At 44.2% G+C, this 288,358-nt stretch overlaps 2 protein-coding genes across 2 annotated transcripts; one reads left to right on the top strand and one right to left on the bottom strand.

The window, feature by feature from the left end:
• Positions 1-869: 869 nt before the first annotated feature.
• Positions 870-13,146, top strand: POLD4 (DNA polymerase delta 4, accessory subunit). Its single transcript, XM_073686148.1, has 4 exons — positions 870-1,126; positions 10,877-10,954; positions 11,052-11,163; positions 12,061-13,146. Exons 1-4 carry the CDS (start codon positions 982-984, stop codon positions 12,083-12,085), a joined length of 360 nt encoding a protein of 119 aa, XP_073542249.1. The 5' UTR covers positions 870-981; the 3' UTR covers positions 12,086-13,146.
• A 75,532-nt stretch (positions 13,147-88,678) lies between these two features.
• On the bottom strand, positions 88,679-247,374 carry SSH3 (slingshot protein phosphatase 3). The gene is made up of 14 exons (XM_073686147.1): positions 247,160-247,374; positions 202,008-202,045; positions 201,730-201,889; positions 197,543-197,661; positions 174,914-174,985; positions 174,768-174,833; positions 174,495-174,686; positions 165,761-165,842; positions 164,324-164,452; positions 161,944-161,990; positions 117,557-117,703; positions 104,178-104,378; positions 97,313-97,760; positions 88,679-90,927 (listed from the first exon to the last, which is right to left on the bottom strand). Exons 1-14 carry the CDS (start codon positions 247,220-247,222, stop codon positions 90,667-90,669), a joined length of 2,025 nt encoding a protein of 674 aa, XP_073542248.1. The 5' UTR covers positions 247,223-247,374; the 3' UTR covers positions 88,679-90,666.
• Between the last annotated feature and the right edge of the window lie 40,984 nt (positions 247,375-288,358).

Below are 288,358 nucleotides of genomic sequence, written 5' to 3'. Positions count from 1 at the left end.
ACCTAAGGCCAAGGGTGTCCCAAAAGAAGGCCCGAGGGAGCTGGACCTAGGTGAATCCCTGGTGGGGACGGCTGAAGAAAGGACAGAGGGAGAGCTCAGGGCCACGCTCCGGACTTGTTTGGGGGTTGGCCGGATCCAGGACCTGGTGGACGCAGCACGGCTCGGGTGGTCACTTGGAGCTAGAGTGACCAGGAACATCAGCAGTGAGTAAAACCCTTAACTGCACAACCCGACTCTGTCTTCATTGCCGGCTGCACCGCACCACCACAACCCCCATCCTCTGCGCCTGTCCCCTCTGAGGCTATACCCCTCCCGTTGGGGGTTATCCCACCAAGCTGCACATCCACCATCAGCCTCAGCGGACCCTGCTGCAGCGGCGGCCACAGTGACCGCATTACAACGGGTGGCGTAGTCGACACAAAAAGAACTCTAATAACATCAGTAAGGACTGCCACATAACACATAGCTTGACGCCCTGGGCACGGGACCGGGTCACAGCCGCTCGGAGACTACAACACCCCATCTGATCCGGTGCCGGGTATTCCCCTCAAAAAGGAATATGTCCCAGGGGGCGCGTCAATTACAAAGTACTCGTTACAAGTATAGCGATTACAAATATTACGGTACTCATTCATCACTAGTGACGATCAATAACACAACATGCAAGATTTTCCTTGTACAAGAGTATTTTCTAATGGCGCTCACATGATCTGAGTGTCACAACCTGAGAGTGCGAGTCCCAAGCTGTCATTTTTCTGAGTCCTGCAGAGCATCTACAATTCCACTTTTACTATTGCATATTGATCTGCGTCCCCACCGTTTGTCCACTAGATGTCGCAGTTTGCGTGCGTACAATGCAGACAGGAGGGACTAGTGACTAGTGACGTGCTGCTGCAGGCGGGGAGAGATGCAAAACAAGGAAGAAGTCAGTGGTATCTCGTTACCTGGGACAAGTCTGAGCAGTTCCCAGGACAGCAGATCATGGAGACAAAGCACCAGCTGACAGACTACCTGTCTGTGACCAAGAGTGGAAGCAAGAGGGTCAAAAAGCAAAAAGAGAGAGATGATGGGGAGAGTACAGTCAAGAGGAAGGCAAAGTCAGCAAGCAGGGGGCAGGACACCAAGGGTAACTATCACTGCGTGACTGTGTGAGAGCTGTCAGCCACTAAGAGCAGCCATTCACTGGCGAGCTGTCAGCCACTAAAAGCAGCCAATTACTGGTGAGCTGTCAGGCATTGGTGAGCTGTCAGCTATGGGAGTCAGCCACTAAGAGCAGCCAATCACTGGTGAGCTGTCAGCCATGGGGGTCAGCTACTAAGAGCAGCCCATCAATGGTGAGCTGTCAGCCACTAAAAGCAGCCAATTACTGGTGAGCTGTCAGCCATGGGGGTCAGCCACTAAGAGCAGCCATTCACTGGTGAGCTGTCAGCCATGGGGGTCAGCCACTAAGAGCAGCCCATCAATGGTGAGCTGTCAGCCACTAAAAGCAGCCAATTACTGGTGAGCTGTCAGCCATGGGGGTCAGCCACTAAGAGCAGCCATTCACTGGTGAGCTGTCAGCCATGGGGGTCAGCCACTAAGAGCAGCCATTCACTGGTGAGCTGTCAGCCATGGGGGTCAGCCACTAAGAGCAGCCATTCACTGGTGAGATGTCAGCCATGGGGGTCAGCCACTAAGAGCAGCCATTCACTGGCGAGCTGTCAGCCACTAAAAGCAGCCAATTACTGGTGAGCTGTCAGGCATTGGTGAGCTGTCAGCTATGGGAGTCAGCCACTAAGAGCAGCCAATCACTGGTGAGCTGTCAGCCATGGGGGTCAGCTACTAAGAGCAGCCCATCAATGGTGAGCTGTCAGCCACTAAAAGCAGCCAATTACTGGTGAGCTGTCAGCCATGGGGGTCAGCCACTAAGAGCAGCCATTCACTGGTGAGCTGTCAGCCATGGGGGTCAGCCACTAAGAGCAGCCATTCACTGGTGAGCTGTCAGCCATGGGGGTCAGCCACTAAGAGCAGCCATTCACTGGTGAGATGTCAGCCATGGGGGTCAGCCACTAAGAGCAGCCATTCACTGGCGAGCTGTCAGCCATGGGGGTCAGCCACTAAGAGCAGCCATTCACTGGCGAGCTGTCAGCCACTAAAAGCAGCCAATTACTGGTGAGCTGTCAGGCATTGGTGAGCTGTCAGCTATGGGAGTCAGCCACTAAGAGCAGCCAATCACTGGTGAGCTGTCAGCCATGGGGGTCAGCTACTAAGAGCAGCCCATCAATGGTGAGCTGTCAGCCACTAAAAGCAGCCAATTACTGGTGAGCTGTCAGCCATGGGGGTCAGCCACTAAGAGCAGCCATTCACTGGTGAGCTGTCAGCCATGGGGGTCAGCCACTAAGAGCAGCCCATCAATGGTGAGCTGTCAGCCACTAAAAGCAGCCAATTACTGGTGAGCTGTCAGCCATGGGGGTCAGCCACTAAGAGCAGCCATTCACTGGTGAGCTGTCAGCCATGGGGGTCAGCCACTAAGAGCAGCCATTCACTGGTGAGCTGTCAGCCATGGGGGTCAGCCACTAAGAGCAGCCATTCACTGGTGAGATGTCAGCCATGGGGGTCAGCCACTAAGAGCAGCCATTCACTGGCGAGCTGTCAGCCATGGGGGTCAGCCACTAAGAGCAGCCATTCACTGGCGAGCTGTCAGCCACTAAAAGCAGCCAATTACTGGTGAGCTGTCAGGCATTGGTGAGCTGTCAGCTATGGGAGTCAGCCACTAAGAGCAGCCAATCACTGGTGAGCTGTCAGCCATGGGGGTCAGCTACTAAGAGCAGCCCATCAATGGTGAGCTGTCAGCCACTAAAAGCAGCCAATTACTGGTGAGCTGTCAGCCATGGGGGTCAGCCACTAAGAGCAGCCATTCACTGGTGAGCTGTCAGCCATGGGGGTCAGCCACTAAGAGCAGCCATTCACTGGTGAGCTGTCAGCCATGGGGGTCAGCCACTAAGAGCAGCCATTCACTGGTGAGATGTCAGCCATGGGGGTCAGCCACTAAGAGCAGCCATTCACTGGCGAGCTGTCAGCCATGGGGGTCAGCCACTAAGAGCAGCCATTCACTGGCGAGCTGTCAGCCACTAAAAGCAGCCAATTACTGGTGAGCTGTCAGGCATTGGTGAGCTGTCAGCTATGGGAGTCAGCCACTAAGAGCAGCCAATCACTGGTGAGCTGTCAGCCATGGGGGTCAGCTACTAAGAGCAGCCCATCAATGGTGAGCTGTCAGCCACTAAAAGCAGCCAATTACTGGTGAGCTGTCAGCCATGGGGGTCAGCCACTAAGAGCAGCCATTCACTGGTGAGCTGTCAGCCATGGGGGTCAGCCACTAAGAGCAGCCATTCACTGGTGAGCTGTCAGCCATGGGGGTCAGCCACTAAGAGCAGCCATTCACTGGTGAGATGTCAGCCATGGGGGTCAGCCACTAAGAGCAGCCATTCACTGGCGAGCTGTCAGCCATGGGGGTCAGCCACTAAGAGCAGCCATTCACTGGCGAGCTGTCAGCCACTAAAAGCAGCCAATTACTGGTGAGCTGTCAGGCATTGGTGAGCTGTCAGCTATGGGAGTCAGCCACTAAGAGCAGCCAATCACTGGTGAGCTGTCAGCCATGGGGGTCAGCTACTAAGAGCAGCCCATCAATGGTGAGCTGTCAGCCACTAAAAGCAGCCAATTACTGGTGAGCTGTCAGCCATGGGGGTCAGCCACTAAGAGCAGCCATTCACTGGTGAGCTGTCAGCCATGGGGGTCAGCCACTAAGAGCAGCCATTCACTGGTGAGCTGTCAGCCACTAAGAGCAGCCATTCACTGGTGAGCTGTCAGCCATGGGGGTCAGCCACTAAGAGCAGCCATTCACTGGCGAGCTGTCAGCCACTAAAAGCAGCCAATTACTGGTGAGCTGTCAGGCATTGGTGAGCTGTCAGCTATGGGAGTCAGCCACTAAGAGCAGCCAATCACTGGTGAGCTGTCAGCCATGGGGGTCAGCTACTAAGAGCAGCCCATCAATGGTGAGCTGTCAGCCACTAAAAGCAGCCAATTACTGGTGAGCTGTCAGCCATGGGGGTCAGCCACTAAGAGCAGCCATTCACTGGTGAGCTGTCAGCCATGGGGGTCAGCCACTAAGAGCAGCCATTCACTGGTGAGCTGTCAGCCATGGGGGTCAGCCACTAAGAGCAGCCATTCACTGGTGAGATGTCAGCCATGGGGGTCAGCCACTAAGAGCAGCCATTCACTGGCGAGCTGTCAGCCACTAAAAGCAGCCAATTACTGGTGAGCTGTCAGGCATTGGTGAGCTGTCAGCTATGGGAGTCAGCCACTAAGAGCAGCCAATCACTGGTGAGCTGTCAGCCATGGGGGTCAGCTACTAAGAGCAGCCCATCAATGGTGAGCTGTCAGCCACTAAAAGCAGCCAATTACTGGTGAGCTGTCAGCCATGGGGGTCAGCCACTAAGAGCAGCCATTCACTGGTGAGCTGTCAGCCATGGGGGTCAGCCACTAAGAGCAGCCATTCACTGGTGAGATGTCAGCCATGGGGGTCAGCCACTAAGAGCAGCCATTCACTGGTGAGATGTCAGCCATGGGGGTCAGCCACTAAGAGCAGCCATTCACTGGTGAGATGTCAGCCTTGGGGGTCAGCCACTAAGAGCAGCCATTCACTGGTGAGCTGTCAGCCACTAAGAGCAGCCATTCACTGGTGAGCTGTCAGCCATGGGGGTCAGCCACTAAGAGCAGCCATTCACTGGCGAGCTGTCAGCCACTAAAAGCAGCCAATTACTGGTGAGCTGTCAGGCATTGGTGAGCTGTCAGCTATGGGAGTCAGCCACTAAGAGCAGCCAATCACTGGTGAGCTGTCAGCCATGGGGGTCAGCTACTAAGAGCAGCCCATCAATGGTGAGCTGTCAGCCACTAAAAGCAGCCAATTACTGGTGAGCTGTCAGCCATGGGGGTCAGCCACTAAGAGCAGCCATTCACTGGTGAGCTGTCAGCCATGGGGGTCAGCCACTAAGAGCAGCCATTCACTGGTGAGCTGTCAGCCATGGGGGTCAGCCACTAAGAGCAGCCATTCACTGGTGAGATGTCAGCCATGGGGGTCAGCCACTAAGAGCAGCCATTCACTGGTGAGCTGTCAGCCACTAAGAGCAGCCATTCACTGGTGAGCTGTCAGCCACTAAGAGCAGCCATTCACTGGTGAGATGTCAGCCATGGGGGTCAGCCACTAAGAGCAGCCATTCACTGGTGAGCTGTCAGCCACTAAGAGCAGCCATTCACTGGTGAGATGTCAGCCATGGGGGTCAGCCACTAAGAGCAGCCATTCACTGGTGAGCTGTCAGCTATGGGAGTCAGCCACTAAGAGCTGCCAATCACTGGTGAGCTGTCAGCCATGGGGGTCAGCCACTAAGAGCAGCCCATCAATGGTGAGCTATCAGCCACTAAAAGCAGCCAATTACTGGTGAGCTGTCAGCCATGGGAGTCAGCTACTAAGAACAGCCAATCACTGGTGCGCTGTAAGCCATAGGGGTCAGCTACTAAGAGCAGCTAATCATTGGTGAGCTGTCAGCCACTAAGAGCAGCCAATCGGTGAGCTGTCAGCCACTAAGAGCAGCCAATCGTTGGTGAGCTGTCAGCCACTAAGAGCAACCAATCATTGGTGAGCTGTCAGTCATGGGGGTTAGCCCCGAAGGGCAGCAAATCATTGGTGAGCTGAGCTGTCAGTAATGGGGGTCAGCAACTAAGAGCAGCCAATCATTCGTGAGCTGTCAGCCATGGGGGTCAGCCACTAAGAGAAGCCATTCACTGCTGAGCTGTCCGGTATTGGTGAGCTGTCAGCCATGGGGGTCAGCCACTAAGGGAAGCCAATCACTAGTGAGCTGTCAGGCATTGTGGAGCTGTCAGTCACGGGGGTCAGCCACTAAGAGCAGCCAATCATTGGTTATCTATCAGTCATGGGAGTCAGCCACTAAGGTCAACCAATCAATCACTGGTCCATTAAGGACAGCAATCACGGGTGAGCTGTCAGTCATGGGGGTCAGCCACTAAGGGAAGCCAATCATTGGTGAGCTGTCAGCCACAATGGGCAGCCAAACATTGGTGAGCTGTCAGTCATGAAGGTTAGCCACTAAGGTCAGCCAATCATTGGTGAGCTGTCAGTCATGGGGGTCAGCCCCTAAGGGCAGCCAATCACTGTTGAGCTGTCAGTCATGGGGGTTAGCCCCGAAGGGCAGCGAATCATTGGTGAGCTGAGCTGTCAGTAATGGGGGTCAGCAACTAAGAGCAGCCAATCATTCGTGAGCTATCAGCCATGGGGGTCAGCCACTAAGAGAAGCCATTCACTGCTGAGCTGTCAGGCATTGGTGAGCTGTCAGCCATGGGGGTCAGCCACTAAGGGAAGCCAATCACTAGTGAGCTGTCAGGCATTGTGGAGCTGTCAGCCATGGGGGTCAGCCACTAAGAGCAGCCAATCATTGGTTATCAGTCATGGGGGTCAGCCACTAAGGGCAGCCAATCAATCACTGGTCCATTAAGGGCAGCCAATCACGGGTGAGCTGTCAGTCATGGGGGTCAGCCACTAAGGGAAGCCAATCATTGGTGAGCTGTCAGCCACAATGGACAGCCAAACATTGGTGAGCTGTCAGTCATGGAGGTCAGCCAATTATTGGTGAGCTGTCAGTCATGGGGGTCAGCCCCTAAGGGCAGCCAATCACTGATGAGCTGTCAGTCATGGGGGCCAGCCACTAGGAGCAGCCAATCATTGCTGAGCTGTCATTCATGTGAGTCAATCACTAAAAGCAGAGGCGGCTGCCAATCACTAGGGAACTTTCATTTTCTTAAAAGCTGTCAGTCATTAACGTGATGTCTATCGCTAGGGAAGTGAAAATGCTGAAGTCGGTTTCTTATTCAGCAGTTGCTTATGAGCAAAAAAAATGTTTTTGTTTTTTACGAGTTCATTAATGAGCAAAAATTATCGTAATAATATAATACAATGCAGTGCAGGGCCCAGAGGTGAATACTCTAAATCAGCTACAAATAATTTACAACTGGCACAAAAATATTAATCACTGTAGGCATCGAAGGGTGTTAGTAAAAGGTAAAATTACTTTGGACCTCTGATCTCATGCTGCAGCCACACAGAGAGGGTTGTCCCACATCAGAATCGGGTCACTCCAGGCTGGCCCATATGTGTCCTGGCTATTAAAGTTGGCATTGAAATGAGCAGACATCCACCTTTTACTGATTGAGAAAAGTAAGAGGTGTTTTCAAAGGGAGAAAAGACTTTAGGCCACTGATCTAGGGATGCCCCACATCAAATTCAGTTTTTACAAGGCTGGCCCAAACGTGTCCTGGACATTAAAGCTGGAATCAAAATGGGCACAATAAGTAGCCAGCATATTTAAAGGGTTCAATAATTTTGGGCCGCTAATCTTACACTGCAAACACTCAAAATGTGACGTCCCAAATCCAATGTTTCAGGGCATTAAAGTTCACATCAAAAGGAGCAGGCACCACTTTTCATGGATTTGAATAAGTAACTGTTGTTTTAAAGGGTTAAATGACTTTGGGCCACTGATCTCACACCAACATTACATACATAGTGATGCCCCGCATCAAATTCAGGTTACTCCAGGCTGGCCTAAATGGGTTCTAGGCATCAGAATTGGCATAAAAGTAGGCAAATAGACAATTATCACAGATTTGAATAAGGACGTGGTGTTTTTAAGGACTTTAGCCCACTGATCTCACAATGTCAACAAACAGATCAGGATGCCCTGTATCAAAATCAATAAACTTCAGGCTGACTGAAATGACATGCCCAAACATATTCTAGTCATAAAAGCTGGCATCAAAGTGGGCAAGTGAAGATGGAACACTTGTGACAAATTAAGAAGGGGATTAATTCAAAGATATACAGATTTGCTAAGTAAGAACGTCCAAATAAGGAATAATTAATTATAGGCTTAAGAATTGGGAAATGGTGGTAGGTCACATAAAGGGTGGTAGGTCACATAAATGGTGGTGGGTCCTATAAAGAGTGGTAGGTCCCATAATGGGTGGTAGGTCACATATTGTAAATGGTTGTAGGTCACAAAGGGTAGTAGGTCACATATTGTACAGTGGGTACGGAAAGTATTCAGACCCTTTGCTCAGACACTCATATTTAAGTCACATGCTGTCCATTTCCTTGTGATCCTCCTTGAGATGGTTCTACTCCTTCATTGGAGTCCAGCTGTGTTTAATTAAACTGATAGGACTTAATTTGGAAAGGCACACACCTGTCTATATAAGACATCATAGCTCACAGTGCGTGTCAGACCAAATGAGAATCATGAGCTCAAAGGAACTGCCCAAGGAGCTCAGAGACAGAATTGTGGCAAGGCACATATCTGGCCAAGGTTACAAAAAATTTCTTCATTACTCAAGCTTCCTAAGAGCACAGTGGCCTCCATAATCCTTAATTGGAAGAAGTTTGGGACCACCAGAAGTGTTCCTACACCTGGCCGTCCAGCCAAACTGAGCAATCGTGGGAGAAGAGCCTCGGTGAGAGAGGTAAAGAAGAACCCCTAAATCACTGTGGCTGAGTTTCAGAGATGCAGTAGGTAGATGGGAGAAAGTTCCACAAAGTCAACTATCACTGTAGCCCTCCATCAGTTGGGCCTTTATGGCAGAGTGGCCCGACGGAAGCCTCTCCTCAGTGCAAGACATAGGAAAGCCCGCATGGAGTTTGCTCAAAAACACATGAGGGACTCCCAGACTATGAGAAATAAGATTTTCTGGTCTGATGAGACGAAGATGGAACTTTTTGGTGATAATTCCAAGCGGTATGTGTGGAGAAAACCAGGGACAGCTCATCGCCTGCCCAATACAATCCCAACAGTGAAACATGGTGGTGGCAGCATCATGCTATAGGGGTGTTTTTCAGCTGCAGGGACAGGACGACTGGTTGCAATTGAAGGAAACATTAATGCGGCCAAGTACAGAGATATCCTGGATGAAAACCTCTTCCAGAGTGTTCTGGACCTCAGACTTGGCCGAAGGTTCACCTTCCAACAAGACAATGACCCTAAGCACACAGCTAAAATAACAAAGGAGTAGCTTCAGAACAACTCTGTGACCATTCTTGACTGGCCCAGCCAGAGACCTGACCTAAACCCAATTGAGCATCTCTGGAGAGACCTGAAAATGGCTGTCCACCAACGTTCACCATCCAACCTGACGGAGCTGGAGAGGATCATCAAGGAAGAATGGCAGAGGATCCCCAAATCCAGGTGTGAAAAACTTGTTGCATCATTCCCAAGAAGACTCATGGCTGTACTAGCTCAAAAGGGTGCTTCTATTCAATACTGAGCAAAGGGTCTGAATACTTATGACCATGTGATATTTCAGTTTTTCTTTTTTAATAAATTTGCAAAAATGTCTACATTTCTGTTTTTTCAGTCAAGATGGGGCGCAGAGTGTACTTTAATGAGAAAAAATGAACTTTTTAGAATTTACCAAATGGCTGCAATGAAACAAAGTGTGAAAAATTTAAAGGGGTCTGAATATTTTCCGTACCCACTGTAAATGATGGTAGGTCACATAAAGGTTGGTAGGTCACATACTGTAAATGGTGGTAGGTCACATAAAGGTGGTAGGTCACATAAAAGGCGGTACGTCACATACTGTATATGGTGGTAGGTCACATAAAAGGTGGTAGGTCACATACAGTAAATGGTGGTTGGTCCCATAAAGGGTGGTAGGTCACATATTGTAAATGGTTGTAGGTTACAAAGAGTGGAAGGTCACATACTGTAAATAGTGGTAGCTGAAATAAAACATGGCAGGTCACATACTGTAAATGATGGTAGGTCACATAAAAAGTAGTAAGTCATATAAATGGTGGTAGGTCACGTAAATGGTAGGTCACATACTGTAGACGGTGGTGGGTCACATGAAGGTTGGTAGGTCACATAACTGGTGATATGTCTGATACTGTATATGGGGGATGGTCACATAAACGGTGTTAGGCCCCATAAACGGTGGTAGGTGACATACTGTAGATGGTTGTAGATCACATGAAGGGTGATAGGTCACATAAATGGTGCTAGGTCAGATACTGTATGTGGAGAATGGTCACTGAAAGGGTGGTAGGTCACATAAATGGCCCAAAGTAATTTAACCCTTTAAATTCACTGGTGTATTCAAATCAGTAAAAAAAAGTCAATCTGCTCACATAGACTCCAGCTCTTATGGTCAGAACCTGTTTTGGTCAACCTGGAGTGTACTGAATTTGATCAAGGGCATCACAGTCTGTGTGTTAGCAGTGTGATATTGGTGGGCCAAAATCATTGAACCCTTTAAAAATACCAATTACTAATTTAAATCTGTGAAAACTGGCTGTCTACTTTAGTGACCAGAGTTCATTTGGGCCAGTTTGGAGTGAACTAATTGTGATGCAGGACATTCCCTTCTGTGTGTTTGCAATTTTAGATAAATGGCCCAAAGTCATTTAATCAAGAACATCATCGGTTGCTTATTTTTGCTCATTAGTGGATTTGTAAAAGAAAAGTGCTAATTAAGAAACTTCAGACATAAATAAGGAACTGGAAGAATAAGAAACCAACTCACATCACGATGAGGAGCTGGGACTTATTGAGCATCCGTCAGTCACTCGAGAACAGTCCATGATTGTCTTAGCGACGTTATTAACTGTCATTCACTGGTGACAGCTATTGGACAACTGTCTCATTGAGGAGCTGCCTGTTTAAAACCTGCATTCTTTGATAAGCCTGTTTTTCTCTAAGTCTAAATGTTATATCACTCTTGAGTCAGTGATCCTATGGCCTAAAAAGTAATAATAACCGCTGTGTCTCCATTGCAGTGGCTGTGGTTCCGGATTTATCACCCTTAGATAAGCTTATCCAGTTTGATCTGGACTGGCGATTTGGACCCTGTACAGGTAGAATATAAGGGTGTGTATTGTTGTCTATTGTATTCATTGTGTCTCTCTTATATTCATAATGTTTTTGTACTTCTTGGGGTTTTTTTGGCTTCAGGCATCACGCGTTTGGAGCGGTGGCAGAGAGCAGATGAGTTGGGATTGGCACCTCCAAAGAACATAAAAGACATCCTGGTGGCCCATCACACTGATCCTCAGTACCAGTTCAAGTGAGTCGGTCATGACTTTGATTATAGTGTATTACTGTAGGAAAGCACCCAGAAATGTAATTACGGGAGGGGTCCATGAGCTGCTCCGATCCAACACATTCTAGTTCCTCTTTTACCAGTTTAGCTGCCAACCAAAAACTGTCCTCCTACACGTGGACGCTGTGGATTCAAAGCTTGGACTGCAAAAATATACTGTAGAATTGGTGCATTTGTGGTATAGCACATGGTGGAAACTATTATTTCACAGCCAAATAAAATAATTTTAGGGTTCCAATGTCATATTTGTGTTGTCTCTAAAAACTGTATTGCATGTAATTATTTGTTTCTATAAATCATCCAATCTTTTGTGGCCCCCTCTCCCTCTCCAGGATAGAATATAAACTGGGTTGCCACCCTATGAAAACATAAATACATGTCCCCTACTTAAAAAAAAAAAGAAGCCACTCCAATAAAGATTACTCACCTCTCAATGTTCCTCGCTGTCATCTAGTCTGGACTCTTGGTCCGGCTCCTGTGAAATATGGCTTCCTCTTCATCTTGCAACATTAGGTTATTCAGTTGTACCAGATTGGCCCTTACTTGTGTGATTGCCTCTGTGACTGCTTCTGGTCCACACGTCTTGGTAGTCATTGTTTACCTAAGAGGATGGGAAATAGACCAAAGACCGATGCCCTAAGGATCTCTAGTTGTTGCAAAGTGGATCCGTGGATCCAAGCCATAGGTGCTTCAATGGCTTTATGTTTCCAGCTCTGTTGGAGGATTCTTCTTCAGCATTACTCCACCTCCTAGCTCAACAGGGCATCTCTTCTTTCATTGTCTAAACTGCAATGTATGTAACAATATTCTGTTAATGTTACAGATAATATTTTCTCTTTGACCCTTTCTGTGTCCTTTCAGCCTGTGGAATTCATACGCCATCTGAGACGACTTGATAGACGCCTGCTTGAAATTACGTGACTGCGTGAATGACCTGTATTGCACCAGTATTTAAGGTTTAATAATGGATCGATGTTCCAGGATACCGTCTAGACATATTGACCATTCCTAGGTCTGCTGGTAATAATGAAGACTGGAGTACATATATAAATTGTAAACCACCAATGTTTGCTTTAGTTTCATGGCTGAACCTTTAACATCACATTACTATTAATCAAAGGTGATTTCTGGTTGTGATCCTATTCTAGGCGGTCCGCTTACCTGCTGTACACTCACACTGGGGGTGCAGGAATCTTTTTATATGTTTTGTTCTTCATTTGCTTATAGCTCCTGCCTTTGGAAGTGAGCATATCTGTAAGCAGTGGCTGTAGAGATGAGTGCCATTATATGCCTCCATGCCACTTTCTTTGTAAGAACACTTTAAGAACAAGTAATATTCCTTTTTATGAGCGCTATATCAACAGTTTTCATAGAAATGAATAGAGAGTTGCCGTGCCATCTTACCTCTCCATTCCCGCTGCATTCACTTGGTATCCCAATGTTAAGATGAATGCGATCTCATAGGAAAAGTTATGTCCTAAATATTGCAGATGGGAGCAATCCCTTGAAAGGTGTTGTCCAGACATATGATAATGATGACCCAAACTGCATTGCCTGTGTGAACGCTACCTAATGTCTAACGCCTACCATACCGAGTAAATCCATACTGTATACAATGGTTGAGAACATCACCACCAGCCACCTATAATCTAGACATATGTGGTAGTATAACGTTTTGTAGATGTTGAATATACTCTGATATCTGGGACAATGTCTGTGTTCAGCTGGCTTACGAAAGGCATTTCAATTAACGTGTAAAATCATAGGGTATTGTACACACAATCCTTCTACTTGTGATAGCAAATTGCGTTCTCACCACAGAATGAAGGCGGTCACGTCGAGATCCGGTCACTTGTTTGCATTGGAAGACAGAAGAAAACATGTTCTGCTTTTATTTTAAATTCATGTAAAGCATTTTATATTTCATATAAAGGTTATTTAAGCACATTTTGTCTTATTTATTTTGCTCATTTATATAGTGCCATTAATGCTACAGCACTTTGCAGACATTGTCATCGCTGGCCCCACGGGAGCTCACAATCTAAACTCCCTATTAGTATGCCCACGAAAAAACTATTCTAACAGTGGAACAGGTCCAGGTTCTTGACAAAGGTCTTAACTTTGGACCCAGACAAACCTTAGACCTTTTCCAAATGACACATGATGTAAATAGGTTTTCTCAGCTACTAACGGTTAAAAAAAACATTTTTTCACAAATGGCATAAAGGAAACAACTGTCTTCCACAGATGATTTTTCTTTTCATGAAAATGCTTTTTCAAATCGTTAATTTTCAGAACAAAATGCACCATTAACATTACATCAACTACAACTAGAAAATGAGGACTTTCCTACAATTACCGATGGTGATGACAGTGTTCAATAAACCCGCCATACTATCCTTTGGAATCCTGAGATTTATTCCAAACATTAGTAGAAAATTCTTTAAGAATGCTGCCCGATGACATTTTGGATACTCGACAATTATGCAATTAATTAGCTCAATATAAAGCTCTAGAATTAAAGAATAATAATATTATTCATCAATCTGACAAAGCTGGTTGTGTGGTTGTTATGGATGCTCACATTTCGCTCAAACAGGCATTTTGTAATTTGGACAGCAATACTACATATAGAAGTCTCTCTCATGATCCCACTAGCATTTTTAAAGAAGATTTAGGGCTCGCTCACATGAGCATACAGCATCCAATGGTTCTCTCACACAAGAGAATTGGATGCTATATGCAACGACCCTCGGCTCAAACTACAGCGAGCGTGATCAGAGTGTCATTTTACTGTGATTAGATTCTCTCATGTGCGAAAATCGGATCACAGGTGCGGAGAAGATGGAGAACTTAATTTCTCCATTGTGTGAGTCGGCGTATATCGGACTGCACTTGGATGACATCCAAGTGCAGTCCGATGCTTTGCATGCACCCACAGACTTGTATGGGTGCGCACCGTCCGATATACACTGCCAGTCGCAGCATGCGGCGATTTTTTTTTTTTCTCATGCCGACTCGGCACGAGAAGGAAAAGAGATGCTAGTGGGCACTACTCCATAGCATAACATTGGAGCGAGTACTGTCCGATGAAACAACATCGGATAGCACTCATCCGAGTTATACGCTGGCCACTTACCAGTGTGAGCGAGCTCTTAATGCAAGTTTTGGAGGATGGTATTGCGTTAGGGGTCATAGACAGTAAAACAAAATAATGTCTATTCAAAGATCATCCCATTACTCCCATCTTTCATGGATTACCCAAAACACAAAAAAATGAATTTAAGGATAGCTCCATTGTCCTTAAACCCTTTGAGAATTTAATTTGGCTGAGGGAATAATATTTCTTAACATGTGAAGTTATCAACCTTTATTCATGTATTCCTCACGATATAGCCATGATTGCAATACAACACCATGTAAACAATTCTGGCTCATATTCCAGGGACCTGAAACAGCTCATTCTTATTGCTATTAATTATTTGTTGCACCATCATTTTTTCATGTTTAATAGTGAATTCTTAGGCTGTGTGCCCACTATGCTTTTTTTTAAGCGTTTCCGCAGCGGCAATTCTGCTGCAGAAATGCTTAAAAAACCCTTGGTAGAAGGCCTGCCATGTCCCCCAATGATAATCCGCATGTGCTGTGCAGATGCTGCGGAAATTTCCGCTGCGGATTATCATTGCGGAAAAATCCGCAGCACTACCAATTATTTTGCTGAATCGCGGCCATTGACTTGCATTGAATCGCATAATATCCACTACATGTGCACATGCGGATATTATGCGGTTCAATGTGCGGATGGTACCCGGGTCTGGAGCAGAGGAGACTCTCCTCCGGACCCGGGTACCATAGAAACTGTGAAAAAAAAAGAATAAAATAAAAAATAAATATCATCCTTACCTTCTGATGGCCCCCGATGTCTTTGTCTCGGCTTACCGGCAGCTCGCAATGGTCTAAAAGGACCTGCCATGATGTCATTTAGTCATGTGACCTGTCACGCAACCGCTGACGTCAGCGGGTGCGTGACCCGTCACATGACTAAATGACGTCATGGCAGGTCCTTTTAGACCACTGCTAGACACCGGGGACACCAGACGGATCGGATAAGGACACCGGGCTCCATCAGAAGGTAAGTATAATATTTATTTTTTACCATTCTTTCGGTCACACTATATAAATCCATGCTCTTTGCATGGATTTATATAGTGTGACCAAGTTGTCAAGCACTTTCCAAGTGATGCTAAAATCGCTTGGAAAGCGCTTGACAACCCGCATGCAGAAATGCATGTGAAGAACGCTTCACATCCGCATGTCCCTGGCAGGAAAAACGCATGTACAATCCGCATGTACAATCCGCATGTACAATCCGCATGCGTTTTTTCTGCCAGGGAGATGCAGAAACGCTCAGGAAAAATCCGGAGCATTTCTGCATCGTGGGCACATAGCCTTATAGATAGTGTGCCCCAATGAAGTCTAAATTTTCCACTTAATATTATTTGTGGTTTGGTGGGAGGAACAATATTTGTTTAGTACTCAGAATTTGTCTGGTATGGTCATTATGTGGACAATCTTTTATTTGTTTGGTTTGGCAATGTGGGGACAGTACCAAACTTAATTTCTTTTTTGAATAAAAATGCATTTAATCTAAGGTTTACTTTCACTAAACCTAGCACTTTGGTCCAATTTTTTGGACATTGACTTGTGAGGAGATGTTCTTTCAGGGGCTGATCACACTGCACTTTTCAGAAAGAGCATTTAGACTGTATTACAAGCTTTGATCTGCCATCCGATCCACACTACCGAAGCTGTTCCATATGGTGAATTTCTACGAGCCAGAGGTACCTGTTCAAATACCCCCGCTTTCATTTCTGAGAGCCTGGTTATCACAAAGCTCAACCATGGTTACAACAAAAAGGCAGTTGACGAGGCATTCAAAAAAGTCAACTTAAAAACTAAAGAACATATCCTCTGCACAACAAAACTAATAAAGACCTACTCATAAAGCGAACACGCATGATCAACCTACCACATTTAGTACACATTACAGTTCACTAAAATCAATCAGAACATCTTAAATATCTGCCCGTATTAAACCAAGACTCCACTCTTAGACAAATAGTCTCATAATGTTCAAAACAAAATTAAGAGTGCTAGACACTTCAAGATTCGATAATACAAGCCAAAGAGAGGAAAGGTGTTGTGGGCCATCCTCCTCACCCCGACGCCGTTTCGCTTTCGCTTCTTCCGGGGTGGTCTTTGGTTATCACTAAGGTAATAATAATAAATATATGATGGTGATGAGTTTTACTATGTTCCTGGCTCTAACCAGCTAATTGATTTTCTTCTGCTCTCGCGGCCTCATGTGGTCATTTAGTATTATTTATTTTTGGCCATAATAGTTAGGATGGGACACCGTTCCCATAGGACATTGATATAAGGTACTTTATAATTTGCACTACGCACTTTATGCTGAATAAACTGTATCTTATTAATGTGCGATTCTATGCGATACTATGGGGGGTGATTTACTATAGGGGGTGATTTATGTTATGGCTGGTGGTGATTTACTATGGGAGGTGATTTATGGTATGGCTAGGGGGTTATTTACTATGGGGGTGATTTATGGTATGGCTGGGGGGAAATTTACTATAGGGGGAGATTTATTGTATTATGGGGGTAGATTTATTGTATGGCTAGGAGAGATTTACTATGGTTGGAGACGTATGGTATGGCTGGGGGGTGATTAACTATGGGGGGAGATGTATGGTATGGCTGGGGGGTGATTTACTATGGGGGGAGATTTTTGGTATGGCTGGGGAAGATTTATTATATTGCTGGGGGGAGATTTGTATGGCTGGGGGAAGATTTAGGGTGGGGGTAGATTTATTGTATGGGTGGGGAGATTTAGTGGGGGGGTGGGGGAGAGTTTGTGTGCGGGTGATTGGTGCAGACACAGAATGGGGAGAATGGGTGCGTACGCAATATGGGGAGCAAAGGAGAGGAATGTATACGGACACAGTGATGTGATGTGTGGGTGAGTGGGCACAGAATAGAGACTGAGTAGTGTTGGGGGTGTAGTATGGGGGGACAGTGTAAGGGTAAAGCCAGGAACGGACAGTAAGCCAAGGAGGGGGAGTGTGATGAGGGGTCACAGTATAGAGAATGGGCCCTATAGGGGGGACACAGTATGAGAGGACAGTGTGAAGAGGAGGCTCAGTATGATAAGGAGAGGGACAGTTTGTGGGTCATATTTTGTGCAGAAAATATAACGGAGGCAATTATTTATTCAGTGCTCAGCGTAGGGCAGGTATTTTTATTCAGAAGCATTATAATATCTCTGCTATCTTTAAGGGCATCGTGTGGGGATGTGCTGCAGAGCACTGGAGAAGATGGAAGTCTGCAGAGACGAGGTGTGGATAAGAAAAGTCATCATGGCGTCTGGACAAGATGAAGAAGAAAGAGAGCGAGTCCAGAGACAACGTCCTCTATCAGGAACCTGGATGTAAATGTTTTTTGTGATACTAATTCTCATATTTTTATTTATGTAAGGAGCATTAAAGGGGCTGTCCAAGTTTGTGATGAGTCTGCAGTCATTCTATGTCACTGCAGACTTCTGAATTCTCACAGTGCGTACTGCACGCTGTCAGGATTATCTGGTGCCGGCGATTTGTATACTTGCGATCAGGGTCGGACTGGGGCATCGGGACACCGGAGAATTCTCCGGTGGGCCCTGGTCCTCAGCGGGCCCCTGGACAGGACGCACGGTGGCCCCCGTTAACATGGCCGCTGGTGCTCCACATTGCAAGAGCCCGGAGAGTCAGAAGGGCCCTTGCAGTTCGGCTGATGAAGGCAATCTGGCCTGTTTCTCGGACCCCTAGGCTCCGGGGACCCATGGCCAGATTACCCGCATCCTGAGTGGCGGGCAGGGAGCGATCCCTCCAGCTCCGCTGCCGACAGGAGGAAAATGACAGCGGAGCGGAGGGATCCGTCCTCTGCTTCCTGCTCGGCGCTTCCTCCCTGACACAGGCTCGCGCTACTTGATGATATCATTATGTAGCGCGAGCCTGTGTCAGGGAGAAAGATGCCGGGCAGGAAGCAGAGGACAATGCTGCGGGGGAGCGGGCTGAGAGGTAAGTGTTTTGTTTTTTTTAAACTAATACACTGGACTGTAGATGGGGACAGCAATGGTGATGGAGGAGGTGGGGGAGATGAGGGAGAGCAATGGTGATGGTGGTGGGAGATGAGGGAGAGCAATGGTGATGGGGGGTAATGTGGGAGAGCAATGGTGATGGGGGGAGATGAGGGAGAGCAATGGTGATGGAGGAGGTGGGGGAGATGAGGGAGAGCAATGGTGATGGAGGAGGCGGAGGGAGAAGAGAGAGCAATGGTGATGGAGGAGGTGGGGGGAGAAGAGGGAGAGCAATAGTGATGGAGGAAGTGGGGAGAGATGAGGGACAGCAATGGTGTTGGAGGAGGTGGGGGAGATGAGGGAGAGCAATGGTGATGGAGGAGGTGGGGGGAGATGAAGGAGAGCAATGGTGATGGAGGAGGTGGGGGAAGATGAGGGAGAGCAATGGTATGGCAGATGAGGGAGAGAAATGGTGATGGAGGAGGTGGGGGGAGATGAGGGAGAGCAATGGTGATGGTGGGGGGAGATGAGGGAGAGCAATGGTGATGGAGGAGGTGGGGGAGAAGAGGGAGAGCAATGGTGCAGGAGGAGGTGGGGGGAGATGAGGTAGAGCAATGGCGATGGAGGAGGTGGAGATGAAGGAGAGCAATGGTAATGGAGGAGGTGGGGGAGATGAGGGAGAGCAATGGTGATGGGGGGATGAGGGAGAGCAATGGTGATGGAGGAGGTGGGGGGAGATGAGGGAGAGCAATGGTGATGGAGGAGGTGGGGGAGAAGAAAGAGAGCAATGGTGATGGAGGAGGTGGGGGAGAAGAGAGAGAGCAATGGTGATGTAGGAGGTGGGGGGAGAAGAGAGAGCAATGGTGATGGAGGAGGTGGGGGGAGAAGAGAGAGAGCAATGGTGAAAGAGGAGGTGGGGAGAGATGAGGGAGAGCAATGGTGATGTAGGAGGTGGGGGGAGATGAGGGAGAGCAATGGTGATGGAGGAGGTGGGGGAGATGAAGGAGAGCAATGGTAATGGAGGAGGTGGGGGAGATGAGGAAGAGCAATGGTGGGGGAGATGAGGGAGAGCAATGATGATGGAGGAGGTGGGGGAGATGAGGGAGAGCAATGGTGATGGGGGAGATGAGGGAGAGCAATGGTGATGGAGGAGGTGGGGGGAGATGAGGGACAGCAATGGTGATGGAGGAGGTGGGGGGAGAAGAGAGAGAGCAATGGTGATGGAGGAGGTGGGGGGAGATGAGGTAGAGCAATGGTGATGTAGGAGGTGGGGGGAGATGAAGGAGAGCAATGGTAATGGAGGAGGTGGGGGAGATGAGGAAGAGCAATGGTGGGGGAGATGAGGGAGAGCAATGATGATGGAGGAGGTGGGGGAGATGAGGGAGAGCAATGGTGATGGGGGAGATGAGGGAGAGCAATGGTGATGGAGGAGGTGGGGGGAGATGAGAGACAGCAATGGTGATGGAGGAGGTGGGGGGAGAAGAGAGAGAGCAATGGTGATGGAGGAGGTGGGGGGAGATGAGGGAAAGCAATGGTGATAGAGGAGGTGTGGGAGATGAAGGAGAGCAATGGTAATGGAGGAGGTGGGGGAGATGAGGGAGAGCAATGGTGGGGGGAGATGAGGGAGAGCAATGGTGATAGAGGAGGTGGGGAGAGATGAGGGAGAGCAATGGTGATGGTGGGGGGAGATGAGGGAGAGCAATGGTGATGGAGGAGGTGGGGGGAGATGAGGGAGGGTGATGGAGGAGGTGGAGGAGATGAGGAAGAGCAGTGGTGCTGGAGGAGGTGGGAGAAGAGGGAGAGCAATGGTGATGGGTGAGGTGGGGGGAGAAGAGGGAAAGCAATGGTGATGGAGGAGGTGGGGAGATGAGGGAGAGCAATGGTGATGGAGAAGATGGGTAAGATGAGGGAGAGCAATGGTGATGGTGGGAGGAGATGAGGGAGAGCATCGGTGATGGAGGAGGTGGGGGAGATGAGGGAGAGCAATTGTGATGGAGGAGGTGGGAGATGAGGGAGAGCAATAGTGATTGAGGAGGTGGGGGAGATGAGGGAGAGCAATGGTGATGGGGGAGATGAGGGAGAGCAATGGTGATGGAGGAGGTGGGAGATGAGGGAGAGCAATAGTGATTGAGGAGGTGGGGGAGATGAGGGAGAGCAATGGTGATGGAGGAGGTGGAGAGAGAAGAGAGAGCAATGGTGATGGAGGAAGTGGGGAGAGATGAGGGACAGCAATGGTGTTGGAAGAGGTGGGGGAGATGAGGGAGAGCAATGGTGATGGAGGAGGTGGGGGGAGATGAAGGAGAGCAATGGTGATGGAGGAGGTGGGGGGAGATGAAGGAGAGCAATGGTGATGGAGGAGGTGGGGGAAGATGAGGGAGAGCAATGGTATGGCAGATGAGGGAGAGAAATGGTGATGGAGGAGGTGGGGGGAGATGAGGGAGAGCAATGGTGATGGTGGGGGGAGATGAGGGAGAGCAATGGTGATGGAGGAGGTGGGGGAGAAGAGGGAGAGCAATGGTGCAGGAGGAGGTGGGGGGAGATGAGGTAGAGCAATGGCGATGGAGGAGGTGGGGGAGATGAAGGAGAGCAATGGTAATGGAGGAGGTGGGGGAGATGAGGGAGAGCAATGGTGATGGGGGGATGAGGGAGAGCAATGGTGATGGAGGAGGTGGGGGGAGATGAGGGAGAGCAATGGTGATGGAGGAGGTGGGGGAGAAGAAAGAGAGCAATGGTGATGGAGGAGGTGGGGGAGAAGAGAGAGAGCAATGGTGATGTAGGAGGTGGGGGGAGATGAGGGAGAGCAATGGTGACGGAGGAGGGGTGGAGATGAAGGAGAGCAATGGTAATGGAGGAGGTGGGGAGATGAGGAAGAGCAACGGTGGGGGAGATGAGGGAGAGCAATGGTGAAAGAGGAGATGGGGAGAGATGAGGGAGAGCAATGGTGACGTAGGAGGTGGGGGGAGATGAGGGAGAGCAATGGTGATGGAGGAGGTGGGGGAGATGAAGGAGAGCAATGGTAATGGAGGAGGTGGGGGAGATGAGGAAGAGCAATGGTGGGGGAGATGAGGGAGAGCAATGATGATGGAGGAGGTGGGGGAGATGAGGGAGAGCAATGGTGATGGGGGAGATGAGGGAGAGCAATGGTGATGGAGGAGGTGGGGGGAGATGAGGGAGAGCAATGGTGATGGAGGAGGTGGGGGGGAAGAGAGAGAGCAATGGTGATGGAGGAGGTGTGGGAGATGAAGGAGAGCAATGGTGATGGAGGAGGTGGGGGAGAAGAGAGAGAGCAATGGTGATGGAGGAGGTGGGGGGAGATGAGGGAGAGCAATGGTGATGGAGGAGGTGTGGGAGATGAAGGAGAGCAATGGTAATGGAGGAGGTGGGGGAGATGAGGGAGAACAATGGTGGGGGAGATGAGGGAGAGCAATGGTGATAGAGGAGGTGGGGAGAGATGAGGGAGAGCAATGGTGATGGTAGGGGGAGATGAGGGAGAGCAATGGTGATGGAGGAGGTAGGGGGGAGAAGAGGGAGAGCAATGGTGCAGGAGGAGGTGGGGGGAGATGAGGGAGAGCAATGGTGATGGAGGAGGTGGGGGAGATGAGGAAGGGTGATGGAGGAGGTGGGGGGAGATGAGGGACAGCAATGGAAATGGAGGAGGTGGGGGGAGATGAGTGAGATCAATGGTGATGGAGGCAGTGGGGGGAGAAGAGGGAGAGCAATGGTGCTGGAGGAGCTGGGTGGAGAAGAGGGAGAGCAATGGTGCTGGAGGAGATGAGGGGAGAAGAAGTAAAGCAATGGTGAAGGAAGAGGTGGAGGAGATGAGGGAGAGCAATGGTGATGGAGGAGGTGGGGGAGATGAGGGAGGGTGATGGAGGGGGTGGAGGAGATGAGGGAGAGCAATGGTGCTGGAGGAGGTGGGGGAGAAGAGGGAGAGCAATGGTGATGGGTGAGGTGGGGGGAGAAGAGGGAAAGCAATGGTGATGGAGGAGGTGGGGAGATGAGGGAGAGCAATGGTGATGGAGAAGATGGGTAAGATGAGGGAGAGCAATGGTGATGGTGGGGGGAGATGAGGGAGAGCATCGGTGATGGAGGAGGTGGGGGAGATGAGGGAGAGCAATTGTGATGGAGGAGGTGGGAGATGAGGGAGAGCAATAGTGATTGAGGAGGTGGGGGAGGTATGGCATGGCAATGGGGGAGGTGGGGGGAGGTATAGCCATGGGAGAGGTGGGGGGAGATATGGCATGGTGATGGAGGAGGTGAGGGGAGATATGACATGGTGATGGAGGAGGTGAGGGGAGATATGGCATGGTGATGGAGGAGGTGGGGGGTAGATATGGCATGGCAATGATGATGGAGGAGGTCAGGGAAGATATGGCATGGCAATGGGGGAGATGGGGAGAGATATGCATGGCATGGCAATGGGGGAGATGGGGAGAGATATGCATGACATGGTGATGGACAAGGTAGGGGGAGATATGCATGACATGGTGATGGAGGAGGTGGGGGAGATATGGCAATGATGATGGAGGAGATGGGGGAGATATGGCAATGATGATGGAGCAGAGGGGGAGACATGGCAATGATGATGGAGCAGGTGGGGGGAGATATGGCAATGATGACGGAGGAGGTGGGGGGAGATATGGCAATGATGACGGAGGAGGTGGTGGGGGAGATATGGCAATGCAGGAGGAGGTGGTGGGGGGAGATATGGCACTGATGATGGAGGAGGTGGTGGGGGGAGAAATGGCAATGATGATGGAGGAGGTGGGGGAGATATGGCCATGATGATGGAGGAGGTGGGGGAGATATGGCAATGATGGAGGAGATATGACAATGATGGGGGAGATAAGACAATGATGGAGAAGGTGGGGGAGATATGACAATGTTGGAGAAGGTGGGGGAGAGCAATGATGGAGAAGATGGGGGAGAGCAATGATGGAGAAGGTGGAGGAGAGAAATGATAGGGATGGGAGGGAGCAATGATGGGGATGGGGAGAGCAATGATGGAGGTGGGGGAGAGAAATGATGGGGAATTATTTGGACGCTATATGCTGTTAATATCTGGTCTGGTCACGGTGTGGTGGTATTTCTCCCTTGTATGTGGTATTATTTGGTCACTATGTGGTGGTAATATGTGGTCTGGTCATGGTGTGGTGGTATTTCTCCCTTGTATGTAGTATTATTCGGTCACTATGTGGTGGTAATATGTGGTCTGGTCATGGTGTGGTGGTATTTCTCCCTTGTATGTGGCATTATTCAGTCACTGTGACGGTAATATGTGGTCTGGTCATGGTGTGGTGGTATTTCTCCCTTGTTTGTAGTATTATTCGGTCACTATGTTGTGGTAACTATTGGTGTTGGTATAGTGGATTGTGTTGTGTATGGCGGTCATTTGTTCTCTCTGATATTAATTAGGAGAAGCTTCTATATTTCCATTAGTGATTAAATACTTAGAACAAGATGCACTTACAATGGTTCTCTGGGGAAAACAAGTAATCACCTCTCCACAGGATAAGTGATAAGTTATTGCTTGGTGGGGGTCTGACTGCTGGGACCCTCACCGATTGGTAGAATGTGGAACTTTTCTCCCATTAGACTGGAGTTAATGTGCAACTTGGCCACTGATCCATTCATTCCCTCAGTGGCTGTTCTTCTTTTTTTTCTGTGAGCCCCAAAGAGAATGAATGGAGCTGCAGTCAGACGTCCCTCCTGTCACTGCATTTTAAAATTGGGATAAGTGTCCTGACAGGGATAAAACTACCCCATTTTCCACTAGGTGCGTTTTCCAATGTTCGGACCCAAACGATCAATAAGTGATCACCTATCCTGTGGATCCCATGGATCGGTGATAACATGTTTTAACCAAAGAACCCCTTTAATGCAAACTACCGTAATTGTACATCCCAGTTATAGCATGTGCAGAGTATATGTGCCGGAGCCGCCTGTGATTTACAGTCAACGCTCCACTATAACGGGGATATCGGCTAACAGTTATTTGCATATTGCTGTAGGGTGGGCCCTGAGGATCAATTCCTCCTGTGGGCCCTAGACACCCCAGTCCGACACTGCTTGCGATCACATGCTGACCAGACATGCGTGGCATCACTCAATGGCAATGAATTGAACGAGGCCGGACACGTCTAGTCGGAATGTGGCCAGAAGTACACAAATCACATACTTGTGCAAGGCAGAATCCTAAAAGTGTGTAGTACATGTGATGTGAGAATTCAGAAGCATGCAGTCACATAAAGTGACTGCATTCTTTAATCTCAAACCTGGACAAGCCCTTTAATTGTAAAATGAAGCCTTGTAGCCAATTCTAACAGTGTGTAATATATTCGCTGTCAGGATTCAGCTCTGCTTGCAGGCTCCAGCAGTCATCACATGGATACCTCACTCATATGCGATATTCATACTTACAGTCTCGTGACAACTCGCTTCTCTTTCTGTCTCTCTCAGTTTTTCACTGAGCATTGAGAGAATTAGGCAGAGCATCTTGTCAGCACGTGACTAAGTGTGCAAATGGCATATGTGCTTGGTGGGGGGGGGGGAGGTGGGCGCCAAACTGAACTCTTGCCCCGGGTGCCAGAAAGCCTGGATACACCACTGGTATGGAGCACTACGTGGGGCCCATTACATTGTATGAAGGACTTTTAGTGACCATTATACTGCATGGAGCACTATGTGGGGCCCATTACACTGGATGAAGGACTTTTAGTGACCATGATACTGTATGGAGGGCTGTGTGAGGATTACAGTTGGAGAATCATACTGTGATGGGGTCACCATTCTTTGTCAGGGATTTTGAGGGAGGTGGGTACAGTAGGGTCATCATACTGTGCATATGGAGCTTACTATGGAGGAATTCTCTGTGGAGGTATCATACTGTGTTTGGGGGCACTTTTGTTTGCATCATACTTTATCATTTGTTTTATTAAAGTTTTTTTTATCCTTTTTTATTACATATATAAAATTAGGCCATTGGACCATATACTTTTTACTGCTCTTATATGACATATTATATTATTCCAATATAATTCCAAAAGGTTATTGTTTTATTTGATAAGGAAAAACTTCCTCAATTGTAGAATTTTTTTTTAATAAATATCAAGTTGGCCCCCAACTTTGTCCAAGTTTTTAATTTTGGCCCTCTGTGTATTTGAGTTTTACATCCCTGTACTAGAGAATCCTGCATTAGGCTATGTGCACACAGAGCGTTTTTTTACTTTTTTTTTTTTGAGGCAGTCAAAAACTATGAGTCTTCAAGTGGAAACCACTTCAGGAAAAGTTCCTTCTTTGGTGAGTTTTTGGAGTAGATATTTGTTTCCTGAAATGGTTTTGAAGAGTTTTTGTAGCATTTAGAAAATAATTTTTATTTTTTGAAATCTTTTGATTGGACAGTGCTTTATATGAGGAAGATTCCATCACGAGCCAAATCAAAGAAATAACATGTACTCTCTTTTTTTCTAGCCTGTGTTTTTCCGAACCTGAAGCACAAAAAAATTCTGAAAATAATAAACATGAACCGCAAAGCGGTTTTACTATAGGAGTGAATAGCAAGGGACTATCGGGAGTTTTTTAAGCGATTTTTCACACTTTTTTTTTTTTTAAGCGGACCTGCTCGGAATAACTCCTCAAAAAGCTTGGTGTGCATATAACCTAAGGCCCTGATTCCAACATATTAGGTCTCTAAAAAAAATAGTATTTCACCAGAAAACCGAATCAATCCAGCCCAAAGACTAAACACCTCACAGTAAAATAATAGGGTTAAAATTCAATATTAATTCAGTTTCTTCACAGTCATGTCCCAGCAGTATATGCATAAAAACGCTAAGGACCCACCCTACAGCTATATGCAAATATCTGTTACCGTTATCCCTGTTATAGTGGAGCGGCAGGTGGGATGTCGGACCGCAGCAACATTCATTCTCTTTGGGGCTTCCAGAGAAAAAAACAAGGGCAGCGCTCGCAGCCACTGAGGGAATGAATGGATCAGTGGTTAAGTTGCATATGCTGCTCCAGTCTAATGGGGAGAAAGGCTCCAAATTCTGCTGATTGATTCCCAGCACTTGGACCCCCTCCTATCAATATGTTATCACTTATCCTGTGGAGAGGCGATTACTTTTTTCACTGGAGAACCCCTGTAAGTGCATCTCTGCCGCTGTGTTCCAAATATTTAATCTCTAATGGAAATACAGAATCTTCTCCTAATTAATATCAGAGAAAACAAATGACCCCCATACACAACCCAATCCACTATACCAACACCAATAATACCACATACAAGGGAGAAATATCGCCACACCATGACCAGACCACATATTACCACCACATAGTGGCCGAATAACACCACATACAAGGAACAAATACCACCACACCATGACTAGACCACATATTACCACCACATAGTGATCAAATAATACCACATGCAAGGGACAAATACCGCCACACCATGACCAGACCACATATTTCCAGCATGTAGTGACCAAGTAATACCACATACAAGGGACAAATACCTCCATACCATGACTAGACCACATATTGCCATTAGTGATGAGCGAGCGAGCGTGCGCGCCCTAGTATCTCACTGCTCGAGATGCTCAGCGAGTATTTCCGGGATGCTCAGGCGGGAGCTCAGGTCCCCTCCCTGCATGTTTGACACTCTTTAGACAGCCAATTAACATGCAGGGATTGCCTGCCATTCACTGTAATGCCATAGCCGTGTTGGTTGTGGCATTACAGTGATTGGCTGACCACATAGTGTCATCAGTTCTACATAAGACCTGGTGACCATATGCTCGTCACGGTGTACCCCGGAAACAGGCAGAGTAGGGAGAGCTGCTGCAGAGTGAAGGTATTCCAGAGTAATATATACATCTAAACTTACAGTCCTTCTGAGGACTAATCCAGCTGCATATATTACTGGTGAGGGTGATAGCAGGAGTTAGGCAGGCAGGGTTTGTGGACACTGTATACAGCACAATAGGGTTCATTGCACGTTCTATCTGCTGCTGCTGTTACAGATATCCATAGCCCTACATATCAAGGCTATTTTTTTTTGCTCTTAATCCTGATTATTTGCTTAAAAAGCAATACAGTACACCATTTTTCTGCTTCATTTGGTTGTTAGCAGAATACAGGCAGATTTTTATTTATTTTATTCACATTGCTGTATTGTGTAAGCAGAGAAACTTTTCCATCATCACACGTGATCCATATGACTGCGGTAATAATCGTGACATTTTGTAGAGGGTGCTAAATATTCCACTCCATTTAAAGTCAGCCATCTGTGTTTTCTTGAACCTATTCACACTTGGTCGCTGACCAATACCATATCTATAAGGCCACTTACTAAAACTGTGGTCATCAGACTTGATCCCATATTATTGCGGTAATAATAGAGACATTTTGTAGAGCGTGCCAAATATTGCACTCCATTTAAAATGGTAAAGGCGCGTGGCAAGGGACGGGGGAGTGGACGTGATGGTGATGGTGCACGCAGAGGCCGAGGCCATGGTCAAGATGAAACTGTGCCTGCTGAGGGAGCACAACAAACACCCACATCATATCTAACTACATTCCTGTCCCAATTACTAGGGGGCCGCTGAACACCACTCTTGAAGCCAGAGCAGTGTGAAAAGGTTGTTGGTTGGATAGCAGATAATGCTTCCCAGTCAGTATGCCACCACCACCTTGACTTCCAAATGGTCAAGCTTCAGTCTCCGTGAGTCTGGACCACATTCCTCACCCTGATCCTCCTTCCTCCCACCATGCCGAGTGCCCGGAGACAACTGATCCCACACTTGGACACTCCGAAGAGCTGTTCATTTTTCCATTTATAGATTCTGGCCTCTCGCCCGGCCAGCTTCAAGCGGGGCAAGAGGAGATTGCATGTAGCGATGCCCAAATATTTGAGCAGCCACGGTCACACGAAGGCGACGGTGGGAAAGTGCAATTACTGTTGCAAGAGGTGGATGATGATGAGATACAATTGCCAGAGAGAACGAAGGAGGACCAGGGTGCGGAAGTGGAAGACGAGGTTGTGGACGATGAAGTCACTAACCCAGCCTGGCAAGGTGACCTGCATAGTGAGGACAGTAGCACACAGGGGGAGAAAGGCATAGCACCACAACAGGCAGGAAGAAGCAGTGGGGTGGCCGCAGACACAAGGTGGGCAACTGTTCCTTGGAACACCAACACGACAGAAGTTGCCAGTCCAACTGTTAGGTCTTCCAGAGTCTTACTCTTTTTTAAAGACTGTCCACTCCAAAAAGACCATTTGCAACATCTGCCAGGCCAGCATCAGCAGGGGCAGCAAAACTAGCAGCCTGACCACCACCAGCATGCTCAGGAACGACAGCAAAGCACCCTACTAGGTGGGCCGAATGCCAGGGTCCAGAAACAGTGTCTGCAGGTGACACCACTGCCTGTTTCTCTGTTGTATGTGCATGCCAATCCCCTGACCATGGCACAGGTGAAGATGCCTCCCACCCTGCACCTGTTGTTATACACTTGCAACCATCACCGTCACCCTCCACGTCCTTGTCCCAATGCAGCATTCAGTTGTCCCTACCCCAGTCCTTGGAATGCTAATGGAGACAGAATCTTTCCACAATCTGATGGCGGTGGCCGTCCCTTGGTACTCAGTGTCCATCCGCCACTTTCTTCCGGTGTCGCTGTCCCCACATTACACAAGCACATGTCCCAGAACATTAGCTGTGCCCTCAACAACGCAGTTACTGGGAAGGTCCACCTAACCACGGACACGTGGACAAGTGCTTGTAGCCAGGGACAGTAAATCTTGCTGACGGCACACTGGGTTAATATAATGGAAGCCGGGACCCAGTCAGATCTTGGGACAGAACACGTCCTCCCGATGCCGAGGATTGCAGGCCATGGGTCAGTCAGGGTTGCCCCTGCACCTCCTCGTCAGCCTCCATCTCAGAAATGACCACATCAGACGGAAGCTGGAAGCACTGCAGTACTGCCTCGGCCACACGGCAACCGGCACTGCTGAAGCTAATATGCTTAGGGTACAAACCGCACACCTCTGAAGAGTTGTTGACAGCTGTAACAGAGAAGGCAGATCTGTGGCTGTCACCGCTGAACCTATAGCCAGGCATGGTCATGTGTGACAATGGCCGGAACCTGGTGGCAGCTCTGAAGCTAGGCAACCTCATGTACCATGCCTTACCCATGTGCTCAACCTAGTGGTTCAGCGGTTTCTCAAAACCTACCCGGATCTGACTGAGCTGCGTGTGTGCCCATTTTCGCAAGTCACCTACAGCTTCCGCCGCTCTCGCCGTGCTTCAGCAGCATTTGCAGCTTCCAGCTCACCGACTGGTGTGCGATGTCACCACGCATTGGAACTCAACCTTGCAGATGTTGGGAAGGATTTGTGAGCAGCAGAGGGCAGTTGTTGAGTACCAGCTTCAACACGCCCGTTGACATTCAGGTCAGCCTCCGCACATAAGAACTGAGGAGTGGGCATGGATATCAGGTATCTGTGTTATCCTCCAAAACTTTGAGGACTCCACCAAGATGGTGAGCGGTGATGATGCCATAATTAGCGTCACCATCCCACTTCTCTGTCTTATGAAACGCTCGCTGCTCACAATTAAAGAGGAGGCATTGCCTGCACTGCACAATGAGATGGAGCAAGGAACCATACAGGGTGATGCCACACAGCCCAGCCTCATCTCATCTTAACGCGGATTGGGTGCTATTGAGGAGGAGGAGGAAGAGGATGAGGAGGAAAAGGAGCGGGTTTCCTGTGGTACTACCCACACCACATTCATACCATCTGTTTAGCGTGGATGGCCTAAGGAAAGGGAGAATAAGGAGGATGAGGAGGACATGGACAGTTGTCCTCTTGGTCAGGACAGGGACAGGGAAGACTTGGCTGTTACCAGTCTGGCACACATGGCTGACTTTATGTTTCTCTGCCTTTCCCGTGACCATTGTACACATTTTGGCCGACAGTAATTACTGGTTGGTCACACTTCTAGACCCACACTACAAGGAGAACTTTCTATTTCTCCTTCCCTTAGCAGAGAGGTCTAGTAAAATGTTGCAGTAGCAGAAGGCCCTTGTTGCAGAATTATTAAAAAAATTCCCATCTGAAAACGCTGGCGGCAGAGGTCACAGTTCCTTGGACAACCAAGGAGTACAGGCGAGGGAGACACAAATATGATGCAGCAGAGGCAGGAGAACACTGTCAAAGATGTGCGACAGTTTTCTCAGACCCTCCCAGTGCCCAGGCCCTGATGCGCGGGCTACTCTGACAAGGAGGGAAAAGTTCTGGAAGATGCTGAAGGAGTACCTTGCCGACAGTACCTACGTCCTCCGTGATTCCTTTGTGCTTTATAATTATTGGGTATTCAAGTTGGACACGTGGCAAGAATTGGCTCTCTACGCCTGGGAGGTCCTGGCCTGCCCTGCCGCTAGCGTTTTGTCAGACCGGGTTTTTAGTGCCGCCGGGGGCATTATAACTGATAGGCGCATCCGCCTCTCAACTGAAAATGCTGACAGGCTGACTGTTATAAAAATGAACAAGGTCTGGATTGGGCCAGACTTCTCAACACCACCGGATGGTAGCAGTGGAACATAAAGTCAAATTCAGTGACTTTTTTTGGGGGGGGGGTCTATTCCCATGCACCTCTTCATACCCAGACATGGGTATATGCTTCCTGATTTTTTCTGTTGTCCTCTTCCTTCTCCTCATCCTCCACCACCATATCACCAGGGTGACCATGATGGAACACCAACATAATTTTTTTTGTAAGGGTGTTTATGATACCCGTAGGAATTTTTTTTTAGAGGTCTACCTCTAACATTCAGTATGTTATACAGTATGTTCTGTTCATGTATATCCCCCAGGAGTAAATTTATTTCAGCCAATGCACATACTCTTTAAAGGGGTATTGGAGCACGTCCAAATTTTGGCAGCACTTGCAGTCACTGCATACACAATAACAGTATAGGAAACCCACTCCTTTATAATGGGAACATTTTTGTTTTACTGAGGCCCCCGTCTATGTCCCTTCAAAGGGGTATTATTACGGGTGTGTCAGATGTGACAGACAGTCGCCCTGCAGTTGGTTGCAGAAGGTCTCTTCGTTTGGCATTACCGACAACTTCTAGGACCCAGCGGCTACCTCCTTCGGCTAATTGACACCCTGGCCTGGGTTTTTAAATAGTTTCACTTTGCAGCAGGAAGGTGTCACATGTTTCCTTGTGAATGCTTGGAGCTCTCAGACTGCTATCTTCCTCTGTGGTGCTAGCAGGATGCTTGGAGTTATCTCTCTGAAGCCGGCTGAAGCTAAGCTACTTTCCCTGGTGTTTGTCTCCCTTGTTGTCTTTAGTTGTTAGTGGGGATCGACTAGTGCTCATCCCCCCTTCCCTATCCAGGGCCAAACGCTAGGAAAATGCACGGTTTAGGTTCATGTGCTGCGATTGGTGTGGAACCAATATAGGTGTTATGATAGGCTTCTAGCACTAAGGAAAGACAGGAGATCTGTCCCTACAATAGAACTAAGCTAGATCCCTACGATGTAACGGGGAACCTGATCCTGCGATCAGACCCGCTAAAGTCCTCAGCTAGTCTGAACGAAGACCTATAGATGTGAGGGAGGGATCCCTACAAGAACTAGGGACTGGGAGAAAGATGGACACTTCCTAGCAGAAATTGTAGCAGTAAAAGTACAAACAAACAACATAGAACATAGAGGTCAAAAGACCTAGCTAAACTGACTGAGAAAGGTAACAAAGCACCTGGCTAGGTTAAGAGTAGAAATTACAATGAAGTCCAGCATGGCCAGAAGGGCGGAGCAGGATTAAATAGGCAAAAAAGGTCATGTGACCAGCAAAATAGAAAAAACCTAACAGGAGAATTCTAACAGTACCCCCTCTTCTATGAGGATCCTACGGATCCCCTAGGCCCAGGCTTATCAGGAAACCTCTTGTGAAACGCTCTGACAAGTCTGGAAGCAGAAACATCCGCCCTCACCCATGAGTTATCCTCGGGACCGAAACCCTTCCAAGCGACGAGATACTGCAAACTCCCCCTTTACCGTCTAGAATTAAGGATGCAGGAAATTTAATATTCCCTGTCCTCCACCACCGGAGGAACAGTGGCAGTGGCGTCTCTATCTGATACATCAGCTTTTTTCAATAGAGAAACATGAAACACCGGATTAATCTTCCAGGAGGTAGGAACCTCCAACCTAACAGCAGATTGGTTAACTACCTGAAGCACCTTAAAGGGCCCTACAACCTTGGGACCCAATTTTTTAGAAGGAATCCTCAACCGCAGATTCTTAGAGGACAACCAAACCATGTCACCAACCGTAAACAAAACCTCTTGACGTTTCCTGTCAAAGTACCTCTTAGATTTTTTGTTAGCCTCCTGAAGATTACCACGCACATCCGTCCAAACTCTCTCCAAATCAACGGAAAAACTCTCCACCTCAGGCACAGCCGATACCAATTTGGAGAATGACCCAAAAGACGGATGTCTCCCAGAACACCAAAAAAAAGGTAAACACCCAGCAGAAGAGGATGTATGGTTGTTAAGAGCAAATTCAGCAAGTGGCAGAAACTCAGACCACCCCTCTTGATTGTCTGCCACAAAACAACGCAAGAACTGCTCAACATCCTAATTATTCCTTTCTGTCTGGCCATTAGACTCAGGATGATATCCAGATGAAAACGACAAATGAACTCCCAGCCTGTCACAAAAGGCACGCCAAAAACGAGCCACGAACTGAGGTCCCCTATCAGAAACAATGTCAGTAGGAACACCATGGAGTCTGACAATTTCCTTGACAAAGGCCTTAGCGAGTGTCTTAGTGCAGGGCAGTTTGATGAAGGGAACCAAGTGACACATCTTGCTAAAACGGTCCACGACCACCCAGATGACCGTGAAACCCTCAGAGGAGGGAAGGTCAGTAATAAAGTCCATAGCCAGATGTGTCCAAGGTGCACTAGGAACCTCCAGAGGGCAAAGCAACCCCGCAGCAGGAGTATGAGAAGACTTAGATCTAGCACACACAGTACATTGACGCACCCACTTAATGACTTCCTTCTGCCATCCAGGCCACCAAAAACTGCGACCCACAAGTCTCTTGGTCTCAGAAATTCCTGGATGACCTGCCAACCGAGACTCCTGACACTCAACAAACAAATCTCTCCTAAAGGTCCTAGGCACAACCTCCCATGGGGAGTGTTAGATGGGGCATTCTCCTGTGCTTTAAGAATCTCATCTTCCAAAACGGAGTCCAATGCAGCAATCACAACACCTTCTTGTAAAATGCTCTCATCCTCCTCAGCACCGATCATGGGAGAAAAGCTGTGAGACAACACATCAGCTTTAACATTCTTGGTACCCGGGATGTAAGTAACGGAAAAATTAAACCGCGAAAAAAAAAGTGCCCACTTAGCCTGACGGGCATTCAAGCGCTTGGCAGCATCAAGATAGATCAGATTTTTATGATCAGTGAAAACCTGAATGGGAAATTCAGCACCTTCCAAGAGATGACGCCAGTGTTCAAATGCGAGTTTAATAGCCAGCAATTCCCAATTACCAATATCGTAATTAAGTTCAGTCTCAGAAAATTTTTTTGAAAAAAAGGCACAGGGATGTACTCCATCTTTGTTTTCCTGAGACAACACCGCACCGACCCCCACAGAAGAAGCATCAACCTCAATCAAAACCGGCTTAGTCACATCAGGCTGCATAAGGATGGGGGCAGAACTGAACCTCTCCTTTAGAAACACAAACGCTTCAATGGCCTCAGTAGTCCACTGAACCGTATTAGCACCTTTCCTGGTGATATCGGTCAGTGGTTTAACAATAATAGAAACATTTTTAATGAATTTTCTGTAATAATTGGCGAAACCCAAAAACTTCTGTATCGATTTCAAACCAATAGGCCTAGGCCATTCCTGCACAGCTGGAACTTTCACCGGGTCCATCTCAAAGCCCTCGCTGGAGATAATGTAGCCCAAAAAAATAATTCTCTGTACAGCGAACTCACATTTCTCTAGCTTAGCAAAAAGCGAATTGTCAATTAATAACTGTAATACCTCACGTACGCTCCGCCAATGAGACTCCAGATCAGGCGAATAAATCAAAATGTCATCCAAATACACAACCACATTTTTGCCGATCAAAGGTCTAAGGATGTCATTAATAAGATTCTGAAAAAATGCTGGTGCATTCGTAAGACCAAAAGGCATAACCAGATTCTCAAAATGACTCACCGGAGTGTTAAAAGCAGTCTTCCATTCATCACCCTCCTTCATGCGCAACAAACTGTATGCCCCCGGAGATCAATTTTAGAGAACCACTTGGCCCCCACTAACTGGTTAAACAAATCAGGAATCAATGGCAGTAGGTAGGGATTACGTACAGTAATTTTATTAATCTCGCGAAAGTCCAGACAAGGACGTAAACCGCCGTCCTTTTTTTTAACAAAAAAAAAATCCAACAGCCACAGGTGACTTAGAGGGTCTGATATGACCGGCGGTCAAGCTCGTCTGTATGTATTCCTCCAAAGCCTCTCTCTCAGGAATAGTAAGATTAAATAAACGACTTTTAGGAAGAGTCGCTACAGCGACAAATTCAATGGTACAATCATAGTCTCTATGGGGAGGCAAAATTTGCGACTCCTCAGAAAAAACTTTCCAAAAATCCTGAATAGGTACAGGTAATTCCCCTTTATCCACAGCAGCAATGCGCCCGTTACAACACTTGTCATAACACTTCGGGCTCCAGGACTTAATTTCATTAGTAGACCAACCCAGTACAGGATTGTGCAATTTTAACCAGGGTAACCCCAAAATTACTGGAGAAGGCAAATTATTTAATACTACCAAATCCAAATTTTCTTGGTGAATACCATTAATAGTGAGGGGAAATTCATAAACCTTGTGAGTAACACATTTCAAGGGAGAGCCATCGACAGAAACCACGGCAATAGGGGATGACAAAGGTTTGGGTTTTAATTTACGTTTTTCCAAGAATCCCCCATCAATCATATTCAAAGTAGAACCACAATCCACAAATACCCGAAATTCAATTAATTCTTCCTGAGCTGCAGTAGTAGCAGAAAGAAATACCCCCTTAGTGTTTAAACAGGCTATACGGGCGTAACTGACCTTTTTTTTTTTTTTCTTTGTTCATACGAAGCACACAGTTCTTAATGAAATGGTCAGATTTTCCGCAATAAAAGCACAAACCTTCAGAAAACCTGCGGTCTTTTTCCTGAGAGCGGGGTGACATCGCCCCAATCTCCATCGGCTCTCCAATGTCAGTACAGACCCTCTCAAGACTAAGAGCTGACATAGCAAAGGATTTACTCTCATTAACCCTTGCACACAGTCTCCTGTCCACCCGTATAGCTAATTGCATTGCCTCCTGCAAGTTTCCAGGTGTAGGATAAGCAATAAGCAGATCCTTAACCCTTTCACCTAGCCCAGCAAGAAACAAACTTTTCAGAGCTGAATCGTTCCACCCCACCTGAGCAGACCACCGACGGAAGTGAGTACAATAATTTTCCTCATTACCTGATCCCTGTCTCAAAAGTCTCAATTCCGTCTCAGTTGATGAGACACGATCAGGATCATCATATAACAACCCCAAAGCAGAAAAAAAACTATCCACTGATCTAAAGCACGGATCACTAGGTTGGAGAGAAAAGGCCCATCCCTGAGGTTCTTTGCGCAAAAGTGACATTATGAACCCTATGCGCTGTGATTCATCACCAGAGGATCTGGGTCTCAAACGAAAATACAATAAACAAGCATTTTTAAAGGAAAAAAAATCTTGTTGTTCACCAAAAAATAAATCAGGCAATCGAACCTTTGGCTCCACAAAATGCGCTCCAGAACAGCTACTCACGTGTTGTTGGAGCTCGGCAACCTCCAGAGAGAGTCCCTGCAGGCGTTGAGCCAAATCCTGAACCGACACCATGATGGAAACTGGAGGTCTTTCCTTAGAGATATTTTTGGGCTGGACTTACTGTTATGATAGGCTACAAGCACTAAGGAAAGACAGGAGATCTGTCCCTACAATAGAACTAAGCTAGATCCCTACGATGTAACGGGGAACCTGATCCTGCGATCAGACCCGCTAAAGTCCTCAGCTAGTCTGAACGAAGACCTATAGATGTGAGGGAGGGATCCCTACAAGAATTAGGGACTGGGAGAAAGATGGACACCTCCTAGCAGAAATTGTAGCAGTAAAAAGACAAACACACAACATAGAACATAAAGGTCAAAAGACCTAGCTAAACTGACTGAGAAAGGTTACAAAGCACCTGGCTAGCTTAAGAGTAGAAATTACAATGAAGTCCAGCATGGCCAGAAGGGCGGAGCAGGATTAAATAGGCAAAAAGGTCATGTGACCAGCAAAATAGAAAAAAACTAACAGGAGAGTTCTAACAACAAGCTCGATGACCAGTGGGAAAGAGAGCCCTACACCGTGTTAAACTCCAGATTTGACAACAGTAAAACCTGCCTGATCAGTAAGGATGGAGGTAAGACGACCGCAACAGTCTCAAGGGACCACTTGAAATTGTGTCCAGGTCTACTGAAGACACAGGAGGAAGAAGTACCTCTTATAGCATCGAAAGAGCCCAAGGAAGATGTACTTCATACAGTTCTAGGAGACTTCCCTGCAGACTGGCCTCAACTTGATGGAGCAGTTATCATACCAGTGATACACTTCTATCAGCAACCAGAAGAACCTCCACCACCAGTAGAACCTGTAAGCGCCCTAGAAGAACCTGCTCAGGAACAGGAAGAGTCCCCAGTAAGAGGAGGATCACCCAATGAAGCAGAACCTGAAGGCCCAGTAATCAGTGTACTTGCCAGTCCCATAGAGAGATTGAGGCAGCTCTATGACTTACCTACACGTACACCTGAAAGGTTAGCGGATAGTGTATGCACAAACACCAGTACCACCCCAGTGCTACGAAAATCCACACGCAGCACACAAGGCCAAATCCCTGCCAGGTTTAGGGATTAAAATACAAAATGCCTAAAGTATAAATAGGTACCCAGTTGGGTATTGTTACTGTTATTTATTATGTGAACTGCAAAGAATATGTGTTCATTTAGTTACCCATAAGGGTATAAAGACTTGTAGGCTGAGGACTGTGAGCAGCCAAAAACTTTCCTTGTAAATAGTTGCACTTATCAAAGTGCCTCCTTATTTGTTGCATATAAAAAGACCTCAGAACAAAAACCCGTTTGGCGTGGCCGAAGATGAGGTCCAGGATCTGGATCGTTTATGCCCTGTAGCCACGCCCAGGGCCTTCGTTGAGGGTTTTCTTGCGGGTCCCTCATGCTGCTTATGTTACACCTTCATCAGTGAAATGGACACCTGGTGACGGGACTTACTGTAACATTGTTATTGTTATTACTATTGTTACTGTTGTTACCTGTTTAAAAATGCTTCAGTCCAGGAGTACTGAATTGTACTAGGGGGCAATGTGGCACCCTGCTACAACAGGTACCACAGGACCCAAAAGGGTGCATGGACAGACTTCTCCACAAGAGGCCCTCACTACAAACAAACACCTCCACCCTTCCACTTCATACCACCAGAGGGAGCCCCGTTAGGGATATATATAATGGAGGGTGGAGTTAGGCAGTGAGTTTTAGTCAGAAAGTCAGAGAGCGTGCTGGCGCTGAGACCAGTGAAGGAGCAGCACGTCTGCTGCTGTGTACTGATGGCCCCGAGTGTGGCCGGAGGCAAAGAGGAGAAAGGAGTTAAGGGGGCAGAGGAGCATCATAGGCTCACCCCAAGACATAATCCAGACACCGGGTCCGTGCCTACAGGGTCCTATATACCCAGTAGGGACTACCGGCATACCAGGAGGATTACAGATCCCTGGTCCACCTGAAGCTAAACCCATTACAGGACTAGGAACCACGAAGGCCCCGGCTTCCTGGGATAGTGGTTGCCAGAGAAAGGTCCTGCTACCAAGCGACAGGTGAAGTAACAGCAGAGAGAGGGAGAAACGGACCAGGAGGCCTTATACCCGCTCACTGGGGAGAGTCCTGAAGTGCACCCTTCCTACCGAGTACCCTGGACCGTACGTGACATCTGCACCAGTAAAGGTACTGATGGGAATCTCCTGTCTCTGTCAGTTACTCCTGCTGCGCCATCTCTTCTGCACTACAATGTCCAGCATCACCATCTGCACCTACACTGCCCCGGGGGCCCGCTCCACCTGTGGGGAGCAGAAACATCCCAGCTGCCATCCCATCACCCCCGGAGGTCTGCAGCAGCGCCGGTAACTATTACCGGAGACCACAGGTGGTGTCACGAGACAAACTGTACACTAAAATCCCTTTTCAAGAGAGACCCCAGAGTACGGGCACGGGAGCCGACTGCCGTGACATCCTAAACAAGGTAAAAGGCCTGGGTACCGAGTCCCCTATATCTCCCTGGGCGAGACACTTTCAACCGTGAAAAATGCATTCACCAGGAAATGTCATTTTAACATTTTACTACCTTATCTGGCCATGTGATGTGTGAGACATCATCAGACACATTCATACAGTGCTGAAAAGACATGGGAAGAGCATGGGGAAGACCCCTGGAAGCATCTCTGACTCTCAGGGCACTGCCTAAAACTGTGGTCATCTCATCAGACGTGATCCTATGTTACTGCGGTAATAATACTGACATTTTTAGCAACGTGACAAATCTTAAACTCCATTTAAAATGGGCAAGGTGTGTGTCAAGGGACGGGGAAGTGGACGTTATGGTGATGGTGATAGTGCATGCAGAGGCCGTGGGCAAGATGAAACTGTGCCTGCTGAGGGGGCACAACAAACACCCACATCATGTCGAACTTCCTGTCCCAATTTCTAGGGGGCCGTGGAACACCACTATTGAAGCCAGAGCAGTGTGAAAAGGTTGTTGGTTGGATAGCAGATAAAGTTTCCAGTCAGTTTGCCACCACCACCCTGTGTTCAATATGGTCCAGTCTCAGTAGATGTGAGTCTGGACCACATTATTATTATTACTTTATCGCCATTTATTCCATGGTGCTTTACAATTACAATAATCTTGAACAAAAATGTGACAACGACTGGTACAGGAGAGGAGAGGACCCTGCCTGCGAGGGCTCACAGTCTACAAGGGATGGGTGAGGATACAGTAGGTTAGGGTAGAGCTGGTCGTGCAGCGGTATGGTGAAGTGAGGGTTACTGCAGGTTGTAGGCTTGTCGGAAGAGGTGGGTCTTCAGCTTTCTTTGAAAGGTTTTAACAGTAGGCGAGAGTCTGATATGTTGGGATACAAAGTTCAAGAGTAGAAGGGATGCACGGGAAAAATCTTTTATGCGATTGTGGGAAGAGAAGAGAAGACCGGAGTAGAGAAGGAGATCTTGTGAGGATCGGAGGTTGCGTGCAGGTATGTATGGGGAGACTAGATCACAGATGTATGGAGCAGGCAGGTTGTGGATGGCTTTGCATGTCATGGCTACGGTTTTGAACTGAATTCTCCGGCCAATGGGCAGCCAGTGAAGGGATCATACACTGCTCCAAAAAATAAAGGGAACACTTAAACAACAGAATATAACTCCAAGTAAATCAAACTTCTGTGAAATAAAACTGTCCACTTAGGAAGCAACACTGATTGACAATCAATTTCACATGTTGTTGTGCAAATGGAATAGACAGTAGATGGAAATTATTGGCAATTATCAAGACACCCTCAATAAAGAAGTGGTTCTGCAGGTGGGGACCACAGACCACATCTCAGTACCAATGCTTTCTTGCTGATGTTTTGGTCACTTTTGAATGTTGGTTGAGCTTTCACACTCGTGGTAGCATGAGACGGACTCTACAACCCACAGAAGTTGCTCAGGAAGTGCAGCTCATCCAGGATGGCACATCAATGCGAACGGTGGCAAGAAGGTTTGCTGTGTCTGTCAGCGTAGTGTCCAGAGGCTGGAGGCGCTACCAGGAGACAGGCCAGTCCACCACGAGACGTGGAGGGGGCCTTTGAGGGCAATAACCCAGCAGCAGGACCGCTACCTCCGCCTTTGTGCAAGGAGGAACAGGAGGAGCACTGCCAGAGCCCTGCAAAATGACCTCCAGCAGGCCACAAATGTTCATGTGTCTGTACAAACGGTTAGAAACCGACTCCATGAGGGTGGTACGAGGGCCCGACGCCCACAGATGGGGGTCGTGCTCACAGCCCAACACCGTGCAGGACTCTTGGCATTAGCCACAGAACACCAGGATTGGCAAAGTCGCCACTGGCGCCCTGTGCTCTTCACAGATGGAAGCAGGTTCACACTGAACACATGTGACAGACATGACAGAGTCTAGAGACACCGTGGAGAGCGATCTGCTGCCTGCAACATCCTTCGGCATGACCGGTTTGGCACTTGGTCAATAATGGTGTGGGGAGGCATTTCTTTGGAGGGCCGCACAGCCCTCCATGTGCTCGCCAGAGGTAGCCTGACTGCCATTAGGTACCGAGATGAGATCATCAGACCCCTTGTGAGACCATATGCTGGTGCGGTTGGCCCTGGGTTCCTCCTAATGCAGGACAATGCCAGACCTCATGTGGCTGGAGTGTGTCAGCAGTTCCTGCAAGATGAAGGCATTGAAGCTATGGACTGGCCCATCCGTTCCCCAGACCTGAATCCGATTGAGCACATCTGGGACATCATGTCTCGCTCCATCCACCAACGTCATGTTGCACCACAGACTGTCCAGGAGTTGGCGTATGCTTTAGTCCAGGTCTGGGAGGAGATCCCACAGGAGACCATCCGCAACCTTAACAGGAGAATGCCCAGGCATTGTACGGAGCTCATACAGGCACATGGAGGCCACACACAATACTGAGCCTCATTTTGACTTGTTTTAAAGAAATTACATCAAAGTTGGATCAGCCTGTAGTGTGTTTTTCCACTTTAATTTTGGGGGTGACTCCAAATCCAGGCCTCCATTGGTTAATAAATTTGATTTCCATTGATGATTTTTGTGTGATTTTGTTGTCAGCACATTCAACTTTGTACAGAACAAAGTATTCAATGAGAATATTTCATTCATTCTGATCTAGGATGTGTTATTTGAGTGTTCCCTTTATTTTTTTGAGCAGTGTAGATTGCAATCTTATAGATTGCTGGAGCCAGCCCACAGTAAAAAAAAAAGCAGCCATAGAGTGGCCAGGAACCTTCCCACAGACTTTTCTTAGCTAGGGCTGCTTCTCGGCAGGGTTGGACCAGACTCCTCCGGTGTGCCCTGGCTTCTCCTTCAGGAGAGTTCATCGTGCCGAGGTGAGGTTGTGATGATAATAGAGGCCACCATCTCCTTAGCTTGCTGCTGGTACTTTTCTATGGGAATCAGCTTGGCTCCAACCAGCCTGGAATATTTCCAGTGAACTATGGCACGACGCCATGGTATTAGTAGTGCCCCCAGTACCAGTAGCGAAGCCATCCACACTTTCCTTTTCTTCTGCCCAAATACATTACTTTCTCAAAAAGGAGCTGAAGATACTGAGTGGCAGTAGGTATAAGTTTCTCCAGCATGTTAGATATCAGAGGGAAAACAGATAGGGCAGCACAGTGGCTCAGTGGTTAGCACTGAAGCCTTGCAGTGCTGGGGTCCTGGGTTCAAATCCCATCAAGGACAATATTTGCAAGGATTTTGTATGTTCTCCCCGTGTTTGCGTAGGTTTCCCCCTCAGTAAAAAAAAAGCAGCCACACTTTTCTTAGCCAGGGCTGCTTCTCGGCAGGGTCGGACGGGCCCACAAGAGAATCCTCAGGTGGGCCCTGGCTTCTCCATCAGGAGAGATCATGATAGCACAAACTTTGCAGCTGCAACGGAGCTCTTGAGTGGGGGAGAAAGGTGGGCCCTCAAAATCAAATCCTCTGGTGGGCCCAATGTTTTTCAGTCTGACACTTCTTCTCAGTGAGAGTTGTATTTCACCACAGCCATATTCTTTAGCTTGGTGAAAAGACTGGCATAGATTAAAACCGTATCTATTCTAGCTGTCATTTCTCCGCCACCAGGTTCCGCCCATTGTCACACACGACCATGCCTGGCTGTATGTTCAGCGTGAGAGCCACAGATCAGGCTGCTGTGTTACAGCTTTCAACAACTCTGCAGCGGTGGGCGGTTTGTCACCTAAGCATTAAACATATTATCTTCAACACAGCCTGTTGCCGCTTGGCCAAAGCAGTGCTGCAGTGCTTTCAGGCTATAACTGATATGGTCATTTCGGAGATGGAGGCCGAACTGGAGGAGGAGGTGCAGGAGCTGAGTAATGTGATTACATTGAGGTTACATACTAAAGAAAAATTCTACTGTGTTTTTATTTTTTTACGTCTCTTCAAATATGCATTGGAGTGCGTCCTAATTTTTGGCAGCCCTTGAAATTGTTGCATATGCAATAACAGTATAGGAGACACACTCCTTAATAATGGGAAGGACAATTCAAATAGATTCTATATTCTAGAATATTAACTGTCTTATCTGAAATTCTTTTACGGGTGCTGTATCACAGTATGGATAGCGTATTACACTGATCCAGCCAGGTATTATTGTCTTATACTCCGTGCTGCTGGTGCTGCCCCAAAAAGTTAAAATCTATTCTATTCCCTATCGATAACGCTGTTAGATGCATTTACATTAGGCACAGGTGCTGCTAAGTGGTATCATCACCAGCTAAAGATGAGTGTTCATTCTGGTCGCATAAATGTCTTTCATAGTCCATAATTTTATTTTTTTTATTTCTTTGGCCTTATATACAATGTTTAACATTTTTTCCATTTTAGCTTGTTTTTTGTATGTTTTTTTTTTTTTGGCAGTCCGCAAAAGTGGCGTAATACTCTGACAACATTGTTCACAGATATGCTATTTGCCAGCGGACAACTGAGAATAGGTTTGAACCCACAACTGAAATACTTTAAATGGAGTGTATTATTTGACACGCTCACAATAATTGCTGGATTATTAGGGCAGTCATATGGGATAACGTCTGATGGCCACGGTTTCAGGCAGTCACCTAATAGTATGGTATTTGTCAGCGACCAAGTGTAAATTGGTTCAACAAAACACAGGTGGCTGACTTTAAATGGAGTGGAATATTTGGCACGCTCCACAAAATTTCTGTATTATTACGGCAGTCATATGGATCACGTGCGTCTGATCATTGAAAAAAAGTTCCTCTTCTTCCACAATACAGTAATATGAATAAAACTCAAAAAACCTGGCTGTATTCTGCAAACAAGCAAATGGAGCTGTAACATGGTGTACACTGACACACTGCTACAATCTATTAATGGAGGACAATATTTTCCACGTTCACTACAAATAGTTGGATTTGAACCGCAGTTATATGTGATAAGTCTGACAGAGAACCATGTTTTTAAATAGCAGGCCTGTAGTTTACTAATACTATTTTTCAGAGACCTAGTGTGAATAGCTTCACCGACACACTGCAATGAAATGGAAGGCAGAAATGACTGATTTTGGAACACTGTTATATGTGATATGTCTGACAGAGAACCACGGTTTTAAATAGCAGCCCTGTAATTTACTAATATTATTCTTCACAGAGACCTATTGTGAATAGCTTGACCAACACACAGCAACGAAATGGAAGGCGGAAATGGCTGATTTTGGAACACTGTTATATGTGATATGCCTGACAGAGAACCACGGTTTTAAATAGTAGGCCTGTAATTTACTAATATTATTCTTCACAGAGACCTATTGTGAATAGCTTGACCGACACACTGCAATGAAATGGAAGGCAGAAATGGCTGATTTTGGAACACTGTTATATGTGATATGCCTGACAGAGAACCACGGTTTTAAATAGTAGGCCAGTAATTTACTAATATTATTCTACACAGAGACCTAGTGTGAATAGCTTGACCGGCACACTGCAACAGAATGGAAAAGGAGGACAATATTTTCCAGGTTCAGTTCAAATTTCTGGATTTTTATCCTTGAAATATGGAACAGATCTGGCTGTATTCTGCAGTGCTAACAAGCAAATGGAGCAGAAAAATGGTGTACTCTGGATTGCTTTTTAAGAAAATAACCAGGATTAAGATGAAAAAAAATTTGCCCTGGCCCCTGATATATGGGGCTATGTCTACAAATATCGGTAATTACAGCAGCAGCAGACAGGACTTTCAATGGAACCTATAGCACTATATATACTGCAGTCTGTCACATACCCTGCCTGCCTGCCTGCCTAACTCCTGCTATCACCACTGAATATATGCAGCTGGATTAGTCCTCAGGAGGACTGTTAGTTCTGATGGAGAAATATGGAGAAATATATATAAATATATATATATATATATATATATATATATATATATTGTGGAATATCTATACTAACTATAAACAAGCAAATCTCTCCCTGACTCATCAGCATCTCTCCCTACTCTGCCTGCTTCCGGAGTAGACTGTGACGAGCATAGCTGTGCCAGGTCTTATATAGACCTGATGACGCTGTGCGGCCAGCCAATCACTGTAATGCCCACAACCAACATGGCTACGGCATTACAGTGCGTGGCAAGCAATCCCTGCATGTTCATTGGCTCTCTAAAGAGCGCCAAACATGGAGGGCAGGGACTTGAGTTCCCGCCCGAGCAACCCGGAAATACTCGCCAAGCTTGTCGAGCACCGTGATGCTCGGGCAAGTACCAATCAGTGGCGAGCACGTTCGCTCATCACTAATTAGCATATGTGTTTTTTACCTCCACACACTGTCCGTTCCAGCTGTCCGTCCCAGTTTTCCCCCATATTAAAATCTTCTTCAATTTCAGGTTCATACCAACCATGCACTCAATAGCCTCGGTCAGGACTGTACACATACTGGCTGGTGACCAGTCCATGTATTATTTATCCTATTTAGTATATCAAGGCTGCATTATACAATATATGTACATTCTACCTTTTGTGTCTCCCCCATTTTCTCATAGACTGTAAGCTTGCGAGCAGGGCCCTCACTCCTTTCGATATGAGATATGCTTATTCTGTATTGTCTGAATAAATTTGTAAAGTGCTGCGGAATATGTTGGCGCTATAAAAATAAAAATTATCATTATTATTATTACCTGCAGATTTTACTTACTCCAAGTCTATGGGGAAAATCTGCAAATATGTACCACAAGAGAAATTGGCATGTTGTGGATTTGAAAAACGCACCGCAGGTCAGTTTGCAAAAAGAAAAAATACAATGGGCATGAGATTTCTATACATCACCACTTTACTGAAACTGTAAGACGCTGCAGAAATGCAATTCCAGTTTCATATGTTCCATGTTTGCATACTATAGCAGTACAGAGTGCAGCTTTAATTTGTTACTTACATATGGAGGTGTCTCTCTTAGCTTGCACCTGTTTACACTAGTCTTTATTTGGAAGTGATGGTCAGTCTTTTGATATTTAAAACAAATACCAAAAAAGACAAAAAACGCAGAGTCAGAAATGCATTTAAAAAAAACAAACATGTAGCCTAATTTATATACGGTAATAAGTGCAAAGATTGCGCAGAAAATCTGCAACATTAAAAATTTATGAAATACTTATGGTGGAAACGCAGCCGTAGAATGCATTTCCACTAGGCGATTATCAGCAATGAGCATTTCTAGCAAGTTGTTTCCCCATGATCGAAGCACAATGTAAACAGGCTGCCAGTCACCGGACTCACGTACAATATGCATGTTTGTAAAGTGATTTTTAAACTTGTTTAAAAAAAAAATCATCATTCTTGGCAGCAAATTGTCCTGGATAAAGAGGACATTTGCTGCTGAAGGCAATCACAGTCTGTGAGCACAGAACGATTGTATTGTTCTGTGTGTCAGAGTGAGATCGGCCTGTTGAATCAAGCTCTGGACTCAGATTTGTTTATTCTGAGTGCCTTCGCTTTATCTATACAGAATATGCACATATTTGTTACCATTACTCAGAATATATTATCACCGGCGGGAAACACAGACAGCACTACCAAGCAATATTGGGTGACCCATAGGTGAGTATAATTGTTTATTTTCAGGCTACTAGGGGTCATTTTCAAAATAAAAAAAAATGGTGTACATGTGTCACGGGTATGTCAGAAGTGACAGACAGTCGCCCTGCAGTTGGTTGCAGGAGATCTCTACGTTTGGCGTTACAGACACCTTCTTAGATGCTGTCTCTCTAGGACCCAGCGGCTACCTTCACCTGGCTAATTAACACCCTGGCCTGGGTGTATAAATACCTGCTGTCTGCTAGAGGGAGGTGCCGGTGATACTCACATTACCCCTTGTGAAGGCTTGGGACGTTAGTGGAGATAGGGTGATATTAGATCAGTCTAAGAGGTCTCCACTTCCCCCTTTCCCTAGTGTCTGGGCTCCCTTTCCCTCTTCCCTTTGTGTTGCACCAAGTCTTTCCCACACCTTGCGTGACATTATCGCCGGCTGAGCACATTTTGAAAAGGAAAAAAAAAACTGACACTTTGTTATTTTTTGTGTGTGTGTCTTTCTGAAAGGTTGAAAGATGCCTTGGCAGTATATGAAATCCCTCAGTCCTTGGAGGCTGCCATGTCGTTGGCCATACGTCTTGATAGACGCCTTCAGGATAGACGGGAGAGACCACCTTCTCTGGGGCCTTCTTGTCGGGGTTGTGTACCTCTACCGGGGGAGCGGTCTGGGGGTGAACCAGTATGGGGGGAGGTGGAAGAACCCATGCAGTTAGGGGGTGTCTCTGCATCATACATTTCCCTGGGGATTTGCAAGAAAAAAGGCGTGTTTTTTTGTGGGATAAAGGGACATTTTGTTGGGACCTGTCCTTCAATTCCTAAACAAAAGGAGACTTGATTAACTCTTGGTAGTCTGGAGTTGGATAAACAAGGGGTGCATTTATTGTCAACCTGAAGTTCCCGGTTTGTCCTTACAGCAGAGGTGGTGCTAGAGAGCAAAACCGAGAAAATTTCTGTGTTTGTTGATAGTGGAGCCAGAGTCAGCATGGTTGATGCTGAGTTTGTGAAAACTCATGGTCTTGCTTGCTGTACTAAAGCTAAACCTATTCCATCTTCGCCATCGACTCGGCGCCACTTGCACAGAAAACATTTACTCGGATTGTACATAATGTAAAACTGAGGGTGAGGGCAGTTCATTGTGAAATAATCCCTTGCTATGTCCTTGACAATCTTCCCACACCTATTGTTTTGGATATTCCTTGGCTTGTTAAACATAGTCCGTTGGTGGATTGGCAAGCCGGGGAGTTTATTGAATGGGGAGATTACTGCCATGAGAAATGTTTAGACATTTCCCTTGCTACTGTCGCTACGGAAATATTACCTGCTTTTCCGTCTGGTTTTGAGGACGTTTTTTCTGAGAGGGGGTATCAGGATTTGCCTTCTCATCGTACTTATGACTGTCCTATTAATCTGACCCAAGGAGCTAAACTACCGAAGTCTAGACTGTGTAATTTTTCTGGCCCTGAGAGACAAGCATTGAAGGATTTAATTGCGGAAAGTCTGGAGAAGGGACATATTAGACCCTCATCTTTGCCTGTGGTGGCAGGGTTCTTCTTTCTGAAGAAAAAAGAAGGCGGTCTACGTCTCTGTTTAGATTTCCGGGAATTAAATCAAATTACCATCCGTGATCCATACCCTCTTCCTTTGATTCCTGATTTGTTCAGCCAGGTTGTGGGATCTAAGGTATTCTCCAAGTTGGATTTAAAGAAGTTGTCTAGTGATGAGCGAGTATGTTTTGTTAACCCTTTCGCCGAGTATACTCGGCCGAGCACCGAGTATTTATAGCGTGCTCGGGCTTTAAGTTTTCGTCGCTCCGTGAACATGATTTGCAACTGTTTGACAAATTTAATACATGTGAGGAATGCCTGTTTTTCCAGCATTCCTCACATGTATTAAATCTGTCAAACAGTTGCAAATCATGTTCACGGAGCGACGAAAACTTAAAGCCCGAGCACACTATAAATACTCGGTGCTTGGCCGAGCATACTCGGCAAAAGGGTTAACAAAACATACTCGCTCATCACAAAAGTTGTCCACTACTTTATAATACCCCCCCAATGTATCCCCCTGGGGCCCCTAAGACTTTTTATAAATACACTATGTTGCAGATAATGCCTGTGAGCGGCCACCGATAGCGCCACATCACGTGCCCCCGTGCTGACGTCATGACAAGTGAGGCGTGACTCAACGCTGGAGTCCCCGGGGTGGCTGCTGGGTCGTGGGCGGGGTTACCCCCCGTGTCACACCTGGCATCCACCGCGTGCTTTCCCAATGAATGGGGTGGATGCCGGGTGTGACGCGGGGGGTAACCCCGCCCACAGCCTGGCATCCACCGTGGAACCAGAAAGACAAAGACCCCCGGCTGCTGCCAGCAATTGTCGTGACATTAGCGGATGTCTAAGCCGGCTGCAGCCAGGGGTCACGTGATGACTGTGAGCGGCCAGTGATAGCGCCGCTCACAGGCAGTATTTGCAACATAAGGTATTTACAAAAAGTCTTAGGGGCCCCGGGGGGATACATTGGGGGGTTAATATAAAGTAGTGGACAACCCCTTTAAGGGTAGCCTACAATCTGGTTAGAAGCAGAGAAGGGGAGGAATGGAAAACAACATTCAATACCCCGAAAGGGCATTTCGAGAGTCTGGTTATGCCTTTTGGTTTGACCAATGCACCTGCGGTATTCCAGCATTTCATAAATTATATTTTCCATCATTTGGTGGGGAGGTTTTTGGTGGTCTATATGGACGATATTTTGGTTTATTCATTTGATTTTGAGACACATCGGGGGCATGTTAAGTAGGTGCTCCAGATGTTAAGGAAAAACAAACATTATGCCAAACTGGAAAAATGTTTTTTCGCTGTTCAGGAGGTACTTGTCATCTGCGGGTTTTCGGATGGATCTGGAGAAGATCCATGCAGTCCTTGATTGGGACCGTCCTGAGAACCTGAAGGCTCTACAACGTTTTCTGGGCTTTACTAATTTTTACTGGTAATTCATCCAAACTTACTCAGCAATTGTAAAACCCCTTACTGACATGACTAAGAAGGGGTCTGATTTTTCCAAATGGTCGGATGCCTCCCTCCAGGCTTTTTCTTCCTTAAAGAATCATTTTCCCACTGCACCTACACTCAGACAACCCGATGTTTCCCAACCCTTTATTGTGGAGGTTGATGAGTCGGATGTCGGGGTTGGGGCTATGTTGTCTCAGGGTCCGTTTCCTGGTAAATGGTGTCCTTGAGCCTTCTTTTCTAAAAAATTGTCTTTTGCTGAGAGAAATTATGACGTGGGTAATAGGGAACTTTTGGCGATCAAATTGGCGTTTGAAGAATGGCGACATTGGTTGGAGGGGGCTGTCCATCCTATTACTGTTATTACTGACCATAAGAACCTGTCATATCTCCAGTCAGCAAAACGTCTCAACCCTATGCAAGCCGGATGGTCCCTGTTTTTTACTAGGTTCAATTTTGTTGTCACTTTTCATCCAGGGGTCAAAAATGTCAAGGCTGATGCTCTGGCCCGGAGCTTCCCTGGTGGTGGTGACCATGAGAACCAGGCCCTGATATTTCAGAAAGGAGTAGTCATTTCAACACTGCATCCTGAACTGGAGAGTGAGGTGTTGGAGGCTCAGGAGGATGCCTCTGCCCCCTGCCCTTCAGGAAGGTTATTTGTACCATATAATCAGCGTCGCAAAGTAATTAAGGAACATCATAACTCTGTGCTTGCTGGGCATCCAGGTGGTAAGGCAACTGCGGACCTACTCTCTCGTCATTTTTGGTGGCTGGAGTTGCATCGAGATGTGATTGAACACCTATCTGCTTGTAGTATTTGCGAGCGTTCTAAGGTTTCGCATACCCATCCGTCTGGTACTCTTCTTCTGCTACCTAGCCCTAGTAGGCCATGGACACACTTGTCCATGGATTTTATTACTGACCTACTGGTTTCTGCAGGATAAACGGTGGTTTTTATGATTGTAGATAGGTTCAGTAAAATGGTTCATTTTGTCGCATTACCTGCACTTCCAAATTCCAAGACACTTGCTCAGGTGTTCATAAATGAGATCATGAAGCTTCACGGGGTTCCCTCCGATGTGGTGTCAGATCGGGGGACCCAGTTTGTTTCCAAGTTCTGGAAGGCATTCTGTTCTCAACTGAGGGTGCAGTTGTCCTTTTCCTCTGCCTTCAACCCTCAGTCGAATGAACAGACCGAGTGTGTCAATCAGAATTTGGAGATCTACCTCCGGTGTTTTGTCTCTGAAAATCAGGAGGATTGGGCATCCTACTTACCACTGGCAGAATTTGCCATTAATAATCATCGTCAACAATCCACTGGCAGGTCACCGTTCTTCGGTGCATACGGTTATCACCCACAGTTTGGTACCTTTAGTGGGGGAGGAGCTTCGGGAGTTCCTGAGGAGGAACGGTTTGCTTAGTCTCTCTCCTCGGTATGGCAGGGTGTTCTGAGTAATTTAAAGATCATGGGTGACAGGTATAAACGTATGGCTGACAGAAAACGCTTGTCAGGTCCAGGCCTGAATGTGAATGAGCTAAGCTATCTTCCCTTGTTTGCTCCCCCTTGTTGTCTTTAGTTGTCACTGGGGATCGACTAGCGCTCATCCCCCTCCCTTCCCTAGCCAGGGCCTTATTCCAGGGAAAGACAGGGCGAGGTTCGCGTGCAGTGATTTGTGAAGAACCAATATAGGGACTTTAGTGGAGACAGGGTGATATTAGATCAGCCTAGAAGGTCTCCACCTCCCCCTTTCCCTAGTGTCTGGGCTCCCTTTCCATCTTCTCTTTGTGTTGCACTAAGTCTTTCCCACACCTTGCGTGACAACCTGTGATAGAAAATGCATAGTTCAAACAGGACGGGACACTCTTAATAGGGCAGTACCTTTGTTAAAAAAGTAGGGAGTAATTGGAGTATAGACTAGGAAATATGTTGTTGAGAATGACTGAATTTTTTTTTCTTTAAGGCCTCGTTCACATGTTGAGTATTTGGTACGTTTTTTTACCTCCATATTTGTAAGCAAAAACCAGGACTGGGTGAAAAATGCAGAGGAAGTGCACGTGTTTCTATTAGACTTTTCCTCTGATTGTTCCACTCCTGGTTTTGGCGTACAAATACTGAGGTAAAATACTGACCAAATACTGAATACATGGCTTAATGAGACGTGGAGCCTTTCTCCAGTATTTGGATGTAACAGCTGCCATCAGAGAAACTAGACATGGATCCATAAAAGTCTCAAGCATACAGAAAGGAAAATGTTTCATATCATACCATACACACAGGGTCGGACTGGCCTGGCGGGGTATCGGGGAATTCCCCAGTGGGCTCCTGCTGCAGAGAAAAGGGGGAAGAAGAATAAGAAAAAAAAACCAAACCTGCAATATTTAAGGGCATGGGTATGTGCTGCACTGTGCTTATCCGAGTATGTGCTTACTTGAACCGCCATGTGTCGCACGTCCCGATGAGCACTGACGATTCTGCATCTGACGTTGCACTCGCGTCAGCCGCCAGCCTCTGCTAGGTCAGTGGCCATTTTAACATGAGCGCGCCGGATCTGTAGAGGAAGACTCCGCAAAGTGCCAGGAGCTCAAGAAGGTAAGAGGAATCTTTTTTTTTTCTTCCTTCTGTGGATGCGACATGATGCGGGGACCAGGATGCATATATGTGTGTGTGTGGGGGGGGGGGGGGGAACAAGGGACCAGGATGGATATGTGGGGGCGCCAGGACAATGGACATATTGGGACCAGGATGGCTATATGAGGGGGGGCAGGACAAGGGACCTGGATGGATATGTGGGGGTGCCAGGACAATGGACATATCGGGACTAGGGTGGCTATATGGGGAGCAGGACAAGGGATATGGGGGCTAGGATGGATATACAGTGGTGGCCAAAAGTATTGGCACCCCTACAATTCTGTCAGATAATACTCAGTTTCTTCCTGAAAATGATTGCAATCACAAATTCTTTGGTATTATTATCTTCATTTAATTTGTCTTCAATGAAAAAACACAAAAAGAATTGTCCTAAAGCCAAATTGGATATAATTCCACACCAAACGTAAAAAAGGGGGTGGACGAAAGTATTGGCACTGTTTGAAAAATCATGTGATGCTTCTCTAATTCATGTAATTAACAGCACCTGTAACTTACCTGTGGCACCTAACAGGTGTTGGCAATAACTAAATCACACTTGCAGCCAGTTAACATGGATTAAAGTTGACTCAACCTCTGTCCTGTGTCCTTGTGTGTACCACATTGAGCATGGAGAAAAGAAAGAAGACCAAAGAACTGTCTGAGGACTTGAGAAACCAAATTGTGAGGAAGCATGAGCAATCTCAAGGCTACAAGTCCATCTCCAAAGACCTGAATGTTCCTGTGTCTTCCGTGCGCAGTGTCATCAAGAAGTTTAAAGCCCATGGCACTGTGGCTAACCTCCCTAGATGTGGACGGAAAAGAAAAATTGACGAGAGATTTCAACGCAAGATTGTGCGGATGGTGGATAAAGAACCTCGACTAACATCCAAACAAGTTCAAGCTGCCCTGCAGTCTGAGGGTACAACAGTGTCAACCCATACTATCTGTCGGCGTCTGAATGAAAAGGGACTGTATGGTAGGATACCCAGGAAGACCCCACTTCTTACCCCGAGACATAAAAAAGCCAGGCTGGAGTTTGCCAAAACTTACCTGAGAAAGCCTAAAACGTTTTGGAAGAATGTTCTCTGGTCAGATGAGACAAAAGTAGAGCTTTTTGGAAAAAGCATCAACATAGAGTGTACAGGAAAAAAAAAGAGGCATTCAAAGAAAAGAACACGGTCCCTACAGTCAAACATGGCGGAGATTCCCTGATGTTTTGGGGTTGCTTTGCTGCCTCTGGCACTGGACTGCTTGACCGTGTGCATGGCATTATGAAGTCTGAAGACTACCAACAAATTTTGCAGCATAATGTAGGGCCCAGTGTGAGAAAGCTAGGTCTCCCTCAGAGGTCATGGGTCTTCCAGCAGTACAATGACCCAAAACACACTTCCAAAAGCACTATAAAATGGTTTGAGAGAAAGCACTGGAGACTTCTAAGGTGGCCAGCAATGAGTCCAGACCTGAATCCCATAGAACACCTGTGGAGAGATCTCAAAATGGCAGTTTGGAGAAGGCACCCTTCAAATATCAGGGACCTGGAGCAGTTTGCCAAAGAAGAATGGTCTACAATTCCAGCAGAGCATTGTAAGAAACTCATTGATGGTTACCGGAAGCGGTTGTTCGCAGTTATTTTGGCTAAAGGTTGTGCAACCAAGTATTAGGCTGAGGGTGCCAATACTTTTGTCTGGCCTATTTTTGGAGTTTTGTGTGAAATGATCAATGATTTGATTTTTGCTTCATTCTCTTTTGTGTTTTTTCCTTGCAAGCAAATTAAATGAAGATAATAAGACCAAAGAATTTGTGATTGCAATCATTTTCAGGAAGAAACTGAATATTATCTGACAGAATTGCAGGGGTGCCAATACTTTTGGCCACCACTGTATTTGGGGCCAGATTAATGGACATATGGGGACCAGGATGGCTATATGGGGGCAGGACAAGGGATATGGGGGCCAGGGTGGATATATGGGAGCAGGATGGCTTTATGGGGGGGCCAGGGCAATGGACATATGGAGACCAGGATGGCTAGATGGGGGGCAGGACAAGGGATATGGGGGCCAGGCTGGACAAGGGACATATTGGGGTTCAGGCTGGACAAGGAACATGTGGGGTCCAGGCTGGACAAGGGACATGAGGGGTCCAGGCTGGACAAGGGACATGTGGGGGCCAGGCTGAACAAGGGACATGTGGGGGGCCAGGCTGGACAAGGGACATGTGGGGGGCCAGGCTGGACAAGGGACATGTGGGGTCCAGGCTGGACAAGAACATATGGGGGCCAGGCTGGACAAGGGACATATGGGGGCCAGGCTGGACAAGGGACATGTGGGGGCCAGGCTGAACAAGGGACATGTGGGGGGCCAGGCTGGACAAGGGACATGTGGGGGGCCAGGCTGGACATATGGGGGCCAGGTTGGACAAGGGACATATGGGGGCCAGGCCGGACATATGGGGGCCAGGGTGGACAAGGGACATATGGGGGCCAGGCTGGACAAGGGACATATGGGGCCAGGACAAAAGACATATGGGGGCCAGGATGCATATATGGGGACCAGGCTGGACAAGAGACATAGGGGGCCAGGCTGGGGCGCATTATTAAACAAAGGGGGCTAGTATGAGGGACTTAATTACTGTTTGGGGGCCAGATTGAGGAACATACATTATTAGTTTAGGGTGGCAAGTGGGGAACATAATTACTTATTAGGATCCAATTAGGGACATAATTATTATTGTAATATAATTTACTTTTTAGGAAACTGTTTTCCATGGGGGGAACAAAAAAGGCGGTCCTATTACTATGCAGGGCGGCACTATGTCGCTTTTTTCTTCATCTGGCGTAGTGTAGAAGTTGGGGAAAAAGTGGGAAATGTGCTCTAGAAGAGATGAGCTATTGATAACTGTGTGTTATTTTCTGCAGAGACGAGTCCTGCCTGGAAGACGAGTCCTGCCTGTGAAGTGATCTGGCATTCTGTGCCAGATGAAGAAGAAAAGCGAAGATGAATGGTTTCAACTAGAGACGTCACCGGTGAGTCAGTGTGTTACATGTACACGCACAGTACACATTATATACAGAGCTCCTCTGTATAATGTAACTAGTGATCACTGTATTACCTGTACACTATACACTATATACAGAGCTTCTGTGTATAATGTCACTGGTGATCCCTGTACTACCTGCACACTATACACGATATACAGAGCTCATGTGTATAACATCACTGGACTTAATAACAGTGTTATTAGTATTGTAGTTTGTATTCATGATCAGTATTGTAGTAGTCGGTCACTTTGTGGTGGTAATATGTGGTCTGGTCATGGTGTGGCGGTATTTGTCCCTTGAATGTGGTATTACTTGGTCACTATGTGATAGTGATATGTGGTGTGGTCATGGTGTGGCGGTATTTTTCCCTTGTATGTGGTAATACTTGGTCGCTACGTGCTGGAAATATGTAGTCTGGTCATGGTGTGGTGGTATTTGTCCCTTGCATGTGGTATTATTTGGTCACTATGTGGTGGTAATATGTGGTCTGGTTATGGTGTGGCGGTATTTTTTCCTTGTATGTGCTGTTATTCAGTGACTATGTGGTGGTAATTAGTGATGAGCAAGCACTAAAATGCTTGGGTGTTCGTTGCTCGGGATGAGCAAATCGTAATGCTCGGGTGCTTGACCCGAGCAACAAGCCCAATGTAAGTCTATAGGAAACTTGAGCATTTTTCCGGCGGCCCCCCAGAGGTCTGCACGAGACCTAAAAATTGCCCTAATTTATGGGAACAGTGCTCAAATGACATGGGAACAGCATTGGGAAGACCCCTGGAAGCATCTCTGACTCCCAGGTCACTGCTGTCAACAATGTTGTTAGAGTATTACGTCACTTTTATGGACTCACAATAAAATTTACAAAAACGAAACCAAAATGGATTTTCCTGAGAAAAACGTTAAGGAACATTCTTTCCAGGGTAATGACTTGCATCTCCTATACTGTTATTGTGAATGCAGTGACTGCAAGAGCTACCAAAAATTTGGACGCACTCCAATACCCCTTTGAGTAGACATAGAGGGCCTGATTTAAATTTTTTTTCCCATTATTAAGGAACGGGTCTCCTATAATGGTAATGCCCATGCAGTGACTGCAAGGGCTGCCAAAAATTAGAACGCACTCCAATACCCCTTTGAAGAGACATAGAAGAGGGCCTCAGTAAAAAAATTGTTCCAATTATAAAGGAGTGGGTCTCCTATACTGTTATTGCGTATGCAGTGACTGCAAAGGCTGCCAAAAATTAGCACCCACTCGAATACCTGTCACGCAAGGTATGTGAAAGACTAAGTGCAACATAAAGGGAAGTGAGAAAAGAAGCCCAGACTCTAGGGAAAGGGGGAGTGGAGACCTCCTGGGTTGATCTGATATCACCCTGTCTCCACTAAGGTCCCTATATTGGTTCCACACCAATCGCAGCATGTGAACTAAACCCTGTATTTCCCTAGCGCTTGGCCCTGGGTAGGGAAGGGGGGATGAGCACTAGTCGATCCCCACTAACAACTAAAGACAAGAGAGACAAACATGGGGGAAAGTAGCTTAGCTTTAGCCGACTTCAGAGAGAAAACTCCAAGCATCCTTCCAGCACCACAGAGGAAGATAGCAGTCTGAGAGCTCCAAGCATTCACAAGGAAACATGTGACACCTTCCTGCTGCAAAGTGAAACTATTTAAAAACCCAGGCCAGGGTGTCAATTAGCCGAAGGAGGTAGCCGCTGGGTCCTAGAGTGAAACAGCTAAGAAGTTGTCTGTAATGCCAAACGAAGAGACCTTCTGCAACCAACTGCAGGGCGACTGTCTGTCACATCTGACGCACCCATGACAATAGACCTTTTGAAGAGACATAGAGGGGAGTCTCAGTACAAAAAAAATGTTCCCATTATAAAGGAGTGAGTCTCCTATACTGTTGTTGCGTATGCAGTGATTGCAAGGGCTGCCAAAATTAGGATGCACTCCAATACCCCTTTGAAGAGACATAGAGGAGGGCCTCAGTAAAAAAATGATTCCATTATAAAGGAGTGGGTCTCCTATACTGTTATTGTGAATGCAGTGACTGCAAGAGCTACCAAAAATTTGGACGCACTCCAATACCCCTTTGAGTAGACATAGAGGGCCTGATTAAAAAAAAATGTTTCCAATTATTAAGGAACGGGTCTCCTATAATGGTAATGCCCATGCAGTGACTACAAGAGCTGCCAAAAATTAGAACGCACTCTAATACCTCTTTGTCTCTTCAAAGCGGAGGGCCTCAGTAAAAAAAATTATCCAATTATAAAGGAGTGGGTCTCCTATACTGTTATTGTGTTAGCAGTGACTGCAAGTGCTGCCAAAAATTAGTACGCACTTGAATACGTGTCATGCAAGGTATGTGAAAGACTAAGTGCAACACAAAGGGAAGTGGGAAAAGGAGCCCAGACTCTAGGGAAAGGGGGAGTGGAGACCTCCTGGGCTGAACTGATATCACCCTGTCTCCACTAACGTCCCTATTGTTAGAACTCTCCTGTTAGGTTTTTTCTATTTTGCTGGTCAAATGACCTTTTTTGCCTATTTAATCCTGCTCCGCCCATCTGGCCATGCTGGACTTCATTGTAATTTCTACTCTTAAGCTAGCCAGGTGCTTTGTTACCTTTCTCAGTCAGTTTAGCTAGGTCTTTTCACCTCTATGTTCCATGTTGTTTGTTTGTCTTTTTACTGCTACAATTTCTGCTAGGAGGTGTCCATCTTTCTCCCAGTCCCTAGTTCTTGTAGGGATCCCTCCCTCACATCTATAGGTCTTCGTTCAGACTAGCTGAGGACTTTAGCGGGTCTGATCGCAGGATCAGGTTCCCCGTTACATCGTAGGGATCTAGCTTAGTTCTATTGTAGGGACAGATCTCCTGTCTTTCCTTAGTGCTTGTAGCCTATCATAACAGTAAGTCCAGCCCAAAAATATCTCTAAGGAAAGACCTCCAGTTTCCATCATGGTGTCGGTTCAGGATTTGGCTCAACGCCTGCAGGGACTCTCTCTGGAGGTGGCCGAGCTCCAACAACACGTGAGTAGCTGTTCTGGAGCACATTTTGTGGAGCCAAAGGTACGATTGCCTGATTTATATTTTGGTGAATAACAAGATTTTTATTCCTTTAAAAATGCTTGTTTATTGTATTTTCGTTTGAGACCCAGATCCTCTGGTGATGAATCACAGCGCATAGGGTTCATAATGTCACTTTTGTGCAAAGAACCTCAGGGATGGGCCTTTTCTCTCCAACCTAGTGATCCGTGCTTTAGATCAGTGGATAGTTTTTTTTCTGCTTTGGGGTTGTTATATGATGATCCTGATCGTGTCTCATCAGCTGAGACAGAATTGAGACTTTTGAGGCAGGGATCAGGTAATGAGTACACTAATTTTCCACACTTCCGTCGGTGGTCTGCTCAGGTGGGGTGGAACGATTCAGCTCTGAAAAGTTTGTTTCTTGCTGGGCTAGGTGAAAGGGTTAAGGATCTGCTTATTGCTTATCCTACACCTGGAAACTTGCAGGAGGCAATGCAATTAGCTATACGGGTGGACAGGAGACTGCGTGCAAGGGTTAATGAGAGTAAATCCTTTGCCATGTCAGCTCCTAGTCTTGAGAGGGTCTGTACTGACATTGGAGAGCCAATGGAGATTGGGGCGATGTCACCCCGCTCTCAGGAATAAGACCACAGATTTTCTGAAGGTTTGTGCTTTTATTGCGGAAAATCTGACCATTTCATTAAGAACTGTGTGCTTCGTATGAACAAAGAAGAAAAAAAAAAAGGTCAGTTACGCCCGTATAGCCTGTTTTAACACTAAGGGGGTATTTCTTTCTGCTACTACTGCAGCTCAGGAAGAATTAATTGAATTTCGGGTATTTGTGGATTGTGGTTCTACTCTGAATGTGATTGATGGGGGATTCTTGGAAAAACTTAAATTAAAACCCAAACCTTTGTCATCCCCTATTGCTGTGGTTTCTGTCGATGGCTCTCCCTTGAAATGTGTTACTCACAAGGTTTATGAATTTCCCCTCACTATTAATGGTATTCACCAAGAAAATTTGGATTTGGTAGCATTAAATAAATTTGCCTTCTCCAGTAGTTTTGGGGTTACCCTGGTTAAAATTGCACAATCCTGTACTGGATTGGTCTACTAATGAAATTAAGTCCTGGAGCCCTAAGTGTTATGACAAGTGTTGTAACGGGCGCATTGCTGCTGTGGATAAAGGGGAATTACCTGTACCTATTCAGGATTTTTGGAAAGTTTTTTCTGAGGAGGAGTCGCAAATTTTGCCTCCCCATAGAGACTATGATTGTACCATTGAATTTGTCCCTGGAGCGACTCTTCCTAAAAGTCGTTTATTTAATCTTACTATTCCTGAGAGAAAGGCTTTGGAGGAATACATACAGACGAGCTTGGCCGCCAGTCTTATCAGACCCTCTAAGTCATCTGTGGCTGTTGGATTTTTTTTTGTTAAAAAAAAGGACGGCGGTTTACGTCCTTGTCTGGACTTTCGCGAGATTAATAAAATTACTGTACGCAATCCCTACCCACTGCCATTGATTCCTGATTTGTTTAACCAGTTAGTGGGGGCCAAGTGGTTCTCTAAAATTGATCTCCGGGGGCCATACAATTTGTTGCGCATGAAGGAGGGTGATGAATGGAAGACTGCTTTTAACACTCCGGTGGGTCATTTTGAGAATCTGGTTATGCCTTTTGGTCTTACCAATGCACCAGCATTTTTTCAGAATCTTATTAATGACATCCTTAGACCTTTGATCGGCAAAAATGTGGTTGTGTATTTGGATGACATTTTGATTTATTCGCCTGATCTGGAGTCTCATTGGCGGAGCGTGCGTGAGGTATTACAGTTATTAATTGACAATTCGCTTTTTGCTAAGCTAGAGAAATGTGAGTTCGCTGTACAGAGAATTAGTTTTTTGGGCTACATTATCTCCAGCGAGGGCTTTGAGATGGACCCGGTGAAAGTTCAAGCTGTGCAGGAATGGCCTAGACCTATTGGTTTGAAATCGATACAGAGGTTTTTGGGTTTCGCCAATTATTACAGAAAATTCATTAAAAATGTTTCTATTATTGTTAAACCACTGACCGATCTCACCAGGAAAGGTGCTAATACGGTTCAGTGGACTACTGAGGCCATTGAAGCGTTTGTTTCTAAAGGAGAGGTTCAGCTCTGCCCCCATCCTTATTCAGCCTGATGTGACTAAGCCGGTTTTGATTGAGGTTGATGCTTCTTCTGTGGGGGTCGGTGCGGTGTTGTCTCAGGAAAACAAGGATGGAGTACATCCCTGTGCCTTTTTTTCAAAAAAATTTTCTAAGACAGAACTTAATTACGATATTGGCAATCGGGAATTGCTGGCTATTAAACTCGCATTTGAACACTGGCGTCATCTCTTGGAAGGTGCTGAATTTCCCATTCAGGTTTTCACTGATCATAAAAATCTGATCTATCTTGATGCTGCCAAGCGCTTGAATGCCCGTCAGGCTAGGTGGGCACTTTTTTTTTCGCGGTTTAATTTTTCCGTTACTTACATCCCGGGTACCAAGAATGTTAAAGCTGATGCGTTGTCTCGCAGCTTTTCTCCCATGATAGGTGCTGAGGAGGAGGAGAGCATTTTACAAGAAGGTGTTGTGATTGCTGCATTGGACTCCGTTTTGGAAGATGAGATTCTTAAAGCACAGGAGAATGCCCCATCTAACACTCCCCATGGGAGGTTGTTTGTGCCTAGGACCTTTAGGAGAGATTTGTTTGTTGAGTGTCAGGAGTCTCGGTTGGCAGGTCATCCAGGAATTTCTGAGACCAAGAGACTTGTGGGTCGCAGTTTTTGGTGGCCTGGATGGCAGAAGGAAGTCATTAAGTAGGTGCGTCAATGTACTGTGTGTGCTAGATGTAAGTCTTCTTATACTCCTGCTGCGGGGTTGCTTTGCCCTCTGGAGGTTCCTAGTGCACCTTGGACACATCTGGCTATGGACTTTATTACTGACCTTCCCTCCTCTGAGGGTTTCACGGTCATCTGGGTGGTCGTGGACCGTTTTAGCAAGATGTGTCACTTGGTTCCCTTCATCAAACTTCTAAGACACTCGCTAAGGCCTTTGTCAAGGAAATTGTCAGACTCCATGGTGTTCCTACTGACATTGTTTCTGATAGGGGACCTCAGTTCGTGGCTCGTTTTTGGCGTGCCTTTTGTGACAGGTTGGGAGTTCATTTGTCGTTTTCATCTGGATATCATCCTGAGTCTAATGGCCAGACAGAAAGGAAGAATCAGGATGTTGAGCAATTCTTGCGTTGTTTTGTGGCAGACAATCAAGAGGGGTGGTCTGAGTTTCTGCCGCTTGCTGAATTTGCTCTTAACAACCATACATCCTCTTCTGCTGGGTGTTCGCCTTTTTTTTGTTGTTCTGGGAGACATCCGTCTTTTGGGTCATTCTCCAAATTGGTATCGGCTGTGCCTGAGGAGGAGAGTTTTTCCGGTGATTTGGAGAGAGTTTGGACGGATGTGTATGGTAATCTTCAGGAGGCTAACAAAAAATCTAAGAGGTATTTTGACAGGAAATGTCAAGAGGTTTTGTTTACAGTTGGTGACATGGTTTGGTTGTCCTCTAAGAATCTGCGGTTGAGGATTCCTTCTAAAAAATTGGGTCCCAAGTTTGTAGGGCCCTTTAAGGTGCTTCAGGTAGTTAACCAATCTGCTGTTAGGTTGGAGGTTCCTACCTTCTGGAAGATTAATCCGGTGTTTCATGTTTCTCTATTGAAAAAAGCTGATGTATCAGATAGAGACGCCACTGCCACTGTTCCTCCGGTGGTGGAGGACGGGGAATATGAAATTTCCCGCATCTTTAATTCTAGACCGTATAGAGGGAGTTTGCAGTATCTCGTCGCTTGGGAGGGTTTCGGTCCCGAGGATAACTCATGGGTGAGGGCGGATGATGTCAGAGCGTTTCACAAGAGGTTACCGGATAGGCCTGGGCCTAGGGGATCCGGAGGATCCTCATAGAAGAGGGGGTACTGTTAGAACTCTCCTGTTAGGTTTTTTCTATTTTGCTGGTCAAATGACCTTTTTTGCCTATTTAATCCTGCTCCGCCCTTCTGGCCATGCTGGACTTCATTGTAATTTCTACTCTTAAGCTAGCCAGGTGCTTTGTAACCTTTCTCAGTCAGTTTAGCTAGGTCTTTTGACCTTTATGTTCTATGTTGTGTGTTTGTCTTTTTACTGGTACAATTTCTGCTAGGAGGTGTCCATCTTTCTCCCAGTCCCTAGTTCTTGTAGGGATCCCTCCCTCACATCTATAGGTCTTCGTTCAGACTAGCTGAGGACTTTAGCGGGTCTGATCGCAGGATCAGGTTCCCCGTTACATCGTAGGGATCTAGCTTAGTTCTATTGTAGGGCCAGATCTCCTGTCTTTCCTTAGTGCTTGTAGCCTATCATAACACTTGTGACCTTTTCTTTTCCGCTTTAGCACTATTTCTTCAGGTGCCAAGGGTTCTGCTGGTGCATGCTTATTGTACTGTTCTTCTTGCCTTTCCCTTACTCTGTTTAGACTGTCTTCGACACAGGTCTGTACTTTCCTGTACTGCTCTTGCCGACTCGTGTCCCAATCTTCAGTGGACATATCTGCAGTAGGTTCTACCACTCCGAGCTCCAGGTCCATGGGCAATTTTCCAGGTCTTGCTCTCATAAGGTACGCTGGGGTACAATTAGCAGAACTCACGGGTATGTGGTTATACAGGTCCACGAGGTCAGGTAGCTTGTCTGGCCACTGGTTCCTCTCTTCCAAAGGTAGGGTTTTTAGCAGGTCAATGACTATGTTATTCATTTTCTCGCGCATACCGTTGGTTTGCGGATGATATGGCGTAGTCCGGATCTTCTTGCATCCATACAGGTGACAGAATTCCTTGAATAGCTCAGCTTCAAAAGCAGGGCCTTGATCTGTTAGCACCTTGTCCGGATATCCATGGGGTCTGCAGAAGTAGGCTTGGAACGTCCATGCTGCAGTTTCTGCTGTCAGATACTTGACAGGGGCTACCTCCAGGAATCGGGAATAGTGATCCACCAGGGTCAGGGCATAGGAATAGCCTGATCTGCTGGGCGACAGTTTGACGTGATCCAGAGCGACAATCTCCAGGGGTTGGGTTGTTTTGATGGACTGCAAGGGTGCTTTCTGGCTGCCGTAGTCTTTCCTTCGGAGGCTACAGGGTCCACAATTCCGGCACCCCCTTTCTATGGAACTCCGCATTCCAACCCAATAGAACCGGTCCTTCAGCAGGGTTTCCAGCTTCTTCCAGCCAAAGTGACCTGCTTGGTCGTGGTAGGCCTCTAACACCATCTGGATATCTGTCCTAGGTACAACAATCTGCCACACCATTTCATGGGTCTTGGGGTTGACATACCTTCTGCACAGCTTCTCTCTGTAGATGAACAGCCGGCTTCTCTCATTTCACAGGTGCTTGGCTTGTGGGGGAGCATCCTTCTCCAGGTGAGAACCTTCTTTGGTTATCAGTATTTTGATGAGGCTGACAACCGGGTCACTGTCCTGGGTCTCCTTCCAGCTGTGATGAGGTAGAGGGTTTGGCGTCCTACCATGACATCTTCTGGAGGCGTGCTGCTCGTGGACCATTCCATTTCTGCGGAAAGCAGGTAGTTCAATTTCTTCGAGATCATCCACTTCATCTTCGGTGTCCGACTGGTGGGGTATTCTGGACAAGGCATCAGCATTGGTATTCTTGTGACCTGAGCGGTACTTGATACCCAGCATAGGATTTTGTGCTCAGGGAGGTGATTGATCTTAGCGCTATTGTGTGCAGGAGGGATACTTACAGCATGAAAGGGTTTTGTATTTATTTATACCCTGAATAGTATATTTTTTTGTGGTATGTGAGTATATAGTACTTGCCAGCTCAGATATTCTATATGGGCTTCATTTATGCTTGGGACTTTGTGTATTTTTCAATATATACTCTGCTGTAGAAGGTACATACTTCCCTCTTTATCTGTCTGGACTATAGTACACCTCCTTGAATACTAATGTCAGGCAGTCATAGCTAATATGCATGTGTACGATATTGATCACCAGGGATAATACTGGCACTTGTTGTATTATGGTACTGCTTGTTCTGTTGTAACTAGGGACGTTTTTTGGAGCAGGTGGGCTTCAAATTAGTGGGTAATCCCACTATATTGATTTTACTTGTGTTTTAACTATTTGGTTTTTTGACGTTGTTTGTATGTATTTATATCTGTAATGAATAAAATTTATTGTAACTTATTATAATGTATGTTAATTTATTGAAGTATTGTTGGGTGACCACTGCTTCATAGCACACCTCTTTTCCTTTTTTCACGTGTATTTATGTGGTGTGCAGCATGTTGATCCCCTTTTTGATTTGGATGGTGCCCTCCATAGTTTAGTGGTTATCGCTGGCTTCCCTCCATGCTGTCTGCTTGCCTCTGTTTCTGCTGCTTAAGGGCGGCGCCCGATCACTTCCTGCTTCTTGTAGCTGCTGCTGACACACCCCTAATGCGTCATCAGCCTATTGCTGTCTGTCACCTGGTATTTAACCCAGCTCCTCCCTGGAATCCAAGCCTGAGCATTGTGTTCTGTCTGTTGGCTTCCTGTCACTGATGTGCCAGGTCCTGTCTATGCTTCCTGCCTTGCGGTATCAGTTCCCGTGTCTGAACTGTGTCCTGTCTGAACTATCTTCTATCCTGTTGTCTTCTGCCTATCCTGGAGGCTGTATTTCCAGGCCAGTGTGAACACGCTCCTGGCCTGTTCTTTCCGCCTTCTAGGGGCCGCATACCTAGACCCGCTCCTGTATCTTGCTGCTGTGTCTGTTCTTGTGAACACGCTCCTAGCCTGTTCTTTCCGCCTTCTAGGGGCCACATACCTAGACCCGCTCCTGTATCTTGCTGCTGTGTCTGTTCTTGTCTGAATTCTCTCCTAGCCTGTTACCTGTTTTTCTCTATGTCCGTACCTTCCCTTTTCCTGCAGAATCTGATCCCGTACCTAACTCCTACTTGTTGTCCCTGTACTCCCGTTTGTGAGTTTAGAGTCCACTCGCTACTTCATTGCAAGTATCCTGTGTGTACCTGGTTCTGCCTTTCCCTTCCAGTCTGTTCCGTGTGAACAGAGCCCTGTCCCCTCTGCTCTGCCTTGCTCGCTGCTCCGGCAGTCTCACTCTGCTCTGACCCTTTGCTCGCTGCTCCGGCAGTCTCGCTCTGCTCTGACCCTTTGCTCGCTGCTCCGGCAGTCTCGCTCTGCTCTGACCCTTTGCTCGCTGCTCCGGCAGTCTCGCTCTGCTCTGACCCTTTGCTCGCTGCTCCGGCAGTCTCGCTCTGCTCTGACCCTTTGCTCGCTGCTCCGACAGTCTCGCTCTGCTCTGACCCTTTGCTCGCTGCTCCGACAGTCTCGCTCTGCTCTGACCCTTTGCTCGCTGCTTCGGCAGTCTCGCTCTGCTCTGACCCTTTGCTCGCTGCTTCGGCAGTCTCATCCTGCTCCTCTCTCGCTCACCGCTTCAGGCGGCCTTGTCCTGCTCTTCTCTCGCTCACCGCTCCAGGCGGTCTCGTCTTGTTCTGCTCTTGCTCGCCGCTCTGGGCGGCCTCACTCTGCTGTTTGTCCACCGCATCTGCGGTTCTGTTCCTGAGTCCCAGTCTGTACTGGGTCCTATCCACTCGGTGCTCCAACCTGTCGTACCTGCCAGTACCTCCCTGCCTGCATACCAGTCGTGCTTACCAGCATCCGCCAGTCTGCATACCAGCTGTGTCTGCCAGCAGTCTGTGTGCCAGCCTAACCTGCCTGTTCCTGTATTCCCCTGTGTGCGTCAACAGCCGTGTCCGGGGTCTGTCCTGGAGTAGCACCTGGTCCCTCTGCTCGATTCCTCCTTGGTGCACTGGCGTCGTATGCCGTCGTGCGACCCTGGTCGGATCGGGTGGATACTTAGTTACGCCCCTCCAGGCATTCACTCTCCAGCACGGTCCAGTGGAATCACTACATATACACGCACACGCCACTCAGCCCGGGCGTGTGCATTACACCGTCCTTCTTTCTGACCAGGACCAGGGGAGCTTCCCAGGGGCTACAGCTATCCCTTACTACCCCTGCCTTTTTCATGTCATGCAACATTTCCTTGGCTTTTTGGTAATGTGCTGGTGGTACGGGTCTGTAACGTTTCTTAATGGGTGGATGGTTACCGGAGGGTATGTGGTTTGTACCCCTTTAACCCTTCCAAAATCAAGTGGGTGTTTACTAAACACCTGTTCATATTCCTGAACCATTCTGTAAACACCGTGTTTCTGATGGACAGGAGTGGCGTCAGTCCCAACATGGAGCGGTTGACATCATTCCTCCAGTTGAGCTTCGGAGTCATTGTCCTCCACTGTATCCGGTGGGGACAAGGATTCCACTGTGTGTATGGCATCATTATTCACAGTATACAGTCTGGCAACAGTGGCATATCGTGGCAATTTGACTTCCTCCTCCCCACAATTTAGGAGACGTACGGGTACCCTCCCATTGCGTACATCAACTACCCCTCTAGCAGTTAGGAGTGTAGGTCTGTGTTCTGAGCTAGTGGGCTCCACTACCGCCTGGTAGTTCTGTTCCTTGAGACCTATTGCTGCCATACACCAAATAAGCATTTCACTCATTGGGGGAATCACAATGGGTATCGGGTCTGTCACCCGTACATTACCAATCTCACCACCTGTTAGTTTTACCTGCTGCTGGTAGAGGAGGGCTCGAATTTCCTTCTGGAGCACCTTCCTCTGCCTCGGTTTGGCAGTGTCAGCCATCTGTTGGAGTAAGAACAACACTTCTCCCAAACAGTTACCAACTACATTTGTACCAAGTATCATATACAAGTCTGTATCACCAGGGTTAGACTCCACTACAATCAGCCCTTGGTCCTTTAGTTCCGCTCTCCCCACCTTCACTGTCACATACTTAAGCTCTATTAGGTTAAGAGGAAGGCCATTGGATGCATACACAGAGAGATTTGAGGCTGGCGGATGGAGTTCATCTAGGGAACAGTACCTTTTGTAGAGGATGTCAGGTATAATGGTTACCTGTGACCCGGAGTCCAGTAAGTGCAAGTGTTGCTATTCCGTCCAGCACGATGGACAGGAAAGGCCTTCCTCCTACAAACCGGTGGTACCAGCTTGATGGGCCTGGTTGGTCTACTCCTGGGTGTCGGCCCTCGGCCCCAAGGTTTGCCCGTTTAAAGGACAGGTCCGGGCGGTATGGCCTGCCTTGTGGCAACGGTAGGAGTCGAATTCTCTTGGAGGGCGACGTTGGTCGTTGGTCCTCCCACGGGGTGGCGTTGTCCTCCTTCTTCTCCTCATCCAAGGGACATCCTCAGGACTGTAGGCGAGTAGGATCCTTCCCTCCGGCTCGGGCTCCATCTGTAGCTGCAGGGTGCTCAGAACAGTGGCCAGGGTTTTACTTAGCTGACGCACTTCAGAGCGCAGGCTGTCCAGCTCGCTAGGGGGCACTGTTTGCATCTTTGTTTCAGCCGTTAATGAAGGAGCAGTGGGTGCTGTGAGCACTGGGGTGGCCCCACCCTGGTAACGCTGGATAGCAGTATCTGATGGTTCCAGGGGCTGCAGACCCTTAATAGCCATGTCCTTCAGGGCATCAAAGGTGGCATTTGGATGATCTAAGGCCCACCACCGTACAGTTCTGCTCTCCTCCTGGGACCTCAACCCCCGGATGAATTGTTCTGTCAGCATTTTGTTCTCATCTTGTATGCTGACTGGACTAACCTGTTTCAGGGCCCGCAGTGCCTCTTGTAGACGCCAGGCATAGTCCCGGATACTGTCCTCAGGTTTCTAGGTACAGTGGTAGAACCTCATCCGGAGATCTGTCTCAGTGTGGTTCTCAAAGACAGTTTGCAGTCTCTTAAATATGATAGATACTGATTCCTGGTCTGCGGCTGGCCAGTTTTCAATTTCCCGCTCGGCGGCACCAGTCAATTGTCCCAGCACAACAGTGGTTCTCTGTTTACCAGTCATTGAATACATGTCCAATACACCGCATATCTTTCTCTTGAATCCAGACAGGGTGTCTGGTTTGCCATCATACTCGGGAAGCCATTTTGCTCCGGGGATGTACGGGCATGACTGGAATCGTGACCCCTGCTGGTGGGGCGGCTGCTCCGGCCTGAGCAGTGCCAGGTTGGAGTTGAGCATCAGGAGCGTTAACCAGTGCTCCGGCGTTTTGCTGGTTGTCGGCCATGGTTGCGCCCCCCTAGTGAACCGTAGCCTACCTCCTTTACTTTTGATCGGGTAGGCTGCAGCTCCGCAGGTGACGGTCTCTTTCCAGGACCTTGCGTTTCCCTTGCGGCTGACTTCAGAGCGTGCGCTTGATGACGGTCTCCTTCCAGGACCTGACGCTTCCTAGTTCGGCGTCGAGGCGCGAGGCGGGGCCTTGGCTTCGCGCTACCAACAGTCACGCCTCTCTGGTTCCCGCGGTTACGCCCCTCTTCTTCCCTCATGGCGACGCGGTAATGGCGGCGATGTTCACCACAGTACAAACACAGTTCAATTATGGCACACAGTACCCGGTGGCAACGGGCACGAAATCCTGTTTGTGACACCAGGAAGAGAGTGCCTCGCCCAGGGGGATATAGGGGACTCGGTACTCGGGCCTTTTACCTTGTTTAGGATGTCACGGTAGTCGGCTCCCAGGCCCGTACTCTGGGGTCTCTCTTGAAAAGGGGTTTTAGTGTACAGTTTGTCTCGGACGCCACCTGTGGTCTCCGGTAATAGTTACCGGCGCTGCTGCAGACCTCCGGGGGTGATGGGATGCAGCTGGGATGTTTCTGCTCCCCACAGGTGGAGCGGGCCCCCGGGGCAGTGTAGGCGCAGATGGTGATGCTGGGCGTTATACTGCAGAAGAGATGGCGCAGCAGGAGTAACTGACAGAGACAGGAGATTCAATTCAGTACCTTTACTGGTGCAGATGTCACGTACGGTCCAGGGTATTCAGTAGGAAGGGTGCACTTCAGGACTCTCCCCAGTGAGCGGGTAAAGGCCACCTGGTCCGTTTCACCCTCTCTCTCTCTAAGCTCCTGGCCAGCCTGCAACTGGGCCCAACTTCTGTGTTGTGCTGTTACTTCACCTGTCGCTTGGTAGTAGGACCTTTCTCTGGCAACCACTATCCCAGGACGCCGGAGCCTTCGTGGTTCCTAGTCCTGTAATGGGTTTAGCTTCAGGTCGACTAGGGATCTGTAATCCTCCTGGTATGCCGGTAGTCCCTACTGGGTATAGAGGACCCTGTAGGCGCGGACCCGGTGTCCGGATTATGTCTTGGGGTGAGTCTATAATGCTCCTTTGCCCCCTTAACTCCATCCTCCTCTTTGCCTCATTTTTGTATGTTTTATTGTGAGTCCGTAAAAGTGGCGTTATACCTCTGACATTGTTGACCTGGGAGTCAGAAATGCTTCCAGGGGTCTTCCCCATCGATTTGGGCAATTTTTAGGCCCTCTGCAGAATGCCGGTGGGGCCGCCGGAAAAATGCTTGAGTTTCCCATAGACTTACATTGGGCTCGTTACTCGGACCGAGCACTCGAGCATTCCAATTTGCTCGACCCGAGCAATGAGTACTCGAGCATTTTAGTGCTCGCTAATCACTAATGCTAATGTAATCCTCACACGACTTTATGAATTTAATTTGATCAAAACTAAGTAACAGGAAGTATCCAAAATAGAGCAGTTTAATTAACCAACCCCTTACAGTTAAAGCCTGTATGCACCTTCATGACCAGGCAAAATTTTTCAATTCTGACCAGGGTCACTTTGAGGTAAAAACTCTGTAAGGCGTCAACGTATCCCAGTGATTCTGAGAATTTTTTTTCGTGACATATTGTACTTCATGTTAGTGATAAATTTTGGTCGTTATTATTTACGTTTATCTGTGAAAAATGGACATTTTGAACTTTGAATTGTTATAGCCCTAAAACAGATGGTCATATACCACAAAAAAAAACGAATAAATAACATTTGCCACATGTCTACTTTACGCCGTCATCAATTTTGAAACATATTTTTTTTAGTTTCAAAAGTATTTTATTGATTTTAACAAGAATTTTGCTATTTGGCAAAACATAATCCTCCCGCAGGGGGTTAGAATAGATTTTTCTACATAGGAGTAATACATTTTGGGGGGGAAACAAACAAGAGAAACAAAAGTAGAGGGTATCAACAATCAATTATTATCTAATTTAGAAAATTGGTAAATATATAAAGAGAACATTCTCTAAAGTTTAAGTCATTATGGAGATATAAGTAAAGCCTGACTTAAGCTTTGGTCATGTTGGGAATCAATCCATGGCATCCAGATATTCAAAAAGTCCTCCAGCGAATCCGTTTTGGTAGCGTTAATTCTTTCATATAACATTATCTTATTAATTCTATCTTTAATCATATTTATTGACAGAGATGCAAATTTCAAATGAGAAGCTATGTGAATCCTGGCTGCCATAGTGATAAAATGTATAAGGTGGAAGGTTTTGTTCGGGATCCCCAAGGGTTTATCCCCTAATAACATGGCAGTAGGACTACACTTAATGGACCTTCCTGTAACCCTTGCGATTAGAGCCTTAACCGGCATCTAAAAGGTTTTTACATGTGGGCAAAGCCACCATATATGCTTCATGTCACCCAGTATGTTGCAACCTCTAAAACATTCATCTGATATTTTAGGATACCGTATATTTTATTTAGTTTAGCTGGTACAAAATAAGCTCTGTGTAATACCTTAAGAGAAGTTTGTGACATAGATGTCTGATTACTTCCCTTCGATAATGTGTCACGGCAGTGATGCCAATTTTCTAGTGACACTGTGAACAATAGATTATCTTCCCACTGTTCCATATATTTAGCCTTGTTATTACCTAATGGAGAGTTAAAAATTGAATAAAGAGAAGAGATTACTCCTCTTCTGAATGGGTCATGTAGACAAGTTCGCTCAAGATTCGAGAAAAGCTTTATGGAGGTATTAGGGGTATTAATCCTAGCAAAGTGTAGGACCTGATTTATACACATACACTCTCCCGCTGGAGGGTTATATTTATGAATGAATTCTTGTCTAGTTAGGACCTTGTTATCGCATGACCATATGTGTTTCAAATTATAAATTCCTTTCATCTTCCACCAGTTGAACATTCCAGACTCTAGTTCTGGAATGAACATTGGGTTGTGAAATAAAGCCAGTAAAGGCGATGGGTTTGATTGTAATTTATAAAGGAACCTAATAGTTCTCCACAGATTTAATGAACAATATGTAAATGGAGCTTTTTCTACCATATCTGGGGGGAGTGGGCTCAATGACCAGATAAGGCCTGGTAAAGAAAGTGGGGGTATTAGAGACGATTCTAGGCCTATCCTTCTAGGGGGTCGCTTTTGTGAAAAAACTGTGGTTAATTGTGCTATCTGAGCTGCTTTATAGTACAAGGCAAAGTTAGGGAGTTGTAGGGTTTTTACTCACTTGGGTGCGTCTGGGGGGGCAAACAGGAAGCGTTTTTCATTCAAATGTCCATGTCGGTTTATTACTTCTTAAGCCATTCAGAAGTATAAAGGAAACAAACAGCCTTTGATGCAGGCAAAACAAAGTAAACAGTCCTTTAGGCAACGTCTCTAGTTATCCAGTCCTGTGGGCACACAGGCTGGATAGCGTCCAGTACTCTGGCTCGGTCTGGAGACAACACTACACAGGAGGCCTTCTCCCTCCAAACACAGACCATGTGCCAAACAACGGCCTCCATTTTAACTTGTTAACCACACCCAGAGATGAGGTATGTGGGCAGCCAAACCCGACCATCTCTCCGGCTACCTGTAAAAGCTGGCCCAGAGCACCAAGCAATCCTCTTAGTGCTTAGATCAACTAGAGCAACATTCCAGGATTACATCACAGATGACAACCATCTCTGTGATACATACCTCTTATCAACTATGTGTCCGCGAGTCATCTTACAGAGTGATAATCCACCCATCTTTCTGTGGTATAACATAGTATGCAATCAAATTCTGGGTCTTTATCCCTGCCAGATATACCTAGAGAACCATCTCTGTGATACATACCTCCCATTAACTACAGTGAAGGAAACAATTATTTGATCCCTTGCTGTTTTTGTAAGTTTGCCCACTGATAAAGACATGAACAGTCTATAATTTTAAGGGTAGGTTAATTTTAACATTGAGAGATAGAATATCCAAAAAAATATCAAGAAAATCACATTGTATAAATTAGATACATTTATTTGCATTTTGCAGTGAGAAATAAGTATTTGATTCCTCTGGCAAAGAACGCTTAATACTTTGTGGCAAAACCCTTGTTGGCAAGCACAGCAGTCAGACGTTTTTTGTAGTTGATGATGAGGTTTGCGCACATGTCAGGAGAAATTCCTCTTTGCAGATCATCTCTAAATCATTCAGATTTCGAGGCTGTCACTTGGCAACTTGGAGCTTCAACTCCCTCCATAATTTTTATATGGGATTAAGGTCTGGAGACTGGCTAGGCCACTCCATTACCTTAATGTGCTTCTTTTTGAACCACTCCTTTGTTGCCTTGGCTTTATGTTTTGGGTCATTTTTTTGTTGGAAGACCCAGCCAACACTCATTTTTAATGTCCTGGTGGAGGGAAAGAGGTTGTCACTCAGGATGCGGTACATAGCTCCATCCATTCTCCCATTGATGCGGTGAAGTAGTCCTGTGCCCTTAGCAGAGAAACACCCCCAAAACATAATGTTTCCACCCCCATGCTTGACAGTGGGGACAGTGTTCTTTGGGTCATAGGCAGAATTTCTCTTCCTCCAAACATGGCGAGTTGAGTTAATGCCAAAGAGCTCAATTTGTGTCTCATCTGACCACAGCACCTTCTCCCAATAACTCACAGAATCATCCAAGTGTTCATTGGCAAACTTCAGACAGGCCTGCACATGTGCATCCTTGAGCAGGGGGACCTTGTGGGCACTGCAGGATTTTAAACCTTTAAGGCGTAATGTGTTACCAATGGTTTTCTTGGTGACTGTGGTCCCAGCTGCCTTGAGATCATTAACAAGTTCCCCCCGTGTAGTTTTAGGCTGATCTCTCACCTTTCTCATGATCAAGGATACCCCATGAGATGAGATTTTGCATGGTGCCCCAGATCGATGTCGATTGACAGTCAGTTTGTATTTCTTACATTTTCTTACTATTGCACCAATAGTTGTCTCCTTCTCACCCAGCATATTACTTATGGTTTTGTAGCCCATTTCAGCTTTGTGCAGGCCTATGATCTTGTCCCTGACACCCTTAGAAAGCTCTTTGGTCTTGCCCATGTTGTAGAGGTTAGAGTCTGACTGATTAATTGAGCCTGTGGACAGGAGTCTTTTATACAAGTTTCTATGTAAGACAGCTATCTTTAATGCAGGTAATGAGTTAATTAGGAGTGTCTAACTGGTCTGTAGGAGCCAGAACTCATAATGGTTTGTAGGGGGTTCAACTACGTATTTCTCACTGCAAAATGCCAAAAAAATGATCCAATTTATACAAATTATACAGTGGGCAAACTTACAAAAACAGCAAGGTATCAAATAATTATTTCCATCACTGTATGTATCCGTGAGCTATCTTACATACTTCCCCCCTCTGCCTAAAGCTGTGGGGCTTGGCACCTTCTACTACTAGACAGGGGATTCTCGAGAGTGCATCAGCATTCCCATGTATCTTCCCGGCTCTATGTTCCACATGCAAGCTGAAATCCTGTATTGCGAAAAAACAGCGGGTGACTCTAGAATTTTTCTCTTTTTTTCTCCCTCATCCATCTGAGTGGGGCATGGTCTGATACGAATTTAAACTTTCGTCCCAACAGATAGTACCGTAACGTGTCCACCGCCCACTTTATGGCCAAGCATTAAATTTTTATGACAGAATAATTTTTCTCACATGAGGATAGCTTCCTATTCAGGTAGAGAACAGGTTGCTCATCCCTTTGTATCTCCTGGGAAAGGACTGCTCCTAAAAAGACATCTGAGGCATCTGTTTGAAGTATAAATTCCCTCTTGAAGTTGGGGGCAACCAGAACCGGTTGCTTACACAGAGTCCCTTTCATTTCTTGAAAGGCCGTCTCCACCTCAGCAGACCATTTGGCCATTGCTGATTTCGTCAGCAGTCTTCTCCTCCTTGGCTCCCTGTGGCACAGGGATCTGCCAATATCCCCTCGTTAAATCCGAGGTGGTTATGCACCTTGCTGACCCAAGTCTTTTGATCAGCTCATCAACACGCGGCATCGGATATATGTCAAATTTGAAGATCTCATTCAGCTTCCTATAGTCATCGGGTTTTGGAACCAGGACAATCGGGCTCGACCAACTGCTCTTGGATTCCTCAATGAACAGAGTTTCAACATACGATCCATTTCCTTGAAGATCAATTCTTGTCGGGCCTCAGGAATTCGATAGAACTTCAAGTTCACCCACACATGTGACTCTGTCAGGACCTCATGTTCTATGACCTTTGTGCACCCATGCAATTCCGAGAACAGGTCCCTGTTCTTCTGCAGCAATTCCAGACACTGCTGTTTTTAGGCCTTCGACAGCTTCTCCGCTATTGCGACTCTTCCGACCTCGCCTTCTGGCTGGCCCAGCAAGCATGGAGTTTCAACAGGCTCTCTGTCTTGCCATGGCTTGATGAGATTGACGTGGTAGATCTGGTATGGTTTACGTCTTCCTGGTTGATGAATCTTATAGTGAAACTTCACCAAGCTTCTCCACCACCTCATATGGCCTTTGCCACTTGGCCAAGAATTTACTCTCCACGGTAGGAATTAGCACGATGACTCTGTATCCAGGATTGAACTGCCTCACTCTAGCTGACCAGTTGTAGACCCTGGCCTGAGCATCTTGTGCCTGGAAGAGAAGTCCTTTTACGATGGAAATCACCTTCGCAATCCTCTCCTGCATCAGTGCGACGTGCTCGATGATGCTCCTGTGGGTGTGATTCCGGTTTCCCAGGTTTCCTTTGCTATATCTAGGAGACCCCACGGATGTCAACCATACTGGAGTTCAAATGGAGAGAACCCAGTAGAGGCCTGTGGAACCTCTCGGATAGAGAACAACAGATACGGCAGGAGACAGTCCCAATCTCTACCGTCCTTTTCTATGGCCTTCCTCAGCATACTCTTCAGAGTTTTGTTGAACCTTTCCACGAGGCCATCTGTCTGATGATGGTAAACTGATGTTCTAAATTGGGAGATTTGCAGGGCCCTACACAATTCCCTCATCACCTTGCTCATAAAGGGTGCTCCCTGGTCAGTCAGTTTCTCCTTTGGTAACACTGTACGGGAAAAACGTGAACCAATTTGTCAGGGATCCCCACAGCGTCGACACCGGGGAGATCACACAATATCTTACCGTTGCCGTCACGCTGTCAGTATTTCATTCGGAATCGCAAGCACACGATTCAAACTACTCACTCCTTAGTTATCGGCAAGCGACCAGTGAGTGAGTGTATGGCGTCACACCTCTGGGATCCAAAGCATGGAATATGTGATTACGCCCTCCGTACCGTCACTGTCAGCTTCACGATAGCCCAATTATTATTATTCTCTGCCACCACAGGCAGAGTTTGAAATATAATACAGACCTGGCCAGACGCCTGCGATTTGGTAGCGTATATGGCTTCGGGGGAGGGAACGATTACAGGACAAAAGAAACAGAACTATTACATTTTATATTTAATCCAAAAGGGAGGCAGTATTTAGGAAAAATATATACAAAGGAGACATTAAAATACATAAGCAGTTACATAAAATAAACAAGATTAAAGAGGAAACTTACGCTATACAGTTCGCAGGGACAAATCAGCATAGGTGGAGGAGAGGCTCCCCAGTTTGATTTGAGCGTTATCGAACGTGACCCGTTGCTTATAGTCCTTATACCCCCCTGGCAACGAGTGCTCCTCTATTCTCCATGGATTCTCTCATACCTAAGGGGAGATCTGCCCACATGCCCCTTGTGGTGACTTCAGGTGGGCTGGTCTCCAGCCTGTACATTTTTATTAAAAACGCCAACTTCTGCAATAACTTATGGCTCGTTGATCACAGAAGCCTGAAAACAACGCCATTTTTTCCATTATGATTATACCTTCATTTAAAGACCACGCATGACGTATTAGCGACCCGTCATTCTGGTGCTTTTGCGCTACGGCTCCACGCAGGGTTTTACAGTGACAGGGAAATATGCATATACAGTACAGACCAAAAGTTTGGACACGCCTTCTCATTTAAAGATTTTTCTTTATTTTCATGACTATGAAAATTGTACATTCACAATGAAGGCATCAAAACTATGAATTAACACATGTGGAATTATATACTTAGCAAAAAAGTGTGAAACAACTGAAAATATGTCTTATATTCTAGGTTCTTCAAAGTAGCCACCTTTTGCTTTGATGACTGCTTTGCACACTCTTGGCATTATCTTGATGAGCTTCAAGAGGTAGTCACCGGAAATGGTCTTCCAACAATCTTGAAGGAGTTCCCAGAGATGCTTAGCACTTGTTGGCCCTTTTGCCTTCACTCTGCAGTCCAGCTCACCCCAAACCATCTCGATTGGGTTCAGGTCTGGTGACTGTGGAGGCCAGGTCATCTGGCGTAGCACCCCATCACTCTTCTTCTTGGCCAAATAGCCCTTACACAGCCTGGAGGTGTGTTTGGGGTCATTGTCCTGTTGAAAAATAAATGATGGTCCAACTAAACGCAAACCGGATGGAATAGCATGCCGCTGCAAGATGCTGTGGTAGCCATGCTGGTTCAGTATGCCTTCAATTTTGAATAAATCCCCAACAGTGTCACCAGCAAAGCACCCCCACACCATCACACCTCCTCCTCCATGCTTCACGGTGGGAACTAGGCATGTAGAGTCCATCCGTTCACCTTTTCTGCACAAAGACACGGTGGTTGGAACCAAAGATCTCAAATTTGGACTCATCAGACCAAAGCACAGATTTCCACTGGTCTAATGTCCATTCCTTGTGTTCTTTAGCCCAAACAAGTCTCTTCTGCTTGTTGCCTGTCCTTAGCAGTGGTCTCCTAGCAGCTATTTTACCATGAAGGCCTGCTGCACAAAGTCTCCTCTTAACAGTTGTTGTAGAGATGTGTGTGCTGCTTGAACTCTGTGTGGCATTGACCTAGTCTCTAATCTGAGCTGCTGTTAACCTGCGTTTTCTGAGTCTGGTGACTCGGATAAAGCAGAGTTGACTCTTGGTCTTCCTTTCCTGGGGCGGTCCTCATGTGAGCCAGTTTCTTTGTAGCGCTTGATGGTTTTTGCAACTGCACTTGGGGACACTTTTAAAGTTTGCCCAATTTTTCAGACTGACTGACCTTCATTTCTTAAAGTAATGATGGCCACTCGTTTTTCTTTATTTAGCTGCTTTTTTCTTGCCATAATACAAATTCTAACAGTCTATTCAGTAGGACTATCAGCTGTGTATCCACCTGACTTCTGCACAACACAACTGATGGTCCCAACCCCATTTATAAGGCAAGAAATCCCACTTATTAAACCTGACAGGGCACACCTGTGAAGTGAAAACCATTTCCGGTGACTACCTCTTGAAGCTCATCAAGAGAATGCCAAGAGTGTGCAAAGCAGTCATCAAAGCAAAAGGTGGCTACTTTGAAGAGCCTAGAATATAAGACATATTTTCAGTTGTTTCACACTTTTTTGTTAAGTATATAATTTCACATGTGTTAATTCATAGTTTTGATGCCTTCAGTGTGAATTTACAATTTTCAAAGTCATGAAAATACAGAAAAATCTTTAAATGAGAAGGTGTGTCCAAACTTTTGGTCTGTACTGTAGCTCCTTGGCAGATTCTGCCACTGGAAATATAGGTCCCGTTATCATCGGAGTTCTGGAACGTACAATATTCCATATTCCGTATCTGAGTCGGCGTGTCTATAGATTTTCTTTTGAAGCTCGGGAAGCAGCCTCAACAGTTACACGCAAATTATTGTAATCCTGCAACTAATCACCCCCTGCATCTGCCAGGGAGAAATACATTTGCGTTTTAATTAGGCTGGTAGCATTTCTTGGCTGGCATCTGCCTACAAGGCATTTCTCAGCTATCAGCTCTCTTCTTGTGGCAAATGGTGGATAAGGGAGGGGTGGAGGGGCTTAGGAGAAATGGTCAATATTCTCATAATATCTCCCTGACATCAATATCTCCCTGACACAATTCATGAGCTATGCTCTTGGCGGTGGAGTTTCTCAGGGGGATCGCTTCAGGATAGCGGGTGGCATAATCCATGATGACCAATATATATTGATGCCCACGAGCAGATTTAACCAGGGGGCCGACCAAGTCCATAGCAATTCTCTCGAACGGCACTTCAATGATGGGGCAAAGGGACGACGGGACTTCGAAAGTGAGAGGTGAGGGCGGTTAACTGGCACGTAGGGCAGGACCTGTAATGCTTTAAAATTTCCCAGTGACATCTGGGCCAATAGAACCTCTGCATGATCCTTTCCTTTTTCCACTCCCAGATGGCCAACCAAGACATGTGAATGGGCCATGTCTAACACTCTCCGTCTATAGGGCCCTGGCACCAATAACTGCAGTTCACACTGCAGGCCGGATACGCATAGTATGAACAGCGGAGTCCTAGGCTGCAGTCCATTTGCTCGGGGGTCAGGGGACAATGGGTGGCTATATGACCTGGGCCGTGGCATTTCCAGCATATATCACATCACCCATAGGGACCTTTGGCATTACCCTCCCCTGCTCCTTGGACCTTGAACACCTACCCCCTTTTGGGCCTCCGCCCCCTGTTGGGATCCCCAGTATGGAGTGGGCTGCCTTCACAAGAAACCCTCAACCCCCTGATATCTCTCGACGACTCCGATCAGTTTATCGGCATTCCAGGGATCACCCTGGGCAACCCAAGTCTTATTGACTTTGGCAGGGAATGCACAAACCGGTCCATCACCACTCGTTCTGCGCAGGTGTAGAGGACTCCGGCTGCAGCCATTTTTGGACCAGGTGCAAAAGTTCAAACATTTGGGAGCGAGGGGGTTTGTCACGGTAATACGCCCAGCGGTGAACCCACTGCGCCCTGACAGTCATCATCACCCCCAAGCGCGCCAGAATTTCCATTTTCAGCTAGCCATACTCTTTGGCATCCTGCAAGGCCAAGTCATAAGCCTTCGGGGCTCCCCAGTCAAGTATGGCGCCAGCACCTCGGTCCACTGCTCTGGCGGAAGTCTCCCCCTCTCGGCGACCCTTTCAAACACCATCAAAAAGGCCTATATATCATCCCCTAGGGTCATTTTCTGCAGGGCTCCCCTTACCGCCTTCCGGATGGAAAAGTTGCCCACTGACCTTGTCGGAGTTGTCGCCGTACCACGAATCGCTTCTGAGAGCAAATCAATTTGCTGCTGTTGACAGTGCTGGTCCTGTTGGAGCTGCTGCTGAAGCTGCTGCATAAGCAGCTTGTCTCCTTGTTGTGCCATTTTTTGCTGCAGTTGCTGCTCCCTGTGCTGCTGTAAAAATTGCTGGTGCTACTGGTGTTGTGCCTGCTGTGCTAGCACCAGATGTTTAACAGGTCCTCCATCTTGAATGGAGTCACTTGCTGGCTTGTGGCAGACTTCACACAGGACATTCAGTACGTCTTGTTGCAGTCACACGTGTCTGCTGGGAACGTTGTCCGCATTCTCCACCAATTGTAGGGTTTCTACTCACTTGGGTGTGTCAGGAGGCAAACAGGAAGAGTTTTTCATTCAAATGTCCATGTCGGTTTATTACTTCTTTAACCGTTCATAAGTATAAAGGAAAACAAACAGCCTTTGGTGCAGGCAAAACAAAGTAAACAGGCTTTTAGATAACGTATCTAGTTAGCCAGTCCTGTGGGCACACAGGTTGAATATCGTCCAGTACCCTGGCTCGGTCTGGAGACAACAGTACACAGGAGGCCTTCTCCCTCCAAACACAGACCATATGCCAAACAACGGCCTCCATTTTAACTTGCTAAGCACATCCGGAGATGAGGTATGTGGGTAGCCAGACCCCCCCATCTCTCCAGCTACCTGTAAAAGCTGGCCCAGAGCGTCCGGGGGACGCCAAGCAAACCCCTTCTCTCTGCTTAATATTCCCCTAAATCGCTGCCTCTGTGCTAAATTACCATATCCCCCCCCTCCCCTGCATGTCACAGGGCCCTGTGACAGGCCCTGTGATGTGCCCTGCTCTGCCTCCCCTCCCACGCATGCGCAAAGCGCCACTCCCATGGAGCGCGCTTTGTTTCCCTCTGGCCCTGTTTGGCTGCGTACTGCGCCGCAGCCTTGTATTGCGCAAGCGACAGTGAGTCACTGAGACTTCCGCTCCGCTGGCAGTGCGAAACACATTTTTTTAGTTCGAAATATAAGAGTATTAAAAGTATTAAAACAGCAATTTCTCGCTTTTCCAACAAAATTTACAAATTTTTTTTACAAAACCCATTTTATTAGAGACCACATCACTTTTGTAGTGACTTTTAGGGGCCTATAAGTCAGTCAAAAAAACCTCAAAAGTGATTCCATTTTAAAAACTGCACCATCAAAGTGTTCAAAACCACATTCAATGAAACAAACAAAAAACGTTACTCGTGCAGATCAATGGGGTTAAATCATATGTACGGTTGCCCAGGATGGGACACTGGAATGAGTGTCCATGTCCCTTTAACTTGGCTACAAGTCCAATGCCGCAATCAGATGCCAAACTTGTACAACTGAGGATGGGGGGGGGGAACTCCTTTAGCAGTTGAACTCCTCTAGGTCAGACTGACCCCGACTTCATTGTAAGGCCTAGAAAACATGGCCTTTAAGTATGGAAAACCCTGGAACAGACCTGGAAATGTCCACTACCATCACACGGTCTTCTTTTTCCAGGCTGCCCAGGAGTCAGGAGATGCAGGTCGGTCCCACCTCCGTGGCTGATCAGGATAATGCCGCCTCCCGTGGTCATCCTGCAGCAGTCCGGTCCCTGTGATAAACACCTGTGCTGAGGTGTTCCCAGTAAGGCAATTAGAACTGGTACCGGCCACATGGGATATATCAGCGCCAGGACATTTCTTCTCCTCTTCCTCGGCCCAAACACAAACCAGACTAAGAAGGGAAGACATACAGGGATAAATTAAAATACCAATCATACAAATATGCACTCACAGAGTGGAACACCGGGAAGTAAAAGAAGGAAAAACCAAGTAGAAGATGATGAGCATATGCACACAGATAAACCAAGCAACAGTCTTCAGAACAACACTCCAAACGCCTCCTTAAACACCCAACACCTCCAACACCAGAACCAGGCAGTATGAAACTAAGTGAGCATATATAGCAGAGTGGAGTGGCCAATACTGAACAGCTGAGACCATCAAAGCAGGAACGCTATGGGAGCTCTCAACTGAACAGCCTAACACCTGCACTGCTAGCAGATACTTGCACTGTTTAATATAAAGGTGAAGTACTTCTGATCAGTGCAGGAGTACGTGAACTCAGACACCCCTCTCAGTCGCAGTAAAACAGTGACAGGCTGAACCCACTTTGGGGGAACGGGTGCAGGTTTCAGGGCTTCCCTTTCTACCTCAGTCTCATCTCCCACAGGACCCTTACCTTCTTCCAGGGGCAGTGCGTTCGGCCTAACAGGATCAGACTGACCTGGTGAGAGAACCTACTCCAGTGCTGGCATCTGGTCTTCAAAGGGCATCCGGCTCCAATAGATTAACCGGATCTCATGTTGATACAGGCCCACCTTCAACTGTAGGGTCGTCAGCCACTGGACAGATAGACAACGACATCACCTGGACTGCGGTTTCATCTGCCGATGGAAATCCTCCTGTGTGGCCACGGGGGTTGAAAGGTGTTTGATATCTTCGTCAAAGGGTAGAGCTGCAGTGTGCACGCGCAAAAAAAGGGAAAAGAGCCCCGATGCATGTAAACTGCAGTAGTTTACTCTGCCCTGGTCGGGGACACTGTGCGGATGATGTAGGATGCGTCATCCACACGAAGCAAGAAGGAGGACGGCATCACAAGCAGAGAGGAGACAGCGTAACAAGAACAGCGACGACCATTGGACCTGACCACCCCGTAGGCAGTCTTTCTTGTCTTGCAGGTCAGATTTGGGGCATATATACAGCATATTAGAATGCTGTATATTAGGGCTGGAAGGTTTTACCTCATATGGGACAAACCTGGTGACATGAAGAGTAACCATTAATTTATTTTTTTCATGAATCAATAGACCTTGTGAACATAAAAGAAACTTTGTACTGTAACTTAAATCGAAAAAAATCCTCCTTTTTTCTCCTCCTGAGCTGATCGTTCATTCACAAAAGTTCCCAATTCCTGGGTAAAATCTGATTTTATAGTGAATATAGATTTTCCCATTACAGAGATAGGATACGACAGTTGGTGCTCATAACATTCTACAGTTAAACTGTCATTTCAAAAGGACAGTTTAAAAAGTAAAATAAAAAAGGATCGTGATAAAAAGCACTGCTGAGTGTGACAGACAGGTAGGAAAAGTCTTCATATGAATTTATCAAAAGAATAAGGGCTACGCGTTTCATGTATACATAACTGGCCTGAGGAAGACATCTGTTCGATGTTGAAACCCGTAGCCCTTATTGTTTTAATAAGTTCAAATTCTCAGGGAGATCAGTGTCCGTCCCATGGATCTTAGCAGCAGATTTACATTTAAGAAAAACATGGATTTTTCTTTAATAAAACAACACATCGCAGGTATCAAGGTATCATTTTATTCAGCCTCCTATGACCTATATGCCCATATAGAAGACTTAGTAGGGTTGATCCTACTGACAGAATTCCTTTAACCCCTTCAGGACCCAGCCTATTTTGACCCTAAAGACCTTGGCATTTTTGTCAATTCTGACCAGTGTCCCTTTACGAAGTAAAATCTCTGGAACACTTCAACGGATCCTAGCGATTCTGAGATTGTTTTTTCGTGACATATTGGGCTTTATGTTAGTATTAAATTTAGGTCGATAATATTTGCGTTTATTTGTGAAAAAATCAAAAATATGGGAAAAATTTTGAAAATTTCGCAATTTTCAAATTTTGAATTTTTATTCTGCAAAACCAGAGAGTGATGTGACACAAAATAGTTAATAAATAACATTTCCCACATGTCTACTTTACATCAGCACAATTTTGGAAAAAAAAAAAATTTTGGTAGGAAGTTTGAAGGGTTCAAAGTTCATCAGCAATTTATCTTTTTTCCAGCAAAATTTACAAAACCATTTTTTTTAGTGACCACATCACATTTGAAGTCCCTTTGAGGTGTGTACATGACAGAAAACACCCAAAAGTGACACCATTCCAAAAACTTCACCCCTCAAGCTACTCAAAACTACATTCAAGAAGATTATTAACCCTTCAGGTGCATCACAGGAACTAAAGCAACATGGAAGAAAAAAATGAACATTTTAATTTTTCTAACAAAAATTTTATTTTAGCCTAAATTTTTTAATTTTCACATGGGTAACAGGATAAAATGCATCCTAAAATTTGTTGGTCAATTTCTTCTGAGTACACTGATACCTCATATGTGGTCATAAACCACTGTTTGGGCACACGGCATAGCTCAGAAGGGAAGGAGCGCCATTTCACTTTTTGAATGGAAATTTAGCTCCAAAAGTCAAATTGCGCTCCTTCCCTTCTGAGCCCTGCCATGTGCCCAAACAGTGGTTTATGACCACATATGAGGTATCAATGTACTCAGGAGAAATTGGCCAACAAATTTTAGGATGCATTTTATCCTGTTACCCATGTGAAAATTAAAAAATTTAGGCTAAAAGAAAATTTTTGGGAAAAAAAAAGTACTTTTTTGTTTTCACAGATCAATTTGTGAAGCACCTGGGGGTTCCAAGTGCTCACTATGCATCTAGATAGGTGCCTTGGGGGGTCTAGTTTCCAAAATGGGGTCACTTGTGGGGGAGCTCCACTGTTTAAGCACATCAGGGGCTCTCCAAACGCAACATGGTGTCCGCTAACAATTTGAGCCGATTTTCCATTCAATTTGTTAGCGGACACCATGTCGCATTTGGAGAGCCCATGATGTGACTAAACAGTGGAGCTCCCCCACAAGTGACCCCATTTTGGAAACTAGACCCCCCAAGGCACCTATCTAGATGCATAGTGAGCACTTGGAACCCCCAGGTGCTTCACAAATTAATCCGTAAAAATAAAAAAGTGTTTTTTTTTTCCACTTTTTCATTTTTACGAATCAATTTGTGAAGCACCTGGGGGTTCCAAGTGCTCACTATGCATCTAGGTAGGTGCCTTGGGGGGTCTAGTCTCCAAAATGGGGTCACTTGTGGGGGAGCTCCACTGTTTAGGCACATCAGGGGCTCTCCAAACGCAACACGGTTCCAATTTGTTAGCGGACACCATGTCGCGTTTGGAGAGCCCCTGATGTGACTAAACAGTGGAGCTCCCCCACAAGTGACCCCATTTTGGAAACTAGACCCCCCAGGGAACTTATCTAGATGCATAGTGAGCACCCCCATGTGCTTCACAAATTGTGTAGTGTATGTCAGGTTGGTGTGCGGTGTGGTATAGTGTAGTGTATACACCACACACACACACACCAACCTGACATAGCCTCCTCAGCTGAGTACGCCATAGACTGGGATGAGCGGGATGGGTGGGACATTTTGTGTGCGTGTGTAAAAAAAAAAAAAATCAAAACTTTATTATAGTGTGAGTGTACGTGTGTGTGGGTGTGAGTGCTTGGTGTAACCTTCTGCAGTCAAGTGTGAGGACTGTCAGGCGTACGGGACTGTCAGGCACACGGGGCGCAGGAGGGGGCGTGCTAAGGCTTAGGAGGGGGCAGAAAGGGGGGGCAGGAAGCCGGCAGTAGCAGCAGCAGGGGGGGTGATTACTGGGGACTGGGGGGGGTGATTACTGGGGACAGGGGGGGTGATGACTGGGGGGGTGATTACTGGGGACAGGGGGGGTGATTACAGGGGACAGGGGGGATGATCGGTGATCACAGGCGCAGGGGATTCACAGTGAGCCTGCTGCTGCCTGTGATCACCGTACACCGGCTGTCAGAAGGAGAGCAGCAGCCGATGGATGAAGACGTGGGAGAGGGAGCGGTAGGAAATTGGACTGGGTTGGAGGGGGGGGGGGGTCGGTAGGGGATGGAGGGGGGGTGGTAGGGGAAGGAGGGGTGGTCGGGGGCTAAAATCGGACAGGGGGGAAATAATTACCGGCGGTGACAGCGACGGATCGCTGGTGGCGGTGGATCGCTGGCGGCGGGGGTTACTGGCGGGTCTCTGGGGTCGAAGTTGGATGTGGTAATCAAACTTCTCAGCTTCCACGGAGGGGAAAGCTGGGCAGTTTGATTAGCCATAGTGAAGATCCTCCTCCACATCTGATTGGAGGGCTAGCGTCACATGGACACTATCCCCAATCAGATCTGGGGGTGGGGGGACAGAGGTGGCACTCCCCCCAGCCAATGGCTGATGCTATAAGCATCAGGCCATGCCCAGATTTAAATATTTCACCAATTTTCATTGGTGAAATATTTAATTCATTCCGATTGGCAGTTTCACTAAAAGTGAAAATGAAACTGCCAATCGGAGGGGTCCCAGGCACGGGGGGGTTAATCCACCCCCCCCCCCCATGGGGTCGACTTCAGGATGTCCAGTTGCAGTAGCAACTGTGACACCTGAGCGACCCCGCTCGCAGGCGCTGCAGGGGCGCGATCCCTCCATGTCACACACGCTGTGACATGGGTCGGGAACGAACTGTTTTCCATGTCACAAACGGTGTGACACGGGTCGGGAAGGGGTTAAGAAGATACCATTTCCATGCCTCCTTCACCATTTCCGGTCACTGTATTAAATAGGGAACTTAAAATATAAGAATGTGTTAAAAAGCCCCTAAGTTAGCACAATTAATGGTATTACCAGCAAAAATATGCTATCTATATAACTGTGCGTTTTTAAAGAAGAAAATGTTATTTCAGTTTCCTAGAACTTTGCTAAAAATGGAAAATAATTTTGCATAAAAAAGAAGGGAGGGGGAAGAACGATATGGCAGATTTTTATTGAACGTTTAATAAAAGCAGAAAATAATAATACAAAGTTTTCAATACAGTTCACCACTGAGGTAGAGGAGTGCCTTCTGGCTGCGTGTAAATAAAGGCCATCGTGTTTTTAGAGGATAATACCATTTTTTTTTAGACCAAGAATTAACAATTTCCTATGACTTTATTATGGTATCCTTAAATTTTATTATTCAGCTCTGCAATTATTCGTCAATTAGGAATGTGACAAAAAAAAAAAGAAAATAAGAAAAAGTAGTCATAGACCCATCCCTAGTATCAGCAAATAGTTATATCCTTATGCATCAAGGGAAGCGTCAAAACATAAAGCAATTCTGTAGATTTATATATATAGATCTATACTTGACAACCACAGTAAGTTTGCATTCTCAAGAAATGTCCATATCTGTAAAGAAAACATAGGAGCTGTCACAATTTCCATGAGAACAGTGCAGGAGCCCCTCGGTTCCCTTTAGAGAATGTAATGGCAATGGCACCTGTATCTGCTGGTAGCACTGGTGAGGCAGCTGCAGACTTTTCCTGTACTGATTGCCGAACCACACCTACTTGAACACACCAGTCAGAAGGTACCTAGAAACATATTAAGGATTAATAGGGTTGCGACAACAGCAGGAAAATAAATATAAAACGCAGGTACAGAAAAAAAAAAAATTCAAAATTCAAACTGTAATCAAGGTTCAAATTGGGATTCTACTCAGTATATTGGCAGGTTTACATACAGATCGAATCTGAGAGTTGCAAGGAGATTGGAGAACATTCATATCGACAAGTATGGTATATATACAGGTATTGGCTGGTACTGGGTGTGTGTGTGTGTATATATGTGTATATATATAAAGATATATCTATATATATATATCTATAGATATATATGTGTATGTATGTACACACACATACAGTTATATGAAAAAGTTTGGGCACCCCTATTAATCTTAAGCTTAATGTTTTATAAAAATTGGTGTTTTTGCAACAGCTATTTCAGTTTGATATATGTAATAACTGTTGGACACAGTAATGTTTCTGCCTTGAAATGAGGTTTATTGTACTAACAGAAAATGTGCAATCTGCATTCAAACAAAATTTGACAGGTGCATAAGTATGGGCACCCTTATTTTCTTGTTTTAAATACTCCTACCTACTTTTTACTGACTTACTAAAGCACTTTTTTTGGTTTTGTAACCTCATTGATCTTTGAACTTCATAGCCAGGTGTATGCAATCATGAGAAAAGCTACTTAAAGTGGCAACTTGCAAGTTGTTCTACTGTTTGAATCTCCTCTGAAGAGTGGCATCATGGGCTCCTCAAAACAACTGTCAAATGATCTGAAAACAAAGATTATTCAACATAGTTGTTCAGGGGAAGGATACAAAAAGCTGTCTCAGAGATTTAACCTGTCAGTTTCCACTGTGAGGAACATAGTAAGGAAATGGAAGAACACAGGGACAGTTCTTGTTAAGGCCAGAAATGGCAGGCCAAGAAAAACATCAGAAAGGCAGAGAAGAAGAATGGGGAGATCAGTCAAGGACAATCCTCAGACCTAATCCAGAGAGCTGCAGCATCAACTTGCTGCAGATGGTGTCACTGTGCATCGGTCAACTATACAACGCACTTTGCACAAGGAGAAGCTGTATGGGAGAGTGATGCGAAAGAAGCCGTTTCTGCAAGCACGCCACAAACAGAGTCGTCTGAGGTATGCAAAAGCACATTTGGAGAAGCCAATTTCTTTTTGGAAGAAGGTCCTGTGGACTGATGAAACCAAGATTGAGTTGTTTGGTCATACAAAATGGCGTTATGCATGGCGGCAAAAAAACACAGCATTCCAAGAAAAACACTTGCTACCCACAGTAAAATTTGGTGGAGGTTCCATCATGCTTTGGGGCTGTGTGGCCAATGCGGGCACCGGGAATCTTGTTAAAGTTGAGGGACGCATGGATTCCACTCAGTATCAGCAGATTCTTGACAATAATGTTCAAGAATCAGTGATAAAGTTGAAGTTACGCAGGGGATGGATCTTTCAGCAAGACAATGATCCAAAACACCGCTCCAAATCTACTCAGGCATTCATGCAGAGGAACAATTACAATGTTCTGGAATGGCCATCCCAGTCCCCAGACCTGAATATCATTGAACATCTGTGGGATCATTTGAAGAGGGCTGTCCATGCTCGGCGACCATCAAACTTAACTGAACTGGAATTGTTTTGTAAAGAGGAATGGTCAAAAATACCTTCATCCAGGATCCAGGAAATCATTAAAAGCTACAGGAAGCGACTAGAGGCTGTTATTTTTGCAAAAGGAGGATCTACTAAATATTAATGTCACTTTTCTGGTGAGGTGCCCATACTTATGCACCTGTCAAATTTTGTTTGAATGCAGATTGCACATTTTCTGTTAGTACAATAAACCTCATTTCAAGGCAGAAACATTACTGTGTCCAACAGTTATTACATATATCAAACTGAAATAGCTGTTGCAAAAACACCAATTTTTATAAAACAATAAGCTTAAGATTAATAGGGGTGCCCAAACTTTTTCATATAACTGTACATACACACACACACACACACACACACACAATACCAGTCAAAAGTTTGGACACCAGTGTACACGGAATGGTTTTCCTTGTTTTTACTAGAATGTGCACATTATAGATTCAAACTGAAAATCAGCAAAGCGACAAAGAAAGAAGTGTGAAACAAGCCTGAATGTGTGTTATACCTTAAGATTCTTCAAAGTGCCCCCACCTCCACCCCACTTTACTGTGACGTCAACTTTAAACACCGTTGAATTCTCTAAACAAGCTTTATCAGGTCATCACCTGGAATAGCTTCCAGTGAACTGGTATGCCTTATCAAGAGATCATTTGTCACCAGCCTTCAGAAAGTGTTTCAGACCACCAGGTGTGTTTAGCAGTGGCAGTTTTAGTAGATACGTCCATACAGTGCTGAACCCGACTCGATAACTGTTCTAAGCCAGAATATGGCAAAAAAAACACTGAACTAAGTAAACAGAAACAGCAGTCCAGCATTACTTTAAGACATAAAGGTCAGACAGGCTGGAAAATTGCTAGAATCTTGAAGGTATCCTCAAGTGCAGTCATGAAAACCATCGATCACTATGTTGAAACTAACTCTAATGAGAACCGCACCAGGAAAGAATGACCAAGAATTACCGCTGCTGCAGAGGATAAGTTCATCAGCGTTATCAGCCTCAAAATGCACAAAGTGAAAGCACATCAAATAAGAGCCCTCATAAATAATGCACAGGTATGAAGTAGTAGACACATCTCAACATTAACTGTCCAAAAGGAGAGAGATAAACAAGCCTATGTGGTCAAATTGCAGCAAAGAAGCAATTATTGAGGACTGCAAACAAGAACTTATTTGGGCCAAGCATCCCAAAGACTGCACATTAGATCAGTGGAAATCTGTACTGTGGTCTGATGAGTCGAAACGTAAGATTTTTGATACCAACTGCCATGTCTTTGGGAGATGCGGATGGTTTCCACATGTGTGTTGCTGATGGTAAAGCATAAAAGGAGGTATGATGGTGTAGGGGTGCTTTTCTGGTGTCGGTTGGTGTTTTATTCCAAATTCATAGCACATTTACCCATCATGGCTACCACAGCATTCTAAAATAACATGCCATACAAACTAATTTGCACTTAGTTGGACCATAATTTATGTTGCAATGTAAGGGCTATGTGACCAATAAGTAGAGGGATTGAGTGCTGTATCAGATGGCATGGCCATCCACAATCCCCAGATCTCAAGCCAACTGAGATGGTTTTGGATGACTTGGACCGCAAAGTGAAGTCAAAGCATCCAACAAGTGCTGAGCACAACTGGGAATGCCTTCAAGATTGTTGGAAGCAATTCCAGGTAACTATCTGATAAAACTGCTTGAGAAAATGTCAAGGAAGTATAAAGCCATCATAGTAAGAAGGTACTTTCAGAAATCTAAGGTTTAACACACACAATGTTTTTTTCCCACTTTTTTTACTCCTTGTTTCCCAAAAATGCTCATTCACAGTTTTGCTGCCTTCAGTGTGAACCTACAAGGTGCGCATTCGAATAGTAACAAGGTAAACAATTGCATGAACAGGTGTGTCCAAACTTTTGACTGGTACTGTACATATAAAGCTGTTTATGTGTCTCCATGAGAGAAGACGTATGTATGACTTATGTATTGGTTTAGAATATGTTATCCCATAAAAGTCTATAGAGCATTTAAAGTAGTCTTGCGGCAAAAGGGATTCTCCAGAGCCAAGTACAGTAGCAAAGGCCAGCACTGGACAAGCCAAGTCTAAAAGCAATATAAACTTGTATTGATATTAATAAGTATGTGGTCTTCAATGGTAACAAAAGCTCATAGTGATGCTGTCCTTCAGTCTGTCTCATTTTAAAGCTACAGTTTTATCCATTCTGGTAACACTTTGCATTAAGAAGCAATTAGGCAAAACATAAAAATAATCATTGTATAAAAATAATCTCCCTAGTTATATACTGTCCACATCTTCAGGTTCAAAGGTAAAGAACTGGATTTATTAAAGTTCTTCTGGCGTCTCCCCCACATTACTCTGCCGAGTGATCCTGGCTTTGCGGGCAAGGTGTTCTGCCTCTTGCAGGCGTTTGCTGACAAGTGCAGCCCCTTGAAGCTCTGATACAGAATGAGACTTAACAGCATGGCCTGTCCGGGATGACTCAGATTGCGAAGCTCCAGGCTTCTTTTTGCGTCTGGATCGCCGGCGGGCAGATGATGATGTACTATGGGAGGCTGGGGAAGAAGGAGCGCTACTTCCAAATACCTGTAAAAATATACAATTTTAGAAAAATTCAGTACGGGGATATACGTTTTTGTGCATTTTATACCACATCAGCTTACATGAAGATATTCCTACACTGCATTATTACATTTTTTGTCTCAACATTCAGTGATGGATTTGTATAGCTTAAAGTGAATCTGAAAGCAGAGTTTTGCTATGTAATCTGATAGCAGCATGATGTAGGGACAAAAAACCTGATTCCAGCAAGGTATCACTTAGTTTACTGAATGCAACAGTTATGATCAAATCACAGTTTTCTCTGCTGGAGATCTAGCAAAGATAAATTGTTGAGCTGTATATAAACCTGCCCACACTACAGCTTTCTGTGTACAATGTATAGTAACAGAGAGCGGCTAATGAGTACAGTTGTCGTGTTGTGATAATCTCCTGCTAATAAAACACTGATTGTATTGAAACAACAAAACACAGCCCAGTAAGGCTTTGTGCCCACGTAGCATTTTTCAAGCGTATATGCTGCGGAATTTCCGCAGCGTAAACGCTTGAAAAACGCATGTATATCCGCACCCCATGGTCCCCAATGGCATTCCGTAATGTCAATGCCCATGCTGCGGATTTTTTCCGCAGCGTTTATGCTGCGTTCAAAAATCCGCAGCATGTCATTTAATTTTGCGTTTCCGCAAGCAGAATTGCCTTTGTCCAATGCATAAAAAACGCAAGGCAATTCCGCATGTGGAAAACGCGTGATAAACGCGCGAAAAATGCGCGATAAACGCGTGCGGAATTCCGCATGCGTTTTTCCGGGAGAGGACTTGCAGAAATGAAGCAGAAATTTTCTGCTTCATAAATGCAACGTGGGCACATAGCCTCAGTGACACATTGCAGGAATCAAGCTCTCTGCTGCTACATTATGGTGCAAAAACCTTTTAACACATTCCCTTTAACCCCCTTACGACCCTGTCAGTAATCGTACGCAGCTGCGCCCTGGGCCTTATGGACCAGCTATGTACTATTACGTGCGCTGCGATCGTTTGTGTGCGGGGCGATCGCAGCCGGGTGTCAGGTGATAGCACCAGGTGTCAGCTGGGACAATGTGCCAGGAGCGGTCCTGCACCGCTGCTGGCACATTAACCCCTGAAATGCTGCGATCGACGTCGATTGCAGCATTCCGGGAGCAAGGGGAGGTAAGCGCCGATACTTACCTCCTCGGTCGGTGTCCTGCGCTGTCTGTGGCGGCTCCCGGATGTTGTCATGGTGACCCGATGTCGTCATGACAACATCCGGGTCACCAGACAGCAGGAAGTTACTTTGGTCATGCGCAGTGCATGACTAAAGTAACTTCTCCCTGTGCAGCGCTGACAGGCTGTGTAGCACAGGGATGCTGCTGCTCTGTATATTATACAGCCGATCAGGCTGCAAAAAGTGAAAGTCCCATAGTGGGACAATGTGTAAAAGTAAAAAAAGTGCCAGAAAGTGGAAAAAAAAATAAAAAAAACGTAAAAATATAAAAAGAAAAAAATAATCCCCCCAAAATAAAAATATATTGTATCCATAATATTTATTTATTATGAAAAAAAATAAATGAACCAATAAAAGTACACATATTTGGTATCGCCGCGTCCGGAACAACCTGACCTATAAAACTGTCCAACTAGTTTGTACCTTTTAATGAACACAGTAAAAAAACAAACAAAAACAAAACAAAAAATACATACGACGCAAAAAACAATGCTTTATCACAATACCGCCAAACAAAAAATGGAATAACACGCGGTCAAAAAGACGAAAGCAAATAAAAATGGAACCGCTGAAAACGTCATCTTGTCCTGCAAAAGCCAAGCTGCCATACAGCTCCATCATCCGAAAAATAAAAAAGTTATAGCTCTCAGAATAAAGCGATACAAAAAAATATTTTTTTTTAATAAAAAGTTTTTATTGTGTTAAAGCGCCAAAACATAAAAAAATATAAATGTGGTACCGCTGTAAACGTACTGACTCTAAGAATAACGCTGCCTTATTAATTTTAGCACACGCAGAATGGTATAAAAAAAAAACACTTCCTGAATTGTTGGTTTTTGTTTATTCTGCCGCCCAAAAATCAGAATAGAAAGCGATCAGAAAAGGTCACGTGCCCAAAAATGATACAGATAAAAACGTCAACTTGTCCCGCAAAAAACAAGCCGTCACATGACTGTCAGCCAAAAGATGGAAAAATTATAGCTCTCAAAGTATGGCGATGCAAAAACTAGTCTTTGCAACAAAAAAAAAGTGTATGACAGCTGTTAATCATAAAAACCCGATATGAACCTGACATCGCTGTAAACGCACCGACCCGAAGAATAAAGTCAGCTAATCACTTATACTGCACGAGGAACGGAGTAAAAAATAAACTCTAGGGTTAGGGTTGTGCTAGGGTTGGGATTTTTTTCAAAAGTAAAGAAAAAAAAAATTATGACGATATGGTGACCAGTGTTGAGCGCATGTGCTCGCTACTTGAGTTTGCATCGGGGGCTCGGGTATGCACCGAGTATCGCGGGTGCTCGAGTCTCCGCCCCATATGCTTCGTGGCCAAAAAACGTAGCATGGACTGCCTGCCATGCACAAGCGATCCCCGCATGTTATTTTTTTGGGGGTGTCTAATAATCGTAAAACATGTGGGACGGGGACTTGAGCATGTCAATCGAGCACCCGCGATACTTGGTGCATACCAGAGTACCCGATGCAAACTCAAGTAGCGAGCACTTGTGCTCAAGACGGATGACAACTTATTCAATATGATGACATAATGTTATCAAATTCTGTGTCGTACCTCTGGGCTCAAAATATTCACTATACCCCATGATAAAATCCTTGAGGGGCCGTTTCTAAAATGGGGTCACTTGTGGGGGGTTTCCACTATTTAGGGGCATCAGGGGCTCTTCAAACGCGACATGGCGTCCGCTCTCAATTCCAGCCAATTTTGCGTTCAAAAAGTCACACAGTGCTCCTTCTGTTCTGAACTCTGCCATATGCCCGAAAAGTGTATTTTCCCCACATATGGGGTATCAGCGTACTCAGGAGAAATTGCACAACAGTTTATAGGGTCAATTTTCTCCTCTTACAGTCGTGAAAATAAAAAATTTGGGGCTAAAATCTAATTTTTGTGGAAAAAGTTTGATTTTTTTAATTTTCACAGCTCCATGTTATAAACTTTTGTGACGCACCTGGGGGTTCAGGGTGCTACCACACATCTAGATATGTTTCCTGAGGGGTCTAGTTTCCAAAATGGTGTCACTTGTGGGGAGTTTCCACTGTTTAGGCACATCAGGGTCTCTCCAAACACGACATGGCGTCCGCTAATTCAAGCAAATTTTACATTCAAAAAGTCAAATGGCGCTCCTTCCCTTCCGAACCCTGCTGTGCGCCCAAACAGTGGTTTTCCCCCACATATTGGGTATCGGAGTGTCCAGGAGAAATTGCACAACAAATTTTGCGGTCCATTTTTTCCTGTTACCTTTGCAAAAATAAAAAAATTGGGGTCTAAAGTAACATTTTTGTGAAAAAAGTTAAATGTTCATATTTTTCTTCCACATTCCAAAAAATATCCCGTGAAGCACCTGAAGGGTTAAGAAACTTTTTGAATGTGGTTTTGAGCACCTTGAGGGGTGTAGTTTTTAGAATGGTGTCACTTTGGGGTATTTTCTGTCATAAAGGCCCCTCACTTCAAATGTGATGTGGTCCCTAAAAAAAATGGTTTTGTAAATTTTGTTGGAAAAATGAGAAATCGCTGGTCAACTTTCAACCCTTAGAACTTCCTAACAAGAAAACATTTTGGTTCGAAATTGTGCTGATGTAAAGTAGACATGTGGGAAAGTTATTTATTAACTATTTTGTGTGACAAATCTCTCTGATTTAAGGGCATGAAAATTCAAAGTTTGAAAATTTGCAAAATTTTCGCCAAATTTCCGATTTTTTCACAAATAAACGCAGGTGATATCGAAGAAATTTTACCACTATCATGAAGTACAATATGTCACGAAAAAAACAATCTCAGAATCAGTGGGATCCATTGAAGCCAGGGCTGTGGAGTCGGTAAGCCAAACCTCCGACTCAAACTCCGACTCCTCAATTTCCATGCCACCGACTCAGACTCCCTCATACATGGATAGGATAGACATTTCATTACTTTCCCAAATTCTTATGGAAAAATATTCCCCACAAACTGCATTGAACTACTATACCTAATTTCTTATATATTTTAGGAGTTGGAGTTGGTCCATTTTATACCGATTCCGACGCCACAACCCTGGTTGAAGCGTTCGAGAGTAATTACCTCATAAGGTGACAGTGGTCAGAATTGTAAAAATTGGCCTGGTCATTAACGTGCAAACCACTTTGGGGGGGTAAAGGGGTTAATAGTGAGCACAACTCTGTTATTCTGATACAGAGTTAAATAATTGAATTCTGGTTGCTCAAAGCTGTCACTAGGGGAAGCTTAGGAGCTTATTGCCAATAGATTGAGTTCAATATGAGCTGCTTGCAGTGGAGGCAACAAGCAGACAAAATATTATGGTTTAAAGAGGACATGTCACCAGATCAAAAGTGATCAGTCCTTGCAGGGCTGTGGAGTTGGAGTCATGGAGTCGGTGTCCATTTTGGTGGAGTCGGTATCAAATGGACCGACTCCAACTCCTAAAATATATAATAAATGGGGTACAGTAGTTCAATGCAGTTTGTGGGGAATATTTTTTCATAAGAATTTGGGAAAGTTATGAAATGTCCTATAAATGTCTGTCCTATTCCTGATCTAAGGGTCTAGGCTTTTAGCTGAGATGAATCTGTGCTACAGTAAATTTATCACTTAAACATGAGCCGTGTATGAGGGAGTCGGAGTCATGGAAATTGAGGAGTCGGAGGTTTGGCTTACCGACTCCACAGCCCTGAGTCTTTGCTCTTATCTAATTTCTGCTGGTCCTGAGTAATCTTTTATGTGCAATTTTTTTTTTCAAATCTACCATACGGTTCCAGAGATATGGATCTTTTTATTTACTGCTAATTTTATGGTCTTTACCAAGGGCACATTGCAATCAGCATAATAATGCAGAGCAGCCTAAGGGCACACCCACAGAGAATCCTATGAACAACATCCCCTTGGTAAAGACAAAAAAAAATCAGCCCTAAATAAAAAGATCCATATCTCTGAAACCGAATGATGGAAAAATAAAAAATTGATTAGTCAGGGAACAGCGAGAATAAAATAAAAGCTCTATTGCATGCACAGTAGGGTCCTGATGACGAGGACTGTCAGTGTCTGATGCAATTTAGAATTTGCAGATCTCACCAGACACTATCCGTATTCTTCACTAGGACAACTGGTGCAGGAACGAGCAGCAAAAGGGAAGAAGACAGTCAGTTTCTGGCGTAATCTGCAAACTATGCAGATTGTGCCAGAGACTGAGTCTCTTTATCAGGACTTTGTACCGCTCCTGGGAATAACAGCACTTGCACTAGATCTCAGGTAGGAGAGGCAAGTCACTGAAAGAAGAGTGATTTGTCCATCACCGACAGGCAGCAGGTGGGGGAATAGGGAACAGAGGCAGCACAGCTGTAAGTGAAGTGCCGGTCCACTGCACTTAAAGAGCACCTGTCAGCAGGATTGTGCTCAGTAATCTACATACACTGTCAGGTGGGCGACATTACATTGATTAATATGATACCTTGGTTGATGAAATCCATCCTGTGGTTCTTGTGTAATCTTTACTTTCAGTTTGGAGATAATGATATGCTCGTGCATTGGGGCGGCCTTTGGAGTGGGCTCTATCTGGTGCTCTGCTTACATATTCATCTGTATGCTCTCATAACAGGTCACTGTGCCATCACTGGCCTGCCTCCTATTTTACCTAGCCTCGCACTACTAGATACATTATGTAAAATAGAAGGCAGGTCAGTGAAGGCACAGGAACCTGTCATAAGACCATACAGATGAATATGTAAGCAGAGCACCAGATAGAGCCCACCCACAGGCCACCCCGGAGCACGGGCATATCATTATCTCCAAACTGAAAGTAAAGATTACACAAGAACCACAGGACGGATTTCATCAACCTAGGTATCATATTAATCAGTGTAATGTCGCTCACCTGACAGTGTATGTAGATTACTGAGCACAATCCTGCTGACAGGTGCGCTTTAAGTGCAGTGGGCAGGCACTTCACTTACAGCTGTGCTGCCTCTCTTCCCTATTCCCCCACCTGCTGCCTGTCTGTGATGGAAGGTATGGATGTAAACAGCTTTACAGTGCCGTCATGTACATGGCATTAGTTTGGACCATAAAAACCTGATGACAGCTCTGAGATACAGTGTACTATCACAGTAACATAATAGTCTGAGTTTTAAGTGATGGAAAGCACCAAATTCCATGTATACTTGCCTCATCAAGAGATGGGTTCTCCTCCAGCAATCCAGAACTCTTTTGGCATGAATCGATTGAAGTCAATCCACCTTCCTGGACTCCTGGATCTTGGCGTTCTGCCTTACATAAAGGCTCTTCATGGTCTATAAAGCTTCCCTCTCCCTCCAGTAAACTCTCGTCCACAGAAGATACACTGTCTAGCTGATCTGACACACTCTCCCGACTCTCCGACACAGTGTTCAGCTTCTCCAGGTGTCTACCATCTTCACACGTGGTACGCTCCTCTGGTGCAGTGTCTGATGCCTCCATCTCACTGATAGATCTCATGAGAGCACGCAAGTTCATCTTCCTAGGTCTATTAAGAAGGGGTGTCTCAGAAAACCCAGACAGGGCTTTTGGAAGACTTGGTAATTGTGGGGATGCTGATGCAGAGTTCAGATGCCACAGATAACTGTGTCTTTGCTTACTACAGGAAAAAAAAAAGATGATACAGAGTAGTGATGAGCAAGCATGTATAGTTAACCCTTTCGGCGAGCATGCTTTGGGTGCTCGCCAAGTTTTTGCGGCGTGCTCTGCATCTATGTTAGTGTCGCCGCGGCTGCATGTGTCACGGCTGTTAGACAGCTGTGACACATGCAGCCGCGGCGACACTAACATAGATGCCGAGCACGCAGCAAATACTCGGCAGGCACCCAAGCGTGCTCGTCAAAAGGGTTAACAATACACAGTCACTCATCACTAATACAGAGAATTAAATCAAAGAATATTCATCAGGACCTAAAGGTGTTGCCCTATGAACAATTGTACATTTAAATTAATAGATCATGGAATATTAAACAGTTCCTCAATAGGGACAAAGAAGTATCTGGAAGAGTCCCTGCCTGTGGTACCAGTATAATGGATTCACCTCTGCTTCCTCCCCTTGCCAGAAGCGGTGTAGCATCATCAGCAGTGCCTCTACATGATCAGACAAAGCCACTACACATAATGCAGGAAAGAGGAAAAATGTATATCCAGCAAACTCACTCATTCCTGATGATATCCTGGGACTGCAACTTGTATCGGCCACAAGAAATCCAAGCAAGGAAAAAAAAAAAAGAGTACATAGTCCAGCACCATACCGTGGAAAAATCAGGAAAAAATTAAAAAACAGCCTTTATTACAAAAATGGATTACATGAATTTTTAATCCATTTTTGTAATAAAGGTTGTTTTTTCATTTTTTCCTGATTTTTCCACAGTATGGTGCTGGACTATATACTCTTTTCACAGCTACTACACAGTATACATCAGGAGCAAATTTACAGTAGTGTTCAAAATAATAGCAGTCCAATATGACTAACCAGATTAATCACTGTTTCTGGTATAAATTATATTACCACATGACAATTTACCAGTTGGTGCAGTAGATTCTAAGAAAACCAACAGACTCCGCATTCATGATCTGCATGTTTTTGAGTCTGTGTATTTGAATAATTAATTGAAAGGGGGTGTGTTCAAAATAATAGCAGTGTGGAGTTCAATTAGTGAGGTCAATCATTCTGTGAAGAAACAGGTTTGGATCAGTTGGCCCTTATTAAAGGTTGAAGCCAGCACATGTTGTACATGCATTTCTCATTGAAAGCTAGAGAAATATGGGTCGTTCCAAGACATTGTTCAAAAGAAGCGCGTACTTCGATTAAAAAGTTGATTGGAGAGGGAAAAACTTATAAAGAAGTGCGGACAATGATCGGCTGTTCAGCTAAAATGATCTCCAATGCTTTAAAATGGAAAGTAAATCCAGAGAGATGTGGAAGAAAACGGAAGACTACCATTCGAAATGATTGAAGAATAGTCAGAATGGCAAAGGCTCAGCCAATGATCAACTCCAGGATGATCAAACACAGTCTCAAGTTACCTGTGAGTACTGTGAAAGTTAGAAGACTCCTGTGTGAAGCTAATCTCTTAGCAAGAGGTCCCTGCAAAGTCCCATTGTTAAAAAAAAAAAAGACATGGACTGAAGCGGATACAATCAGCCAAAGAACACATCAACTGGCCTAAAGAGAAATGGAGAAACATTTTGTGGACTGATGAAAGTAAAATTGGTCTTTTTGGGTCCAAGGACAGTTCGTCAGACAATCCCCAAACTGTGCATTCAAGCCACAGTACACTCTGAAGACAGTGAAGCATGGTGGTACAAGCATCATGACATGGGCATGTTTCTCTTACTATGGTGCCGGACCTATTTACCGCATACCAGGGATCATGGACCAGTTTGCATATATTAAAATACTTGAAGAGGTAATGTTGCCTTACGCTGAAGAGGATATGCCCTTGAAATGGGTGTTTCAACAAGACAACGACCCTAAACATGCCAGTAAATGAGCAAAATCTTAGTTCCAGTCCAAAAAAATTGAGGTTATGGAGTGGTCAGCTCAGACCCCGGACTTTAATCCAATAGAACGCTTGTGGGGTGAGATAAAAAATACAGATTCTGAGGCAAATTCAACAGATGACAAAAAATTGTGGGATGTAGTCAAAGCATTCTGGGCTGGAATAACAGTTGACAGGTGCCAGAAGTTGGTTGACTCTATGCAACATAGATGTGAAGCAGTTCTAAAAAACTGTGGCTATACAACCAAATATTAGGTTAGTGATTCACAGGAAGGGTAAATCCTCAAAAAAAAAGAGTACATATTGTGAGCTTGTAAAGACAAATGCAGACACTGCTATTTTTTTTAAAACAGTCCAATGTTCATTTTTTTGTTATTTTCTGTAAAGTAGTTAAAAATTCTATAAATTTCTCTTCATGTTTTGAATTAGAAAACAGTGTGCAATGTTCCCAATGCATGGAAAACCAATCTAGTATAAAGACTATGTGTTTAACTCATGTTTTTGAACACACTGCTATTATTTTGAACACTACTGTATACGATTATCTCAGGTCAGCAACATTTTTTAAACATATCCAATTGTGGAACTTCCTAATATTCCGTGATCTATTGATTAACCACTTACTGACATTGGCAGTATTAGTAAGTTCCTGTGCCCTGGTACTGATGAACCAGGTATGTACTATTACGCACAAGTGGTTGCGCCAGCACACTTGCTGTGTGGACGCGATCGCCACCGGGTGTCAGCTGATTTTGACAGCTGACACTCAGTACTATGTGCAAGGAGCAGTCCCGCCACATTAACCCCAAAAATGCTGCGATAGGAGTCGATCAGAGCATTGCCGGGAAGGCAGAGGTAAGAGCACCCCTCTTACCTTTGATTGAGTCCCTGCGCTATGGCGTAGGGTCCCGATCGTTGCCATCGTGACCCGATGTCGTCATGACAACATCCAGGTCCCCAGGCATCAGGAAGTTAGATAGATCGTGCACTGCACGCGTTCTATCTAACTTGTGCCAGTGCAGAGCTGACACCCTGAATAGCACATAGCACCCTGCTGCATCCTTATGCTATGCAAGCAATCAGCCTGCAAAAATTGAAAGTCACATAATAGGACAAAGTGTACAAGTGAAAAAAAAAAAAAGGGTCAGAAAGTGAAAAAAAAAAAAAAATGTAAAAAATCTAAAAAGAAAAAAAAAAAGAAAAAATAATCCCCCCCCCCCCACAAAAAATATATATAATGTACCCATAAATAAATATTATGGAAAAAAACACAACAATAATTAAAATACACATATTTGGTATCCCCACGTCCAGAACGACCTGACCTATAAAACTATCCCACTAGTTAACCCCTTTAGTGAACACGGTAAAAAAAAAAAAAAAACCTAAGCAAGAAACAGTGCTTTCTCATCATACCGCCAAACAAAAAATAGAATAAAATGCGATCATCTTGTTCCGCAAAAAAACAAGCCACCATACAGCTCCATCAGCTGAAAAATAAAAAAGTTATATCTCTCAGAATAAAGCAACGCAAAATACATTATTTTTTCTATAAAATAGTTTTTATTGTGTTAAAGCGCCAAAACATAACAAAAGATATAAATGTGGTACCGCTGTAAACGTACTGACCCGAAGAATAACGCTGCCTTATCAATTTTACCACACACGGAATGGCATTAAAAAAAAAATCTGAATTGTTTTTTGTTTATTCTGCCTCCCAGAAATCGGAATAGAAAGCGATCAAAAGATGTCACGTGCCTGAAAATGGTACCAATAAAAACGTCAACTTGTCCCGCAAAAACCAAGCCCTTACATCATTCTGTCGGCCGAAATATGGAAAAATGATTGCAAAAACTAGTCTTTGCAAAAAAAAAGCATCTTTTATTGTGTGACAGCTGCCAAACATAAAAACCAGATATGAATCTGGTATTGCTGTTATCGCACCGACCCGAAGAATAAAGTCATCTAATCACTTATACCACACGAGGAAAGGCGTAAAAAATAAACTTTAGGGTTATATTCGGGTTGTGCTAGGGTTAGGATTATGGTTGTGCTGGAGTTGGAATTGGAATTTTTTCAAAAGTAAAGAAAAAAAATGATGATGATATGGCGACTAGTCTTGAGCGCAAGTGCTCGCTACTTGAGTTTGCATCGGGTGCTCGGGTAAGCACCATGTATCGCGGGTGCTCGAGTGACATGCTCGAGTCTCCGTCCCATATGTTTCGCGGCTATTATGCAGCCAAAAGAAACATGTGGGAATTGCCTGCCATGAACGGGCAATCTTCGCATGTTTTTTTTTTTAGGTGTCTAACAACTGTGAAACATGCGGGACGGGGACTCGAGCATGTCACTCGAGCACTCGCAATACTTGGCGCATACCCTAGTACCCAATGCAAACTCAAGTAGCGAGCACTTGCGCTCAAGACTAATGACAACTTATTCAATATGATGACCTAATGTTATCCAATTCTGTGTCGTACCTCTGGGTTCAAAATCTTCACTATAGCCCTTAATAAAATCTTTGAGGAGTCTAGTTTCCAAAATGGAGTCACTTGTGGGTCACTTGTGCTTCCACTGTTTAGGCGCATCAGGGGCTCTCCAAACGCGGCATGGCGTCCGTTCTCGATTGCATCCAATTTTGCATTCAGAAAGTCACACAGTGCTCCTTCCCTTCTGAAACTTGCCATGCATCCAAACAGTGTTTTTCCCCACATATGGGGTATCGGCGTACTCAGGAGAAATTGACCAACAGTTTTTAGGGTTCATTTTCTCCTCTTACCCTTTTGAAAATAAAAAAATTTGGGGCTAAAAGATCATTTTTGTGGAAATAAGTTATAAACTTCTGTCAAGCTCCTGGAGGTTCAAGGTACTCACCACACATCTAGGTAAGTTCCTTGAGGGGTATAGTTTCCAAAGTGGTGTCACTTGTGGGGGGTTTCCACTGTTTAGGCACATCAGGGGCTCCCCAAATGCAGCATGGCATCTGCTAATTATTCAAGCAAATTTTACATTCAAAAAGTCAAATGGCGCTCCTTCCCTTCTAAACTGTGCCCAAACAGTGGTTTTCCCACACATATGGGATATTGGCGTGCTCAGGAGAAATTGCACAACAAATTTTGGGGTCCATTTTTTCCTGTTACGGTTATTAAAATAAAAAAAAATGTCGTCTAAAGTAACATTTTTGTGAAAAAAGTTAAAATGTTCATTTTTTTCTTGCACATTCCAAAAATTCCTGTGAAGCACCTGAAGGGTTAATAAACTTCTTGAATGTGGTTTTGAGCACCTTGAGGGGTGCAGTTTTTAGAATGGTTTCACTTTTGGGTATTTTCAGTCATAAAGGCCCCTCAAAATCACTTCAAATGTGATGTGGTCCCTAAAAAAATGGTCTTGTAAATTTTGACTTTTAACCCTTAGAACTTCTTAACAAGAAAAAATGTTGGTTCCAAAATTGTGCTGATGTAAAGTAGACATGTGGGAAACGTTATTTATTAACTATTTTGTGTGACATCTCTCTGATTTAAGGGCATGAAAATTAAAATTTTGAAAATTGCAAAATTTTTGCCAAATTTCCATTTTTTTCAGAAATAAAGCACAAGTCATATCGAATACAGGAGTCTAAAAAAGCCCCAGTGACCAGTATTAAAACTGAAAAATGTATCTTTTTTATTCTTAGTATAGATAGTGATGTAGAAAAAAACAATACCAAAGATAAAATAAATTTAACACAAAAAAATGATTTAAACAATTTTTCATATCATAGCTATCCTTTAGTGCCAAAGGATAGCACCAGGTATATGGTACAATTACAGTTTTCCTGTTATCTGTTGTAAATGTATAAATTTGCAACCAAGTATTGATCAGGTGCACCTAAAGGTGCTGTACATTACTGAATATCTTTTCATGCATGTCTTCGAAGTACTGCATAAAATAAAAAAATGCATGCTTTTAATATTTAGAAAAGATATGTGCTTGGCCCCTGCATGTCAGTGTGTCATCTACGTCTCCTGTGTAGAGCAGTCACTCATTGCACACAGATCACATAGCAGCATACGGCCACTATGCACAGGGGAGTGGGAAGAGAGCACACATTGTGCTCGTTCTTACCTTTTTCCTGTCTGCATCGTCCGCCACTGCTTTGTAATCCTATGTGCAGCAAGTACCCTGTGTATACAGGCACTCGGCCGCTCCAGTATCACTATGTGCAGGGCTGGGGAGTTAGATCAGGCAGCACTCCAAACCGACCCCAGTGAGGGGAGAGGCGGAGTATTGTACTTAAAGGGAGACGGAAAGGTGCACCAAGCTCTTGGCCATGAAGGTGCACTGAAGCTCTCTCGTATACATATGTAGTAAAACGTTTTTTCAATAAAACACATTTAATTAAATTTACAGTACAAGTATGATTTTTAAAGAGACAATCGCCCCGATTCATCAAAGTGTTTTTTTTCACCAGAAATTTAGCAACTTTTCTTTGCCAATTTTCTAGCCAAAGTTATCTGATGCACAATACTCACCTTGCTCCTAGGATGCCCTGGTATGTCTGAAGCTGTCGCAGAAATCCAGCATTTGGTTGCACAATGCTTCTTCTCTCCTTAACGTGTTTTAAAGCTTCTTCGAAGGTCCACTCATACTCCTTCATGGCATAAGCTATAACCGTGGAGGCTGATCGAGAGACGCCCATCTTACAGTGAACAAGAACACAGGTGCCTTTTCGTCTGCAGCAACAAAAGAAACATATCGTTTTAGATACTGCACGGACTAGCAGTGGGAAGCAAGGCCTGCCATAACTGAAATGTATTAAAGAAAAGCACACACACTACCGCAATTCACTACTACATGAGTCTGCTTGGTAAATCTGATACAGTGCAACAATTCTTACCACTCTTTAATACAGTAGGTACAGATGCCCATACAGACTTACCAGGACATCTCACAGCCCCAACAACCAAAATCACATAGCTCAGTAGAAGAATAAACTCAAAGGCAGTCATCTGCCCCTATTGGATGCTGAATGTCATCATATGGCTGCAAATTAAATATCTATATACATATATATATTTTTTAATTTGATATGTATTGCTAGGCAAACACTAAAAATAAAAGTTTTTCTGGTCATTTTACATTACCAGCACTTCCTATTGGTGCCTCCATCTCTCTTTCCCAGTTTAATTCCTGGTTGGGAGATGGATTATGCTACAAGCCTAAGTGATGCCAGTCAAAACTTCTAAAATGGAATCTATCAGCATAATTTCACGCCCCCAAACTATGGGTGGCTCAGTGGTTAGCAGTGCAGCCTTGCAGCGCTGGGGTCCTGGGTTCAAATCCAATCAAGGACATCTGCAAGGAGTTTGTATGCTCCCCCCATGTTTGTGTGGATTTCCTGCGGGTTCTCCAGGTTCCTCTTACACTCCAAATACATACTGATAGGGAATGTAGATTGTGAGCCCCAATGGGGACACTGCCCATAATTCCTGTAAAGCGCTGTGGAATTAATGGTGCTATATAAGTGAGTAAAATAAAATAAATAATAAAATAAAGTACTGTTTCAAAGACAAATCCAGCAATACCTTTACATGGTTAGTCCATGCCTGACAAATGAATTGATACACAAATGAGGCTGAAGGACTATGATAGATCTAAAGCCTTTGCCACTCGAGCTCCATTCCTTACCTAGCAGAGCCTCCTTCTGCTTGGCTTAAAGCCTCTATGATGTGTGACTTCAGGAGGCGGGGGATAGAGCTGGAGTGACAGAAACCTCAGACTAATTATCGTTCTTTAGCATCATTTGCATATCAATTTAAACACCGATTTCTCAGTAACAAGGAACAGGCCAGCCATGTGAAGGTATTGCTGGACTTATCTTTGAATAAGCTATATGTGTGTGAGGGTCAAAATCCTGCTGACAGGTTCTCTTTAAGCTGGCCCTAGACATCATGTTATCTAATGTGTATGGGGCAGCCCCCCAACTCTCTCTGACAGATGAGGTTAGAGGAAAGAGAACCGAGCTTGTTGACATTTAACACCCAATCTTTTTATTCCCAGAGAAATTAAGACTTCACGAGAGGTTTATTTGAGTTGCTTATTCCACGCTACCTACGGTATTTAGCAAATAACGAAATTCATACAAAATTATGGGATCAATTATGAGGATGACAGAAAACATAGGACAAATGAGTAAAAATAATAAACTAACAAAAGAAAAGCACCAGCACAGCAAGAACAAGGTCAAACCCTGTAGATGAGCGTCAGGGAAGGCAGCAGACAAGAACTGATCCCAGGACAGGCAGGCGTCAGTGTCAGGAAAGCAGGATGCAGGAAGGGTGGACAGGAATATTGCAGCAGTGGCAGCCATGGCTTCCCAGATAGGAAGCATGGTAGATCTAGCCAATTACACTACAGCAGTGATGGCAATGTCCAATCAGAACTGAGAAAGTGAAGAACAAAAAGAGCAACCTAAGATTACTGGGTACCATCATGATAAAACATTACCAAGCGCTGATGTTCACTTATAGTAGACAACATACAGCTACCAAAAGTCAATCAAAATCTGGTTACATCCTACAAATATTTTGTGCACAGTCCAGTCAGTGAATGGAGCCAGTTTACAACTCCACCCTCATACAGGGACATAGTGATAGTGGGCGCATTGTTTCTTATTTGGTGGCACGCATGCGTGTTTCTTCTCTACGCGGCTCCTTGTCTAGCTGTGCAGATTGTGACATCCAGGGAGAGCTTTAGTTTCTGACAACTGCTGACAAACGCAGGCGCACTCATAGGAAGTGGCTGAGGGCGAGCAATGTTATACATCGAATTATAGAGAAATGGCAGCAGAGTTCCCCTACAAACTGAAATGTGATACCTTTGACATTTCAGAGCTAATGGTTAGTCCTGCAACTATGAAATCTTTGTATAAAAGTCTTGCCAATTAACAACATTCAGTTACACAAAGACTAATAATGGGGGAAGTCATCATCTCTACAGCAGTTTTCCAGCAATAACAAATTAGATATTTTTTCACAACCTACAGTTGTGCAACAATTTAGCAACTTTTCGTGATATCCTGCTATGACACTTTTACCAACAGGGGTTAGTGGCCAAACAGTGACTTAAATCATTTACAGCAGAAGTGACAACAGATCATGAAATGGGAAAAAAAAATCTATATTGGCAAAATAAATAAAAAAATACATATAGCACAAAAAACTGATTTACACAATAGGTCATATTCTAATGATACATTCATTTTAAAAAGGTCCAATGTTAAGCAGTACTCCAGAATACAGATCTTCATGTTGGTTGTAACTCTATTACTCTAGAATAGGAAGCTGAAGGTCTTCTCTACACAGGTGAGTGGGAGTTCTGGATCTGAAAATAGAGCTCAGACTGTTAACAATATACAATTTTGTAAGTATTTAAAGAGGTTGTCCACTACTATGACAGTCCCATCTTGATCGGCATGATTGCCCCAGTAAAATAACAGCCTTATACTCCCCTCCATTGCAGTTCCAGTGGTATTGGCATTGACATTATGTCACATTAGCCCTGCACCCAATTAGCGCTGGCTTCACTCACCTCCCGGGGGGTCCCTTCAGACACGTCATACATTAAGAGGAAGTGAGCAACCAGCCACAGCTCTGATTTCCTCTTGATGTCTGATTCGTCCGAAGGCACGGAAAGTGAAGCCACCGCTGATTGGACGCAGGGCTCATGTGATATAATCTCACGCGAGCCCATGCTGAAACAGCGACAGCACCGGAGGCGAGTATAAGTGTCGTTATTTTACTGGTGGCAAACATGCTGATTGAGTCTGAGTAGTGGACAACCCCTTTAATGGGATTTTCCTACTAAAGACATAAAATAGTTCTTTAGTGTTATTGAAGTCCAATTATCTAACTATGGGAATCCCACTGCTGGGATCCCACTTCCCCGTTCTACCTTATCTCACTACTTAACAGAGCTGAAAATGAAAAGAGTGGGGAATCAGTAAAGACCCCATGATCAGATATTTATCACCCATACTTTGGACAGTTGTTAGATATCTTTTGTGGAAAAACTCCCCTTAAGCTGAAGAGTAATAGGCTTATACTATATATGTAAATTCTACCTTTTGTGTCTCCCCCATTTCCTCATAGACTGTAAGCTTGCGAGCAGAGCCCTCACTCCTTTCGATAAGAGATATGCTTATTCTGTATTGTCTGTATAAGTCCCCCCTAAAATTTGTAAAGTGCTGCGGAATATGTTGGCGCTATAAAAATAAAAATTATTATTATTAATAAGTGGCTGATTAAACATTCTTTTTTTTTTCTTTTTCTACTTCATCTGTAGATCTTTGAGCATGATTGTAAATGTCTGCATCACTCATAGAACAGTCATGTAATCCACATGTTTACATCTCTTGTCTATAGCCAGCTTCTTAAGGATGAACTATTGTAATGTCAGTCAGCAGTTCTAGCCCTAAAGGGGTTGTCCAGTGTCACTAAACTTATGCATTGCTAGATGGGCGACGCTGATGATGCTGGGTCGGAATATAGCTAAAATCTGTCAACCATGCATGTGTCCTGGCAGCTGAAAGTGGACAACGTCAGGCAACCATTACAAAGTGATTTTCAGCCTTGAACCTCTTAAAGACATAGCCATTTTTTTGTCTTTAATTTTTTTCCTCCCTTTCTTCAAAGTGCCATAACTTTTCATGTTTCCATCTACACAGGGCTTGTATGAGGGCTTCTTTTTTGCCATATAAGATTTAGTTTTGAATGTCGCCATTCATTTTACCATATAATTTACTGAGAAATGGGAAAAGAATTCCAAGTGTGGTGAAATGGTGAAAAAAGGGCAATTCTGTCACTGTTTTTTGGGTTTTGTTTTACAGCATTAATTGTGCTGTAAAAATGACCTAACACCATGATTCTGCAGGTCAAAATCTTGCAAAAAAAATTTGCCTGTGTTAATTTTTTTGAGACCCATAACGTCTTTTTTTTTCTGCCAATAAAGCTATATTTTTTGGCACACATAGCAAATTATTGTTAGCAGTTTGGGGTACATACCATGTTTTGATCACTTAATCAAAAATGCAGTTTTGGCAGTTGAATTATTTTTTTCTTTACAATTTGTTTTTTATTTTGACAGATCATACTTTTATGGAAGTGGTGATATCAAATGATTATTTTTTAAAGAATCTTTATTTTTACCCAAGTAAAAGATGATTTGAATTTTTAAGGTTTGTTTAGTTTTTTCAAAATTAAATTTTTATTAAAAGGTTATATTTTTCAATAACAAAAATACAAAAAAAAAGAATAACCAGGACAATATCAGCATCAATATACCATAGAATATAAGTATAACGTCCAATAAAACATCAAGTTATAGGAAGAAAAAGGAAGGAAGGGAACATATTGGGCCATCAGTATTACAATTATAAAGTTACTAAAATCCAATGGAAACCATACATAGTGCAGCCTGGTGTAGACCAACACGGAGCATAATCAGTACAGAGAAGAAAAGGGATGGTCACATCAGTCTGATGTAAGACGCTAGGCATCGGATTACTGGAGTTCAATCCAGACTCTCCAAGTCTTACAGTAGCCATCACAGTCAGTGGGGGATTGGGCAATCAAATGTTCCATCTTATTTAGCAGGTATATTTCATAGAACCACTCCTCCAGTCTAGGTGGATAAGTACTTTTCCAGTGAAGAGGAATGATATTCTTAGAAGCCTGAATAAGGTAGCTTATTAAAGATCTTTTGTATCTGGTGAAACTAGTTGGGATCATAAAGAGCAAAAGCGATTCCGGAGAGTCGGGCATAGAGAGACTAGTCATTTTTTTGAATAATCTGAATTACCCGAGTCCAGAAACCTCTTATTATTGGACTGCTCCACCAAATGTGTGTCATCGTCCCCTCTTCCACTCCACATCTCCAGCATATATCGGATACTGAGGGAAACCACTTGTGAAGTAATACAGGAACCAAGTACCCTCTGGAGATGATCCTAAAGGAGATCTCTTGAGCTTTGGTTGCAATTGAAGTTATGTGAACAAATTGGAAATATTTAGCCCATTGTGAGTCCTCAAAAGATTTGCCCAGTTTTCTTTCCCATTCAGCGCAATAGGGTGGTCTGACAGTTGTAGTATGGGCTATTACGTGTTTATAGAGCCATGAGATGGAGTGCGAGGGTGGAGACGATGAGAGGCACAGTTTTTCAAAATTTGTAAGATCCCTATTGAGCTGTCTATCTTTTCTAACATAGGAATAGAAATGTCGCAATTGTCTATAGTCATAGTCGGCTCTTGGAGGGATAGAGCAGTCCTGAAATATCTCGTTGAGGGGTATTAAAGATGCGTTAGATAGCACATGAGCAAAGTGAAGAGGGTGATATTTACTTCTACCCAGAAATCGATTAGAAGATAGTCTCGGTAAAAAGGTGGGATTGTCTGAGATTGGGTATGATAGGCCCTGTAGGTCAATTAGAGAGATCTTGTCTGGACGTAGGGATAGGATTGTACAGTATGTGCTGTAGGATTGTTGAGAGGGTTTAAGGACTGAGGGATGTGGGTTCCAGGGGAATGTAGTTAATGCCCTTGACATATAGTTTGTGCTATATGAACCCAAAGCTTCCCATGCTGATAGCGAAAATAATCGAGCATTCTGGCATGGACTGCCGCCATGTAGTATTTTCTACAATCCGGAAGACCGAGGCCTCCCATCTATTTAGACCTGACTAATATATCACCACGAATACGTGGACGACCAGTCGGCCAGATGAACTTACAAAAGCTACTACGTAGATGTTTCCAAAAATTTAAAGGGATTCTGGTTGGGATAGTTTGAAAAAGGTAAAGCAGTCTAAGTAAAATATTCATTTTTAATATATTTATTTGCCAAACCATGAGAAATCCTTCACAGTCCATGAATTTAGGTCCTTATGGATTTGGCCAAGTAAAGGTTTATAACTGAGGTCAAACATTTGAGAAAGATCACTATGTATGCGTATCCCTAAGTATTTTATACCTTGTGACGGCCAAGAAAAAGGAAAATTTGATTGGATGATAGCCTGAGTGGTAGTTGGCAAGGAAACATTGAGAGCCTGAGATTTTGAAATGTTTATTTTGAAATTGGACCATGTGCCAAAAAGATCCACTTCTGCCATGATAGATGGAATTGACGTATGTGGGCTTGTAATGTATAGAATGACATCATCCGCAAAGGCGGAGCATTTATATTCCATTTTCCCTATAGTGATACCTTTAATATCAGGGTTATCGCGAATAGAGGATAGCAAATGTTCAATCAGGAAGATGTACAGGAGAGGGGAGAGAGGGCACCCCTGTCTTGTACCATTAGAGATTGTGAATGATGGGGACAAAGTTCCATTTAGCTTTAATCTCGCTGAAGGATTACAATAGAGGGCCATTATTTTAGCTATAAGGAGTTCTCCTATATTGAGTTTTTTGAGGGAGTAATAAATCACTGACCATGATATTCTGACAAACGCTTTTTCAGCATCGAGTGAGTGTATTAAAAGAGGCATGTTTCTTGTTTGAGCGTAGTGAATGATATAAATAGTTTTTAGTGTGTTATCGCGGGCCTCTCTACTGACCAGGAACCCAACTTAATCCAAATGAATATGGTTAGAGAATAGGGACTGAAGTCTATTTGCCAATATTTTTGCATATATTTCTAAGTCGACATTCAGCAAAGAGATAGGTATGTAACTTGAGCGAAGGAGGGGGTCCCAACCAGATTTAGGGAGTATTGTGATATGGGAGTCACGCCAGATGTGGGAAAAACTTAGTGCAACGCAGAGGGAAAAGGGAAAGGGAGCCCAGACACTAGGGAAAGGGGGAAGTGGAGACCTCCTAGTCTGATCTGGCGTCACCCTGTCTCAACTAGCGTCCCTATAATGCCTCTTCAGCAATCGCTGCACGCGTGCCTCGCCTTACTCTCCCTGGCGTATGGCTACGGTTAGGGATGGGAGGAGATGAGCACTAGTCAACCTCAGCTAAACTCTATAGACAACAAGGGTAGACAAAACAGGGGGAAAACGGCTTAGTTTTAGATGAACTCTAAATAAGCACACGGCCTCAAACTCCCGAGAGGACGAAGTACTGCTCCTGATAAGCTTCACAAGTAGAAATGAGTATAACCTCTCAGACACACCAGGTATAAATACACCCAGGCCAGAGAGCTAATTAGCAAGAGAGAGGTAGCCGCTTGGTCCTAAAGACAGCCTCTTATCTAAGGAGCTGTCCGCAATGCCAAACGTAGAGATCTCCTGCAACCCACTGCAGGGCAACGGTCTGTCACCTCTGACACACCCGTGACAATGGGCCTCTGTAGTTTGGGGGGGAAATGGATTAATGTTGGAAGCATGGTTGAACCCTGCTAATTTAAGGGGGGAGAGAAGGGGAAGGAATGTCTTGTAAAATTTAACAGTAAACCCATCTGGTCCGGGACTTTTTCCGCTCGTCAATGATTGGACCGCCGAGGATAACTCAGAATCTGATAGATCTTTAGCATCCTTGATGGACGAACCTCTATCTTCAGAAAAAGGCGCAGCATTTTCAGGTGGGGTGTATTGTCCGGAGGGCCATTTACGTTATATAGGTTAGTATAATATTTATGAAATTGTGTGGAGATATCTTCTGTTGTATGTAAAATGTGAATATTTTGGGAATATGGTTTTGGGATTGTTGAGCTTTCAGTCCTCTAGCCAACATGCGACCACATTTGTTAATTCATAGAATTTGGTATGGTACGACAAACTTGAAGTGAAAGTCTATGGGCTAGATCTAATGATTTCTTAGCTTCTAGTCAAGCTGTTAATAATTCTCTGAGTGTTGCCGGGGCAAGAGCCGGTTTATGAGCAAGTTCTAGAGTCTCCACCTTACGAATGGCTAGTGTAATCTTTTCTGCTCTACCACGTTTCAGTCGAGAGCCATGTTTTATGAAGACGCCCCTTAGCACACACTTCAAAGCTTCCCATTTTATTGTGGGAGAGGTGGTGTCTGATTCATGGTCCCGCCCGAAATGCAACATGGTATCGGCCACATGGTGAGTGCAAACCGGATCCAGAAGTAGAGATTCGTTCAATTTCCATGTCCATCCTGACTTGGGAAGAGGTTTGGGTGTTTTTAATATAATTTTTTTAAAATCTTTTTTCTACTTTCACTTGTTAGTACCCCTAGGGAGCTTGACCCTGCAATCATTCAGTTACTTGTCTTATATATGAAAATATGAAATATAGTATATTATATAGGTTGTAGTTTCAATCATAGTACTCTATGAAGCCCAGCCACAGGCTGGTCGTCATATGCTTACCAGCATGGTAGGCAGGCGAGCCTTCATCAGATCCCCAGATGTCAAGGCAAACCATCAGCACCCCATGATCATTTCGCAGGTGGACAGATAAAAGATATCCGAGCAGTAATTGACATCAGCATTTAAAGGGTTAACAGCAGAGATCGGAGATTGCTCTGGCCACTGCTGTTATAGGCAGATACTGCCTGTGTAAAACAGTTGGCACCTGCCTTGTGTGGCATGGGCTTAGCTCCTTAGCCCGTGCCATACACCTGCTCTATGACGTAATGATATGTCAAGGGATGGGAAGGGATAAGTTCTTTTAGTCTCTCAACTGCTACTCTCGTAAGCAAGTGATCAGTGCAGCCAATCACTATGCTCAGCGGCTTTGTGTAGACCATATTGGCATGACTTCTGAACCTAGCGATTAGCTTGGCTGCAGCAATCATGTGTTGTAGTCGAGACGTCACAGCTGCAACCATGTCATCAAAGACTGGGGGCAAAAGACAGACAGTGCTGGCGAGGCAGTGGATAAGTAAAGCTGATTTTCTTATTTTTACCTAGCACAAAAAAAAACAAAAAAACAACTTTTAAGTTGGCTATACCGATTAGACAAAATTAGTTGAAACCCACAGATTTCAGAAGAATCTGATGATATAATGTTTATGGGCATATCAAGAATCACCCCTGGCAAAAAAAATACCTGTCAACATACGTGCAGTCAGTTATAAATCAGTAAAGAAGAAAACTAGCAAATGACATGGCCAGGATTAAGGGCAACCCTGCACAACCACTGATATGATACGGGTTGAGACAATCACTCTAGATCAGTGTTTCCCAAACTCCATTCCTCGCAGTCCCAACACGTCATGTTTTCAGTATTTCCTTAGTATTGTACAGGTGATGGAATGGTTATTAAAGCATCAGAGACTAAAACAGATTCTCTCACCTGTGCAATTCTAAGGAAATCCTGAAAACATGATGTTTTGGGGGCTGTGAGGACAAGTTTGGGAAACACTGCTCTAGATGTATCCAGCTTTGGACGTTGTATGTAGGCTTTTTGTCACAATGCAACCAACTTTCTTGGGATTCTCTCATCTATTTAATCTTTTCACCACGTCCTGAAAGGTCTTTCACTTTTTCATAAGTAGGAAACTAGTTGAGAGCATTTTGAACTGTTGAGTTAGGGTGCTAAAGTTTTGGAGACAACATTTTACCATTTAGGCTGCTTGTGCTTGGTGAGAACAACATTTCAGTCTGTTCAGACAGCTTGTTTTTTACAACAGTGAACAAGGAACAGAAAAGAGTGGCGGCCATACGCTCCCTTAGCCTATTGCCACCGCCCTTTTCTGTGCTCCATATCAGGTTTTACAAGTCGATTGGCGTCTCTGTGACGTCATCTGCCTTTTTTAAAACCCAGTTGGACATATCTCTTTGTATGAATGTTAAGACAATACTGCGTTCAGCTGCTGTTTGTTCAGACTCCGTTAATAGCCAGCTCTTCTGTTGCTACTATTTCCACTGACTTCTGTGATTCCGTAATTAACACCCATGACTCCACAAGAATAACTGTTTAGCCCATAATCTGCAGTAAGCAATATCAACTGACATTTAGAGACTAATCTCTACACTGCATTTATCTTTGCAAACTCCTGTGATTGATGCAAACCATTAAACTTTCTGGTTAACCCACCACTAGCTCTCTGCAAGTTAACCCATTGTTTGCCAAGAGGATCACAAACTGTTATTGAAAACTGTTCACATTAAGCTATTTCTGCCACCTATATCTATGTGCTGTTTCAGTCCTGTGGTTATCCTCTTCATCTGCCCTCGTGTTTTTGTGGCTTCCAGCTTGTGCTGCCTCTGCTATTTGTCTGCGGTCCAGCATAATGTCCAGGTCCTACTGTTCCATGTCCTTCCAGCCTGCTGTGCCAACACTCTGGATCCATGTGTCCACCCTGAGCTGCAGCCTCATGACTACCTCACTAGGCGGGTTTAACAGTAGAATCAGGCAAGTCTAATTTTTAATAATCACAGCTTAGTCTGATTTTGTCCTTTGTTTTAAACTGATCAAAAACCGCCATTAATCATATCCTGGCACTCTTTTTCATTTTGTACTTTTTTACCTGCCAAGTTACTTGACAGAAAAAAAATACTTTGCATATCACAAATATATACTTTTTTTACCAAGTCTATGAAAGGGGTATTCTGAGATACATGTTATTGCAATCTACCTTTCTCAATACAACATAAAATGTATGTCTCCTTTGGTTTTGATTAAAGGGTTATTTCCGTCTTTAGAAATCATCACCTATCCAAAGTATAATTTGATGATCTAAAGGGGTCTGAGCGCTAGTACCTTTACCAATCACAAGAACAGGGCTCTAATATGTCCCATCTATATGGTGTTGTAGCACAATCTATAATATAACCGGAGATGCGTCCCTCTGTCTAAAGCCTTTGTAGACTGCGCGACACGCCTGCGAAGTCTGGTTCCAGACAGAAGAACGCATTGATCTGTTACAGGTAAGAGGAGTGTGTATGGCGTCGGAGATTGCGGTATGTGTAGGCATTGAATGCATACCGCAATCTCCGGCGCCTTACTTACATACTTACCTGACCGGGAGGAGTGTTGCCGCGGCGCCTGTTCGCTCCGGAGGCTAGAGGAGGAGTGAGTCGTCTGAATTGGCACATGCGCATAGTGCTATCCGGCGCCTTTTTACTGAAGAAACATTTGCCGTGTCTCTTCAGCAAAATGGTGCCGGACAGCGCGGTATGGGCACGCACGTACTTCGGCGCCACACTCCTCCCCCAGCCTACGGCTGAACGGGACACAGATCTGGAGCACAGGGAAGAAAGGTGAGTATAAGTGTTTATTTTTTTGTATGTGTGTGCAGCGTGATAGTGATGAGGGGTACCATACATACCAAGACCAGGGGGTGAGGGGACCATGCATACCAGGATTGGGGGGTGAAGGGTGCCATACATATCAGGATTGGGGGATGAGGGGACCATGCATATCAGGATTGGGGGTGAAGGGTGCCATACATATCAGGATTGGGTGGTGAAGGGTGCCATACATATCAGGATTGGGGGATGAGGGGACCATGCATATCAGGATTGGGGGGGTGAGGGGGCCATGCATACCAGGATTGGGGGTGAGGGGACCATGCATACCAGGATTGGGGGGTGAAGGGACCATGCATACCAGGATTGGGGGGTGAAGGGACCATGCATACCAGCATTGGGGCTGAGGGGTGCCATGCATACCAGGATAGAGATGAGGGGGTACCATGCATACCAGGATTGGGGGGTGAGGGGACCATGCATACTAGGATAGGGATGAGGGGGTACCATGCATACCAGGATTGGGGAGTGAGGAGACCATGCATACCAGGATTGGGGAGTGAGGAGACCATGCATACCAGGATTGGGGGGTGAGGGGACCATGCATACCAGGATTGGGGGTGAGGGGAGCCATGCATACGAGGATTGGGAGTGAGGGGCCCATGCATACCAGGATTGGGGGATGAGGGGTGCCATATATACCAGGATAGGAATGAGGGGGTACCATGCATACCAGGATTGGGGTGTGTGGGGTGCCATACATACCAGCATTGGGGATGAGGGGTGCCACGCATGCCAGGATAGGGATGAGGAGGCACTATGCATGCCAGGATTGGGGGGTGAGGGGACCAGGCATACCAGGATTGGGGAGTGAGGAGACCATGCATACCAGATTGTGGGTGAGGGATGCCATGCATACCAGGATTGGGGGTGAGGGGTGCCATGCATACTCGGATTGGGGGTGAGGGGTGCCATGCATACAAGGGATGAGGGGTGCCATGCATACCAGGATAGGGATGAGGGGTGCCATGCATACCAGGATAGGGATGAGGGGTGCCATGCATACCAGGATAGGGATGAGGGGTGCCATGCATACCAGGATAGGGATGAGGGATGCCATGCATACCAGGATAAGGATGAGGGATGCCATGCATACCAGGATAGGATGGGGCAGCACATAACAGGATGGGGGAACAGGATTGGCTAGCAAAAACACCAGGATAGGGGCAGCACAAATATCAGGATGGGGGAAGCACAAATACCAGGATTGGGGCAGCACAAATACCAGGATGGGGGCACAGGATAGGGACAGCACATAGCAGGAGCGGGGCAGCACATACCAGCAAAGGAGAACATATACCAATAAAATTGCTCGCCACCCGGTCGTAGAACGGGTTCAATAGCTAGTTCTTTATAAGACTGCCGGAGAAGGAGTATAGCACTTGGCTTTTTCCGGCAGTCCCATAGAAAGTGAATGGAGTGGCGGGGTGCATATGCCAGGCCACCATTCGGATTTCAGAGAATGTAAGTTATCACTTATCCAATGGATAGATGAGGACTTCTAAAGATGGGAATAATCCTTACAGTTTCTTTGTCAATAGTTATAACTATCCATGTAGCACCTACTTTTCAAAATGAACTCCCATTCCCAATCACATCATCTGCAGATCTATGGCAGGCATATTGGGTATACTTTGTTTAAGCGATAGGAATCAACTGGCCTTGGATTGTACCTACAGCTTCATCCTACCTGGCACTGGAGATGAAACGGTGTGTCTCCTTCCAATGTTGCAGCAGGTTTGTGCTCTCTTCATCCAAGACACGAATGTTTAAATAACTAAATGTCTCAGGAAAGAAGTTATCAATTTCACGGGTGACATTTAGTATGTGTGAGACCCTGAGGAGAAAAAATAAAAAGATAGGAGTATGTTAACACAAGATACCATTTTATCAGGTACAATGCTTTTAAAAAGAATTAGCCCCTCCTTAAAACTTCTTCTATTTTGCTTATTTGCCACATTTATATATGGCCACACCCCTAGAAGTTAAGGGATTTTGTGTCCCATCTGACACAAGGAGCTCAAAACCACATTCAAGAACTTTATTAACCCTTCAGGTGTTTCACAGGAATTTTTGGAATGTGGAAGAAAAAAAATGAACATTTAACTTTTTTCACAAAAATGTTACTCTAGACCCAAATTTTTTATTTCCGCAACTGTAACAGGAAAAATTGGACCCCAAAATTTGTTGTGCAATTTCCCCTGAGCACACCAATACCCTATATGTGTGGTAAAACCACTGTTTGGGCGCACGGCAGGGTTCGGAAGGGAAGGCGCGCCATTTGACTTTTTGAATGTAAAATTTGCTTGAATAATTAGCGGACGCCATGTCGCGTTTGGAGAGTCCCTGATGTGCCTTAACAGTGGAAAACCCCCACAAATGACCCCATTTTGGAAAATACACCCCTCAAAGATTTTATCAAGGGATATAGTTTACATTTTGAACCCAGAGGTACGACACAGAATTTGATAACATTAGGTCATCATATTGAATAAGTTGTCATTAGTCTTGAGTGCTCGCTACTTGAGTTTGCATCAGGTACTCGGGTATGCACAAGGTATCGGAGGGGCTCGATTGACATGCTCGAGTCCCCGCCCCTCATGTTTCACGGTTATTAGACACCCAAAAAAACAAACATTCGGTATAACACTCACAAAACATATGGGGCGGCAACTCGAGCATGTCAATCGAGCACCAGCAATACTCGGTGCATACCCGATGCAAACTGAAGTAGCGAGCAATTGAACTCAACACTAGTCGCGATATCGCCATCATTTTTTTTCTTTACATTTTAAAAAATCCCAACCCCAACACAACCCTAACCCTAAAGTTTATTTTTTACGCCATTCCTCGTACGGTATAAGTGATTAGACTACTTTATTCCTCGGGTCGGTGCGATTACAGCGATACCAGATTCATATCAGGTTTTTATGTTTGGAAGCTGTCACACACTAAAAGACGCTTTTTCTTTTTTGCAAAGGCTAGTTTTTTAAATCATTTTTACATATTTTGGCCGACAGAGTCATGTGATGGCTTGTTTTTTGCGGGACGAGTTGACGCTTTTATTGGTACCATTTTCAGGCAAATGACATATTTCAATCGCTTTCTATTCCGATTTTTGGGAGGTAAAATAAACAAAAACTAACAATTCAAGAATTGTTTTTTTTTATGCCGTTCCGCGTGTGGTAAAATTGATAAGGCAGCATTACTTTTTGGGTCAGTACATTTACAGCGATACTACATTTATATCTATGTTTTGGCGCATTTACACAATTAAAACTATTTTATAGAAAAAATAAATTTTTTGTATCGCTTTATTTTGAGAGCTATAACTTTTATTTTTAGCTGTATGGCAGCTTGCATTTTGCAGGACAAGATGACGTTTTCAGTGGTACCATTTTTATTTACATTCGTCGTTTTGATCGCGTTTTATTCCATTTTTTGCTTGGTGATGATGAAGCATCGTTTTTTGCTTAGTTTTTATATATATACTAGATGGTGGCCCGATTCCAATGCATCGGGTATTCTAGAATAGGTATGTGCCGACGGGGCGCAATTAGCAGAGCGGTGTTTAAATTCTGCGCCAAAATCGCTGATTGGTCGCGTTCGGCAACCGCGACCAATCAGTAAAGCGATGTTTAAATTTGGCGGCAATATTGGTGATTGGTCGCGGGCGGCGGCCGCGACCAATCAGCGTACCGTGTTAGTGAGGACTGGAGAGCGTGTTTAAATTTGGCACCAAAATCGCTGATCAGTCACGACCAATCAGCAGAGCGGTGTTTAAATTTGGCGCCAATACTGCTGATTGGTCGAGGCCGGCGGCCGCGATCAATCAGCGATTTTGGCGCAAAATTTAAACAACGCTCTGCTGATTGGTCGCGGCCGTCAGCCGCGACTAATCAGCGACTTTGGGGCCAAATTTAAACCCCGCTCTGCATCGCTCTGCTGATTAGTCGCGGTCGCCGGCCTCGACCAATCAGCAGAGCGGTGTTTAAATTTGGCGCCAAAATCGCTGATTGGTCACGGGCGGCGGCCGCGACCAATCAGCGAACCGTGTTAGTGAGGAATGGAGAGCGTGTTTAAATGTGGCACCAAAATCGCTGATTAGTCGCGGCCGGCGACCAATCAGCAGAGCGTTGTTTAAATTTGGCGCCAATCTCGCTGATTGTTCGCGGCTGACGGCCGCGACCAATCAGCAGAGTGGGGTATAAATTTTGCGCCAATACTGCTGATTGATCTCGGCCAGCGACCGCGATCAATCAGCAGAGCGTTGTTTAAATTTGGCGCCAAGCTCGCTGATTGGTCGCGGCTGGCGTCCGCGACCAATTAGCACAGCAGTGTTTAAATGTCGCGGCAAGATCGGTGATTGGTCGCGGCCGCTATTTAAATGTGGCGCCCAAATCGGTGATTGGTCGCGGGCAGCGGCCCCGACCAATCAGCACAGCAGTGTTTAAATGTGGCGCTAAGATCTGTGATTGGTCGCGGTTGCTATTTAAATGTGGCGCCCAAATCGGTGATTGGTCGCGGGCAGCGGCCCCGACCAATCAGCAGAGCGGTGTTTAACTTTAGCGCCAAGATCACTGATTGGTCTCGTGCGGAGAGCACGACCAATCAGCGAATCATATTGGTGAGGAGCGGGGAGCGGAATCGTATTAGTGAGGACTGGGGAGCGCCGCTGCCTGTGCGGATACTTCCACTCCGAGAAGCCGGGAGATGAGCGACTGCTCGCAGCAGAAGTATCCCGACCCGCAGCGCCGCTCCCCGGTCCTCCCTTCACACCCTAGCCGCTGATGTCCCCACAGTATCCGCATAGTGTTACAAAGGTCCGGACATTTGTGTGAAAAATCGCTGATTGGTCGCTGGCGCTGCCCGCGACCAATCACCGATTTGGGCGCCAAATTTAAAGATCGGCCGCGACCAATCACCGATCTTGGCTCCACATTTAAACACTGCTGTGCTGATTGGTCGCGGCCGATATTTGAATTTGGCGTTCAAATCGGTGATTGGTCGCGGGCAGCGCCCCCGACCAATCAGCGATTTTTAACACAAATGTCTGGACCGTTGTAACACCATGCGGATACTGTGGGGACATCAGCGGCTAGGGTGTGAAGGGAGGACCGGGGAGCGGCGCTGCGAGTCCGGATACTTCTGCTGCGAGCAGTCGCTCATCTCCCGGCTTCTCGGAGTGGAAGTAGCCACACAGGCAGCGGCGCTCCCCGGTCCTCACTAATACGATTCCGCTCCCCGCTCACCAATACGATTCGCTGATTGGTCGCGCTCTCCGCACGCAACCAATCAGTGATCTTGGCGCTAAAGTTAAACACCGCTGTGCTGATTGGTCGCCGACGCTGTGCGCGACCAATCACCGATTTGGGCGGCACATTTAAATAGCGTCCGCGACCAATCAGTACAGCGGTGTTTAAATGTGGAGCCAAGATCATGGATTGGTCGCGGCCGATATTTAAATTTGGTGCCCAAATCGGTGATTGGTCGGGGGCAGCGTCGGCGACCAATCAGCACAATAGTGTTTAAGTTTTGCGCTAAGATCAGTGATTGGTCGGGTCCGAAGACCGCGACCAATCATCGAATCGTCTTGGTGAGGACCGGGGAGCTGCGCTGCCTGTGTGGATACTTCTGCTGCGAGAACCCGGGACATAGCGGGCGCTCGCAGCAGAAGTATCCCGACCCGCAGCGCCGCTCCCCGGTCCTCCCTTCCGCATGGAGGTCAGCGGCGCCGGCGGTCCTTCCGCTGCTACCGGCCGGGAGATGAGCGCCTCGCGCCGCTCATCTCCCGGCTGCATCTCCGTCCCGCAGATGGGTCCGGCGGTCGGGTTCCTTCTGCTGTTGCCGGCCGGGAGATGAGCGCCTCGCGCCGGTCATCTCCCGGCTGCATCGCCGCTCAGCTCCGTCCCGCAGATGAGCCGCTAACGGCCGCCATCTTTTTTTAGAAATCCCGCTGCCGGACCAATGAGCGACGCGGGATTTCCTGGACAGACAGACACACAGACAGACAGACGGGATAAGACGATTATATATATTTTATAATAATATTTATTTATGAGCACAGTATATTATATATATATATATATATATATATATATATATATATATATTTATATTTTTTTACAAATTATTTTTTTCACACTTTCTTTTATTTTTATACTTTGTCCCACTATGGGACTTTCACTTTTTTCAGGCTGATCGCTTGTACAGAATAGAGATGCAGCAGCATCTCTATGCTATACAGCCTGTCAGCCCTGCATGCAGAAGTTACTTTGATCGTGCACTGCGCATGATCAAAGTAAGTTCCTGATGCCTGGTGACCTGGATGTGGTCATGGCGACATCCGGGTCACCATGGCAACGATCAAGACCCCGGGCACACAGCGCTGACACCCGGCGGCGATGGTGTCCGCACAGCATCTGTGCAGCCGTGATCACCCGGGTGTAATACATATACCAATAGGACCAGGGCGCAGATACGTATTATTATGCCCGATGTCAGAAAGGGGTTAAGGAATTTAAGGTTTAACATATATTTTGGCTTTGTGACAGAGTCACTGGTGTTATATACGAGGGGAGGTATGTGTCACTCCGGCTGCTAGCCTGTGTGAACTGAAGCCTACAAACTTTCTGCCAGTATGTCATATGCTGGGGTTTACATCACTTAAAGGGTGTGTTTTTTTGTGAATGCCAAAGAGGGTGGGAAGCCATTCACACTACCTCCCCTCAGGGTGTGGCTGAGCAAGCTTAAATGCTCAATCTTGATTTTTTTTCTGTGTGTTTTTTCTGGAGAGACAAGCCTCCAAGCTGTGTAACTTCAGCTCAGAGAGGAGTTGAAGGTGCTGCTAAGTGGTGCAGGCGAACCTATACACATATGGACTGTTACCATTTGTCTTTTGTTTTACCTTTATGCCAGCAAGGCTTTGTTTATTTCTGCTGAAGTCTGCAGTGCTTTATGCGGACATAATAAACCTGCAGATGAAAACTTTCCTGGGTCTACTTCCGAATACAGCCGAGTGAGTCATCTTGCCACAGTTGGTGTGAGAGTGCGAGCAAGATTCCAGGAACACGTGTACCTGCCACAGGGATCAGTGGATGTCCTGGGTAAAGGCCGCCAGCCAGCCAGAAATATTCGGCAGCATGGAGGAGTTCCTCATCAAGCACTTGCTTCAGAGCCAAGAACAGCAACATCAACAGCACTTGCAGAGCCAACAGAACATGCAGCAGCACCGGGAGCTTCTACACCAGCAACAAGAGCAGCAGTTGCAAAGCCAGCAATCACAGCAAGAGACCAATACAGACCAATAATGCAGCAGATCCAACAGCAGCAACAGCAGATGGACCTCCTAGCTGGGGAGATCCGCAGCAGGGAGGCCGCCCTTCCCCCAAGTCCAGATGATGTGTCATACGTCCGGAAGGCGGTAAGACATGCATTGGACCCCAGGGGATGATGTTGAGGCATTTCTGACTGTGTTCGAAAAAGTGGCAGAGCGGGAAAGACTGCCGCCGGAGCAGTGGGCGGAGGTGCTGGCCCTCTATTTAACGTGTGAACCCCAAAAGGCCTACTATGACCTGGCTGTACAGGATGCACAGGAGTATGCCAAATTAAAGACCGAGATATTGGCACAATCAGGAGTGACTATCTGTCGAGCACAAAGGGTCCACCACTGGGAGTATGCTGGCGACAATCCTCCTCGCTCGCAGATGTTTGACTTGCCACATCTAGTCCAGAAGTGGCTGCAGTCTTCCTCTCCTGCCCAGATGGTTGAACGTGTGGAGATGGACAGGTTCATCCATTCCCTACCCAGGCCGGTGCAGGCCTGGGTTACCCAGGGCGACCCTCGCAACGCGGACAACCTCGTGGGCCTGCTAGAGAGGTACCAAGTGGTCGAAAAATCCCTTGGGAAACCGGACATACAGTGCCTACAAGTAGTATTCAACCCCCTGCAGATTTAGCTGGTTGACACATGCGGAATTAACTTGGCATTGTGACATTTGTACTGTAGATCAGCCTGGAAGTGGGTAATGCACAGCAGCAAATTTTGTTTTTGTTTTTTTTTGTTTTTTAAAACGTAAAAAGTTAATTCAGAGTGTCATTTATTATTCAACCCCTCAAACCACAAGAATTCTGTTTGGTCCCCCTAAAGTATTAAGAAGTAGTTCAGGCACCAAGAATAATGAGCTTCACATGTGTGGATTAAAGATCTCTTTTGCCAGCCTTTCTGACTATTTAAGACCCTCCCCAAACTTGTGAACAGCACTCAGACATGGTCAACATGGGAAAGACAAAGGAGCGTTCCAAGGCCATCAGAGACAAGATCGTGGAGGGTCACAAGGCTGGCAAGGGGTACAAAACCCTTTCCAAGGAGTTGGGCCTACCTGTCTCCACTGTTGGGAGCATCATCCGTAAGTGGAAGGCTTATGGAACTACTGTTAGCCTTCCACGTCCAGGACAGCCTTTGAAAGTGTCCTCCCGTGCCGAGGCCAGGCTTGTCCGAAGAGTCAAGGCTAACCCAAGGACAACAAGGAAGGAGCTCCGGGAAGATCTCATGGCAGTGGGGACATTGGTTTCAGTCAATACCATAAGTAACGTACTCCACCGCAATGGTCTCCGTTCCAGACGAGCCCGTAAGGTACCTTTACTTTCAAAGCGTCATATCAAGGCTCGTCTACAGTTTGCTCATGATCACTTGGAGGACTCTGAGACAGACTGGTTCAAGGTTCTATGGTCTGATGAGACCAAGATCGAGATCTTTGGTGCCAACCACACACGTGACGTTTGGAGACTGGATGGCACTGCATACGACCCCAAGAATACCATCCCTACAGTCAAGCATGGTGGTGGCAGCATCATGCTGTGGGGCTGTTTCTCTGCCAAGGGGCCTGGCCATCTGGTCCGCATCCATGGGAAGATGGATAGCACGGCCTACCTGGAGATTTTGGCCAAGAACTTCCGCTCCTCCATCAAGGATCTTAAGATGGGTCGTAATTTCATCTTCCAACAAGACAATGACCCAAAGCACACAGCCAAGAAAACCAAGGCCTGGTTCAATAGGGAAAAAGTCAAGGTGTTGGAGTGGCCTAGTCAGTCTCCTGACCTTAACCCAATTGAAAACTTGTGGAAGGAGCTCAAGAATAAAGTCCACATGAGACACCCAAAGAACCTAGATAACTTGGAGAAGATCTGCATGGAGGAGTGGGCCAAGATAACTCCACAGACCTGTGCCGGCCTGATCAGGTCTTATAAAAGACGATTATTAGCTGTAATTGCAAACAAGGGTTATTCCACAAAATATTAAACATAGGGGTTGTATAATAATTGACCCACACTTTTATGTTTAAAATTGAATAAAATTCAACTGAGCAACATAACTTTTCGGTTTGTAAGATTTATGCTTCTGTTCATAAAACCTACTCTCGTTTGCAGTTTGAAGGCTCTAACTTATTTGCATCTTATCAAACCAGCTAAATCTGCAGGGGGTTGAATACTACTTGTAGGCACTGTAGTCAATTCCCCATACTGGAGTACCCAAAGAGGGGCGGGCTCACCACGTAAGGGGTCTAGAGTCACAAAAACGGGGGTCGTCCCAATCCCACTGAGGGCCCTGCAAAGACTGCTGTAAGGAATATGGTATGTTGGCGGTGTCAAAATCCTGGACACATAACCGCCTGGTGTCATATGTCCCCTGCACAAATGGACTGCATCCTACGACGCCGTTGTTCCGATTATGCCTATCTGGCCTGTAGCGTGGATGTCAACCTGGTGAGGGGCCGCAGGCGTGTGCCGTGTCCATTAATGGGGTGATGGTGCTTGGACTGTTGAACTCAGGGAGTCTGATGACCCTAATCAGTGCCACCCTTCCCCACCAGTTGATCCCTGCCAATAGTGTGGGTGTTCGGTGCTTACATGGGGACGCCAAGGACTACCCTGTGGCCAAAGTGACAGTGGGAACAGACTGTGGTGCCCAATCCCACGAGGTCGGGGTGGTCAAGGACCTGATACATCCTGTCATATTGGGGCGCGATTTTCCTTTGTTCTGGGACTTGTGGAGGAAAGGAACCTGACTGAGTTGCATTGACAAAATCCAGGGTCCTAGGGAAATACCCCCATCGACATCAAGAGGGGATGAGCTCCCATTGTGTGTTCTTGCCGGCGACAAGGACGAGACTGTGACTGAGGAGGATGACCTCCCTGAGTTAGAGGTGCCCGGAGAGAACTTGGAGTCTGCTTAAGTTCGGGACTTGACCTTGAAGGGGGCGTGGGACAATGTTACTGTCTGTAATGGGGTTGCTCAAGATCCGGGGGCAGACACCAGGTACCCACACTTCACAGTTCAGGGGGAGTTATTTTAACGGGTGACCAAACCAAGGGGTGATGAGATAGTGGAGAAGCTGTTAGTTCCAGGGGCATACCGACGGAGGGTATTAGATATGGCCCATTCACATGTTCTGGGGGGACACCTAGGGGTTGAGAAGACTCCAGAGAGGATATTTAGGAGGTTTTATTGGCCAGGGTGTTACCGGGAGATCCTAAATTATTGTAGGTCCTGCCCCACCTGGAATGGAGATTTTGTAACGACTACCACAAGATGAATGATGAACTCATCGAGAGGCTTGGACCTGCGAGGTATATTACCACCCTCGACTTGACAAAGGGCTACTGGCAGATCCCCATGTCCCAGAGGGCCAAGGAGAAAACAGCTTTCTCGACACCTGATGGGTGCTTCCAGTACACTCGAATGCCTTTCGGACGGCAGGGGGCCCCAGCCACCTTCCAGAGGGCCATTGATTGAATCCTCGGCCCACATAAGAAGTATGTGGTGAGTTCCCCTTCAATGGACGTCTTCAAACAGAGGCTGGACAGATATCTGTCTGAGATGATTTAGTGAATCCTGCTTTGAGCAGGGGGTTGGACCAGATGACCCAGGAGGTCCCCTCCAACTCTACCATTCTATGATTCTATGATATGCTGCAGGCTGACTTGATGACACTGTCGTCTTTAGCCCAGACTGGGCTAATCATCTGCCAAAGGTACAGGCGATTCTGGATGCTCTGAGGACGGCGGGATTTACTACAAATCCGAAAGAATGTGCTATTGGAAAGGAGGAGGCTAAGTATTTAGGCTATGTCATCGGGAGATGTGAAATTAAGCCACAGGTCAACAAAATCAAGGCAATTCAGAACTGCCCGCAACCGCTCTCCAAGAAGCAGGTGAGCGCGTTTCTTGGAATCGAGGGATATTACCGGCGGTTTATCCCAAATTTTGCCATGATTGCTGCACCACTGACGGACCTTCTGAAAGGCACCAAATCAATGATGGTGAAATGGTCAGTTGAAACTGAGATGGCATTCCAGCAGCTGAAGCTGGCATTGTGTAAGCAGCTGTCCTGGTCGCACCAGACTTTACTAAAGAATTTTTGCTCCAGACAGACGCCTCAGAAGTTGGACTAGGAGCTGTGCTGTTGCAGGAGATAAATGGGGAAGAGCATCCCATCCTGTATATGAGCCGGAAGCTCTTGTCCTGCGAGAAAAATTATACCATTGCGGAGAAAGAATGCTTCGCCATAAAATGGGCATAGACACGCTAAGATATTACCTACTTGGCCGAAAGTTTAAATTGGTGTCAGACCATGCCCTTTTGAGATGGTTGAGGGAAAAGAAGGGTAAGAATGCCCGGGTAACTAGGTGGTTCTTAGGTCTCCAAGACTTTAATTTTCACGTGGAGCACAGACCAGGGAAGTTACACACTAATGCTGATGACCTCTCCAGAATTCCCTGCTTGGTGTCTGAAGGTGCCCAAACCCCTGCTTTGGGCAGAGGGGGGCGATATGTGATAGAGTCACTGGTGTTATATACGAGGGGAGGTATGTGTCACTCCGGCTGCTAGCCGGTGTGAATTGAAACCTACAAACTTTCTGCCAGCATGTTATAAGCTGGGGGTTAACGCACTTAAAAGGGTGTGTTTTTTTGTGAGTGGCAAAGAGGGTGGGAAGCCATTCACACTACCTCCCCTCAGGGTATGGCTGAGCAAGTTTAAATGCTCAGTCCTGTTTTTTTTTTCTGTGTGTTGTGTCTGGAGAGACAAGTCTCCAGGCTGTGTATCTTCAGCTCAGAGAGGAGTTGAAGGTGCTGCAAAGTGGTGCAGGTGTACCTATACACATATGGACTGTGTTACCATTTGTCTTTTGTTTTACCTTTATGCCAGGAAGGCAGAGTTTATTTCTGCTGAAGTCTGCAGTGCTTTATGCTGACATAATAAACCTGCAGACGAAACCGTTTCTGTGTCTACTTCCAACTGCAGCCGAGTGAGTCGTCTTGCCATAGCTTTTTTTCACTTGCGTTTCTTTCCTCCTTGTTTTCATGTGTGTTCCTTTGTGGATTAGCTACCTTCAGTCTGAATCTACAATGTGCACATTCCAATTTCCAATAAGAACAAGAAAAATCATTGCATGAACGGGTGTGTCCAAATTCTTGACTGATACTGTATTTGTGGAGGACTTTTGACCCAATCTTCGTCAGAGAATTGTTTTCATTTGGATATGTTGGAAAGTTTTTGAGAATGAACTGCCCATTTAGTGTCTTGTCATGGTCTCTCAAACACTTCAAACATTAATTTTGTTTGTTGTGTGCCATTCAGAAGTAGACCTGCTTGTGCACTTTAAATAATCGTTGTGCTGCAAGCACAGCAGACCGCTGTGCTTAACCTTTAGTTCCTGATAAGACAGACAGATATGAATCAGAAAATTCTGAAAGAGCATAAGTCAATCAATTATGACAAGTTGTCTTGAGCCCTTAGAAGCAAAGCAACCCCACAATAGCCAGCACCATATTTGATTAGTATGATGTTCTTTTGGTGGAATGCAGTGTTAGCTATATGCCAGATGTAATAGGACCCATGTCTTCACATTTTAGTAGTTAGCCCACATAATGTTATCAAAAAACTCTTGTGGGCATCTAAATTTTTTTTATTAGCTGTGAAATGAACATTTGTTATTTTAGGTTCCTTTGGTCAGCAGTGGTTTATCCTTTGCATCTTTTCCATGGTTTCTATTTTTTGAGTGTCTTTCTTGCTGTGGACTCGTGTACATTGATCTTAACTGAGTCAAGTGAGGCCTGCAGTTTTAAGATGTTCGTCTAAGTTCTTTTGTGACCTACTGGATGAGTTTAAATTTATACAAGATTCAAGAAACACTTGTTGTGTATCCACTGGGAATGTAAGCCTATGAATGTGATGCACACCCATAAATTGCATAAAATCATAAGTTTTAATAATTGTTGATACAACAAATGACAAAATCAGAAAGGGAAAACATTCCTCCAAAATAATAAAATTACATGATGTAGGGGTAAGAATAATCAATAACATACACCATGGAGAACATAAGAAAATTATATTAAATGAGAGGTGCAGTCAGTATAAGATAAATATTTCAAGTGAATTATAAAATACGTCAAATTTGTTAAGATGCTGCACAACAGTTTCAAACCTTATAGTAAGAATATCATAGACTCTCAGTGAAAAATGGCCAATAAGTAATAAAGCCAAATATGCACACACATGCAATGTACGTATATATTGGACGTATCAAATGGTCAGCAGAGATAGTGAGATCACAGTGTTACAAGTCCGCAGGCATCTCTAAAGTAGGATGCAAAAATGGCCATAAAGTGTATCTTTTCTACAATAATGAATGATCACTGAGAATATACGGTATGTCAAGGCCAATTAAACACCAAATAATATAGCCAATATACACTGCTCAAAAAAATAAAGGAAACACTCAAATAACACATCCTAGATCTGAATGAATGAAATATTCTCATTGAATACTTTGTTCTGTACAAAGTTGAATGTGCTGACAACAAAATCACACAAAAATCATCAATGGAAATCAAATTTATTAACCAATGGAGGCCTGGATTTGGAGTCACCCCCAAAATTAAAGTGGAAAAACACACTACAGGCTGATCCAACTTTGATGTAATGTCCTTAAAACAAGTCAAAATGAGGCTCAGTATTGTGTGTGGCGTCCATGTGCCTGTATTACCTCCCTACAACGCCTGGGCATGCTCCTGATGAGGTTGCGGATGGGCTGTGGTGCAACATGACGTTGGTGGATGGAGTGAGACATGATGTCCCAGATGTGCTCAATCGGATTCAGGTCTGGAGAACGGGCGGGCCAGTCCATAGCTTCAATGCCTTCATCTTGCAGGAACTGCTGACACACTCCCGCCACATGAGGTCTGGCATTGTCCTGCATTAGGAGGAACCCAGGGCCATCCGCACCAGCATATGGTCTCACAAGGGGTCTGAGGATCTCATCTCGGTACCTAATGGCAGTCCGGCTACCTCTGGCGAGCACATGGAGGGCTGTGCGGCCCTCCAAAGAAATGCCACCCCACACCATTACTGACCCACTGCCAAACCGGTCATGCTGAAGGATGTTATAGGCAGCAGATCGCTCTCCATGGCGTCTCCAGACTCTGTCACGTCTGTCACATGTGCTCAGTGTGAACCTGCTTTCATCTGTGAAGAGCACAGGGCTCCAGTGGTGACTTTGCCAATCCTGGTGTTCTGTGGCAAATGCCAAGCGTCCTGCATGGTGTTGGGCTGTGAGCACTACCCCCATCTGTGGACGTCGGGCCCTCAAACCACCCTCATGGAGTCAGTTTCTAACCGTTTGTGCAGACACATGCACATTTGTGGCCTGCTGGAGGTCATTTTGCAGGGCTCCGGCAGTGCTCCTCCTGTTCCTCCTTGCACAAAGGAGGAGGTAACGGTCCTGCTGCTGGGTTGTTGCCCTCCTATGGCTCCCTCCACATCTCCTGGTATCTGCTCCATGCTCTGGACACTGTGCTGACAGACACAGCTACCCTTCTTGCCACAGCTCGCACTGATGTGCCACCCTGGATGAACTGCACTACCTGAGCAACTTCTGTGGGTTGTACTGTAGACACCGCCTCATGCTACTGTATCTCTAGGGGTGAGAGCAATGGCAAAATGAAAAAGTGACCAAAACAACAGCCAAAAAGGATGAGAACAGAGAAATGGTCTGTGGTCACCACCTGCAGAACCACTGCTTTATAGGGGGTATCTTGCTAATTGCCTATCATTTCTACCAGTTGTCTATTCCATTTACACAACAGCAGGAGAAATTGATTCACAATCAGTGTTGCTTCATAACGGGACAGGTAGATTTCACAGAAGTGTTATTGACTTGGAGTTACATTGTGTTGTTTAAGTGTTCCTTTTATTTTTTTGAGCAGTATATATGAAGTGACAAGTGCCATGGGAAGTTACAAATTGTGGAATAAAAGAATAAAGTATTCATGTGCATATATACCTAGTGATAAATGTAAATAGGTAAAAAACAAGCATGCATATCCACAAGAGTAAAAATAAGGCTGATAGATCGATACAGACCCCACAAACAATGTAATATGCCCAGAGTTGTCATATGCCCTGGAAGAGTTGTCAAGGCTCTCCTGGTGAAATTTTGGTAGGATGGCTACTCCTGGGAAGGTTAAACACAATTCCAAGTTTCCTCCATTTGTGGATTCTAGCTGCGATTGTGGTTTGTTCTAGTCGAAACGCCTTGGCAATGACATTGTAATTCTTCCTAAACTGGCAGATTTCAATGACTTGAGAGCTAATCTGAATATTAAACTCTTTAGAACGTTGCATTGTGAGCTGCTTTTTTGAGACATCCTAGCCTGCCTCACATTGCCTCTGTAAGTTCTACTTCGGTGATGTTTAGTGTCATCAGGTCTGGCAGTAATTATGGCTGTGTGGGGTTAATGAAAATGAACTAAATTGTCAACTGAATTTGGGTAACTGGTTGATTTAGCAGCAAAGGGGGCAATTACCTTTTCACATAGGTTAGGAAGGACTGACCAGCATTTTTCCTGCAATAACATTCTAAGTTAAAAACAGCATTTTGTATTTACTTGGGTTACACTTGTCTAATATTAAGCCCTTGTCGACTAACACTGCACTGTCAAGTACTTCCTGCAACCTGCTGTACATGTATAAAGTGGGGATGGAGAAAGCTCAGGTTCTGAACCTTCTACATCATCAGCGGGTATCAGCAGTAAATGACAGCTGACGCTCTGGTTCAATAGCCACAGTCACTAACCGCCTTAGAAGCAGTGTTCAATAGTAACTGAGACAGCTAGGTGATTGACGGTAGTGGAGGTGCTTCAGTACCTCACTGCTTTACATTCAACATGAACCCAGGGTGCTGATGCTTGCTATAACAGCCAAAAGCCAACCAATGGCAGCAGGATTTAAAAGGCTGTATATTGGCTTAAATAAGACATGTTGTCACGGGTGTGTCAGAAGTGACAGTCAGTTGGTTGCAGGAGATCTCTTCGTTTGGCATTACAGACACCTTCTTAGAGGCAGTCTCTCTAGGTCCCAGTGGCTACCTTCCTCATGCTAATTAGCACTCTGGCCTGGATGTATAAATACCTGCTGTCTGCTAGAGGGAAGTGCTTGTGATACATTACCCCTTGTGAAGGCTTGGAACAAGTGCATTACTTCTTCCTCTCTGGAGCTATGAGGACGGGTGTTCATCTCTCTGAAGTCGACTAAAAGCTAAGCTATCTTCCCTTGTTTGTTACCCCTTGTTGTCTTAAGTTGTCAGTGGGGATTGACTAGCGCTCATCCCCCTCCCTTCCCTAGCCAGGGAAGACAGGGCGAGGTTCGCGTGTGCCAATTGGTGAAGAACCAATATAGAGACGTTAGTGGAGACAGGGTGATATTAGATCAGCCTAGGAGGTCTCCACTCCCCCCTTTCCCTGGGGGAATGGGAAGAGTCTGAGCTCCCTTTCCCTCTTCCCTTTGTGTTGCACTAGTCTTTCCCACACCTTGCGTGACACATGTATAATACGCTGCAATAAAGTGTTTAGGGAACCTCAAAAAAAAGTATTCAAAAAAGGTACTCCGAGTGGAACTAAAAACTGTAATGGTAAGACGTAGTACAACTACACTTACATTTGACCATCTTTAAAACATGCACACATTCTTTTTAACTAATGCTAGCTATAGAGATTCTGGTTTGGCTTTTTTCTTAATTCATGTGATAAGGCTCATAAAAAGGTCAATATTGACTTTTTGGATTGAAACTTCCAATAGGAGGCACTAGAGCCCTCTTCTTCTCTTAAGAGGCAATTTACATATTTATTTTCCCAGAGGAGCATTGCATGGCCTATAAGTCTACTTAAACTGGCATTTCAGTTACCCCTAAGACTTAAATGTTATGAGTGTGTCATCTGAGTGATGCATATTTTTAACATTCTAATGGGACCCAAAATAAACAGATGAAAATCGTATTAAAAACACGGATTTATTTTCTTGTATGAAAAAATGGACATGTGAATGAGGCCTTATAGTAGATCAATACATTGAAGGGATGTATTCTGGAACCCACTTGAGAGTATTCTAGGGATTCATGCTCTTAGGTAGGCATTAGGTAGCATTCACACAAGCACTGGGTTCTTGTGTCAAAACAATGTGACATTTATTTCCACAGATTGCCCAGTATCAAATCAAAACCATGAACATAAATCCTTAGCCTTACCCAGACGCTAACTAAACAATACAGGCCCTGGCTACTTCAGACACTGCTGAGCTAGTCCCAGTTTGGTCCCACAAAACAGCTATTGTCCATAGCAACCAGTGATATTTGCAGTTTAGTGCACGTAGCCTGTGCAGCCTCTTCTCCAGTTCCAATACAGTCCACTCTGGTCAGCTTCCACCAGCTGAATAAGGTGAACACCTAACCTGGCTATATACAGAGTGAGCCTGGTTAAAATAATCAGAACCTCTAGAGCTAGGATTTAACCCTAGCCTAACTGGCTTTGCTACAGTATGTTCAGTTTGTTAAAGTGGACTCTTTAAAATTCACATGAAAAAAACACCCTTTGTGTATTCGTTTCTGAAAAACATCTTAAGGGTAAAAATGCCCAATAAACTTCTTCCTAAAATCCTTGAGAGGTTTAGTTTCTTTTCTTATTTTATCTACGAGTGTGTGCAATTGTGGGGACTAAGCTGCATAATCACTAAATGAGGCATACAATGTACTCCTGATAAGGGCCACATGCAGTCTGTTTCTAAAGCTATGAAGCCTAGCAGTGGCTTACAGTGACAAATGAATTTCCTGATCTTTGTTGTTTCCATAACATGTTGATGTCTATGGACTTCTACTACCTCCGTACCACTGGGGCTCTGCAATTCCAATATGGTGCCCAAGAACCTTTCCAACAAAATCAAATTGTGAGTTACTCTTCCTCATATTACCCCTTGTGAAAATGAAAAATGTTGATCTAAAACCACATTTATTTGGAAATAATCCATTCCACCAGAACCGGTTTTCCAAAAGCCAAATAATACTCCTTTCCTTTTGACCCTTGCTGTAAGCCAAAATAGTTTACGATCGTATATGGGACATTGCCTACATAGGAGAAATTATGTAACAAATTGTGGCTTTTTAATTACCTCTTGTGAACATAGAAAAAGTTTTGGCAACTAATGACATTAGAAAAAAATATATAAATGTTTCTCAGACTGTTATCACAGGGTATTTGCTTCTTTTGTTTTTATCTTGGGTTCAGTCAGTTACATGGCCACAATGTGAATGCACACTTATGCACTGCACTTAGGCTATGTGCCCACGATGCGGATTTAATGCATTTCCACCGCGAAAATAGAATCAGACTTACTGGTAATTCGCTTTCTAATAACCCTCCATGACAGCACCAAAGGAGGATGTCACCCCACCCTAATAGGGACAGGAAACAAAAAGAGGTCAAATAGCCCCTCCCTCATCCTCCCTCCGGTATTTTATAAAGGACCACACAAGTATGGATGCTTCAAATTATATTTATTCTTATTCAAATTAGATGATTTTTTGGCTAACCAAGCCTGGGAAGGAATTACCAGTGCGGTCGTGGAGGGTTATTAGAAACCGAATTACCGGTAAATCTAATTCTATTTTCTCCAATAACTCCCCACAACAGCACCAAAGGAGGAGTACCAAACACTCATGTTTAGGGAGGGACAATGGCCTGAAGCACTTTCTGCCCAAAGGCCAAGTCTTTAATGGACATTAAATTAAGTTTGTAATGCTTGGTGAAGATATGGACCGAGGAACATGTAGCTGCTCTACATATCTGCTCGAGGGAAGCGCTAGCCTTTTCTGCCCAGGAGACGGACATGGCTCTAGTAGAGTGTGCTTTCAGTTTTTCTGGTGGTGAGAGATTTTGGATCTGATATGATTCCACAATTGCTTTCTTGATCCAAGTAGTGATGGTAACCTTTGAGACTTTCTTTCCTCTGTTCTGACTAGATGGCTGAATAAAGAGGTTCTGATCCTTCCTCCAGGCCTCTGTCTTTTGGAGGTAGTGAAGAACAACCCGTCTCACGTCCAAAGTATGGAATTCTTCTTCCCTTTTATTTTTTGGGTCCTGACAGAAGGAAGGCAGAATTATCTCCCTGTGATCTATGAAAGTCTGAGACCACCTTTGGCAAGAAAGATGGGTCCAGTTGTAAAATAATCCTATCATCCAGGATTCTCAAATATGGGTCATTCACTGAGAAGGCCTGGATTTCTCCCACTCTCCTGGCAGTGGTAATCGCTACTAGAAAAGTAGTTTTCCAGGCTAATTTATCCAGCTCTATTGAGGCCAAAGGTTCAAACGGTGGTAGTGTCAGACCTTTAAGGACGATATTAAGATCCCAGCAGGGAAAGTGGTTGATTATTCTGGGACGCAGACGAGTAGCTGCTGTCATGAACCTTTTTACCCATCGGTGTTCGGCTAGGCTCTGGTCAAAATAGGTACTCAGCGCCGCGATCTGTACCTTGAGGGTGCTGGGTCTAAGGCCTTTCTCCAGCCCCTCTTGTAGAAAATCCAAGATCTGGGTCATGTCAGGATGCCGAAGATCTGGTATATTCGGTTTATACCATGTTAGGAAGGTCTTCCATATCTTGCTGTATATGGAGTTTGTGATTTGTTTCCTACTTTTTTGTAGGGTATGAATTACTCGGTCTGAGAGTCCCTTGGCTTTCAGGATTGTGAACTCAGAAGCCAGGCCGCTAGATGGAGGTTCTTTGGATCTGGATGGAGTATTGGACCCTGATGGAGAAAGTTTTTGATTTCTGGCAGAATGAGGGGTCCTTCTATGCTTAGACTGTTTAGTGCACAGAACCAGCTCCTTTTGGACCAAAGTGGGTCTATCAAGATTATCTTGACCTCCTCGGTCCTTACTTTCTGTAAGGTCTTGGGTAGCAATGGAATTGGGGGAAAAGCGTAAGCTAGATGGAAACGCCATGGGTGAGCGAATGCATCTATCCCCAGGCATACGTCGTCTGGATCTAGGGAAAAGTATTTTTCTGCCTTGGTGTTCTGACGTCTTGCAAAGAGGTCCACCTCCGGACAACCCCATTGTCTGGTCAGCATGTGGAAAATGTCTGAGTCCAGCTCCCATTCCCCTGGATGGATTTTCCTTCTACTCAGAAAATCAGACTGGATGTTGTCTGAGCCTTTTATGTGCAGACCTGATAAGGAACGAAGATGTCCTTCTGCCCAGAAGAATATTCTTGCTGAGATACTTTTTAGATTCTCGTACCTTGTACTCCCTTGATGGGACAGGTGAGCTACGGTAGTCATGTTGTCTGAATAGACTTTTACATGTTTGCCCGTAATGATTGGAGCCGATATTTTGAGTGCCTCCTCCACTGCCTTTAACTTGCGGAAGTTGGAGGATCTCCTGCAGGTCTCTTCTGTCCAGACTCCTTGGAAGGGGGTTTGAGCAACGACGGCTCCCCATCCCGTCTTGCTGGCGTCTACCGTGACTATTATCAGAGGGAACTGAGACCATGGAACCCCTGTTCTTAGGTTTCTTGGGCTGAGCCACCATGACAGGGATGTCTTCACATAATGAGGGATCATGATTTTTCTGTTTAGGGAGTCTGGGGATCCATCCCACTGTGCGAGAATATGGGTTTGCAATACCCTGGTGTGAGCCTGAGCCCAGGCTACGGATTGAATGCAAGCTGTCATGGAGCCAAGGGCTGACATGGCAAATCTTAGGGACACCCTGTTCAGGGTCTTCAGATTCGATATCTTGGATCTCAAAAGTATCTGTCTGTCCTTTGGTAGGAAGGAGGTTTGTCTGGCAGAGTCTAGTAGAACACCCAGGAATGTTTTTTCTGTGGCAGGGACCAGGTCTGACTTTTGATGATTTATCAGCCACCCTAGAGTGGTCAGGATCTGCATTGTTCTTTGCAAATGTTTAGGGAGTGATGCCACCGAAGGACCTACTAGTAAGAAGTCGTCGAGGTAGGGAATGATGCAGTTTTTCTCCTTTCTGATAGAAGCCACTACCTCTGACATAATTTTGGTAAATATTCTTGGTGCTGAGGATATCCCGAACGGCAATACGTTGAATTGAAAATGTAACGTTTGATCCTCTTGAACCACCGCAAACCTTAGAAATTTTCGGTGTGTTGGATGTATAGGGACGTGATAGTATGCGTCCTGTAAGTCGATGGTTGCTATCACATATCCCTGTCCTATCAAGGGAACTGCTGATCTGATGGACTCCATTTTGAATCTTCGGTAGATGATGTATTGGTTTAAGGGTTTCAGATTTATTATTATTCTGTAAGTGCCGTTTGGTTTTCTTATCATAAACAGGCATGAATAGTGGCCTGTGTGTCTTTCGGTTTTTGGGACTGAAGAAATAGCCCCCAAGGATAGTAGGTCTCTTAGGCCGGACATTAGTGCAGTTTTTAATCTCTGGGAGGTTAGACGAGTTATCCTCACTTTTCTTGGAGGATATGAGGAGAATTCGATCTTCACCCCATCTTGAATTACCTTCAAGACCCATTGACTGGAGCAGATCTTTTGCCATTGGGGAAGGTATTTCATGATTCGTCCCCCCACTGATCTGGCGTCACCGCTTCTGTTGTCGCTGTCCTTTTGGGAAAAAAATATTCCTATCTTTCCCTCCTTGGGGTAGCTCCACCGACCAGACTTCCCTTTCCCCTTGTACTGGGGATTCTGCTCCCACGGGGGGCGAAAGGGGGTCTTCTTGTAGTGTCAGGGTTCTGGCAAGGACTTCTTTTTATCAGCCGCCTTCTCAGGAGGTCATCAAGGGCCTGGCCAAACATATATTCTCCCCTAAAGGGAATGGAACAGAGTTTAATTTTGGAGGCCACATCACCGTTCCACGATTTCAGCCATAGTGCTCGCCTTGTGGAGTTCGATAGGACTGCTGCTCTGGCGGTTACTCTCACAGATTCCGCTGAAGCATCTGCCAGAAAGTCAGTGGCCTTCTGCAGCAAGGGTAGGGAAGCTTGTATCTCTTCTCTGGATGTGCCCATAGCCAGATGCTCTTCAAGTTGCATGAGCCATCTCGACATGGATCGTGCAACACACGTGGAGACTACATTAGTGTTCAGAAGGGCTGCTGATGTCTCCCAGGATTTCCTGAGAAGGCTGTCCATCTTGCGATCCATAGGATCCTTCAGTTGCGACGAATCCTCGAATTATAATATTGTTTTTTTAGCGACTCTTGCCGCTTGAATATCGACCAACATTTTGAGGTTTCTTCATCTACCGGAAACCTGTCTTTCAATTCTGCTGGTGTATTCAGTCGTCTTTCAGGATTTTCCCATTCGTCCAGGATTAAGTCCTGAATGTTTTTATGTATAGGGAACACCATCTATTTCTTTGAACGGAGACCACTGAACATCTCTTCCTGGACTGATCTAGTGGGCTTCTCTTCTTCCACCTCCATCATTCGTCTTACAGCTGTGAGGAGGTCTTCCATAAATTCCGCTGAGAAATAATATTTCTTATTTTCCGGACCTTCCTCTGCTGGGATGAGTTCACCTTCCTCTATGAGGTCTTCTGGAAGGGATATTTCGTCCTGGGTGTTTGAGTCTATTCTTTCTTCCAGGGAAATCTTCCTCTTCTTAGCCTTTGGAGGCGAGTCAGAAGTGGACCGGGAAAAGGAGGCCAATGAAGATTGAACTTCCTGACGGACTATACCCTTGATTTCATCTATGAGGGATGGCTGCTCTTCCCCAATAATCTTCTCCGTACATTTCTGGCATAAATATTTTTTGTTTGAAGAAGATAGTATTTTTGCGCATATACCACACTTCCGGCTAGACTTATTTCCTGGTGCAGGATCCTTGTCCCCCTAAAAAAGAGGGAGAAGAGTAAAGTATCAATTCTAACCTGCACCTAGGTAAGGACCCCCAGTGCCAGACTTACTGGGGCTGGAATCGCGCTGGGCTCCGCAGACATGGAGAAGATAGATTACTGACCATCCAGTGTATAAATATACAAAACGGATTAGGTCCTACCTTAGAGGTCTTCTGTCCAGGGCTCTTATATAGGCGACTGGACACAGCGCTTTCCCTCATTCCCTGGGGAGGGGGGTGGGAAGTCTCCTCCCCCTTGGTCCAATTGGTGAAGAAGGAACACCTGCGATCACCTGAGGCTTTTTTTTTCACTTTCAGAGGCCTCCATTGTCCTAAACGGACTGGAAATAACCTAAGGGACCCTGTTTCGGCGTTCCCCGTCACTTTCCGTCCGTTTTTAGGTAACTGCCTTCCAGGGTGGAACGCAGACCGGAAGTGATGTTATCCAGCGGTCCGCATCACTTCCTGGATCGGGCGTGCGTCTCTCCCACTATGGAGAACGCCGGAGACCGCCTGAGACGGGGGAGGAGCTGGGTTGGAGAGCTTGAGGAGGCCTCCAGCCCGACACCCACCGGACCTTACCCGCAGGCACGGACTCGGTGGGGATGGGGGTCCCGAGTCCCAGAGGAGACGGGAGCAGCATAAGGGGAGGAGGATAACACAGCTCGGTCCCAGCTGCCTGGCTTAAAAGGTATGCTCGGTCTCTGCCGCCGGCACAGGGCACCCTGGATGACCTCTTCATCCCAATAAGGGCCAGGAAAAACACTGGAGGGAGGATGAGGGAGGGGCTATTTGACCTCTTTGTGTTTCCTGTCCCTATTAGGGTGGGGTGACATCCTCCTTTGGTGCTGTCGTGGGGGGGTATGGGAGAAAACACATTAAAAACGCTTGTTAAGTTGTCTGCAATGTTTCCCAATGATAATCCACATGTGCTGTGCAATTTCCGCCTCGGATTATCACTGCGGAGAAATCCACAGCACAACCATTTCTTGTGCGTAATCGCAGCGAAATCGCCACCATTGACTTGCATTGAACCGCATAACATCTGTATGTATACATAGCAGTGTCATTCTTCTCACAACAAACAAGCCCTCATATGACAGAAAAATGAAAAAAGTTATGTCTCTCAGAAGAAGAAGAGGGGAAAGAAAGTGAAGAAAAACGGCTTGGCCATTGAGGAGTTGATTCAATGAAACACCTGTGGGGTCAAAATACTTACTACAACCCTAGGTATACTCTTTGAAGGGTGTAGTTTTCAAAATGGGATCCTTTTGGGGTGCTTCTTATGTCTTGGCACATCAAGACCTCTACAAACCCACACTGGTGCCTGGAAAACGTCCTAATAAAAAGGAGACACCAAAATTCATTAGGTGCTCCGTCATTTCTGAGTCAACTTGTATCCTACAACCAAATACGAGATATTTATAAAAAAAAAAATAAAAAAAATGCAGAATCACTATAATAAATATTGACTTGCATTTCTCTATTAGTGTTACAGAAAAATAAGGATTAAGATAGAATATACGAAAAATAAATTCTTGGCTTTGCAAAGTTTCAAAATTGCTAAGTTTTCAAAATTTTCTTCATACTTAAATTAAAAACATAAAAACAGAAATGTAGTATTAATATAAAATACAGTGTGTCATGAGATAAAGTAAAAATCACTTGATTAGTAGAAGCATTGCAAAGTTATTGCCTCATAAAATAACATGGAGCTTTGTCATCAATTCCAAAAAATAGCTGCAAAAAGTTAAAAGTAGTTTGGACTGAAATATTCAAGTTTAATAAATAATTTTCAAAAATAGATGAAACTGGCTACTTTATGTAATCCACCTTGTCAGTGTTTAACTTTTGCTAAATTCATAACTACTCATGATTTTGTGAACATATGTAGAAATAAGTATCCTATAAAAAAAATGTTTACCTTTTATCCAATCACACCAAATATACTTACATATAGACCATTTATTTGTGGCTTCAGCAGTACTCCTGCTGGAGACCAGTTCTACAATACTAAATATACCCTGTTCTGATCATGACCCAACGGTTATCACATTGGATCAACTGACGACGTGAGAACAAAAGTGAACCTTCGTCTTGTCACATTTGCTGAAAAATCGCTGCGTTGGTCAAAACAAAGATTCTATGCTCAGTGGCAAACCAAGCATCTTACTAGCGCAAAGATCATCTCCTACAACTTTAGTCCCAGCTCCCTCTGCCTCAGGCTAGCAGATGGTTCACTAACTCAAAATCATAACCTTATCTTTAATGAATTTCAGCAGTTCTACAGATTATATATAGTAAGGCCGGCCATATACATTAGATGGCTGCTGGCCAAACGAGCTCGGATGGGAAGGAGCGATATTTGAAATTTGGAGCACATCTTTGGCTGGAATAGATTGCGGACATCATGTCACATTTGACAAGCCCCAGATGTATGAAAACAATAGAAACACCCACAAGTGAACCAATTTTGCAAACTACACCCCTCAAACAGTTCAAAGAGGAGTGAAAGAGCATACTGGACCCAAAGGTGGTTCACAGAATTTTATAACTTTGGGATGTGAAAATGAAAAAACTTTTTTTCCCACAGAAATGTTACTGTAGCCTGACTTGGACGACTCCCCAAACGTGGGTAGAAACTACTGTTTCGGAACACAGCAGGACTCGGAAGGGAAGGAGAGCCATTTCAATCCTAGAGTGTAATTTTGGCTGGAATAAATGCCAAAACAGCAGAAACCCAACACAATTGATGTCATTTTGGAAACTACACTCCGCATCTAAGGTCACAAAGGTGAGCATCTAGGTCACAAAGGTGCTTCAAAAGACTTTAACATTGGGACATGAAAATGAAAATTAATAATTTTCTACAAAAATATGGCTTTAGCCCCAAAATTTTTAATTTTCCCAAGAGTAGGAGAAAATGAACCACACAATTTGTTGTACATTTGCTCCTGAGTGTGTAAATACCCTATATGTGGTCAGAAACTATGGTTTGGGTACACAGCAATGCATGGAAGTGAAGGAGTGCTACTTAAATTTTAGATTGCCATTTTGGCTGGAATAGATTGCGGACACCATGTTACATTTTAAGAGACCCTGACATGCCAAAACAGCAGAAACCCCTGCAAGGTGACTCCATTTTGAAAACTATACCTCTTGTGAAATTCATCTAGGGATGTACTGAACATTTTTAACCCTAAGGCAATTCATAGAATTGGGCTGAGTAAATGTAAAATTATCATTTATTCCACTAAATTGTTGCTTTGGCCCCAAGTTTTTAATTCTCAAAAGGGCCAATAGGAAAAAACGAACGGTACAATTTGTTATGCAATTTTTTCTGAGAACTTCAATACCGCATATGTGGTCAAAAACTACTTTAAAAGCACAGTGCAAAGCTCAGAAGAGAAGGAGCGCCAGATGGGAGTTCAGATGTTGCTGGAATAGTTTGAAGTTGCCACACTTCCAGGTGTCACAGAATTTTATACTACTGGGTGGTGAATGAAACCTACAATAGATCCATTCACTATAATGAGGAAGGCCGAGTTACTCTGGACTCCATCTGGTAGACCACACTTTTATACACACTTAAAGAGACAGATACAGGTGGATCATAGGCCAGACAGAGTTCACAGTGTCTCCATCTACCCCCTTTATAAAGAATCTTCCACTAGGGGTTCCATCTTAATCAACTATTTTCAGAGATTTACACGTAAACCACGATATAAGGGCTCAGTGTAGAGCGCGGAATAAATGTGAGCAAAGGCTTACTGCGATGTTTGGGATGTAGAATAAATAAAATCAAACAGCAGGTCAAGAATTGTTTTTATTTATTTTTTAGGCAGTTCCTCGTGCATATACAGTGGTATGTAAAAGTTTAGGCACTCCTGGTGAAAATTACTGTTAGGCTATGTGCCCACGATGCAGAAATGCTCCTGATTTTTTCCTGAGTGTTTCTGCATCGCCCTGGCAGAAAAAAAGCATGCGGATTGTACATGCGTTTTGCTGCCAGGGACAAGCGTATGTCCCACTTTTTTCACATGCGATTTCGCATGCGGGTTGCCAAATGCTTTTCCAAGCGATTTTAGCATCACTTGGAAAAGTGCTTGACATCTTGGTCACACTATATAAATCCATGTAACCGGCATGGATTTATATAGTGTGACTAAGTTAATAGTAAAAGAATTGTAAAAAACAAACATTATACTCACCTTCTGATGGCCCCCGGTCTCCTTGTCCACTGCGTCTGGTGTGTTGGGCGTCTCGCGGTTGTCTAAAAGGACCTTCCATGACGTCATTTAGTCATGTGACAGGTCACGCGACAGCCGACGTCAGCGGTCGCGTGACCCGTCACATGACTAAATGACTTCATGACGTAATTTTAGACCATTGCGAGCCGCTGGGGAGCCAGGACGCATCGCTAAGGAGACCGGGGGCGATCAGAAGGTAAGTATAATGTTTATTTTTTATTTTAAAATTCTTTTTTTTTTTTTTTTTTTCTTTTCTTTTTTTTACAGGTACTATGGTAGCCGGGTCTGGATGAGAGTCTCCTCTTCTCAAGAACCGGGTATCATCCGCACATTGAATCGCTTAATATTCGCATGTGCACATGTAGTCATGCGGATATTAAGTTATTCAATGCAAGTCAATGGCGTCAAAAACGCCGCGCTTATGCAAAATAATTGGTAGTGATGTGGATTTTACCGCAATGATAATCACCAGCGGAAATTTCCGCAGCATGTGCACAGCACATGCGAATTATCATTGGGAAACATTGCAGACCTTCTACCAAGTGTTTTTAAGCATTTCTGCGGCGGAATTGCCGCTGCGGAAACGCTTAAAAACGCATAGTGGGCACCTACTGACCAGTTACCTGCATTAAAGACAGCTGTCTTACATAGTCACCTGTATAAAAGACCCCTGTCCACAGACTCAATTAATCATAGAATCATAGAATGGTAGAGTTGGAAGGGACCTCCTGGGTCATCTGGTCCAACCCCCTGCTCAAAGCAGGATTCACTAAATTATCTCAGACAGATGTCTGTCCAGCCTCTGTTTGAAGACGTCCATTGAAGGAGAACTCACCACCTCTCGTGGCCGCCTGTTCCACTCATTGATCACCCTGTCAAAAAGTTTTTTCTAATATCTAATCGGTGTCTCCTCCCATTCAGTTTCATCCCATTGCTTCTTGTCTTTCCTTGTGCAAATGAGAATAAAGATAATCCTTCTACAATGTGACATCCCTTGAGATATTTGTAGACAGCTATTAAGTCTCCTCTCAGTCTTCTTTTTTGTAAGCTAAACATTCCCAAATCCTGTAACCGTTCCTCATAGGACATGGTTTGCAGACCGGTCACCATTCTGGTCGCTCTTCTCTGAACTTGCTCCAGTTTGTCAATGTCTTTTTTAAAATGTGGTGCCCAAAATTGGACACAGTATTCCAGATGAGGTCTGACCAAAGAGGAGTAAAGTGCGATAATGAGTTCACGTGATCTAGACTGTATGCTTCTTTTAATACATCCCAGAATTGTATTTGCCTTTTTTGCTGCTGCATCACACTGTTGACTCATGTTCAGTCTATGATCTATTAGTATATCTAAGTCTTTTTCACATGTGCTGTTGCTTAGCTCTATTCCTCCCATTCTGTATATGCTTTTTTCATTTTTATTGCCCAGATGTAGCACTTTGCATTTTTTCCTGTTAAAAACCATTCTGTTAGTTGCTACCCACTGCTCCAGTTTATTTAGGTCTTTTTGAAGCCTCTCTCTCTCTTCTCTAGTGTTAGCTATCCCTCCTAGCTTTGTGTCATCAGCAAATTTAATCAGTTTACCCTCAATTCCTTCATATAAATCATTGATAAAGATGTTGAACAATACAGGTCCCAGGACAGAGCCCTGTGGTACCCCACTTGAGACATTCATCCAACTGGATGTGAAGCCATTTACGACCACCCTTTGAGTCCGATCACTAAGCCAGTTATGAATCCACCTAACAGTTGCCTTGTCCATTCCATACTTGGTCATTTTTTCAATAAGGATGGTGTGAGATACTTTGTCAAATGCTTTGCTGAAGTCAAGATATACTATATCTACAGCATTTCCCTGATCCACCCAGTCAGTGATTCTGTCATAGAAGGAAATTAAGTTAGTCTGACATGACTTGTTAGTTACAAACCCATGCTGACTCTGGTTAATCACTTCATTCTTATCCAGGTACTTACATACATGTGGTTTAATAATTTGTTCAAAGATCTTTCCTGGTATAGGAGTCAGACTCACCGGCCTATAGTTCCCTGGGTCCACCTTCTTCCCCTTCTTGAAGATAGGAACAACATTTGCTCTTCTCCAGTCTTCCGGGACTTCTCCTGTTCTCCAGGAATTTTCAAAGATTATGGAGAGTGGTTCTAAAATTTCTTCTACGATCTCCTTCAGTACTCTGGGGTGTAATTTATCTGGACCTGGAGACTTGAACTCATTGATGTTAGCTAAATATTCCCTCACAGTCTTTCTGTTTACAGATAACCTGGATTCTTCTATTCCTTTAATAAGACAGTGAAGATCAGTTGATGTTGCATTTTCCTTCTGAGAGAAAACTGATGCAAAATAGGAATTAAAAAGTTCAGCCTTCTCAACATCCATTCTTACCATTTCACCATTTTCATCCTGTAAAAATCCTATAGCATCTTTGACTTTTCTTTTACTTTTGACATACCCCCCAAATCCTTTTTATTGCTTTTGACATCACTTGCAAGCCTTAATTCATTTTCAGCTTTAGCTAACCTGATACGTGCCCTGCAGGTTCTGCAGACTGCATTATAATCTTCTTTAGATATGCCTCCCTCTTTCTATTTGATAAACATTTCTTTCTTTCTTTTTAGCATGTGTTTAAGTTCTGTGTTCATCGATCCTGGTTTCCTTAAATGCTTCCCATTCTTCCTGCTTTTTGGGATTGTTAACGATTGTGCTTTGAGAACCTCATTTTTAAAAATTTTCCATCCTTCCTGGACATTTTTGTCCTTAAGGACATCCAGCCATTGGATCCCTCCTATTCTGTTTCTGATTTGCTTAAAATCTGCCTTTCTGAAATCTAACCTTGAAGTTTGAGTCTTCACATCTCTTCCTCCTCTAGTTATCCAAAATTCTATAATAGCATGATCGCTGCCTCCTAGGGTCCCAGCCACTTTTACTCAACCATTTCCTCCTTGTTTATAAGAATTAGATCCAAAGTAGCAGATCCCCTTGTTTTCTCCCCTACCTTTTGGAAGATAAAGTTGTCAGCAAGAGAGGATAAGAATTTGCTTGATCTGTTAGTTTTACTTGAGAGAGATTCCTAACAAATGTCTGGATAGTTGAAATCTCCCATGACCACTACGTCATATTTTTTGGAGAACTTGGTCATTTGATACATAAAGAGTTCATCCATATCTTCGGTTTGCCCAGGTGGCCTGTAGTAAATGCCTACAATGGTGTCCTTTCCGTTGTTCTCTCCTTGTATTCTTACCCAGTTTCCACAGAACTCCCAGTCTCTGAAGCTTCAATCTCAGTGCAGATATACGCTTTTCTAACATACAAAGTGACACCTCCTCCTCGTTTATCAAGTCTGTTTCTTGAAAATAAGTTGTATCCTTTTAGCCTTGTATTCCAATCATGTGTATCGTCCCACCAAGTTTCAGTGATTCCAATGACATATTTCTTTTCCTGCGTTAGTAGTTCCAATTCTCCTTGTTTGTTGCCCATCCTTTGTGCATTTGTATAAAAACATTTTAGTTTGTGATTGGTTTCTCTTCCTCCCATATTTTTATTATTTAGATTTTTTGTCTTTGTTCTTTCTTTCCACTTCCAATAGCAGAGATCTCAATATTATTTGTCAGTTGTATAGCTTTTTCTGGCCTTTTGCTTCCCTTCCCACATTGTTCTAGTTTAAAGCTCTCCTGATGAGTGTAGCAAGGTAACTTCCAAATACTTGTTTTCCAGTCTTGGTAAGGTGCACCCCATCTCTAGCAAGTAGTCCATCATATAGGTAATTCATTCCGTGATCCAGAAATCCAAATCCTTGTTGACGGCACCATCGACGTAGCCAGTTGTTCACCTGCAGAATCTTATTCCACCTTATTGTTCCATGGCCATCCACTGGGAGGATGGATGAGAAGACCACCTGCGCTCCCAATTCTTTCACTTTCTTGCCTAAGTTTTCAAAGTCACTGCAGATGGTTTCCAGGTCCTTTCTTGCGGTGTCATTTGTGCCCACGTGTATTAGCAGGAATGGGTAGTGATCTGTAGGTCTGAAGAGTCTTGATATCCTGTCAGACATCTTTAATTTTTGCTCCTGGAAGACAGCACATTTCTCTTGAGGTTATGTCTGGTCTGCAGATAGTGGCCTCTGTTCCTCTCAACAGGGAATTCCCCATGACCACCACTGTCTGTTTTTTCTTCACAACATTTTTCTTTCTCCATCCAGGAGGATTCTGAGGGCTTACAAGGTTATTCATTGTGGGTAAAGTAATATCATGCTGTATTTCTTCGTGGTTCTCCTGCGTGAAAGCCTGGTACTGGTTCCTGAGCAATATGCGTGCTGACTGCCTCTCGATCCTCCTGCTTCTCTGGGTCACATGCTTCCATTCCTCTGTTTCGTCAGGTGCAGTTCGAATTTCTTCTCTTTCTGTATCATGAACAGATAATTCTGCTCTGTCTAAGAACTCTTCACCTTCCTTAATGATTTTCAAGGTAGTTAACCTCTCTTCTAGATTTCGCAACTTTTCCTCCAACAGTGACACAAGCTTGCATTTCTGGCATGTGAAGTTTGGCTTTTCCACTGGCAAGTCTGTGAACATGTAGCAGGATATGCAGCTCACCAAATGGCTCCTGGACTCTTCCATGTTCTTATTGTTAATGTGTTATGAAAACAGTGAAAAACGCTCCAAAATTCACCCTGACGTGCGTTTCGGTGCGTCCTTCATCAGCACCGAAACGCGCGTCGGGGTGAGCGCCACACTAGGAGTAGGACCATTGAGCCCAGAGCTATTGCAACACGTGCATGTATTATATACCAGGTACGAATGATTCGAATCTAACATTGTGGTGGACATGTAATATAATCTACCAATTACCATTGATGCTATTTGGGAATTAACTTATTTGGATATAAATATCCTTTGATATATATATCCACACATATACAGTACAGACCAAAAGTTTGGACACACCTTCTCATTTAAAGATTTTTCTGTATTTTCATGACTATGAAAATTGTACATTCACACTGAAGGCATCAAAACTATGAATTAACACATGTGGAATTATATACTTAACAAAAAAGTGTGAAACAACTGAAAATATGTCTTATATTCTAGGTTCTTCAAAGTAGCCACCTTTTGCTTTGATGACTGCTTTGCACACTCTTGGCATTCTCTTGATGAGCTTCAAGTGGTAGTCACCGGAAATGGTCTTCCAACAATCTTGAAGGAGTTCCCAGAGATGCTTAGCACTTGTTGGCCCTTTTGCCTTCACTCTGCGGTCCAGCTCACCCCAAACCATCTCGATTGTGTTCAGGTCTGGTGACTGTGGAGGCTAGGTCATCTGGCGTACCCTTTTACTATGTTACCTAGGATATACTATTGGTATTCACCAACACAGTTGGAGTTAATGCTCTCTAGCCCTGGTGCCTCTGTAATTCAATATTTATATTATATGCTCCCATTATAATATGGTATTAATATATATGTATGTGTGTGCGCTCTTTTTTCTTTGCTGTCATGTACCCAAATTGTCATAATAAAGGTCTTTTTTAATACATTTGACCCCTTGTTGGATATATTCATGCATTGGTTGTTGTTTGGTTTCCGATTGGTCTACCAATTTTGTTAGCAGATATACATTTTTTTTACCATGTGGATTAATTGGACCATTAAGAATATATATAACTATAAATGTATATTATCTGCTTGTCCTTTGCACCGTTTCCCTCTACAACATGGGCAAGACCAAAGCGCTTTCTAAGGATGTCAGGGACAAGATCATACACCTGCACAAAGCTGGAATGGGCTACAAAACCATAAGCAAGACGCTGGGTGAGAAGGATACAACTGTTGGTGCAATAGTAAGAAAATGGAAGAAATACAAAATGACTGTCAATCGATATCGATCTGAGGCACCATGCAAAATCTCACCTTGTGGGGTATCCTTGATCATGAGGAAGGTGAGAGATCAACCTAAAACTACACGGGGGGGAACTAGTTAATGATCTGAAGGAAGCCGGGACCACAGTGTCACACATGGTCTAGCGCTGTGCATCTGCAGTCTATTCTGAATGCCGCTGTAACTTAAACTGTGAAATTCCCTCTTGTACTGCATGGGTTAATGCCAGTTCTATTGCGGTGTCCTGGTGGATGTGAGTTTCTGTGTGATTCTACTCCCCTTAGCCTTTACGTAGCCTCTCCTTCCACCAGGTGGTGCTGCTGATAGTTTCACTCTATACCTGGAAGCAGTACTGTGTTGTCCTGTTCGTTTCTGCTGCTGAAGTCATTTAATTTCAGATTGCTGTACCTTTGTTCTGTGGAGGGAGGTGAGGGGGATTAGCGCAGGGCTTGTGGAGGAGTTAGGGCTTAGGTTGGTTAGGTTGGAGACCTGAACCTTCTCACCTTCAGAGATACTTTCGGGGTCAGGGCTATTCAGGGTTCCCAGTCTAGGGACAGACTAAGGGCACAGGACTACTTCACCGCATCAATGGGAGAATGGATAGAGCCATGTACAGTAAAATCCTGAGTGACAACCTCCTTCCCTCCGCCAGGACATTAAAAATGGGTGGTGGCTGGGTCTTCAATCAAGACAATAACCCAAAACATACAGCCAAGGCAACAAAAGAGTGGCTAAAAACAAAGCACATTAAGGCCATGGAGTGTCTCCAGACCTTAATCCCATAGAAAACTTATGGAGGGAGTTGAAGCTCCGAGTTGCCAAGCGACAGCTTCAAAATCTTAATGATTTGGAGATGATCTGCAAAGAGGAGTGGACCAAAATTCCTCCTGACATGTGCGCAAACCTCATCATCAACTACAAAAAAAAGTCCGACTGCTTTGCTTGCCAACAAGGGTTTTGCCACCAAGTATTAAGTGTTGTTTGCCAGAGGGATCAAATACTTATTTCTCACTGCAAAATGCAAATAAATTTATCCAATTTATACAATGTGATTTTCTTGATTTTTTGGGGGGGATATTTTATCTCTCACTGTTAAAATTAACCAACCCTTAAAATTATAGATTGTTCATGTCTTTGTCAGAGGACAAACTTACAAAAACAGCAAGGGATCAAATAACGAATTCCTTCACTGCATAATAATATTAAGTTTATATATATAAACTTTTCCATGAAAGCCATATTTGAGCAGGTGTCTGTTCTACTTTTCAAAATGTACCGCAACTCCAGAGTCTGATAAATCTTTCTGAAGGTCTTTTGCAGTCAAGCGTAGGTTTTGATTTGCCTCTTTAGCAATCCTACGAGCAGCTCTCACTGAAATTTCCCTTGGTCTTCCAGACCTTTTCTTGACCTCCACTGTTCCTGTTAACTGCCATTTCTTAATTACATTTCAAACTGAGGAAAGGGAACTTGAAGACGCTTTTCTATCTTCTTATATCCTTCTCCTGCTTTGTGGGCCTCCATCCACAGCTGCTTAGAAGAACTCATGGCTGCTGTTTTTTGGCACAAGGTTAGGAGGAGGCTGGGTTTTTATAAAGCTGAGAAATTTTCATTACCTGGCCTTTTCTAACGATGATAGTGAACAAGCCATAACCCTAACAGGCTAAATATGGTCTGAAACCTTGGTAAAGTTACCTGAGCACAAAACTCCAGGGGTTCCCAAACTTTTGCATAGGCCCATTTTCCTTTTTGTCATTTTTAAAATGTAAATAATGACACACATATATACATATACATACATATATACATATATATATATATATATATATATATATATAATTATTTATACACACACAGGGTGGGCCATTTATATGGATACGCCTAAATTAATTGGGAATGGTTGGTGATATCAACGTCCTGTTTGTGGCACATGAGTATATGGGAGGGGGAAACTTTTCCAGATGGGTGGTGACCATGGCGGCCATTTTGAAGTCGGCCATTTTGGATCCAACTTTATTTTTTTCAATGGGAAGAGGGTCACACATCAAACTTAGAGACTTTCATAAGAAAAACAATGGTGTGCTTGGTTTTAACGTAACTTTATTCTTTCATGAGTTTTTTACAAGTTTATGACCACTTATAACATGTGTTCCAAGCGCTGCCCATTGTGTTGGATTGTCAATGCCACCCTCTTATCTTTGGGGTCATCTGAAGGCAATTGTCTATGCTGTGAAGATACGAGATGTGCAGCATCTGAAACAACGGATACTGGAAGTCTGTGCTAGCATTTCTTCTGCGGTGTTGCTATCAGTGTGTCAAGAGTGGGAGAAGAGGGTTCATTGACAATCCAACACAATGGGCAGCACTTTTTATGTGGTCATAAACATGTAAATAAACTAATGAAAGAATAAAGTTACGTTAAAACCAAGCACACCATTGTTTTTCTTATGAAATTCTCAATAAGTTTGAAGTGTCACATGACCCTCTTCCCATTGAAAAAAATAAAGTTGGATCCAAAATGGCCGCCATGGTCACCACCCATCTGGAAAAGTTTTCCCCCTCCCATATACTAATGTGCCACAAACAGGAAGTTGATATCACCAACCATTCCCATTTAATTTAGGTGTAACCATATAAATGGCCCACCGTGTGTGTGTGTGTGTGTGTGTGTGTGTGTGTGTATATGTATATGTGTATATATATATATATATATATATATATATATATATATATATATATATATATATATATATATATATATATATATATATTATTATTTTTTTGCCTAAAATACAAAGGAAATAAGTCATCATTAACTTTAGGCGTTTTAGAGATCATTTCATCTTCAACTTCCTTAACTGTTCACAATAACAGTAATTTTGACCAGTGGTGGCCAAACTTTTACATGCCACTGTAAGTGATAAGACGGCTTTATTCTTCAGGTCAGTGCGATTATAGCGATATCAGATTCATATCGATGTTTTTATGTTTGGCTACCATCACACACCAAAACCTGTTTGTTTTTTTTAACAATAAAAAGGTTTTGCATCGCCATATTTTGAGAGCTATAATTTTCTATTTTTTTCTGACAGTTTTTTGCAGGATGAGTTAAAGTTTTTATTAGTACCAATTTCGGCACATAACACTTTTTGATTACTTTTCCTCCCAAAAATCAGAATAGAAGGCAAACGTAAACAGCAATTAAGGAATTTTTGTTAAGGTTTACTGTTCACCGTGTGATACAATTGGCAAGACAGCTTTATTGTTCGAATCGGTATGATTACAGCGATACCACATTTATATCTTTTTTATGTTTTGCTGCTTTTACACAAACTATTTTATAGAAAAAATAATTGTTTTGCATTGCTACATTCTGAGAGCTATGACTTTTTTATTTTTCCACTGACGGAGCTGTATGGCGACTTGTTTTTTTGCAGGACAAGATAAGTTTTCAGCTATACCATTTTTATTTACATTTGACTTTTTGATCGCAGTTTAATCTACTTTTTTGCCAGTATGATGAAAAAGCAAAGTTTGTGCCGTGTTTTTTTATTTATTGAAGGCTTTAACTAGTGTGACAGATTTATAGATCAGGTCATTCTGGAGGCGGCAATAGCAAATGTGTACTTTTTTTGTTTATTTTTGTTTTTAAATATATATACTTATTTTCTGGTATAATTTTTTTTCTTCATTTTGTGATTTTTTAAAAATATTTTTACAATTTTTCAAAACTTTTTTACATAGTCCCCCTATGAGATTAACTTTTATTAATTAGTCTGATCACTATTCTAATGCATTGTAATACACAGGTACTGCTATGCATTAGACTTGTCAGAGTTACACTGACAAAACGCCTTTTAGACTGTACCTGACAGACCAAGAGATCATTATTTCCGCTCCTGTTGTCGTGGCAAACATCAGGCCAGCATAATTATGTCGCGGGGGTGCTGATCGGGTAAGAAAGGGAGCCCCCATCCCTCTCCTAATCTTCTAAATGCTGCAATCGCGGCATTCAGAGGGTGAAACAGCCAGTGATGGTGTAGGCACCGGCCTTGGCAGTGACAGCCACAGCTTGGCTATCTATCTCTTAAGCCGATCTCCTGGTGGCGATCATGCGGGCACAGCTTCTGTGCCTGGATAATGGCCATGACTTATCTTTACATCATATGATGTCAAATCACTTCAAAATAGGACTTACCAATATGTCATATGTTGGTAATGAATTAAAGAGGTCATTGCAGGCCAACATGAAAACATTTGCAATTTATTTGCAGATGACAATATCTTATCCCTATCCTCATCTCTAAATTTTCTCCCCAATCTATTCAATATCCTAGTTAAATTTTCCCATACAGTTCAGTGCAAAAGTTTTAGGCAGGTGGTGAAACATTCTGCAGAGTAAGAGCTTTCAAACCTAGAGGTGTTAATAGTTTATTTTTACCAGTTAAAGTGGTTGTCCAGTCCAACAGAAACCGGCGAATTCTCACAGCTCCAAGTGCATGCGCTGGGAGGATTCATAAGTCACACAGAGGGACTGCAGACATCATTTTGGACAGGACAACCCTTTTAACAACATTCAAAGTCAATGAACTATCTTCAAGATAAAGAAGTCCTTAAAGTGATAATATGGCCCCCACAGAGCCCTGATCTCAACATCATTGAGTCAGTATGGGATTAGATGAAGGAGAAAGAAAGATTTGCAAAAGCTTACATCCACAGAAAACCTGTGGTTAGTTCACTAGGTCAATTGGAACACCTTCTCTGCCGGGTTCCTTCAAAAACTGTGTGTAAGTGTACCTAGAAGAACTGATGCCGTTATGAAAATGAAGGGTGGTCACACCAAATATTGATTTGTATTATTTTGATTTCTTTTGTTCATTCACTTTACATTTAGTTAATTGATTAAAAAAAATAGCATTAATAGTTTATTTTTAATTATTTGTACTTTGCACCATTTTTTCCACACCTGCCTAAAATTTTTGCACAGCACTGTAAAAACAGATCTGCAGTTTAACCATGATAATTCTTCTGAAGCGCTTAATCTTGCTCTACCAGATGAGCTTGCTAAAATCTTGACATTCATTTTGATTTTACTTGGCAACCCCATTGCCTAGATTATCATAGGATCAAACTACTTACTGATTTAGATGCACAGTACACAGCAAGCTATCCCCCACTATTGAAATCAACTTGGAAAGATGTGTCTTGTTGGGCCTTCCCTTTTCCTATTGTGGCAGGGGCGGTAATCATGATCAAAATCACTACTTTACAAAGGTATTGTTTAGGTATTATTTATTTAGATACTTGCCAATCCTTGTGTTTGCTGGAGAAGGTTGCGATCGTAATTTATGAAATTCATCTGGGGTAATAAGAAAAGCAGAATCTCTAGCTAAACACTATTTGCTTGTAGGTCACAGGCCTGGGTGTGCCCAATATATCTAAATATTTTTACGAAGTCTAAATTCTAACTACTTAGCTTTTTTTAGTGTGGTAAATTGCCAAGGTGACTGGAGATAGAGAGAAATGCAACCCCACGCTATTCTCCCGATTCACTCATGTGGATGGCTCTGTGTGACAGGCCTCACGTCTTAGCTTCTACATCATCTCAAAATATAGCTCTTGGATCCCACTTATAACTTTGTTTTCCACTCTCCTCCCTCGTACTCCAGAAACCTCTTTATTAGGCAGACAATTATTCACCCCAGGTTTGGTGGAATCTTCTTTAAGGTCCGGTGTGATAGGAGTGTATATTGCATTAGTAACTTCTTATATTGTTTTGGAGGTATGACCTTTTGACTTTAAGGTCATCCTCAAGATGCTTACAGCCAAAATCCTTTGAGATAAACATAAAGGTCATTTGCTTCAAATTTTGAAATGTGGACCTCACCACATGCACCACCTTTGGGAATTTGTTCAAATCAAGCAATCATACAGTATATATCCAACATATCTGTTTCAACAGCAGAGGTCAGAGCTGGGCTCGGATTGCTGCTGTTAACCATTTAATCACTGCAGTCAACCTCTGATTGCAGCATTTAAATGAAGCGGTTGCAGGTTTAAGTGCCAGCCGAGGGCCTGCTGAAGTCTTCTATTGCTGACATCTTGTTGAGCTCCTGTGAAGCTTTTCACTATATACTGCACATTTACATAGTTAATGCAGTTGAAAAAAGAAATGTCCATCAAGTTCAACTGAGGAATGGGAAATGACAAAGGGAATAGGCACATGTACAAACACATTGCTTGTCCCAGTCCACCCCCAAAAAGCTAATCTTTCCCTCCAGATCACACTTGTCAATCCACTGGAGCAAACAGAAAAGGACTGTAGTATTGCAGTATACAGTATAAGGCATCAGATGATAAAAATAAAATAAGATAAAAAATGTATTTAAAAAAACCTCTCTCCCAGGAGCCACCAGCTTTCAGTCATGCAGGCGCAGCTAGTGTCACCTCTAACAGCATGGAGAGTGTACAGTGTCCATTTGGCTTTGAGGAGGTATTTGTGAAAGTCACAATGAGTTTCAGACAGGTTTGCTCTGAAAATCCCATAACCAAATAGAACGCCTAGATTTCTTCAATTGAGTTTATAGCTCAATAGTAAGTGCACTGGCTTCTAGACATAGAGTTTTGGATTCAAGTCCCATCAGCGAACAGTGACTTTTTTTTAATCGCTATTATTACAGTTGTAAAAGTCCCTTGTCAAAGTCCCATGTCAAAGTGCCATGTCAAAGTCCCTTGTCAAAGTCCCTTGTCAAATCAGTTCTCAGACAGGGTATTTAGCCTCAAACTGACATCATTCTGATGTTTGATTTTGATATCTGATCATGTCTTAAAATGGACACTGTAAGAGTGGCGGCTGCAAGCAGTGCATAAGTGCAGAGCCGGCTGTCAGTCATTGACAAGGTGTGCACACAGCTGACACTTTCCATGCTGTGAGTGGTGACTGTAATTGCTCCAGGCAAGCCTGCATGACTGAAAGCCGGCGACTCCCTGCAGAAATAAATGTAATTTTTGCAGGGTGCTGAATTTTCAGTACAGCAGCGGGGCACCTTCATAATGCAATTACCAGTGGTGTACATAGAAATCATATTGTAACACACCAACCTCCTGGAATGTGCAGGCTTTTTTTTTTAAATAATGCTATTGTTTTACCCCCTTTCCCTCCTCCTGGCAGCCAGTTTGGCCAGTGACCAAGCCTTATTTTTCAAGCATGATCTGTAACTTTGCGGTAATAACTCTGGAATGCATCTACATATTGATGTGATTCTTAGAATGTTTTTTGTGACACATTGAACTTTATGTTAACAGTAAATTTAGGTTGACATATTTTGCTTTATGAAAATATCTGAAATTTGATGAAAATTTAGATAAATTTGCAATTTTCAGTCTTTAAATGCATAAATCCTTACACCAGATAGTCCTACTACACAAACTAGATAAAAAATTACATTCCCCATGCGTCTAATTTGCGCCAGCATAACTTTTCAAATGTTCTTTTATTTTGTCGGGATGTTACAAGGGTTCACATTTAGCGCCAATTTACAAAACTTAAAAATCCCTTTTTTTATAGACATATTACGTTTTGAAGTGACTTAAGTGACTTAAATCCCCTGAAGTGATAACATTTTAAAAACTGCACCTCTCAAAGTATTCAAAACTGCTGTTAGGAAATGTGTTAATCCCTGTGAAGCACCTGCAATTGGCATGGATTTATATAGTGTGACCAAGTAATAGTTAAAAAAAAGAATAAGAATGGTAAAAAATAAAGATACTTACCTTCCGATGGCCCCCGGTGTTTTCTCCGCTACGTCCGGTCTGTTGTATGGGTCGCGGTGGTGTGAAAGGACCTGCCGTGACGTCATTTAGTCATGTGACAGGTCACGCGACCGCTGACGTCGGCGGTCGCGTGACCTGTCACATGACTAAATGACGTCACGGCAGGTCCTTTCACACCACTGCGACCCATACAACAGACCGGACGCATCGCTGAAGAGACCGGGGGACATCAGAAGGTGAGTATAATCTTTATTTTTTATTTTAAATTCTTTTTTTTACAGGTTCTATTGTACCCAGGTCTGGAGGAGAGTCTCCTCTTCTCCAAACCCGGGTACCATCCGCACATTGAACCGCATAATATCCGTATGTGCAAATATGCTCATACGGATATTATGCAGTTCAATGCAAGTCAATGGCGGCGATTACGCTGCGGGTCCGCAAAATTAATGGACATGCTGCGGATTTTTCTGCAATGATAATCCGCAGCGGAAATTTCTGCAGCATGTGCACAGCACATGCGGATTATCATTGGGGACCATGGGGCACGTATTACCAAGCGTTTTTTAAGCGTTTTCGCTGCGGAAATTCCGCGGCAAAAACGCTTGAAAAACGCATAGTGGGCACGCAGCCTTATGGAGATTGTAGCACAACTCACTAACTATGGAGCTACAGCTGTGGTACAACAGTCATACAGAGAGGTGCTTGCATCTTGTGGACTGCATCTGTCTGCTAGGCTGCAGCTCTATAGTTGGTAGTACCAATGATGATTGGACAGCATCCGTGTATATCAACACAACCCTTTGACACGAAGACTGATAACAGTCAATTCATTCAGGTGTTTCCAGGCAGAATAAAAGAAGTACCAAATAATGCTCAGTTTTAAGAAAGAATTGGTGTAGGTAAAACAAGTATTTACTAAGAGAGACATGTAAGGAGAGGTAACAATTCCTCTGCAATAGTATCCTGCTTATAGTGCAGTAATACTCAGCAGACTCCCTGTGCAGACCTGCTATCTGACCACTATATGGCTCTCTCTCCCGACTACCCCCCATAAACAGGGAAGCTCGGCTCCAGTGTTCTCTAGGAGAAAGCCGCTACCAGGCTTCTCTCCCTATCAAGCAAAAAGGATCATCCATTGAACTTCATTCTCTCAACTTTCTATCTAATGTGTATGGGGGGCATATACGGTGTCCAATAAGTGCTGACCGTGTCAAACTGTTAAGGCACATACCCTTTACTATACGGATTGGTAACACCCTGTGTCAGTTTTCAGGAGGGATACAAGAGAAACAACACTGCAGAGTCCTAAGAAACAATGTTCCATCATTATTAAATGGAAGCTACAAGCATTTACTAAAATACATCAGGATAGCTAGCAGAACCCTTTCAGAGGAAACCTGTCATTCCCCTTATCCAGCAATCAGTCAACAGGGAGTTCATGCAATGTAGTGTTTGAGAACTGACAAGTTTAACTGTGCGAAACACATCCAGTCCAACGTCATGCAGGCTTCCATACCCCCGAGAAGCTGAATGACAGATATATGGGATATGTCGCATGTCAATCAACGGTGGGAGAGCAGAGGACGCACACATGTCATGTAAATCACTGGACTCCTAGCTGCACTAACATGCAAGTTCTCAAAAACACTTCCCATACACTCTTAAGTGATAGGTCTATAAGCAGCTTATGGCTGTGCATTTACAAAAGTATCCCATCACAGCCAAAGTAAAGTGGGAAACAGATTGAGTCCGCTATCTGAGGAACAATGGGAAGAGATGCTAGATCTAATTCCTAAATTATCCTTGTCTGAATCACAAAGACTGTCTTAAATCTTTCTTATTCATACAGTATATAAGACCCCGAGTATTCTATTTAAAATTGGTATAAGAGTGGACAACCTGTGTCCAAGATGCAGGAAAAGCGACGCTCACTTAATGCACATGATGTGGGAGTGTGAAAACATTGGGAACTATTGGTAGGGGGTAGATTACTTACTAAAAATCGGTGTTCGGAATCCATATAAAGTTGGAACCCAAAATCTGCACACGTGGTCTGTTGGAGGAGGGGCTGGATTCGGATTCCCCTATAGCAGTGGTCCCCAACCTTTTTTGCACCAGGGACCGGCTTGAAGCAAGATCATTTTTCCATGGCCCAGCAAGGAGGGGGTGGGGTGGGCGGGGCTTTGGTCATATGGGGGCGGGGTAATGGAGGGATTTGGAGTTTAGTGCATACTTATCATATAGTGTAGACCAGGTCCCCGCCAGGAGCTATGCCAGGAGCCCCACATAATGTGCTGTGCCAGGAGCCGCATCACTGAGGCCCCATCACGCCCTGCAGCAGGACAGGGCAGCTGTCCTGACAGCTGCTGTTCAGCTGCATTTACTTCATCCCAGGGGCGGACACAGACTGTAGTGGGCCCCTGTGCAAGAAATTTTTGGGGGCCCCCCCCCGCCCTTCATAAGGCAACAAAGTTATGTAAACATAACCCCCCCATGTGCATCTCTCACCCCCCCATGTGCAGCTCACCCCCGTGCATCTCTCATCCCCCTCCGTGCATCTCTCATCCCCCTCCGTGCATCTCTCATCCACCCCCCGTGCATCTCTCATCCACCCCCCGTGCATCTCTCATCCACCCCCGTGCATCTCTCATCCCCCCGTGCATCTCTCACCCCCCCCGTGCATCTCTCATCCACCCCCCGTGCATCTCTCATCCACCCCCCGTGCATCTCTCATCCCCCCCGTGCATCTCTCACCCCCCCATGTGCAGCTCACCCCCGTGCATCTCTCATCCCCCTCCGTGCATCTCTCATCCACCCCCCGTGCATCTCTCATCCACCCCCCGTGCATCTCTCATCCACCCCCCGTGCATCTCTCATCCACCCCCCGTGCATCTCTCATCCCCCCCGTGCATCTCTCATCCCCCCCGTGCATCTCTCACCCCCCCGTGCATCTCTCACCCCCCCGTGCATCTCTCATCTCTCCCCTCCCTCCCATGTGCATCTCTCATCTCTCCCCTCCCCCCATGTGCATCTCTCATCTCTCCCCTCCCCCCATGTGGATCTCTCATCTCTCCCCTCCCCCATGTGCATCTCTCATCTCTCCCCTCCCCCCCATGTGGATCTCTCATCTCTCCCCTCCCCCATGTGCATCTCTCATCTCTCCCCTCCCCCCCATGTGGATCTCTCATCTCTCCCCTCCCCCATGTGCATCTCTCATCTCTCCCCTCCCCCCATGTGCATCTCCCATTCCCCCCACTCCTAGTTAATTGTATTTAGAAAAAAATAAAACTTGTTATACTTACCCCCATGCGATCCCTGCAGAATCCTGGCGCTCGTCCAAATCGCTGACACCAGGTTCTCCTGACTTCCGGCCATGTGACGGCGCCGTCACATGACCGGAAGTCAGGGGAATCATGAAGGTGCTGCCGCAGCAGCGCAGCGCTAAGATGTCCCGGACCCGGCGCTTAGCATGCGGCCGGGGGCCCCATGAGGAGAGAGACGCACAAGAGGGGGGCTCCGAGGGGGCTCCTACCGGCCGGGCCCCATACTGGAGTCAGGGCAGTCATGCCCTGATGGCGGCCCTGCTGGAGGCTGGAGGGGCCCCCTCTCCCCGCGGACCGGCTGAAAAACCCCAACGGCCCGGTCCTGGTCCGCGGACCGGCGGTTGGGGACCTCTGCCCTATAGCTATCTCCCGATTGCTATTTTAAGCTAGGAAACTATTAGCACTACACTGGATAGAACAATATCCCCAGCATCCCCCAACGATAGAAGAATTAAAATCTAAACTAAATAATATCTTATTTATGAAAAAGGGAAAGAAACGCCCTCAAAAAAATTTATAAAGATATGGGAACAATGGTTAACTACTCCGAGGATTGCATCAGAAAACCTTCTCAGAAACACTATGATACACCGTCTGTACATCTCCTTGTCATAAACCTGTAAAATCTCCTAACTCATCCTAAGTCCCTAACTCGCATACCCAAGTGTTAGATTTTAGGAAACAAAAGGGTCCTAGATAATTATATGTAAATGCTATAATTCTCTGTATTTAATGCAATATGCAAGCAGTCAGATGGTATTCATTTATATTTCTATTCATGTATGTAAATTATAGTAAGCGAATGATAATACCTATGATGAACGTTAATATGAACAGGTTTTTATTTGGTTCACAATGACTTATGTGTTTTTTTATTTGTGTGTTTGTTTTATTTAGTTTTGATTGTTTCTAAAAACAAAACTTAAAATGTGAAAGTATCTTGATATCTTTCACAATAAAAAATTATCTGATTGAAAAATAAAGTGACAGATCGATGAGGGCAGTATAACCTGACGGACACCCTTTAGGTAAAGTGGTCAACAGACAGATGTCCTGAGAAATGGGAGCACTCCCGGAACCCCTGCTGAGCTAGTAATAGCTGTAGGACACAAGAGAAGGATCATGTATATCTCAGACAGAGCGGTGTTCACACCTGGTGGCAGCATTGTGGCTTTTTTTTCACAATTGCAGCAAAAACACATTGCTTTGCCATGATTTTCCAAAACTTTCCAGCATGTATATACGAACTTACAGCATATCTTAATCTCCCGTGAGCCTTGATGACCAGAACCTACATTGTCTGATCATCAGTGGCACCAGCAGAAATCTCAGGCTCAGTATGCCAACATTTAGTCTACAAGGATAGGGCGCTACAGCAAGGGGCACCGGGCATTTGTGGTAAAATTGCAGAATCACCATAAATTGCGTGTGATAACAATGTATCCTTATCATAACACTGTTAGCATTCTCGTGATTGTGCCGTCTTCCAAAACTTTTTGCTTTTAGTTAGTACTGAGCTTCCTTACAACTGGCAGTAATGCTGCAATTCATTTTGCCTTAATGGCGTACCCATCTTGTTACTCACAATCTAGAGAGAATGCATATGCATTCATTGAATAGGTTAGAAACGTACTTGTTTTTCTGAAGTTCTTCTAAATTTGAAGCATTCCACTCTGAGCCCTAAAACACAATGTAGAAGGTTAAATTAATGAATGGAAGAGAATGACTGCATACATACCCAAGAGCAGCAGCTATACGAAAATATAAAATATAGTACCTATAGAAATTCACAGCAACAATACATCTAATAACTAGATCCAAATTACTACTCTTTGAAACAGCTGACCCCATGTTCTACTATCTGCTCTCACAAAATATGAGAAACTTAGTCAGACTTAACAAAATTTTCATAAATAAATAAATAGTACAAGGAAATATACAAAATGTTGTAGTATATCTTATTACAGAAATACAATACTGCTGATAAAGTTTTAGGCAGCTGTAGAAAAAATGCCGCAAAGTAAGAATGCTTTCAAAAATAGAATATCAACACTTCCAGGACTCCTGGTTTTTCTTTTCTCTGAAGATAGTTGTTAATGACACTGGTTGTATGTTTGGGGTTATTGTCACACTGTAGAATAAATTTGGAGCCAATCATACTTTTCCCTAATGGTATGACAATGTGGATAAGTATCTATCTGTATTTTCTACCATCAATCTTGACAACATCACCAACTGCATTTGCTGAAATGCAGCCCCAAAACTTGCAAAGAACTTCCATCATGCTTTGCTGTTGCCTGCAGACACTCATTATTGTCGCTCTTTGGTGAACAAACTGCCTTCTGTTACAGCCAAATATTTCACATTTTGAGTAAGCAGTACAGAGCACTTGCTGACATTTTTTGCAACCCAGTTCCTACGTTTCCTGCATAGTTGAATCGGTTGGCGTTGTTTCTATGTTGAAGGTATGGCTTTTTGGCTACAATTCTTCCAAGAAGAAGGAGGTGAGTGTAGCTGGGTACCACCAGATTCCACCAGTTCAGAGGTGATGGCACTTCTGAACATCTTCATATATAGAAGGGAAATAAGAATAATTTTGTCTTTCATCTTCTGTACCAAGTTTCCCTGGCCAACCGCGGCGTCTACAGTCCTTAATGTTAACCATTTCTTGATGCTTCTTGAAAAAAGCTTGAACAGCACATCTTGAAATCCCAGTCGGCTTTGAAAATCGCTGCTTGGGCGAGACCTTGCTGGTGCAATATTACTAGCTTGTGTCTTGTTTCTTTAGTCCTACCATATTTTTATGACCTGTGACAGAAAAATGTATTCCACATCCTCATAGCAGAGTCTTCTTCCCCAGTTGTAAGACTCCTATACAGCTGTTTCTCTTTATGACTGTTTCAACCCATATATGAAAATGATGATTATTATCACCTGTTTGGTACAACTGGCTATTCATACACCTGACTATAATCTTATAAAATCCTTGCTTTGTGTAAGTATAGAATTGATGCTGTTCAAAAGGTAAAGGGGTGGTCGCACCAAATATTAATCTAATTAAACTTTCTTTTTTGTTCATTCAATTAGCATATTGTTAATTGATAAAAAAAAAACTAACACTTCTATTTTTTTTAAAGCATTCTTAATTTGCACCATTGTTTCCACACCTGCCTGAACTTTCTGCACAGTACTATATAATTTTTTCTCCACTTATGAGTAACTTCTTCTCCTCCCTCCACCTCCTGAACTGATCACTCATCAATAGATCTAAAATCTGTCATGTTCAAGAGAAGATGGGTGGCCAGGGATGAGGGCTCTGGGGATTATATATTGAGGTCTATTGAGAAGGCAGGGAGCTGAACAGTGCTGCAAATGTTACATCTTACCCTAAGACTGGATTCACAACTATACTGCTCAGTACTGCTTTATAATTTCCTCCTTGCTGCTGCTCCTGAAGGTGTGGTACAGAGAAACAGGAGAGCAGAAATCCCTCATGTCTGTGTACTGTGCATAGGAGACATCATAGCAGCAAGTCTCCACCCACTAGCTCAGAGACGACTGAAAATCAGAGACAGACAGAAAATGATCGATCCTCATGCCAGAGCAGAATGTGGTCTGCAAGTTAGGAAGACTGCAACATGACAATCAGTAGAAATCCAAGCGGGATGATAGACGCTGCAGGGGAGTGACTGCAACCCCAGCCTCCCGATGATGACTCGCTTGAGAATCCTCTCAAACAAAACATCACAGGAAGTGAAGTAAAGAAAAACAAAAAAGGGTATTTTATAATGAAACAAATAAGTACTTTGGGTGTAAAAATATATATTTTTAATGTTCATTTTATGTTTGGGACCACCGCTTTAATTATTTGTATCGTTATTAGTTGCAATTTTATAAGTGCAACATTGTGATCCTAATGTGCGAACAAAGTTTCCAAGTAACCCTCGCCTTAGCGACAATGTACTTTAAGTCATAGAATTGAGAGAAGAAAATCTTCCTTTATAAGACCATACCAAATAAAGATAAGGGAAGATCTCTGAGGGTCGGTCCATTTGAGCTAGGATCATGATCATCTCATTATCAATGAACTCTGTATAATCCTGAAGAGCACAGCGAGTATGCTGCTCCAACGCTGTGCGCACCTGCAAAAGAATGGGTAGAGGAAAATGATCATAATCTAATACAGGGAAAAGAATACTGACAAGCTCGCTCTTCAGTCCAGAAGGCAGCACTGTAGCCTCTTCTGCACATTGTCTACATATTAAAAATTAACACAAATGTCCAAAGACTATCAGTGCATACCACTTCAGCGCAAAGTCAATCAACAGAATTCTGAACACTGATACATAGTTCAGAAACAAAGAAAAGAAATATGCATAAAGATAAAACATCAAATCTTTATTTCTATAAAGGTAAAAATCACACAATAAAAATAGAAAAAATAGAAAGTGAAACCGTTAACCCATCCACATGTAGACAAACCAAATATTTAAAAATAAGAGAGCTCAGATAACCAACAGTATCAGAATTCATATGCAAAAAATCACCTAGTAATGGTATCCTGTGCTCCTGAGGAGTGTTACAGTGTATTCAACAAATTACATATACACAACGCCCCTTGGAATAAACAATGGCGAAATGGCGTAGTCGGGGGGTCCACACGCAAGTAGAGCCACACCCACAGTAAGTGTATAGCATCTATTACATGATCTTTAACTGCTGTGTACTGAAGCCATAGAGTACTGGCACTATGCATTTTATACATGGGTTATTTCAGGCAGTGTAATGGTTGGTTGTGAACAATGCACGTTTATTAGGTAAAGGCTGCATTTGTAATGTTAACACTATTGTCTATTACGTAAGCATCAATTTACATAATCATCAACTCCTGGGTATTGAAACCCTTTAATATTTGCACTGTGCACTTTATATATGGGCCATTCAAGGTAATATAATGATTTGTTCTGTCCATTATAATGATGTCTTAGTCTCTTGCACTTCCTTTATATGTAATTTGTTGAATACACTAACACTCCTCAGGAGCACAGGATACCATTATTAGGTGATTTTTTGCATATGAATTCTGATACTGTTGATTATCTGAGCCACAGCTCTCTTATTTTTAAATATTTGGTTTGTCTACATTTGGACGTGTTACCGGTTTCCCTTTCTGTTTTTTCTATTTTTATTGTGTGATTTTTACCTTTATAGAAATAAAGATTTGATGTTTTATCCGTATGCACATTTCTCCTCTTTGTTTCTGAACTACGTATCAGTATTCAGAATTGTGTTGATTGACATTGTCTACATAGTAGCAGTTGTGGTGGGTATTGATGTGAATCAGGCAACGCTGCAGTACCCAGCACAATCCTACTATCCTACTGTACACAGAGCCAGCTACCTGTTCTCTTCCCTACATCAGCCAACCCAGCAGTTGGTAACATTTTTACCTGTTTAGATGTTATATTCTCAAGATCACTCTCTCTCAAGATATCTCGTAGCTTTTTCCGGATGATCTTCTCAGTTTCTTCCCTAAGTAACAGAAAGAAAAACTCAATCAAATTGAAAAGTCCAACAGTGAGCATTCTTCACCTTCACAATGCTTTCATCATAGAACCGGGATACCTCGAAACGCGTAGGACTTTTGGCCTTCACGGTACGTAGTTCAACTGCTATGACGTCACATGCTCTGTCGCATGGTTACCCCCTGGAGCGCCCTGGTCTTCACCACCCACGTTGCTACCAGGATATTGGGGGAGTTACTCTACGCACAAGCTCAGTGCATCCTACCTTAGGGATCCCCACTTTACGCACTCTTGACAATTAACAGGAGCAACGTGCACTTTTGGACATATGACTTCTTCTATCAGTAAGTGAACAGCATTATCGCTCTTTGGCATCTCCTGTTCGATACATATTAAGTGCTCATTGATTCTACCTTGTGGATGCATCACTCTAGTACATCTTGATTCTTGCATTTGCAACTGTATATTTCATATAACAAGTGGTATTTTTGTGCTTGTGCTATCTATTAAATTTTCATTTACTGTGCATCTAATTCTATATGTATATTGGTTTTGTATTTAGTTTAGCAATCTAGTGCTTATTGGCTCTACTTTGTGGATTTAGCATTTGAGCGGACATTGCTTCTTGTATTACAGTTTTGCTCAGTGGTGTTCTTTTTGTGCACATACCGTTGATACAGTTTCCACTCACTGTGCATGAATTATATACACCTTGCTGTATACAGTTACAAGGGATAACTGGGTCTGCGGGGAAAGCCTTGTCTGCAGCAGTGAACTTGGTAACAATATTTCCACAACTAAGTATCAGAAACCGCTTTTTTACAAGTGAAAAGTGGACATCTGGCACACACTATAAAATCAATACCAATAGGTGAATTAACTCGGATAAAACAAAATTGCAGTGATTCAAATAAATTAGTGAACTCCCAAAAACACACCAATAACTTAAAAATAGAGGCTACACTAATTGGATATTGAATCATGCTCACAATAAAATTGAACACAAAAGATAGACATGCATTACTACATGTCTGCACGTCTAGTTTCCCTCAATCTGAACAGTCACCTATTACTTTCCCTGCAATATAGTAACCAATTTAATTTGATTAAAAATATTAATAAATACATACCGATATTATTTGAAGCTGAAAAACTGGAACACTTGTTATCTAATAGGGTGAAAATAGTAGTACATTCTTTCATCAATCCTTTTTGGCTCCAAGCCCCGAGCCAGAGAAACCTGGCTTAGGCATAGAGGATTCTATAAATGTGGAGCTACTCACTGTAGACTGTGTTCACACTCAGTTTAGCAAACCAATTTTGCAAATTCGTCTGGCGCTTACATTAATTGCAATACAGATAATATTATTTATTTGATAATATGAACTTCTTGCAATAAATAATATGTGTGTTGAACTGCAAGAAAAATGAAAATTAGGATATGTGAACATCTCAATGATATTTCATGGTATCCAAGGGGTAAAGTTTCTCCTTGCAGAGAGTGACATGTTAAGCATGTCAAGGTGAGGAGAATTGTAAGCCACAATGCTACTCTGGGAAATATGCAAATTGTCTCTTCAGAGAGGAAGAGAACTGCCCCTCGTCAGTGCAAAGTGTGAGATATGGTTTGGAAAGAGAGTGAGAGGCGTCTGACCGGTATCCAAGGGGTAATGTTTCTCCTTGTGGAGAGTGACATGTTAGGCTAAGATCACACGATGCGTTTTCGTGGCGCGGCGAAAAACTTGTAATAGGTCTGCCAGGTAATGCAATGCGAATCCGGATATGCTGTGCACATGATCCGGAAATTTCCGCTCTGGATTCGCATTGTGGTAAAAACAGCAGCATGACTATTGTTTGGGCGTTTCCGCCGCAAATTCACACCCACTGACTTGCACTGAATTGCAGCAAACCCACAGGTATAATATCTATACCTGCAGATATGCTGCATTTCAATGAAAGTCAATGGGCGCGAAATCGCGCACGAAACGTGCTGCGGGTGGTACCCGGGTTGGAAGAGGAGGGCAGTAGTCTGCTCTCCCCAGCCCGCGGTCAAAAAAAGAAAAAAAAAAGTAAAAATAAAAAAAATAAACTTTATACTCACCTGTCCGGCAGCCAGCGGTATACTGCGTGGAGCAAGCTGATGCTCACCTCACCCTGGGAACATTCGCAAGAATGTTTCCAGGGTGGTAAGCTCATCGGGGCTGATCAGCTGATCTCCTGCAGCATGTATATTGATAGGAGTGATTTTACACCCCTGTCAGTATACAGTGCTGTGTTCTACAGCAAGGACATCAGTGATGGCTGATGTCACTGCTGTAGAAGTGACCCGGATCGTCGTGGGACAATTGTTGGAGGTACGTGGACTACATCATTGACGGTGGACAGGTGAGGGATATGGTTTGTTATTTTACGTTTTTTTTTTTCAGAAGATCGATGGCTTCGCGGACGAAGTGTACTAAAAAAAAAATTGTAGAATCCAGTGTTTTTTATTTCATTAAAATACTTTATTCTGGCCGTGTCTTTTATTGAAAAAGCGGCGACCATTTTACTATACGGTTAGTAATGGGGGCATCTTATAGACGCCCTCCATTACTAACCTGGGCTTCACGTCAGCCGCCAAAACAAGGCTGACCTGAACCCCAACCCCATAACCCCACTCGCCACCGCTACAGGGCAATGGGAAGAGCGGAGGCTAAGCGCCAGATTTGTGACTGCTGAGGGGTGATATTAATAGCTGCGGAGGGTGAGAGTATCCATGGCCCCTTCCCTGGCTATTAATATCAGCCCGCACCTGTCTAGTTTAGCCTTTCCTGATTAGATTTTATAGGGGGATCCCACATCAATTTTTTTTCTGGGGTCCCCCTGTAATCTAGCCAGTAAAGGTTAAACAAACAGCTGTGGGCTGATATTAATAGCCAGGGAACATTGTTGGCTAATGGCCCCTTCCCCGGCTGCTAATATCAGCCCCCAGCGGTCGGCTTTCCCTCTGCTGGTTATAAAAATGAAGCAGGAGCCCACGCCATTTTTTCTTTTACATTTTAGGCTCTGTGCCCACGATCCGGACGTAGCAGTGCTTTGAACGCATATTTTTTGAGGCGTCCAAAATGCTGCATTCTATTGATCGCTGGTAAATCCACACGTGTTCACTGAACCATGTGTATTTACCGCATTCTATACATTCTAGTGGTCAAATTTCTGTTGCGGAGACTAGCGACTCCGCAAGAGAATTTGACTTGCTGTGGTCCTGAAAGACATGCCGCATGTCAGTGTTCACGGGTGATCCGCAGCCTCTGATGCACGCATAGTGAACATGGGATTTCTAGAGATACCATCCACTATACCGTAACATCTGGACACTGCGGGTTTGATGCTGTATAAACACGCAGCATCAAACCTGCAGCGGCTCCTGACCGTGGCCATGTACCCAAACTCACCCGCAGCATGTCAATTTCTGTAGCGGACACGCTAGTCTCCGCTGCAGAGTTTGACCGACTGAAGTGTCATTAAATGCGGTGGATTCACATGTACCGACAACAAAAGTTCAGCATTAGAACACCACGTTTTGGATGCAACAAAAATGTGCTGTGTCCAAAGCGCTGCTGAGTGCTATCGGGGGGACATATTGGTTAACGAACCAGCTGTCACATGTTATTTAATGGCCAGGGACCATGTTTGCAAATGGCACCTTCCCAGGCTAAAAAAACAGCTCACAGCAGCAGCATAAATTACATGAATAGAAATGCTAATGAAGACTAGGTGAATGGGACTAGCTGACACCCAGCTCTTTTGTTTGGTGATGACAAGGTGTCAATCAGACCTTTTCATGACCAAAACTAATTTAAAGTAAAGTAAAGAGTTAAATAAACACACAGACACAGAGCAAACACTTTATTTGAAATACAACAGACACATTCTTTAATCATTCAAAATAACAAATATACTCACCCCAGTTCTGACGGTAATCCAATGGTTTAAGCAATGTCGCCCGAAATAACTTTATGTAGCTCCAAAAAGCATTCACGGATGTACAAAAACGCTTCAAAAACGCATCAAAAACTCCCAGAGTTTTTCCTGCCAAGGAGATGCAGAAATGTTCAGGATATTTCTGCTTCAAATACTGATCATGAGCACATAGCCTTAGGCATGTCAAGGTGAGGAGACTTAAGCCTGACAAGGGGCAGTACCGCGAAACACAGTGTCAGCAAATTGAGATTTTGGTTTTGGCTAGTTTCCGAAGTCATGTGATAAGGCTCCTTGAAAAGTCAATATTGACTTTTAGGATTGCTACTTCCTAGAGGTGTTACTAGAGTTCTAGTTCTCTTCCTCTCTGAAGAGACAATTTGCAATATTGCACATAACACAAACCAACACATTTCGTCTGCAGCAAATCATTTCATCACTGCACATTGCAGAAATACATGTACTTTCACTGTATTTGGCATATTAAAAATTAAACGTCTGCCCCATTGTGGGAGCATCAAAAAGCACTTACAGGATACAGAAGCTTTTTGGATGGATTTTTCCAAACGGAATAAACTTAAAAAGAAAACCAATGTTTCATTACTAGCTCGACAATATTCCCTTTCATATAAATGTTAACGAATATTTACTATTAAAATAGATGTGCCTTGTTATTGATTGTTTCAGGAATTCCAACCCACACTGAGGGACGACACCGGGGAGATCACGCAATATCTCACAGTTGCCGTCACGCCGTCCGCCTTTCGTCCGGAGTCGCGAGCACGCAATCCAGACTACTCGCTACGTGGATATCGGCAAGCAACCAGTGAGCGTATGGCGCCACACCTCGGGGATTCCAAAGCCTGGAATCCGTGTTTAACGCCCTGACATTAATATTTTCCTGACATCTCCCCCTCTTTGAGGTGGCGTAAGGGGCGATTTACAGATCGCCCCTTTAAGCCAACCTCCTGGCCCACCCTTCCTGCAGATCAGACAAGCCGCAGATTCACTTGCCCACCAACCTGAGGGTCCAGCTTTCCGGTCACCCTGAAAGGTTTGGGATACATTTTCTCCACACGTCCGACAGGCTATGGGTACCTTCCTCCTATACTCCTGACAGACAGGGGGACACAATTTCCTGTTACCTTGCCTGGTTATGTAGCCTCCCTTTTTACCTGTCATCATTTTTACCTTGGGAGCTGTGCTCCCAAGAGGGGAGCTATGACCGGCCATGTCACAGTCCATCATGACACTGGTCGTCGGCACGGGACCACTTTTCCTATGATCCCCGTGTTTCTCCCCATCCTTCCACATCACCTCTGGAGCAGTGCTAGTCAGTGGGCAGCTACCACCGACCATGTTACCATCTGGCGTGACACTGGTCACCTGCACGAGACGACCTGCTTCCTGGTGTCCGTGCCTGCTCCCCTTGCCCCTAGCACTTATACTAGCTCGCAGGGTGAGGCAGCCGAGTTCCCCTTTACCACAACACACACTTTTATTAGACATCACCTTGACATTTTTGACAGCGGCATTACATGACATATCAGATCTGTGAGGGCTGTCAGGGATGTATCGGGCAACCAACCGTCCCAGATCAGTTCCCAATAGCACATTAGTGGGGAGATTCTCAGACACCCCCACTTCCCTTAATCCTCTCCCCACACCCCAGTCCAGGAAAACTCGGTATGGGACAGCGAACACCCAAACCCGGTGACAGACAGGGTCTTTCCAGAAATGAGTTCCTCTGGTAACACAAACTCGGGGCGGATCAGGGTGTGTTCTGCACCATTGTCCTTAAGGCCGACATTTTCCCACGGTAGCGGGTTGTAAGTTCTCCCGGGCCCAGCCAACCACCCCACCCACAAAAAGAATGGCTGCAGTAGGCCCTGGGGCCCAAATGCGAGGATCACACCCCTATGACTAAACGAGCAGGTATGATATAAGTATAGAAAATGTTATATACTCATTATATGTGCGCCAATTTTAATGAAAAAAGCGTGTTAGTGATGCACATTGCATCACTAAGAATGCAACGGGGGTCGTTTACATAGTAGATAAGACATTACAGGTTCCCTTTAACCTCATGATTCTCAGTAGTCACTATACCACGAGTAAGAACACATGTAGCGTTTGAAACATGTTGGTTTTTATTCTGTTTGCATACCCCTTCTAATGATGGAGTTTTAGTTTAATATTGGAATAAATTGGATGATTTTATCCTCAAGATCTGGATCATTTTCACTTTACCTTTTGCTATGGATCATGCAGGTTTCTCTGAACGGAGGCTTAAACCCGATATATATTGAAAGTGGGCTGGTCACATTCTCGATTTTTTCCTGTGACACAGATGACTAATGACTTTCAGATGTGGGGTGAGGTCAGGACAGCTGAGTTTAGCTGTGTTACATTACAAACCCTATCAGTTCTCCTCCCCTCCTAGCATTACCAGGTCTGCTGTACTGCCCCAACCCCTATACTGAATACCCAGAGATGAGAGCTCAAATTGTCAAGATCACACTCATGTCTGATGTGGTCAACCTGTTATCGCTCTGCAGTAAGATCAGAGCATGGTGGTCATTATATCTCACACAGGAACGATCTCAAACAGGCAGGTGAGACATGTGTGAGATGTAATCGCTCTGCAGTGAGATCAGAGCTGCATTACAAGTTGCTTGAGCACAGCAGACATGTGTGCAAGTGTGTTTATAAAACAAACAGATAATCAGGAGAGCCGATAGAAGAGCTTGTAATGGGACACAGCTAAACTCAGCGGCACGGCTCTCCCAACACTGACTCACAGAGGTGGTTAGACCACGTAATCAGGGCTGTCTGTCATTATATCTCATACACTGAGAAACCTACTCTAAGATAAAGGAAAGAAGGAAACACCCCCATCTTATGTGTTGCTCCTGCTTATGATTGGTCAGCAGCATGCAGGGAGAAGTACAAGCCCCCAGTGAAACCTGTCTGATAACACCCACTTGTCACTCTGGGTATGGGGAGAACCCAGCGTATACGACGGGAAAAGGGGAGGGAGCCCTACAACTAGGAAAAGAGAGAGTGGAGACCCCTAAAAAGATCTGACGACAAACCCCGACTCCCCTATAAACCTTAAATAGGCTCTGCACCTATCGCCGAGCAGGAAACCTAGCCCTAGCTGACCCTAAGGCTAGGCCCTAGGTAGGGAACGGAAGTGGTGAGCGTGAAGTCAGCCCCCTACAACTAAAGTACACACAGGGGAAACAAACAGGGGAATACACTTCACTCCAAGATGACACCAGAGAAAGCACGGCAACTATCCATGCGGGAACTCCAAGGTAATTCTAATAGACTACTAGAATACCTGGCCTGAATAGGTATAAACAAGCCATCACCAGTAATTCTGAGGGTCTGAATGTATTTAAGGACACAGGAAGGAAGTGCTGATTAACAGCAGAAAGGTGAGGATAACTCAGGGTCCTAAAGAAAAAGGTATAATCCCCAAGCAAGGTAAGGTTAACCGCTGGGTCCTAAAGGGAGAGGAATAATGAAAAGCTCAGGGAAATGTTTGTAAGGCCAAACGCAGCAACCTTCTACAGCCGGACACAATATGACTGTCTGTGAATCCTGACACACCCGTGACACCACTTGAAGGTTAAAAAAAGTTAAGTCATTAGGTGCCAATGACTTAATACTCTGATTGCTAATATCTGAACAGAGAGGTGAAATATTATATATTATATTTTTCCACCCTAAAGCATAAAACATTTGGTGAAAGGTCCTCTTTAAAAAGGTTGTTCACTTCCCTAACTCAGTTACTGGTTTTGCCATTAATGCTTATAAATAATGACCATATATTTTTCTGCCAAGTTTCATGTTGTTTTATGCCTTTCTGCTTTGCTTCCTGTGACCTAGCATCAGCTCCGCTGTTAGAGCCACCTTGCAGAAATGATGGGAGTATCAGTCGTCGCTTGGCAGCTCTAAAATGGCTACCACAAACAGGCTAGGCTACTCATTTTCCAAGAGCCCTGGGGTTGCCCTGGCCTTCACCAATTAACCCCTATACAGGAGTCCCTGGGCAAGGGCCACAGTCAGCTGCTGTTCGGTGGCGCAAGGTGGCAAGAAGGATAGTCAGGTAGCTGGGTCAAAACCAAGAGGGCAGCAAAGGTACAAAATCGTCAGGCAGAAGTGTCAATAAACAAGCGGAGGTCAAAACAGGCGAGGTGGATCCCAGATTGCTTCTAGGCTGCCCGGATCTCCATTACCTTCAGTTACCAGTGCCCCGGTCTGCACCATCAAACATCAAGTAAAGGTAGAGGAAACCGCCATTCTTGTGTCGTCTGGTCATTATCTGCACCCTCAGTTCTGCACCCCAACATCCACAATCCCCTACATTAACCGCAGCGGTAGCCCTGGGGCCCCGCTTTACCAGTGGGGAGCAAATATATCCCAGCTGCGTCACCAACGGCCCCAGCGGTCTCTTTCAGCAGCCGCGGCCACCTATAGCCGCATACCATTGGTGGCGTCACAAAACTTTTCCCCTAAATAAACTGTCCTTTTTATTGACCGCCTAGGGCCCCGGACCGGGTCACGCGCCTGTGACTATCCCAAGGAACCGACCGACCCGGTGGCGAGTACCCCACGGTCCTAGGGGGCGCGTCACATTTTATTACATTGAATGCTTAAAGTTATCAGTCCACATCTCATCATCTCTCACCTCTCAGGGGTGGTGGGATCCCTACGTGTAGATGTAATGTCTGACGTGGCTGTCCATGCATTAATACATCCTTGGGGTGAACGGTGATGATCCAGGTAATACACCAACCCAGGACATAGACTGGCACCACCCGGAATATAGTTGTTTGCTTCTGAAGCCTCACAGGCTTTGTGGAGCATTTGCAGGAGAGCCCTACAATGACATGCAATCACCGAATTACATAACACAGTATTAAATACCCAAGTCAATGGTTGCCTTTAGTGTAAAACTCACCACATCGTTTGTACAGATATAGGTTTAAACGCCCTGATGTCCATCCCACACGTAACACTGAACCCACTAGGGAGACAAAGAAGAACGTTAATTATCTAAAGCCAAATAGTTACTATAGTAAACCATCATTCTGGCAGTGCACTTACCCGTCTCCATCTAGGAAGACTTGCGTATTGCTCCACACTGGTAGAACGGTTCCAATTGTGCAGACATTGGACCTAAAAAAAAAAATAGTAGTCAGAAATGATAATTACTTACAGGAAATTTAATTTTACAGAACCCACAACTTAAACTGATGACTGAACTGGTTACACCAGACTTTTCACCAGCGAGAGATGAAGTGTCAACAACCAGTGGAAAGGAAGCCTAGAGCAAATAAAAAGACAACTCCCAGTTTTTCCTTTAGTGGATTAAGGAGTACTTGCGGGGAAAACGGACCATATACAACTAGGTCCAGAAATATTTGGACAGTGAGACAAGTTTTGGCATTTTGCCAAAACATATTCAAGGTACAGTTATATAATCAATATGGGCTTAAAGTGCAGACTCAGCTTTAATTCAAGGGTATTCTCATCCTACTTGGAGTAAGAGTTTGGGAATTACAGTTCTATAATATGTAAGTGCCTCTTTTTAAAAGGGACCAAGAGTAATTGGACAATTTTCTCAAAAGCTCTTCAATACAGTCAGCAAAAAAAAGTGCACTGCTGAGCTTGGGAACTCAAAAAGGCCTGGACATCCACAGAAGACAACAGTGGTGGATGGAAGCAGAATCCTTCTCATGATGGAGAAAAACCTCTTCACAACATCTACCCATCTTCAGGAAGTAGGTGTTTCAGTATCTAAGCATACCATAAAAAGAAGACTTCATGAGAGCAAATAGAGAGGGCTCACCACAAGGTGCAAACCATTATTCAGCCTTAAAAATAAAAAGACCAGATTAGACTTGCCAAAAAACATCTAAAGAAGCCAGCCAAATTCTGGAAAATCATTCTTTGGACAGATGAAACTAAGATAAATCTGTACCAGAATGATGGGAAGAAGAAAGTATGGAGAAGATTTGGAACGTCTCATGATCCAAAACACACCACATCCTCTGTAAAACATGGTAACGGCAGTAAATGGCACGGGCATGCATGGCTTCCAATGTCAGTGGGTCACTAGTGTTTATAGATGATGTGACTGAAGAGAGGTGCAGACAGGTGAATTCTGAAGTGTACAGGGCTATACGTTCTGCTCAGATTCAACCAAATGCAGCAAGGTTGATTGTCCATCTGTACTGTGAAGCGCCGTTCAATGACCCAAAACATACTGCAAAAGCAACCCACAACAAGGCATCTGCTATGAGGCACACAAGTAGGGCTTTTTTCAGCAGTCTATAACCTGTATGCCCATATTAATAGTTTAGATAGGTCAAATGTGGTGACAGACTTCCTTTAAGGCAGAAAGACCCACAAACAAGCAACAACTGAAGTCAGCTGCAGTAAAGACCTGCAAATCATCACAAAAGGAGGAAACCCAGCGTTTGGTGACATCCGTGGCTTCCAGACTTCAGACAGTCATTGCCTCCAGAAGGATTCTCTACAAAGCATTAAAAATAAACATTTTATTTATGGTAAAGTTAGTTTGTCCAATTACTTTTGAGCCCCTAAAACGAGGAGGCTTTGTAGAAAAATGGTGGCAATTCCTAAATGTTTCACAGGATATTTTTGTTCAGCTCCTTTAATTAAACCTGAAAGTCTGCACTTCAATTGCATCTCAGGTGTTTCATTTTACATAAAAAATAGTGGCACGCATAGCAACAATCACAAAGATTAGGTCCAGAAATATTTGGACAGTGAACAAACTGTACATATACTCCAAAAACAGTAGATATCATTATGTTTCAGCCATCCCTGAAAAAGAAAAAAAAGCAAGATAGAAACCCTATACCAACCACAAGCTAAAATGAGGGAATTGGAATGGTGTTGTCAGATGTTCTGGAAAATCAGCATTACTGGTAAGTATTTACCCTGTTACCAGTGAGCTTTACAGAGAAAAAGCACCCTTCAGGTGAGACCATCACTTATGATCATTTTTCCGAACGTATGATCTGAACAAACTAAAGTCCAACCCATAATGCTTAGCTTAATGAACTATGATGAGGGGCGGGCTGGGCCGGGGGGCCTGGCCGGTCCCTCAGCAGCTCTTTGGGGCCACCCGGTCGCATGCTGCTTTAGTAGCTTTTGGGGGGCATTGCACCTTTAAATTCTGCAGCTTTTGCGCGTCCACGTCCTATCAGGAAGCGCCTGGTGAGGAAGATTACCTGTGCGATGCTCCGTGCCGGCTCTGCCTCCCTGCTCCTTTCTGTGCTGCTTTCAGGGCTTCTCTCCTGCTGCACACAGCAGCGCCTGGCCGGGGACATGATGGTAAGAAGCAAATAGCATCTAATAGTGGTGAGTGAGGGAAGGTGGTGTGTTATTGGGTGGTGACAGGTGTCAGTGAGTGCATTACTGTGTACTGCTAACATGTGTATTATGAGGTGATCAGTGTATGTTGCCATGTATATTACGAGGGGCTGTGGGTCTAATACACTTTATACTGTATGTGTGGGGGATGGGACACTGTACTGTGTGGCACTGTATATTTTGTGGTGCTGATGGGTGTTATACTGTGAGGGACATGGAGATGAATGTAATGGTGTACTGAGGTGCTGGGGGATGTGACACTGTACTGTTATGGCCTGGGGAATCCTACACTGTACTGTGTGCTGCTGATGGCTGTTATACTGTGAGGGACAAGAGAATGAATGTGATGTGGTACTGTTGGTCTATGGATCATGGGCTGGGGGTGTTACACTGTTACTGTGTGTGAGGAGCTTTGTGGATTTCCCTGAGCAAATGAGAAGTTTGTTGATCTTGATGACAGCATGCAGAGGCTAAAGGGGGCGGCCTGCAACAAAAGTTCACCCTAAATGTTTATTTAAAGGGGTTGTCTGGCCTTAGACTATAAGTCTGCCGTCACTCTATGCGACGGCAGACTTGTGAATCCTCCCATCTGGCACACTGCACACTGTAAGGATTCTTCTTCGGTGCTGAACTGAAGGTATGTGTGATTTGTATACATGCGGTCACGGGCCGACTAGATGGGTGCAGCCTCACTCAATGCCAGTGCATTGAGCGAAGCTGGAAACAATCTAATCGGAATGTGGACAGAAGCATGTAAATCTCATATTTGCAGTCATGTGTCCTCCACTCTCGGCATCAGAGAATGCTTGCAGCTTGCATTGCACCCAATGTGCAGATTCACAAGTCTGCAGATTGACTGTAGACTTGTATTCTAACATCGGACCACCCCTTTAATTTAATAATTAGAATAATTTTTCTAATATATTTTAATTAATAATTCTTAATGACCCCAGCCCTGTCCCTGATAACATCCCGTTTGAGTGTCCCAGCATGCACTGGGGATTCGCAAACAAAATGTCTTCGGAATGGAAGTACAAAAAAAAAAGCAGGGAGTTACAGTAGGGAACGAGCAGTAGGACATTTTTATTGAAAGTATTTTAGAAAAGTGATTCAATTATTACATTAAGGCTATGTGCCCACGATGCAGAAATGAAGCAGAATTTCTGCAGCATTTCTGCATCTCCCTGGCAGAAAAAACGCATGCAGATTGTGCATGCGTTTTTCCTGCAGAATACATGCGGATTCACATGCGTTTCCGCATGCAGATTGACAAGCGCTTTCCAGGCGATAGCATCACTTGTAAAGTGCTTGACAACTAGGTCACACTATATAAATCCATGCAAACAGCGTGGATTTATACAGTGTGACCGTAAAAATAAAAAAATAAAGCTATACTCACCCCCGATGTCCCGGCGTGTGCAGCAGCGCTGCTTCCTGGCTGGTTCCTGGCTGCCGGCATATCGCGAGACAGAGCGGTGAAGGGCCTGCGGTCACATGACTGTGACATCACCGAAGGTCCTTCAGCGCTGAGAGAGACTTCGGAAAGGTGAGTATAAACTTTATTTATTATTTTATTCTTTTTTTCACAGGTACAATGGTACCCAGGTCTGGATGAGAGTCTTCTCTCCTCCAGAACTGGGTACCATCCGCACATAGAGACGCATAGAAGCCGCTTGTACAAATGTACAGATGCGGATTCTATGTGTCTCAATGCAAGTCAATGGCGGCCATTCCGCTGCGCTTCTGCAAAATTAATGAACATGCTGCGGATTTTTGTACGCAGCATAAGCGCTGCGGAAAAATCCGCAGCATGTGCATAGAACATGTGGAATCCCCTTGGGGACCATGGGGTGCGGATTACCTAGCGTTTAACAAGCGTTTACACTGCGGAAATTCCGCAGCATAAACGCTTGAAAAACGCTACGTGGGCACCCAGCCTTAAGAGAGACATTTAGGATGAAATTCAAATTTGATTTCGGACCACCCCTTTTACCCCTTCACACCATAGCCATTTTTGGTTTCCATTTTTTCTACCCCTTCTTTCAAGAGCCATAACTTTTTTATTTTTCCATCCTCATAGCTGTATGAGGGCTTGTTTTTCGCGAGACGAGTTGTACTTATGGCACCATTTATTTGATCATATAGTGTACTGGAAAACGTGCGGTGAAATTGTAAAAAAGTGCAGTTCCACAATTGTTTTTTAGGTTTTTTATTTACCATGTTTATGTTTATATGGTAAAACTGACCTGACAATATGATTCTCCAGGTCAGTATCTGTACCCAGATACCAAACAGTTATAGTTTATTTTTATTTATTTTATATATTTTTTTTAAGTGGTGAAAAAAAATCCGAAATTTATATGAACATTTTTTTGGACGTTTGTCACCATTTTCCAAGACCCGTAACGTTTCCAATTTTTGGTATTTGGGGCTAGGTGAGGGCTTATTTTTTGTGCCCTGAGCTGCCATTTTGGAGTAGATACAATATTTTGATCGCCTGTTATTGCATTTGATTGCATTGTTGTGTCGGCCAAAAAAACTTATTTCTGTTTCGAATTTTTGTCGTTACGCCATTTACCGATCTGATTAATTTACTTTATATTTTGATAGATCGGACATTTCTGAACTCAGCGATACTAAATATGTGTATTTCTTAAATAGTTTTATTTTCAATGGGTGAAAAGGGGGCTGATTTGAACTTTTGATGGGGTTGGGGTGGGATTTGTATTTTTTCATATTTTTAAAGACTTTTTTCCTCATTTTTTACATTTAGTCCCCTTGGCAGAAATGATGATCTCCTATGAGCACCGGCTGGTAGTAGTGAATATTCATGGCCTTTAATAGCGGACATACTGCCAGACGAGCGCAGCAGAAGCCACGCTGCGGCTACAGTGTGCGCGCTATTAGGGAGAATGAATGGTCACTGCTCCCCAGCACGTAGAGCGTGACACAGCACTGGAGGAGAGAGGAGGTGAGTATGAGTGTTTATTTTTTTTCTGTGCAGCGTGACGGGGATCAGGGGCTGCCAAGCATACCAGGATGAGTGGGCCATACATACAGGGAAGAAGGGGGCCATGCATACCAGGATGAAGCATGAGGGGGGCCATACATAAGAGCACCGATCCGAGGCTGGTGCCTGGCAGCGCTAACACAAATCAGAGCGCGTGACCGCTCTGTGACCTACCTGTGACTGCCCTGCACATCCTCATAGTAGCTGAGGATTTGTACAGGGCAGTCACGCTGCTGATCTGCGCTCTGCTGGGCCTTGTGGTGCCACAGAAGTCTGTGACACCACAATCGCTTTTTCTGTTGCCTGCTGCTGAAAAAAGAAAAGACAGAAGAAAGAAGAGAGAAGACAGAAGACATCAGTAAGAAGATCCCTGCCGGATCTCTCCTCATCCACCCCAACCCCCCCTTCTTTTTAATCCCCCCTCCCTCCTTTCTGCCACCGAGCGCTGATCAGTACTTGATCCCTGATCAGTACTTGATCGCGCGATTTTTAGCATTTTTTTTTCCTGCAGCGGCCGAGCGCTGATCAGTGACAAAAATCACTGATCAACGTCCATGCTTGCTGTTTTCCAGGACTTTTTTTTGTCCCTGTTCTCCCCCATCCTTTTCACCACCTTCGTGCGCACATCCAGCAGCCGCCGAGCGGTAGTCGTTGACGCAAATCACTGATCAGCACTTGTGCTCGCTGTTTTACAATTTTTTTCCACAGGGCGGTTACACTGTCTGATTGTGCGCCAGGCTGGGCCTTGTGGTGCCACAGAAGCCTGTGACACTACAATCACTGCTCCTGCTGCTACAGAAGCCAGAGGACAGAAGCCAGATGACAACGGTAAGAATATTATTTAATTCCAGCCTGATCTCTCATCCACCCCAATTCCTTTCTCTTTCCCCCTCCCACCAGTCTTTGTACCCCCTTCCCCACCCCACCTTTCTGCCAAGCGCTGATCAGTATTTGATCACTGATCAGTACTTTTTTTTTTTTTGTGCGTCCTGCAGTAGTCGAGCTCTGATCAGTGACCCAAGTCACTGATCAACGTCCGTGTTCACGGTTTTCCAGGACTTTTTTGTTTTTGTCCACTTTTCTCTCCCCCATCCTTTGCACCACTTCCGTGCACACATCCAGCAGCCGCGGAGTATTGATCCGTGACGCAGATCACTCCTCCGCACTCATGCTCGCTGTTTTACCCTTTTTTTTTCACTGACTCCCCCACCCTTCCCACTCCCACCTTGCACCACCTCTGGTTGTTGCTTTTTTCTTTACAAAAAGTTTACACCAAGCACCCTTACACACACACACACACACACACACACACACAACTGAATAAAGTACTGACAAACACCACATACATAAAAAAAAAAAGATGTCCTGCTTGTCCCAAACCCACTATTCAGTTTATGAGGCATACGCTTTCCTTGCCTCCAACACGGACAGTGAGGGAGAAGATACCACCTTTCTAGATTTTTCTGACTCCTCGTCATAGTCATCCTCCTCCTCTTCCTGCTTCTCCTCTTCAGGTGATGCTGAACCGCCATGAAGACGCCTCAGGACAGAAGGACAGAAGATGAACCAGCACCCCCCATTACTGACCCCGTATGGACCTCGCCCCCCGCCACCCACCACTGAATCCTGATTTTGTGGCACAATCAGGAATCAAGTTTGACACCACCGGCCTCACAGAAATAGACCTTTTCTCTGACGATTTTGTAAACCTCACGGTGGGCCAAACTAATTCGTATGCTCAACAATTTTTGGCACAAAACCGCTCTTCATAATTTTCTAACTGGACTCCTGTAGACGCAGTAGAAATGATTAAGTTTTGGGGCCTGGTCCTTCTCATAGCGATACTGAAAAAGCCAGAAGCTCAGGAAAACTGGAGTGTTGATGTTTTGTATAACACTCCGGTGTTCCAAATGGTCATGACCCATGCACAAGTTCTTGCATTACAACAATAATACACGGTGTCCAGCACGAGATGACCCCAACTTTGATCGTCTTTTCAAAGTTCGGACAGTCATCGAGCACTTCAACAACAAGTTTGCTGAAGAGCACGTGCCCCAAAGGGACATCTGCGTGGATGAGTCCCTAATTCATTTTAAGGAGAGGCTTGGATTCCGGCAGTACCTGCCTAGTAAGAGGGCCAGGTACGAAATTAAGCTGTACAAACCTTGTGAGAGTACCTCAGGGTACACACCTACAAGTTTAGGGTTTATGAAGGGAAAAACTCCCAGATTGAACGCCCTGAATGCCACCCTGTCCTGGGAGTGAGTGGGAAAATTGTGTGAGATTTGGTGCACCCACTGCTGGATCAAGGTTATCACCTCTATGTGGATAACTTTTATACCAGCATCCCACTCTTCAAGTCCCTCTCTGTGGAGGTACCACAGCCTGTGATACTGTCCACAAAAATCAGAGAGGTCTCCCGAAGATGCTAATAGGGGTCAGAGCAGAGCCCAATGTAGCGACCACCTACTGGTGGTCAAGTACAAGGACAAGAGGGATGTCCTTCTCTTGACCACCATACATGGTAATGGCAGCACCCCCAGCACTGTACGAGGTTCCTCTACACAGGTTGTCAAACCAGAGTGTGTAGTGGGGTACAACAAGTACATGGGGGGAGTTGATCTCTCTGATCAAGTCCTCCAGCTGTACAGTGTTTTGAGAAAGGCCAGGGTGTGGTACAAGTAGCTGGCCATGCACATCATACAGATGGCAATCTGCTATCACAATGTGCAGGCCATACTTCTACGTCATACCTTTAGTTCCAGGAGGTAGTAATCAAGGCCCTGATATTTGGCAGTGGTGGTAGAGCGGGCCCCAGTTCTTCCGGAACTGAAGAACCTCGAATCGTACCAGGCCAGCATTTCCCAGGGGAGATCCCTCAAAGCGGAAAAAAAGGTAAGTCACAAAAGATGTGCCAAGTGTGTTACAAAACGGGAATACACAAGGACACCATTTATCAATGTGACACCTGCCCAGACAAGCCCGGCCCGTGAATGAAAAAATGCTTCAGACTGTGCCACACATCCATGGACTACTAAATTCAGTTCTGACTTACACAACTGACGTATGAAAAACTGACGAACGCTACACAACTGACGTATGACACTACATTACAAAATTCACATATCAGGAATCAGTAGAACAGTTCCAAAAAGGGGGCACTTGTAGGGCATTTTCACTGTTTAGGCATATCAGGGGCTCTGCAAACGCGACATGACGCCCACAGACCATTCCATCAAAGTCTGCATTCCAAAACATCACTCCTTCCCTTCCGAGCCCTGACATGCACCCAAACAGTAGTGTTCTCCCACATATGGGGTATCAGAGTACTTAGGAGAAATTGTACAACAACTTTTATGGTCCAATTTATCCTGTTACCCTCGTGAAAATAAAAAAAAATTGCGGCTAAAAGATCATTTTTGTGGAAAAAAAAAGTGATTTTTTTTTTTTCACGGCTCTACGTTATAAACTTTTGCGAAACACTTGCGGGTTCAAAATGCTCACCACACATCTAAATTAGTTCCTTAAGGGGTCTAGTTTCCAAAATGGGGTCACTTGTGGGGGGTTTCCACTGTTTAGGCACATCAGGGGCTCTCGAAACACGACATGGCATCCGCTTTCAATTCCAGCGAGTTTTGCGTTGAAAACGTCAAACGGTGATCCTTCCCTTCCAAGCCAAACAATGACTTTCCCCCACATATATGGTATCATCGTACTCAGGAGAAATTGTACAACAACTTTTGGGGTCCAATTTTTCCCGTTACCTTTGTGAAAATAAAAAATTGGGGTTTAAAGTAAAATTTTAGTGAAAAAAAAGTTAAATGTTCATTTTTTCCTTTCACATTCGATTAATTGCTGTGAAGCACGTGAAGGGTTAATAAACTTCTTGAATGTGGTTTTGAGCACATTGATGGGTGCAGTTTTTAGAATGGTGTCACTTTTGGGTATTTTCTGTCATATAGACCCCTTAAAGTGACTTCAAATGTGGTGTGGTCCCTAAAAAAAAAAAATGGTTTAGTAAATTTTGTTGTAAAAATGAGAAATCGCTGGTCAACTTTTAACCCTTATAACTTCCTAATAAAAAAAAAATGTTGGTTCCAATTTGTGCTGATGTAAAGTAGACATGTGGGAAATGTTATTTATTAACTATTTTGTGTGACATATCTCTCTGACTTAAGGGCATAAAAATTCAAATTTTGAAAATTGCGAAATTTTCTAAATTTTCACCAAAATTCTGATTTTTTCACAAATAAACGCAAGACATATAGAATAAATGTTACCACAATCATGTAGTACAATATGTCATGAAAAAACAATCTCAGAATCAGTGGGATCCGTTGAAGCGTTCCAGAGTAATTACCTCATAAAGTGACAGTGGTCAGAATTGTAAAAATTGGCCTGGTCATTAACATGCAAACACCCTTCGGAGTAAAGGGGCTAAAGACGGGCAACCTCAACTCGTGGGCCACTGTTGTGTGCTTGCCCCCCCCCCCAGGCTATAATTTGCCAGCCAGCCCCTGACTATGATGTACACTTTTCGTCACAGATCACATGCAGGTTGCGTTTCACAGCTAGCATCTACTGTACCTCTAACTACAGAAATGGGAGCTAGCTCCAATCTCTGGTGTTAAATCATTTAGATGTCACTGAAAATCACTGACAGGGGAATGTAAATGGCTTGAGGTCGTGGGGAGTCGATTGGTTACCATAGCACCTGGGGGTCCGCTGTAGGTCCCCATAGCGGCTATCATAATCCTATAAAGTCCAGCCTCAGGCTGGGTTTCATAAGAGAACATTATTTCCAATATATACAGTAAAAAATAGCATTGCTTTATTTAGTATGAGCAATCAAACGATAAGTAAAACTTATTGTTTGAAAACTAAAAAAGAAAAGGTTTTCCCCATTCAAAATTAAAGAAATTAAAAAGGAAAAAACAAAATCACTCACTATCACCGCATTACTAAAATGCCAATCAAAATATAAAATTATTTGACCCTCGAAATACCAGGGATTGCTTTATTTTTGCACTTTCCTTTTTTCCTTGCTTTATTTCAAGAGCCATAACTTTTTTATTTTTCCGTCGACATACCGTAGTTGTCTGAGGGCTTGTTCTTTGTGGGACAAGTTGTAGTTTTGAATGTAATCATTTATTTTACCATATAAATGCACTGAAAACACAAAAATGTCCTAAAAAAATAAATAAATTATGATGAAATGGTGAAAAAAAATGCCATATTTTTAAGGATTTTTTTAATACGATGTTCATTGTACAGTAAAAAGAACTGCAGACATGATTGCCCAGGTCAGTCTAATTATAGCACTACCAAACATCCATTGATTTTTTTTTCTATTTAAGCAATGAGAAAAATTCAGAATATTGTAAAAAGTGTTTTTGTTTTTTTTTTCATGATTTTCCGAGACCTGGAACATTGTAGGCGCATATGCCCGAATCCCACTTTGCAAGAGGGTTTGTATCCCATTTTGTGAGGGGGTTGGGCTTAAGTCTCAAGGGGACCACTGAACATAAGAGAAAACGCAATGTGAAGGGGCCCTTAAAGATAGATTCTGGCTATATAATATAGCTGGTATCTGCTGCATGTGATAGAAGTTCAGCTCCTGAGCCCTTTAACATCTGAGGGCCCTTTAACAGGATGTGAATACAATGCCCTTTTGCGGGAAAGTGTTAATAATGATAATAATAATCTTTTTATTTATATAGCGCCAACATATTCCGCAGCGCTTTACAATTCAGACAATTTTTACAGACATTATCAACAAGGTAAGCATTGAAAAGGAAAAAAAAATATTGAAATGCCATTATTGCCAATTTTTAGAGGTCCTGCATTCCCCCAAAATACATACAATAAAAAGCAAACAAAACACTGTATATACTTCAATATAGTATTTACAAAAACTATGTCTTAGTGCACAAAATCAAAGCCCATATACAGGGTGGGCCATTTATATGGATACACCTAAATTAAATGGGAATGGTTGGTGATATAAACTTCCTGTTTGTGGCACATTAGTATATGGGAGAGGGAAAACTTTTCCAGATGGGTGGTGACCATGGCAGCCATTTTGGATCCAACGTTATTTTTTTCAATGGGAAGAGGGTCATGTGACACATCAAACTTATTGAGAATTTCATAAGAAAAACAAATGGTGTGCTTGGTTTTAACGTAACTTTATTCTTTCATGAGTTTTTACAAGTTTATAACCACTTATAAAATGTGTTCAAAGTGCTGCCCATTGAGTTGGATTGTCAATGCAACCCCCTTCCCCCACTCTTAACAAACTGATAGCAACACCGCAGAAGAAATGCTAGCACAGGCTTCCAGTATCCGTTGTTTCAGATGCTGCACATCTCGTATCTTCACAGCATAGACAATTGCCTTCAGATGACCCCAAAGATAAAAGTCTAACGGGGTCAGATTGGGAGACCTTGGTGGCCATTCAACTGGCCCAAGACAACCAATCCACTTTCCAGGAAACTGTTCATGTAGGAATGCTCGGACCTGACACCCATAATGTGGTGGTCCACCATAAAGAGGGCAACACATCATCATGTAGCAATTTCAGATATCCAGTGGCATTGAGGTTCCCATTGATGAAGAATGGCCCCACTATCTTTGTACCCCATACACCACACCATACCATCAATTTTTGTGTTCCAACAGTCTTGGAGGGATCTATCCACTGTGGGTTATTTTCAGACCAAAATAGGTGGTTTTGTTTGTTAACTTCACCATTCACAAAAAAGTTTGCCTCATCACTAAACATAATGTTCTGTGTAAACTGAGGGTCCTGTTCCAATTTTTGTTTGCCCATTCTGCAAATTCAGTGCGCCGATCTGGGTCATCCTCGTTGAGATGCTGCAGCAGCTGGATTTTGCAAGGGTGCCATTTGTGAGTAGCTAATATCCGCCGAAGGGATGTTCGACTGATGCCACTCTCCAGTGGCATACGGCGAGTGCTACGCTGTGGGCTCTTGCTGAATGAAGCTAGGACTGCCACTGATGTTTCTTCATTAGTGACAGTTTTCTTGCGTCCACATTTTGGCAAATCCAACACTGAACCTGTTTCACGAAATTTGGCAAGCAGTTTGCTAACTGTACCATGGGAGATGGGTGGTCTTGTAGGGTGTCTTGCATTGAAATCTGCTGAAATGACCCGGGTACTGCGTTCACCAGACATCAACACAATTTCTATCCTCTCCTCACATGTTAACCTCTGAGACATGTCAATGGCTGTAAACAAAGAGAAACTTGTAAATAACTCATGAAAGAATAAAGTTACATTAAAACCAAGCACACCATTGTTTTTCTTATGAAATTCTCAATAAGTTTGATGTGTCACATGACCCTCTTCCCAATGAAAAAAATAAAGTTGGATCCAAAATGGCCAACTTCAAAATGGCCGCCGTGGTCACCAAGCATCTGGAAAAGTTTTCCTCCTCCCATATACTAATGTGCCACAAACAGGAAGTTGATATCACCAACAATTCCCATTTTATTTAGGTGTATCCATATAAATGGCCCACCCAGTACTTCCGGACCGTCCATAGACAATAAACATCTTGGTGGTCCGCATTCTGCTCTGCAGTGATGTTCTAAAACCTTACTGGTTAGTAGAGCAACTGCACACAATCATGCAACTGAGGGAGCAGGAATCCGATTGTTAAGACACAGCCGGACTTCCCATAGGGAAGGCATAAATGGTATATTACAGTCTCTATATTCTTGATCATTGTATAACCAGCAATGAACAAATAAGAAAACACTCAAAAAGAAAGAACATATACATTTCTATGTAATAAGACTTGTACTTATGTTTAGAATTTTAGGGTATGCGCACACGATCCGGAGCCGCTGCGGGTTTGACGCTGAATGTTATGCAGCGTCAAACCCGCAGCGGCCACGAAACTGACATGCGGCGCGTCTTTCCAGACCACAGCATGTCAATTTCTCTTGCGGGTCCGCATGTGGACTTTCCCCATAGACCTAACCTCTATGAGGAAAGTCCGCAGATGAAAAGAAATTGTGCCGCTCATTTGCATAATGAGCAGAAACCGCGTGGCTATTCCGGAGTGTCGGGGCCGCGGGCTGGTACGCATCGTGGATGTCCATCGTGGGCACATATCAGGTTTCTAAAAACGCCAAGCAGTTAAAAGATGTGACCTGACCATTCTTCTGATGTTTTCTACTCGTAAGACGTTCTGTACTTTACAACAGTAGAACACTGAAAAGATTAAGACACCCAAAAAATTACCTGATGGCTTTTGGACCCTGTTGACATTGTTTTTGCTTAATAAAAACTGCTAGCTGTTTCTACAGGATTCAATGAAGTGAGAAAAAAAAAACTGGAAAATGAGAGTAAAAAATATTTCACAAAATACATTGGAAAACCCTCCAAAAAAACACTGGCGGCCATAACCTTTGGAAAGACACTACACAAGACACTTCAGGAAACTGGTGTCCTCTGCTTGAAAAACTTGGCAGGTTCACCCGAGTTTAAAAGATGTTGCGTGCACATACCTCAAGTTTACTACTGACATGAAGAATCATACTGACAGGTCATTTTTACCAAATAATCAAGGCAGTAAAAACATAACCCCAAATTGATGGGAGAGTAGCAGGGTTTTTTCACCATTTTACCAGACTTGGGATTTTTTTCCTGTGTTTTAAAACATTACATGGTAAAGGGTAAGGTATCATTAAAAACCACAACTCGCCCTACAAAAAACCTTCATATAGCCATGGAAAAATAAAGTAATGATACTTGGATGAATGGGAGGAAAAAATAAAAGCTCAAGCACATAACCTTTTCATGAACTGGAAATTTTAAGATAAGGCCAAGACTGCTTTTATCTATTTATTAGACATGACCAGATTACCACTCCAACTTAAGGTGCAATAGCGATCTCGCTAGTGATCTCGTTATGTCTGACAGGTAGCAACGATCAGGCCCCTGCTGTGAGATCGCTGATCTTTACAAAGCTTCCTGGACCATTCCTGGGTCGTTGCGCTCCCGCTGGGCAGTGTGCATCGCTGTATTTGACACCTTATCAACGACCTCGTTAGCGATTCAGAACTAAGACACGTAGGCGGCAATAAATTGGACTTTTCCGCGCCCCTCGTCCCGATTGGTGGTCGCTACTGCGTCCTTGTTTTTCGGATCCCAGCAGCGTTCTCCGGCTGTGACTCCACTTTGAAGAAATCAGACATCTTTAGCGAGGTAGGTATTGTTTGGGATCTCAAATGAGTTTCCATTTTTAATTCATTTATAGGACATCTACCAATTATCTGCTATCATTGCTCTTCAGGGAGGGAGGGCTTGGCTTCTATCTGTATATATATGCTTTTGCATGGGCAGATATTTTAGGGGTCTCGTGCACACACACCCACACAGCACGTTTTCTGACACACTGTCCTAGCCAACCGCTTCAGAGTTTTTCACACGCCAATTAACATGAAGCTTAAATCAATAGACTCTGTTGTTTTGGCCTGTTGCACGCTTCACAACTTTCTTCGTCGGCGTGATGCAATTATGTACTGTCCGCCTGGCTTCGTGGACTCTGTGGACCTAGCCGATGGGGAAGTGGAGCTCGGTGAATGGCGTGCAAACGATCCTGCAATTGCAGGCCTTCAACCAGTGGGACATGGCAGAAACACCCATGATGCGAAGACCTGCCGCGACAACTACTGCCAGTATTTTAACGGTCCTGGTGCTGTTCCTTGGCAGCATCAAAACCTATAGTGGGCAACTACTCATGTTTCTACACTACTGACATTTCTGTACTGATGTGTCTAATAAACTGTGTGTTCTACTATGCAAAAGCTTTGTTTCTCATTCTTTCAGTAGTAGCAGTAGTCACCGCAGTAAGCAGTCCATATATATATATATACACACACACATATTATATATATATATATATATATATATATATATATATATATATATATATATATATATACACACACACATATGTATACAGATACATACATATACATTTGTGTACTCGTATGTAAACAGATTCATCCATGTACTCATACATATTTTTAAGTACATAAATATATACACACACACTCATATACACATACGTATACAGATAACTATATATACACATACATACTCTCAAACATACAGATATGCATACAAATAAATGGCCATTTACATCTCTATATATATATTCGTATAAATATAAGGACATTCACACATCTGTACAGGAACAATGCACACACCAGTGTTCCCGTCTGACCGGAGACGCAGTAGCGATCCCATCTGACCGGAGACGCAGTGTTAAACCAAGGCCGCCCAATCAGAACGCAGTAGCGTCCACCAATCGGAGATGAGGGGGGCGCGGAAAAGTAATTTTATGCACGCCTTTGTGACACAGTACAGTCCCTATCAAGGTGTAGATCGTTGAAATAGCTGCTGTGTGAAAGCGTCCCAACGACCGCCGAGATCGTTAGATTGCTGGGGCGGCCGAAATCGTTGGGAAGTTCTGCATGTTTGACAGCTCCCCAGCGATCACGAAACGACTCTCCAGCGATCCCAAAACCGTGACGCACTAACGATCTCGCTAGCGATCTCGTTATGTGTGATGGGGCCTTTAGAGCATTGATAGGAGCTCTGTTGGTTTTACCAGTCTATGAACATTATGCAATTCTAACTGGGAGTATAGCCTAAGACTACAATGACACATCTGTTGTACTTGTCTGTGTGCTGCTTGTTTTTTTCTTCTCAGAGATCACATGGATCCATAGTTTTTTATTGATCCATATACACACACCAGTTTGATCAGTGTGTCCAGTCCATAAGACTCAGAACATGTCCTTTTTTCATCTCAGCCTCAGTCATTGAAGTCTATAGGGATCCATCATAAAACAGATGAATTGCAGAAGACATCCATTTTTACACTTCAGTGTTCCTTCCGTGTTTCTATTTTTCACTGATCCATTTCTTAGAGTCAATGAATAAATAAAAGTTAACACAGTTTACAGATGAGAATAAAAAGAGGATTTTTGTAATTTCCCAGAGGAGAGTGCAAGGCAATTAAGTCTCCTCACACTGGTGTGCCAGACCTGGCATGTCACTCTCCATAAGAAGAAACCTTACCCCTTAGATCCCCAGTCTTAGCCTCTCACCATGCCAAATCAGATCTCATACTTTACACTGATGAGGGGCAATACCCCGAAACACCGTGTCTGCAAATTGAGATTCTGATTTTGCTTTTATCCTAAGTCATATTGCACGACTCGTTAAAGGGTCGATATTGACTTGTAGGACTGACACTTCTTATAGGTGGCACTAGAGTTCAAGTCCTCTTCCTGTCTGAAGAAGCAATTTGCATATTTAATTTCCCAGAGGAGCAAGCAAGGCGTTTAAATTTCCTCATACTGGCGTGCCACTCTCCACAAGGAGAAACCTTACCCTTTAGATCCATGTAACTGCAATGAAAAATCTATCTCGTAGCCCTCATTGGGGAAAACAGAAACCATAAGTGAAGTCTGCTGCCACCCGGTGGCTGACACTAATAATACACCTTAATAGGTTGGCTCCTCCCCAACAGGTTACACCTAGACTACCCTTGCCTACCAACACCAAGCTACTCAGTGAGAAAGCAGTAGAAAACAAAAAAAAAAAAACTGGAAAGCAAAAAACACAAGTGCGTGCTTATCAGGATTCTCTGGTGCTGGGAGCAGATGGTCATGGGACTACAAGTATGCAATATGCATGCTCCTAGCCACCTGGAATGTGGAGTCGGTAAGCCAAACCTCCGACTCAGATTCCTCAATTTCCCTGACTCCTGACTCCACAGCACTGCCTCACTACTGAGAATGTACATAAAGTGCAGCACAGATTCATCTCAACTTAAAGCCTAAATCAGGAATACAACAGACATTTATAGGACATTTCATAACTTTCCCATATTCTTATGAAAACATTTACAGCACATCCTGCATTGTACTACTGTACCCAATTTATTATATATTTTGATGGAGTTGGTCCATTTTATACCGAATCCACCAAAATGGACGACTCCACGACTCCGAAGCCCTGCCAGCCACATTCCGAATAGATGTGTGCGGCCTCGCTCAATGCAAGTGAATTAAACAAGGCCACACACGTCTAGTCGGAACGCGTTCAGAAGTATGCATATCGCATACTTGCGGTGAAATGAACGCCACATCTTCCCGCCTGCACCGGAGAATCCTGACAGCGTGCACTGTGCATGCTGTGAGGATTCACAAGTCTGCAGTTACATAGAGTGACTGCAGACTTTCGTGCCAAACCTTGACAACTTTTATGCATGAGGTATCAGGTCAAGTAAGAGGAGGGATACCCAGACTACTGGAATGGTCCTAGTAGAGAGTTATGTCCCACAGGTTAACCTGAATTACATATTCAATGCAGTCCGTGCTAGAGGCCACTCAGTCTACCAATATGTTCCATCTTCATGGCACTCAAGCCGCATGCTCCAGAATACACTGTCCAAAGTACAGGAAACCACTGCTGCGGCTACTCTCTCGTTTGGTGGGCGTAAATTTTCACATACCGCCAGACCTGAGAATAGACAGGGTGGAGGTGTTGGTCTGCTCCTTTCACCAGAATGTGCTTTCCAGGTCATCCCTCCGGTTCCCTCACTTCTGTTTCCTTCCTTTGAAGTGCACACTGTCAGACTCTTTAAACCCTTCTCCCTGCAAGTGGCGGTTGTGTATCGCCCTCCAGGCTCCTCCCGCCAGTTCCTGGATCACTTTGCCACCTGGCTTCCTCGCTTTCTATCCTGTGACATCTCCACCCTCATCATGGGAGACTTTAACATCCCCATCGATGATCCCCTTTCCAAATCAGCCTATCCTCTACTTTCTCTAACCTCCTCATTCGGCCTCTCACAGTTTACTAATTCTCCTACGCATGAAGATTGGAATACTTTGGACCTGGTTTTCTCCAGTCTCTGCTCACTGCATGACTTTACCAACTCCCCTCTCCCGCTCTCAGACCACAACCTACTTTCCATCTCTGTCCAGAATTGTCTCCTCACCTGAGACACCCCCACTTACCACACTTCTAGGAATACACATACCATTAATACACAGCAGCTTATGGACAATCTCCTCCCTCTCCTGTCCAGACTTAGCATTGTCACACTACAATAATACACTGAAGAGTGCCCTAGGTGAAGCAGCACCTTCTACACGCAGAAAGACCCGACACAGACAACGGCAGCCCTGGCACACGATGCAAACACGTTTTCTTCAGCGTTGCTCAAGGTGTGCTGAGCGTCAGTGGAGAAAATCTCTTTTAGCAGAAGACTTCATCCACTATAAATTCAAGCTCAAAATGTATAACTCTGCCCTTCATCTGGCCAAACAATCCTACTTCACCACCCTCATCAATCACTATCCAACAATCCAAAACGACTTTTTGAAACCTTAAACTCCCTCCTGAGCCCTAAAGCACAGACCCCCATCACCAACCTCATCGGTGAGGATCTGGCCACTTATTTCCTAGAAAAAAATCAACCACATCCATCAGGACATCTCAGCCCAATCTCCCCTTCCCTGCCGCATTAAAAGCCTGTTACAGAAGAAGAAGTTACCCAGCTCCTTGGTATCTTTTCCTCCTCATTTAAACATGCCATCATAACCCTTTTACTTAAAAAGCCATCCCTGGACATAACTGCACTGCTAACTACAGACCCGTCTCTAACCTTCCTTTCATCTCCAAGCTCCTGGAATGCTTGGTCCACTTCTATCTAATCCACTCTCTCTCAAATAACGCTCTCCTTGACCCTCTACAATCTGGTTTCCGCTCTTCACACTCCACTGAAACTGCCCTTACTAAAGTCTCTAATGACCTATTAACAGCTAAATCCAAAGATCACTGTTCCCTTCGGATTCTCCTGGATCTCTCTGCAGCATTTGACACTGGGGATCACCAGCTCCTTCTCACTATCCTCCGCTCTATAGGCCTCAAGGAAACCGTTCTCTCCTGGTTCTCCTCCTACCTCTCTAACCACTCCTTCACGGTATCTTTTGCTGGCTCCTCTTCCTCTCCTCGTTCCCTTACTATCGGGGTTCCGCAGGGCTCAGTCCTAGGCCCCCTCCTCTTCTCTCTATATACTGTCCCTATTGGACAAACAATCAGCAGATTTGGGTTCTAGTATCATCTCTATGCTGACGACTCCCAATTATACACTTCTCCTGACATCACCCCTACCCTAATACAAAATACCAAGGATTGTTTGTCTGCTGTCTCTAACATCATGTCCTCCCTTTATCTTAAACTGAATCTCTCCAAAACTGAACTTCTTGTGTTTCTCCCCTCTACTAACTTAACGCTACCTAAGATCGAAATTACATTGGAGGGTTCAACCATAACTCTCAAGCAGCACGCCCGCTGCCTTGGGGTCATATTCGACACTAACCTTTCCTTTACTCCCTATATCCGATCACTCACTCGCTCTTGTCACCTGCATCTTAAAAACATCTCCAGAATCTGACCTTTTCTCACCTTTGAAACTGCCAAAACTCTGTCGCTCTTATTCACTCTTGTCTGGACTACTGCAACTCTCTTCTGATCGGTCTCCCTCTTACCAAACTTTCTCCTCTCCAATCCATCCTGAATGCGGCATCCAGGGTATTTCTGTCCAGCCGCTTCACCGATGCCTCCACCTTGTGCCAGTCATTACACTGGTTGCCCATTCGCTACAGGGTCCAATATAAACTCATCGCTCTCACCCACAAAGCTCTCCACAGTTCTGCACCGTCTTATATTTCCTCTCTCATCTCTGTCTGTCCTACACGTGCCCTCCGTTCTACAAATGACCTAAGACTAATATCCCCCATAATTCGAACCTTGCACCTCCGTCTCCAAGACTTCTCTCGTGCTGCGCCAGTTCTATGGAATGCACTACCCCAGACGATCTGACTGATGCCTAGCACCCACATCTTCAAGTGCGCTTTAAAACTTTAAAAACTCATCTCTTTAAACTAGCCTACCACCTCAACTACTCCGTAAACTAACTTTCCCCTGTTCCCTCCTTCTAATTATTTAGAATCTGCACCCTACTATTCATCTATCTCCACACACACAATAACTGCACTCAATACTTGATTATTGCCCTTAAACATAAGGGCTGATGACCGGATCATGCAGCTTTATATGAAAATCCCTATTTATTATAAGTTCCTGACCTGAAAAAACAAGCACTTTTCACCTATTGTGTCCCCCCATTTCCTTGTAGAATGTAAGCTGGCGAGCAGGGACCTCACTCCTGTATGTACATGTCCCCGCTTAATTGTAAAGTGCTGCGGAATATGTTGTCGCTATATAAATAAAAATTATTATTATTATAAGTGGACAACCTGTTTAAATATATGGTTGGAGTGGAATCCATAACTCCCAGTTTTGTAAACACATCACAAAATATACAGTCTCTTTTCAGGTTTACAGTATCAAGAGAATCTAGTCGGCACTCTGTACAGCTGGGGTGGTGCACGTTGAAAACAATGTTTCTAGGAAAAGCAAATCCCGGCACTCACGTGTTGATGGTTGATTCATTTATTCCACAACTCACAAGACGTTTCAGCCTGTCCAAGGCTTTTTTCAATTGCGGTTAAATACATTCAGTCAAAATATATATAGACAAATCCACGAAAATGACACAATTCTCATTAACATAAAAAGGAAGACCAACAAACAATATATAATAACAAAACTATACAAAAATTTATAAAAATAATAACAAATTACAAGACATCATCCACAAGTAAATTTATATACCTAAATAATCCCTAACCAAATATAAATACATTAGTCTCAAAGTATAAATTCCATTTAATTATTCCCACCTATATATATAATATATTTTAATACTTTCTCAAATATATATTTTTTCAATATTTTTATATTGTTTTTGTTAAATATATTTAATATTTTATAATTTTTAAAATTATTTTTAATGTTTTAAGATTTTTTTGTTTTTTAAATACTGCTCATTATATTTATATATGCAACTAATTCCTTATAACCAACCTGCATCAAATAACTTGCGTCAAATAATTGAATCTACCTTTTCTTTCCTCTCCATAATACTAAAATTCACCAGAGTCGTTTCAAGTCACTATCTAATTAATGCCCTGTAGATAAATCAGAATATTGCCGCATTCCCACAGGTCCTAATTCACAGGGTAAGAATGGTTTACCAGAATTTTCTTTTATTTCTGTGTACCCCATTATCCAAAATCAGTCTATCCCGTTCAGAGAGGTATGATTTCACATCCAGCTACTACTATAGAAATCACCGCAATGCACTACCCCAGACGATCCGACTGATGCCTAGCACCCACATCTTCAAGCGCGCTTTAAAAACTCATCTCTTTAAACTAGCCTACCACCTCAACTACTCAGTAAACCAACTTTCCCCTGTTCCCTCCTTCTAATTATTTAGAATCTGCACCCTACTATTCATCTGTCTCCACACAGACAATAACTGCACTCAATACTTGATTATTGCACTTAAACATACTATCTGATGACCGGATTATGCAGCTTTATATGAAAATCCCTACTTATTATAATTGCCAGACCTGAAATAACAAGCACTTTTCACCTATTGTGTCCCCCCATTTCCTTGTAGAATGTAAGCTGGCGAGCAGGGACCTCACTTCTAATGTGACTGTTTAAACTGTCTTACCTTCTATTGAATTTATTGTATGTACATGTCCCCGCTTAATTGTAAAGTGCTGCGGAATATGTTGTCGATATATAAATAAAAAATTATTATTATAAGTGGACAACCTCTTTAAATATATGGTTGGAGTGGAATCCATAACTCCCAGTTTTGTAAACACATCACAAAATATACAGTCTCTTTTGAGGTTTAAACTTAAAAGGTGAACCCAGGCAAATTTGAAGCTTAGCAACAAGATGGATCCAAAGCCGCCAAGCAATGAGGAGCATTCAATAGGTTTCATAGCTTCTGAATAAGAAGTTTATAGAGAAAACACATTAACTACTGGTAGGTCATTTGAGGAGTGGTTGGATCAGTGGTGGATAACATAGTACATTCCAGAAACTGCCCACTGAGCATGATCAGCTCTTTCCATATTTCCTGTTTCCTTTGGTAGATAGAGGACACAGAAGGTGTGCAGCTAGACATTTGTTCGCCACCAAGTACCAATGTGCAATTCTCGGTTTGTTTGAAATAGGGCTGGAGGATTGTGAGACTTCTTGGTCGACAAATTATTTTGTGTATTGTGTCGTGTGCCTTATCTTTAGTCACAGTGGTAAATATTATTAGAAAGTCTTACCCATCATGGGCGAAGTCCACTCCAAGCAGAATTGTCTGTTCTTCTGTAGATCTACCAATGGAGGAAACCACAACTAGATATCTAGTTAGACATGACCGGATGGCCTCCAGACGAACCGCCTATTGGGAAAAGATAACCAGCATTTGGAATTACTAAAATGGCAATGAAATGAAGAATGAATTCTTTCTACCAGAAGAAAAATGCTCTCCAAAACTGAAAATTCAGCTTCATGGCATTCACCAAGAATATATTGTTTATACAAAGGAGATAAAACAAATAATCATGGCCAAAATGCGCTTTTTAAATTTCTAGTGATTTCAGGAAACTCTCACAGCAGATACAGTTGACAGTCGAGAACTGCCAGCATTTATTCCTTGCACAGATGGCAGCATCTGCGAGTTCTTTTAGCGGCATATCAGGGATAGGCAGCATTAGACTTGACAGTATATTAGCTCAGATTTACTATAGTGAGTGTTCAACTTTGAAGATGAATTCAAAGAAGTTTGACACATTTTGGAACAAATTAACACATCTAGTTTCAGACCTATTTACTAAAGATTTGAAACACAATTTGAACAGTGAAATGGTCATGGTTTAAGCAGATTTAAGATGTATTTACAATGTCCCAAAAAAATTGGTCATTAAAAGCAAGACGAAAATGTTAAGAGATGTGCCAAATGTATTATCAAACATTAATCATTAATTTTTGTTCTAATTCATAAGGAGGCATACAGTGGCGACCAAATGTTTTTTTGTTTTTTTTTTTTGTTTGTTTTTTTAAGTGTGATTACTTCTGTCTGGTTGTTGTGATGCCATTTCCCTGGTGATGAATTGAAAGTGCATGAAGTTGTCATCATGCAAGACCTTGATTTTAACCAAAATGCTTTTGAATAGAGGTTTGGTCATTTAATTAAAGAAAACTGAATGTCAAAATGTTTTGCATATAATATTTATTGATAAGATCATAGGGAGTAATTCATTGTTTACAATGCTATAACTTGGTATTTTGTAGCATAACCTCTTGCTTTAATTACTGCACCACAGTGACGGGGCATTGAAGCCACTAGGGAATTCAAGACATCTTGAGGGATCTTGCTCCATTCCATCTACAAATCTGCAAACAATTCATCTTTATTGGTATGGGTACGGGCCCCCAACTCATCACCCTAACTCAGTGCTGGCAAACCTATGGCACGCGTGGCAGAGGAAACACGCAGAGCCCTCCCCTAAGGGCACGCGCGCCATCGACTCAGCACAAGCGCTCATGGACCGGGCCCGGCGGATAAGGAGCCCGCCGTCAGCCCCTACTACAGCTAAATGTACGTTCTCGAATGCACATCCAGCTGAAGTGTATTGCAGAGCATGAACTTGCCAGGCCCGTGTGCCACAATACACACTGCTGGCCAATCAGAGGCCAGCAGCTGATGTCAGCATACACGCGGCTGGGAGCATGGCAGTGATATCATTCACCCCCGTCGCTTGAACGCTCAAGTCAGCTACCGGCTTCAGAAAACAATGCGGAGCGGGAGAGGAAGGAAGGTAAGTAGGAGTGTTTATTATATTTTTTTCTATGCGATGAACAGCTGCGCCAGCAGGATGGGGTCGCATAAACAATGATGGGGATATACCAGGATGAGGGCAGCATATACAATGATGGGTGCAGAATAAACAATGATGGGGGGGTATACTAGGATAGCGGCAGCATATACAGGTGCTTCTCACAAAATCACAATAGCCTCAAAAATTACATTTATTTCATTTCTTCAATACAAAAAGTGAAACTCATATTATATAGAGTCATTACAAACAGAGTGATCTATTTCAAGTGTTTATTTCTGTTAATGTTGATGATTATGGCTTACAACCAATGAAAACACAAAAGTCATTATCTCAGTAAATTAGAATACTTTATAACAACAGCTTGAAAAAGGTTTTTAAAATCTGAAATGTTGGCCTACTGAAATGTATGTTCAGTAAATGCACTCAATACTTGGTCAGGGCTCCTTTTCCATCACTTACTGCATCAATGCGGCGTGGCATGGAGGCGATCAGCCTGTGGCACTGCTGAGGTGTTATGGAAGCCCAGGTGGCTTTGATAGCAGCCTTCAGCTCGTCTGCATTGTTGGGTCTGGTGTCTCTCATCTTCCTCTTGACAATACCCCATAGATTCTCTATGGGGTTAAGGTCAGGCGAGTTTGCTGACCAATCAAGCACAGTGATACTGTTGTTTTTAAACCAGGTATTGGTACTTTTAGCAGTGTGGACAGGTGCCAAGTCCTGCTGGAGAATGACATTTCCATGTACAAAAAGCTTGCCAGCAGAGGGACGAATGAAGTGCTCTAAAATGTCCTGGTAGACGGCTGCGCTGACTTTGGTCTTGATAAAACACAGTGGACCTACACCAGCAGATGACATGGCTCCCCAAACCATCACTGATTGTGGAAACTTCACACTAGACCTCAATCAGCTTGGATTGTGTGCCTCTCCACTCTTCCTCCAGACTCTGGGACCTTGATTTCCAAATGAAATGCAAAATTTACTTTCATCTGAAAACAACAACTTGGACCACTGAGCAACAGTCCAGGTCTTTTTCTCCTTGGCCCAGGTAAGACGCTTCTGCTGTTGTCTATTGGTCATGAGTGGCTTGACACAAGGAATGCGACACTTGTAGCTCATGTCTTGGATACGTCTGTGTGTGGTGGCTCTTGAAGCAATGACTCCAGCAGCAGTCCACTCCTTGTGAATCTCCCACAAATTTTTGAATGGCCTTTTCTTAACAATCCTTTCAAAGGCTGCGGTTATCCCGGTTGCTTGTGCACCTTTTCCTACCACAATTTTTCCTTCCACTCAACTTTCCATTAATATGCTTGGATACAGCACTCTGTGAACAGCCAGCTTCTTTAGCAATGACCTTTTGTGGCTTACCCTCCTTGCGGAGTGTGTCGATGACGGCCTTCTGGACATCTGTCAAGTCAGCAGTAATTGTGGAGAATACTGAAACAGACTAAGGGACCTTTTTAAACCCTTAGGAAGCCTTTGCAGGTGTTTTTGTTAATTATTCTAATTTACTGAGATAATGACTTTTTGTGTTTTCATTTGCTGTAGTCCATAATCATCAAATTAATATATACAGGGTGGTCGAAAAGTACGTGGACAGAAAGTGTAATAAGGTTATAAAGGGGGAGATTTATCAAACACTAAATTGGAGCCGCCTGTCTGGATCATCCTTCAATAAACCATGAACTAGATGTGGACGATAAGCTTTCCACCCAATAGATTTCAGGATTCGCATGATAGAAGCTAGTGAAATTCCCAATTCCAAAGAGGCTCTTCTGGGGACTTTTTTGGACTCTGAACAAATGTTTCAGTAACAAGTTGTTTATTATCTTCTGCACAGACTGTTTTGGGTTGAGTATTAAAGATTGAGCCAATGGCATTGAATTTGTCACAAATGCGGTAAATGGTTTGTCTCTTTGGGGCTTGAGTACCAAATGTTTCAAACCAATTTGCTCTAACGGTTTCAGCATTTTGTGTTATCTGAATTATCTGAAAAGAAAACAGATTTTGGGGAGATCTATCAGTGAAAATTAGATCTGTGAAACTGGCTCAGTTGCCCTTAGCAATCAATCAGATTCCACCTTTCATTTTCCAAAGAGTCTGTGAGGAATGAAAAGTGGAATCTGATTGGTTGCTAAGGGCAACTGAGCCAGTTTCACTTTACACCATGTTTGATAAATCTCCCCCTTCATAACCTTATTACACTTTTTATCCACCTATTTTTGGACCACCCTGTATATATACTTATTTATTACACACTTAATATACGCAATTTATTTTTAATTTTTACAACTTTTTTTTTTACACTTTTATCTTAGTCCCACTATGGGACTTTCACTTTCTGCAGTCTGATCACAGTTATAATGTATAGCAGTGCAGGATCACTGCTATACATTATAATCAGTCAGTGCAGAGGGGCTTTTGTCCCTCTTCTCGCTCACTAAATTTAGGGGGTTAAAGTGTCGGGTGTCAGCTGTCACAATCAGCTGACACCCAGCGGCGATCGCACCCACACAGCCTGTGTGCGGGCGCGATCGCCATGTCGTAATAATACGTACCTGGTCCATAAAGCCTAGGGCACAGGGCCGTATTATTACGTACATCGTGAAAAAGGGGTTAAAAAATCTCACCAGTTTCAGAGTGTCCTCCTGCCAAAGTAGTCTAAGCATGGACTGTAGATGGAGCTCTTGCTCACTGGGGCCTACTGTTTGAGGCGGCTTATCAATTTCTTCTGGTTCACCCTCTTCCTGCAGGAGAAGGGCAGCTCCTTTCACCATAACAAAGCTCTGCCTGCAAATACAGAATTTGAGGGAGGGTAGATGATGACCAAAACAAATGAAATAACTTAAGGGGCTAAAGTGAGATCACATTACACAACTTAAAATGATAAAATAAAATATTCTCTTACCGTCTTTGCATTCGCTTCCTCCTGCTTTTTTCATCCTCCTAAAAAAATAAAAATATAAAAAAAAAAATCATCAGAAGTCTGCTCCAAATAGGTTTTTTAAAAGACTAAAATGGACACATGGTCACTACTCTTTTGATTCTCCTGGATCCCTGTGTAGGCCAGAAGAGCACCTTTTGCGCTCCATATAAAATAAGATATAAAGGCAGATTCTCAGGGAGATCGGTGTCCGGCCCAAAGATCTATTCTTAACACCTCACTTACATATAAGAACAATTTTAACTGCAGATTCGTTGCCCCACCATTAACAATGATATTCACTTTGTAGATCATAAATAATATTTGCTATTTACATGCTTTTAACCCCTATACCCCCAAGGGTGGTTTGCATGTTAATGACCAGGCCAATTTTTACAATTCTGACCACTGTCACTTTATGAGGTAATTACTCTGGAACGCTTCAACGGATCCCCCTGATTCTGAGATTTTTCGTGACATATTGCACTTCATGATAGTGGTAAAATTTCTTCGATATCACCTGCGTTTGTGAAAAAAACGGAAATTTGGTAAAAAATTTGAACATTTCGCTATTTTCCAAATTTGAATTTTCATGCCCTTAAGTCAGGGAGATATGTTACACAAAAGAGTTAATAGATAACATTTCCCTCATATCTACTTTACATCAGCACAATTTTGGAACCAAATTTTTTTTTTTTTTTAGTAGGGAGCTATAAGGGTTAAAAGTTGACCAGCAATTTCTTATTTTTACAACAAAATTTACAAAACCTTTTTGTAGAAAATAGCCAAGTGACATCATTCTAAAAACTGCACCCCTCAAGGTGCTCAAAACCACATTCAAGAACTTTATTAACCCTTCAGGTGCTTCACAGGAATTTTTGGAATGTGAAAGAAAAAAAAAATGAACATTAACTTTTTTCACAAAAATGTTACTTTAGACCCAATTTTTTTTATTTTCGCAGGGGAAACAGGAAAAAATGGACCCCAAAATTTGTTTGTTGCAATTTCCCCTGAGTAAGCCGATACCCCATATGTGAGGCAAAACTACTGTTTGGGCGCACTGCAGAGTTCGGAAGGGAAGGGGCGCCATTTGACTTTTTGAATGTAAAATTTGCTTGAATAGTTAGCAGATGCCATGTTGCGTTTGGGGAGCCCCTGATGTACCTAAACAGTGGAAACCCCCAAGTAACCCCATTTTGGAAACTAGACCCCTTAGGGAACTTATCTAGATGTGTGGTGAGCACCCTGAACCCCCAGGTGCTTCACAGAAGTTTATAACATTGAACCGTAAAAATAAAATTTTCACATTTTTTCAACAAAAATGTTTTTCGGCCCCCAATTTAGCATTTTCATAAGGGTAACAGTAGAAATTGCCCCATGCAATTTGTTGTGCAATTTCTCCTGAGTAAGCCGATACCCCATATGTGGGGGAAAACCACTGTTTGGGCACACGGCAGGGTTCGGAAGGTAATTTGACTTTTTGAATGTAAAATTTGCTTGAATAATTAGCGGACGCCATGTTGCATTTGGGGAGTCCCTGATGTGCCAAAATAGTGGAAACCCCCCCCCCCCCCCCCTCCTCTCAGTAACTCCATTTTGGAAACTACACCCCTCCAGGATTTTATCAAGGAGTATAGTGAACATTTTGAACCCAGAGGTATGACACAGAATTTGATAACATTAGGTCATCATATTGAATAAGTTGTCATTAGTCTTGGGTGTAAGTGCTCGCTACTTGAGTTTGCATCGGGTACTCAGGTATGCACCAAGTATCGCGGGTGCTCAAGTGACATGCTCGAGTCCCTGCCCTGCATGTTTCACTGTTATTAGACACCCAAAAAAAAACATGCGGGGATCGCTCGTGCATGGCAGGCAATCCACGCGAGTTTTTTTTGGCTGTGTAACAGCTGCAAAACATTTGGGGCGGAGACTCGAGCACCCGATGCAAACCCAAGTAGCGAGCACTTGCGCCCAACATTAGTCACCATATCGTAGTAATTTTTTTTTTCTTTACTTCTGAAAAAATCCCAACCCCAACCCTAACCCTAGTTCAATCCTTGCCCAACTCTAACCCTAGCCTAACCCTAACCTTAGCCTAACTCTAGCACAACCCTAAAGCTTATTTTTTACGCCGTTCCTCGTGCGGTATAAGTGACTAGACATCTTTATTCTTCGGGTCGGTGCGATTACAGAGATACCAGATTCATATCGGGTTTTTATGATTGACAGCTGTCACACACTAAAAGACGCATTTTTTGCAAAGACTAGTTTTTGCATCGCCATATTTTGAGAGCTATAATTTTTCCATATTTCGGCCGACAGAGTTATGTGACGGCTTGTTTTTTGCGGGACAAGATGACGTTTTTATTGGTACCATTTTCGGGCACGTGACATTTTTTGATCGCTTTCTATTCTGATTTTTAGAAGGCAGAATAAACAAATAACAACAATTTAGGAATTGTGTTTTTTTTTTTTGCTGTTCTGCGTGTGGCAAAATTGATAAGGTAGCTTTATTCTTCGGGTCAGTACGTTTACAGCGGTACCGCATTTATATATTTTTTTTATATTTTGGTGCTTTTACACAATAAAAACTATTTTATAGAAAAAAGAATTGTTTCTGCATTGCTTTATTCTGAGTGCTACAACTTTTTTATTTTTCGGCCGTTGGAGCTGTATGGCGGCTATTTTTATTTACATTCGTCTTTTTTATCGCGTTTTATTCCATTTTTTGTTTGGCGGTCTGATGATAAAACATTGTTTCATTTTTTTTTTTTACCGTGTTCACTAAAGGGGTTAACTAGCGAGACAGTTTTATAGGTCAGGTCGTTCCGGATGCGGCGATACCAAATATGTGTGCTTATATTATATATATATATATATATATATATATATATATATATAAATAAATATATATATATATATATATATATATATATATATATATATATATATATATATATATATATATATATATATATATATATATATATATATATATATATATATATATATATATATATACACACACATATACACACATAGATATTTTAACAATTTTTTTTTTTGTTGTTTTACTTTTTACTTTTACACTATGGGACTTTCACTTTTTGCAGCCTGATAGGCTGTATAGCACAGGAATGCAGAACCATCCCTGTGCTATGCAGCCTGTCAGTGCTGCACAGGGAGAAGTTACTTTGGTAGTGCACTGCATGACCAAAGTAACTTCCTGCCTCCTGGTGATCCGGATGAGAAGGTAAGTATAGCGCTTACCTCCTCTTGCCACTGGAATGCTGCGATCGATTTCGATCGCAGCATTTCTGGGGTTAATGTGCCGGGAGCAATGCGGCACCGCTCCTGGCACATAGCACCGGGTGTCAGCTGTAACGATCAGCTGACACCCGGCGGCGATCTCGCCCAAACCGCTTGTGTGCGGGCGAAATCGCCAGGGTGTACTAATACGTATCAGGTCCATAAGGCCCAGGGCACAGATACGTATGAGTATGCCTTGGGCCGGAAAGGGGTTAAAAAGTACAATCCAGTGAACAGTTCTAACATTACTTTCTGATGGCTTGAGGGCCCATATGCATACAACCCATCCATTCATTGTATTTGGGACTGCCTAATACAGCCGGCTATAAAAGTACTCCATTTAATATTTCTACACTTCTGTGCTAGATCTTAATCTTGGTCATGTGCCCTGATGACATCATCACAGGTACTTCTGCACTTCTGTGTTGCCGCTTGCTTATGATTAGTCAGTGCCATACAGGGAGAAGAAGTACACGCCCCAAGTGAAAACTATTTAATAACACCCACTTGGACTTAACTAAGGTGAACTCATTAGATGCCAAATATCTAATTGCTAATATCTACGCAAAGGAGTGGTAAAATTTTAAAAAAAGCTTTATTCTACTCTGCAGCACATATTACATCGGGTTTCCAGTTCAACATGAAAAATTTGGTGAAAGGTCCTCTAAGAAAAGGTTGTCCAGTGGTGGACAACTCCTTTAAAATAAGTTGGCCTATAAGCAACAGCCTAAAAGCCTGATGCTGAACATATCTGATAACGACTTGCCCCTTGACTTGTGCCAGTTTTAGTGTGGTCATGGAGCACCGGTATGGTTTTTATCAATCTCCACAGTCTTCCTAATGCTGCATTTCTGAGAGGCGCAGGGTGGTAGTCGTGGCGAGGGTTTATTGTTCTCCTCCCACATCCTGTCACCCCACAAATAAAAGATAAAGTTCTGTCTGTCCTGTGGTGTGGGTGAAATGTATCACACTCACTGTTGCGCTGGAAGTCTCGACGGGTACCACAGTCCCGGGTCCAGATGAATCCACACAATGAATGACAGGTTCTGTGACCATTTTTAACATATTAACTTTACTCAACAAATTCACAGTTTCCATGACACTTACAGTACAGCATGTGTCCATATTGTCATCCTGAGCTCTCCATTCCTTTCGTTTCTGGCCCTTCTGGCTCCCAAGATGCTCTTTCCGGCTCTACAGGTCCCATGCCTCCTGGCCCACTCTTCAGTATCACTCTCTCTTCTGGCTCCCTTTTTTGGGAGATGAAAGAGGTACCCATGTCCACACCTGATTCGGGCTGTAGGCCCCAGATTTTTCAGGAGATACTGCTGAATGAAGTGGAGGCCATCCGCATGCTGTACCTCACTATCCCGTGCTTTCTGTACGTTTCCGGCCCTCTGGTCCAATCTGCCTTTCCTCTCAGTTGTTCCTCCTGCACAATCTTGAACGTTACAACTCCCTTATCGATCTTCCTTACCTCTCTGACTGTCAAAACCATTACTCTTCACTGGCCCAAAACCCCTCCCACTTTTAACTGAACCAATCACCAACTGTCTCCTTTGGTTGCTGGGCAAACTTCACCCTTCATCACTTAAAGGTGTTTTCCCACGAACCAATGTTCATTTTAAAAGTTGTGGTATGTTCTGTACATGGTCAGACACAGACATCTCCTGGACAGGGGAGGAAGAAAAAGACAATACAGACATTACAGCAGGGGATCGCAGAGGATTCATTTTGTGAGGTAAAATATTGTTTAAAAACAGGCAGTGAAATGTTTTACCTCACAAAATGAATCCTCTGCGATCCCCTGATGTAATGACTGTATTGTCTGTTGCTTCCCCCCCTGCCCAGGAGCTGTGGTATGATCAGACCATGTTCCGTACACGGTCAGACACTGACAGTTTTTAAAATTAACTTTTGTTCGTGGGAAAACCCCTTTAACTGCAGTCACTACCCTCTAACAACATGCCCTGAACTTCTTATGTCCTAAACTATGCCTTATAGCCTATACACTAAAAGGCTCACCACTGCCTATGAGCCCTAATGTTTCCATCCATCACTAAGCCCTAAACTATACCCTATGCTTTCCCTATACATTTAAATCATACACAGCATTAATAATCAGAAAACCGTACATCAAAATATATACAGTATCGAAATATCCACATCACTAAAGGAAAGAATACTCGTTTTATTAAGGAGGCATGAAGCACACGAGTGTCCCCTGTCACACCCTTATATACCTCCCTCCTAAAACATGGCCGTCATATGGTACCGGTAGAATACAAACATGTGCATTAGCACATAAAACTACATTTAAAGTAAAGCATCTATTAAACATTCTCAGACACAAAATTATTTATAACACTCTTAGTTAAGTCGTTTTTTTTTTTTTGTTTAGTTGCTTTTTTTTTTTTTACTTTTTAAACCCGGCCTTCTGGCTCACACATTATTGCCCTCCAGTCCTGGGCATCGTACTACTAATCCTCTTCAACTTGGCACGACCCTGGGGTTGTCCATTTAGTACTAAGGGTCCGCCTGACCCCGATCCCTTTTAAACCCAGGTCTGCAAGACCCTGGTCCCTTTTCTCCATGGACCCCGACACAGTGTCCAAATTGCTTTTTAAACACGGGTCCGTCTGAAACCCGGTCCAACTGCTCTGGGGACCCAGACACAGAGTGTCCGAAGCTTTTGGAACTAAATGGCCCGTTGGCCAACTTAAAACAGCTCCGACAGTCTAAGGAACAATGACTCGGCTCCATCATTGGGTCTGTCCAGTTTTCCCCTCCCTCCTTTTTGTAGACTACAGCCCCTTTAAAGCAAGTGTGCTGCTCATCAGCTCCTGTAGGGAGAGTCAAGGTAAGAGTAAAGGCAGTTCATGGGATAAAGAGAACAGTCCATAGAGAAGACACACACACACACACACACACACACACACACACACACACACACAGTCTGTTTTTGTTACAAAGAGGAATGTGCAAGAAGCGCAAAATAACTGGCATGGGGTAAAACACACAAAAGCAAAACTTTTTTTTTTTTCTGTGGGTGTGCTGGCCAGTCAGTACCGGACACCTCAGATCTTTTCTGCAGGGCTCCTGCCCTCAGGGATGCGGAACAATCCCTGGCTTCATTTTCTCAGTGAAACAAGCACAACTGGGGCATTACAGGGCATACCCTTCACGTCTGGCCACCATGCTTTATACTGCGGCCGATATCTCTCTAGTCACTTCGAACCGCTCCATGACTTGCTGCTCCTTCTCTATCATGCTCACCAGCAATGGCGCTAGCCTGCTTCGCTTTAAGCGTACTCATCTGTTGCTCAGCCTCTTCTGGGGTGGGTATTCTTCTGACTCCCAGCAATCGGTGGGGATTCTTTTTCTTCCGTTGTGCCCACCAGGGGCGGGCACCACTCACGATGGGTGGTCTTCTGGGCACAGGCCACTGCCCAGACCAGACAGATTTTCGTGTCATTTTGTTGTTCCGACGCCCATGGTGGGCAGAGCTTTTGCCAGCCTCAAGCCAACATCCAGCATTTTAGAATTTTCAATGGCCACCATTTTGGGACTTCTAACAGCCGCCATCTTACCTGTTTCAGAGGTTCCTCCGCTCTCTCTGTGTGAGGACTCTGAATCCTACCGACTACGCCAATATTTTTGGGAGGCGGGTGCAGGGTGGTAGTTGTGGCCAGGGGCTACTGTTCTCCTCCCACACCCTGGCATCCCATGAAGAAAAAATAAAGTCCTGTCTGTCGTGTGGTGTGGATGAAATGCATCACACTCACTGTTGCGCTGGAAGTCTCGACGGATACCCTAGGCCCTAATGACCAGGTATGTCTCACCATTAATGCAGCATCGCAACTACAGTCGCGTTGATCGCATTAAAATTACGGCGCCATCTTACCTCAGGTAGATGGCGGCAGCTTCCCGTGGGGGGGGCAAAATTTCTCAGTGTTTCAATGGCTTTCCCCCACATATGGGGTAACGGCGTACTCAGGAGAAATTGCACAACAACTTTTGAGGTCCAATTTCTCCTGTTACCTTTGTGGAAAAAAAAATTGGGTCTAAAGTAAAAGTTGTGTGACAAAAAGTTAAATGCTCATAATTTCCTTTCACATTCCATTAACCCCTTTCCGGTCCAAGGCGTACTAATACGTATCTGTGCCCTGGGCCTTATGGACCAGATACGTATTAGTACTCCCTGGTGATTTCTCGAGCACACAGGCTGTGTGGGCGCAATCGCCGCTGGGTGTCAGCTGATTGTCACAGCTGACACCCGGTACTATGTGCAAGGAGCGGTGCCGGACCGCTCCCTGCACATTAACCCCCGAAATGCTGCGATCTAAGTCGATCTCAGCATTGCAGGAGCAATGCGGAGGTAAGCGCCGATACTTACCTCCTCTCCGGCGTCCCGCGGTGTGTATGCCAGGTCCCAGATGTTGTCATGGTGACCCGATGTAGTCATGACAACATCCGGGTCACCAGGAGGCAAGAAGTTACTTTGGTCAGGCGCAGTGCGATCAGAATGTAAAAAGTGAAAGTCCCTTAAAGTATAAAAGTTCCAAAAGTGTCAGAAAGGGGAAAAAAAAATAAAAAAAATAAAACCAAAAAATAAAAATATACTGTACCCATAAATAAATACTTATGGGGAAAAAAAAATATCAATAAAAGTACTCATATTTGGTATCACTGCGTCCGGAACGACCTGACCTATAAAACTGTACTGCTAGTTAACCCCTTTAGTGAACACGGTAAAAAAAATAAACAAAGCAAAAAGCAATGCTTTATCATCATACCGCCAAACAAAAAATGGAATAAAACGCAATCAAAAAGACGAATGTAAATAAAGATGGTACCGCTGAAAACGTCATCTTGTCCCGCAAAAAACAAACTACCATACAGCTTCAATGGCCGAAAAATAAAGTTATAACTCTTAGAATAAAGCGATGCAAAAACAATTCTTTTTTCTATAAAATTGTTTTTATTGTGTAAAAGTGCCAAAACATAGAAAAAAAAAAAATGTGGTACTGCTGTAAACGTACTGACCCGAAGAATAAAGCTGCCTTATTAATTTCACCACATGCGAAACAGCATAAAAAAAATTTAAAAAAATCCTGAATTTTTTGTTTTTGTTTATTCTGCCTCCCAAAAATCGGAATAAAAAGCGATCAAAAAGTGTCATGAGCCCGAAAATGGTACCAATAAAAACATCAACTTGTCCCGCAAAAAACAAGCCGAAATATGGAAAAATTATAGCTCTCAAAATATGGCGATGCAAAAACTAATCTTTGCAAAAAAAGGGTTTTTTAGTGTGTGACAGCTGTCAATCATAAAAACCCGATATCAATCTGGTATCACTATAATCACACCGACCCGAAGAATAAAGTCATCTAATCACTTAAATCGCACAAGGAACGGTATAAACGTAAAAAAAAACGTAAAAAATAAACTCTAGGGTTAGGGTTGGGCTAAGGTTGGGATTTTTTCAGAAGTAAAGAAAAAAAAATTATGACGAAACGGCAACTAGTGTTGAGCGCAAGTGCTCGCTACTTGAGTTTGTATAGCGTGTTTGAGTATAGTGTGTGCTCAAGTGACGTGCTCGAGTCTTCGCCCCACATGTTTTGCAGCTGCTATACAGCCAAAAAAACTCGCGGGGATTGCCTGCCATTCACGAGCGATCCCGCATCTCTTTTTTTGGGTGTCTAAAAACCGTGAAACATTTTTTTCACGGTTTTCACGAGCATGTCACTTGAGCACCCGCAATACCCGAGTACCCGATGCAAACTCAAGTAGCGAACACTTGCACTCAAGACTATTGACAACTTATTCAATAGGATGACCTAATATTATCAAATTCTCAAATTCTGTGTCATACCTCTGGGTTCAAAATGTTCACTATACCCCTTGATAAAATCCTTAAGTGGTGTAGTTTCCAAAATGGAGTCACTTGTGGGGGGGGTTCCACTGTTTAGGCACATTAGGGGTTCTCCAAATGCAAAATGGCGTCCGCAGAGGCGTAGCTAGGGTTTTGGTTCAGGGGAGGGAAGGGGGGGGGGGGCGAAACTTCTGAGTGGGCCCCTAACCAGGAAACCCTGATTACAGCTATGGCGGCACACCCAGAGAGTGGATGTAGGGGAACCTCAGCAGATGACCGCGCTGTTACTGAAAATAATCTCTATACAGCACTGATATTACCGCCATATGGTGACATATATTGATAGATACCAGTCCTGCAGAACATATAGGAGATTACAGTACAATTATATATAGTAACTTACAGTTGACATTCTTTCTGATTAAATTGTTCACTTTTCCCATCTGGCCCAGACCAACACGACAACTTCTCCAGTCAGGGCTCAGAGTCTCAGGTCTGCAGAGATCACAACAAAGGCTCATTTTTAATCCAATACTGAGCCTCTGTTGCTGTACATGTCCCTATTACTGCACCTACTGTGTGGTACTGTGTCCCCTCTAGATGGTAAAACAAACCTCTAGAATATAGTAATGCAATGTGCAAGTGCAATGTGCAAGTGCCCTAGAAAACAGTGCCCACATTATGCCCCCTAGAAAGTAATAATGCCCTTCTGTGTGCCCCTCTGACAGTCATAATAATCTGAGTTCCCCTATAACGATAAGTGCCCACTTAAGATTTAATAATGTCCTGAGTCTCCCCCCTGTACAGCTCTCCTCTACACAGTATAATGCCCCCTCACTGTATAGTATCCCCCCCACACAGTATACTGACCCCTAAGTAACCTCCAAACTGATGTCTCCCACAAAGTGGAAAGACCCCACATTATCTCCCACACTGTATGATGGCCCCCATTCTGTACAAAGAACCCCCCATTACCTCCCACACTGTATGATTGTCCCCACACTATACAAAGACCCCACATTATCTCCCATACTGTATGATGGCCCCTACACTGTGCAAAGACCCCACATTATCTCCCACGCTGTATGATGGACCCCACACTGTGCAAAGACCCCACATTATCTCCCACGCTGTATGATGGACCCCACACTGTGCAAAGACCCCACATTATCTCCCACACTGTATGATGGCCACTACACTGTGCAAAGACCCCACATTATCTCCCACACTGTATGACCCTAACTGTAATCCCCACACTGTACAAATAGCCTACTTATAGTATAATTCCCCCCATAGGCAGAGTCTGTAATATAATGCTCCCCCCATAGGCAGAGTCTGTAGTATAATGTGCCCCCCCTCATAGGCAGAGTCTGTAGTATAATGTGCCCCCCCTCATAGGCAGAGTCTGTAGTATAATGTGACCCCCCTCATAGGCAGAGTCTGTAGTATAATGTGCCCCCCCCTCATAGGCAGAGTCTGTAGTATAATGTGCCCCCCCCATAAGCAGAGTCTGTAGTATAATGTGCCCCCCCTCATAGGCAGAGTCTGTAGTATAATGTGCCCCCCCCCCCCTCATAGGCAGAGTCTGTAGAATAATGTGCCCACCCATAGGCAGAGTCTGTAGTATAATGTGCCCCCCCTCATAAGCAGAGTCTGTAGTATAATGTGCCCCCCCCTCATAGGCAGAGTCTGTAGTATAATGCGCCCCCTCCTCATGATACTCACCTCTCCTCCTCGTTACCTCACTGCTCTGAGTGCCGCACATCTCAGCACAGGGGGCCGGGCGCCAAGTAATGACGTCACTGACGTCAGACTTAGAGAGGACTGATGGGAGAAGGAGTGTCACGCTCCCTCTCTCATCAGTGAACTTGCGGCAGCGACGAGCTGGGGGGGCCTGATGCTGGCCCTCCTGCATATCGGCCGCCTGGCAGTGCAGGGACAGAGTCTCCCTGCTCTGCCTGGAGTAAAACTGTATCCAACGTGCGCAGGGTTCCAGCGTGCGCAGGGTGGGCCCCCGCCCCCTCTGTAGCTACTGGGTGTCCACTAATTATTCAAGCAAATTTTACATTCAAAAAGTCAAATGGCGCTCCTTCCCTTCCGAACTCTGTTGTGTGCCCAAACAGTGGTTTTCCCCCACATATGGGTTATCTGCTTACTCAGAAGGAATAGCACAACAAATTTTGGGGTCCATTTTTTCCTGATACCCTTGCGAAAATAAAAAAAATTAGGGTCTAAAGTAACATTTTTGTGAAAAAAGTTAAATGTTAATTGTTTTCTTCCACTGTTTAGACACATCAGGGGCTCTCCAAACACAACATGGCGCCCGCTATCAATTTCAGCCAATTTTGCATTCAAAAAGTCAAATGGTGCTCCTTCCCTTCCAAGCCCTGCCATGCACCCATACAGTGGTTTTCCTCCACATATGGGGTATCAGCGTACTCAGGAGAAATTGCACAAATTTTGGTGTCCATTTTCTCCTGTTACCCTTTTTGGGCGAAAAGATAATTTTTGTGACTAAAAAGTAAAATGTTAATTTTTTCGTTCCGCATTTCAAAAATTCCTGTGAAGCACCTGAAGGGTTACTGAACTTCTTGAATGTGGTTTTGAGCACCTTGAGGGGTGCAGTTTTTAGTATTGTGTCACTTTTGGGTATTTTCTATCATAAAGGCCCCTCAAGGTCACTTCAAATGTGATGTGGTCCATAAAAAAATTGTTTTGTAAGTTTTGGTGAAGCTTCTTTCTAATTACCCCACCCATAACCCAGCAGCCACCGGTGGAACGCGGAAGAGGGACCCTCGGCTGCAGCCTGGACTTGTCGTGACGTCAGTGGATGTCGACCCGGGGGTCACGTGCTGCCTGTGAGCGGCCACCGATGGCGTCGCTCACAGGCAGAAACAGCACCAGGAGGTAGTTAGAAAGAAGCTTCTATTTATCATTAAAACACATTGGCCTATTTTTAAAAGTACTGGACAACCCCTTTAACTATTTTGTGTGACATATCTCTGATTTAAGGGCATGAAAATTCAAAGTTTGAAAATTGCGATTTTTTTTTTTCACAAATAAATGTGATATAGAATAAATTTTACCACTATCATGAAGTGCAAAAGGTCACGAAAAAACAATCTCAGAATCAGGGGGATCCGTTGAAGCGTTCCAGAGTAATTACCTCATAAAGTGACAGTGGTCAGAATTGTAAAAATTGGCCTGGTCATTAAAGTGCAAACCACCTTGGGGGGTAAAGGGGTTAATTTCTGTGAAGCACTTGAAGGGTTAATAAACTTCTAGATTGTGGTTTTGAGCACCTTGAGGGGTACAGTTTTTAGAATGGTGTCACTTTTGGGTATTTTCTGTCATATAGGCCCCTCAAAGTCACTTCAAATGTGATGTGGTCCCTAAAAAATGGTTTTGTAAATTTTGTTGGAAAAATGAGAAATCGCTGCTCAACTTTTAACCCTTATAACTTCCTGAGAAAAAAAAATGTGGGAAATGTCATTTATTAACTATTTTGTGTGAGACATCTCCATATCCAATTGAAAAATGTATGGGTTGACCTGATGTGGGCAGTACACAGGTGATGCCCTCACAGTCTGCAGATTTGGAGCACTACTGCAAGAAGAAGTGGGCCAAGATTGCCAATACTAGATGTGCCATGCTGATACACTTCCACCCAAAAAAAGACAACGTTGTCATATTAAAAAAATGAGCACTTCAACAAAGTATTAGTTTAAAGGTGTGCATATTTATGTAACCACATTATTTTAGTTCTTTAATTTTTCCACACGGAAAGGTTTCAGTTTGTTTTTCAATTAAGTTGTACCTATTATAGGTGACATTAAAACCTGCCATTTTAACAGGGGTCTGTATACTGTCTACTGTATATTATGTAACATATGGCATTTATAACTACAGTATATTTACACTGCTCAAAAAAATAAAGGGAACACTTAAACAACAGAATATAACTCCAAGTAAATCAAACTTCTGTGAAATCAAACTGTCCTCTTAGGAAGCAACACTGATTGACAATCAATTTCACATGCTGTTGTGCAAATGGAGTAGACAATAGATGGAAATTATTGGCAATTATCAAGACACCCTCAATAAAGGAGTGGTTCTGCAGGTGGGGACCACAGACCACATCTCAGTACCAATGCTTTCTGGCTGATGTTTTGGTCACTTTTGAATGTTGGTTGTGCTTTCACACTCGTGGTAGCATGAGATGGACTCTACAACACACAGAAGTTGCTCAGGTAGTGCAGCTCATCCATGATGACACATCAATGCGAGCTGTGGCAAGAAGGTTTTCCTGTGTCTGTCAGTGTAGTGTCCAGAGGCTGGAGGAGCTACCAGGAGACAGGCCAGAACACCAGAAGACGTGGAGGGGGCCGTAGGAGGGCAACAACCCAGCAGCAGGACCGCTACCTCCGCCTTTGTGCAAGGAGAAACAGGAGGAGCACTGCCAGAGCCCTGCAAAGTGACCTCCAGCAGGCCACAAATGTGCATGTGTCTGCACAAACTGTTAGAAACCAACTCCATGAGGGTGGTATGAGGGCCCGACGTCCACAGATGGGGGCTGTGCTCACAGCCCAACACCATACAGGACTCATTGCATTTGCCACAGAACACCAGGATTGGCAAAGTCGCCACTGGCACCCTGTGCTCTTCACAGATGAAAGCAGGTTCACACTGAGCACATGTGACAGACGTGACAGAGTCTGGAGACGCTGTGGAGAGCGATCTTCTGCCTGCAACATCCTTCAGCATGACTGGTTTGGCAGTCAGTCAGTAATGGTGTAGGGTGGCATTTCTTTGGAGGGCCGCAAAGCCCTCCATGTGCTCACCAGAGGTAGCCTGACTGCCATTAGGTACCGAGAGGAGATCCTCAGACCCCTTGTGAGACCATATGCTGGTGCAGTTGGCCCTGAGTTCCTCCTAATGCATGACGCCAGACCTCATGTGGCTGGAGTGTGTCAGCTGTTCCTGCAAGATGAAGGCATTGAAGCTATGGACTGACCCGCCCGTTCCCCAGACCTAAATCCGATTGAGGACATCTGGGACATCATGTCTCGCTCCATCCAACAACGTCACGTTGCACCACAGACTGTCCAGGAGTTGGTGGATGCTTTAGTCCAGGTCTGGGAGGAGATCCCACAGGAGACCATCCGCAACCTCATCAGGAGCATGTCAAGGCATTGTAGGGAGATCATACAGGCACGTGGAGACAACACACAATACTCAGCCTCATCAGGAGCATGCCCAGGCGTTGTAGGGAGGTCATACAGGCACGTAGAGGCCACAGACAATACTGAGCCTCATTTTGACTTGTTTTAAGGACATTACATCAAAGTTGGATCAGCCTGTAGTGTGTTTTTCCACTTTAATTTTGGGGGTAACTCCAAATCCAGGCCTCCATTGGTTAATAAATTTGATTTCCATTGATGATTTTTGTGTGATTTTGTTGTCAGCACATTTAACTTTGTACAGAACAAAGTATTCAATGAGAATATTTCATTCATTCAGATCTAGCATGTGTTATTTGAGTGTTCCCTTTATTTTTTTGAGCAGTGTATATTGTATCATTAAACATTCCTATATGTGTCTTCAGTATAGGAACTGGGGAACGTGAGTATTCCATTGATAAATTGCTATGTGTATATGTGACGCTCTAGCCCTCCCTGAGCAATGGGGATACTCGGAGCCGGGTCGGTGTAGGGGTCGCGGGAGATACAGTCGTGGCCTGGACCCGTTCCGTGCCCAGGGCTGTCACAGTAAAAATATTGGGCTTCTTTTAGGATGAGTGGTATTTCGACTACGCCACCTGTGGTTTCCGGTGATGGACACCAGCGCGGCAACAGTCCACTGAGGCTGGTGTTATGGGCAGCTAAGATGGTATGGCTCCCCACAGGCGGAGCAGGCCTCAGGGCAGTGTGAGAAGGAATGGTGGGTGCAGTGCCACGAAGGAAATAACAGGCTGAGGCGGTGTGTGAAGTCATCCGGGTCTTTACTCACTTTCAGATGAACTTTCAGCCGCAAAGCTTCTCTCTGTTACACACGGCGTACTGCGGCCACCGGGAAGGGGGTCCAGCACTTCCCAGGTAGATCAGGAGCACCTGTCGAGACCCCTCTGGTGTGTGTTCCTCTCCTTGGTAAGTTCTCCCACTAAGTCTTCTCCTGACTATGTGTGGCTAGAATATGGTGTAAGGCCGGGTCCCACTGGATAAACGCAGTGTGAGAGATACAGGTGGCGACTCCGCTCCGCCCGTATCCCCTAGGGATCCACCAAGCCTCCGGGCTTTTCCGACTGAGACGTGAAGTAACAAAGTCAGATATCGTGGGCCGGTCACCCCTCTTGCAGCAGGAATCCCTCGGACTAGGCCAGAATAAAGAATACAGGTGGCGACTCCGCTCTGTCGGTCTCCCCCTGGGATCCTTTCGCCTGTGGAGCCTATCTCCTCTGCACCCCTCCAAAGCCTTCTTAGGTCAGGACCTTGACCGGTTAGAGACAGTGATTAACTCTGACCCGCTCCTCGTCTCAAGGCCAGAGTACGAGGACCGCGAACCTTCCGCCAGCTACAGCCTCTTGCTGGACCCTGACAGAAGACCCTCAATCAAAGACCTTGAAGTTAAGATTCAATATGAATCTATAAGTGTTCCCTAAAAGTGTGTTCTCCACCCTCACCGACTACATGGTTTCCCCCTATCTTTGGTCCCCCCCCATCTCCTCTATCTCGGGCCAGGGCAGCACCCTGGTGCATTTAGGCCCCCTTCAGGACAGGAGTGGTGTAGTATTGAGTGGTAAAGTGGGGTCCTGAGAGATGCTCCATCCTTACCTGGAAGAGGAGATACCACACCTCAAGATGAGGTGCAGTACCCCTGTGGCGACTGAACCCTCAGGGGCGCCACATATACAATGCTCTAGTAAACTAAGGGATTTATCCAGGTTTTTTTTTGTTTGTTTTTTTGACTCAGGGCCTAAAAACGAACAGGTAGGTAGTTGCTAGCTACTTTCCTGTTCTACCCAGTGCCAGCACAGAGTGGTCAAGTGGTCACCTGCGATCGTACTGTCGGTGATACAGCTGCTCAACATCATCAGAGCATCTCTTCCTCTTCTGGGCTGCTCTGTCGATAGGGAGTGGCTGCTGATTGATAGCTGGCTTCCTGCAGTTTTGACAGCCGGCTCCCCATTGCCTATCAGCATGACATTGGTAGCCACAACCCGTCAACAGAGCAAAGCGAAAGAGAAGTCACTGCTCTGTCGAGGTGACGTCAGCGGAACACATTGAATCGCTGTCAGTCTGTGACCACCAGGCACAACAGGCAGGTAGAGTGCAACTAAATGTCTGTTAGTTTTTAGGCCCATAGTGAAAAAAAAAAATAGTCCAGTATAAACCCTACAAGCAGCATTTACATCAGATTGCATCTCTATCAAATGTACAATTCCTATAATTTAGGTTATTTGTTAAGAACAAAGTGACACATCAATGGTCTATTGAAACAAAGATAATCAACCAATCGAGGTCCAATTCCAAATCGCCCTGAAAATCAAAGTAAAAAAAATTGAAAATCACAGGAGAATCCAATTTGCTTGTTTTCCCATCAAAGGAACTCATAGTATGAATCAGTAACGTGCATGGGTTCCACTTGGCTGAATGCACTCCCAATGTAATCTCTGCATGCTGCTGAAGAGACGGCAGACCGTGTCCTGGAGGATCTCCTCCCAGACTTGGGCATTAGTAATCTCCTGGAGAGTCTATGGTGCTACTTAGCAGCGTCAGATGCACTGATACATAGTGTCCCAGAGGTTCTCGAGTGGATTCAGGTTTGGGGAATGTGAGGGACAGTCATTATTTTGCCCTAGGAGAAACCCAATGCACACAGGTAAAACTGGAATTGTCAGACTATATGCTGGTGCAGGTCTGAAAGCATCAACATAACCTCTGACAATGGCTCTGAAGATTTGATATCTGTATGTATAAAGGGAAGGTTTGTGCGACTCTCCAAGAATTAGGCTCCCCAGACCATCACGGGCCCACTACCAAACAAGCATGCTGGATCATTTTGCAGCAGCAATACGTTCACTTAGGCATCTCCTAATTCCTCCATATTTATATCTAGTCTAAGGATCCAAGGAACCAGGGCTTTTAAAATGGATGAAATAAAAGTTGTTGTTTTTTTTTAAACCAAAACCAAGAAAGCATGGAGCAGAGTCCTATGATTGGTGTATCCATCTACAACTCTTTCATGTCTATCATACAGTATATGCTCAAAGTTAGCCTGCTCTCATTTGCGAAGAGAACAGGGCTCCAGCAAATCTGCCCACTGTGATGTTTTCTAGTAAATGCCATTCAAGCTGTGCCTGGCTGTGAGCACAGCTTCCACCATGGGATGTTGGGCCTTTATGCCAGTCTCAAGGAGTCTGATTTGCACAGCGTGGTCAGAAACTTACACAACAGCAGCCCACTGGAGGTCATTTTTTAGGGCTTTGGCAGTGCTCCTCTTGCTCCTTCTTGCATAAAGTATTCTGCTGCTGGGTTGATGCCCTTCTACAGATCTGTTCATCTCCCACTATCTGCTCTACAACCTTGAGACTGTACTGGTAGACACAACAAAACTTGACAGTATGCAGATAGGCCACCCTGAATGGCTTGCAGGTACCGCCTTAAGCCACCAGGACACTAGCAAAAGGCAAACAATAATCAATCAATCTGGAAGGCCAAGTAGAGAGTAATTGTATGTAGCCACCACCTCTGAAAGCATTCAGTTTTTAGAGGCTGTTCAGCTGTTGACTCTCCTGTGCCCAGTCACTGTCATTTGCACCAAAGCAGGTGAAATTGATTCACAATCACTTATGCTTCCTAACTGGATAGAGTGGTAAACCTGAAGTTTAATTGACTTTTTTTTTTTTGAGAAATATATTGGTATTTACAGATTTCAAGCCTGTCTAGAAGAACAGCTTATCAGACCAGATTTCCTTTGACAGTTTTTGGTTCCATCATACTGTACATGATGCAAACTGGCCACCTTTTTGAGAAAAGTACACCCTTGCAGGTAATGGGTTGCTGACATGGTCTCTTCTTTATGTTACCTGTGACAGGACCAGGGGTAAAGTGCAAGATGGTGTGTACGTTTCACATAGCTTCCTGTCTTAGGCCGGTTTCATACGTCCATATATTTCCGGTACCAGAAAAAACGGTACCTGAGATATCTGTGTCCCGTGTTTGTCACACGTGTGGCAACCACGTGCCGCATCAGAATCACACAGACCGGCGCCTGGGAATCAGCATTACAGTTAGCGCTATTCCCAAGCGCCAGGAGCTTAACACTGCCCTCATCTTGATTCCTGCCGGCGCTGTGATCAGCACCAGCAGGGACAATGATGAGGGGAGCAGTAGTCTTCTCCCGCAGTGTCCCTGTGTAAAAATAAGAATAAAATAATAAAATCCATATACTCACCTGTCCCACTCGCTGGAGCAGCGGTCAGAGGATTACAGGGGGGGGCACTTGGGACAGGTGAGTATATGGATTTAATTATTTTATTCTTATTTTTACACAAGGACACTGCGGGAGCAGACTACTACTACCCTCATCATTGTCCCTGCTGGTGCTGATCACAGTGCCGGCAGGGAACCATGATGAGGGCACTGTTCAGCACCCGGCACTTGGAAACAGTGCTAACTGTAGCGCTGATTCCCAGTCGCCGGTCAGTGACACACGGATGTCATCCATGTGTGTTCAGCGTGAGACACTTTTGCGGACCGTACTTCCGCAAAAAACATGTCAACATGTAGAGCACACGGTCCGTGGAAACACTGACATGTGCGCAGACCCATAGATTTTAATGGGTCTATGCGTGTCAGTGTCTCCAGTATGTGTGAAAACTGTCACCACACTTACTGGAAACATGGACGTGTGAAAGAACCCTTATACTCTTTGAATTAATCAGTCATGGAGTTTGGTAGCAGGGAACTGTATTTCCCTGCTTCATTTAGCCACTCCAGGTTTTTGGGACGATTGTGGCTAATTACTTGCAATGCTCAGATATGCTTTAAAAAGCATAAAGTTGACAAGCTGATGGCTCTCTCTGCTCCTGAGGGAAATCTGCTGAGTAAAGCCATTGTTTCAGATGCTGTCCAGCTCTTTTGAGTTCATTTACATGTGAAAGTAGTAGCCAGGCGTCTTAGGATTTTCTCTTGTAATTTTATTTCTCCTTAATTGAATAAGGATCAAATAAAACTGGTTAAGGCCACTTGTATCAAACTTATCTGGTGTGGACTGGTTCTTAGAGTGTCTGAAGATCCCGTCTGTCCAAGGAGACAGTGAACCCATGAGCTAATCCTCTAAACTGTCACATGCCGTACAGTTAATTGTGTGTAGTAGCAAAAAAAAAAAAAACAGATTACACGGGTGTATAAAATATACTTTATAATACATTATTTTGTCTTTTTGAGCCTATTAACCCTTTCACGTCTATTTAAGTATATGCTAAGTGGCATGTCATAGTAGAAGGAATCATTGCTACATACAGTACAGCTGATACAGTACTGGGCACCTGCATGATGCAATAGCATTTCCATTATGATGTAATATTACCAAGTCCTGCAGAGGTTATGATGGTAATAAATGGTTAATGATTATGAGATGTTGCTACTATAGTGTATTGTGCATTTCCAGTTTCTAATTAAATTATATCAGGCTCGAAAGAAATAGCTAAAAATAGGTATAGCATGGTATCATACAGGCCAGGCAGCAATGCAGTGAAGTACAGAAAGGGTGGCAGTGATGCCAATGTGAAGGTCGCGTGTGCCTCTTGTACAATCTAGCCAATTTGCTGTAAGCTATAATTGCATCTTCCTGACTTTGGTTAGACTTCCAAGACAGCTAGAAACAAATAGAAACGGGTCTTGTCTGGGTGGATCATTAGGCCCACGGCAGTTTTCAGCCCCAGCAAATTAAGTTTGTAGCTTATCAATATTTTGTCAGTGAGGACAAAATAGTAAAGGCTGCAGCCGGTCATCAGCCAAAATAGTAAAGGCTGCAGCAATCCCGTGATACAACAATATCTCAAGACCAGTCGGGAATTCCCAGGACACAACAATATCTCATGACCACCTAGTAATACAGACGCCAACATTGCTGGAACGGCGGCTCTGAGGGTGACTAATATCCACGGTTTTTCATTTAAATGTGGCCCTGAAGTGATTAACCCCTGCATGACTGAGAAATTTACCATTTTGGTACTTTCAGTATTTTATGTCTTTTCTTCTAAGAGACATCATTTTTTTATCTGCCCATCAACACAGACGTGTGAGAGCATGTTTTTTTCAGGGTGAGTTTTGTTGCAGTTTTGAGTGACACCACTCACTTTACCATGTAATAAATTGAAAAAAATAAATAAATAAATAAATAAATAAAATTCAAGTGTGGTCAAATGCTGAAAACAAAAACCTCCAAGCAATTCCACCATTGTTTTATGGGGTTTATTTTTGCGACATTCCTTATGCAGGGAAAAACGACCTGGCATCATGATTCTTCAGGTCAGTATGAGTATTGCAATGATAAACCTATAAGGGTTGTTTTATATTTGTGTAAAAAAAAGATATTGCTTTGTTGCCATTTTCTGAGACCCATAACATTTTCCATTTACTGTCAATGGACCTTGTGTAAGGGCTTGTTTTTTCGCACACTGAGCTTACATTTTTTCTGAATACCATTTTGCAATACAAACAAGTTTTTAATCTTATTGTATTTTTTGTAGGCAACGCAGTGACCGAAAAAAAAAGCTATTCTTACATTTCAACTTTTTACTTTTCAGCTTTTAATGTATGGCTGAAATAATTTTATATCTGACAGATCAGGCTTTTACAGATGAGGCAAAACTAAATTATATTATTTTTTTTTATTTCTATATTTTTTAAACAGGAAAAGGGGGGTAATTTAACTTTTCCGCAGATTTTACTACCACAAACAAAATATACTTATGTTAGGTTGCCGTAATTCAACATCAATCCATACCTTTGTTTTTATAATCCTTCTTTGTGATCCAAAGCAATCTAGTATTCAACTTTCATGCAGGGGGCTTGGCACTGCACTTATAGCTCTCCGGCCTCTCTCAAATTTCGCCTGCCTGCTGCCATTTGCTCCCCGATTGTCAGGTCACACTTATCTCATTGATGGAACAATACATTCTAAAATTAAACCAGCAAATTCTAAAAGAGTATATAAAGGCATCAGTCCAGGAGATGAATCTCAAGAGAACATAGGACATGCAGTGACACAACGACCCAGAGCACATAAGTCGTCCTACAAGATAACGTATTTTTCAGACCATAAGACACACTTTTTTCCCTCAAATTTGGGAGGAAAATGGGGGGGGGGGGGTGTTATGGTCCGAACATACCCTCCGTTCCCACCCCTCCAGGAACCCAGCTGCGGCAGCAGAAGAAGAGGTGAGATGCTGTGGGGTCGGTGTCTGGCTGTCAGCGGTGAGGCACAGCGGCGTGCACTGCTTTCCAGTGGTCATCTTCCTCAAGCCGTGATCTACAGGAAAATGGCCTCCCAGTCTGGAGCATGCGTATACTGGGATCTTGGTTGCCATTTTCCTGTAGATCATGGCTTCAGGAAGATGGCCACCGTCACCGGAAAGCAGAGCACACCGCTCTGCCTCACCGCCGACAGCCAGACACTGACCCCGCAGGATCTCACCTCTTCTGCTGCCACAGGGTTCCTGAGGGAGGGAACGGAGGGCCCTGTGATCCTGCTCCACCACCACCGCAACTCCCCGCTGCTGGAGCACTGCCTTCTCGCACCCAGGGTCCGCAGCATTCCTCCACTTCTGCCGGCTTCCTGAAGGACCCTGCCTCCTGTGACCCCCACTCCACCGCCTCTCAGGTAAGATACCATACCTATTCAGACTATAAGAAGGACCCCCATCTTATAAAAAATATTTTTTTCCTATTTTCCACCCCAAAATTTGGAGGTGCGTCTTATAGTCCGAAAAATACGGTAATGGCTAAGCCTAATAACTCTGGAACACTTCAACATATCCCAGTGATTCTGAGACTATATTTTCATGACACATTGTACTCCACATTAGTGGTAAATTTAGTTTGATGAAAAGTTTAGTGGTAAAATTGAAGTTTGATGAAAATTTTGAAAACTTCGCAATTATGAACTTTGAATTTTTATACCCTTAAGGCTATGTGCCCACGATGCAGAAATGCTCAGGATTTTTCCTGAGCGTTTCTGCATCTCCCTGGCAGAAAAAAACGCATGTGGATTGTACATGCGGATTGTACATGCGTTTTTCCTGCCAGGGACTTTATGATGTGAAGCGTTCTTCACTTGCATTTCCGCATGCGGGTTGACAAGCGCTTTCCAAGCGATTTTAGCATCACTTGGAAAGTGCTTGTCAACTTGGTCACACTATATAAATCCATGCAAATGGAATGGATTTATATAGTGTGACCGAAAGAATGGTAAAAAATAAATCTATACTTACCTTACGATGGCCCCCGCAGTCTTGATTCCCTCCGTCCTGGCTGCCGGCAGCGGTACACTGAAGGACCTGCCAACGTCAGCGTCGCGTGACCCGTCACATGACTATGACGTCATTGCAGGTCCTTCAGTCCATTGCTTGCTGCCAGCATGAAAGGACGAGTGCAGCGGGGGCCGTCAGAAGGTAAATATAATCTATATTTTTTATTTTCTTTTTTTCACAGTTTCTATGGTACCTGGGTCCGGAGGAGAGTCTCCTCTCCTCTAGACCTGGGTACCATCCGCACATTGGAACGCATGTCCTTGTCTAGTGAAGCGGAATGCACGCGTTCTAATGCAAGCCAATGGCGGCGAAAACGCAGCACTTCTGCAAAATAATTGGTAGTGCTGCGTTTTTTTCCGCAATGATAATCCGCAGCGGAAATTTCCGCAGCATGTGCACAGCACACGCGGATTATCATTGGGGAACATGGCAGACCTTCTACCATGCGTTTTTTAAGCGTTTCTGCAGCGTTTTTGCCGCATCGTGGGCACACAGCCTAAAAAAGCACTGCCACTAACATTTTTATTGTTTAAAAGTGTGTGTATGTGCATGTAATGTAGTGTGAGTGTGTTGTTAATATACTCACCTACCACCGCTCTCTCTGGTGTCATTTTCCTGTTCTTCTCAGGGATGTCACTGCAAAAGAGACTTGCCGACTCATTACACACTCTATGAGTGAGCCGGAAGTCACTTAGAACTGAAGGCCTATGGATCCTTGTTCTTATGCTTCACACACTTAGGGCTCTTTCACACGTCAGTCTGTCCAGTAAGTGTGGTGACAGTTTCCGCACGTACTGGAGAAACTGACACACGCAGACCAATTAAAATCTGAGTCTGCTCCACATGCTGACATGTCCGTTTTTTTCCGGAAAATGTCTCATGCTGAACACACACGGATGACATCCGTGTGACATGCACCGGCGCCTGGGAATCAGCGCTACAGTTAGTGCTGTTCCCAAGCGCCAGGTGCGTAACGCTGCCCACATCATTGTTCCTTGCTCACGCCGTAACCAGCACAAGCAAGGGACAATGTTGGGAGTAGTAGTGTCTGCTCCTGCAGTGTCCCGGTGTAAAAATAAGAATAAAATAATAAAATCCTTGTACTCACCTATCCGGAGAGGTCAATTCTGACCAGTATCACTTTATGTGGTAATAACTCTGGAAAGCTTCAAGAAATCCCAGTGATTCTGAGACTGTTTTTTCATGGCACATTGTTCTTTAGGTTACTGGTAAATTTAGGATGGTATTAAACGCAAAAAATATCGCAAATTTGGAGAAAATGTCACAATTTTCCAACTTTTAATTTTTATGCCCTTAAAACCAGAGAGTTATGTCATACAAAAAGTTAAATAACATTTCCCATATTCCTACTTTACATAAGCATCTCTTTGGAAACATTTTTTATTTTTTTTTGCTAGTAGGTTAGAAGGGCTAAAAGTTTATCAGCAATTTTTCATTTTTCCAACAAAATTTACAAAACCAATTTTTTTTTAAGGACCATATCACATTTGAAGTGACTTTGGGAGGGTCTATATAACAGAAAATACCATACCTAAAAACTGCAAAAAAAAAAACTGCACCACTCAAAGTATTCAAAACCACATTCAATAAGTTTATTAACCCTTTAGGGGCTTCACAGGAATTAAAGCAACGTGGAAGGAAAAAATTAACATTTTACTTTTCCCCCACAAAAACTTTCCTTTAGCAACAAATTTAGCATTTTCACAAAAGTAACAGGAGAAAATTTGTTGTACAATTTCTCCTGAGTACACCGATACCCCATATGTAGTGCAAAACTACTGTTTGGGTGCACGGCATGGCTCGGAAGAGTAGTACCACCATTTCACTTTTGGAACTCAATATTGGCTGGAATCAACACCATGTCGTATTTGCGTACTCCTTGATGTGTCTAAATAGTGGAAACCACCCACAAGTGACCCCATTTTTGAAACTAAACATCTCAAAGAACTTATCTAGTGGCATGGTGTGGTGAGCACATTATACTCCCAGGTACTTCACAGAATTTAATGACTTTGAGCTGCGAAAATGAAACATTTTTCACACAAAAATTTTGCTTTAGACCCAAATTTTTCATTTTCACAAGGGTAACAGGAGAAAATGGACTCCAAAATTTGCTGCTCAATTTCTACTGAGTACATACATACCCTATATGTGGTGGAAAACTACTACTGTTAGGGCCCCCTATCTCAAAAGGAAGGAGTGACATTTTGGAGAGCAGACTGATGGATTTAATTGCAGGCGCCACGTCGCATTTGCAGAGCCCTTGAGGTGCCAAAACAGTAGAAACCTCCCACAAAGTGACCCTATATTGGAATTGATCTAGTGTTTTCCTGGTATGTGAATTTTATAATGTGGTGGCATATGTGAGTTGTGTAGAGTACATCAGGTTGGCATGCGAGCTACGCAGAGCACCTCCGGTTCGCATGTGTAAATTGTGTAGAGTACATCAAGTCGTGCAATAAATTAGAGTAAATCAGAAATAATTTTAGTAATCCAAGGAGGAGTAGTACAATTTGATGCATTCTGTCATGCACAGGCCAGTTTTTTTTGTGACAGGTGTCACATTGCCAAATGCTGTCCTCTCTTATCCCCCCTTTTGTATCAGATTTCTACCTTTTTTGTGACCTTCCTCTCTTTGCAGTTTGAAGGACCTCACCTGGGAAATTTTGCCCTGATACTATACGGGCACATTAAGTTCCAGAAGTACTGGGGCCCACCCCTTCCTGACTTCTAAATATTAGGGCCTTGATTACTACTTCCTGAAACTGAAGAAATGTGCCGGTCTGGCCAGAACAACTTGATAGCATGTAAGCGTTATACATTGCCATCTGGACTATATGCAGGGCCAGCTTCTTGTACCACACCTTAGCTTTCCGCATGGCACTTTAGGGCTGGAGGACTTGATCAGAGAGATCAGTATAATTCATCATTTCATCTTCAAGTTGCTTAACTGTTCACAATAACAGTACTTTTAACCAGGGGTGCGCAAACTTTTACATGTCACTGTATATCTTCATACTTGTATTATGCATGCATATATATGTATATAATATAGTTAAATATGCAGTATATCATTTAACTGAATCATCATACACATCCCAAGTAACCTGTTACCTGTAAAATGTATATATACACACACACACACACACACACACACACACACACACACACACACGTGTATATAGTATAGTATGCAGTATTTCACATATCTAGCCCCTCATACACATCCACCCTATACTCCGTTACCTGTATAATATATAATAAAATATATTATACAGGTAATGGAGTACAGGGGGATGTGTATGAGGGTCTAGATATGTAATATACAGCATATATGAAAAAAGAAAATGAAGGCTGCTCTTGCAGTTCTTTAAAATAAATCTTCCTTTATTTCATATATTGGATAAAATCTGTGGAAAGCAGGGAGTGCAGAGTTCTGGACCTGCAGAAGCGCTATTCACAGTGCGAAACGGCTGCCGTCCGTCTCCTTTCCCCGCACTCCCTGCTTTCCACAGATTTTATCCAATATATGAAATAAAGGAAGATTTATTTTAAAGAACGGTGCGAGCAGCCTTCATTTTCTTTTTTCATTTTCTACAGCATATTTTTAGGCTGGCACCGGTATGTTCTTATTTTCGGTCAGTGTGCCTTTCTAACCAGGTGGGGTCTATCAGTTGCCTGAACAGGTGGTGCAGACATTCTGCTTGGCTTTACTACATATATAACTCTACTGTATACATGTGTATGTATATATTACACACACGTATACAGTAGTTATATATGCAGTATATTGCATATTTAGACCATCATACACATCCCCCAGTACTCCGTTGCCTGTATTATATATACACACACACACACGTATATAGTATAGTTATATAAGCAGTATATTGCATGTCTACAGTATATCCTTATACACATCACCAGTACCCTGTTACCCAGTATCCGGGTGGTGAGCATTTTTATTAGTGTATGGCCCCCTATCCTGGTATATGCTCCCCTTCATCCTGGTCCCCCATCCTGGTATATGCTCCCCTTCATCCTGGTCCCCCATCCTGGTATATGCTCCCCTTCATCCTGGTCCCCCATCCTGGTATATGCTCCCCTCCCATCCTGGTCCCCCATCCTGGTATATGCTCCCCTCCCATCCTGGTCCCCCATCCTGGTATATGCTCCCCTCCTATCCTGGTCCCCCATCCTGGTATATGCTCCCCTCCCATTCTGGTCCCCCATCCTGGTATACGCTCCCCTCCCATCCTGGTCCCCCATCCTGGTATATGCTCCCCTCCTATCCTGGTCCCCCATCCTGGTATATGCTCCCCTCCCATTCTGGTCCCCCATCCTGGTATACGCTCCCCTCCCATCCTGGTCCCCCATCCTGGTATACGCTCCCCTCCTATCCTGGTCCCCCATCCTGGTATACGCTCCCCTCCCATCCTGGTATACGCTCCCCTCCCATCCTGGTCCCCCATCCTGGTCCCATCCTGGTCCCCGCTCCCCTCCCATCCTGGTCCCCGCTCCCCTCCCATTCTGGTATACGCTCCCCTCCCATTCTGGTATACGCTCCCCTCCCATCCTGGTATACGCTCCCCTCCCATCCTGGTATACGCTCCCCTCCTATCCTGGTATACGCTCCCCTCCCATCCTGGTATACGCTCCCCTCCCATCCTGGTATATGCTCCCCTCCCATCCTGGTATATGCTCCCCTCCATCCTGGTATATGCTCCTTCCCATCCTGGTCACCTATCCAGGTATACACCCCCCCATCCTGGTATATGCTCACCGCATCCTGGTCCCCTATCCTTGTATACGCTTCCCCCCCTATCCTGGTCCCCTATGCTGTTATATGCTCCCCAATCCTGGTACCCCATCCTGGTATACGCTCCCAGTCCCCCCCATCCTGGTCCCCTATCCTGGTATATGCTCCCGAATCCTGGCATATGCTCCCGCATCCTGTGCTCATACCGCGCTATCCGGCGCCATTTTGTTGAAGACACTGATCTTCAGAAAGGCCGGAGAAGTGTGGCGCCATAGTCAGCGCGATCTCCGGCGCCATTTTGTTAAAGACAACTTTGCAGCGCTGATTCCGGCGCCATTTTATTTTTATTGTCTGCGCTATGCACAGGCGCGGACTCTGGCGCCACTTTCCTCCTCTGGCCTCTCTGAAGATCAGGGTATGTCCTCACTGGCGCCGGAGATCGCGGTATGTGCCTACACATAATGATATCTCCGGCGCCACACTCCTCCTCCCCTACATGTGAAGTATATAGAGGCTTCGGACAGAAGGACACATCCCTGGTTATATTATAGATATACAGCTCTGGCAGAAATTAAGAGACCACTGCACAGTTTTCTAAAAATCACCATGCCTACATGTCTGACAGCCATTCCATTCCAGTGTCAGTTGAATTCCAACCAAAGTATACCTCATTCTACTTAATGTGCTTCTGATTAGGTGATCACCTGAACCAAATCTTACGTAAGGTGGGAAAGTATAAGTAACACTGCTGTGGTCTTCACAATCCTCTTGCAAAAGGACAAGCTGGATGGCAAAACAAGTGCTAGGAATAGCCCAAAAGTAATTTGAATGAAAAAATTTCTTTTCAACTCCTTTGGCATGGTTAAAAGTTAAGTTTTGAGTGTGAGTGAGGAAAAGAAGGGCTCAATTCTGGCTTTACTAGCAGAGGGAAACAGTGAGCGTCATGTAGCCTCCATCCTTAAAATTTCGAAGACAGCAGTCCATTACAACAAGGTCAAGCAGCAGACATTGGGGACAACAAAGTACAGATCGGCAGAGGGCGAAAGAGACTCTCCACTGACCGGGATGACAGTCATCTTATTCGAATGTCACTCAGCAACCGCAGGAGGACATCAAGTGACCTACAAAAGGAATGGCAAATGGCAGCTGGGGTGAAGTGCACGGCAAGAACAGTTCGTAACAGGCTCCTAGAGGCAGGCCTCAAGTCATGTAAAGCTAGAAAAAAAGCCTTTCATCAATGAGAAGCAAAGGACAGCCAGGCTGAAGTTTGCCAAAGACCATAAGAATTGGACCATAGAGGACTGGAGTAACGTAATCTTCTCTTATGAGTCTAATTTTCAGCTTTGCCCAGCACCTGGTCGTCTAATGGTTAGAAAGAGACCTGGAGAGGCATACAAGCCAAAGTGTCTTGCACCCACTGTGAAATTTGGTGGAGGATCGGTGATGATCTGGGGATGTGTGGTGCCCCTGCGGGTTCAGCCGCCACAGAGGTACTGCATCTCATCCAGAGGTGTGGTATCCCACTCTCAGGTAAGGATGGAGTACTGCCCAGGACCCACACACTTGCATCCATTACACTCCACTTCAGAGGGAAGGGCGAGATTGCTCCTAAGGGAGAGCACAGTCCCTGGTCCCTAGCTGGAGGGTGGAAGCATGCAGTGGGTGTGGGTGGAAGTAGTTTAGGGGAGCACTTCAGGAGCATAAGAAGGAATGGAACCATCTAGAAGCAGCCAGTCCTGCTCAGGAGAGCAGTGGAGGAGGTCCAGGCTCCTGGCTCCAGTGCTTGGAGCAGGAGTTGAGAGGAGAGAGAGAGGAGAGAGGGCCTAGTCAGAGAGTGAGAGAGGACGGGAGCAGAGGGAAGGCTCCAGAGACAGAGGGGATCCCAGGGGCACGGTGAATGCAGGAAGCCACCCATGCGCCCGAATCTGCAGGAACATGGAGGGATCAGGCCGCAGAGGGGACCGGCCCCTAAACTAGTGTAAGAACTACAAGGCTTAGCTAGATAACCGGGGGCTGCTGTACTTGCAAGGTGCAGCTGCCAACCACCACAATTATATCACCGAAAAGGTGGCCACAGAGGGTCCAGGGAACTGCAGGTCGCCCGACAAGATCCGAGGCTACCGGCTTGGGACACTGATTGTGAGGCGCAGGGCTGAAGGGTGAGAGCCAGTGCAGGAAGACGACCGAGGAAGGCACATAGAACGGGGTCCCATTTAAGTACTCCTGAGTTACTTGAGAGATTGCTGAACCCCTTCCTTGGTGAACGCAGGACGACGTGGGAGGTTACTTTGGTACTGGTAGCCTGGAGTTCAACAACTGTGAGTAAATCTGAAGACTGCACCCCACTGTGTCCTGGAATTATTATCTGCGCCATCCCCTGCACAGCAACATCTATAACATCACTATCTACACTGCCCTGGAGCTTAGCTCTACCTGTGGAGAGCTGAACCAACTCTGCTGCGTCACCATCAGCTCCAGAGGATCTGCACCGCAGCGGCGGCTCCATATAGCGGCATACCACAGGTGGCGTCATGAACATTAAACTATAAAAACCTTTATTCCCCTTTAACTATAAATCCCCTTTTATTGACGGTCACGGATCGGGTCACCGCCACTCTGACATCTCCCCTAGCAAAGACCGGCTCGGCTACCGAGTATCCCATGGCCCAGGGGGCGCGTTAGATGCTTCAGCAAGGCTGAAATTGGGCAGGTTAATCTATGTGAAGGATGTATGAATCAAGCCGCATACAAGGTTATCCTTGAAAAACATGACTCGCCCAGGGGGATGGGGACGACTCGGTACCCGGGCCTTTGCCTGGCCTTGGGGATGTCGCATTGGTCGGCTCCCGGGCCCGTACCCTGGGGTCAGCTTGTGAAAGGGTGGATTGGTTTGCTAATTTTATGGAAGTTCGTGACGCCACCTGTGGTTTCTGGTGAGAATCACCAGCGCTGCGGCAGTCCACTGAGGCCGGTGATAAGGCAGCTCGATGGTATAGCTACCCACAGGTGGAGCTAGGCCTCAGGGCAGCGCACGGAGAGGGGGATGCAGGACAGGCGAGACCCAGCCGGGTCAGAGCAAGAAAGGGGACAGACACGGTAGACACTTCAGTACCTTTTACTGGTGGTAGTTCAGGCACATCCCGGAGCACTGTATGGTGAAGGGTGCATATCAGGATCCTCCCCAATGAGCGGGTGTAGGGTCTCCTGCTTCTTGCCTCTGCGTAGTAAGTTTCTGACCTGCCTGAAGCTAGGCCTAACTTTATCTCTGCCCTGCACCGGCTGACGTTGTGGTAGGGCCTTCTCTTGGAGTACACGCTCCCAGCTTACGGGGCCTATGTGTCTCCTGGCTCTGTTACGTATCAGCTCTCTGGTGAACTTGGGACCTGTAGTTCTCCAGGGATTCCGGTTATGCCTTACTGGGTCGTAGAGATCCCGGTAAGCTTGGACCCGGTGTCCGGTATATGTTTCGGGGTGAGCTGGGTAAGCTCCTCTGCTACTCACTTTCCACTCGCCTTCGGCCACGCTCAGGCCCTCACTAGGCTACTCACACTAGCGGCAGCTTGCCGTGCTTCACCGATCTTAAGGCGCCGGTATACCTTGAGCTCTAACTGAGCTACAACTGCGTCTGGACTAGGCTCCACTGCAGGCTGACCTCTCGATAGACTCCAGACTAGACTGAGCTCAACTCAGTATTCAGGTTTGTACTTGCTGAACTCTCCAGAGGAACTGCTGAATCCCCTCCCTGCCTAGCTCCACCTTCCCTATTTATATCCCTAACAGGCTCACTCTAGTGGTCTGAGGGGGAAGGTGGATGTGTGTGTGCGCTGTGGGGGCCTCTTGTGGAGGAATCCGTTAATACACCCCTCTAGGGTCTGTGGCTCCAAGCACAGCTGGGCGCCACAAACACTTGCTTCCTTCTGCTCAGGCAATGTTCCTCAACTCCGAGGACTGTTTTTTCCAGCAGGACAATGCCCCATGCCACACAGCTAGGTCAATCAATGTGTGGATGAAGGAGCACCACATCAAGACCCTGTCATGGCCAGCCCAATCTCCAGACCCCATTCAAAACCTCTGGAATGTAATCAAAAGGAAGATGGATAGTCACAAGCCATCAATAAAAGAAGAACTGCTTACATTTTTGTGCCAGGAGTGGCATAAGGTCACCCAAAAGTAGCGTGAAAGACTGGTGGAAAGCATGCCAAGACCCATGAAAGCTGTGATTAAAAATTATGGTTATTCCACCAAATATTGATTTCTGAACTCTTCCTGAGTTAAAACATGAGTATTGTTGTTTCTAAATGAATAAGAACTTGTTTTCTTTGCATTATTTGAGGTCTGAAAGCACTGTTTCTTTTTTATTATTTTGACGACTTCTCATTTGCTGCAAATAAATACAACATTTTTAGCTTTGAATTTCGGAGACATGTTGTCAGTAGTTTATAGAATAAAACAACAATGCACATTTTACTGAAAAATATACTTATAAAAGAGAAAAATTTGAGAAAATGAAAATTTTGCAACCCATGACGTCTTAGTACGCACAAGTTGCAATCCCCCAGTTCAGTGAGGGCTGCTGCACTGAGCCCGCACTGAACCGAGCACATGTCAGCTGATTCTTACAGCTGACATGTGCCCGCAACAGCCGCGGGTGGAATCGCGATCCACCCGCGGCTGTTAACATGTTAAATGCCGCTGTCAATCTCCGACAGCGGCATTTAACGTGCACTTCCGGGAAGCGTGTCCTAAGCCCCGCCCATCGGCGACCCCATCACGTGATCGCGGGTCACCGATGGGTGGGCATGACAACCCAGGGTCGGCAGCAGACGCCTGTGGTTGTCATGAGCTGGTCGCTATGAGCGCCACCTAGTGGTCGGCACTCATAGCACAGGACCAATTCTGCTATATGCAGGGGATCTGCTGATCATCTGTATGTAGCAGAGGCGATCGGATAGTAACTGCTTCTAGTATCCTATGGAGACTATTGAAGCAAGCAAAAAGTGAAAAAAAAAGCGTTTTTAAAAATATAAAAAAAATTAAATATAAAAGTTTAAATCACCCCCCTTTCGCCCCATTCAAAATAAAATATATAAAAAAAAAACCTACATACACATATTTGGTATCGCCGCGTTCAGAATCGCCCGATCTATCAATCTAAAAAAAGAATTAATCCGAACGGTAAACGGCGTAATGAGAAAAAAATTCTAAACGCCAGAATTAAGTTTTTTGGTCGCCGCAAAATTGCAATAAAATGGAATAACGGGCGATCAAAACATCGTATCTACCCCAAAATGTTATCAATAAAAACGTCAGCCCGGCGCACAAAAAAATAAGCCCTCACCCAGCCCCAGATCCCGAAAAACGGAGACGCTACAGGTCTTAGAAAATGGCGCTATTTTTTTTTTTTAACAAATTTTGGAATTTTTTTTCACCATTAAATATAAAAGAACCTATACATGTTTGGTGTCTGCGAACTCGTAATGACCTTGAGAATAAGAATGGCAGGTCAGTTTTAGCATTCAGTGAACGTGGTAAAAAAAATAAATAAAAAACAACTGTGGTATTGCACTTTTTTTTGCAATTTTACCGTACACGATATGGTAAAACTAGTAATGGCGTTGAAAAGTACAACTCGTCCCCGAAAAAAATAAGTCCTCACATGGCCATATTGACCAAAAATTAAAAACGCTATGGCTCTAGGAACAAGGGGAGCAAAAAACGAAAAAACAAAAACGGAAAATGCTCTGGTCCTTAAGGAGTTAATGTTTGCCAGAGCTGTATATACTATACACACACACACACAGGTGCTTCTCGATAAATTAACTTTTGATAATATTTTAATTTATTTCAGTTCTTCAATATAAAAAGTGAAACTCAAACTTTTGGTCTGTACTGTATATCCAGTATATTACATATCTAGCCCCTCATATACACCCCTAGTACCCTGTTACCTGTATGTATGTATGTATATATATATATATATATATATATATATATATATATATATATATATATATATATATATATATATATATATATATATATATGTATGTATGTATGTATGTATGTATGTATATATATATATATATATATATATATATATATATATATATATATATATATATATATATATATATATATATATATATATATATATATATATAGTCTATACACACAGTACAGACCAAAAGTTTGGACACACCTTCTCATTTAAAGATTTTTCTGTATTTTCATGACTATGAAAATTATACATTCACACTGAAGGCATCAAAACTATGAATTAACACATGTGGAATTATATACTTAACAAAAAAGTGTGAAACAACTGAAAATATGTCTTATATTCTAGATTCTTCAAAGTAGCCACCTTTTGCTTTGTTGACTGCTTTGCACACTCTTGGCATTCTCTTGATGAGCTTCAAGAGGTAGTCACCGGAAATGGTTTTCACTTCACAGGTGTGCCCTGTCAGGTTTAATAAGTGGGATTTCTTGCCTTATAAATGGGGTTGGGACCATCAGTTGTATTGTGCAGAAGTCAGGTGGATACACAGCTGATAGTCCTACTGAATAGACTGTTAGAATTTGTATTATGGCAAGAAAAAAGCAGCTAAGTAAAGAAAAACAAGTGGCCATCATTACTTTAAGAAATGATGGTCAGTCAGTGCGAAAAATTGGGCAAACTTTGAAAGTGTCCCCAAGAGCAGTTGCAAAAACCATCAAGCACTACAAAGAAACTGGCTCACATGAGGACCGCCCCAGGAAAGGAAGACCAAGAGTCACCTCTGCTTCTGAGGATAAGTTTATCCAAGTCACCAGCCTCAGAAATCGCAGGTTAACAGCAGCTCAGATTAGAGACCAGGTCAATGCCACAGAGAGTTCTAGCAGCAGACACATCTCTTCAACAACTGTTAAGAGGAGACTTTGTGCAGCAGGCCTTCATGGTAAAATAGCTGCTAGGAAACCTCTGCTAAGGACAGGCAACAAGCAGAAGAGACTTGTTTGGGCTAAAGAACACAAGGAATGGACTTTAGACCAGTGGAAATCTGTGCTTTGGTCTGATGAGTCCAAATTTGAGATCTTTGGTTCCAACCACCGTGTCTTTGTGCGACGCAGAAAAGGTGAACGGATGGACTCTACATGCCTGGTTCCCACCGTGAAGCATGGAGGAGGAGGTGTGATGGTGTGGGGGTGCTTTGCTGGTGACACTGTTGGGGATTTATTCAAAATTGAAGGCATACTGAACCAGCATGGCTACAACAGCATCTTGCAGCGGCATGCTATTCCATCCGGTTTGCATTTAGTTGGACCATCATTTATTTTTCAACAGGACAATGACCCCAAACACACCTCCAGGCTGTGTAAGGGCTATCTGACCAAGAAGGAGAGTGATGAGGTGCTACGCCAGATGACCTGGCCTCCACAGTCACCAGACCTGAACCCAATCGAGATGGTTTGGGGTGAGCTGGACCGCAGAGTGAAGGCAAAAGGGCCAACAAGAGCTAAGCATCTCTGGGAACTCCTTCAAGATTGTTGGAAGACCATTTCCGGTGACTACCTCTTGAAGCTCATCAAGAGAATGCCAAGAGTGTGCAAAGCAGTCAACAAAGCAAAAGGTGGCTACTTTGAAGAACCTAGAATATAAGACATATTTTCTGTTGTTTCACACTTTTTTGTTAAGTATATAATTCCACATGTGTTAATTCATAGTTTTGATGCCTTCAGTGAGAACGTACAATTTTCAAAGTCATGAAAATACAGAAAAATCTTTAAATGAGATGTGTCCAAACTTTTGGTCTGTACTGTATAATATATATATATACACGTATATAGTAGCGTTATATATCCAGTATATTACATGTCTAACACCTCATACACACCCCCAGTACCCTGTATTATATATACACACACGTATATAATAGCGTTATATATCCAGTATATTACATATCTAGCCCCTCATACACACCCCCAGTACCCTGTATTATATATACACACACGTATATAATAGCATTATATATCCAGTACATTACATATCTAGCCCCTCATATACACCCCCAGTAACCTGTTACCTGTATTATATATATATACACACGTATATAGTAGCGTTATATATGCAGTATATTACATATCTAGCCCCTCATACACACCCCCAGTACCCTGTATTATATATACACACACGTATATAGTAGCGTTATATATGCAGTATATTACATATCTAGCCCCTCATACACACCCCCAGTACCCTATTACCTGTATTATATATATACACACGTATATAGTAGCGTTATATATGCAGTTTTTATCATATCTAGCCCCTCATACACACCCCCAGTACCCTATTACCTGGATTACACACACACACACACACACACACACACACACACACACACACACACGTACAGTGCTGGCCAAAAGTATTGGCACCCCTGCACTTCTGTCAGATAATACTCAGTTTCTTCCTGAAAATGATTGCAATCACAAATTTGTTGGTATTATTATCTTCATTTAATTTGTCTTCAATGAAAAAACACAAAAAGAATTGTCCTAAAGCCAAATTGGATATAATTCCACACCAAACCTAAAAAAGGGGGTGGACAAAAGTATTGGCACTGTTTGAAAAATCATGTGATGCTTCTCTAATTGGTGTAATTAACAGCACCTGTAACTTACCTGTGGCACCTAACAGGTGTTGGCAATAACTAAATCACACTTGCAGCCAGTTAACATGGATTAAAGTTGACTCAACCTCTGTCCTGTGTCCTTGTGTGTACCACATTGAGCATGGAGAAAAGAAAGAAGACCAAAGAACTGTCTGAGGACTTGAGAAACCAAATTGTGAGGAAGCATGAGCAATCTCAAGGCTACAAGTCCATCTCCAAAGACCTGAATGTTCCTGTGTCTTCCGTGCGCAGTGTCATCAAGAAGTTTAAAGCCCATGGCACTGTGGCTAACCTCCCTAGATGTGGCCGGAAAAGAAAAATTTAGAGATTTCAACGCAAGATTGTGCGGATGGTGGATAAAGACCCTCGACTAACATCCAAACAAGTTCAAGCTGCCCTGCAGTCCGAGGGTACAACAGTGTCAACCCGTACTATCCGTCGACGTCTGAATGAAAAGGGACTGTATGGTAGGACAGTGGTCCCCAACCTTTTTTGCACCAGGGACCGGCTTGAAGCAAGATCATTTTTCCATGGCCCAGCAAGGAGGGGGTGGGGTGGGCGGGGCTTTGGTCATATGGGGGCGGGGTAATGGAGGGATTTGGAGTTTAGTGCATACTTATCATATAGTGTAGACCAGGTCCCCGCCAGGAGCTATGCCAGGAGCCCCACATAATGTGCTGTGCCAGGAGCCGCATCACTGAGGCCCCATCACGCCCTGCAGCAGGACAGGGCAGCTGTCCTGACAGCTGCATTTACTTCATCCCAGGGGCGGACACAGACTGTAGTGGGCCCCTGTGCAAGAAATTTTTGGGGGCCCCCCCCGCCCTTCATAAGGCAACAAAGTTATGTAAACATAACCCCCCCATGTGCAGCTCACCCCCGTGCATCTCTCATCCCCCTCCGTGCATCTCTCATCCACCCCCCGTGCATCTCTCATCCCCCCCGTGCATCTCTCACCCCCCCGTGCATCTCTCACCCCCCCGTGCATCTCTCATCCACCCCCCGTGCATCTCTCATCCACCCCCCGTGCATCTCTCACCCACCCCCCGTGCATCTCTCACCCCCCCGTGCATCTCTCATCCACCCCCCGTGCATCTCTCATCCACCCCCCGTGCATCTCTCATCCACCCCCCGTGCATCTCTCATCCCCCTCGTGCATCTCTCACCCCCCCGTGCATCTCTCATCTCTCCCCTCCCTCCCATGTGCATCTCTCATCTCTCCCCTCCCCCCATGTGGATCTCTCATCTCTCCCCTCCCCCATGTGCATCTCTCATCTCTCCCCTCCCCCCCATGTGGATCTCTCATCTCTCCCCTCCCCCATGTGCATCTCTCATCTCTCCCCTCCCCCCCATGTGGATCTCTCATCTCTCCCCTCCCCCATGTGCATCTCTCATCTCTCCCCTCCCCCCATGTGCATCTCCCATTCCCCCCACTCCTAGTTAATTGTATTTAAAAAAAAATAAAACTTGTTATACTTACCCCCATGCGATCCCTGCAGAATCCTGGCGCTCGTCCAAATCGCTGACACCAGGTTCTCCTGACTTCCGGCCATGTGACGGCGCCGTCACATGACCGGAAGTCAGGGGAATCATGAAGGTGCTGCCGCAGCAGCGCAGCGCTAAGATGTCCCGGACCCGGCGCTTAGCATGCGGCCGGGGGCCCCATGAGGAGAGAGACGCACAAGAGGGGGGCTCCGAGGGGGCTCCTACCGGCCGGGCCCCATACTGGAGTCAGGGCAGTCATGCCCTAATGGCGGCCCTGCTGGAGGCTGGAGGGGCCCCCTCTCCCCGCGGACCGGCTGAAAAACCCCAACGGCCCGGTCCTGGTCCGCGGACCGGCGGTTGGGGACCTCTGTGGTAGGATACCCAGGAAGATCCCACTTCTTACCCCGAGACATAAAAAAGACATGCTGGAGTTTGCCAAAACTTACCTGAGAAAGCCTAAAACGTTTTGGAAGAATGTTCTCTGGTCAGATGAGACAAAAGTCGAGCTTTTTGGGAAAAAGCATCAACATAGAGTGTACAGGAAAAAAAAAGAGGCATTCAAAGAAAAGAGCACGGTTCCTACAGTCAAACATGGCGGAGGTTCCCTGATGTTTTGGGGTTGCTTTGCTGCCTCTGGCACTGGACTACTTGACCGTGTGTATGGCATTATGAAGTCTGAAGACTACCAACAAATTTTGCAGCATAATGTAGGGCCCAGTTGAGAAAGCTGGGTCTCCCTCAGAGGTCATGGCTCTTCCAGCAGGACAATGACCCAAAACACACTTCCAAAAGCACTATAAAATGGTTTGAGAGAAAGCACTGGAGACTTCTAAGGTGGCCAGCAATGAGTCCAGACCAGAATCCCATAGAACACCTGTGGAGAGATCTCAAAATGGCAGTTTGGAGAAGGCACCCTTCAAATATCAGGGACCTGGAGCAGTTTGCCAAAGAAGAATGGTCTACAATTCCAGCAGAGCATTGTAAGAAACTCATTGATGGTTACCGGAAGCCGTTGTTCCCAGTTATTTTGGCTAAAGGTTGTGCAACCAAGTATTAGGCTGAGGGTGCCAATACTTTTGTCCGGCCGTTTTTTGGAGTTGTGTGAAATGATCAATGATCTGATTTTTGCTTCATTCTCTTTTGTGTTTTTTCCTTGCAAGCAACTTAAATGAAGAAAATAATACCAAAGAATTTGTGATTGCAATCATTTTCAGGAAGAAACTGAGTATTATCTGACAGAATTGCAGGGGTGCCAATACTTTTGGCCAGCACTGTATATAGTATAGTTATATATGCAGTATATTACATATCTAGCCCCTCATACACACCCCAGTACCCTATTACCTGTATTACACACACATGTATATAGTATAGTTATATATGCAGTTTTTTACATATCTAGCCCCTCATACACACCCCAGTACCCCATTACCTGAATTACACACACATGTATATAGTATAGTTATATATGCAGTATATTACATATCTAGCCCCTCATACACACCCCCAGAACCCTATTACCTGTATTACACACGTATATAGTATAGTTATATATGCAGTATATTACATATCTAGCCCCTCATACACACCCCAGTACCCTATTACCTGTATTACACACACACACACACACACACACACACACACACACACACACACACACACACAGAGAGAGTTATATGAAAAAGTTTGGGCACCCCTATTAATCTTAAGCTTAATGTTTTATAAAAATTTGTGTTTTTGCAACAGCTATTTCAGTTTGATATATATAATAACTGTTGGACACAGTAATGTTTCTGCCTTGAAATGAGGTTTATTGTACTAACAGAAAATGTGCAATCTGCATTCAAACAAAATTTGTCAGGTGCATAAGTATGGGCACCCTTATCATTTTCTCATTTTCTTGTTTTAAATACTCCTACCTACTTTTTACTGACTTACTAAAGCACTTTTTTTGGTTTTGTAACCTCATTGAGCTTTGAACTTCATAGCCAGGTGTATGCAATCATGAGAAAAGCTACTTAAAGTGGCCACTTGCAAGTTGTTCTCCTGTTTGAATCTTCTCTGAAGAGTGGCATCATGGGCTCCTCAAAACAACTGTCAAATGATCTGAAAACAAAGATTATTCAACATAGTTGTTCAGGGGAAGGATACAAAAGGCAGTCTCAGAGATTTAACCTGTCAGTTTCCACTGTGAGGAACATAGTAAGGAAATGGAAGAACACAGGGACAGTTCTTGTTAAGGCCAGAAGTGGCAGGCCAAGAAAAACATCAGAAAGGCAGAGAAGAAGAAAGGTGAGATCAGTCAAGGACAATCCTTAGACCACCTCCAGAGAGCTGCAGCATCAACTTGCTGCAGATGGTGTCACTGTGCATCGGTCAACTATACAACGCACTTTGCACAAGGAGAAGCTGTATGGGAGAGTGATGCGAAAGAAGCCGTTTCTGCAAGCACTCCACAAACAGAGTCGGCTGAGGTATGCAAAAGCACATTTGGGGAAGCCAATTTCTTTTTGGAAGAAGGTCCTGTGGACTGATGAAACCAAGATTGAGTTGTTAGGTCATACAAAAAAGGCGTTATGCATGGCGGCAAAAAAACACAGCATTCCAAGAAAAACACTTGCTACCCACAGTAAAATTTGGTGGAGGTCCCATCATGCTTTGGGGCTGTGTGGCCAATGCCGGCACCGGGAATCTTGTTAAAGTTGAGGGACGCATGGATTCCACTCAGTAAAAGCAGATTCTTGACAATAATGTTCAAGAATCAGTGATAAAGTTGAAGTTACGCAGGGAATGGATCTTTCAGTAAGACAATGATCCAAAACACCGCTCCAAATCTACTCAGGCATTCATGCAGAGGAACAATTACAATGTTCTGGAATGGCCATCCCAGTCCCCAGACCTGAATATCATTGACCATCTGTGGGATCATTTGAAGAGGGCTGTCCATGCTCGGCGACCATCAAACTTAAATGAACTGGAATTGTTTTGTAAAGAGGAATGGTCAAAAATACCTTCATCCAGGATCCAGGAACTCATTAAAAGCTACAGGAAGCGACTAGAGGCTGTTATTTTTGCAAAAGGAGGATCTACTAAATATTAATGTCACTTTTCTGGTGAGGTGCCCATACTTATGCACCTGTCAAATTTTGTTTGAATGCAGATTGCACATTTTCTGTTAGTACAATAAACCTCATTTCAAGGCAGAAACATTACTGTGTCCAACAGTTATTACATATATCAAACTGAAATAGCTGTTGCAAAAACACCAATTTTTATAAAACAATAAGCTTAAGATTAATAGGGGTGCCCAAACTTCTTCATATAACTGTATATAGTATAGTTATATATGCAGCATATTACATATCTAGCCCCTCATATACACCCCCAGTACCCTGTTACCTGTATTATATATACACACACACATATATAGTTGCATTATATATCCAGTATATTACATATCTAGCCCCTCATACACACCCCCAGTACCCTATTACCTGTATTACACACACGTATATAGTATAGTTATATATGCAGTGTATTACATATCTAGCCCCTCATACACACCCCCAGTACCCCATTACACACACACACGTATATAGTATAGTTATATATGCAGTATATTACATATCTAGCCCCTCATACACACCCCCAGTACCCTATTACCTGGATTACACACGTATATAGTATAGTTATATATGCAGTTTTTTACATATCTAGCCCCTCATACACACCCCCAGTACCCCATTACCTGTATTACACACACACACGTATATACAGTTATATGAAAAAGTTTGGGCACCCCTATTAATCTTAAGCTTAATGTTTTATAAAATTTGGTGTTTTTGCAACAGCTATTTCAGTTTGATATATGTAATAACTGTTGGACACAGTAATGTTTCTGCCTTGAAATGAGGTTTATTGTACTAACAGAAAATGTGCAATCTGCATTCAAACAAAATTTGACAGATGCATAAGTATGGGCACCCTTATCATTTTCTTCTTTTAAATACTCCTACCTACTTTTTACTGACGTACTAAAGCACTTTTTTTGGTTTTGTAACCTCATTGAGCTTTGAACTTCATAGCCAGGTGTATGCAATCATGAGAAAAGCTACTTAAAGTGGCCACTTGCAAGTTGTTCTCCTGTTTGAATCTCCTCTGAAGAGTGGCATCATGGGCTCCTCAAAACAACTGTTAAATGATCTGAAAACAAAGATTATTCAACATAGTTGTTCAGGGGAAGGATACAAAAAGCTGTCTCAGAGATTTAACCTGTCAGTTTCCACTGTGAGGAACATAGTAAGGAAATGGAAGAACACAGGGACAGTTCTTGTTAAGGCCAGAAGTGGCAGGCCAAGAAAAACATCAGAAAGCAGAGAAGAAGAATGGTGAGATCAGTCAAGGACAATCCTCAGACCACCTCCAGAGAGCTGCAGCATCAACTTGCTGCAGATGGTGTCACTGTGCATCGGTCAACTATACAACGCACTTTGCACAAGGAGAAGCTGTATGGGAGAGTGATGCGAAAGAAGCCGTTTCTGCAAGCAAGCCACAAACCGAGTCGGCTGAGGTATGCAAAAGCACATTTGGAGAAGCCAATTTCTTTTTGGAAGAAGGTCCTGTGGACTGATGAAACCAAGATTGAGTTGTTTGGTCATACAAAAAGGCGTTATGCATGGCGGCAAAAAAACACAGCATTCCAAGAAAAACACTTGCTACCCACAGTAAAATTTGGTGGAGGTTCCATCATGCTTTGGGGCTGTGTGGCCAATGCCGGCACCGGGAATCTTGATAAAGTTGAGGGACGCATGGATTCCACTCAGTATCAGCAGATTCTTGACAATAATGTTCAAGAATCAGTGACAAAGTTGAAGTTACGCAGGGGATGGATCTTTCAGCAAGACAATGATCCAAAACACCGCTCCAAACCTACTCGGGCATTCATGTAGAGGAACAATTACAATGTTCTGGAATGGCCATCCCAGTCCCCAGACCTGAATATCATTGAACATCTGTGGGATCATTTGAAGAGGGCTGTCCATGCTCAGCGACCATCAAACTTAACTGAACTGGAATTGTTTTGTAAAGAGGAATGGTCAAAAATACCTTCATCCAGGATCCAGGAACTCATTAAAAGCTACAGGAAGCGACTAGAGGCTGATATTTTTGCAAAAGGAGGATCTACTAAATATTAATGTCACTTTTCTGGTGAGGTGCCCATACTTATGCACCTGTCAAATTTTGTTTGAATGCAGATTGCACATTTTCTGTTAGTACAATAAACCTCATTTCAAGGCAGAAACATTACTGTGTCCAACAGTTATTACATATATCAAACTGAAATAGCTGTTGCAAAAACACCAATTTTTATAAAACATTAAGCTTAAGATTAATAGGGGTGCCCAAACTTTTTCATATAACTGTAGTAGCGTTATATATGCAGTATATTACATATCTAGCCCCTCATACACACCCCAGTACCCTATTACCTGTATTACACACGCACACATGTATATAGTATAGTTATATATGCAGTATATTACATATCTAGCCCCTCATACACACCCCCAGTACCCTATTACCTGTATTACACACACACACACACACACACACACACACACACACACACACGTATATAGTATAGTTATATATGCAGTATATTACATATCTAGCCCCTCATACACACCCCCAGTACCCTATTACCTGTATTACACACACACACACACACACATGTATATAGTATAGTTATATATGCAGTATATTACATATCTAGCCCCTCATACACACCCCCAGAACCCTATTACCAGTATTACACACACGTATATAGTATAGTTATATATGCAGTATATTACATATCTAGCCCCTCATACACACCCCCAGAACCCTATTACCTGTATTACACACACGTATATAGTATAGTTATATATGCAGTATATTACATATCTAGCCCCTCATATACACCCCCAGTACCCTATTACCTGTATTACACACACACACACACACGTATATAGTATAGTTATATATGCAGTATATTACATATCTAGCCCCTCATATACACCCCCAGTACCCTATTACCTGTATTACACACACACACACACACACACGTATATAGTATAGTTATATATGCAGTGTATTACATATCTAGCCCCTCATACACACCCCAGTACCCTATTACCTGTATTACACACACACACACACACACACACGTATATAGTATAGTTATATATGCAGTATATTACATATCTAGCCCCTCATACACACCCCCAGAACCCTATTACCTGTATTACACACACGTATATAGTATAGTTATATATGCAGTGTATTACATATCTAGCCCCTCATACACACCCCCAGTACCCTATTACCTGTATTATACACACGTATATAGTAGCGTTATATATGCAGTATATTACATATCTAGCCCCTCATACACACCCCCAGAACCCTATTACCTGTATTACACACACGTATATAGTATAGTTATATATGCAGTATATTACATATCTAGCCCCTCATACACACCCCCAGAACCCTATTACCTGTATTACACACACGTATATAGTATAGTTATATATGCAGTATATTACATATCTAGTCCCTCATACACACCCCCAGTACCCTATTACCTGTATTACACACACACACACACACACACACACACGTATATAGTATAGTTATATATGCAGTATATTACATATCTAGCCCCTCATACACACCCCCAGTACCCTATTACCTGTATTATACACACGTATATAGTAGCGTTATATATGCAGTATATTACATATCTAGCCCCTCATACACACCCCCAGTACCCTATTACCTGTATTACACACACGTATATAGTATAGTTATATATGCAGTATATTACATATCTAGCCCCTCATACACACCCCCAGTACCCTATTACCTGTATTACACACACACACACGTATATAGTATAGTTATATATGCAGTATATTACATATCTAGCCCCTCATACACACCCCCAGTACCCTATTACCTGCATTATACACACGTATATAGTAGCGTTATATATGCAGTTTTTTACATATCTAGCCCCTCATACACACCCCCAGAACCCTATTACCTGTATTACACACACGTATATAGTATAGTTATATATGCAGTATATTACATATCTAGCCCCTCATACACACCCCCAGTACCCTATTACCTGCATTATACACACGTATATAGTAGCGTTATATATGCAGTTTTTTACATATCTAGCCCCTCATACACACCCCCAGAACCCTATTACCTGTATTTCACACACGTATATAGTATAGTTATATATGCAGTATATTACATATCTAGCCCCTCATACACACCCCCAGTACCCTATTACCTGTATTACACACACGTATATAGTATAGTTATATATGCAGTATATTACATATCTAGCCCCTCATACACTTCCACCCCAGGAACCCCGTGACATGTATAGACACATGCATGCGATATGACGCCAGGTATTGACACTCGCCCTGGTATTACCTGGACAGGTGTGGGGCCGGCCACGTCCTCTAGAGAAGAAAGCTGCAGGGTAACCAGCGCCATGTTGACACCCACTCCCCGTCTCCGCCAGTCCTGGCCGCCTGTCCTCAGGACTTTCTTGGTTCTCGGTGGCTTTTGCTTTCTTACTTTGCCTGCAAAAATCAGGAAGAGAGAGATGGACGGCCCCTTGAAGGAGGAGCCCAGAGTCTGGAGAGGTATGTGAGGGGGAAGAGAGTGTCTCTGGAGAAAGTGACATGCCCCTACATGGAAGGAAGTGATGCGATCGCCGGTGACCGGGGGTACACGCGTGGGCAGCTCGGCTCTGTACCTGGCATACACAGAATGCCCACTACGTCGTCTGCAGGCATTGTTGGCACCTCAAGATATAGAAACGCAAGGCCGCAGGTGCCGGGGTGTGATTGAAATGCTCACTACAGCTGCTGCAGAACCTCTTTGAGTAGAGGAAGCCATTATCCGTCAGCATGGTCTGCAGCAGTTCTAGGGTATGTTGTACCTGGGCACGTTGCCTTCTTGATAAGGCTGAGCGGCTTGATTTACTAACGTGCCGCCTGTTAGGGAGGTTCTGCAGCAGCTGTGAGGTGTACTCTCATGCACAGCGGCCCTAATGGCCACAGGACCTTTTGTCAATCACTTGGGATGTTTTAGCTGGTCTCTCCCTGATTCTTCCCTTGAAGGGGTAGCAGCGGCTGAGGGTTGTATTAACCCCTTCAGGGCTCAGCAGGTTTTTGCCTTGGGGTTAAAGCGGGTATTTTTCAGGGCGGTAGCTATCTAAGGCCTTATTTTTGGCCGAGCTACCTGCTTTTCGGTGTTCTGAGGTACATACAATGTGTTGTCTTTGTGCGGTATGTTACTAAATAATATTATTTCTTCTTTGCTCCTGTATAGCATCAGTAATAGAATAAACCATTAATTGGCGCATTGCTGCCATGTGTTTGATGCTGCAGATCTTCTACCATGTTGAATTTGATTTCTTATTCAGCAATATATATATTTTTTACAGTTTTACCGACAATAATAAAATACACTGCATCCACTTAAAAGCAGCACTTATTCGAATGAATGAAAATTGTCTATTTGCCCACTTTGATGCCCAGAACACATTGGAACCGGGCTGGAGTGACCTGACTTTAATGTGGGCCATCACTGTGTGTCTGCAGTGCGAAATCTGTGGCCCAAAGTCATTTAACCCTTTCAAAATGCCCATTTTGTGCCAGTTTTATAACTTTTGTAGCTGCTTTTAAGCGTATTCACATCAGGGCACCTCCCTGCATTGTATTTTATTATTGTCATTTTTTATTTTTGTCGTTTAAACCTGCAAAAGAAAATTGGCAAATAAACCAACCACCATGGTAAGTTTTCTGCACTTCTTATGTTACTTGTGTTTTATTACATGCACTTTTGTCTCTTTTTGGCATGTCATGTTTTAAATAAAGCTGCTTTGTTTTGGATACTGCCTGTTACTTAGCTTTGATAAAACTTTATTGATAAAGTCATGTGCGGATTACATGTGTTTCTTTGGTGGAAATACAATAAAAACCCTTATGGGTTTTTATTGCATCTGCTGATTTTCCTCATTTCATTTAACACAACCCTTATGAGCACAAGTTTGCAGACTGACACAAATTTTGGTTTTTATAATGGCAATTTTCATTAACCCCTACACGACATATGACATCCCGTTATGGCATATGTCGTGTCCCTGCTTTTGATGCGGGCTCGCATCTTTCCTGGCTGAGTTAATCAGCCATCATGTGCCATTAACAGGCATGGGTGGAGCGGAGCGAAAATGCTGTTAATCTCTGACAGCAGCATGTAACATGCATCGGCAGGGAAAAGTGCATCATTCCCTGCAATCATGGAGAGACGATGGGTTACTATGACAGCCGGGGGTCTGCTGAAGACCCCCATGCCTGTCATTACGATACTCCTGTGAAAGACAGCATTTAGCCGGCATTCATGGGAGCTGATGTAAAGTATAAGTGATCAGACGATTGCAGCTTTAAGTGCCCTATGTCCGTGTCCAGAAAAGTCTGAACTATCAGAATATAAAGTAAATTAATCCGATCGGTAAACGGCATAATGAAAGAAAAAATCTGAACACCAGAATACATTTTTTGGCCTCCGTAACATTACTCAAATGCAATAAGAGGCAATCAAAACATTTGTATCTACCCCAAAATGGTATCAGTTAAAACGTCAGTTCAGGGATCAAAACTAAGCCCTCACAGTAAACAGCCCTTTATTCAAAAAAATGTAAAATGTTTCTGGTCTTAGAAAATGGCGACAATTTTTGATTTTTGTGTTTTTTTTTTGTTTGTTTTTTTTTTTTTAAGTTTTACAAATTTCTGAACTGTGCTTGCTTTGTATCTGCATAATCATACTGACCTGGAGAATCATAATGGTAAATAAAATCAAAATAGTGGAATTGCATTTTTTTTTTTTTGCAATTTCAATGCACTTTGAATTTTTGCACCTTTCCAGTGCATCACATGATAAAATGAATGGTGTGTATTCCAAAGTACAACTCGTCCTTCAAAAAACAAGCACTCATACGGTTATGTGGAAGGAGAAATACAAATGTTATGGCTCTTTGAAGAAAGGGAGGGAAAAAATGGAAAATAGAGCTGTCATAAAGGGGTTAAAGAGGACCTTTCATCAAATTTTTCATGTTGAACTGGACATAGTAGTGGCTATAGAGCAGAATTAATTTTTTTGTTTGTTTGTCTAAATTTTACCTTTCTGTTGAGAAAATCTTAGCAATCAAAGTATTTGACAACTTTGGGTATGTGTGCACGTTCAGTATTTGAAGCAGAAATTTCAGCAGTGTTTCTGCATCTCCTTGGCAGGAAAAACGCTGTAGAAAAACCGTGCGGTTTTTGATGCGGTTTTTGTACATCAATGAATGCTTTTTGGAGCTTAATAAAGTTATTTGGTGGGACATTGCTTTTTGGATTGCCGTCACAACTGGGGTGAGTATATTGGTTAATTTAAATTATTAAAGAATGTGTCTTATATTTCAAATAAAGTGTTTACTCTGTGTGTGTGTGTTTATTTAACTCTTTACTGTAATTAGGTTTGGTGATCAGTGATACCTTGTCATCACCAAACAAGAGCTAGGTGTCAACTAATCTCATTCACCCAATCTTTATTAGCATTTCCAGTCATGTAACTTATGTGGCAGCTGTGAGCTGCTATTTTTAGCCTAGGAAGGTGCCATTAGGCAAGCATGGTCCCTGGTGAGCGGCCAGTGATAGCGCCACTCACAGGCAAAAACAGCAGAGGGCAGTAATTAGAAAGAAGCTTCTTTTTATTAGAAAAACACATTGAGCTATTTTGAATAGTAGTGGACAATTGCTTTAATACCCTCCTTGCCCGGCTTAGAGTTTTGGTGGGCGGCCCTCTCTTGGCAGGTTTGTTGTGGTTCTTTCCATCTGATAATAATGGATTTGATGGTGCTCTGGGGGATCATCAGAGATTGGAATTTTTTTTTTTGTTTTTTTTATAACCCCACCCTGACTTGCACTTCTTAACAACTCTGTCCCTGACTTGTTTGGAGATCTTCTTCGTCTGCATGGTGTTGTTTGGTTAGTGGTGCTTCTTGCTTAATGGTGTTGCAGCCTCTGTGGCCTTTCAGAACAGGTGTGCACAGGTGGACTTCCTTTCACTAAGCATGTGACTTATGAAGGTAATTGCTTGCACTAGAAACTTTTAGGGGCTTCATAGCAAAAGGGGTGAGATATATGCACATGCCAATTCGTAGGTATTTGATTCTATAAATTAAATTTATGCCTAGATTTTTCTCACTTCACCAACTGAAACTATTTAGTGCTGATGCCTCACACACATATCTGATTACAAAAATATTTAAACACAGCTTGTAATGTAACAGAATAGATAAAAAGCCAAGGGTGAGTGGGGGTTAATACTTTCGCAAGCCACTGTACATGGAGTATATAGTGTATTGCAATACACTATAGTGTTCACAGCAGGGAAATCATTACGCTACTGTTCTCTGAACACTGGCTCAGCTGTGCTACAACAGGGTAAGGCTCATTCAGACGTCCATGAATCAGGCATATCTGAATGAGGCTTCACTGCTGTGTCTGCACAGTTCATCAGGAGAGAGAACTTTGTTGCTGGTTACTGTACTCTGTACATTGAAGTTGAATGTGCAGCGCTCAATGGCCAGTGACAGTCATCTGGTCTGATGCACTTTGGAGACACAGCAGTAAAGCCTCATTCAGATGTGCCTGCATCAGAGATGTCTGAATGAGGCTTTTTTTTACATAGCACAGTTGAGTTATTGTTCAGAGCTCAGCAGCGTTATCATTCATCTTATCTGCTGTGCTCTGAACACTGCGGTAGCAGTGGCAATGAGCAAAGGTCAGGCAGCCTGATAATGTACTTCAAATACCAAGCTACTAAGCTGTTCTCACTGCTGGAAGATGTCACTGCCACAGCTTTGTCCTCACTGCTTAGTGCAGCCCTGCAGAAGTGAGTTCTTACTGGGGTGAGAACAGCCTAGAAGCCTGGCTGCCAGACCTGTGCTTGCCATCCTGATACTTACCGCTGAACACTGTGAGCGGTAACGGGAGAAATTATAATTCACAGCACTGCTCTAGACTACAATAAAATGGTGCCTAACTCCCCCAGCTGTGAACTGGACAGCCCAGGCGGTGCACCTACTTCACAGCTGAGGCAGCACAGTATAGGAGATATGGTTGGACACTTACCTCCGATTCCTATGGTATGTGACTGCCATATTTACAATGTGTAAATGTCATGCTCAGACATTTACTAAGGCATCTTTCACGCGTCCTGATATTTCCGGTACTGGAAAAACCAGTAACGGAGATATGTGTCTGTAACATACCTGGCGGCGTCCTTGCATGGTGGTCCATCTCCCACTGTGCAAGAGTGCGCACTTGATCTCCAGTCCAGAATGTCTCTCTGGCTTCCCTCCTTGCTGTCTGTTTGTCTGTTTTGGCTGCATAGGGCGACGCCCGCTGAACTTCCTGTTTCTTGTACCTGCTGCGGACACGCCCCTGTTGCACCTTCAGCCTATTGCTGTCCATCTTTGGGTATTTATACCACCTTCTTCCTCAAGATGGCGCCTGAGCATTGTGTCCTGTCAGTCGGCTTTTAGTCTCTGACATGCCAGGTCCTATCCTGTTTTCCTGCCTGTTTTCCAGTTCTGTGTCTTAACTGTGGTCTGTTCTTGTGAACACGCTTCTTGCCTGTTCTTTCGCCTTCTAGGGGCCTTATTCCTAGATCTGCCTGTCTGTGCCTTGCGGTATCTGTTCCCGTCTGAACAGAGTCCTGTTTGTGTCCCTGCCTTGTGGTATCTGTTCCTGTCTGAACAGAGTCCTGTTTGTGTTCCTGCCTTGCGGTATCTGTTCCCGTCTGAACAGAGTCCTGTTTGTGTTCCTGCCTTGCGGTATCTGTTCCCGTTCCTCTGTTCCCTGTTGTCTGTGCCTCGTTTCTACTTTAACCTTGTCTCCCTTTTCCCTCTGTCTGTTTTCTGCATCTTTCTGCAGAGTCTGAACTCGCTCCTAGCCTGTTCCTCCCGCCTTCTAGGGGCCGATTACCTAGACCCGCTCCTGTATCTTGTCTGTCCTGTCTGAACACGCTCCTTGCCTGTTCGTCCCGCCTCTCTGGGGGCCGTATTCCCAGACCCGCTCCTGTATCCCGCTGCAGTGTCGGTCTCTTCCGTACACTCAGTTCCAGTCTGAACTCTCTCCTATCCTTTACCTGTTTTGCCTCTATGTCCGTTCCTTTCCTTTTTCTGCAGAGTCTGAACTCGTACCTAACTCCTGCTTGTTGTCTCTGTACTCCCGTTTGTGAGTTTGTGGTCCACTTGCTACTTCACTGCAAATACCCTGTGGGTATCTGGCTCTGCCTTTCCCTTCCTGTCTGTTCCGTGTGAACAGAGCCCTGTCCGTCCTGCTCTGACTCCTTGCTCACTGCTCCGGCAGCCTTGCTCCGCTCTGACCCTTTTGCTCACTGCTCCGGCAGCCTTGCTCCGTTCTGACCCTTTTGCTCACTGCTCCGGCAGTCCTGTCCTGCCCTGCTTCTGCTCGCTGCTCCGGCAGTCCTGTCCTGCCCTGCTTCTGCCCGCTGCTCCGGCAGTCCTGTCCTGCCCTGCTTCTGCCCGCTGCTCCGGCAGTCCTGTCCTGCCCTGCTTCTGCCCGCTGCTCCGGCAGTCCTGTCCTGCCCTGCTTCTGCCCGCTGCTCCGGCAGTCCTGTCCTGCCCTGCTTCTGCCCGCTGCTCCTGCAGCCCCGTCCTGCTCTGTTCTTGCCCACCGCTTCGGGCGTTCCCTCTCTGCTGTGGTTGTCTACCGCATCTGCGGTTCTGTGACCCAGAACTGGGTCTTAACCTTTCTGTGCTCCAGCCCGTCCTTTCGGCCAGTACCTCCCTGCCTGCATACTCTCCTGTATCCACCCATCTGCATACCTGCAGTGTTTGCTTACATCCACCAGTCTGTGCCAGCCTAACCTGCCTGTTCCAGTAATCCCAGTGTGGGTCAACCCCCGTGTCCGGAGTTTGACCTGGAGTAGCACCTGGTCCCTCTGCCCGGTTTCTCCCTGGTGCACTGGCGTCGTATGCCGTCGTGCCACCTTGGTCGGATCGGCCAGATACTTAGTCACGCCCCTCCAGGCACTCTCCGGTCCATGGTCCAGTGGAACCACTTCTCCCGCACACGCCAGTCAGTCCGGGCGTGTGCATAACAGTGTCCGTGTGTACTTGTGTGGCATATGTGTAACAACCATCTGCCACATCAGAATCACACGTACTGGCGCTTGGGCATCAGTGGTACAGTTAGCGCCAGGTGCTTAAAGAATCTCTCATCATTGTCCCATGCTTGTGCTGCGATCGGCACAAGCAAGGGACAATGTTGAGAGTAGTATTCTGCCCCTGCTGTTTCCAACAAGTGTAAAATAAGAATAAAACACATTATACTCACCTTTACACCTAATTCCCTGAAGACATTGTCCCCTGTAAACAAACCAAAAATAAAAAAACAATATCCCTCACCTGTCCAAAGTTGAAATAATCCAGTGTCCAATGGCGTAATTCATCTGTGCGACATTTCTGCATCAGCGTGTACAGTGGCTTGAGGTGACCGCTCATGCTGAGGATCAGGCAGGGGAGAATGACTCGCTGCGAGCAGGCTCCTGAACTGCGCTGAGCGGGCCCTCAACTGCGCTGAGCTCACTGAGTGACAGGCCATCGCTCAACGCAGTTCAGATTACTGCAGCAAGTCATTCTCCCCTGGTCCTCAGCTTGTGCGGTCGCCTCAAGCCACCATGCACGCTTATGCAGAAATGTCAGTCCGATGGATTATGGGGTGGGACACTGGATTATTTAATCTTCGGACATGTGAGGGATATTGTTCTTTTTTATTTTTGGTTTATTTACAGGGGACAATGGCTTCAGGGAATTAGGTATAAAGGTGAGTATGATGTTTTTTTTATTTTATTCTTATTTTTACACTTGTTGGAGACGGGGGGCAGAATACTACTCTCAACATTGTCCCTTGCTCGCACTGATAGCAGAGCAAGCAGGAGACAATGATGAGAGATTCTTTCAGCACCCGGTGCTTGGGAACTGCGCAAACTGTATCGCTGATTCCCAGGCGCTGATACGTGACACACGGATGTCATCGGTGTGCAAAAAATGGAACATGTTCCATGGAAACACACTGACATGTGCACAGACCCATTCATTTTAATGGGTCTACGTGTGTGTGTGTGTCTCCAGTACGTTTGAAAACTGGCACCACACGTATCGGAGACACTGACATGTGAAAGAGACCTTGCACTGTCATATAGAAATGGTAACAAAAAAAAATTAATAACAAAATTAATGTGAAAACACTACATTTCATTTTACTCTAAAAATTAATGATTACATATTTAACAATTATTATTATTATAAAAATCACGACTCATTCTCTTTAAAGGATCACTCCTGCATATTTTTTTTATTGCACCGCTGGAGTGGTGTTTTAAATGTAATTCACCTGCCACCTCCTTTATCCTTTTCCAGCGTCACTCCCGTCGGTCTCCATCTAAAAGTGACCTGCCGGCAGATCCAGTGTTTCATGGAATGCACTGGAGGTCACTTTTCAATACATCTCTGAGAATCTCATTCTGGCTTTCATAGACTTGCATTGAGAGCTTGTGACATAGCTTCTGACTTCCGACCAGTCAGAAGTTACGGGCACAAGATGGCGCCCTGGGACCAGAGAAGCGGCTGTAAAAGGTGAAGCCGCCAGAAAGTGAGTATAAGAACGGTTTAAAGCACTACTCAAGGGCTGAAAAAAAACAAACGCTGGAGTGGTGCTTTAAACACTGTGATGTGGTTACGTGTTTGGTTCCATGTATGCTTAAAATTGGTTGTTTAGGTGTTGTTTTGTTTTTAGTGTTTTTGGTCCATATGGCTGCACATGTCAAATACAATGGCAAGTAAAAGTTTGGGCACACCTGGTCAAAATTACTGTTATTGTAAACCGTTAAGCAAGTTGAAGATGAAATTATCTCTATAAGGGCCAAAGTTAAAGATGACACATTTACTTTGTATTTTAGGTAAAAAATATATACATTTTCATCTTTTACGTTTTTAAAACTGCAAAAAGGAAAATGGTCTGATGCAAAAGTTTGGGAACCCTGCATGGTTAGTTCCTAGTAGTACCCCATTTTGCAAGTATCAAAGCTTGTAAATGCTTTTTGTAGCCAGACAAGAGTCTTTAAATTTTTGTTTGGGGGATTTTCATCCAATTTTCCTTGGAAAATTCTTTCAGTTCTGTGAGATTCCTGGGTTGTCTTGCATTAACTGCTATTTTTGAGGTCTAACCATAGATTTTCAATGATGTTCAGATCAGGGGACTGTGAGGACCATTGTAAAACCTTCAGCTTGTGCCTTTTGAGGTAGTCTATTGTGGATTTTGACGTGTGATTAGGATCATTATCCATTTGAAGAAGCCATCCTCTTTTCAACTTCAGCTTTTTTACAGATGGTGTTATGTTTGCATCAAGAATTTGGTGAAATTTCATTGAATCCATTCTTCCCTCTATCCATGTTCCCCATGCCGTTGGCTGCAACACAACCCCAGAGCATGATTGAGCCACCCCAATGCTTAATGGTTGGCGAGATGTTCTTTTCCTGAAATTCTGTGCTTTTTTTTTTTTTTTTTTTTTCTCCACACATACTTATGTGGCCAAAGAGTTTTATTTTAACCTCATCGGTCCACGGGACTTGCTTCCAAAATGCATCAGGCTTGTTTAAATGTTCTTTTGCATTCTTCTGATGCTGAATTTTATTATGAGGACGCAGGAGACGTTTTCTTCTGATGACTCTTCCATGAAGGCTATATTTGTGCAGGTGTCTCTGAACAGTAGAACAATGTACCACAACTCCAGGGTCTGCTAAATCTTTCTGAAGGTCTTTTGCAGTCAAGTGGGGGGGGGGGGGGGTTCTGATTTGCCTCTTTAGCAATCCTACAAGCAGCTCACTGCAATTTTCCTTGGTCTTCCAGACCTTATCTTGACCTCCACTGTTCCTGTTAAAGCACACCTGTCAGCAGGATTGTCATGTCAAGTGGGGGCCATTACATTGATTAAAATGATACCTTGGTTGATTAAATCCGTCCTCTGGTTCTTGCATATTCTTTTCTTTCAGTGTGGAGATAATGATATGCTCGTGCTCTAGGGCATGTAAATATAATCAGTCGGGGGAGGTATAGAGTGGGGGGTGTAGAGGATGCAGACGGGTCACTGATGATGAATAGGGGGAGAAAGAGTACAGGTTCTAATTAATCTATATATTTATTGGGTGGGGACAGTGGCTATTTGTAGTTAGTGGGGGCACAGTGGTGGATTACAATTTATATTTGGAATAGTGTGTTTGCCTAATAACTATATATTAATGATGGGTGCAAGTCTATATTTAGCTGCATACTGTAGAAGTTGGGGAAAAAGTGGGGAAAGTTTTCTTGAAGCGGTGCTCTAGATATGTGTGTTATTTTCTGCAGAAACGAGTCCTGGCTAGAGGAAGTGATGGCGGTCTGCGCTGGATGAAGAAGAAAAGCGAACATGAAGGACTTCAACTAGAGACTGTAGCATCGGCGTCTCTGCCCCCTGCCAGGCCGAGACGCCGTCCCTCTCACCGCCGCGCTCCCTGTCCAGCGTCCTCCAGCGCTCCTCTTCCTGCTTCTGCTGCCGGCGCGCGCAGCTTCCCGGGCACTGTGCTTAGGGCGGACGCCCTAAGGAGTCCCCGGCCAATTGCCGGAGGTCCTCCCATTTATAAGGCACCTCCTCCAAAATGGAGGTGCCCGAGCAATAGTTGATGCACAGTATACTTACCTCTGCTTCAGCCCTCAGGTCCCGCTGCTTGCCTGTCTACTAGTCCTGCCCGCCAGCATGACTATCAGTCCAGTCCGCCAGTCTGTCTATGGGCTTTGCCCGCCTGCTTACCTGGAAGCACCTGCCTGTTACCTGTCAGCCTACCTGGAGGCTCCTGCCCGTCACTTGCCGTGACCACCTGACAGCCTACCTAGAGGCTCCCACCTTTCGCCTGCTGTCTCTGCCAGCTCAACCCGGATCTCTCGTCAGCCTGTCTGCTGTGCCCATCTGTAGTATCGGTCAGTCTCAGCCATCTGACGCGTGGGAGTCACCTGTTCTCTTACAAGGTCGTCCCCAGAGTAGCGCTTGGTCCCTCCCTGGTCACGGTGTCGTTAGCCGCCGTACGACCTAGGTCGGTCCGAGTGGATACTTAGTTACGCCCCTCTGGGTCCCTCCTTGCACCGCAGCACAGAGGTTCCACCACCCGGATCCGTAACAGAGACGTCACCAGCGAGTCAGTGTATTACCTGTACACTTACACTATACACTATATACATAGCTCCTGTGTATAATATCACCGGGGATCCCTGTATTACCTGTACAATATACACTATATACAGAACTTCTTTGTATAATGTCACCGGTGATCCCTGTACACTATACACCATATACAGAGCTCCTGTGTATAATGTTACCGGTGATCTTGATTACCTGTATACCTATACACTACGTATATACAGAGCTCCTGTGTATAATGGCACTAATGGTAATATTAATGTTGTTGTTTTTTTATTAATCATCAGTATTGTAGTATTCGGGTAATATGTGTTCTAGACATGATGTGGTGGCATTTGTTCCTTGTATGTGGTATTATTCAATCACTACGTGGTCCGGCCATGGTGTGAGGGTATTTGTCCCTTGTATGTGGTATTATTGGTCGTCTTAAAAAATGTATGTGACACATTCCATTAAAATAAAATAGATAAAAATAGACCCAAAAAGTATTGGATATTTTAAGAGATGTTTAATAGGTTTGAGAAGAGTGGGGCCCGGCCAAAAGAGTCTACCTTGTCGTGGTGGCAGGCTTAAAAAATCTTTTGGCCTAAACAAAAGCTGCTGGCTATGTATGTGATATGGTGTTCGATGGGAAATGTTAATGTGTGATTGGTGAGGACGTGGTGCAGAAGTGGAGTTTCTCCAAGAGTGGGCGATGGAACTGTGGAAGGTTCGAGGGCTGGAAGCGGAGAGCTGTGGTGGAGCCTGGGCGGAGTCTCAAGGGGGCCCAAAAATTTTGCCGGCATGGGGCCCTGAAATTCCTGGTGGCAGCCCTGCCTCACTTAGAATTTCTTCTTGGCGCATCAACTATCTTAGGGATTGTTTAGGAAATGTCATATTCTGAGATCACCTGAGGAGCACTATGATGTGTATGATGTGTCAGCCGACCACTCTATACAGGTTAAACATTGCCAAAAGGCTTCTGGATGTCAGTTTCCAGAACTGCATACATTGCATCGGTAAATGGAAACAGTGTGTGGAGTATTACGACTAAGGACACAATCCTTTAGTGCTATTCCGTTGGGAAGGTAATCAAAACAGGGATTTGTCGTTAAAATTAATCTAGGATCCAGAAGTGTTTCGAAAAATAAAGTGACGGGCATAGCATGAAGAGGATAGCAAGAGCAAAAAAATAAAATAAAGTTGGCTAAGTAATAGATTAGGGACCCGGGTGAGGCAGGCGGTAATTTGTATGAAAAAGGACTGTATGTGGAAGTTAGCATCTCCCCCTTAGGGTCTGGTATTAAGGTCAGGAAAGCCTCCAAGGGGAACAAAGTGGTCCTATATCTACTACTATCATAAGGTAAAAAGAAAGAAGAACAACCAAACATCCAGTCCATGCAAAAGATATAATATTATAGAAAAGGCTGGGCATTGGCAGCCAAGCACAAGGGAAAATACTAGAAATAGACAATAATGTTGATAGTATGCTCATAAGGAATAAATATGTCAATGCTGCAATTCATATATATAGATCATACAAAATATTCCAAAGATGTGTATAGTCATACTTCCAAAAAGTGGTGCCAAAACTGCATTTGTCCTAAGTCTAGGGAGGAGTGGACAGAGGTCAGTAGTCAGTGTATCAGTTAGTCATGTCATATCATACCTGTGGGTAGTAGGCCAGCTCCGTTGCTTAAACCCCGACGCGTGTTTCACCCCCTGATGAAGAACGGCAGTCCAAAACGCGTGTCGGGGTTTACGCTGACTACTGACCTCTGTCCACTCCTCCTTAGACTTAGGACAAATGCAGTTTTGGCACTACTTTTTGGAAGTATGAAGTAAATTATTGTCTATTTACTAGTATTTTCCCTTGTGCTTGGCTGCCAATGCCCAGCCTTTTCTATAATATTATATCTTTTGCATCGTCTGTTGTTATATTTTCTTGCTAACTTAGAGGATTGGGTGGATAGAGGACCTACTGTCCTAATCGGTTGCCTTTTATGTCTAAATTATGAAGTAACTAACATGCCAGTTTGCGTACGTAATTCTCTTTTTTTTGTATGGTGTACCACTATGTTAATCAATAAAGGTATTTTATCATCTATAAATTGTCCTTCCATTTTCCATTGAATCATTGACTGGATGTTCGGTTGTTCTTCTTTCTTTTTGTGTATTTATACTGAATGGTCTGCCATTCTATGGTCCTTGTGCTGATCTCCATTACTTGGATTTTATGCCAGAGACTGGATTCTAACATATATTCCATGTTATATATACTTTTTTTCTGGTGGTTCTTTTTCTTTCTCCTTACTATCATAAGGTGTTTGCACCATCAGATCCTCCAATTCACTGCAACTGTACTACTGCAGAGAACCGGACCTCCGAAGTAAGGGAATTTTTCAACTTCTTGGAAGCATGGAGCCAATATCGCAGCAGTGATTTTTTTTATATTGAGATTGGTCAGTGGGAAACATTTAAAGAAGGACTGCAGCTGGGCCCTCAGGAATTCTGATGTCAGTCCCTTCCTGGATTATTTGAAGGACTTTTTTCCAAAATACCTGTAGTGGAGGATATGAAGACCCGGGGTCTTCCTTGGGCTTAATACTACTCAGACAACACAGGTTGAGGGTAAAACAGTGTGGCAATACTTTGATTCCCCAAATAGACAATAAATATATAGAACAGTCCCAATAAATAACCAAGATGGTGCCAAAAACATTCTTACCCTTCCGATGGCTCTCCGGGAATAGAGCAGCTGCGACTTTAGGACTTCGAGGGTGAGCTACCTTAACCAGTGGCACCCTGCTTTGAGTGGACACCCACAGAGAGGAGGTAGCGGCAAGCTTAGGAAGCTGACAGTCCATTGAGGTAAAAGGCCAGGAGACCCGAGGGTCCCTCCCTGGCTTCTCCGAACATACAGTTAGGTCCATATATATTTGGACAGACAACATTTTTCTAATTTTGGTTCTAGACATTACCACAATGAATTTTAAACAAAACAATTCAGATGCAGTTGAAGTTCAGACTTTCAGCTTTCATTTGAGGGTATCCACATTAAAATTGGATGAAGGGTTTACGAGTTTCAGCTCCTTAACATGTGACACCCTGTTTTTAAAGGGACCAAAAGTAATTGGACAAATTAAATAATTGTAAGTAAAATGTTCATTTCTAGTACTTGGTTGAAAACCCTTTGTTGGCAATGACTGCCTGAAGTCTTGAACTCATGTACATCACCAGACGCTGTGTTTCCTCCTTTTTGATGCTCTGCCAGGCCTTCACTGCGGTGGGTTTCGGTTGCTGTTTGTTTGTGGGCCTTTCTGTCTGAAGTTTAGTCTTTAAGCAACACTGATTGACAATCAATTTCACATGCTGTTGTGCAAATGGAATAGACAATAAATAGAAATTATTGGCAATTATCAAGACACCCTCAATAAAAGAGTGGTTCTGCAGGTGGGGACCACAGACCACATCTCGGTACCAATGCTTTCTGGCTGATGTTTTGGTCACTTTTGAATGTTGGTTGTGCTTTCACACTCGTGGTAGCATGAGATGGACTCTACAACCCACAGAAGTTGCTCAGGTAGTGCTGCTCATCCAGGATGGCACATCAATGCGAGCTGTGGCAAGAAGGTTTGCTGTGTCTGTCAGCGTAGTGTCCAGAGGCTGGAAGTGTTACCAGGAGACAGGCCAGTACACCAGGAGATGTGGAGGGGACCGTAGGAGGGAAACAAAGCAAGGAGAAACAGGAGGAGCACTGCCAAAGCCCTGCAAAATGACCTCCAGCAGGCCACAAATGTGCATGTGTCTGCACAAACAGTTTGAAACCGAATCCATGAGGGTGGTATTAGGGCCCGACGTCCACAAATGAGGGTTGTGCTCACAGCCCAACACCGTGCAGGATGCTTGGCATTTGCCACAGAACACCAGGATTGGCAAAGTCGCCACTGGCGCCCTGTGCTCTTCACAGATGAAAGCAGGTTCACACTGAGCACATGTGACAGACGTGACAGAGTTTGGAGACGCCGTGGAGAGCGATCTTTTGCCTGCAACATCCTTCAGCATGACCGGTTTGGCAATGGGTCAGTAATGGTGTGGGGTGGCATTTCTTTGGAGGGCCGCACAGCCCTCCATGTGCTTGCCAGAGGTAGCGTGACTGCCATTAGGTACGGAGATGAGATCTTCAGACCCCTTGTGAGACCATATGCTGGTGCGGTTGGCCCCGGGTTCCTCCTAATGCAGGACAATGCCAGACCTCATGTGGCTGGAGTGTGTCAGCAGTTCCTGCAAGATGAAGGCATTGAAGCTATGGACTGGCCCGCCCGTTTCCCAGACCTGAATCCGATTGAGCACATCTGGGACGACATGTCTCGCTCCATCCACCAACGTCACGTTGCACCACAGACTGTCCAGGAGTTGGCGGATGCTTTAGTCCAGGTCTGGGAGGAGATCCCACAGGAGACCATCCGCAGCCTCATCAGGAGCATGCCCAGGCGTTGTAGGGAGGTCATACAGGCATGTGGAGGCCACACACAATACTGAGCCTCATTTTGACTTGTTTTAAGGACATTTACATCAAAATTGGATCAGCCTGTAGTGTTTTTCCCCTTTAATTTTGGGGGTGACTCCAAATCCAGGCCTCCATTGGTTAATAAATTTGATTTCCATTGATGATTTTTGTGTGATTTTGTTGTCAGCACATTCAACTTTGTACAGAACAAAGTATTCAATGAGAATATTTCATTCATTCTGATCTAGGATGTGTTAATTGAATGTTCCTTTTATTTTTTTGAGTAGTGTATAATCTGTATATTGCTGACAGGGCATGTGGATTGCACGACGCACAACTAGTCGATGAGGGATAGCGGCTTTTGGAGATCGGCAGATGTGGATATCGATGTGTAAAAGTTTTGGACTTGAGCATATTCGAGTACTGATATAATAGTTGTGGTGGAGACTGGAAGGATCGCATGGGGTATGAGTCTCACCTGAATGGTAACCTAAGGTCCCCTAAAGAGGAGCTTGTTGGGTCTGTCTAATCAGAGTCAGTGGAATGCGTGTAGGCACGGCCTGCAGTAGGTAGAGCAACCTAAGCAAAATGGTCATTTTCAGAATGTCAACCCTGCCAAACAAGGAGAAAACCCTGTGGTTTCCATTTTTGAGAGGTCACTTTTCATCTTGCCGATTAGAGGTAGGAAATTAAGGCGAAAAGTTGTCATAGATCGGACGAGATCTTAATACCCAGATAGGTGAGCCCCTTGAAATTATGTTTCAAAGGACCGCACCAATGGCTTGTGGGGAGAGTGATATGCTTAGCGCTTCCGATTTACTGAAGTTAATTTTGAAGTTGGAGCAGCCACCGAATCATGTCAATTCTGCCATCAGCAAGGGGAGAGATATATGAGGCTTCGTTATATCGAGTAAAAGGTCGCCAGTATATGTGGAACATTAGTATTCATGTCTGCTGACTTTGACTGAAGTTGGGATTGGTCCTTATCACAACCATGAGATGTTCCATAACGAGGATATACAAAAGTAGAGAAAAGAGACTACTCTGTCAAGTGCCATTATATATGGAAAAGAAATCAGAAAGGTTTCCATTCATTTTAAATTTTGCGGAATGTGATTGATATTTCCGTAATTTTCTGATAGGTTACTGGGTGCCTCATACGCCTCTCTACACTAACCCCTGATTCACTGTTCACCCTCTCTAGATTTATATATCCACTCTTTTGCCATCTGTGGAATCTACCTAAGCACATCTATTCCTATTGTCTGTCTCCCTGTGGCTTATCAAAAACCAAGATGTGAATAACACTGCAGGTAGCTTCAGCCTATTCAAAGTACTGGACTGCCATCTAGTGCCCTATTTGTGTAAGTACCACTGTAACTTTACCTAGTTTTCTCAAATCACAATACAACCATCTAACCTCTGACCAATGAAGTCTAAGCCTAACTTTCTTTCTGTCAAGAGGAGAAGCAGAAGAACAAAAGGAATACATAGGAGAAAAATGGTGACAACACTCAGGATCTATATCATCTGATATTAAGACACTGACAACCCCACAAATGTAACTAGACACTTTCCAAATAGCCAGGGTGACCATATTATTCTTCAATTTTTGGAAACCGCCTTTCACGGCACTCTTTGCAAGTTACCTCGTTTACCATGGACAGATTTGTGTCTACTCCGTCTTAGGACATGGGGCCGGAAGGTGTGTGTGTGTGGGGGGAGGAGTGGCAGTGAGGCCCTAAAATATCTGAATCTTAAATGCGTACTCAAAATTTTGAACTTGAACTCTGAAACTTTATCACCCAGCCTCTTGTGTCTGATTTATGTGCAACTCCAGAAGTACAAGTCTTTCAATTGACCCTCCCTCGACCAAAGCGGCTGAATGTCCGTCCGTGGCCTCAGTCTCACAAGAAGTCGCACGCTTGATAATTCCTCTTAGATAAAAAACTTGGCCTTTTGCACACCTCCATAAGCAATGCTTTTAGTTAAATTTCCTCTGACAGTCCAAAATCGAAAAAATTGGAAAACAGAATAACGGAGACCTCTATCAACTTCTACCATAACAGATTATCTTCCTAAGAAGACACTATCAATCGCTTGCAGGAGAGGATCGATGGCTTGGAAAATATAAATCTGGAGTTTCTGAGAATCAGAAGGGGCAATGTCTTTATACAATTTGTGACAACTGAAATCCAAACCGCTCTAGCCAAAGAGAGGGTTCATCGCAAACACCAACAAGCCCGAGCCCGCTAAGTCATAGCAAAGTTTTTTTCATTTTCAGATGAAGGAGGTCTTGCAGGCTAGAGCAAGGCCAGAACATTTTAATTTTCCAAGATTACTCTGCTTCTGGCATGCAAAAAGACGCGTTTTCTCCCAAATCTGTAAATATCTCAGATTCCATCTCCTGTTCCCATTCAGGCTTGGGCTACATTCGCATGATGAGTATTTGGTGAGTGTTTGAATGTAGATATTCTGCAACATTTTTTGTGCCTATTAGGTAAATTAAGTTAGTTGCATTTTTTTTGTGCATTTTTTTACACGTGTTTTTATCCCATTTTTTGATGCTGCAGTTTTTGACTCGTTTTGGTATGTCATGTTTTAAATAAAGCTACAGTCACATAGTGACTAGGGCCAGTGGGTGCCTACCTGATCCCTCAAAATAGGTGGTGCCTTTGTCTATCCCTGACCCCCGGATTACCCCGTAAGGGGGAGATGCCGGGGTTACGTACCTTACCTTAAACCTTATCTGTTTCCTCCCCCACCCAGGGAGTTGTGAGGCTGAAGTGTATATGATTACACTCACCAGGCATACATGGGTAGACAGACGGGAAGGAAAGAAAACTACAATCATACAAATATACTCACAAAATGACAGAGCAGAGCACAGGGGAGGGATAGGTAGGAGAAACCAAATAGGAGAGGATGAGGATAAGCATGCAAACCAACTTCAAGCAGAAATCTCCTGAACAACTCATCAACCGCCTACTCTAAACACTAAATTTCTCCTTCAGCACCTAACCAGGAAGTAAGAACTATCATTGGCAATTCCCAAGTACCAGTGGCATGTTAGTTTGGGCAGCAGTGGTCAAAATTACTGTTGTTGTGAACAGTTAAACAAGTTGAAAATTAAATGATCTCTAAAAGGCCTTAGGTTAAGGATGACACATTTCCTTTGTATTTTAGGCAAAAAAAAATATATATATTTTCTTTTTCTTTTTTTTTTTCATTTTAAAAATTACAAAAGGGAAAATGGTCTGCAAAAGTGTGGGCACCCTTGGAGATTTGTGTGCTCAGATAACTTTGACCGACGTTTCAGATCTTAATTAGTCTGTTAGGGTTATGACTTGTTCACCATCGTTGTTAGGAAAGGCTAGTTGATGCAAATTTCCCAGCTTTATAAAAACCCACTCTCCTCTAACCCTGTGCCAAAAAACTGCAGCCATGGGTACGTCTAAGCAGCTGCCTAGCACTCTGAAAATTAAATTGGTGGAGGCCCACAAAGGAGGAGAAGGCTATAAGAAGATAGCAAAGCGTTTTCAAGTTGTCCTTTCTTCAGTTCAAAATATAATTAAATGGCAGTTAACCGGTTCAGGACCGCCCACTGTACATAAACGTCGGCGCTGCCTGGGCTCTGTGCAGCGCCGACGTTTAAAAACGGTGGGTGGTCCCGCAGCGCTCAGGACCCCCAGGGTCCTGCAAGCACTGCGGTTCCGGTGCAGAGCGATAGCTCTGATAGGGGACATCATCGGGACCTGATTGGATCAGGTCCCAATGATGTTAACCTTTTGCTATCTTCTATATGCTGCGATCTATAGTGATCGTGGCATATAGAAGATAGTGAGAGGAGAGGGGGTCGTCAACTTACCTCTCCGACGGCCCCCTGATAGCTTCCAGGACCTTCTGTTGTTATGGCAGCTGGAGGTCACATGACCGCCTCCAGATCTGCCATATATGGTGTCCTGCTAGGCTCAGCCTGCAGCTAAAGCCTGGCAGGACACACTGACTGTGAAACAGTCAGCAAAGATCTCATGTAATGTAATACATGTCTATTACATTGCATGACATCAGTGATTAGAAAAATAAAAATTAATGTCCCATACAGGGACTAAGTAAAAATGTAAAAAAAAAAAAAGTCAAAAAAATGTTTTCAAACTGTTAAAAAAATCACAAAATAAATAAAAATAAATAAATAAAATCTTAAACCAATAAATCCGCATATTTATGCAAAAACAAAAAAAGTACACATATTTGGTATCGCCGCGTCCGAAACAACCCGATCTATAAAACTGTCACACTAATTAACTCCTTCTGTGCACACCGTAATAAAAATAAATAAAAAACGGAGCAAAAAACTATGCTTTTTCATCATATCGCCAAACAAAAAGTGGAAAAAAATGCGATCAAAAAGCAAAATGGAAATAAAAATGGTACCGCTGAAAACGTCACCTTGTTCCGCAAAAAATAAGCCGCCATACAGCTCTATCAGCCTAAAAATAAAAAAGTTAGAGCGCTCAGAATAAAGCGATGCAAAAAAATATTTTTTCTATAAAATTGTTTTGTGTAAAAGCGCCAAAACATAAAAAAATATACAGTAAGTGTAGTATCGCTGTAAACGTACTGACCCGAAGAATAATTCTGCCTTATCACTTTTACCACATGCAGAACGGCATAAAAATAAACTCAAAAAACAATTCCTGAATTGTTGGTTTTTGTTAATTTTACCTCCCAAAAAACGGAATAGAAAGCGATCAAAAAATGTCACGTACCAAAAAATGGTACCAATAAAAATGTCAACTTGTCCCGCAAAAAACAAGCCATCACATGACTCTGTCGGCCGAAATATGGAAAAATTATAGCTCTCAAAATATGGCGTAGCAAAAACTAGATTTTGCAAAAAAAAGCGTCTCTTAGTGTGTGACAGCTGTCAATCATAAAAACCCGATATAAATCTGGTCTCTCTGTAATCGCACCGACCCGAAGAATAAAGTAATCTCATCACTTATACCGCACGAGGAACGGCGTAAAAAATAAAACCAATTCTTCACCTTCTACTGATTTGTTTATTATGTCTCCCAAAGATCGCAGTAAGGCTCTGCTCACATTTATCCTGCGCTCTGCGCTGAGTACTTACACCAGAGTTTCCGTGAAAATCTCTGAATATGTGATTCAGATGGAACCCATGACGGAAGATTCCCTGTAATGAGGCAGATATAGGCACGTCTGGCCTGTGATCCCACAGTGTCAGTTTTTTTTTAGGCGTGCATAAAAGTGCTTTTGGCCACAGTTTTGTGCACTTCTGAAAAAAAGGACACCGCTAAACAGAGGCCAGACGGAGTCCAGAGTAACTCTGCTGCCTCATTACAGTGAATGGATCCCGCTGGGGTTTCATCTGAATTACATCACTTGGAAATTTAGATGGAAACCCCGATGTAAGTGCTCAGCCTAGAGCGCCGGATAAATGTTACGTAAAATGTTCCCAATAAAAGCTTCAACTCAGTCCTCAAAAAAAGCTAGTCCCCACTCAGGTCCGTCATCTGTTAAAAATATTCCAAGTTACTGGTAGCAGAAAGGCTCTGGAAAAGCAAAATGGCCCTTGCCCCCCAAAAGAAATTCAGAAAATTTTGTGCTCCCAAATCCAAATGCCTATTCTACAATAATTTGTTCTCCAATTGTCAAATAGCGCTCCATCGCTCCCTGATCTCGCCGTATGGCTAAGCGGTACGATACAGCCACATATGGGGTATTGACACGTTTAGAAGAAATTGTGTGACACATTTCGGCACCATTTTTACCCATTGCCCTGTGTGAAAATGTAAAATCTGAGGGTAAAACATTTTTTTGTGGTAAAAATATAATTATGTTTTTTTCACTGCCCAATGGTATAAATATAAAAATTAAAAAATACTCACTACTTCCCTAGATGAATTCCTTGAGAGGTGTAGTTTACAAAATGGGGTCACTTGTGGGGGTTTCTGCTGTTTCAGCATGTCAGCGACTCTTCAAATGTGACATGGTGTCTACAACCTATCCCAGCCAACATAGCGCTCCTTTCTCTTCCGAACCCTGCCGTACACCAAAGCAGTGGTTTTCCTCCACATATGGGGTATCGGCGTACTCAGGAGAAATTGCACAACAAATTTCATGATGCAATTTCTCCTGTTATCCTTATGATAATGCAAAATTAGGGAATGAAAAACATTTTTTGTGGGAAAAATGTGAAAATTTTATTTTTACGGCTCAATATTATAAACTTCTGTGAAATACCTGGGGGTGCAAGGTGCTCACCACACATCTAGATAAGTTCCCTAAGGGGTCTAGTTTCCAAAATGGTGGCACTTGTGGGGGGTTTCCACTGTTTAGGCACATTAGGGGCTCCCCAAATGCGACATGGCGTCTGCTAATTATTCAAACAAATTTTACATTCAAAAAGTCTAATGGCGCTCCTTCCCTTTCAAACCCTGCCGTGCGCCCAAACAGTGGTTTGCCTCCACATATGGGGTATCTGCGTGTTCAGGAGCAATTGCGCAACAAATTTCATGGTGCAATTTATCCTATTACCCTTATGATAATCCAAAATTAAGGGATGAAAAACGTTTTTGTGGGAAAAATGTGAAAATTTTATTTTTACAGCTCAATTTTATAAACTTCTGTGACGCACCTTGGGATTCAAGGTGCTCACCACACATCTAGATAAGTTCCCTAAGGGGTCTAGTTTCCAAAATGGTGTCACTTGTGGGGGGTTTCCACTGTTTAGGCACATCAGGGGCTCCGCAAATGCAACATGGCGTCCGCTAATTATTCAAGCAAATTTTACATTCAAAAAGTCTAATGGCGCTCCTTCCCTTCTGAACCCTGCAGTGCGCCCAAACACTGGTTTTCCCTCACATATGGGGTATCAGCGCGTTCATGAGAAATTGCACTATAAATTGTGTATTCCATTTTTTCCTGTTACCCTTGTGAAAATAAAAAAATTGGGTCTAAAGTAACATTTTTGTGAAAAAAAGTAAAATATTCATTGTTTTCTTCCACATTCCAAAAATTCCCGTGAAACACCTGAAGGATTGATAAACTTCTTGAATGTGGTTTTGAGTACCTTGAGGGGTGCAGTTTTTAGAATGCTGTCACTTTTGGGTATTTTCTGTCATAAAGGCCCCTCAAAGTCACTTCAAATAAGATGTGGTCCCTAAAAAGATGTTTTTGTAAATTTTGTTGGAAAAATGAAAAATCGCTGGTCAACTTTTAACCCTTATAGCTTCCTAACAAAAAAAAATGTTGGTTCCAAAATTGTGCTGATGTAAAGTAGACATGTGGGAAATGTTATTTATTAGCTATTTTGTGTGACATATCTCTCTGATTTAAGGGCATGAAAATTCAAAGTTTGAAAATTGCAAAATTTTCAAAATTTGCACCAAATTTCCGATTTTTTTCACAAATAAATGCAAGTGATATCGAATAAATTTTACCACTATCATGAAGTACAATATGTCACGAAAAAACATTCTCAGAATCAGGGGAATACGTTGAAGCATTCCAGAGTAATTACTTCATAAAGTGACAGTGGTCAGAAATGAAAAAATTGGCCCAGTCACGAAGGCAAAAACAGGCTCTGGCGCGAAGTGGTTAACAGGAACAGTGGAGATCAAGATAAGGTCTGGAAGACCAAGGACAATTTCAGTGAGAGCTGCTCATATGATTGTAAGAGAGGCAAATCAGAATCCCCGTTTGATTGCAAAAGACCTTCAGAAAGATTTAGCAGACTCTGGAGTTGTGGTACATTGTTCTACTGTGCAGAGACACCTGCACAAATATGTCCTTCATGGAAGATTCATCAGAAGAAAACCTCTCCAGTATCCTCCCCATAAAATTCAGCGTCAGAAGTATGTAAAAGAACATATAAACAAGCCTGATGCATTCTGGAAACAAGCCCTGTGAACCGATGATGTTAAAATAGGACTCTTTGGCAACAATGATCAAATGTATATGTGGAGAAAAAAGGGCACAGAATTTCAGGAAAAGAACATCTCGCCAACCATTAAGCAAGAGGTCAATCATGCTTTGGGTTTGTGTTGCTGCTAATTGCATGGGGACATTTCTCAGGTAGAGGGAAGAATGGATTCAATGAAATTTCAACAAATTCTTGATGCAAACATAACACCATCTGTAAAAAAGCTGAAGTTGAAAAGAGGATGGCTTCTACAAATGGATAATGATCCTAAACACATGTCAAAATCCACAATAGACTACCTCAAAGGGCACCAGCTGAAGGTTTTACAATGGCCCCTCACAGTTCCATGACCTGAACATCAGTGAAAATCTGTGTCTAGATGTTACACGCACGCCGCTAGGTTCAGATAAGGCGAGACGGGTTTCATGAATTCTTTGGAATCCTGGGGGAACCGTTACTCAGGGCGACCATAGGCTGCAGCTTCTCTCAGGCACATGATAGATTCAATTGCTGACCAGACAATTCTGACAAGAGTCTTCATAAACAGTTGAAGAGTGGAGTTTAATCAAGTACGGCCAGTACCATTTAACTGTTTGAAGCAACAGGCTTCACCACAGTACAGTCTATTAAAGCAGGCACAGTAACGTCAGTCTCTTCAGTAGCATAATTCAGCACAGATTAGATCTCTTGGCAGCACACTTCTATGCATACACAACCACAGGTTTTTTCCTTCACAAGGACACAATAGTGCACAGCATTCTTTATCCTGCATGGAGATGGAGGGTTTGATGAGGGAGATGATCCCTGTGACACAATTCCTTCCTGTCCTTATCTTTCTGCCTAATAATACTCTACACTGTTCGTTCAGGAAGTCTATCTGACCTGTGTTTAGCTTCCCTCCTGACCTGAATTCTGTTCACTTGCCTTCTGTGAGATACAGATCATACACCACCTTTCTCTTCGGCTGCAGACAGACAGACAGATAAACAAGTTCCCCACAATCCCCTTGGGGCTCTGCTAAACATGCCCTGTCTCCTGTTACTGTGTTAACCCCTCTAGTTGCTGAATGCTTCTAAAGCACAACACTTCCTGTCTCTTGTGACTGTGTTAACTCGTATAGTTGCTGGATGCTTTTGAAGCAACAGCACTACTTCTGCATGTCACATAGTCCTCAAAATAGCAGTGCATGCAAGACAACCCAGGAATCTCACACATCTAGAAGAATTTTCCAAGGAAGAATGGATGAAAATCCCGCAAATAAGAATTGAAAGACTCTTGTCTGGCTACAAAAAGTGTTTACAAGCTGTGATACTTGTAAAAGGGGGTGCTACTAGGTACTTTTAAAATGTAAAAAATGCCAGTATTTTTTTTTTTTTAATATATAAACTACCGCACTCCTGGAGTGGTAGAGGTGCTCAGGTAGGGTTGCAAGTCCGTAGTATTATCGTTAAATAACCTGGCACTCAATAGTCATGGGAGTTATTTTAAACTAATTTAATTTTAAATTGCAGTACCTGATCGCATGAACGTCTGATGCTGGTACCCACATTCTGTTTCTCAGGACCGTATCCCTTCCAATGTACCAAATATTGAAGAGACGAGCGTACAAAGCGAGAATCGATAATCATCACTATCTGGAAGTCCAGATTCTTCTCCCCATAAATAATGATTGGGGAAGGTGGTGGTGGAGACGGTTAAGAGGAAGCAATATATATTTTGATAAGTGATTGGTGAAACACATTGTGAATCTTAAAAGTGGGTGACAAAGCAAGGTGAAATGCTACTGGATTAATGACAGCGACTACCTTATAGGGGCCAATGAACCTGGGTCCCAGTTTCCAAAAAGCGATGTTCAACTTAATGTTCTTCGAGGACAATCACGCCAAATCACCAACACACAGGTCCAGACCCACCAAGTGTCTCCGATCAGCCATACTCTTATATTTGGATCCCATCTTCTTAAAATTATAAAGAACACCTTGCCACATTGATGTAATAGACGAAGAAAACAGTTTTTCCTCAGGTACTCCTGAAGAAAGAGAGCAGATTAGAGGATGAAAACCTTATGCCCCGACGAACTGAGACTTGCCAGTAGATTCATGACAACAGTTATTCACAGAGAACTCAGCTAGAGGTAAAGAAACCCAATCCTCCTGATTCTCAGACACAAAGTACCCAAGATATGTCTCAAGATTCTGGTTCACTCATTCAGTTTGCCCATTAGACTGATGATGAAAAGCGGATGAGAATTATAAATGAATCCCCCAGCGAGCATAAAATGCTTTCCCAAATTTGAAAATAAATTGAACCCCCTGGTTGGAAACAATATCGAATGGAATCCCATGTAATTTCACAATTTCTTTAACAAAAATTTGCGCCAAAGTCTTGGCATTCGGTAAAGCAGGTAACGCAATGAAATGAGTCATCTTGCTGAATCTGTCCACCACCAATATTACAGTGTTGCCTGCTGATATGGGTAGACCTGGGATAAAATATACAGATAAATGAGTCCATGGTCTACCAAAGGTCGAAGAGCCCTGGACGGATGAGTATGTGTGGTCTTAGAACAAGTACTGCAGGCAGCTACATACTCCTGAACATCCTGGTGCACCCCAGACCATCAAAAACAAGTAAGAAGATCTCTGGTGGTTTACTACCAGGATGTCAAGCCAAGACCGAATAATGATGTTCACTCAAAACTTTAAGACGGAGGTTCACAGGAATAAAGTTTACCATAAGGACAGGCAGCAGTGGCATCCTCCTGAGCCTCTACGGCCTCCTTCTCCAGATCAGAACATATAGTAGCAATAACTACCCCGTTCTGTAATATAGGAACTGGCTCCCAATTACCTCCTTCCCCTGGAAAACAACGAGATAAAGCATCCACCTTAATGTTCTTATCCCCCGGCCTATAAATCACAAAAAAAGTTGAATCTGGTAAAGAATAATGACCATCTTGCCTGTCTAGGTGTCAGACATTTTGCAGATTCCAAATACAAAATATTTTTATCATTGGTGATTACCATGACCAGATGAATTGCCCTCTCCAAAAATTGATGCCACTCCTCAAAGGCCCATTTTATTGCCAAGAGTACCCTGTTACCAATGTCATAGTTTCTCTTGGCCGACGACAGTTTCTTGGAAAAGTATGCACACAGATACCATTTACTTGGAAATGAATTCTGTGACAATACAGCCCCAACACTCACCTCTTACGCGTCAAACTCTATAAAGAATGGCTGAGTGACTTCCGGCCATATAACAATCGGCGCAGAACCAAACATCTCCTTAAAGTAGCAAATGCCTCACTGGCCAGACAAGGCCATTTAGAAAAGTCCACCCCTATCCTGGTCCTATCCATCAGTGGTTTGGCCACAACTGAAAAGTTCTTAATGAACTGTAGTGATTGCCAAACCCTAAAAACCTTTGTAAAGCTTTTAAGTCTTCAGGACGATCCCAATCCAGTACCGCCCAAACCTTCGCCGAATCCATGTGAAAACTGGTGGATTATGAGAAATGACCCACAAAAGGGATCTCCTGAAACGAAAAAATAAATTTCTCTGGTTTAACATATAATTTATTGTCCCTGAGTATTTGTAAGACATGCATCTGAGGTGACTCGAGGGCTGGTGAATAAATCAATATGTCATCCAGATAGACTATCACAAATCTACCTGCTAGATGACAAAAAAAATGTCATTTACAAAGTGTTGAAAGATGGCGGGAGCATTAGTCAACCCAAATAACATAACAAGGTTTTCGTAGGGTCCCTCTGGTGTATTAAAATCAGTCTTCCACTCATCACCCTCCCTTATACGGATGAGATTATATGTCCCCCTGAGGTCCAGTTTAGAAAACCACTTTGCCCCAATGATTTAATTAAAGAGGTCCGGAATGAGAGGGAGAGGATATGGATCTTGAACCGTGATCCGATTTAGTTCATGGAAATCTAGGCAGTGGCGTAATCCCCCATCTTTTTTCTTCACAAAGAAAAACTCTGCTGCAATGGGAGATGAGGAAGGTCTGATATGACCCTTAGCCAGACTTTCTGAGATATAGTCCTTCAAGGCCTGCCTCTCCGGACCTGAAACATTATACAACCTGGTCTTAGGCAATTTGGCCCCAGCAATTAAATTAATGGGTCAATTATAAGGCTGATGAGGAGGAAGTTCTTGACACCCCTGTTCTGAGAACATATCCTCAAAATCAGACAGGTATTCCGGCAGAGAGCGGGTATCAACCCTGCATAGACGGGTGCCCAGGCATTGTCTTTGACAGTACTCACTCCACCTTACTACCTCCCGAGTCTGCCAGTCCACCATGGGAATGTGCAACATAAGACAAGGTAGTCCCAGAATCACACGAGAGGGCAAGCCCTCTGGCACATAACAATCGATTTGATTCCAAATGCATGGCACCTAACTGCAGATGTATCTCTCGAAGTAAAATACCCCTGGCTCAAGGATGAGGAATCTATAGCAATTATAGGTTTAGGTCTAGACAATTTATGTGGATTGAGACCCTGCCCATGGGCGAACCAAGCATCAATCAGAATAACCCCCGCCCCACTGTCAAAAAATGCTTAAATAACCACCTTACTTTCATCAAAGTGGATCTTGGCTAGTAAAAAGAATTGAGACCTACCCGCAGAGGAAGTATGTATACCGAGGTTGCTAACCTCCCCACAACCTAGGCTCCTTAGTTTTCCGGCCGCTGTTTGTGGTTACGTATGTCTACAGAAATAGTGCAAAACTGATAGCCTAATTTAGTCCGTGAGGAACCATGGTTCCCAAGATGGAAATCCAGCATGTTTCTTTTTGGACTAATATCTTTTTAAGCTTACACCCTCTAATACCCCCATGTGCAACATCAATGCCTGGCATTGATAATGATTTTGCATTACATTCATGATGCATTCTAAAATATCGGAGTAGTAGAGTAGTATCTTTAGGGATGAGGGGTCGGCCACTGACCTGGCTGCGCCAAAGTCTCACACATGCTAATATGTACCTCCCTGGAAGTCGACCCAACATATATCCTGGGGCAACCACATGTGTGATAATATACCACATGAGTGGTGATGCACGATATATATTGGTTGATGTCAAACTGGCGTGTGCCATCGACTGAGCTAAAAGTAGTGGAGCGGGATATATTAGCACAAACCAAACAATGGCCATAAGGGAAACATCCTCGGATGGGTTTGGATCCGAATGGGTTTGGTACATACAGAGCATAATGGCTATTAGTTAAAAGGTCCTTGAGGTTCCTGACCCGGCTTAGACGTCGACTAGTCTGAACGAAGACCTATAGCATAAGGGGAGGGGTCCCTAAAAGAACTAAGGACTGGGACAAAAATGGGACACCTCCTGAACAGAGAAGTTGTTGCAGAACACAAAAAGACTAACAGACAAAAAAGTACTAGAGGTCCCAGAAGGACCAAACGAATTGACAGAGAAAGGCACAGAAGCTCCTGGCTAGAGAAACAGTCAAACACTGAAGTCCAGCACAGCCAAAAGGGCGGAGCTGGAATATAAAGGCAGATTGTCACGTGACCGCAAAACACAAGATGGAAAAAACAAACAGGAGGGTTCTAACAGTAGCTCAGTGATTAACTCACAAAGTTGGCTGTCCCGGTTGCTGATCCTCAGGAAGAAGCGAACCTCCTCCAAACCGTCATTGTGATTGATGCAAGTGTACAGAGACTCCATGTCAGCTGTAACTAAAAGCATGGCTGGGTCCCTTGATGAAGGCAGTCGTGCCGAAACGCGCATCGGGGTGAGCGCCAGCAAGTAACTGCATCTGCTCCCGGTGTAAGTAACCATGCGATATTCATTGTGACCTCCCAGGCTTTTTCCTTTTTGTCCGTTTGGACTAATCCTGTCTATGGATCTTATGGGGTCCATCATTTGATATGCTTGGCTGTACTGACTACTGTTCATATATTTATATAGTATAAGGACCTGAATCTCGAATACAGCTATTTTGTAGTTTCTTTTTGTTCATCAAGCATTTGCACTTTATGTATGATCCTTGGATCAATTTTGGACTACTTGCTGTCCGCCTGGGTGCTATTACCCAATGTGGATTTTGCACTATAATGTTCTTTGCCCTGTGTTTTCTGTCATTTTAATTTTTATTCGTTCCCTGTAACTGTGATTTTCCCTTTTTCCTGTCTATGATTAAGAATTAATAAAATTATACAATCTTATATATTCCTGTGGATCCTGATTCAAAGTTTTGTCTCTCTGGTTTTCTTCCACAAAGACCCTGTCAACCCAGTTCAGGACATCCGTCATGTCTTGAACGCAGGAATGTAGCGCTTCAACTAATGGTTTTACATAGAAATCTATAAATTTACATATTGGGTCACAAAGACCATCAATACCAGACACGATCGGACATCCCGCAGGGGTGACTGGGTCATTGTGGACTTTTGGGAACAAATAAAAGGTCGGGATCCTGGGGTAGGAGACGGTAAGACCCTCAAGGACCTTTTTTGTAATAATGCCCTGTTCAAACGCCCTGGATAGGATATCATGAAGTTGCCCTGAAAAAGATGAAACGGCTACATGATAATTTGGAATACGTATTCATATCCCCAAGCTGGCAGAAGGTCTCTTTTTCATATAATTTGTTTGCCCACACCCCACCTTGTTTGTGGCCTTGATCACAACATTGTCCAACCATTGGAGTTCATGTAATGCCACCCTCTATTGTTGTGTGATTTTTTTTAAATTGTCATTTGGTTGATGTTGATTTGAAATCTTCTGAGACAAGTTTAGTAATAATTTCCACAGGTGCACAGAGGGACAAGGGAGGAAACCTTGTGGACCTGGGCATAACAGACTGAGGAAACATACCTTGTTGTTCAAGTAGTTGTTCTCTCAGAAGGTCTTCAAGGGCCTCAATTTTGGCTTTAGTCCCTAAATCATGGCCCCACATCTTTTTGTAATGTAACTTCTTCAAAATCAGTTTTCGTGAAAAAATTTGGAGAACTTTTAGGGCTAGGAAAAAAAAATTAATCGATGAAAATGTTAAGCCTTTGGAGAATACCTCAGTTTGTGTTTTGGCCAATACATGCTCAGGAAGGTTGATTTCCTGGAGACTATTTTTACTCGTTTTAGAGGCTTTTGAATTATTGGGAGGTGGTTGGCGTGCTGCATGTCTTCCTTCCTTTATTTCTTTTGTCCGTAGGTAATGTCTTCCTCTCTCTCCACTATTGTCTGGGCTATACTCATATATGATTCATCGCCAGAGGTTTAGGATCTAATGGATGCAGATTTAGATCGAGAGCCGGAGCTAGATCTTGATGAAGGTCGAGATCTATTTTTCGGTATCCTCCACCTGTAGACTCTGTTTATTGATCATTAAGGTCTCGCTAAAACTTTTTAAGTTTAAATTCCCTAACCTCTTTTTCCCCATTTCTGGCAATCAAGATCTATCCATTAAATTTCCTGAGGGCAGCGGTTGAAAGTTCATTCTTAATAATGGTTTGTAGATCATCCATTTCTGTTTCCGTCTCAGTAAGAGAGGCAGAGATAAGTTCAGACAATAGTTGGATAAAGCCATTGGAACAGGTGTTTGATATCTTTTCTCATTTATCTTTAAATTCCTCATCTTCCACCACAAAGGATGTGAAAGCTTGAATTCTCAAGCCCCTGGGTATCAACCCCTTTTGTATGTATTTCTTCAAGAAAGCACAGTTCCACCAGATCCTCATTCTCTTTTTAACAAGAGCCTTATATCTACCTATTTTTTCCTGTAGACATATACCACTCGTCACCTCATCAATGCCATCACCATCTTTGAAGGCATCATTCGATTGTAGGTGCCATGTCTCATCACGTGTCCTAAAATCCATGTTTACCATGGGGCAAACTGTGGAAAACACAGAAATAGCAATTATTATAATAAAAATCACAAGGTTCAACAGATACATAGTGACTGGATCATATAAGGAAAAGGGTAGATCCTGATTGACCCTGGAAGCAACTCCATGCACGTAGTAACTAGGGACAGTGGGCGCCTACCTGATACCTCAAACTAGAGGGCGCCCTAGTGTATCCCTGTCCCCTGGAGTACCCCAAAAGGTGGAGATGCCGGTGTTCCGTACCTTGCTATTCTCCTATCTTAACCCTTATCTGTTCCCTCCCCCACCAAGGAAGGTGTGCAGCTGAAGTGTATAGGATTACACTAACCAGACAAACAAGAGTAGACTGACAAGGATGAAAGAAAACTACAGTCATACAAATATACTCATAAAACAACAGAGTGGAACACAGGGGAGGGATAGGTAGGAGAAACCAAATACGAGAGGATGAGGATCACGGCCGGCATTATCACCCGGGCAAGTGCAGGGGCCTGGACAAACCACTCACCATCAGGGACACTGGCACGCTATGGGGCCCAAAATTGTGGGGAGCCTGGTGCCAGCGCTGGAACCGGGCCCTCCTTCCTCAACTACTCACCTCTCCTCGTTCCCCGCTGCTCCGGTTTCTTCAGCGTCTTCTGACTCTCTGTGATGTCTCAGGGCAGAGGGTGCCATGACGTCACTACAGTGCGCCCCCTGTGCTGAGCAGTGCAGAGAGTCAGCAGACACTAATGAGCCCAGAGCAGCAGGGAAAGAGGAGAGGTGAGTATTTGATTATTTATTTCTATGAATGGAGCATTATATGGGGCCCATTATACTGTATGGAGCATTATATGGGGCCATTATATACTGTATGGAGCAATAATTTGGACCATTCTACAGTATGGAGCAATATATGGGGCCATTATACTGTATGAAGCAATATATAGGGCCATAATGCTATATGGAGCTATATATGGGGCCATTCTATACTGTATGGAGCAATATATGGGGCCATAATGCTGTATGGAGAATTATATGGGGTCAATATTCTGTATGGAGCATTATATGGGGCCCATTATACTGTATGGAACATTATATGGGGCCCATTATACTTTATGGAGCATTTTATGGGGCCCATTATACTTTATGGAGCATTTTATGGGGCCCATTATACTGTATGGAGCAATATATGAGCCCCATAATATTGTATGGAGCAATATATTGGGTTCATAATACTGTATGGAGCAATTTATGGGGCCCATAATACTGTATGGAGGACTATGTGTTGCCCATAATACTGTATGGAGGACTATACTGTCCGGTCTAAAATTAAAAGTCTTCAATCACTCTGTATGACTGCAGACTTTTGAATCCCCCCAGCGCACGCACTGTGCACTGCAAGGATTCTCCGGTTTCTGAGCTATTGTAGAATTTACAGTAGATATCACTCGTAATTTATGAAGTAAGTGAAATCTTTAGCATTGTACTATACCTATATTTCTTATATGTGCATCATGAATCGTGGTATGTGTTAAAGGGACCCACTGAGACTCTTTCACCCGAGACCCACAAAAAACACTGTTTGGGCTTACGGCAGGGATCGAAAGGGAAGGAGCACCGTTTGGCTTTTTGAACTCAAAATTGGCTGGAATCGTGAGCGGACGCAATGTCGCGTTTGGAGAGCACATTATGTGCCTAAACAGTGGAAACCCCCTCACAAGTGACCCCATTTTGTAAACTATACCACACAAGGATTTTATCCAGGGTTATAGTGAGCCTTTTGAACCCACAGGTACAACACAGAATTTGATTAGGTTGTCAGATTGAAAAAGTTTTTTTCACAAATCTTGCTTTAGCCCCAAATTTCTCACTTTTGCCAAAGGTAACTCTGAAAAGTGGACCCCACAATTTGTTACCACTTTCTTACGAGCGCGGCAATCCCCACATTTATTCAAAAAGTTCTGTTTGAACAAACAAAGAGATCAGAGCGGAAGGAGCAAAGCAGGGTGTACGCCTGCTCTGCCCTGAATGTTCTGCAGGCCATTAGTATTTTTTATATGGGGTATCAACATGCTCAGGAGAAATTGCGCAACACATTTTATGGTCCATTTTCTCTTCTTACCCTTGTAAAAAAAAATTGGGTGTCTAAAGTAAATTTTTTGTGAAAAAAAGTTAAATGTTCATTTTTTCCTTCCACGTTGTTTCAGTTCCTGTGAAGCACCTGAAGGGTTAATAAACTTCTTGAATGTGGTTTTGAGCACCTTGAGGGGTGCAGTTTTTAGAATGGTGTCACTTTTGGGTAATTTCTGTCATATAGACCCCTAAAAGTCACTTCAAATGTGATGTGGTCCCTAAAAAAATTATTTTGTTGGAAAAATGAGAAATTGCTGGTCAACTTTTAACACTTATAACCTCCTAACAAGAAGAAAATGTTTTCAAAAATTGTGCTTATCCTAGGGTGGAGATATGGTGAACAGCCATCTAACCCAACTCTTAAGCTGTTCACAATAAACCTGACCCTGTCATGGCCGATTAACCCCTCTCAACACATAACATACTGGAGCAAACTTCTAGGTTCATATCACTGAAGCCAACTACCTCCGTGAAAGATATGTCCTCTTCAAGACATTACAAGTGACCCTCTTACATATCTCCCCCCTCTGCCGAAAGCTGGGTGGGGGGTTGACACCTTCAGTCACTAGACAGGGAAACCTTGACAGATTAGCATGTAGTTTATATGGAGCATGAAGCTTAAGTCCTGAAGTGCCAGAAACTATCTAGTCACCCAGGCATTCTTCCCGCTCTTTTCCCTCATCCATCTCAGGGACGCATGGTCTGACACTAACCTGAACGGACCGCTGATAGTATCCCACAATTCCCAGAAACACCCTAAACCTGTTTCTTTGAGACTGGTTGCGGCCAATTTTGGATCACCCCCACTTTGTTCTCCTGCGGCTTTATTTCGCCCCTACCAATGATATAGCCTAGGTATTTGGCCTCCTCTTTCCCCATGGCACATTTCTTTGGGTTTATGGTAAATCCTGCCTTCCTCAGTGCATTTAATACCGCCTTCACCTTCTGCAGATGACTTTCCCAATCCGGGCTGAAGATCAGAATATAATCTAGGTAAGCTGCGGCGTATTTCTTGTAAGGAGTTTAGACCTGGTCTATGGCCTTCTCGAAGGTTGCTGGGGCTCCTTGCAGACCAAAAGGCATCATGGTGTATTGGAAACACCCATCAGGTGTAGAGAAGGCCGTCTTCTCTTTGGCCATTTGGGACATGGTACCCTTTTGTTAGGTCAAGGGTGATGCTGTATCTTGCTGACCCCAACCTCTCAATGAGCTCATCGACCCGAGGCATCGGGTACTCAACGAACTTGGACACCTCATTCAGCTTACGATAATCATTACAAAACCTCCATTCTCCATTTGGTTTTGGCACAAGGACAATGGGACTGGACCAGCCATTCTTCGACTTTTCGATGACACCCAGCATCATCATTCTTCTCACCTCCTTCGAAATCACGTTGCGACAGGTTTCATGGATTCTATATGGCCTAAGGTTTACCTGCACATGTGGTTCCATCAAAACTTTGTGCTCCATGGTCTGACTACATCCCAGTAACTCTAAAAGTAGACCTCAGTTTCACTGGAGGAGTTCTCAGCACTGTTGTTTCTGGGCCAGTGATAGTGTCTCTTTCACCTCGACATCGGCTCCGGGGTTAGCCCCCAAGCATGGAGCTTCCACTGGCTCCCTATCATGCCATAGCTTGAGCAGGTTGACGTGGTAGACCTGATAGGGTTTTCTTCTCCCTGGCTGGTGAACCTTATAATTTAACTTTACTTCGTTTTTTTTACCACTTTATATGGCCTTTGCCACTTAGCCAGAAATGTACTTTCCACCGTGGGAATCAGCACTAAGACTCGATCTCCAGGGCTAAACTGTATCAGTCTTGCCGATCGATTGTAGACCCTTGATTGGACCTCTTGTGCTTGGAGGAGGCTCTCTCTCACAATCCGCATTATCACTGCAATTCTCTCCTGCATCCGGGCCACATGCTCGATGATGCTCCGGTGGAGTGTAACTTCAGCTTCCCATTCCCAGGTCTACATTGCAACATTCAGGAGACCCCGAAGGTGCCACCCATACAATCGTTCAAATGAGGAGAACCCTGTAGAGGCCTATGGAACATCCTTGATTGAAAACAGCAGATATGGGAGTAGGCAGTCCCAGTTTCGACCATCCTTCTCCATGACCTTATATTAAACCTCTCCAACAGGCCGTCCATTTGCAGATGGCCCTACATAACTCTCATCACTTTGGACATGAGTGGAGTTCTTTGGTCCATCAGGATCTCCTTTGGCAGGTCGGTACGGGAAAAAAATTGGACCAGTTCTTGGGCTATACGTCTTCTGGCTGAGGAGTTTATTAGGGGTATCACCTCCAGATACCGTGTTGCGTAGTTCAGGACCACCACGATATATTGATGCTCTCGGGCAGACTTTACCAAGGGTCAGACTAGATTCATGGCAATGCGGTCAAAAGGGACCTCTATAATGGGTAACAGCACTAGAGGACTCCGGGGTGAGAGACTGGTGTGGTTAGCTGGCAAGTGGGACAGGATCTACAATAGTTTGAAATATCTCTGTGACATCCGGGCCCGTAGAACCTATGAAGAAGCCGCTCTTGAGTCTTGTCTACACCCAGATGCCCACCCAAGACATGAGAATGGGCCAGGTATAACACCCTACGCTAATATAACTATAGTACTACCAGTTGTACTAATACCTCTGCCTCTAGCTTAATCACCGGATATAGCAAATCCCTGTTTACTGCCAAGTGTGGAAACCTGCTGTCAGCCCCTGGATCTTGAGCAACCCTGTTTAACACTGTGATATTATCAAATGCCCCTTTTCCTTCAGTTGAGCAGTCCCAAAGTTCTCCCCAGAAGCCCCCAACTCAGGGACGTCAGCCTCATGGGTCGCTGTCTCATTCTCATCACTCTCAAGCACACACAGGGGAAGCCCATCCACCTACAACTGCAATGAGGGTTTTTTAGGGGCGAACCTGCTCTTATCTGAGTCACTTGGCACCTCCACTTTTCTCCATTAGTCCCATTATAAGGTAAAGTCCCGCCCTATTATAACTAGGTATATCAGGTCCTTGACGCCCACAATATATCCATATATTTTACTTTTAAATGTGTATTATTTCCTTGTCACATTTTATTATTCACATCAGTAGGACCCATTTTTTGTACACTTTCACATACATTTCATGTGCTCTCATTATATTTCTTTATAATATTTCATTATTTTATCATTTATTTATGCATATTTCATTACTATCCTTTTTATATTATTCACAAACATCCATCTTTTCACACTGGTTCTTTATTTTTGACACACCATACTTCACTTGCACTTTTTGCATTTATTATCACCATTTTATTTATCACTCGATTGTGCGCTCGCTTTTTCTTCTGTTTGTCTTTCCTACCCTTGTACACCTGAAATTCTTGATCAATAAAATATTCAATATATTTTTGCACCATTATCATTGACCCTTTTGTCGTTCTTTTTCTTCAGTTTGGTTCCTCGTGTCCAAGATTCAGGACACTAGTACTCCATTTACCGTCACGGGACACGTCTGCGGTCCCTTCCTGGGTAGACAGTCCACACTACAGGCCCAATAAGCGTAACACGAACCGCGCCGCCCTAGGCATTCCATTGGTTCAGGGGACAACGCTGTGTGTCCCGGACCCTGACACCTCCAACAAATTAAGTCCTTAACCCCGACCCTTGACCACCTCCCAGAAGGCCCTTGGACCCCCCTCCCATTTGTGGCTCTAGAACCCCTATTTTGAGAGTCAGTCTGTATTTGGTGGTACCATGGTGCGATGGCACCTGGTTTCCCTAATGACTTCTTGAACAACTGGTACCTTTCCACTAGGCAAACCAGGTCGTCTGCATTCAGAGGATCTCCTTGGGCAACCCAGGTCTGCTCCTATCTAGGAAGGGCGTGAATATATCTGTCCATAACCATGCGCTGGACCATCTGGGTTGGGGTGGAGGACTCTGTCTGCAACCACTTTTGGACAAGATGTAGCAAGTCAAATATTTGAGAGCGGTGGGGAGGGGGTTGGGGTTAACACCAAAATATGCCCGGTGGTGGACCTGTTGTGTCCAGACAAAGTCACTCCTAAGTGTGCTAATATTTGTGTAATAATAAATAATAATCTTTATTTTTATATAGCGACAACATATTCCACAGCGCTTTACATACATTATCATGGCTGTGTCCAATGGGGCTCACAATCTAAATTCCCTATCAGTATGTCTTTGGAGTGTGGGAGAAACCCACGCAAACACGGGGAGAACATATAAACTCCTTGCAGATGTTGTCCTTGGTGGGATTTGAACCCAGGACCCCAGCGCTTCAAGGCTGGAGCCACCGTGGTGCACTCGTTCTGTCTTTAGTTTGGCATATTCCTTTGCATCATGTAAGGCTAGGTCATAATAAGCCTTTTGGTGCTCGCAAGTTAGATAGGGCGCCTGCACCTCTGCTCACTGCTCCAGCAGCAGCTTTTCCTGGTCTGCAATCCTTTCGAATACAGCCAAAAATGCCTCTACATCGTCACTCGGGGTCATCTATTGCATGACACGTCTTACCGTCTTCCGGACATGTGAGTCATCATCTGAACTTGAGGGTAAGGCAGTTGGCCTACCACGGACTGCTTCTGCGAGGAGTTCTCGCTGTCACATAAGCACCTCCTGTTGCTGCCGCTGCTGCTGTTTCTGCTGCTACACCAACAGTTTGTTTTCAATTGTGCTAGCTATTGTTGTTGCTGGGCTTTCTGCTGCTGCTGTTGCTGGACTTGGACCAAGTGCTGTTAGAACCCTCCTGTTAGTTTTTGCTATCTTGTGTTTTGCGGTCACGTGACCAGCTGCCTATATATTCCAGCTCCGCCCTTCTGGCTTTGCTGGACTTCAGTGTTTTTTGCCTGTCTCTCTAGCCAGGTGCTTCGGTACCTATCTCTGTCTAGTTTGCTTGGTCCTCTGGGACCTCTAGTACTTTTTGTCGGTTTGTCTTTTTGCTCTGCAACAACTTCTGTTTGGAGGTGTCCCATTTTTGTCCCAGTCCTTAGTTCTTTTAGGGACCCCTCCCTTTATTCTATAGGTCTCCGTTCAGACTAGCCAAGGACGAAGGCGGGTCTGTTCACAAGGAACAGGCTGCCCACTCCATCGTAGGGATTCAGCTTAGCCTTACTGTAGGGACAGCTTTTCCCATTCTTTCCTTAGTTTATGTTGCAGATCATAACAGTAAGTCCAGCCCAAAAAAAAAAAAAACTAAAAGGAAAGAAATTCGGGGATCAATATGGTTTCCGTCCAGAAGTTGGCTCAACGCCTGCAGGGATTGTCTCTGGAGGTGGCCGAGCTTCAGCACACGTGAGTAGCTGTCCTGGAGCGCATTTTGTGGAACCGAAGGTAGGACTGCCTGATATTTTTTATGGTAAACAGCAAAATTTTTTTTCCTTTAAAAATGCTTGTTTGTTATTTTTCGTTTGAGACCGAGGTCCTCTGGGAATGAATCACAGCGCATTGGTTTTATTATGTCACTTTTGCGCAAAGAACCACAGAGGTGGGCCTTTTCTCTCCAACCTAATGATCCGTGTTTAAGTTCTGTTGAGGAATTTTTTTCTGCTATGGGGCTATTATATGACGATCCTGATCGAATCTCATCTACTGAATCAGAACTTAGACGTTTGAATCAGGGGTCAGATGATGTTGAAATTTATTGCACACACTTCAGGAGATGGGCTTCAGAAGTTAAGTGGAATGATTCGGCGCTGAAAAGTTTATTTCTTGCTGGTCTGAGTGAAAGGGTTAAGGATTTGCTAATTGCATTCCCTGCACCTGAGACTCTGCAGGAAGCTATGCAGTTAGCTGTTCCTGTGGACAGGAGAATAAGGTCCAGGGTCAATGATGTAAAGACTCCTGTAACTTCAGGTCCTAGTTTCCAGAAAATCTGCTCTTACAGCGGAGAACCAATGAAGGTTGGGGCGATGTCACTCCGCTCTCAAGAAAGAGATCGGAGATTCGCCGAAGGTTTGTGTCTTTATTGTGGTAAAGCTGATCATTTGATTAAGTATTGTGAGCGTCGTTTAAGTAAAGGAAAAACAAAGGTCAGTTACGCCTGTATAGCTTGTTTACGCTCTGCAGGAGTTTTCCTTTCTGGGTGTACTACTCTGCAGGGAGATTTGATTGAATTTCAGGTATTTGTGGATTGTGGTTCAACACTTAATGTGATTGATAAAGGGTTTTTGGAAAAACTTAAATTGAAATCCAAACCTTTGTCATCTCCTATTTCTGTGGTTGCAATTGATAACACTCCTTTGAAATGTATTACTCACAAGACTGCTGCATTTCCCCTCACTATCAATGGTGTTCACCAAGAAATTTTGGACCTGGTTGTTTTGGATAATTTGCCCTCTCCAGTTGTTCTAGGATTGCCTTGGTTAAAACTGCACAATCCTTTGTTGGACTGGTCTACTACTGTGATTAAGTCTTGGAGCCCGAAGTGCTATGATAAATGTTGTAATGGTCGCATTGCGGCTGTGGAAAAAGGGGAATTACCAGTACCTATTCAAGATTTTTGGAGGGTTTTTTCGGAGGAGGAGTCGCAAGTTTTACCTCCTCATATGGATTATGATTGCTCCATTGAGTTTGTTCCAGGTGCTACTCTTCCCAAAAGACGCTTGTTTAATCTTACTGTCCCTGAAAGAAAGGCCTTGGAGGAGTACATAGAGTCTAGCCTGGCTGCTGGTCACATTAGACCTTCTAAGTCGCCTGTGGCAGTCGGATTCTTCTTTGTTAAAAAAAAGGACGGCGGTTTACGTCCATGTCTGGATTTTCGTGAAATTAATAAGATTACCGTACGCAATTCCTACCCATTGCCGTTAATTCCTGACTTGTTTAGCCAGCTAGTGGGAGCCAAGTGGTTCTCAAAAATTGATCTCTGAGGGGCATACAATTTGTTACGTGTGAAGGAGGGTGATGAATGGAAAACTGTTTTTAACACTCCTGTAGGTCATTTTGAGAATCTGGTGATGCCCTTCGGTCTTACCAATGCACCCGCATTTTTTTCAGAACCTTATCGATGACATCCTGAGACCTTTGATTGGTAAGAATGTGGTTGTGTATTTAATAACATTTTGATTTATTCACCAGATTTAGAGTCCCATTGGCAGAGTGTACGTGAAGTTTTGCAGTTATTGAGTGATAATTCACTCTTTGCTAAGCTGGAGAAATGTGAGTTCGCGGTGCAGAAAATTAGTTTTTTGGGCTACATTGTCTCCAGCGAGAGCTTTGAAATGGACCCTGTGAAGGTTCAGGCTGTGCAGGAATGGCCTAGGCCTATTGGTTTGAAATCTATACAGAGGTTTCTGGGTTTTGCCAATTATTACAGGAAATTCATTAAGAATTTTTCTGTAATTGTTAAACCTCTAACCGATCTCACCAGGAAAGGTGCGAATACGACCCAGTGGACTACTGAAGCCATTGAAGCATTTGAGTATCTCAAAGAGAGGTTCAGTTCTGCTCCTATCCTTATACAGCCCGATGAGACCAAACCTTTTTTGGTCGAGGTCGATGCTTCATCTGTTATGTTCTGCTACCAAAGCTAAGGAAAGAGAGGAGATCTGTCCCTACTATAGGACTCAGCTGAATCCCTACGATGTAACAGGGAACCTGATCCTGCGATCAGACCTGCTAAAGTCCTAATCTAGTCTGTACGGAGACCTATAGATGTGGGGAGGGAATCCCTACAAGTACTAAGGACTGGGAGGAATATGGGACACCTCCTAACAGAAATAGTAGCAGACAGACGAACAAACAAAATAGATAGAACATAGAGGTCCGTAGACCAAGCAAACTAACAGAGTTAGATACAGAGCACAGGCTAGCTAGAAAGTAGATATACAATGAAGTCCAGCAAAGCCAGAAGGGCGGAGCAGGATTAAATAG

Source organism: Phyllobates terribilis, unplaced genomic scaffold, assembly GCF_046119375.1.
Source record: "Phyllobates terribilis strain yellow unplaced genomic scaffold, ASM4611937v1 Scaffold_5__5_contigs__length_657084704, whole genome shotgun sequence".
In the NCBI taxonomy this organism is placed as follows: domain Eukaryota; kingdom Metazoa; phylum Chordata; class Amphibia; order Anura; family Dendrobatidae; genus Phyllobates; species Phyllobates terribilis.
The sequence above is the reverse complement of the archived record's forward strand: the minus strand, read 5'-3'. Positions and strand labels throughout refer to the sequence as shown.

Bases quoted from the DNA above. Each gene is read 5' to 3' on its own strand.
- SSH3 (XM_073686147.1), bottom strand. From the start codon at position 247,222: ATGGCGCTGGTTACCCTGCAGCTTTCTTCTCTAGAGGACGTGGCCGGC. The intron at 197,662-201,729 runs GTGAGATTTTTT...TTTTCCCAATAG, and splicing joins AGGAGGACACTCTGAAACTG to GCGGTTCGTCTGGAGGCCAT. The intron at 174,687-174,767 runs GTGAGTTTTACA...ATGTCATTGTAG, and splicing joins ATATCTGTACAAACGATGTG to GGCTCTCCTGCAAATGCTCC.
- POLD4 (XM_073686148.1), top strand. From the start codon at position 982: ATGGAGACAAAGCACCAGCTGACAGACTACCTGTCTGTGACCAAGAGT. The intron at 10,955-11,051 runs GTAGAATATAAG...TTTTGGCTTCAG, and splicing joins GCGATTTGGACCCTGTACAG to GCATCACGCGTTTGGAGCGG. The intron at 11,164-12,060 runs GTGAGTCGGTCA...GTGTCCTTTCAG, and splicing joins GATCCTCAGTACCAGTTCAA to CCTGTGGAATTCATACGCCA.